We start from the raw sequence: 288208 nt of genomic DNA, 5'->3' as shown, positions 1-288208 counted from the left end.
TAGGATACCACTGGCCCTTCTGACCACAAGGACACATTGCCAGCTCTTAGCCAGCTTGTCACCCACCAGGACTCCCAGGTCCTTCTCTGTTTTCTGGTAGGTCAGCCTCCAACCTCTGGTGGTACTTGGGGTAGTTCTTCACCAGGTACAGGACCCTTCACTTTTTCTTGTTGAACCTCATTAGAACACTTCTCTCCACCCAATTCACCAGCCTACAGATGCTACTCCAAGACATGAAAAAGTTACTTCCACTCCAAGGTGAGACCACTTTACACAGATATTTGCTAAATTGTTCCCTGACATCTTGGGTTATCTTTCTCAGCAGCCTGTCCAAGTGTTCCATGGCCTCCACCCACAAAAAAAAAAATCTAAAATATCTGCCTAAAATCTAAGCCAGGTCTGTCCTTCTGCAGTTGAAAACTAAACATCAATGAAATGTTTACTAGCAAATATGTTGAATTTGTCTACGTTTTAAAGGAAATATATTCATTGGGGATTTTTTTCTTTATTTTTCTTGAGCAAGATATTTAGGAAGCCTTTACTTGCAAAAATGTCAAACCTTCCCCTGAATTTTGTTGACAGTCACTTGTCACAGGCACAACACAAGAACAAAGATTGACTCAGGAAACAAAAATGTGTACTTGCCCAAAAGAGTTATGGTTTTGGGTATAACATCCCCTTTCTGAATTTAAATGAATGTTTGGTTTCATATCATATCCGCAGCTTTACAACAGAAACAGACTACAGAGCAGAAACTGCTGCGTTTGTGCCAAGGGGTGCATGAAAAGTGTTGGTCAGACAGGTTCACTGCAGACTGGCTAGCTCTGGGACCCCAAACAGGATGACTGTCATGTGTGAGCAGACCCCTTGATGAAATTAAGGCATAGCTGCTCCCAATCCCCCAGCCAGTGCTGCCTGGCACCCCTACAAGGAGCTTTCTCCCTGTCCCCAATGCCCCAGGGGCTCCTCCCACATTGTCCTGTCCTGACCTCACAGCTGGGTCTGCACAAAAAAAAAACCCCAAAAAATCCAAATGAACCACACCTGATACTTGTTGCTGCCAGAAGGGGAAGTTTGGGATGCTTAAGTGTTGCTGCATCCCCTGTGCTTGGCACTGGTTCAGCTCTGCTTGTAGCTGGCCACTCATGATAGCAAATATCTGATACCAAGCTGTACATGAGCTGTAACAAGCACACAAGCTGCTGGGAGGTACAGTGCACAGCAGAGAGCAACCATGCCTGGATGAAGCAGTTTTGTGTGGGTCTTGGTCAGAAAACTCTGCACATGACATAGAGGGGCAGAACTTACGCTATTTTTGGCAAGGAATGAATTGGTTAATTCAGCTGAATAACATCACGAATCAGCTGCTGCTCATAGTTTTCATAAGAAAAGGAAATACTTTACATAAGTAAAGGCTTACTAAAACTAGTAATAAAGAAAATAGAAGACAGAGGGGTTCATATGTAAGCCAGCACACATTCTAGGATGTGCAGTGCCCAGCTGCAAGTGCTAGAGCTCTCCAAGTGCAGAGATGATGCTATGTGGTATTGCTTTCACCATTTGCTGCTTAGAAATGTCTCACTGAGAAAATCAAGGGGAGTCATAAAATAACAGTGAGTTGTTTATCTGCATGACTGTCCCAGCAGGAGAGTACTGGTTTGCATGCGATTTGAAATCCCAGGGAGGATGGGGTATAAACCAGGGATGCTGATCCAAGATTGCAAAGCATGTTCCAGCAACACTAGCAGCTCCCAGGGGAGAAAAACTCTCATAAATGAATGTTTTACTTGTCTCACTGGTATCACATGGAGTTTTTGACATAGGGCTTTTCTGTGCATTGTCAAGATTTTGGCTGATGTAAAATGTTTCTTAAAGCTTTTTGGAAGCTGTTTCTCCATGGCAGTAAGAGGTAGGATTCAGAATGACTATTAGGACCCCACTGCTGCTGGCTTGCTTCATGAGGGTGTGAAGCTCACTTTCTGCAGGAGATGGGATTGGTTATTCCTCACTAGCACATGGTATGGCAGAGCTACTGATGTCCAGCTGTGTTTGAGTATTTTCTTTAGCCTCTCATTCAGGCCTGATGCATCGTGCAGTGCTCACCTTGCCATAGCACAAAGTCATCAGTGCCCTGGAGCACCAGCCTCAGCTGTTCCCTTGGGTAGGTAAATTAGGCACTCTGGGTTTACTCTCTGCTTTTGTCTGTGATCTTAGCATCTCACATTCCTGCTTGCTCCATGGGATGGTCACAGTTGCCAAAGCTCTTCTCCTACAGCTGGTTTTTCATTGGTTTCTCAGTTAGGTCTCTGCCTCCATCTCCTTCAACATATTCACACAAGTACATTTTGTACAGAATGCATTATTTTGGTGTGTGAAATGTTTCACTGATCCAAGACATACTATGGATGTTCAACTAGAAGGTATGCCTCCTATCTTGTATGCCAGTCCTTTAAATTAACTCAGGATGTGGGAATAAGTCTCTGAAGTGTGTGAGTGCAAATGAATCCATGCACTACAGTGCCTGAACCTCAGCAGGATGAATGTATCTTCCATTGTCATGCAATGTTCTGCTGTGAGAGATCTGGTGTTCAAGAAAGAGAGCAGAACAACAAGTAGTTAAGAAAAGGTGTTTACAAAAAAAAAAATCATCAAATATGTAATCCTCCTGAAGTACACAAAGTTCTTCCCCATTAAGGAAGAAGAGCCCCAGGATCAGCATAATGATTTGGGCTGTTACATGATGTTCTCCATCTTTGAATTAATGTGTGTGCCAGGAGCAAAGGCAGCACAGCTGTGCCGGAGCTGCTGCGAGTGTATCCGAGCCGTGTGGCTGGCAGGCACCGAGCAGAGTCATCTTTAGCAGCACAGCTGAGGACTGAAGGCAAGTCTGTGTGACAGGATCTCAAACCATCGACGCCCTTGCTACACACGGCAGGCATTTCAACAAGCAGTAGAAAGCAGCTGCTGGGGGAACTCCCTCAGGACTCCAGTTCTACAGAGAGCTTTCAGGAATCAGGAGAGGACGTTCACTACCTATTTGTGCTATTGCATCATTTAAGGACACTAGTCAAAACTCCTTCTCTTTTATACCCGTGTCAGCTTGGCTTTCTTGGCAGAACTTTGTAGCTTTTAGACAAGAAAACTCTAGGATTGTTTATTAAGATTTATTGTCCAAACAGATAAAAGTTAGAGGGGTCATATTTATGTGCAACATGTGGTATATTAAGGTTAGGGGAGCCAGATTCCAGCAGTTCAAACTGTAGCTACAACATCTGTGCCTCTCCTCAAAGTGAGTTTCTGGAGCAGCCCAGGAAGCTTTTTGCTCAGTCTTCATTAAACAAGAGAGCTCTGGACTGTACGGCCTGTGTTCACAGATCCTGAGTGTAATTGAATGTAATTTCTGACTGTGATAAAGAATCTTTAACGGTAAAGTGCACTATGGAAACACAACAGAGATAAGATCAAAATAACTTAAAATTGGAACACTTGAAAACTTGGCAGAGAATCCACTTAGGAAGTTTACATGGCAAGGAGAGTGTGATCCCCCCAAATGCTAGGGATTACATTTCCAAAATTACAGCAGGGATATGCAATAACAACTCCATAATATTTTGATTAGGAAGGAAGCAAATAACATACTGCAGGATGCTGCTGTCATAGCACACCCCTTGGCAACACCCTCTTTAAATTAAAAAAAACCAAAAAGAACCCCCAAAAAACCCCGGAAATCATCCCACTGCTTAAAGATAGATAGGGGTAGAAGTCAATGCTTGGAGAAGGCATTTGGAGGCTTTCATTCCCTTACCACCATTTTTTCTTTGAACCCATCAAACAGAAATCAGTGTTTACAAAAATCCAGTTGTAGCCAAGTAGAAAAACGCATCTTCAAGTCTGTTGCAGCCAGCAACGGTTTCTTTGGCATCTAACTAGTCTAACAGGCTTTCCTCCCTTTCAGGGAAATTTTCAGTGTTCTTCAATTCTGGTCAATCTCATTATATCAGCACACACCTTTCACTGGCTCCAGGCTCTCACACAGTGACACGCAGAGAGGAGAACTCAGTTATAATGATCACTTGTGATAGTTTTGGGGTTGAGGACATTTGAGACTGAGGCTGAAGATGCAGCTGTAGCATAAACTGTTCTGGCTTTGTGGGCTGACTTTTTCTTGAAACTGGAGTGTTAAAATAGCACTATCAGTTCCTCTCTCATGAATGCCCACCACAGCACCTAAAATAGAAAAATGTCCCAAAGGCCATGTGTCTGCCCAGGGCACAGCAGGAAGCTGGTATGCTATTCTTTCCCACACTGAAATATTAGCAGTCTTTGCATCAGGGCTCTGTTTTCATCCTGCAGAGCCTTTCTTGATGCATGTCATGACATATCTTAAACATATAAAGCCCTAATGTAGGTCCAGAAAATATTTCCAAATACTAGACTGGGAAATAGAAGTCATAATTCTACTATTACGAAAAATAATAAATGCAATTGAGACACTGATTTCATAGCAAACAATATTTCTTCCATATCTTATCCCAGTTAATCCCTTATCATGATAGTTGCCTATTTCCTGTCTCTATGATGGGGGCTAATGATTTTGTCACCTTTTTTCTGTCTAGTATTCCCCACTACTCCGTGGTTACAAGGCATGCTCTTCTCTCAAGATATCCAAAAGATTAGTATTGTTAGGATAAACCCTGCAGTATTACTCAACCCCCAGTACACGACTCAGTTTTAGTCTGCTTCTTCCCACCCGAAGAAGAGCTTCTGTCCCCAAAAACATGTGTTTTGCATTTTCAGTTGTATCTGTAGGCTGAAAAGAGAAGGTCCCCTTCATTCTTGTCTCACTGAAACTATTAATTTGATACTTTGAACTCATTAACGAGCATCATTGTTAGCTCCAAGCAGTTTTAACGTGGGAGTATGTCCTTCTCTCTTGCAAGGAGTCTTATTTCAGACAGAGTAACTACCTCACAGTGAGTGAACAGACTAGGAAGATGCCAAAATTAAGAAGAGCTGGGTTTTATTCATGACCCCTCCAATATACAGTTTATATAATTAGACATAATGACAAAGTTCTTGGTATCTGGCATCCGGTCCTCCCACAGATTTCAGCAACACTGTGGATTTGTGGCTTTTCCAGGTTCTCCTCTCTAAGTATTCCTATTGCTAAATACTGAACATCAGCGGTTAGCAAGTAAAACCACTCACAGATATCCAGCAGGAAGCCTTCCAATTCAAACCAAATATTTGGTCTTGTTTTCAACACCTCAATACTGTCTTTTAGCCATAACTAATCTTGTAGAAGGTCACTAGATTATACACAGGTTACCAATTACACTATATTTATATCATCCTCCAAAGTAAAAGAGACTCCAAAGGTAATTTTATGAGTCCTGAATCTCTCATGACTATTGTTGCAATGCTGATGAAGTGGCAGAGGGAACAAAGGGGAAGGAATATTTTCAGAATCACAGGAGTTTTTACACATATAAGTTTAGGCACATAAAAAGAAAGTGAAGTGCAGTGGAAACCTATTGCAAAGATCTCAAAAAGTGTTGTCAAATCAGAATTTCACCTGCTTTCTTGTATTGTCCTCTGTGCTTGTCATAATGGAAAGCCTAAAAAAATAAACAAACACCAAACCCAAACAAAAAAGAACAAAGGCTGATTGACCTACAGTGCAACTTTGGTGGAACCTGCCCTCCTCAGTTCCCTGCAAGCATTGAAACTCAGACTAGCCAAAGCTCCTCAAGGGTTATAGGCATCAATATTTTCACTACACCCCCACAAAGTTTCACACTGGCTTCCAGAAAGGCTACCAAATATCTCAGCACCTTTCAGACATGAGACCATTTTCAGTGCACCAGACTGGTGTCCCCTGGCAGTAGAGAGGAGGCTCCTTCACAGGATAAAGTCATTTATACAGGCATTATGGTGGTCCTGTCCACTCTGCTGTTGACACAAGCACTCATCTACTCCCACAAAGAGCCCACTAAAGGAGCTCAATCAGGAAAACTTAAGCTACAGAACAATTTCCTGGAGCAGCTGGGTGTTCTGGGTGGGTTGTTGTACTTTTAACACAGCACCAGCATATGCGTATTGCACATGCACAAAGCAGCTGTGCTGCTTTGTTATTCAACATTGTCAGGAATGCTTGTCCCACCTAAATCCTCCTGTAGCTTTGTGCTTTAATTAGCAGCATGTCCAAAACAGTTTGAGTGCTTCTGGACTATAGCTACAGGTGCTTACAGACAATGCTGGATGGTGCCAGAATCCTTGTCCTGCATAGGGAAATGGAGCTGGGCGTTAATGAGTGTCACAGGGAATTAGGCTCACTCAAACAATCTAACAAATTCATTTCTATCGACATCTCCATGTATAGCTTCTCTGTGTATTTAACAAAGGGACATCGGTAGTAAAATAATGACAGAAAAAGACAGGACTTGCATTAAACTATTGTGGCTAATGAACATGAAATCAGGAACTGAAGGTATTAAGACCAAAGCCAGCTTCCTCCAGATCATGCCAAACCTTGACCACAGTAATAAGGAGGTATAAATTGCACAAATATGAAGGAGCACTAGCGTGAATAACTCCAGCTGCATATCCCAGTGCCTTTATTTTCCACTTGTGTGTACAGCTCTTTCCTGTGCAGGATCAGGCCAGTGCTAACAGAAAATCAGCAACCCTTTCCTGGTACACAGTGCTGTCCACTGCTCTGCTTTGCTTCCCTCATGCTTTTCATCTGCTTTCTCAAAATGGGTATTTTAAGGACATGAGCAGTCCCTGGGTAGGAGGTAGCTGCCTGCACAGGTACAGGGCCAGCACAGAGCATCCACACTGCAGCTACCAGCAGTAGCCATGCTTCTGCTCCATTCTGCTCTTATAAAAATCACAGCTCTCAGAAAAACATCTCACACAAGATGGCAATTGTCTCGCTTATAGGCAAGGCAATTATGTGAACAGAAATTATATTTATTTTGCCTATCTTGCACCTTAATTTGATGTACTGCAACATCCCAGTATGGCTTTTTAGGCTTCAATTGATAATTGTGCTAATTTTTCCATCTAAATTAAGCTATGTAATGCTCAATGAGCATTACATGGGACAAAAACAGTCACATTATGATGTGTATTAGAGTTATGTTGTACAAATACTATGAGCAAATCCCACTGTGATGATCTTCAGCGGCCTTTCTTACAGAAAGCAAACAGGAAGGCATTGGAAACATGGCAGGAATTTTTTCCCTGCAGAAACAGGAAAGGGAGTTGGAATTGGTCAACTCAGGCACAGCGGCTTGGAGGCTCATTTTTGTAAGGCTGCTGATGGCTTGCCCCCTTGTCTTCCCCAGATGTGTTTCTCTAGACCCTATGTAATGGCTTGGGAAGAGTCTGACAGAGGCAAATGTGTCTCTCTGAATTGGTGGGCAGCAGGTGACATCATCTGTGAGGAGGCGGGCATGAGATTCGAGCCCAGTAGGGGGTAAACCTGTAATGAAACTGTCTCTGTAGGAGCCAAGCTTTGGTGATCCCTCTCCAGACCCGCGGCTAGAAGAAGAGTCTATGTAAGTTTTGAAAAAGATAGTTACCTTTGAATTTCTTGTTTCATGTAGCTGCACAGGAAATACACCCAAGAGAGTGCAGAAACCTTGGCAATAACTGCAATGACTGCAGACAGAACTAGCAGGGTTTGGCATCCTCTGAGAGAAGATCTGGATCCTCTGTCAGGGGGCTTGAAACACAGACTCACACAAAGTGGTCAACTGTGATTGTTACTAAGGAGGTCACAGCAAGTTTAACCTTCAGCAGACAGAGCAGGATGTTTTAGTCCTTTGTCCCTTTACGGCCTCATCTAAACCAAGGATGGGAGAATTAACCACTCTCCCTCAGCTTCACAGGGCGGTTTGTTTGCTTTGGGTTCTTTTACATTCAAGGACATAAATGCTGGACAAATTGTACCTAATTCCACATAATCGGGGGGTAGCTGAGCACCAGATAGATCACACTGGACTGCCTTATTCTCTTCCCCCTCAAATGGGGAGATGTTCCTTTGGGAGACTTTAGGATTTTGTGCTGCATTTTTGATGAACCAATTTCCAGTCCATCAGTGGTGAAAATAAGCAGTCACAGTCTCTGGTGAGACTGGAAGGAAAAGGTGGCAGGTTTATCTCACAAGGCAGGGAGCATGGATCACTCAATCCCCTGATTGTTTCCTGTAGCAAAAATGTGCCACCAAAGAGCCGTGACCACCAGACTTGCTGTATATTGTGTTAGTAATTCAAGTGGATTTAGCAGCACATACAGGTTTATCACGCGTGCAATTGATTTGCATTTATTGAGCCTTATCCTTCTTCCAATTGGATACTAGCAATACTAACCTGCATATTTCTCTTCAGACATACTGTTTCTATGTGACTGAACAATTCTCATTAAGTAACTGAGACAAATAAATGGCCTCATTTTTGGCACTTTCTATGGAGAGCTTGATTAGAGAGGTCTGGCATAAACAACTCAGCGTCTCTGCCCCAGCCACACTGTAATGTAATGTTTCCACACAAATGAAATCATAAGTTGGACACACATTTTTGCCCTGAAGGAATAAATGTCCCCCAAATCCCATCTGCCACCATAGCAAGAGGGTTTTAAGCTTCTGCTTTTCAGCAACAGCAAAAGCAAAACCTGCAAAATAAAAGGGAAAGTCAGAGTAGAGAGCAATTTCAGGAAGGGGATTCTCCAGGGCTGTGTGGAAGTGCAGCTCTCCCTTTCCTCTCCAGGGGGAGGTACAGCACCCCCAGATCCCCCACTTCCACAGATGTGCCCACCAGAGCACCCTGCCAGCCCTTGGTGCACACACAGCACGGCCACCTCGCTCATGTCACAGTCATACACCAACCCCATGCTGGAAAAAACAGCCTTACAAGAGCCTCGAAATCTGGTTTTGCCACTGTTCATTTTTTTCTAAAGTAAATTATATCTAATGAAAACACCCGAGACACAAAGTACCTTGTTTTGGTCTTAATTAGCAATTATGGTAGCCAATTAAGGCAATACCAAAATAAGTGTGTCATAGTACAAAGGTAATACCCATGTTTCTCTGCGCCAGATAAACAAGATTATGATCATCAGTCATAGTTCCAGAACAGATAATATTCTATTAATAATTTTTGCAGGGCTTTATTTAACGTGCATATGAGAGAGAAGAACTGTGTAGCTTCTGATATACGGTGAAGGCCACCATGTCATACAAAGATGAAGGGAGAGATCACAACAATCCCTTGTCTTAGAGCTGAAACACAATTAGCCACATAATCATCTTCAAGTGATCTCATATTCCTCACTTTCTATAGTTTTTTAAAATTTTCTTTGTACAATAAAATATATACACCATCTTATATTTATATGTATTACATATAAAGTATGATCTATAATTCTGTTGGTATGGTTTTTCTCTGCCTAGTGCCCTCACATAGACACATCTTTGACCATTTACCCAGGGAGGCACTCATTGAACAAGACTTATTTCCTGCAACCAACTAAATAGTCTTTATTTTTTTTTAAGAAGTAAAGAAAGGCTTATCCTCCATGAAAGCTAATTCATGCAGCATGACTCTTTGAATATATAGTCTAGCAATACACAAGTGTTGGAAGTAGCACAAAAGATCCTTGAAAACACTTCTAATTGACTAATTCAACAGGATAGCACCATGGAAATGATTGATTTTAGTCTACCAGACCTCCCTCTGACCTTTTTAAAGCCTCTGTTGACAGGTATTTGAATGGAAAAAATTTAAATACAAATGGCAATATAACATTAGCACCCAAATTCCCATCATTTTAATATATTAAATTGACTGCCACAGTTTTAAGATGCCACAAGTACCAAAACTTTTTTTTAAAGTGAATCTTTAAAATAGTGAGAACTTCAATGTCAGCAGTAATGACTGATCTCAAATGACTGATCTGACTCACAAATAGTACATGACTGTGTTCTTCTTAACTAATGATGAGGTGTAACAAACCTGGTGATAATGACTATTAGAAAGGGTAGAAGAAAACACTGTGGGACATTTCTTTGAGGTCATAAAAAAAAATTGAGGTCATCAGGTTAGTTTCCTGTATAATTGTGATTTATTGCAGGGTTTGCAAACCAAACCAAGGGCAGGTACCTTACTAACACTTACTTAAACTGAAGCTGCCCTTATGTTGCCAATCAATGTAAAAAATGTAAGTAACGTGGGTGGATATTTCTGCCCCTCATCTGGAGTCTGGGGACAGGTGATAGCTGCACTGAAGACATACAATTATGAAGCACCAAAATGAGAGGGACTGTTTCTAAGTGTTTGATCCTTCAGACTTGACTCGGGCAAACTCCCACTCCAGCTCCAGCTGATCTTCAGAAACCATGCAGACCTCCTGCAAAGGGAAGTGTTTTTCCTGCTCTTCCTTTGGCTGGATAATGTATGAACAGAGTTAATGAGTTTAGAAATAACCATGGTTTTTAGAAAAAACCATTTAATTATGCTTCCAGAGTACTCATGTGAAATATTGATGTGCTGATGCCAGAGGAGGCAGACAGTGGCTGTAAAGGAGATCTTTCTCCATGGGAGAAGGATCACTGCTGTCTCCTGTCCTGAAGTAAACCTCTTCTTGATGAACTTACGGATTTTTGGAAGCTCCTTGGCCTTCCTGCACCCCTGTCCTGAGCCCAGGCTGTGGGGGTGACATGGATTTCACACAAGGATGTCTGCACAAACAGCTGAGTAGTTGAGGGCTTAGCAGGGCAAGCAGGACACTTCCCAGTCCCTGAATCGAGAAAGAAAGCAACCTTTGTCCTTCCTGACAAGCCAATCTGATGTTAAACACACATCGTATGTTTGGTAGGACCTGCCTAAATTAGCAAGGGAAAGCATGCAAGCTCATGCTCATCAAAGGTATGCAGATATATGCACAGAGATTTTGGTTTTTTTGTCATCTCTTGAGGGTCTAAACCTGCAAATGTGATTTCTCTTCACAGCTTTCAGTGGTGGCTGGCTTTGACCAGCTCAGCTGTATTGTCAAACCCAATATGTGCCATCAGGACCTGAAACTGTGGAAAATGTCACTAAACAAGCTACAACTGTTTTCTCAGATGTCATGGTTGGGGCTTAGTCAGGCTGCCAGAGACTCAGTTTCATATGCATGTGTTTGTTTCAAAATCTATTAACTTGATTCCTGCAATCTCAGCTCTGATTTATACAAGTATTCAAATTGTCCTTGTGACTGTAATGCAAACTGTCAAAGTTTTTCAGAATGTAACCAAGCAACATCTGTCTGAGCTATGAGCTGCTTGAGGATGTGTCAGTACTGACATTCCCTGTCCTCTCTTCCCTGCCCTACAGAAAATGCATGGGGAAGAAGGGAAGAAACTTTTTCCAAGCAAATGACCTAAGCAGAAAGCATTTCAGTTTGGAGGGAGGAGTTGCACTTCCTAGAGAAGTCCATCCTTCCCTTCCACCGGCTGCTCCATCAGCTAGGAGGGAAGTACAGCATGGCTGGCTCACAGGACTGCCCTGGACTATGAACGAAGCATCTCCTGCAGAAACTCCTCCCTGCACATTTGCTGCCTTTCTCTGTGGCTGTTGGTCACCGTGCAGCGGGGGTCCACTAGCTGGCAAAATGCTGTGCTGTTTTTCTCCTCATCCTTTATCCCTTGACAATTTACAGCTTTCCGGCTGCACATCAGAGAGCTCTGCATCCCACCTGCATATTGCACAGAAATGGGATTTTTCTGTCATCCTCCTTAGGTCCTCGCCGTTTGGGGCCACGGCACTACACTTCTCAATATTCAGCAGATAATTGTCTTAGGGCTGCAATAATTTGATTTTTTTCCCCAGTACAGGTGCATAGGAAGCACCATGAAAATATGTGTCTGGGTCAAGCTCCCAAGTCCCTGTCAGCAGTCACACCAGCTCACGAGATTGTACAAAGGGCAATCGGAAATGGCTTAATCAAGCTTACTACCACAAGCACAGTGTTAATGAGCAATAAATAGTTCACTCAAGGGCTGTGGGCTTACCTCATGACAGTTTTCATTACAGAGATATCATCAGCTAACACTCACCTCAGCATCAAGAAGATGGCAGTGGGGTTGAAACTAGGTCCCTTCCAACCCAAACCATTCTGTGACTGAACCAGAGGTGGTCAGGAACTGGAACAGGGAAGTGGTCACAGCACCAGCCTGACAGAGTTAAAGAAGGATTTAGACAATGCTCTCAGGCACTGGTGGGACTCTTGAGGCTCTCCTGTCAGGAGTTGGACTTGATTATCCTTATGGGTCCCTTCAGCTCAGGATATTCTACAATTCTATAATAAAATGTGGTACTTTCTCAATTCCAGCTTAAAAACTTGATGCAATGCTTCAATGTTTCTAAAGAGCATCTGAGTATATTAAACACCCACATATGCAAGTGTAGGTAAAATATTAATTAGTTAAGTTTTAAATTACACTGGATTTATCCAGGACTCTTGCACTAGAAAAGCAAAGGAAATACAAGCAATTATAAGCAAACTGGATTTCTCTGTTCTACATTCTTCTTAGAAGTTTATTTTTTTTCTGCTTCAAGGTGATTTGACATTTTTGGGTTAGATTTTAGGAACTTGGTGCGAAAGCCTGGCTTTGTACTGCCGCTCCAAATCAGAAATTATTCAATTATGCATCAGCCCATCCCTTCCCCAAAACTAAACCTTCTCAGATACTGAACTTCAATACGGGTTTTAAATAGAAAGGGTAAGTAGGGTAAAGCTGGTTGTGGGAGTTACTTTATCTTCCATATTTTCCATAAGATGGTTCCTCTGACCTGGCCAGACTCTGAGGTCCCTGTCTGTGTTTTCAGCTGCTGGGAGAGGCCAATCTTCTTGCACTATGTGGATGGGCAGGAGTGGGAAGGGAGACACTTGTGCACTGCAGAGCTCTCCTCTCTAGCTGTGGGTCTACTCTGTTCAGATTTGGTGAATGCAACAGAAGCTGTTTTAACATAAGGGTTCAAATTTTATTTCACATTTTATAATAAATAGAAGGGCCTAGTTCCACTGAAGCATGGTTATGTGAAAGCATTACATGATTGTTCATCTTATGAAAAGTACATTACAGATACTTCTACTAAGCAGTTTTGCACACTTGGTGACAAGATTATTGCTATTATTTTGCTGCAGACTTTTTCCTTGATAACCGGAATACGTTCATCTTTTTTTCAGTTTTGTCCTGGTGTTCTAAAATCTGTATGTTAAAACCAAAACTGGAAATTTGAGCTTCATTTCTGTATTGTTCTTGAATATGCTCGTTTGCATGCAGAGAATTTACCCCAGCAATTTGATTTCAGCATCAGAGCAAACACTGTAACCTTTTTGGAAGTGGAGAGGTTTACTTGCGTCAAACATGAAAGCACCTTTTGTTTGGGTATGATGTAGAATAACAGATATGAAAATTAGAAGTGAAGAGCTCACTTCAGAAAAGTCAGCAACTCTAAGTAAAGTGAAAAGCATTTTTCAATTTTAGTAACATGATAGTAGTATGTCACTGGAGGTCTGTATTCCTCACAGAATTTGCGTGATGCGTACTGATATTCCAGTCCATCAGTTACAAAGTAGCTGCTTTCCATTATTAAATACAATGCTTACAAATACTTCTGTAACTCGGGTTCTCCTCAAGAGTAACACCCAGTTCTTGCAGAAGTTCAAGAGTTCAGCTGCAGATGACTGCAGCCCATGCTGGTTTTTGAAGGTGACTTGCAAAGAGAATGTCGGGATCTGGTGTCTTTCTTGGAAAGCTGCCACCAGCACTTGGAAGCTTTGAGAAATGCTACTTCTACCTATGGCACAGGACCATAATCCCAAGGTATTAAAAACCATTTCATCACAAACACCATGCCACAGCATCTACACCAGTGACATATTTATCCTGTTTGGGTTTAAGTTTTCATGTGACAAGGGCTAAATTTTATTATTTTTAATGTTTTAAAATACACATGCTTTTATCTGGACTTCCCAAATCAGCTGCTCAGTGTAGTGACCACTCCATGCCTGGTGACTGTACTAATGCTTTTAAGGCTCTTGGGTGTCCTCTTTTGAGGTCCTTCAATCCACACAGGCAGAGTGTTCCTTCTCATAGCCTGTTCCTTCTCACAATTTTCTGCTTGCTTTACAACTTAGTTTTCCAATATATCACTCCTTACTCTGATCACAAGGATTAATAGAGCTAAAAGGCTTAACAAAAGTAGACATTATATTTGGCACAGGGTTGCTAGTGCCTGTGCTGTGGACACTGTAACCACTCTGTTTAAACGACCAGCTTTGAAACAGCTCATTATTATTAATATTACTTTCAGGTACATCCTTACAGATTTTGTAAAAAATGTTGAAACCTCTTTAGAACCCCACTGCATGAGGGATTTATCCAGTCTAATTTTATCCATCTAAGTTTGGGGACTAGATTAGGCCTGTACAGTTCTTAGGGAGAGCAGAAGCAGTGATATGGTAATACAAAATGTCCAGATTGATCCATTCCCTTTGTATTCAGAGCAGGAGCTGAGGGTATTGTGTTCAGACCTGGAGATTGTGCTGTGCCCTCTGCCTGGGAGAAGATGCTGTGGGGGCAGTTCCCATCTTCCCCAGGTAGTTCAAGGCTCACACTCCACCCCTAAGTACGGTCTAAGAGGGATTTAAATGGCACTGGCCCTAGGCCCACTCAGGGATTTAATTCTTTTGGATTTATGTATGGATTTTATTTTACCAAAGCTATTTAGCACAAGGCATTAGGTAATGCAGCCTGCTCAGGAAATCTAGGGCTTGTGGGTTTTACTAATGTCCAGCAGAACAGCAAAGTCCTTACTTTATGAACACAGCAGTTTTAATGCAAGAAAAAAGGGCTGTTGGACAGAGTTACATCCTTGCAGTGCCCCTAGTGTTTGTCAAGCATTGTTTTATAGCCAGGTGAAACTCATCAGAAATCCCACAAGTGCTGGGAGAAGGATGGTCGCTGAACCCCTTCCTTTCACTCAGCAGTTGCCTCATAAGGTCAAGGAATCCTTAACAAGGCTTCACAGGACTCATGTAAGCCTGTGTTGTATGAGTGAGGAGCAGTAGAGCCATCCCAGTAAGAGCCAGCACATTGCCCCAGCACAACACCTCCTCACTGATGCTGAGTCTGAGATCGATACCGTTCTGTGTGAGAGTTACCAGATTTTGCTGATAATTCAGCTGAGAAAGGCTAAGGTTTTGCTGCATCCAGAAGGATGAAATGAAGGAGGGTTTGTTTATATGTTAAGCATATAATAATAAGGCAGAGCAATGTCCTCTAAAGGAAGGGGTAAAACACAACAAACAAAATAACTATTGCTACTGGCTTAGGTTACTAAAGGTTTTGTCTGTTTTCCTCAGGTAATTGCAGTCATTTCCTCAGGTAATTGCAGTCATCACCTATCTCCTTGGTAATCTTGGTACCTGTGAATTACTGCATGTTATACAAAGTTATTGACTACATTTTCACCACCACCTGCCCTGCCAGGGGTCTGCTGCAGACTCATCATTAAGATCTCAGGTTCCCTGGTTGTTATGAATAACGACAAATAAATAACCTTTTCTCAAATGCACCAAAAAATGAATGGTCAAGGGGTGACATTAAGAAAAACAAAACAAACCATGCAAATGTTCTTGAGGTTGTTTTGAAAGACTTGTTGATGCAAAATTCCCAGTACTTTAATCATTGTTCAAAATGTATCTTGAATCCCATTATGATTTTCCAGTCACTGAAGGATGGAGTCTAAGCATCGCATGGGTACAGAATTAACAAAAGCTCTGTGGGAAGAGGTTTTTCACAGCCATGGGTGAATATTAGTCATACTTGCATATTCTTATTTCCACACGTCAAAGGTCTGATGAGACAAAGAGCTGTGCCTTGGACGGTTTTGAAATCCATCAATCTCCACTGGTCCTGAAAGGACCCCTCTGAGGAAAGGGTTTTTGCCCACGCAAGTTTCACAGCACTTCAAGAGCCCCATGCCTTCAGGTACATAACATTTCTCTGAGTTAAGAAGTACAACTACCCATTTTGCATGAAGTCTACTCCTTTGCAGGAGAACAATCTCCTTCTCTCTTTCCAAAACAAAAGTATAATTTAAAATTATTACATCATTACCAAGAATGAGTAGGATAAACAGCATAGTTGTTTTTTTATTTCCATTTAAGTGTAGTTTAAATCCAGAGTCGTCTATCAGCTTATAGATTATTTCCACTTATGAATGTAAACCATATTCTTGCCCTCTTTCCCTAACACCAGTGACTCATATGTTGTTTTTTTTTCTATAAACCAATTGCACATATCACAAAATAAGATAAATTTTCATATTGTGAGGCTATGCAGTTCATGTAGAAATTATGCTTTTGCCATTTTTCTTTTAAACGTGACATTTTTGCTCCGGTTTCTTTCTTTTCTCAGATTTTTCATGGCAATTGATTTTTTTCAGTTAGAAACAAATTGAAGCACAAACCAGACCTTTTTCTTTCTAAATTGCACAGCCAGTTTGGATCAGAAATAATAAAGGACTCTTCACAACATTACTTTAGCAGGCCTTGCTGGTGAGGAGAAAATGTGCCTAACAATGAATACTTAACGAGATTTACTTAAAGCTTGTCATCAATTCCTTGCCCTAAAAGTTACAGGTTGTGAAAGTACATTAGCAGCAGAGGATACAGCTTCTTAGGCCCACCCTTGCATAATAAACAGTATGGCTGTATCCCAGATACCTGGCAACACTCCAGGATGAGTTTGTGCTGATGGCACTCAGTACTGGCAAGGGCTGGACCCAGACATGGATCTGGATCTGGACCAGAACCAGACCCGGAACCCATCACAGTGCCATGGGTGGCCAGTGCTCATGGGGTGAGCATGTGGACAGACACCCTGTGTCTTGCCCCACAGCCCCACCTGGGGTTATGGCTCTAAACAAATCACTAAATATTTCTGCTGTGGCTTCCCCAGCTCCTGCCTTTTACCAAATGCTTTCAGCAATATGTGAAGAGATGGGCTCAACCCCGCAGAATTGATGAGACCACTCAGGACCAGAGCAGCCTCTGAGTATTGGGTTGGTACGGCAGGCCAGCAAAAACCATCCAAAACAGCCCTTGGCCACACACCCAGAATTTCCCTATTTGCCGACCTGCATCAGGGACAGACAATCCTTTTGCTTGGTGTGAACTCTTAATATTTTCTATGCAAACCCCATCTGCTAAGGTTCAGGCAAACCCAGCGAAACCTCCTCCTCACAGATCCCCAGGGCTTTAACATGCATTGGTGGCCAGAAGCCAAGTACATTTTGGGGAGTAGCAGCAAACAGCTGCATTTCAGACTCTTCACAACACAGTTTTAAGACTTGCTCCATGCAGTTATTACTAGCATGATCCAAGCTCAGCTTCCAACCTTGGCATAAGCAGGACCTATTAGCCTGTTTTCCTAAGGAAACATTATGCACAGTGATCATTAATATTTTTTAAAACCCCTGGCCAGTTTCAATCAAACTTGGCAGCCAGGCAGCAGTCTTGGAGACCCTGAGCTCCTACAAGGTTCATCAACCATATGTGTGGCTGGGACAGTGGAAGTGGAAGGAAAAGCAGGCCAACCTGAATGAGACCTCAGAGAGCCCAGCAAGACTGAGATGCTGTGGATGACCCGCTCCAGGAAAGCTTCGCAATGTTTTTCCATCTGCATGGACACAGGAGTGTCCAGAGGAAAAACAGATTTCAGTATTTCCAATGTCATTTTTTTTACAGCAGTATGAACTTCCACTTTCTGTCCAATGTCCCTCTCTTGGAACCAGCCTTTGCTGCGAGGTGAAAAAGAGAATTAATTTTGTGAATGTCAGTAGCCTCTCAGAGAGTTTCTCTGGTGCCAGCTGCAGTTGCTTCCCCTTGGTCGGAGGGACAGCCACATCCAGCCAGGCAGTGAGGAAAATGCGGAAACTATTGCTCTTCAATTTGAAAACGTGCCTTTGTTCAAAGCAGTGTTTTTGCCATGAGCACACGTGCCTGCAGGGAGCTTCCTTCAGGGACTCGGCTGTAAAATGAGGCCACAAGGGCAGGCACAGAAGGACTGCAAAGTCCCCCGGCTGTTTCTTTGAATGGCTGCCTTAACGAGGAGGTACAATGACAGCCTGTGCTCACAGAGACGGCGAAAACCAGCCAGCAGTAGCTTCCTCACTAGATTTTTTTTTTTTAAATTCTCAACTGCTCATTTTTAAACAGAAGATTAGCACGTCTCCTGTAATAGCAGCAGTTTTTGCTGCAATGCCTCAGCAGAAGACAGCTAAAGAGGACAAACTGAATCTGGACACAAGGGATTTGCAATGAGCAGTCCTTCCTCAGGACTGGCCTCAGCACAGATCACAGAAAGCTGTGCTTCTTCACTGATCCAGGCTAAAGCAACCTAATTAAAGACGCCAGAAGTTATTTCTAGTAACAAAGCCAACAAACACTCTTCTGAGTGATTAGCATTTTTCAGACTCATTAAGAAATAAAAATAAAATATTTTTATCCCATTCTTTTGGTTCAGTGCCGCAATGTTTCCCTAAGGCACAGGCCAACTGAAAAGAGGAGCTCTGAGAGATGTGCAAAGATAGCACCATTGTCAACCAAAGAAACCTCCTTCAATTATTCAGAGCATCTGCTGTTCTCGAATTTCTCATTCTTAGAGCTCCAGCTAAGTGGTGCATTTGGCAGTAGTTCTTATTAACTCAGGACAGCACAAGTAAGGAACATATGTATTCACAAGATAATTAATGCTCAAAGTGAATATTGTGGCAAGAAGTTTCCATACACATTTGCAAACTATCTGCCAAATACATATTTTTGAAGAGTAAGGAACTTTATATGGAAAAGGTGAATGTAATCCTAAGTAGACAGGAAACAAAACTGTCTCTATTTTTCTACTTCATTAACAGTCAGAAAATTGACCAAAATACTCACAAAGGTGCAAGCATTGAAAACCAGTGAACACAGCCTACAGTCAACCGACAACTAGGAAAATCAGACTTTCTGACATTCACCAGCAATATTTTGAATCTGAAAGGCACATTGGAGTTGATTTCATGGCAAAACAGTATTTAAGAAGGTAGCTGTTGGAGCTTTATGTCTCTACTGCAAAGCTATGAGTTAGAAAAATTCAAACAGACCTTGTTATCTTCATGGCTAAACAAAGATACTGAAATGACTTTAACGTGATGACAGACAGCATGCTCATTTTATCGTATTAATCCTTCTGCAGTGTATTCCTAATGGCATTCTCATTCCAAGAGCTCTTTTACAACCTATCACCTTGATGGGAAGAGAGAATGCTTCATTTGGCCAGCCGACCCAGCCCATCCTCACAAGCCATTGCATTGTATTTCCTCAAGAGTAATTAGACACTACAGTTGACTGAATCAAAGAAATCCCTCTGTTTCCTCAGATACACTACCCTTTCTGTGTCTCTGCAGAACTGCTGGCAGTATATCTTTCCAAGGTGCCAGCTGAAAGGAAGCCTGAATAAATCAGCTACAAATGGCTGGATCTCCATATATATGGTCTGTCAGGGAAGGCAAGCCAACTACCTCCAGTAAAACCATGGTGAAATGGTGAATAATATACCCTAGCAACTTGCTATATATACATTTATATACAGACATATACATCAGTGATGTGCATCATTTCTAACCAGACAAAGAAGTGGGCAGCTTCAGAGTGTTGTCTGCACTGTGAATTCACAAACCACTGATCTGGTTATGTTCCCTTAATCAAACTTCTTTGATTCCTGCATCTGGTAAAAAAAATAATAGGAGCGGGTATTATTGTGCATTTTTCCTTATTACCCTTTCACCCCACAAACCATCCCATCTTAAAACTCTCTTAGAAAAGTGGAAAAGTGCTTAGCTGTGTTAGGCAGGAGCCCTTCCAAAGCATCCCGTCCTGATGACAATCCCCCAGCTGCAGGGCTCCGCTCAGCCCATGCCGTGCCCCCAGCAGCGAAACCCAGAGCCCTGGGCCTGGATAATGGTGACACGGAGCCACGACTGTGCCCCCAGCAGCCAAACCCAGAGCCCTGGGCCTGGAAAATGGTGACACAGAGCCATGGCCATGCCCTCAGCAGCCAAACCCAGAGCCCTGGGCCTGGATAATGGTGACACAGAGCCATGGTCATGCCCTCAGCAGCCAAACCCAGAGCCCTGGGCCTGGATAATGGTGACACAGAGCCATGGCCATGCCCTCAGCAGCCAAACCCAGAGCTCTGGGCCTGGATAATGGTGACACAGAACCACGGCCGTGCCCCCAGCAGCCAAGCCCAGGGCTCTGGGCCTGGCGAGGCAGTGGGCTCAGCCCCACCGCGGGCCTCGCCCCATGGCGGCGGGATGGGTGCCAGGCTCTGAGGGCCGAGGTGGGAAGGGTGCGCGGGGAGCTGGGACGCGACACTTACTGCAGAACTGCCTCCGCCGGACCCGGCAGCGCCAGAGCCGCGTCCGCACCCAGTGCAGGCACGGCGACAGGTCCATGGCTCGAGGGGCCGCCCGTCCCCGGGGCCACCGGGCACGGCCCGCTCCCCGCCGGGCCAACCTGCGGCAGCCCCCGGCCAACCTGCGGGCCGCCGGCAGGATGCGGCGGGCGGCCACCGAGGCCCTGCCGTCCCTTTGTCGCCATGCCATGTTTTATGCATGAAGGTAATTTCATCCCGATTCTCCGCGCCTGGCGTCTACGTGAGCTCCTGCGACGTGGAGGAGCCACAGCGTCGGTCCCTGGGGAGAGCGAGCTCAGCGGGAGGCAAGGAGCGAGCATCCCTCCTGGGGCGGGGGAAGGCGCCCACGGCAGGAGCGGGGCCTTTCCCAGCCCCTGCGGAGCGGGCTCAAGCTCACACGGGTAAGTCTGCAGGTGCTGCGCTGCGGGGACCCTGGAATGAGAAGGTATTAGGGAAACCCATGTGCTTTCTGGTCACAAAATCATGGCTTGCCTTTGCAACCTCAAACCCCGTGCTGCCTTGTGAGGAAGCAGGAGCATGTGAGAGCAATACGGCTTTAGCAGGTCCATGTCAGTGCTGCACTGCTAGGGGTGGTCAGCATTTCTCACATTCTAATTTCACTTTTGCTACGTACAGTAATTGCCAGAGTGACCCTTGCAACACTATCACGACTGAGGCACTTCTAAAAGGCTCCTTCTCTGATGAGTTCACACAGCCACAGAATTTCAGAGATTAATCTGAGTTGCAAGTGATCCATGAGGACCATCAAGTCCAGCTCCTGGCCTTACACAGGACCATCCCCAAGAGTCACACCATGTGCTTGAGAGTATTGCCTAAGCACTTCTTGAGCTCTGTCAGGCTGGTGCTGTGACCGCTCCCCTGGAGAGCCTGTTGCAGTGCTCAAACACCCTCTGGGTGAAAAATTTTTTCTCAATATCCAGCCTAAACCTCCCCTAACACAACTTCAGCCCATTCCCTCGGGTCCTGTCACTGGTGACCACAGAGAAGAGATCTGTGCCTGCCCCTCCTCTTCCCCTCATGTGGAAACTGTAACTGCAGTGAGGTCTGTCCTCAATCCCCTCCTCAGGCTGAACAGACCAAGCGACCTCAGCTGCTCCTCGTGCAGTTTCCCCTCACCATTGTCATTGCCCTCCTTTGAACACTCCCTAGAAATTCAGTATTTATAGTGTGGCACCCAAAGCTGCCCCCAGCACTCGAGATGAGGCTACCCCAGCTCAGAGCAGATCAGGACAATCCCCTCCCTTGCCCGGCTGTGATCCTGTGCCTGATGTCCCCCAGGACAGGGTTGGCTCTCCTGGCTCCAGGGCACTGCTGGGTCATGTTCTACTTGCCATCAACCAGGACACCCAGGTCCCTTTCTGTCACACTGCTTTCCAGCATCTCATTCTCCAGTCTGTACATGCATTTGGCAATTTAGGCCCTGCTCTCATATCTTTAAGCTTTGCCTCAGCAAATACATTTGTAGAGTTTACTTTAAATGTTCCCTATATCGCAAGAAAGAGATTACCACACACACACATACTGCACACCCTTTGCAAGAGCAAATCTAAGATGTGGGTCTGGAGCACATAGGCTGTGTTGCAAATGTACAGGCTGTATCCTACCCAGAAAGATTCCTGAAGCTTACATGCAGCTGAGACCACTGAAGGCTTGGCTCCAGAGCAGCAAGCCCTGCCACATGCACCAGTGTAACTGGAGAGTGGTGGATGGCCAGGTTTCAGGTTTCCTTGCCATTTGAATCTAACACTAAGGTCATCAAACGGCCATGGTTGATTTTTTGCTCTTGACATAGGTAGGTAAATCTTGTGTTCTTATTGTAGTGATAGGTAAAACCCAGCAGATGCATTTCAGCTTCATTTTAAAGATCTTTTGATTCATTAATCCTGATCTGGACTAAATGTAGCATTTTGAATCCCTATTGGGAGTATGAAAAACTCAGTGTTATTTGTGCCTGAAGATTGCATTAAAGCCCAGGCATAGCTCATCCACACTGGGAATTCACACCAGATCCTGCATGACAACCCCAAGCAGCCTAGAGATTTAAAACCAAATCCACAAATCACTGTCAAATCAAGATATGAAGTTCCACAGAAACTCATTGCATTTTGCCAAGCAACAGTCATGTCAGATTATTCATTTGGAGCTGATCAGAAATGAAATTAATGGATGGTGCAGAAACACTTTGAAAAATATGAAGAATCCACATTGAGTTCTTGTGTCACTGTGCGTTTGGAGACTGGTCAGAGTGAATTGGTCACATACTGTAAGGGGCAACACTGCTGGCGTAACAAGGAGCAGCTGACCCAGGTTATGCTCCCCAGTGACTTGCTTCCAGTTTTTCAATGGGCACCATCACTTATTTCTATCAAGAAAGACTCATCCTGTGATGCTTGGGTGTGCTGAAACCATGGCTGTACCAGAATGCAAGGGATTCCTGGGTCACCATGTCCAGCTTCAGCTGCTTTGGCAATCCCAGAATATTTCCAGGTCTTTAATAAGTTGTATCTCAGAATTAGGCTTTCTGTCCTCTTTTACTTGAGGAAGAAGGGGACTTTAGGTGGAGAAAATTCTCTTCTTGATTAGAATTCAGCACAGCTGTGATCTCAGTGTTACCAGTTACTTGCACTGATGCTGATGCACATAATTTCCAGCAATAAATGAGGTATAACAGCTGGTATGTGTGGGCTGGAAATAGAAATTAGACCTGAAATGAGAGAGGTATGACAGCTTTGGTGTATTTTATGCTTTAATAATGCTTATAATTGTTCTTTTAGAACTGTACAGACAAATAGAATAATGTAAGAGATGGGCTAGGTAGGATTCAATTTTGCTTGTTTAAGGAAAATACATTACAATGACACATATATTTGTGCTGATGATAGCTTGTTTTCTTCAGTATTTGATGTTTGTCCTCCTCCTTTTTTTTTCTTTTTTAAACATAAACATAGCCAGTGTTAGCTGGCTCTAGCTAACTCTTAGCTGTTTCTAAGCTTAGAACTAGCTATTTGTAGACATATTTTTACCTTAGAGTAGGCAGAAGTCATAATTTTTACACTTGATTGGTTCAAATTCAGTATTATTTTTTCATAACATTCTGTATGATTTGCGTGCAGTCCTCTGGCACCAGAGTGCAAAGGAGAGATTCAGAAAGGCTTAATTATGCACATCAGTTTTGACACCACCACCCCTTCAATTTTCCTCCTGTAAATGAATGATGACATGTCAGAGTCACAAGGCAGGGCACTCAGCACGTGTGTCTTTCTGCATTTTCCTTTAAAACCTCGGTGGACAGGAAGAGACTTGCGGTTGCACAGAAGAATAGGAACTGTTGAGCTGGTTTGCACCCAGTCATGGTGCTCCTGTAATTCCAACCTACAAGAAAAACCTTGGCAACAGCTAATGAAGCCATCAGCCAACAAAGGCAACATCTTTTAGTCATCACAGAGTTCCTAAGGTTAAATATAACTGCTCAATCTGATGCTTGCCGTTGACCTCTCAGTGCAATGTGATTGTCTAGCAGCTGCTGCTATTCCTCTGGAAAGACAGAGACCTCCTGCAGGTCATGACAACCACAAACTGCTGCCTCAAGCCCTGACATGTGGCTCTACTATTTTCTTCCTTAATATGCTGCTGGTAAACAAACACAGTTAATGAAACAGAAGGAATCTGTTGGGGGGCCCTATTCCCCCCCTCACTCTAAAAGGCTCTGTGGTGTTCTGACTGCAGTATAAGCAAGAACTTTTCAAGATAGCAAACCACAACCCTGCTAAATGTTGGAGCACTGTACTTTGGCACGTCAAATTTGTGTTTTGTTGAGCACTGCTATTGAATCTTGTTTAATGCTTGAAAGCAGTTGATGTAGTGATGTTAGTGGATGTCAAGAGCATACAGTGCACTCTGGGATGGAATAAGGAGCATTTCAGAGAAAGCTTCTACTTAAGCCCCTGTGCTTCAGTGCAATCATTCAGTTAGTTAAATCACTGGCTAACAGGGCTTATAAATACTGCAAGGTGGGGTGGGAAAAGGCAGGATTGCTGGCTCGGGATACAACCCTGGCTGCTCAGATCCCGTACTGCAGTGCAGTGCTGTGCTCTTCTTGTGCCACCTACTGACCAGTTCCTCCTGGCTTTCAATTTGGAAACGGAACATTTTCCGGTTTATTTTTAAATGCAAGTCTGATGTTGGATTTTGCCCAAGCAGTTAACAGTTGGTGAATAAAGTCAGTCTTCATGCCTTGATAACATCTCTAACTTAGAGCTGAACCACCCTATGCCGCACTAGCTGGCTCAGTGCAAGGAGGACGGGATGGCATGGCATGGTCTGTTTTATCCAGTGTGTCAGGTCTGATGGTGCTTTCTCTCTTGAAATATGTAATACCCAGCTGAAATCATTACAGTTGCCCAGATGTTCAAGATCAGAAGCTACCTAGAGAATTTTCCCTCTGTCCATAGGTGCTTTCTGGGACATGGATGAGCTATGGCAACGGTTTGACTTCTCATTCCCATATCAGGGAGTGGTATTGAAATGCAGCCTTCAGGTCCTCATCTGTGCTTTGTGTTAATAGAGAGGCACTTTTCTTTTGGTTCTCCAACCCTCTGAAATTTGGAACTACCCTACTTTCAACTTTTTTTTAATTAGAAGTCAAGGCAGTGGCTAAATGGACGTGTATGTGTGTACCCTGCCCCTTTTTTCCCCATGAGAACATTTCTGAAATGCTTAAAAGTGGAAAACATATGCCCAGTTCCTGTTAGGTTTAGCTCTAGGGCTGCCCATTTGCATTTATTTTGGCTAGATGGTGTTGGCCTAATACAGTGAGTTCTGAAAGGCTTCAGGTTGAAAAGAGTGATTCCAGCCCTCATCAAGACCTGACTGAAACCTGCAAGAAGTAGCACATTGATGGGACAAGGCTGGGATAGGGAATCTTGTATGACTGTGACATTAATAAGTAATTTCTGCACAACAATACCATCAGAGGACTGTGGAGGCTGTAGTATTTGCCCTGTCAGAGCAGGTGGTTGTTTTTAGAGCTTCTCACAAGGAAAAGTGTGATCAGAATGACACTTTTTTCTACTTGTGATTTTAAATGACCACTTTGCTCTGGGCCCAAAGCAGCCCTGACCAGGCCAAGGCCTGATGCTGGAGAAATTGTTTCCAGCTGCAGTTTTTTCCTCCCACTTGTGCTGTCCTCCAGCTGCACATTTCAGTGGGGCCATGACCTCAATGTGTATTTTAAAAAATATGTGGAAAATAAGCTTTCAGTTCTCTTCATTGCTAAATGGGCTGCCTCTTGCAATTCTTCATTAACTGGGAAGATATGGCAGGCTTATTTACTCTATAACAAAAACATGATGTAAATTTCATATACTTTTTAAAGGGGATGACAAAGAGACAATGGATAAATTTTGTATTTTGGGACACAATATTTTCTTTCTAATTATTTAAAGTTCAGTATGTGATCTTAATTAATGCATTCTTCTTCTATTTTACTTGTTGGCCTGCAGGCAATTTCTTCTAAAATTAATTGGATTACTCATTCCAGAAATCTCAAGTGAATGATCACATATATACTAAATATTTTTAGAAACAATTTCAAAGATTGGTCAAGCATTTGGATTTTGTTACCAATAAACTTGGCAGACCACTGTACAAGTACTTTTAGGTAGCTATCAGAGATTTCCTGTTCTATGCTCAACTGTCCTGCCAGGACAAGCATAAATATGTAGGATTTAGAAATCATCTAATGCTTCCCACGTGTGTACATAGATTTGAGTCAGAAACACTGCAGGAAGCTCACCTCTGAAAACAGAAAGCTTTCAAACTAGGTTGCTGGCCCAGAATAACAGCAGGAGACATGACAGTCATATCTCTTGAAATATTTATCTTAGCTTTTTTTCATCAAACATTGAAAATACAGCTGCACCACTTACGGGTCAATAAATAAATATCATACTTCAGGCAAAACTCTGTTGTTTCCTCAATCTTTTCCTAAACTCTCTTTTTTTTCCACTTGAAGAGAGTTACCCAATGCAGTGAAACCAGTTCATTAAGCCAAGCTTTCAGGCTATCCAGCCTTTCACAGGTGTGAGAGATAAACCAGCTGCTAAACCCTTTCAGATGGATAAACTCAGGGTCTATAGGACTGTGTTTTTGCAAAGGAGGATGCCTAAAATAGGAGCTGCTGTGAGAGTGGAGCTCAAATGGAATTTCCCAGTATGACTTTACTGTAGTCTTCCTCCTTGAAAAAGTGTACCCAAACAGACCACCAGAAAGTACACAGCAAATTTGTGTTTAAGAATCTTTGGGACACTTTATTAGATTGCTTTTATTAGATAAGTAGGTCTCACTTTAAAGTCCTCTTAATTAAGAATAAGTATGATTTTAAGTGATATCCATCCCCAAATTTATTGAGCTACTTTCAGTCTTTTTCTTTGAAGCCTGCTCCCTTAATTTTTAAAGCATAATTTTTGACAGCCTTGTTAATCAACTTGTCTGTGAACTTCATCTCAAATTTCCTGAGTTTGACTGTATTCTTTATTCTTGTAACTAATTTTTCTCTTCTTATTCCTTTTAAATATATGTTGTTTGCTAACACACTGCTGTTTTCTCCAGCCCTGACTATATCTTATTATTCTGCATTTTTTTCTTTAAAGTTACCTTTTGGTAATTATGACTCCAGTACCAAACACAGCACTCCAGGAACTTCCCAGGCCAGAAATTTGTCTTTCTTTTTAACAATTATGCTTTTGCAAGCACCATAGTATATAGTCCCATGTCAGGGATTATGAGGGAAGTTCATACTCTATTTGCATTTCAGTCTTCAGAACTGACTTTCTGTAAGTAAATTTATTTCCTCGGATTCAAATTTCATATTTATATAATGGTGATTATTACTATGCTTCTGGAATTTTTAATAATATTCCATAGAATAAGGAGTGGTTAATTATCTTCTATAATTATAGCACACTTGGTTACCTTAAACCAGAGAAAGAGGTGGCACTTAATCTAATATTTTTAAAGATGAGTTGTTATTATTTGCCTCCCACTATCTCTTAAGATAATTTGTCTGTTTTAATAATCTTGTCAAAAGGTGCTTCTCACCTCCTGGAATGGACATAAACTAAGAATCACCACCTCTTGTGGCTAATATTACATGGAGTCCCAGTGCAGTTGTTTTCCTTCATGATTTCTGACTTTATAAATCTGATGGAGACCCTAGTGGCATGACTCAAAGCCAAAGAAAAGTCTAAACCTGTATTCTAACCTATTGTGTTCTCAAACTGAGGTTGCACAAGAGACCAGGTAGCAGACAAATGGTTCAAATTACTCTATAGTTTGACAGAAACTTTTCCTTCCAATGGCTCATGACTCAGATGCTTTTACTGACTGCCTTAGAAAAGCATGTCTGATGAAACATTTCTGGGCATTGTTTCTGCCCCACCTCACTCCCCTCTGAAACAAATGACTGTGTAAAAATAATCTTTTAGGCTTATTGCAGAGAATCAAAGACTTGAACTTGGTGCACTGCTGTGAAGGCACATCAGTGGTCATCCAGAAAATACAAACAAATCATTGAGTCTGAAAAATCGTGTATCAAAAGTAGTTTGCCTCAATTCCACAGGCACATTCTTTTCCATCTGAAATTCTGAAACCTTCAGGATTCAAAAGCTGAAACTTGAGAATTATGTTCCAAATAATTGTAATAAAATTACAAAAAGAGGCATCCTATGTCTCCAGCAGAGTGATAGCACTTGCATCATGATGTAAATTATCTGTGAGTTAGGCTCGAATTTCTTTTCAAAATGAAGGCCCTGATCACAGCTTTATTGACAGCTTTCTAACTTGGTTTGATATGTCACACCGCTTGCTTAGAGAATGATAGAAAAATTAGGATTGGAGGGGGCTTCTGGAGGGCATTTGATCTAACTCCATATTCAGATTGGGGTCAAATGACATTCCTCAGGGCCCTTCCCAACTGTACTTTGAAGGGTTTGTGTATCTTGGAATGATATGTGATAGCCACAAGGGCTCCTGCACAAGCTAAATGTTCATGCAAAGCATATTCATCCAAACTGGGAAGTCCAGAACAAACATTACTCTTCGCTTAGGAAGAATGTTTGGATGAGTCAGCTCTTAAGTTCATAAAGGTTCATTAAAAGTTGATCTTAAAACCCAAAAAGGAACAGAGCTCAAAAATCTGGGTTACTCTGACTTCATTTGTTGCATGGGTTAAAGTGTCTGACATTGTCACTGTGGACAAATGGCATTTACATCATTATAATGGTCACCCATGGAAAATTCAGTGATTTTTTTCCCCTGGGCATCTCTAAGAGAGATGGGAGAAGTTTTACACTCTGCATGGGCAATACTGACTGAGCTTGAGTCAGGTAACACTTCCATTGCCAGCATCTGGACTAGCCCAGTGAACTTTCAAGAGCAAGAAGATTATTTGCATTGCCTTCCTTACTCTTTTTTTTTTTCCCTTGGGCAAAGATTTCAGCCAATACCTGAAGAAGTTAGATATACCCTCTCCAGCTGAAAATTCACCTTTCCCATGCTGAAGTACAAATCATTCTCATCTGACATCACCTAAACTTGATGAGCAGGAATGTCTGTTTTTTCCCTCTTTCACTCTTGTGTGCACTCTTCCCAGTGCACATCATCAGCTTTAACTCATTTTACCTACCTGATACTTCTTGTTCACAATGTAGACACAGAGGGCATAAGGGAATGTCTAACTACCTTTGAATATTTTGTTAGTACAAAGCCCAGCACACTGAGTTCCTAGGAGTTGGTGCAATTCAAACAACAATAAATAATCACATAGGAAGAAATGCCAGGTTGGAGTGAAGGGTGTTTCAAGCCCATTACACTTCCATTTCGTTGAGCTGAAGAGGTTTTGAGCCATGTTTTTTGCTAGTAGGACAATTAAGAAACCAGCGATTTAAAGAGAATCTCAAAAGTTATTTGTTAAATTTTATGGTGGCAGCAGAAACAATATCCTGAAGCCAAAATTCATCCTGTTCCCAGATTATGATGGCACTCTCCCACATTTCTTCTGCTCTCTAGGCCAAAGTTTACCCTGTAAAGGTCTGACAAGGGGCTAGAGGACTAGGGCTGATAGTCTCAGAAAAGTCTACTGGGAAATCATCCTACTCCTGCTTCCCCAGTTCTTGCAAATGGTTTCATGGAGAAAAATTGTTCTTCAAATTCCAGCAAAGGGCTAGGAGTGAAGTCTCCCAGTGAGATGATCCTTGAGCTAATTTCTCCCTAAGAACAATCTGACTGGAGTAAAAAAAAAAACTGTCTGGCTGCTAGGTGAGAAAAGCCTCCAAAGCTATTTTCTTTCCCTGGGAGACAGGAAGTTTAATTGTTCTTAATCATATAAAAACATAAATAAAAAAGCCCAGACTGATATTTCTTTGCCTGCTCAAATAAATGATAGTTAAAGAAAACTTTGCCCTATAGGCAATGGACAGACGATTCAAAATGTAATGATTCTTTTTATTGTGGCACTTCACAGCCACAAGGTGTCATTCCTTACTCACAAGAAGAACTAGTGGCTGGTATACTGCTCTCAAGCAGAGCTGAAGCAAAGTTTGCTCCAGGAAGGAGCAAGAGCAATTAGGGAAAAAGGGAATGAAAAGCCAGTAAATGCAAAGGACAAGCATAAAACTTAACTGCAAAATCTTCTCCTTTCACCTTGTAAGGAGATCACATACATGCTTTGTAGTATTAGATACACAGCTCTCCTGCATAGCTAATGGATTAAATCAAAACTCAGTTCCATTGTTATTTTCCTGCAGTATTTCAGTTTCAGTTTTGATGAGATATATTAAAAAGTTGCACTCTCCTCAACATGCTTCTATTTAATGAAAATGTGAAAAAGTTCAGCAAAAAACAAGAAAGCTTTAGAGACACATCCAGAAACACTTAACACTTCAGAATAACAAGTGACAGAAGAAAAAAGCAGAGACAAAAAAGGAAAAATCAGGCTTTCAAAAAGCTCAGCATTCACGCCTCTGTTAAATAGCCAGATTTTTCAACTGTGCTTCAGTAATGAAACACCTTCTTGCCAACTGATGCTTTATAAACAGCATTTCTGTCCTCAGAAATCCTAGCACAGCACTAACAGTCCAGCTGAAATATAGCAAAGACAATTTTCCCTTTTAGCACAGCTAATGGACATTGCATTCCCTCTGGGTTCCCTGGTGAACTCCATGTGCTCTGAGTGGCGGCTCAGCATTCAAGTCCCGACACCAAGTGTGGGCAGGAGACAATAGCACTGATTTGCCAAAGAGGAAAAATACAAATTACATAGCACGTGTGATTTAGAGGCATTCTGAACTGTCTCTTTCAGTGCTGCTATGTTTTTTTCCCCCTGTAAGATTGTGTCTGAATATGCATGAATTTATGTTCCATAGTGTCATATTAGGAAAGAAGAAAGCATTTTTGTCTTCCTTTGGGGATTTCTTACACGTTTGGACAAAGCTGCAAAGGGGAGAATATTTTTTCTTCTGTCCAGTCCTCAGCAAAATAGTCTCTTAGTGCATTCACACTCTGAAAATTGATTAACCATGGCGTGTTTTCACTTGAGTAGGTATCTCCAGATCTTAGTCTTTAGTACTTTTCATGCCTCTTAGCACCCCCCCACCCCCGCAGCACTGGCTGCCATCAGCTCTGCTGGCTTCATTGCAGTGGGTTCCCCCATGTGACAGTGTTAGAGCCCCCAGATAGAGCAAGCTGTCACTTAGAGCATCAGCTGATGGCCACACGGTCACACAGGCGCAGCCGGAGCCTGCAGCTTGTCAGCACGACCCTCGATTACTAGCGTCATTCCAGCTTAAAGTGGAAGAAAGCCAGCTCAGCTGCTGGAGACTTGACTGAGCTGGCAGCTCCAGGAAACACTTTCTCTTTCAAATCAAGCCTATTTCATGGGGAAATCATCGTTGCACAGGAAAACATTGCAAGCTCTGTGAAAGGTCTTTAGGGAGAAGCTGCACTTCACAAGGGAATTAGCATAAACTTGGTGGGTAATCCAAGGGGATAAGAAGCAAATGATAATTTAATGCCCTTGGGGAAAAAGGGAAGGAGGATCATAAGTCTGGTGAAGCAGGAAGTTGCTTCAGGAGAGATTACTTTGTGTAAGTACTACAGAGAACTGAAAAGACTTCACTGGGCAGCTTCCATCCCCTGGGGTGAGCATCTCCTGCTGTCTCACAGCTCAGCAGCTTTGGCACATTCTGCACTCCGTGTGCTGGCATGTGTTGCATTAAATACATTGGCAGATATTGCATCTCCCCAAACTATGTGGTGTACGCTGTGTGCTCATCTCCAGGTTCGTCCCTTGTGCAGCAAGGACATCTGGCACATTTTCACTACCACAAAAGCAAAAGTTTTATGGCTGAATATCCTTGTTTTGGAAATAACAGCATTGCAGGGGCCTAATTCCTTTGCTGGGAAAGGAAATGAGTCGATCGGGTGTGTGCAGCTGGGAAGAGTGAGGAGGAGTGAAGTCTTTGTGTTTGTGGCAGCTTTTCCCTCTCTTTGCTGAATCACAGCTAAATACTTAAATCCATCAATACAGTACAGCATGGGACAAAATCTGAAGATCACTCTTAGGTGCAGATAGAACATAAATAAGTTCTGCCAAAGGTCTAACTATATGTGTGCTCACCCTGAGATTACAACAACACACATTTTGCTGTTTATTAAAGAACACGAATTTCAAATGCTGTCTGATGTAAAACTGCAAAGAGATACAGTTATCCCCAAGGTAACAATAATAAACGAAAGGTTCACAGAGCTCTTAGTTTCCTGGGAAATGTGCCACAAGGCTGCCCTTGGATAGGAGCACTCAGCCTGATTTGTGTCAGACTGTTCGTGCTCAGCAAGGGGCAGAAGGGCCTATTCCCCTCATCAGGAACTCCTCAAAACTCCCTGGAGAAGCATGAAACAATTGTGGCTGGCACATGGACTAGAAGAAAGCTGGATCTCCTCAAGTTTCAAAATATTAGTGGGGTTTTTTTCTGTCACCCACCTCTGCCCCAAAGGAGCGGGTTTCTCTTCCTCAAACCCCATCCTTTGGGTGTTGTGCTGTTGCTGCTGCAGATCTCAGGAGTCCTGCTGATTTCTCTGCCAGGGCTCTGACAGTGCTGAGGTGAATGCTAAATTAGCTCTTCAGCTTCTATTTTCATACAAACCCACAGTTTTCCACCCCTGCTTTCTCCCAGTCCTATCTGCAAATATTGCAGTGTGCATATTTCACTGCATACTTGCTGTATAGGATATTTTAAACCAAGTTGTTTCCATCTCTCATTCTCCTTATTTGGTTTCGACTTATTCCAAGTTCTGCAATTAAAAGAGGGGTAGGAAAGCCACCATATCCATATGTCTGCTTGCAGCACAAGGAGTGTCACTGCCAGCTTCGTGTGTCCTTGAATTGAGCTGGTCAGCCGGGCTCTGCTCCAGTGCCTGGGGATGTTGGCAGGGTCAGCAAAGCCTCTCAGCCCCTACAGACCCCTCTGTCTGCTGCCAGGCTCATTTCAGGTCCTATCTGTAATCTGCCTGTACACCCATCAGAAACATAACCATGCTCATTGAACAATTTAATGCGAGTTTTCTGACAAAGATTTTCAGCTTCTGTTACACTGAATGCAACATGAGTGTGTGTAACACTAACCAAGGTTTCTTGTTATGAAGCTACCTGGGAATTTCTTGTTATGAAGCTACAAGGGAACTCATTTGTCTACCCGGATAAGTTCAGCTGTATAGGAGACTGAATAAAGCCATGCCATGTATACAGAAATAGATTATATCTTGTCTGGTAATATATAAACCCAGATTCTTTTAACTGTCAAAAAGCCTGTGGCAACATTTAGTTAAAAATTATTTTAAAGGTAGAGAGAAAACAATGCCAGGAGCCTCTGTGTGAATATCAAAATGAAGAGGCTTTCTTAAGAGCAGGCAAAAAACCCTCAAAAAACCAAAACCAAAAAACAACAAAACCCCCCCCCAAAACAACAAAAAACCAACAAAAAAAACCCACCAAAAAACCAAACAAACAAAAAATAAAAGCAAGCAAGTAACCAAAGTAATCAACCAGGCTGGTGGTAGACTGTGGTCCTCTCTAGGAAGGAATGTTAGCTGCCTGTGTCACTTGATGTCTCACAGCAAACCCTCTCTTCCTTCAGTGTCAACCAAGACAACAGCCTGGCTGGTGGAAATCAGAGAGCAATGGAATTTTCCAAAGCACAAAATTTAATGGGTTGTTGCAAAACAAAAATAATTTTTGACCTCTTGCTGAAGAATGGGGGGCTAATGCTTTCTATCAGCAGAGAGCTGTTAACGTGTTGAAAAGATGACGCTGATTCCTTGATGGCGGCACGAATGAATTAGAATGAGGGAAGGAAAATTGTCATCTTGTACTGAGCACCTCATAATTTTGCTGTCAGTTGAAGAGCTAAGATTACTGCCAGCAGCAGATAATACACAGTGAAAGGAACCAAAAGCATCAAGTTGCAGGAAGAAAGAAAAAAAAAAAAAAAGATGAGTATGTGTGCAGTGAGGCAGGGAAGGAAGAAAGGGTAATAAAAACCTGTTCTGAACACTACATTAACCACTTAGGGGCAGACTGAAGGCTGCTAAATGGGTCCTTTCTGTTGAAATGAAGATGAAAAAAATTGAAGAAGATCTCATCCCTGACACTGCTTTGTTTTACTGCACATAATCATAATAAATAATCATAATAATCTGATATATTTTTGTTTTGAGAAATGGTGTTACAGAAAATGGTGACTGGGGAAAATTCTTCCAAAAATCTCTGATGAAATTCATTATTTCTCTGGGGAGGTAACCATTAATTGTTTTCAGAGATCATTTGAGCACTTGAATTTGATGAGAACTGGTGCTCCTATGCTAAAAGCAAACTTCAAGCTGATTGTGAAATAAGTTGTTCTTGTTGTACTAGTTTGTTATGTAAACCGTCCAGAGGGGGAACAGAAAAAATACCATTTGACCTATACTGCTGACAGAAGAAGTCAGTTTGCAAACTGTGAATATTACAGCCAGTCACACAATTTTCTATTTGCAATCTTTATGTGCTGCCTTAAATAATGTGGTCTTGTTTCTGCTCCCCTGACTGGAAGGCATCTGTAATTGAGATCAAAATGTGGGCTGGAGATTGGAAACTGCAAATAGTTACTCATAAACTTGTGTTTTGCAGATCACTGATCACATTCTGAAGAGCTATGTGGGTAATTCTTTCCTAATAGTAAATACATTCAGTTAGTACGTGGTATTTCCAATGGTCATTTGAGATCATAGAAATGGCAGAGTGGTCTAAAGCATTCACAGCAAGTTAAAAGATCATCTGTGATTTTTCTGGAGCATCTGCTCTTTATGAGTGTGATATCAATATCATGATATACTGATTTGGTTTTGATGGGGATCTTCTTATCTGGATTTCAGTACAGCCCAGCCTGGTTTGTGTGTTAGCCCTGATGGACAGCTCAGCCCTACACAGATGCTTGCTCACTCCTACCATGGGTTGAGGGAGAGATTAGGAGGGGCAAAGTGAGAAAATGTATGGGTTGAGATAAACATAGTTTAATAAGGAAAAAGGGAAGGAAACTAAAAAAGAAACAAACAACCCCCCCCCCTCCCCCCCCCAAACAATAACAAAAAAACCACCCAAGCAAGACAACTGATGCAAGAAATAGCAACTGCTTGAGCCTTGAGCCAACTAGCCTGGCCAGTCCCCAAACAACAGCAGCCCTGGCTAACTCCTCCACTTTTTATTGCTGACCATTATGCTGTATGGTATGGGATGTCCCATTTGTCACAGAGGTCAGCTCTGCCTTGTGTCTGTTCCCTCCAAACCTCCTGCCCACCCCTAGCCCACTCTTGGTTGCATCAATGTGAGAAGTAAAAGCAGCTTTGACACTGTGTAAGCACTGCTCAGCAGTAGCTAACACGTACCTGTGTTATTATCGACATGATTTTCATAAAACCCCTAAAAGATAAAGGCTGCTGCGAAGAAAATTAACTCTGCCCCAGCCAAAACCAGTACACTCAGTCAAGTGACTATGAAATGTGGTAATAGGGTGAGCAGAAACATCTTAGGCTGTTTTTGCTGATGGCATTCCGTGGAGCTTCAAGGCAGCTTTCCTTCTGCAACCTCCTCATATTTGTGGCTTATCTCAGGAATTTTACAAGTGTTTTTCCTTCTACTCTTCTCCAAGTGTTCCTTTGGTGCAACTGGCTTCAGGTCACTGCCTCTGCAGCAAAATGTCCAGTGATTTCCCGGTATTGGAGAAGTTCTCTGAGCACCCTTCACCATGCAAGGGAGGAGAGACTGAGCATGCTTAGGCTTCATGTAAATTCCAGAAATAAACTGTGCCAGGAACTCCTCTCAGCCCTGGAAAGCAAACATTGCATTAAAAAGCTGCTTCTGGATCTGAGTTGCCGAGTGCCAGCTTGCAAACTTCTCTCCATCACTGCATAGTGACTAAGGTGCTCCATGGACCCTTTGAAGGCTAAGGATGCTCAGTAGCACAGACACAAGCCCCCACATGCTCACCATTCTTGTCACCCAGCAACACAATCATAGAATGGATTGGGTTGGAAGAGGCCTTAAAGATAATCTAGTTCAACCCCCTACAATGGGCAGAGATGACACCCACTAGACCAGGTTGTTCAAAGTCTCATCCAGTCTGGCCTTGGATATTTCCAGGGATGGGGCATCCACAACTTCTCTGGGCAAGCTGTTTCAGTGACTCACCACCCTCAGAGTAAAGAATTTCTTCCTACTATCTGACCGAAACTTACCCTCTGTCTGTTTAAAACCACTGCCCTTTATCCTACATATCCACTATATGCCTTTGTGAAAGGTCCCTTCTTCTCCAGCTTTCCTGTAAGCTTCCTTTAGGCGCTGAAAGGCTGCTATACAGTCACCCTTGAGCCTTCTCTTCTCCAGGCTGAACAGCTCCAACTCACTCAGCCTGCCTTCATAGGAGAGATGCTCTTTTATTTTTACCTCTTTTTTTTTGCTTGTAGGCAGAACACCCAACTGGGATGTGATGTGATGTGATACCCTCAGTCATTAGTAGAGTTCCTCGCAGTATTCTGAGTGCCACAATAAATGGCAAGAACTGTTTCTTGCCCATTTAGCAGACCAAAACTTCTCAAAAAATTTGGTTCAGTGGTGGCATTTGTCCCCAAATACTAGCCCTCTTAGGAATTAAAAATAGAGAAAATTGGAATTAGTAGCCTAAAGATACAATTTTTCACTACGACTGAAATGGCCATATGTGGAAGCAAACCTACTCAGAGGAGCATATGTGTGTACATTGATGAAAGGAGGTTGTGTGTGTTGGTGATAATCCTATTGCACAGGATTTTTTTCAGGACTGAAGAGTGATGATTTGAATATGAAAAATACCACTTTAAAATATAATTTTCTCCAAGTCATTGATGAAGTATATCCATCCAGAAAACCTGATGTGACCTCAGCTTTACTGGGTTAGTCAACTCCTATGTTAATATCCTGTTATGCCAGACCCGTAAATGGCAATCTCATTTTGCCAGTAAATTCCTATTACATTGCAGTACCACATCTGATGCTGTTTTATATTAAGAACATGCTGCTAGGGCATTCTTGCAATTTTTTCACATTGCTTTCCCTGCTTGCTAATTCCTCTACATTTTATTTGTAAAACTTTCATAAGCTGTCCAGAGATGACCAGTGTTCTTTATTTTATTTTACAAAACATCTAGGACAACTCGAGCACTCTGGAAAGGGCAAGGAGAGCTCTAGAAAGATCTCTTCACAGGGAGTTCTCGTGAATCTAGAGATAACTGTGGATTGGCAAGGTGGGTGCAAAGATGAGCAAGCTCCTTTGTGCAAGCTCCTCCACAGGAAGAAGCTTATGCAAAGGGAGAAGTATCGTACCAAATATTACTGCTACAGCACACATCAGTGTTCAGGTCTTCTGTGTGAAAGGAGACTCCTGCATCTTCTAGTCACGTCCCAAACTTTTCCTAAAAGTGGCTGCAATTCAAAAGGTTGATTACTCAGTGTAGCTAGAAAGCTGGTTTTGTACTTAAAATTCACGTGTAGTCACTGCCAGTGTTCTCTTTAATCACTATATATTCCATTTTCTATGGTCCCAAAGCAGTATAGTCCAAGATAACTTTTTCTACACATTGTTCACCCTTTCCCCCCAGATCTCTCAGGCTATCACAGTGTGAGCTGGAGAATTATGTGTCTCACTATTTAGGCTTAGCATGCTCTCTTAAAGGCTCTTGACACACCATGTGGTCAATGACCTCTCCAGAATGTGCTGCTTCTGAGAACGCTTTTTGAGATTTAAAGAACGTATTTTTTGCAGCAAAGGTTGCTAGGTTGAGTGGAAGTTATTGGTATTGATGGAAGGGCTGTTAGTAGTTTCTGCAGGGGAAGAAGTAAGAATAGTAAAGTCTGAGAGAGAAGCTCAAACTGCTAAAAAGGAGAGAGAATCATGCTCAGTTTGAAATTTAGGTCAGAAGTACTTCAGATTTATTTTTTATTTTCAGGTTCATTTTCATCCACTTCACTGCTACAAAGCAAATCTGTCTTCTTCAGTTACCTCAGCCAGTACAAATAATGTCTGTGGAGTTTCACCACCTCGATTACAAGTACTAGTTAATATCACAGGGCTGGAAACCAATCAGAGAATGTTGATTGATTAAGCTGGAGTCAATGGTAAGAAAAAGAGGCTTGCTAAGACATCTGACATGATCAAAGTCTCCAGTAGAGGAGAGATGAGATTTCACACACCCTAAAGATGGTGTAGCTTGCCTTAGTGACAGGTGACCCAAGTAGCTGCAATGCTCACATACCTGTTTTAAATGCTTTAAAATGTTTAGTTTCCATTCAGTATCTTGCTCAGTGTATTCCACATGTCATTAGTAATGCCTTGCACAGAACAGAGAAAAACAGGATGCCAAGATAGACAGTTTGTTTAGGAATGATCTGCTTTTGCTTCTAGTTCAGCATCTCAAGTTACACAAATTCTAAGTATCTAAGTGTGATGGGATATGCAAAGGATTATGCTTTCATGAGAGAGAGCTAAGTAGCAGAAGCAAATGAGCTCTTTAGCAACAATGATCCTAGTTTTACACAAATATGCCTGCTAAAAATGTTTGAAGCAAGAAGAATATGGAAATACATGATAATAGTCATAGAATCATAGAATCATTTAGATTGGAAAAGTCCTCCAAGATCAAGTCCAAGTGTTAACACAGCACTGCCCAGTCCACCATTGTGTCTTTAACTGCCACAACTACACACCTTTTAAATATTTCTGGGGAGGGTGACTCCATCACTTCCCTGGGTAGTCTGTTCCAATTATTGACAACCTGTCAAGTGAAGGAATTTTACCTAATATTCATCTAAACTTCCCCTTGCCCAAGATAGGATTCAGCTATCACATCGCCCTCCAGTTCCTCTTCTCCATAAAAGCAATCTGCCCAGTGGGTACATTCCCTAATTGCCTCCCTTGCCAGCTTAATCTTCCACACACTCCAGGACCCTCCTAGACTATTTTCTTTTTGCTGTATTTCCAGCAGACATCTGGTAAGTTGAAGTCTGCCTTGAGTACAAGGGACAGTGATTGTGAGACTTCTCCTAGCTGCTTACAGAATATTTCATCTGTCTTTTCATCCTGGTTGCATGGTCTATAACAGGCTCCCACCAGGATATTTGATTAGTTGATCTTCCCTCTGATTCTTACCCATAAACATTCAACGCTATGATCACCATCACTAAGCTCCAGATAATCAAAACACTCACTAACATACAGGGCTACCCCACCGCCTCTCTTTCCTTGCCTATTCCTTCTGCAGAGTTTGTAGCCATCCGTTGCAGCACTCTAGTTGTGCAAGTCACGCCACTGTGTTTCTGTGGTGGAAATTTGCCACAGTTTTCTTGCTGCACTGTGGCTTCCAGTTCCTCCAGTTTATTGCCTGTGCTGCATGCACTGGTGTAGATGTACCTCAGCTGGATTATTGGTCCTGCCATCCTCATGAAGGGAGAAGCCCTATTTCCTACCTGACCATTTGCAGGCACTTTTGTGGTTTCTAACATATAAATGACCCTTGCATGGATCTCCTCTCTCCTCTCTCTCCACTGAGGCAGCAGACAAGGATCTTGCTAGTGCTCTGTCCCTCAAACCCCGGCATGCTCCTCCCAGACTTATCTCCAGTGAGCCTGGTTCTAACCCTTTCCCCCTCCAAACACAGTGGAGTAACCAGAATTTTTCTGAATAAATGTTTTCATTATAAGATTTTCACGAGGCAACAACTGGTCTTTGTAATTATCTTCTTAGCACTACCATCAAAGTATGCCTTATCAAAACATACATCTGTGCTGGTGCATTTACAGTAATTTCACGAATACAAGCCGCACCAATTTGACCAAAATTTTGGTGGAAACCCGGAAGTGCGGCTAATATTCCGGGGCGGCTAATCTATTAACAAAATTCTAAAAGCTGCCAACACGGAAGTGAGAGCCCGCGGCAGCCCCAAGCCAAGCTGGAGCCCGGCCGGCCCCGGCAGAGGTGGGAAAGCCTGGCAGAGGCGGGGCCTGCAGTGTGGGGGGCGGGCGGCTGAGCCTGAGCCAGCAGGGCGGGGAAGGGAGGGCGGCAGAGCCTGAGCCAGCATGGCGGGGGAGCCCGGGAGAACTGGGGCTAGCAGTGCAGGGGAGCATGGCAGAAGCAGGAAGGCCGGCGGGTGGGGCTGCCTGGCAGCGGGGGAAGCCCAGCAGAATCGGGGCCAGCAGCGTGGGGGAGCCCGGCGGTGCGTGGGCATGCAGTGCCGGCCAGGGCGAGGAAACGCGGCGGCGGTGCAGATGGGAGGGGGCGGCCGGCGAGCCTGGCAGCGGCAGCAGTGCCTGGCCCACCGGCAGGGCGACTACGTAAACAATGCAGCGGCGACGCGGCCGGCATGCCTGCCAGTGGCGGCAGTGCCTGGCCCGCCGGCAGGGCGAGTACGTAAACGCAGCGGCGGGGCGGTGCTGACGGGAGAGGGGGGCCAGTGAGCCCGGCGGCGGCTGCAGCACCACCCGGCCGGCCCCGTCGGCAACCATGAGCGGGCCGAGCCTGCCTGGCCCCGCCCCGAGCCAGTAAAGCCCGCTATGCCGCGATCCTGTTACTAATTGGCCAGTTTGTGAAAGCTGCGCACGGATTCTCGCGACGAACGAAAGTGCGGCTAATATTCGGGGTGCGGCTTATCTATTGACAAAGACAGCAACATTGTCGAGGCACCGGGGGTGCGGCTTATAATCCGTGCGGCTTGTATTCGTGAAACTACTGTATATTCATTCTACTTAAAATCAAGACAAAATACTTTTTTTTTGAGTGCAAGGTACTGAAATAATCACAGGAGCATACAGAGGAAAGGGTTTGAAAAGACTCAGTCATAGGTAACAACAGGAGACTACTTACAAAGTCTGTCATTTCCTTTACCAAACTAGGACTGATGTAGGACACACATTTCTCCCCAGGAATTTTGTCTCAGCTGGTGAAATGCAAAGAAGGCATCCAATCATCCAGCAATGTAAGACATATTTATCATTGGGCAATTAGCTAGCTACTTGTTTTCTGCTCTTTTCCTGACTAAAGGTTCATGTCAAAAGATTCCCTAAGTCCTGGAATTCAGGTTTCCAAACATATGTGATCAATGTGAGAGGCCTAAATATCACATTTAATTTTATCAGCACACATAAACAATGAACAGAAAGATATATATTGGGTAAAAATTTTAAGAAACAAACAACTGAGGAGATCCCAAAACTGGAAGTGCTATAAATTATTTTTAGGCTGAGTGGAAATTAAGCTGGCACAGATGTGTAGATTTCATGAACAACTGGGCTCAGAAATAATTGGAAGCATGTGTCTTAATTGTGCTTCAGATACTTCCATAGAGTGGCAGATTAGCCGCTTTTTGCTCTTCAAAATGTCTGTAATAATTTCAGTGGTTGAAAAGAAACGCTTCCTTAAACGACACTGCTCTTGGAAATGCCTGGCTAGCTAGTACTGTGATATATGAGATTGTATGGCCCTGTTCTGTCTGCCTCCAACCAGGGCAGGAAACAGAATCCATGGGATTGCACAGGCATAGCTGGGAAAGAGTTCAGAAATGCAACTGGCAAACCTGGGTCATTTATACCTCAATTGTTTTTTATGAGACATTCAGTCTTTTACAGGCTGTATCAAGCTTTTACTCCAGGCTGCAAGGCAGCTTTGCAAATCAGATTGGATCACCTGGCTTCTCCCACCTTCACGCAGCAGGATGAGTCCAGGGTGTAACTTGAACGTCAGTTGGACACCTGTTGTTGGCACCTGAAATCTTTTCACTGGCTTCAGCAGGACCATTCAATTGATCATTTCCTGATGTTGATAGCATAATTCTACTGCTTCTCATGAAAAAAAAATTAAATTCTTCAGTGCTGAAGCCATTTTACAAGGGCCAGAGAAGTTGCAGGGAGGGCATGCAACACTTGAGACTATAAATACCCTGCCTTATGACAGTGTACATGGCTTGGCAACAACTCATATTGACACCTGCCTTATCTGCAGGAGATGACAGGATTTAGACTGAGAAGGAGGACAAGGGCAGTGGACAGGCAGGGAAACAGGAATATGTTACACTGTATATCAGTACAGCTTTGTGAGGTGCCATGATAATACAGACCTGCAAGAGGTGGAGTCAAAAGTCCACCAAAAATTACTTCATGCAATTAATGGTTAATCTGATGCATAAAGGTTGCAGCTTTGAAGACATTTCCCCTCCACAGCTCCTTCTGTCAATGTCTCACTGATCAATGTATTTGGAAGCTCTTAGTTCCTCCCTCCCTGTCAGTTAAATACAAGCTCTGGATGCTGCAACATCCCCTTCAGCCATCTAACCCACACATGATCCAGCCCGCTACTCTCATCAGCATTTCTGTCATGCCAGGAACTACAACAACTTGAGCAGCCTTTAGAGAAAAAGTATCTTCAACAAAACCACACACATCCCGTTCTTTTGGCAGACAAATCAGTTGTCTTTTGAAAGACTTTTAAAATTACTTCAAAGATCTTCTGCTCTGGCAGAAGATCATGTAGCCTCTTTCCATCTCCATGTGCCCACTGCACTTAAAGGAGATGATGTTGAGGCAGGACAGTCTTTTCTACTGCACCTACAGTGAGAGTACTAAAGGAAATGGTCTTAAGGTGAGACAGGGGAGATTCAGATTAGATATTAGAGCAACATTTTGTTAGGCCAGACTTTGGAATAGGCTGGCCAGGGACGTGGTGGAGTCACCATCCCTGGAGGTGTTTAAGAGGCATCTGGATCTTGTGCTAGGTGATGTGGTTTCATGGTTTGGGGGTTTCAGTGGTAGTGCTGGGCTGACAGGTGGACTTGATGATCTTAAAGTCTCTTCCTACCTTGATGATTCTATAACTATAGTGGAGTGTGATACTAACTAGGGCACCTATGTTGTGATGGTTTGCATCAGTGCCCCTAAAGTGAGGTTACAAGGCCCTGCAAACATAGCCAGGACTGCCTGGGGGTAGCCAGGGCATGAAGTGCATCTGAGAGTTAGGGGAATGCTGCCGAGATCAGACAGGAAACCCATCTGCATCTGCTTCTGTTGTTGCAGTTTAAATTGAGCACCTCTCTTCTCCTCAGCTGTGCTAATGTGCCTCTATTGGCAGGGAAGGAGGGATAAAAGACAATCAAAATTCAGTTACTGAAATGACAAAAATCCCCTTTCTGATCCTCTTCACTAATTCAGGTTACAAGACAGTAAAACAATTTCTCCCACTGGCACAACATGGAAAGTGGTAAACAGCCACAAGTGCATATGGATGACTTGCTGTAGGGGACTGGATCTCTTCAAGCATCCTTGCCAGTGGGAAAGATGCCAGTGACACCTGCATCCCTGCTGAACTGAACTAGCGGAGAGTGAGGGTCAACAGGAAAGGATGAAAATCACACCTTCTAATAAAGCCAGCAAACTCTCCATGCTGAAGCTTTACCTGTAAACTGCGGAGCAGAGTTTCTGGAGACTTTGGGAGTTAATTGTTTGGGATCTCTGGTATGGTGGTCCAGTCCTCTCTGCACTGGGACATGGACCCTTGTGATTAGAAACTCCCTTGTTTTGACAGGCCAGACTGATGCCATGATAGTGTCAATACTTTGGCATTACTGCATTTGGAGGAGCAGGAGCAGCAGCCTGCCCGGGCAATCATGTTCTGCCTCCTGACTAGAGAACAAGGAATGGGAAACTATGCATTTTGCTGATTGAACCTCGTCTTGGAAGCACTAATCCACCTGAGTTTAGTTTGTACCTTCCCTAACTTGAACAAAGTCCAGTCTCCTAAGCACCAAAGCAGGAATTATACAGTAGCCTTGGCAGTGCTACTCCATTAACCTGTAGTGCTGCTAATGAAAAAATACAAACCAAAGCAAAAAAAGCCCTGCCTACTGCCATCATTCATTCTTCTTTTCTTTTGTTTCTTTACACAACCTGGGCTCACTGTATGTGTCAGCTTGTGGTAGGTAACTGGGGTGGAGGAGGTGGTAGCAGTATTCCAGCAGAATGCTACAGGCAGGCAGGCAAGCAGGCAGGCACGGAAGGAGCTCATCATTTTTGCAGTTGATGCATGCTGAGAGGCCTGTGGACGTCTGGCAGCAGCCAAAGAGGGAAGGTCCATGCTTCAAATACTGTGTCAGAAACAAGACAGGGGTGTAGTAGCATAAGAAACTGTCATGCTTAAGAGGTCATAGATCCAAAAAATATATATTTTTTGTAGAGCAGGTGAATAACAAATGTAATGGAATGGAATATAAGTTATCTTTCTGGAAGTTTTAGCTGAAGACAGGGAATTAGACTCAGTACACAACTACATGAAATTATAAATTATATGTCTTTTCTTATGCAGACTTGATAGGCTAACTTTTCTCTCCTGGGTATTAAAAAATGTAAGAAATTCTCTTTTTCGTCTTTTTTTTTTTAATTTTTTTTTGTTTTTGTTTTCTGCCAAAACAAAGAACCCAAGCCCAGGTTCATTGGTGCAAGTAAGCCTATATGTATCCAGTGAGCAAGAAATGCAGTTTTCTGCTGAGCCACAAGGAAATATTGGCTCAGAAAAGGAAGGAAGAGGTCAGCAGGTATTCTGTGTCCATCATAAAAGGATGCAGCTACAGTAAGGAAAAGAGAGCAGAGGAGAAAAGGAATACATTTTATTGAGAGATATTTATTCTTATCCAGATAAGACTGACTGGCATTGCTGTATATTAAAAACACACAGCTTACTTTATTATTTTACTAATATATTCCTTTTTTCGTTATTTTAAGGATGTGTTTATTCTTTACATGTAAACAGCAAACTGTAAAGACTGCAAATTGTATCCATCTCAGTAGTAACAGTATCTGTATTGGGAAAATCATCTCTGACGTAATTTAGAGATCTGATTGATGTCAAGAGAAAACATGATACATTTATTTGACAAATTACACCAATTTCAAAGTGGTCATGTTTCTTCTAAAGACCATGGTATACAGTAGTCTGTGACACACAGGAGTGTGGTACATTGGATTCACATTGTTGCTCTCACTGAATGCATTTCAGATTTCTTAATATTAGACATAAATTACTTTGATCTCCCAGATCCACCACACACTTGTAGAGTGCTTGAAGTATGAGGTTTATGCAGTAATCCACTCCTTTAGGATGGAGGGGTGACCAATCACAATCTTGCTGCAGTGAAAATGACCATTTCACCGAAAACAGGCATCACTATCAGAAGCAAGCCAGCGAATTTCCAGGGCTGCTGAACCTCTTCCTTTGCTCTCATCCAATAAGCACCTTTCTGTGCTTATATTTATGAGTGCAGTTAGGAAGCTCACGTGCTGTGTTTCTATAATGTGGCTGTTAACGCATGACAAAAATCCTCAATGGCAAAGTGCAACAAGCAAAAAGGCTGCAACTTGTGGATTTTAATTTGGTCCAAAGACATGAAGCACGTTTGGTTCCCTTCAACGTAGCACAGGTTCAGCAATACCGAGGTTTCCTACACAAGGAGTTTGCTAAGCCTTCCCTAGCCCTGGCATTATCTCACAACAGGTGCCGAGGCAGCCTCCGTCCCCATGGAGATAAGGTGACGGAGCGAGGGAGCGCAGATGAGTTCTAGACCAAAGGTTAGCCTCTTCCAGCTCTCGAAGTGATCCAGCTTTTCTGGAAAGGAATTGGGCAATCCCTTTCCCAGGCGGCCAGGATAGACCTGATGAAGACGGCCAACATAAGCCAGTTTTAATGAGCCCAGCGGGGCAGAGGCTGAGGGTACAGCTGCGGAAGGCACGATCAGTTGGGGAGATGGGCGCTGCTGCCGCTGCCGCAGGTGGTACTTCGGTGGCGGGGCCGGGCCAGGCCGGTGTGCCCGCAGCCGCCGGCAGATGGCCCCCGCCGCAGCGCCGACCGCGGCATCGGCCGAAGGAGGGGCCGGCGTCGCCGCGCTAAATCGCCGAGCCCGCTGCCCTCCTCCTCCTCCCTCGCCGCGATGGCTTTCTAAGGGCGATGCTCCCGGCCGCCACCGCCTCCCGCTCTGTCGCTGGGTCTCGGTGGGCGCGGGCGGCTCCCGGCGGCTCCCGCGCGGTTCGGGGGCCGGGCCGGGCCGCGGGCTCCAGCCCTCCCGGGGCGGGGGCAGCCACCGCCTCCCGCCGCTGCCGGGCGGGGGAGCGGGGCGGCGCGCAGGCGGGAACGGCAGAGCTGCCGGTGCGGGGGCTGCCGTGAGCCCGGAGCGCCGCGCCTGACGGCCGCCTGCGGGCCATCCATCCCTCCCTGGAAATGCCCTTCCTGGCCGCGCCGGCAGCCGGGGGCGGCATGTAGCGCGGGAGGAGCGGGCTCCGCGGGGGCGGGAGAAACCCCTTCCCTCACTCCCTCCCTTCCCTCCGCCCGCGCTCGCAGCCGCACACACACACACACCGCGCTCCGCAGCGAGGCGAGGCGCACGGCCGGCCCTCCTCCTCCTCTTCCCCCGCCCGCTGGGTGCATGCCCGCCTCGCCCGGCGCAGGCACGGCGCGCCGCTGAAGCAGCCCCGCCGCCGGGCACCCCCGGGCGCCGGGCAGCGCCGCCGCCATGGCCGAGGAGAGCTCCGACGTCCCCAAAGAGTTGATCGGTAAGGGACGGGGCATGGCGGCGGGGATAGGGGCGCGGAGTCCCGGGGGAAGGTGCTGCGGGGGCAAGTTTGGAGGCCGCCGTGCGCGGGATGCAGCGCTGCCGGGGACGGGGCTGGGGGTAATCCGGGGGTGGGTCTGTGGAGCCGGGGAAGCGCCGCGGGGGCCGGCCGGGGAGCCCGGGGGGCTCCGCGCGGGGCTGGAGGGACTCGGAGGAGGCGGCGGGGGGCGGCGAGGCCGCGCTGCTGTGGGCGGGCGGGGGCTGCGGGGCTGCGGCGGGCAGCGGGGAGGCGGCCGCGGCAGGGACTGAGCCCTCGGGGGCCGCGGCGGGGCACGGTGTGTGTCCCCCCTCCGGAGGGGTCTGTCCGGGGCGCCGGCAGGCTGCGAGCATGGCACACACGCTGGGAAGCTGCCCCGGCCCCCCGCACCGGGGCACGTCCTCGGAGCGCCTCAGCCTGGCGGCACGGGCTGCGGCTCCACTCGGTGCTCACTCGGTTTGATTTATTGATTTATCTCCCCGGGTTTTGCGTCGCTTAAGACTCGTTTTCCTCTACGTGGGAGGGAGTGAGGGTATTTGTAATTAAAGTTCTATGGCCCTGTGCACACGAGCCCCCATCCTGCATGGTATATGCCTGGGAACTCGGTCGCAGGTGATGGCGAGGACCCTGAAAATGCTGTCACCGCTTTTGGGGAGCTTCCAATAAATGTGTCGTTGACGCGGCGTGTGTGTAACCAGTGCCATTTGGGGATAACAGGTCTGATGCTCCAACCCCTCAGCTACCTTGTTCAGGTCGAATTTCCTTTGGTTTTGCCTGTTGAAGAGCCATCTAAAGATCTCACAAGCATTAGAATGACGGCTAGAAACAGAAATTTGTCAGGCAACAAGCTACATGTTGCATTGAATACAATCCTTCAGACCGTACCTAGGTAATTTAGTTGTTGCATTTCCTTCAGTTTCGTCAGTCAGCAAGTGGTTTTAGCATTTATCAAATACTGGTAAAATCTGGGTGGACATTTGCAGCTTTGCAGATTTTTTTCCTGTAGTCAAAATAGCTTTATTTTGTAGTCCATTAGGTCTCCAAACCATGTGGTTTACAGAGAGACTGGAGTCTATAGCTTACTGCTAAGAAGTGATGAGCTGGGAAGTGTTCTAGGAGTAGCTGTGGTCAAAACCATGGAGTTTTTCCACTTTAAAGTGGCCAGGCATGTTTGAAATGCTAGTACACTAGTATTTCTTACTCACCATGGGTCTGCACTTTAGTCTTGTAGGTGAGGTGTGCTGTGCATTACAGGGAAGAATAAGGCAGGCATCTTCACACATCCCCTACTCTGGTGGCTTTGGACAATCTTGAGAATTACCCCCCCCCCCCCCCAGCCCTGGTGCCCTGCTCCCACTCAGCTGGGTTTGGCAAGGGCTATTCCGGGGTGTGGGGAATCTATTAATGTAGGTTGGTTTAATTTCTAGCAGTGTTTTTGGTGTCTGCATGTTAAATTTTAACCTTTAAATAAGCTTTTTGTAATAACCATGTTTTGAGAGCAGGATGAAAGGATGTGCTTTAATGTGGAGTGATTGGAGTGTGGAGATTAAACTGGGGGTAGGTGTGTTTAGCTGCAGTTTTTGTTCTGTTACTCACTTCCCATGCGACCTTTGTCAGGTCTCGTAGGTCATAGTCTTCAAAGAAACCCTCTTACTGTTAGCTTGCCTGGATCCACTCCTCCCAGGTGTGGATGTCTGAAGTCTCCAGCATTAGAAATGGATGAACAGTTTAAAATGTGAACCTTAATGATATGTTTCCATCTCAGTCTGAAAATTTACTTAGTGAGTCCACTTGCCACCTATTGTGGAGGGAATTGTCTTCAATCCCATGGAGAGTATCTATGAAATCTGTATCTTAGCTCTTTGAAGTAATGTTTCTCACCCTTTCAGGCAGGTTAAGCCTTGTGAGGAGCTGACATCCTGATAATGCTTTGTGCAGTCTAGGGTCCCAGGCCCCTTCTCTCCCTATGGCTTGTTGGAGTAAGAGCACTGGAGCTGAGGGCTTGCATTCCCACTTCTGCTGTGTGGGACAGCAAAGGGAAGTGTGTCTCCCCATGCAGGTGTGTCAGGAGGAAGTCCCTTCCTAGATGTAGGCACTTGGAGCTGTTTGTGGGAGAAGAGAAACCGAAAGGCGCAGGCTGCAAGTTGGAGGTAAAGTAGCAGAGACAGCCAGCAGCAATACCTTCTGCAAGGAGACAGGACTTGATGGAAAAGACTGTGGTCAGCTCGCTGCTGGGTTCCCAAGCAGGGACAGGAAGGCCAGAATTGGGCATTACCCATGGCAGCCTTGGGAGAGCAGTTCCCATCGGGCTGGACTTTCCCCCGGGCTCTACTTACCTGGCCGCTCGGCATCTCCCAGCCTGGCTCCTGACCAAGCGGTTGCTCCGGGAGAAGCGGTGCTGGCTGCCTGCCACCGGGGCTGCTGCGGGCTTGGGACAGGCTTCTCGCTGGGCAAGCTGCTGCTACCGAGGAGCTTTTGTTTCCTGATAGGAAAATTAAAATTCCTGGGGAAAACATGCCAATTCTGCAGAAAGAGCTTTCTGGTGAAGAGTCTCTCTGACCAGCCACAGCCACGTTTCTGACTTGCACACCCTTCTGCCCTGCAGGCAGAACACTGTGGCCTGGGTTAAACATGCAGGCTTAATAAATAGTGTGTTGTTTGTGCTAACATCTTCTGACTACCGGATGAAAATTGTGCAGAAAAGCGCTATACAGAGCACTATAATTAAAAGCCTTAGGAGTAGCCTATTATCTTTCATTTTTGCCTTTAAACTTAAGCGTGCCCAAAGGCAAAGTGTGTGTGTCTGGAGAGGGTGGAGACTTACCTTTTACACATGCCTGTTGTTGGGCTGGAAATAGAAATACTTTAAACACATTAACCTTTCTCATTCCCTTTTAGTGGGGGCTGGGGAGTGTAACTTACGGAAGGTGCCAAATTGGCTCTGCTAGATGTACTCCTCTGTTTATCTCTCAATTACATCAGTGTCAGTAGTTGTATGAGCTTTCTAGACACAGTTCCCTGTGTTCCCTTCAGGCCAGGGTGCACATGTTCAGGGGAAAAGCTGGTTCGTGCCATACTTGGCAGAGACTGTGTATACATATGTGTGCATGCACATATTAAAACATTATGGCAACTAATGTAACTTTGGTGTTGGCACCATGGAGTGGCTACGTTGTGGCTAGGATTTGGACCGAGACCAATGTTGCCTCCGTAGCATCCTCTGCATAGCTGCCAGGTGTTACTATCTGGAAGGCTGCTCAGTTTGCTTTGTTACTTCATTGCACAGTGTGCAAAATGTGTGAACAGTTGCTCTTCCATTGCCTGACCCATTTAGCCTCCCTGATATTAACAAGAGGCTGAAATTTGTGCAATGCAAGGAGCTAATTTGCTTTAGTAAGCTTTTCAGGTACAAATAATAGCAGCGAGGAATTTGTTGAATTTTCCCAGAATGGAGCTAAACAGTGCTGTGGCTTGTCTTGAGAATGCTTTTGATATGTAAGTAGTGATGGGAAAAAAATACCAAATCGTATTTAGAATCCTGGCATATGACATCAATAATCCTATCATAATAGACACAAATTATTGTGTAGATGGCATGCTCAGAAAATTGTCCTTGTGTTAGGTTGTGTTTAGTACTGGTACATGTGCATGAGACTTCCATGAGTGCAAGCAGTTGGACAACATAACTGATTCTTTCTGAAAACTGAACAGTGGCATCTATTTCCTTCTTGTGTCGACACTGAAGGTATTTAATTAAGATATTTTCTTTTGTTTCAGAAAGTGCCAGGGATGTTATTGGGAGGAAAATCAAAATTTCTGTCAAGAAGAAAGTAAAGCTGGAAACCAAGGGAGATAAAGTGGATAACAAAATATTGGTAAGTACAGTAGAATGACTCTGTTTACATATGCGAAGGAAAAACCAGTATCTTTTCAAAAGGCATTAATTCTTCTCTGGAAGTATTCTTTGAACTTTGTGTGTGCCAGAAGATTTCAATTTAATTTATTTTCTTACTTTTTCTTGCTTTCATGATAGCCTGCATAGGAAGTTGATGTGCAGCTATGCAAGTGTACACACACTTGTTTATCACTGAGTTATTTTTCAGAATTTTGGGTATTGTATTGTGGACTGATGATAAAACAAGCTATTATCAGAACCTGTTCTGAAATATTTTGCTGCATTTGCTTGTTAGGTTTCCTGTTTACATCTGTAAGAATTTTAAGTGGCCAAGAAATGCAAAATGAAGTATGTAGAATTAATTTTAAGAATCTGAAGCTGTTATGCAGTGAAGAGCAACAGTAAAATTGTTGGGCTTTTTGAACTCAAATGACTATTTGTGTTTTTGGTGTTCTCTGTTGAAATCATACATTTAAAAGAAATGCTTAATGTGTGGGATTCTAAATTGTTCTTAAAACTATAGTGGAGGAAAGTGTCAAATTAATCTCATTTAAGTATGCTTTCCTGTTTTCTCAAGAATGGTTTTGCTGGCCTCTCCTGATAGGAAGAAAGCTGTGGTAATGAGCTGCTACATTTGCATACTATCTTGAATATGCAAAAAGACGTGAAACTGTATTTCCTTGGTCTTTTGATACATTTCTATCAGGAGAACTCTCAGAGTAACAAATAAGTTCAATAGTGCCACAATATTTTACAAGATATTTTAGATTTAGTGTATTGTGTTTGTGCTGTTCTATATTTTGTTGCCAAAGCTGCTGTTACACATATTAGGTACATTCTCCATGCAGATGTGCTATTTTGTCTTTCAAAACCGCAACTTTTTAATCACTTCTGAGTTATCTTTTTAAAGTATGTGCTGCTATCCCTGGGCATTAAGAGTGTAGATAATGGCTCACTTTTCTGTGAGAGCCGCTACTTAATGAACTTGAAATATTTTCTGCTTAATAGCTACCCCTGTTGTATCTAGTTCCTTGATTTACAGTTTCTGTACTGGAAATAGATTGAATATGTGAATATTGATTGATAGTCTCTATTTATTTGAAAGCCATGTTTATAGGGAAGGCTGATAGGTTTCACTGAAGTGGTTACACTTGACTGACTTTTTGACTTACATGGTATCATAACTATTATCAATAGTGAAAATATATTGTGGAAATACTGAAATACTGTTCTGAACTGATGGGACCAAGAGAATGTCAAGTTTTGAATCATCAGCAAGGTTTCTGAGGGATGTACTACTTGGCAGTAATATGCCTAAATGTGATGACTTGGGTGTTTTTTTTCTCTTTAATCTCCTAAGATCTCAGGTGGGGGACTTTCACCTTCCATGACTGAAGAGGTACTGAAAGGGAGAGAACCTTTCAGAGGTTCATGAGTTAGTGAGCACTACTTGTGTGCATACATGTTGTTTTCAGTGCACAAGATAAGTGTTTCAGGGGAATGATTTGCTGGATGTTGTCTGGTATAACCATTTGTTCTTTGATGCAGAAATGCAGGGAATTTATACTGGTGGGGGAAAAAAGTAGTTTTTATTCTTAGAGAAATTGATTATTGATTGCTAGAGTTGGATTTTGTGTTTTCCTTTGCCATAGAGAAAATCTGCGTTTTGTGAAGCTCTACAAATCACTAAAGATGCTTTCTTTACAATGTTTCTCTGACTGTGTAAATCTTTATGTTTTTGGGTTTTTGGAGTGTTTTTGTAATTCTGGCAAGTTTATTTTTCTTTTTTTGCAGAGGTGCTGAATGTTGTCTGCTGTGGCAAAGGGTTGTAGAGACTGTGGTTCACTTTGGGGGTGCAGAGTTCTATGAAATGCAGAATGCTCTGAAAAAAATTACACCAGAAACACCTTAAGTTTGGTACCTCAAATTAATGGAGACTTTTTGGCCTTAGTGCGCCTTACTTGGCACAATCTCACCTCTTACCTGTGTAGTAGAGGACATATATCCTTCTCTTATTAAAAGAGTGATGCTGAAAATAAATAATCTTGCTTCAGAAATATCTGAGTGCTTAATACTAAATGCTACGGGAAATCTGCCAGCAGAATTAAGAATTTCTGTACTCCGAGCTGGAGAGTATTCAGTAAATAATGCATATGGCCGCGGTCTGACCGGAACGGGCCAAACCAAGTTGCTGTGCCTTGGGTGAGCCTGTCAGAAGGAATGCTGAATGAAGTGTTGGCAGCAAAAGCAGCTCAGTAATTAAAGACTCTATCCTTAAGTGAACGCACCAGAGGGCTCAAATGTGATTGCATGGGCAGCCTTCATGCCAGCACTCCTCGACTCCTGAGAGCTTAGTTTTGAAACATTAATCTTCTGACTACTGTCTCTTGAGTGCACGTGTGGCAATGGATTGTTTTGAGGTTTTGGGTTGAATTTTGTTAGAAGTTGAGTGTTTATAAGCAAATTAGGTGCCGTACTTTGGGTCCAGCACTTAATAGGGAGAAAATACCAGTTGCTCTCATCTAGCTAACCCCAGAGCTGTTGAGAAATGTGCTCATGGCTTTAGAGGAGGTTGATCACAGAGGCTGGCACTGAGCCCTGACACCCAAATCTGTGCTTTAATTAAATGATCTCTCATCCTTTCTTCTTAGGGAAATCCAGCAAAATCAGTACCACTTTGAGAAAGGGAAATTATTTAAAAATGACTGCACTTGGCAGGTAACTATAAAAACACTTGACCTCTGGCCCTGTTGTTCATAGTGTATTCAAGGTACAGAGTACTAGAATATGGATGTAACCATCTACTTGAATCACTCTACTATAGGAAATTCCTCTGATAATTAAGATGGAAATTAGAAGCTGAGACTAGAGAAAAAAACAGTGCAACCCCCCTGGTGTTGCTTGCAATAGGGTCCCAGTATTAAACTGGTGAAGCTGGTGGATAAAGACCACGCTTGCCTTAAGATACTTTGGGATCCCAGCTTTGGGTGCCAGAGTTTGGAAATTATGTCTAGGAATCTTGATATAAACCAGATTTTTTTTCAGTCTGCACAAGGAGTTTGTTGCCTCAGTAATCTCAATCTGCAGTTGTTTAGTTTTTCAGTTAGTCATAATGATACAAAGCATTAAATATAGTGAGCTGCTGAGCTGCCTCTGGTCTACTGGCATCAAATCCCATGTGTTTGGGAAGCAAATGGGTATCCAACCCTGAAAAGGCAATAGCCAGCTTGAACAGGTAGAAAAATCAGTCCTCAAGCACTGGGGCTAAACCCCAGTCTCATCTGGGTACTCTGGCAGGGTCAAGCTGCCATTGGGGAAAGTGAGGAAACATGCAGGCATATGGGAGACCTTGAAAAGTGACAAGTGGAACAGACATGGTGGGGCTCCCCAATGGGGCACAGTCCCACTGTGGGCTGGGGAAACACTCAGCAGGCCTGGGGGGACAGCTGAGCTCCAGTGGTCGCTGGGAAAGCAACCAAGTGCAGGTGTAGCTGTGGTGCTGCTCAGGCCAGAGCTGAGTGCCAGAGCTCAGAAGCAAGGTGGGGAACCCTGGTCAAAGCTTGTTCCCGCTTTTGGGGTCACATACCTGTGCTGTGTTGGCTGCAGGCAGCCCAGCTGTGGCAGAGTCCTTGCGCAGGCTGCCCCAGCTGGCTCAGCCAGAGGCAGAGTACTCCTGCAGGAGTGGACCCAACTGTGTTTGGCTTCCCTGTGATGCTCACAACAGTATTCTGACAGCGTTAAAATAGATAAAGACGTCACTCTTTTCTAATCAACAGAGGATTGCTCTGGTTTTGTGTGATTGTTTTGTTTAAATCTGGTTTCTTACGAGGACAAGGTTTAAGACATCATGCTGAGTGCCTGTGGTGTTTTTCCTCACATTGACAACTTCTGACCTTCTCTCCAGTTTCAGCTTAAGGTGATGGGTATGGAGAGGTCTCAGTTGTGAGATAAGAGGGGAGTGTGGGGAGACAGCCAGAAAAAGAAGAGAAACTTTACATCATCTGCTCCCTCTTCTGACGCCTCCACCTTTTCCACCATCAGGAATCAGGCAGAATGCCCTGTTGGTGTCTGTGAGATACTTCAGTTTTTGTTTTTTTTTTTTTTTTTTTAAATCAGAAGCCTCAATGATTATCAGGTTATCACCTGCAGACAAACGCTGTTAGAGGACTGGACTTCTTAGCTTTGGTGTTTGTGGTGCTACTTTTCCCCCCTCAAAATAGCCAAGATATTTGTACATAATTTTGCTGATTATTTTCTAATGCATTTTCTTCCTCTCACATTTATTGTAATTAGTAGCAAACACTGAGAAGTTAAAATGTGAGCTAAAGCCAATATGTGAAATGAAATCTGACCAACTCCTTATGAAATGTTGATGTTTTTAGGAGTGATTCATGACAGGCCAGAATTCAGGATTCATCTTATTTTTTGTCTTTACTATTAGAAAAAGAGAATATTGCTGCTCTAGTTGCCTTTGAGATTAGTTTTCCTTTTCAAAGTATTATTATTTTAGACATAAAAGATAAGGAAATACTGCAAGTAACCATGTTGTCTATATGTTTGGTCAGGTTTCTTTGCTTTGTTGCTGGGATTATTTTGATGATTTGTTTTATTTTGTTTTTTTCCTAACCTTAAGGCTATCGAATAGTGTGATGCGACGTAGTGACCAAAAGCACTTTGTTAGAAAATCCCATCGAGGAGTCTCTGTTACACTTCTGCCCTCAGTCATTTACATTCTCTTTGTTAAAATATCACAGTGCTACTTCTGAAATTGAGACAGTTGCTTTGGCAGGTGGCTCTCCTTAAAATGTACTGTATGCCCAACATAAATTCACTGGGAGCAATTCATATGTCCTTGTCACTTTCTCTGGGACATATGTTTCCATGGGATTTTAAAACAAAAAACTGAGTTGACTCCTGTCAAAGAAGTTTATGTTTTTTCTGTGCACATGGTCTGAGATTTCACGTTCTGCTTTTAAAGACTCTCTTATAAAGACTAGAATTCTATTTAAAAAATAAAATCTATCTGTGTTTACTTTCAAAGGAGCAATTATGGCCATTTTGTGTGCTCTCCATGTGGCTTCTGAATACTGCTTGAACAATGTGACTGACTCTCATGAAGCAACAGAGGAAAAAAAGCCTGTAAGAGCTCCTGTGCCTGTGCAGCTATCAGGGTGGCAGTCTCTGGGTGGAGGCAGTAGTATTTTGCACTGCCAACACTATTTTGGGATTAAAAACTCTGGTGCTTGTTTTCCATTGCTCATCTTTTGTCTTGATCCATCCATGATACTTGGTTTGAATAGAGATGAATTTCACAACCTGCCTTAAAAAATATGCACTTCTTTTAAACCACTAAGAGCATGAAGCTCTCAGGGTTGTCTAAGGTTCGTTTTACATAAAATGCGTGCAATCTCACACGTTATAACATGACAGCTGGTGTGTGATAATGATGTTAAATAGGGACATTCTTTAAAAATAATGGTGTTTCCTCTTCCCTGCCCAGAACATTGATTGTTATGACATATATCTTAAGTGTGCCTTTATGAAGATGAAAGGAGGTAGGTGTTGGTACATCCTTCATGTCAGGAAATCTAAACGAAGTGGGGTAGAGTAATCAAAAAATACTTCAATGTGAAAATATATTTTAATACATTTACAAGGTGCCTCTTGGGAAACAACTGAACTGTGACCTGTAAGATTGCTACAAAAAACTGAAATGAGAAGAGTACTGCAGGAAATATAATTTATTAATCCAGTCATGCAGTTGCATATGTTTCCAAAATAGAAAGCATTTTAAAAAAATACACATGTGCAAGTTTCACTGAAATTTACATTTGTTATACACTGATCCATAAGGTTACTCTTAACTGGTGGGAAGATTTACAAACCTAGCATCCTGGAGTACTGTGTCCAGCTCTGGACCCCCAATATAAGAAGGACATGGACTGACTGAATGTTGGAGTGAGTCTCCCCAGGGATTCTGCTCCTCTGCTCCATGCTTGTGAGACCCCACCTGAAGTGCTGTGTCCAGCTCTGGGGCCCTCAGTGGAAGCACATGGACCTGGAGTGAGTGCAGACAAGTGTCATGAAGATGATCAGAGGTCTGGAGCACCTCTCTTATGAAGACAGGCTGAGAGAATTGGGGTTTTTCAGCCTGGAAAAGAAAACGCTCCAGGGAGATCTTATTGCACCCTTCCAGTACTTAAAGTAAATAAGTAAATAAGAAAAACAAGGTCAATTTTAAAAATTTGTTGTGATAGGAAAAGAGGGAAAGGTTTTAAACTAAAAGAGGGTTAGTTTAGAGTAGATGTAAGGAGGAAATTTTGTATTATGAGAGTGATGAGGCACTGGAACAGGTTGCCCAGAGAAGTTATGGATGCCCCATCCTTGGATGTGTTGAAGACCAGGCTGGATGGGGCTTTGAGCAACTTGGGCTAGTAGAAAGTGTCCCTGCTCATGGCAGGGAGTTAAAATGAGATGATCTTTAGGGGCAAACCGTTCTATGGCTCAGTGGTTAAATGAATTGCTGTGATAGTGCATGCAAGTGCAGAAATTCAAAATGATTTCTTGCACCTTGAGTATAGTGTGTTATTTCCATGCTTTGGGAGGACAGAAAGGCAGCTTGCTTGTTCTCCCTTTCTTTAGTTTTGGGGAACTGGTGCAGGCAGGAAAAAGAAAAGAGAAAGGACTCGTTTTTCAGTGTCCTGAAAGCATCTGCTGTTGTCCTGGCTCATGTACTTTGTGTTTGCACACTCGCCTGCAGTGTTCTGGAAGGAGGAAATGTGAACACAATCTCACTCTTAGCAGTTTCTGTTTTTGTGTACACAGCTCTAACAGTTATTGGGGTAAAAAAAAGTGGTGGGAGGGAGGAATCCACTGTGGCTCTGAATTGATCATGGAATCTTTCCTCCTGTCAATTTTTTGTAACCCAATTAGGAAGCATTTCCTTTTTAAGCTGCCACACTCTTTCCACTTCTCTTGCTGAATATATAATGTACCAAAGTGGTTTGCTAATGTGCTTTTGCTTTGAGAGGGCCTTTGACTCCTTGCCACCATTATTTATGAAATGGAGCCTTCCTAAGCAAGGATTTTCATTGAAATCTGTTCCTAAAAGAGGCAGAAGACTGATTATTACATATAATTTCCCAGAAGCTGAAAATAAAAAATAGAAAATGACCATTAGGGTCAACTTCTTGTCTCAGTCACTATTTGCCATTGGTGGCTTTTTTCCCTGAAGAAAGAGAAGACTTGGAAGGGAACAGAATGTGTTATTTGGTAGATGTATTTTTGTGGGGGGCTTCTTTTATTCTTTTTTTATCTGTGTGGGGTTTATTTATTTTTCCTCTTACAGCTTGTTTTATCTGCCTGACTTACTTTAAGAAAAGACTTCTCATGCAGAGAATGTGGTTCACTTTGGTGTAAGTAGTGTGGAGGAGGACACAGTAAACTTGCAAAAAGGCTGCAAGGGCTGCTAAGTGGAAAGTTTGTGCAGTGTGCTGTGAAAAATGCTTCTTGTTGCTCAGAGTCCCTCCCTTCAACCACTGTTGTGCTGGAAAATTGGTGAATGCCACTGATCTGTTTGATTATTAAAATTCTTAGTTTAGCTCATCTACAATTCTTCATTTTTTTCCTCATGCTGATGGTAATTTAATTCTGTGTAAAGTAATTACAGGCCCAGCATATAAAATTAGCTTTTAAATTTAGCTGCTGCTAGTGGTGCTCTGTACAGCTACCTGAGTCCTCAGGCTGGTTTTTGCCCTTGGTCCTGTCTTATCTCTCTCTGTTTATGAAACCTTTACTCTGTGTCAACTCATGAGTGATATCTTTGTGTTAGTGATGGCTTCCCTAATTTCATTATTTCAGATGACAAACTGTTAGGATGCAAAATGTAATTATAAAAGTCAGGTTCCTTTAACCCTACATTCCTGAAACAGACTTAGCAAATTAATTGGCCTGCTGGATGGGAAAAGAGAGACCCTGGCTCAGGGAGTTGGGGTTGCAGAATAAGAGCTGAATAACTGTGGCATGTGAAATTTAAGGTTAGCACAAACAGCAAGTTTCTGCTTTGAAGCGCAGAGAAGGAGTCACATTGCTGGTGTCGATGCAAATTAAAAGGGTTTGTGGGTCCTGTGAGGCTCTTGGAAAGGTGTTTGCAGGGTAGAAACTGTTGTCAAGTAAGGAGTAGCTCTTATTCAAGCAGTTTTTGTTTCTGGATCTTCTTTGCAAAGTGACCTTTATTAAAAAAAATAAATAGAAGAATTGTGGTTAGTATGGATGTCATGCAGCTTGTCCTCTTAGCTGACAAGTGATGTTTGTATCCCTGCACACTGTAGAAGGGAGTGTGACAGCAGGATGGTCCTCAAAGTGTGCACGTGGAGATGGAAAACAGAAGAGGAGATCCTGAGTCTAAATTCCCCTTAAGATTTTCATCCTGCATTGCATTTTCACGTGGTGCTTGTTTCTATGCTTTTTAGATCAGTTGGTAACTAATTCTTTCCCCTTTCCAAGCTGAAGCAGTGTGCTGCCTTTGAGGTAGACAGTGGTGTAGAAGCATGGAAGCACTCTCTCAGCCAGGGCTTAAGAAGCTGAGGTCACTTGGAGCAAGCCATTTCCACTTTGTGCCTCAAAGATGCTTGCCAGAGGCATGTCTTTATAGAGCAGACACTTAATGTACACATCACTTGAACAGCAATCCTTCCCTTGTACCTAAGACTTGGTCAAACCACTGCTTTTGTAGGGCTCCATGAAATTTTGTGGATTTGAAGCAAGTTATAGATACCTACTTATTGAGGCCAGGGAGCAAACCAAGAGGGTGAGATAGCTGCTGCAGAGCAGTTTCTACTCAGATTTGATTAGAGGATGTGAATGGCTGTTGACCCCAATCTGAATTGGGAGACAGGGCATTGCTGTATTTGTTCAGGGTCAGCCTTTGAATGGAAAGGCTTCTCTCTCTCTACCTTGAAGGCCATTAGCAAAACTGAAACTATTCACAAAGCACTACTGATAAAGGGGAAGCCTTTCAGAGGCTCATCTCTTAACAAACACTAGAGGCTGATGCTTAAGAATGATACCTTTTATAGCCTTGTATGTGAGCCTCTACTCCAGTGTGGAGCTGAGGAGCCTTAGGAAGGGAGCAGTGAAGGTAGGCCAAAACAGATGTTTGGATTTTTAGCCCAGCTGGCTTTAGATGGCAATCTCTTCTTTTGGTCTTTACAATGTTTCAAGTAAATATTTGAAGAAATATTAGCTTTCTAAGGTACTGGTGTAATAATTTATGCCACTTTGGTAAGTTTATTCATATCCCAAAACTAAATAATACATTTATTATTGTAGCATGAAAAATGAATTTTAAACACAACAAGCAGTTTTCTTGACTGCTGTTTTTCATATCTGCACTTTGCAAGTGGCAGAAAAGTACAGGCTTTGGCCTTTGTCTTTTCTCATCTCAAGAAGGTGCTGAAATCCCTGCATTTTTGGTAAAGCATATTGACATATTCTGTGTACAATTGTTGCATACACTATGGGTATCTTTATGCTCTCTTTCTTACCTTGTATCTTCCTTTTTACTGTCCTTCCATATTCTCTGCTACAAAAAGTCCGTGGAAGCTTTCCTGTCAGGACTGGGGTTTGTTTTTTAGTCTACCTCTTCTCACACTAGTATTCCTATTTTTCTAATAGCCCATATTCTCCTACTTCTGTTTCCTTTCCTTACAGAGATAAGATAAATATCCCTGAATTCCTCAGTATCCTTGCATATACGGGGATGATGGACTGAACATGATGCTGCTATGCTAAAAAATACTGTAGGCTGCCATAAACTTACTCTGTATGCATTTTTATCTTGTCTTGCTAACCAGGTTCTCTGGTTTTATCAACATCATGCTAGGTCAGTGTTATTGTGTCACACTGGCAGTTTGGTTCATGCTGGACATTACAGTGTTCTCGTGAAATTTGGGTTTAAGTTCTTTCTACCTTTCCCAAAGCAGCTCTCTTGGGTTAATAAAGCCCCAACATAATGAAAAAAACAAAAACAAAACAAGCAAAAACTCACCATTAAACCCCAAACCAACTGCTAGCATCTCAACAAAATGCTGTGCAAATTATGCTTGTCCTGAGAGGAGGTAAGGCAGTATGATGGACACAACTCACTTGCACTACCCTCTCCACATCTCTAGGTACAGGAGCAGTTGGGCTGAGAAAAGGGGACAGTTAGAAGAAAACAAGTAAAGAATTGTAGAATAACATGGCAATTTAAATGTAATTAGCTGATGTGGATGGTGCCAGAGCAGTGTAAAAGATTGTAAAATAGCTTTAAAAGGGTTTAATCTGTGAATGCAGTGCTTTGTTACCCAAGTTTTATAGTTTTATTTTTACTTTGGGAAGACATCCTCTATGAGACTTGACTCTGCTGGTGGAATTTAACTGCATTTTATGTAATCTGTACTATTTCCTTCACATGTGATTTCGAAGCCAGTTTTCTACCACTTACTTGCTTAGCTACACCATATTGGCAAACTGCAGGAGAAGCTGAATGCTGATTCTCTTGGGGTTCTGTGTAGGCATGTCAACTGAAGTTTGAAAAAGCTGCTTATCTGGAGAATGTGTGTTCAGTCTTTAGCCAAATGCCAAGGAAACTCTTCGGCAGTGACCTAATACTGCAGGGACTTACATTTTTTTGTTGTTGTTTCTGTTTTTTGTTTTCGAGTTTAAACTTACTTGCTTTTTGCTATACTGAGTACAACTAAAAAAGCAACTCTTACAGGTTGCATATTCAAATTAGAAAGAGATGGTTGCAGGTTTAATGATGACATTGAAAATACATTGCCTTTTTGCCTTCTCTTTGTTATACTATGACCCTTTCCAGCTGACAAAGAGTTCTGAAACTTTCTGTAAATGCTTATTTTAAGCCTTGGAAATATATTACTACATGTTAAGTATTTTGAAAACATTTAGCCAAAAATAGAAAACCTGAAAATACTAATTTCATGTGATATTTCCAGTGTGATACAATCATTTTAATATATTTCCTGTAACATTATTAAATGGTCCTGCTATTGTTTATTTGTGCGTGAAATTGTGTGAAATTAAAATTCCGCAGGTTTTTACATGGTATTAGTTTGTCACAATGTATCCTTAATGCAATTTTAGTGGGTTTTTGTTCAGCCTCAGGGCTTCAGTCTGCCCCAAATACATTATTCTTCTATTTTATTTTTTCCATCTTTTCTGTCTTACTTTTCTATTTTTATCTGCCATTGTTTATTTTAGAATATTCCTTATGTTGCTTTTCTGTTTGGAGTGTCTGTTTCCTCTCACCATAAAGACAATTGCAGACAATTCTTTTATATCAAGACTAGCCTTAAGGACATACTAATAAATAATTGAAGGAAACATTGGCAAGTTAGCTTCTTGGCCTCCCCTTTCACCTCTTAATCTGCCCCAGCCTCCCACTGCTCTCTGGGTTGTGATTCCTACGGTGCCCATGGTGCCTCTTCCTCTAGCTTGGAGCAGCATGAACCGTGCATGGAAAGGGTCAGGGAATTGTGCTTGGCACAGAGCACTAAGAGCCAACTTTCCTCTGCCTTCCCTGGGAGCCAGAGCTGCCTGATGCTTCAGAGCAAAGGCAGGGTGGTGCCTGGGAGGACGAATGCAATCGTACCTGTACTTTGAGATGTGCTGCAAAGAAAGCTTTGCTGTGCAGTACCCTCTCTGTTTCAAGTCCACAATGTGGCTGTTCCTTGTGTAACTTCGTGCAGGGGAGCTAGAAGAGGCTGGACAGTGCTGGGAAAGGTGTCTCTGCTTGCACAATTCCTTCTGTAAAGCTGGACCTCTCTCTTGCCAAATGCAGGAATCTGCATGGTGCTGCTTGGCTCCAGAACATGATGGGAGGAAGGGATTCACTGGTTTCACTGTTTTCAGAGCATCGAAAAACTGACAGTAAGGGAGTCTAACAGAAAGACTACTTTTTACCATACATGTTCTATGAAGGGCCAGTCTCAGAAATGTTTTCCCACATCGTCTTCACCTCTTTTTTTTTTTTTTCCCCTTTATTGATAGTACTTCTGTAAAACCTCAGCTTGTGCAAAAGGGAATATATAGTGTGACAGAACTACCAAAAAGGAGTAACTTTCTCCACCTCCCTGCGTCACTGTTTTTGAAGTGGTAATAGCAGCTTTTCCTGGAATATAAAGAGGAAGAGCTGGCAGGGACATGAGGCTCTGTCAGAAGCCTGGCAGGAATTAAGCAAGCTTCCTTAGTTGTTCTTGTATTTTTGTGTTCTCTTCAAGTGTACTTTCCATGGACCCAGCAAAAATAATGCATTGGTCTCACTGGGCATTAGTTTTTGGTAAAGTAATTTGAGAACCTTTGGGAAAAGATGTTTTTTTTAATATGTTTGTTTATTTACTTATGCCATTGTAGTTACTTTCGAAAGAAATTTTTTTGTGGTTTCACAACTTTTGAATAGGTTTTATTTCTGTAGGAATACCCTTGTGGGAAATTTAGCAAGTGGTTAGATTGCAGAAGTGTTTTAAAATACAGTGCATAGATATTGGTCCTCTCTCCCTAAAAACTGTTTCATTAGCCTTTGAGTTCAGTTCTCTGGCTTAATATCTGGTATAATAAAGTAGGCTGAAAAAAATCCTTGAACATACAGGGTCCAGATACATTTTTGCAAAGTTGAGTTGTTTAGTACAGTGTGGTTCTTGCCACTTAGTATCTTGAAAGACACTGAGTAAGTCGGGTAATTGACTTTACATTCGATGACCCTCCCTTGGGCTGCAGAAAAGTTTTCGTAATTGACCTTTGGATAATCTGATGGCGTTGTCTTAAGAGAAAAAACAAAAATATATGGTCAGGTGGAATTGGTCTTGCCATGTCACTTAAACTTCTGTGGTGAAAATCCATTAAACACCAATCTGTTATATTTTTGGCTTTCGGAATAATCCATCTGTTCACTTATGTTGAACTGTATCTACTTAAGATGTGGCCAAAATCTGATTTTGGTTTCTTTGCTGCAATCTCTTGTGGTGTAAGAGCACTCTCAGGCGGCTTTTGAACCCCACACACTTGCAAGGTGAAGAATGGATTGGATAGTCCTGTCCAGTGTCTCTTGCACAGTCCAAGGATTAGTGGATCTTTCAGTATGTGATGGAGCCAAGCCAGTTGGACGAGGTATTAGGTTAATGCCTGGGGCATTTTTGGATGCATTGACATGAGGAAATTTAGTATCTGGGTTACAGTAGCCTCTGGCTCTAATACTTGGTTGATGCTACTGTAAGAAAAATACTCCTTTTCTAATTTCTCTTTTTTAATTCTCCCTGTGATGGAAAATCTGTCCTGAGCTGATTTTAGCATTACATGGAGGTAAAGATTCATAGTGGTTTGCAGTTATCACTGTGCCACAGAGTGATAAGGTTGCTTTCAAGCATCTGTAATGAAAATATTGATGTTTTTCCCTTCCTGTAGGTAGAGTTCATGCGTAAAATGAATGTTGAGCTTTTATATGTGCGTAGTAATCACCCCTCCCAGGAATGTATACCAATGCCTATAATGTTGCACAAGTTGATACTTTAGATGGGTTTGTGATGTGAAGAACCGCTTTGTTATATATTGCCTAATATATCACGTATAGATTATATAAATTCCAAAGATTGTAATGTTATACTCTTATTTTAAGGTTAGTAGAATAATTGAAACAAGAAGCAATAAAATCAAATCTTCTGAGCCCAGCATGTGCCTCTTGCATCAAGATGGTGTTCAGTTGCTAAATGTGTTTTTCCCCAGACAAGAGTGCATCTGCAGATTCTGCAAGGCCCATTTGTTTCAGCCTGAGCACAGTCCTCTGTTGACACTTGCTGTGAAATACCATAGCCTGGTTCACCTTCTGTGCTACCGAGTTCTTGTAGCTTTATCTTCTTCGTTTATTCATTATTAAACGCATGCTTTCTGCTTGACAAGTGCTATAAAATCCCTTTCACTGTGGCTGAACCCAAGAGCCTCTGCTGAGAGTCTAGAAGGGTTATCATTTTTTTTAATGCAAATCTATGCATTCTTACTTTCTGCTGAAGTGCTCTTCAGACCAGACTCCTTAACATCCGTGTCCTTTTCTTTAAGCCATGTAGCCAGAAAAGATAAATGCTAGATTTTTCCAGATTCCTACTGGAAATAGAAACAAGAATATCTCATGTGTTGGAAAAATATTTCTAGAGGTCTGATAGTATATTAGCTCAACATGAAAATTAATGTTCATACTGTGTAGTTTGTGTGTTATTACAGTCTTCTGTATTGATGTAGCTGGTATACAGCCTCCGTTAAGAACACAGAGCATAAAACTGAAAGATATGCTTTTCTAACATGGCCCACAAGAGTTCTAGATTTCTGAAGCTGTATTTTCAATTAACTGAGTGTAGACGCGCAGTGTTGAAGTTTTTTAGGTTATTTGAAGCTTTATGATTGAGAGCAACAGACAAATCAGGGCTTTGGGTTTAATTTCTAAGCTGTGTCTTACGTAAGCACTGTTTTGCCTTTCAATTCTTACTAGACATGTTCTGACTTGTTTTTATTATATTTTATTCATCCATTCTTAGATGAGCATTCCAGTGTTTGGGAGTTATAGACATACCTAATGCTAATCCAGGACACCAGGTTTTCCACCAAAGGGAGAAGAACAGAGATGGTTTTGCGCATCTTGATCTTGGTTTGATAAGAAGGTATCTTTCCAAATACAGGCCTTTTGCTTCTGATTCTTCTCAGAAACATAGCCATGGCATATTTTTAGCTCAGTTTTCACCTGTATTTACTAGTTTGCTTTGAAAATAATCCGTTTGGGCCTGTAAGATTCATTCCTTTTCTGTCTGATTAATCTCTTAAGTCAAGAGAGGTATCCTCAGGATTTCTCCTGCAGTTGCATGTAACGCCAGCAGTGTCCTGGGACAGCAGTTTTGTTATCTGAGATAACCAGCAGTGGAAGAGCTGACTCTTCCCCTAGAAAAGAACAAAGAAGCAGATGGGAGACTGAAGGATATTTGAAAGCAAGGCCAGGGAGAGTGAGATCAAGGCCAGAGGAGTTACTCAGACTGCTGAGTGAGCCTTCTTTTTTTGCTCTCTGTACTTGACAAACCACAGCTGTGAACCTTGTCCCACTCCGTGCAGCAGAAGACCTGTGAGCAAAGGCACAAGTTTTTTTCTCAGAGCACAGGTCAATTAGGGTTTATCTAATTGGGTGAAGAGAAGCTGAGCAGAAAGTGAAGGAATCTTCAGGGAACTCAGTCTACATGCTGAGTGTTTTTTAGGACCATTATGAGTAAAGAAGTCCAAGAAATTGAACCTTCCCACACCTCAGACTTGTGGGTTTTATCTTGTCTCAACTGTGATCATCTTAGTAGTCCCACAGATTCACTCTTACCTGGCCGAAGGGCAGCTGTACATCTGCTCCAAGCCCTACAGCTGCTGAAATAGCTGCCAGGTAGCCATGAGCGTGGCAGGAGGTGTGCAAGGCTCCTCAAAATTCTGGCTACCAGAAGCCAGTTCCTCCTGAGAAGACTCTTCGTGGTCTCCCACTCAGTGTTGAAATGGTAGGACAGCTCCCTCTGTGTCATAGCATCTCTTCAGAGGTGAGATGCTGGATTCCTGGATCAGTGCTCTAATGATGGTCATGGCCCTTGATAGACCTGGAGTCAGGACTGGTTTGGTTTAGCTCCAGATGCACCACTTCCCCTTTCTGCTAAGGAGTGCTGGTTCAGTGCCAAAAGTGTGATTATCAGGTGAACGCTCTTCTTTTCAGTAACACTGGATCTGCTGAAATGCTTAGGTTTCCAAGGCATAATGTCAAACTTTCTTTTCGTTTTAGAGCCACAAAAAGTGTGGAAGTTACGGTGGCGCTAATTTGAACCAAGTGTGTCATCTGCAGTGAATGAGTAATTGCATAAATTTGTAGCCTTACCTCCTCCATGTGGTCATTGTGTTTACAGAAATGCCATGGTGTTTGTTTTTAGGTGGATTTAACACCATTTCTTGAAAATCTCAGGCAGATGTGCAGAGCTTTTTCAGCACTAGCTGTTCAGAGGCTTGAGTCTGCCTTACTGGTATTTGTTTCAATGTTTTTTCCACACCCAAACTTGCAGATGCTGGAAACATTGCTGTTGTGAATACTGATGCTTGTCATCTGTGAATACTTACGGGGCAAAGCCCCACTATCATTTCTGTGGGTGCTTTTTCAGTAAACTTTGTTTCTCAGACAGTTTTGGAAGGAGTGAGCACTTGTGTGAGAAGATTAACCTACAGCTGCTGGTGCTTGCTGAGAATAAGTGTGTGGTTGTTGGCTTAGTTTGCCATCTAAAAACAGTGCTTTACTGAGGTATCCACTGCTTTTGTTCTTTCTGCCTTTTGTAGTTTTTTTTGAGAATGATTGTGAACAAATATAAACGGGAAAATAATCTCCCCCCCCTTTTTTAATTTTCTTTTTGGTGCTTCTGTTATCTTGACAAGATAACATTGTATCAGAGTACAAAAGGATGGCATTAACTCTGAATTGCACTGCATTTTATCTGCTGGGTTTATTGGTGAAGAGTTAGAAAGTTGGGATCTGGCAGCTTCTAGTGACAGAAAACCAGAAGGAAAATCTGTTACCTCAGGTCCTATTGACAGTCGTGTCTGCTGCCATGCTCTCTTCTTTAGATTTACTGGTAATAAAAATCTGAACAGCAGCTCAAAGCAGTCTATTGATAACTGAGTGAGTATTACCTATGATTATTTAATAGCATTAAATACGGAGATGCAGATGTGTAAAAACCTCTGGGCAGCAGCATCAAGTAATTGAGTGGAGCTGTCACCTACTACAGCCATCACATAAATCATTTTGCACGCATTCATGCTGAGTTTGCACCTTGGGTCTTCCCCCCCACATCCCCAGACCAAGACAAATCAAATCAATGTTGTTTATTCTACCCCACCAAATTAAAAAGGTGATTATTTGCATGGAATGAGGGGAATTGTTTAGTGGCAGGAGAATAGGGTCATGAATCCTGGACTTAAAAATGTCAGGTTTCAGTAGCTGTTGTTTTTATAAGAAGGCAGGTCCTTTTGGAAAGGGTCCCCTTTGCAGCTGGGAAAGCACACATTGAGAAAAATGCAGTTTGAGTTGGGCTTAACAAACCAAATATTTTTAAAAAAATTAGTTTTCTTCCAGCATCTTCTCTGTCTTCTGATTATCTAAGTTATTGTGGTGTAGTTTTGATGCTTTCCAGTGAATTCCATGTGACAAGATCTCCTGGACAAGTATTTTCTTTCCAGGGCAAGTTAGTGTCCTTGAACACTAATGAGCTGTGGTATTCTGGGAACTTTGGGGCAGACATAGCCCCTAACTTAGACAAATAAATAACAACCTGTAGTTAGAAATTTATCTCTTACACTAATGTAGGCTACCCTTCTGGTTTCAAAATATTTGTTTTTATGAGATACTTATTTTTTGCTGGCACATTATAACAAACTATTGCAATATATTATCAAAGGGAAAAGCTACCCGAAGGGAATTGTCTTAGAGTGTCTGACTCTAGATAATATCACCTGTAACTGAAATGTAAAGCTCTTCTCTGAAGGAAAACCCTATGCAGGCAGATTTATTGTGAATAGAGGAAAACATATCATGAGGCAGAAGTATTCAACAGATTTCATAAATACACAGTATGCAAAGGCATGAGAAAATATTTACAGTATTGCAGGTCTGCTAATTTTTCAAATGACCTTGAAAATACACAAGTGCAGCTGTTAATGTGAAAGGATGCTGCTTAGGAAAATGTGGGTCTGGTAGGGGGTGGCTCAGATCCTTGCAACTAAAAATCTTGAAGATATTGACTGGTGACATTAGTATCTGACTTGGTGGAGTTGTGTACAGATTAGAGATAGACTTTAGGAAATTGTGCTAGGATTTGGGAACCATCCCTAAGTATTTATCTAGTTTTGATTGATGAAGCTGAAAACCAGGTATTTTTGCTAAGAAACTAGCTTGAAAACAATGTTGCAGCTTTTAAAGAAGAGCTATTGCTCTTTAATAGTTAAATAGTGGATATGTGCTATATAAATTGCCAGAGAAACTGGAAGCTTTTAAACTTTTTAGGTCCAGTTTGATTTTGGGATTGATTCCTGTAGCACAAGAGGTCTAGGATAGAGACTATATCTGTGTAGTTCAGGCAAAAGAAAAGACACTATTTACATGGTCAGGATGGCCTTTGCTGTGGAGTGAGAATTTTGAATGACTATGTCAAATGACAACAATGAAAGACCATGCTGAGTGGTCTTCAGGTGATTAATTTCTTTGCGCTTCTCAGTTGTCTGTGTGTATAGTGGATAAATGGACTGACCTTGATTCTTTTTGATTTTGTAAGAAAAGTCTGTCTAGTTAGGACTTGCCAGATGTAAGACAGGATCAAATTTTGACTCACTCTGGAAACTGCCCTTGTACAGAGGGGTATGTGGTACAATGTATAATCCTATCTCTAGAAGTTAACTAGTTTCCACCTAGAAGGTCATTAGTGTTTAAAATGTATTTGAAACATTTTCCAGTAACTTTGAGAAGTCATATACTATCAGAATTTTACTGCTAAACTAAACGAGTTAAACCAAATTCCCTGGGCTCTGTGATAGTTTTATTTTTCAGTAAAGGAAATGCTTCATTTGGTTTGTTTTCCTTTGTAGAAAAGTCTATTGATGCCTTGAAAACTTGATACCACAATTGTTATGTTGCCTTCTCTGAAGAACTATTTCTTTCTGCTTTTCATTTTCTGAGTGCTCTGTCCCTTCAAGCAAGGCCTTACATTCACGTTTATGCTCCCTGTGTTAAAGCATCTTTCCTTTGATGAAGCATTTTATGGAAATGTGGATAGTTGTATGATTGCTAAGGAGAGACCTAGTATTTTTGGCACGTTTGGCTTTTGCATCTTTTCTCTTACCCATGTTTAAAAAAAATAACTGCCACAGCTGATTTATTTGTAATGCCCCACCCTTAATAGAGAGTATAGCAACCTATGGATGTTTTGAAGGAATAAACCCATAGCAATAACTTTAAACCTTCTTCTCTACTGTGACATTTCCTTTATCATTTATTATGCTAGCCGTAGGCAAGAAACCAAGTTCTTTGTGGTCGGTTTTCATGTTTCACTGGAGGAGAGGAGAGGTAGAGATGAACTGCCCATAGCTGTGGTCTACTGTGTTTTCCTGAGTGAGCCGCTGTGATGAGCGGAGTGACAGCAGTGAGTAAGCTGAGCAGGCTTGGGCTGCTGCAGGGCAGTTATACCTGTTAGTGCAGACAGAAGCCAGGTATCAAATCAAAGTGTGCTGTAATAGCTTGTTAGCTGTAGCTAGCGGGCTTTATGGTGCCAAGAAGGAAAAAAGCAGATGGAAATGCTCAAATGCATTTCCTCCCTCCCCTTTCCTGTCTCTTGGATCTTTTATTTCAGTCAGTAATGGAAATCTGTGGTCTGAGTTTTGAATGAAGGGCTTACACTGTGCTAGTGTTAAGTACTTAATGAGCCTCATTTCTCAAAGATCTTGCAGTCTGCCTCAGTTAACCCAGCTGCTTTTTTTAGCAGTACTTGTTTTGGCAGAGGCTTTTCTATGTGTATGAAGACTGCACAAATAAATCGTTGTGCAATTTGCAATTAAAAATGAGGTTATAGGGAATGGAAGGTTTTTAAACTAGATCAGAGGCTGCAGAGCCAAAGAAAACAATTGCCCAGCATCACTCTGTAAACCCCAGTCTCAACAAGATCTGTGTGTCTGCCTTGCCTGCTGAAGAGCGCAGAAATGTGAATCCATGCTGGAGAAGTCCTGCCGTACTTGTGAGGATCAGGTCCCGGCAAAGGGAGAAATAACCTGAAGAGGCCAGGAACTCAATTGTGGCTTTTTTTTCTTTTCCCTCTCCAAGGAATAATTGCAGTATGGCAAAATTCTGCAGCATGTGTGCAGTGATAGTGGTTAGGATTATTGAGGTTAAAGTGAGTGACACTAGCAACTCGAAGTGTGTTTGAAAGGGTACGGATACATAAATCTAGAGCTCATCCACAGCTGTGGAGTTGTTTCAATTCATAGGATATCAGTGGTTAGCCTTAAGAGTAGCTGTGCTGAGGTTTATCTTTATGCTAGACTCAGATTTCTGCATTGATTATGTTAAATTTAAGCAGGAGTAGTTTGATCTGATGTAAATTCTATTTAGGATGAAAGGGAAGGAGGGCTGTTGCCTGGGCAATTGCATCACATCAGCAGTTTCAGTGACAGTTTGGTATTGGCTAAAATTCCAATTACAAGTGTGGTTTTAAAGATGGACCTGTGGTTTTTTTTTCTTTTGTTATAAGGGTCTTGAACAGCTGTCTCTTGGATGTGATGCTTTAGAAACCCTTTACCTTTTAGAAGTACCTCCTACATGAAAGTAGGCATAGCTAAAGAGGTTAAAAATGTTAGCTGGGGTTAGGCAAACAATTTCCTGAATTGCTGGAGTTCCAATATCTGACATACTTGTTACAGCTGGTGTTTGCCTGCATGCCTGCTCTGAAGCTCTGATGAGTCCTGGGTAACCCACCTGCTCTTGTGTGGTGGTCAGCCTGTCACACGTGCTGCTGAGGTGTGATACCAACTGAGGAGTGAGCTCCAGACACAGCTTCTTCAGATGGTGTTTGAACCTTACATCTCCATATTAAATAAGAGACCACCGCTCAGTTCCTCCCTGGTCTCCTGGGCAAGACAGAATGTGCTGCACATTTAGCTGGCTAAAAGCAAAGGGTTTGTTATTTTAGCTAGTTAAGTAATTGAGGAACAACTTAAGTTGGGTGAGCACCCCTCTGTGACTAGAGAAGGACCAAAGGAGTCACCTAGGCTTCAGCTTAGGCTAAATGCCTAAGTCTTTTAGATGGATCACACTATACAAAATTATTTTCCACCTTGCTTCTTTGCACTTTGTTTTCATGTTTGTGGAATGGAAGAGTGGCTTGGTGCTGCCTCCAGTAATAACCATCCTTTTTCCAGAATGGTGTATCCTGCTGACATGCAGGGTGTTGTTACTGTGATGGGTTTCCACAAGTGTGTGGTACTTGATGCTGTTGATCTCTCCATCTGTGCTGCTGTGGCATGATGTAATTGTAGCTTCTGGTTGTCTGCTGAAGCCTATAATGGTTTATGTGGTTGCCTGCTGTGGGCTGTGGCAGTGCATTTAGCAGATGTTTTGTGGCATCTGCTAGGCACCTTTTCTACCTCCTTGTGATGTTTAAAGCGTCCAGTGCTGCTGTTCCTCCCTCAGAAAAAGAAGGCAACCCTGAATGACTGTGGATTTGGTCAAGAGCAGGTTACTTAAGTTACAGGTCTCTTGAGTTGGAAGGCTCTCCTTGACTTGTCCATCCTGAATGGAGACCTTAGATTCTGTCCTGCTTTAGTAAATTTGGGACATGCAACAAGTGCTTTAGCAGTCCTGTGGCCAGCATGGGTACCTCTTCTGTGGTCCAGGCATGACTGGAGTCCCACCAAATGCTGGAGGAAGGTGATGTCCTTTTCTCTTTGAGATAAATGCCTCTCCTCAGCTGTCTCCCAATGGCTTTGCTCTAACCATGATACCAGAAATTTTCCCTTTGTTTCTGGAAACAGTTCTTCCAAAGACCAAAGATCAGAATTATTTTAAATTAAATCAATTAATTTAAAAGACCAGAGGCAAATGCTCTTAAATCAAAGATGTACAGAATGAAGTGTTGTCTAATCCATCAGCAAAACCCTGCCGAACTAGGTAGCAGCTGGGGAGTGTATCACAGGAGCAGTGAAGACAGTTCAGGAAATAACATAAGCTTGTCTTCCTCTCCTCACACAGGAATTTCTTGTTACAGTGCTGGTAGTAGGCCTCTCAAAAAGCAGCCTCTGAACTGGTGACTTGCTTTGCTCTGATTTAATATTATCTTGGCAGTTTTTGAAAGTCCAGCTGTGAGTCTTCTTTATTATATTAACCATGGGATCCTATTTTGTATTCACAAAATGTCTGCTTAAATACAATATCCTGGGAAGTGTAATAATCCATGGTAAATACGTTATAGCCACTGAATGCTTTATTTCATGGAGCTCCTAGTCTTTCTCCCTTCCCCCAAAAACTCTTAATTATTTTTCAAGCCTCTTGATGCAGTTCTCTGTAAAGATGTAGATTTATTTCTGTCTTCCCTCCCTTCTTTCCTACTGCTATTTGCTCCACTGTGATGTCTGGCCTCAAATGTTGAACATTTTTTTGGGGTGGGGCAATGTATTCAAGCAGGACAGTGGACTCTCATTTCTAAAATGTGTCTTGGATGTGTTAATGATGCTTGTATCCCCAAATCGTTTGTTAGTGTTGAATATTGAATTCTGCAACTTTAAGACTGCTTTTTTCTGAACTAGTTGAGGCCCCCATTCGAAGGTTTTCTCCCAAATTTACCTTAAACCAAAACAAAATGGTTTGTACGTGCTGCTTGAATGGAGATAATATGTGAACTACTTGTGGTGCTGTTTGGTTTGTGATATAATAGAGAGGCAAGTTTAATGAACAGCTATTAATATGGCCAAAGCTACTCTCGAAAAAACTCAAAATGTCTGGAATCCAAAGCATTTTTTCCTTGTATGAACTTTTCAGGCTGATGTCATCACCACCAGAAAATGTTCCTTGGGCTTTGCTGTTGCCTAAGGTGGCTGGTAGGTGTGACACTAACAACCACAGTGTCACAGTCCTCTGGTGAATGGGGATAACTGTGGATGTTTCAGATGATCAGCGTGTCTGGGTAACTCATTGTCTCTGCTAAGCCAAGTGAACCAGGCTGTTAGGAATGTGCATGTTGCCAAGGATGTTTAGGCTGATCACGGTGATGGGGAAGAAATGGAGAGAGTGTGTTGGTCCAGGGTTCTGCATAGGTGTGAGAGGCATCTCAGCAGAGATTCTTCTTTCTGTGACTGACATGATCTGCAAGGATGCTGCATACAGAGGCCATTTATGTAGCCATTGATGTTTCTTCAAATAGGTGTTTGTTCCTATGGAAGTACTAATAAGCAGCTTTGCAAAAGTTGTATGTTATATATATGTTCCAGAAAGAGAAAAAAATTAACACTGTATTAATAGGCTGCTAAGACTTTTTGTTTGCTTTTCCTTTGCACCCAAGTGCCAGATGTCATTTTCTTTCTCAACAATTTTACTTCAGTCTCAAATAGGACATCTCAGCAAACAGTGTTCCAGTACCTCATCCCACTTTCCAGAGGTTAAGGGTTAGAATCACCAGATATTGAAAAAACCCCAAAATCCTTCAAAAACCGCTGAGCCCTCTAAACCCTCACTGAAAAAAACCACACAGCGATTTGCATGCAGGATTCTTGGCTACTTTTTCCTGGCTTCTGCCTTAACAGGACTGCAGTCCAGTAGAGAAACTGTTGCTTGTTTGCCTTCCTTTGTTTTGGAGAATGACTTTCCAAGAGTAGATTTGGAACGGCCTGTACATTCCTTCCCTTGAAGCCTCCTAGGGTGATTTGATCTTTAGATGTAATTTTAACTGTGAGGAAAACATTTGTTGTGTTTCTCAGTATTTCTTGTCTGTCTTGCATTGTTCTTAAGAGATGCAAGCTGCAAGTTGTGCTTGATGCAGTTTGGTAGAAATGGTAACCAGTTCCAGACTGAAATAATGGCAAACTTTCTTTCATCCTCCGAGTGTAACCATACCCAAGAAAATGAACTCCATAAGAATGATTAATGAGGCATGTCCCCTCAGTGTGACTGCAGGTGTACCTGCCTCTTTGTGGGTATGGCAGGACAACAGACAGTGGCTTTTATTTTAACTGCTTTGATTCCGTGGATGATGTGGAAGGCAAAAATGAAACCAGGAAGCTTGCTCCTTCTGTCCTTGACTGCTGCTGCTGCATGGCTCCTGTGTCCTGTCCCTGCCCTGAAGTGATGCTCTGTGAAGGTTCATGCTGGAGCTGCTGAGCCCCAGGATACTGCTGAGTCCCTGGAGAAAGAGCTGCCAGGTGACCTGCAGCACAAAAGCAGGGCTGGAGAGAGCTTAGCTAAACCTGCCTTGTGCTGTCACACACCAGGACTGCAGATTAATATGGGGGCAAGAGGCCAACCTGGCAGGCATGGGGGAAACAGAAGTGTTGCTCATCACAGCAAACTGTGACAACAACAGGGGGGGTTGCTAAAAATTCCACCAGAAACACTGTGTGTCCAGCAGCACTGTTACAGCTAGACTTTACATGGCCTAATCAAATTGGGATTTATTGACACAGGAGTGGAAAAGAGAACATGGATTGAGGCCGTCACACAATACTAAATATAAAAAAATCCCAAACCGACCAAATAAGAGAGCATGTATGCAGTGGTGGTGGGTCTCATGTCTGTTCTAGCATCCAGTGCTGTAGTTCCACTAACATTACTGGCCACATCCTGTTTTCTGTGATGGAAAAGTTCATTTTTTTTAAAGCTGTATACAAAGGTGCTGCTTTTAAACCTGAGAAACCTTAGAAAGGTAATACATGTCTCCCAATTTGCTTTAAATCTGGAATATCTCAGAGGAGGAAAACTGTCAGGAAGAGAGTGCATTTGTGTCCTCAAAAAGACATATTTAGGAATGATTGAATGATGAAGAAACTGTTTAATGTCCTGTGTTCCATTAATTTATCAATATTCACACCACAGGAAGACTTTAAGGTGTCTTCTTGTTTGTCACTTCACATTTGTGAATGCTGACCAAGTCCTGCTTTTTCTAATTTATTGACATATTATTTTTGAGAGATAAATGCATTAAATTAATCTGTACCCTAGTGAAGCAAACAGAGAGGATCACTTTTTCTGTTAAAGTGTTTCCTGTAGAAAACAAAGAGCCACTAATTAAGCAGCGATATTAACTAGGTGTGGCAACATATGTGGATAGAATTCTGATAGCAATTCCACATGTTTCTTACTGCTTTTTTTTTTTTTTTTTAATGTAAGGGTAGAATTTTCTGTTAAAGGGCATTCTGCCGCTAACCTGTCCAGATCTTTTGAAAATCCAGCTTGTTTCATGGCTACATTTATAAGCATACTTTCCAATAACGTCTGAAAACCTGCTTTATAACTGGTAATTGATGGAAAATCAGAGAAGAAATTCCATTAATTCACATTCCTTGTGACGATCAACAAAATGAAAGATTCTGTAGGGAAACAGAATATTCTGAGTTATTTTTACTGTGGAGCATTGTATGGAAGTAGCATGAAAAGTTGTTTGTGGTAATTTTGAAGCCAACACAGTGGAATCAAATCTTGCAAACCAACATTTTTTATTGCCAGTTATTTGTTTATTGTTTCTTTGGCTTCTGGGATATTTTAGAAAACTTGTACATATTTCTGACGATGTTTGTATGACTGGGATAATTTAAAACCAGGTAAGAAAATGAATATGTTTGTGGTGGAGAGGTAGAACAGGATGGGTAAGTGAAGCCACTCAATTTTGGTCAGCAAGGCTCCTTCTGTTATCAGTGTATAGATCCAAGGGCTTCTCAGACAGCAATGAAGAGAATCCAGGTTAAGCTTTTCCTCTGAATCTCTTTGTGGAGACTGCTGTATCTTTCTGTTGATTGTTCTTTAGCTCTGAATTCAAATAATTAGTTCTTTGTCTACACCTAAGCAGTATGAACATCCTCTGCTGCCATGCTCCTGAGGAATATGATTCGGAAAGGGTGAGGTTGGTTGACAGGGAATAAAAAAAGGGAGTACTACGAAAGTTCAGTATTTCAGTATACATTAAGTGGGAAGGAGAAAAAAAAAAAGGTCTTGCAGAGCCAAGTGTAAGGACTTTAAACTTTCCTTGAAAAGTTTTGCCTTGACAGTTCATTAGTTTTATTGCTCTAGTTTTGGCATGAACTCAGACATGGCAGTGTAAAGTCTGCATGGACAATGAAGACTCCATTTATAATTGTTGGAATAAAAACCTGTCAGTGTGATTTAAATGTGCTGTATTGTTAAATGCAGTTCTCCGTCTCTGAAACTGCTCAGTGGTTCTGTGTTAACCTGCCATCAAGTCTTCCTAGAAATTGTCTTTTGCATATCATTCCATGTTGCTTCCAGAGGGTATCATTCTAAATTTGTGCTACAGTCTGTGTCCCCTATAGAAAATACTGTGAGGGGATATATGTGCTTGATTTTGGCACTGGCTGCACTGTCAGTTGACAATGGTGACTTGTCAGTGTATTGTAGATGACCACATCAGGCAGGAATGCCACTGCAGGGGTGGGGGAAGGATGTTCACTAACCAGCAGTTGCACAAGTATGGGGATTTCAGAACTGAAGAGAACAGTACTAGGCCAATGTCCCCTTTACATGTTTCCTGTATCAAGAATTGAAGTAGTAGCTTCCAGAGATTGTGAAGCATGCGACATTTCTTCCCAGTATAATGAATGTTGTTTATTCCCTCTCCTTTTTTCTTTTTTTTAAAATTTTTTTAGTGATATAAAATGTAAATTGCATTGACTGCCTCAGTGGCTATATAATGGGAAAAAAATTAATAGCTAGATAGGTCCTTGTTTAGTATTCATAGTATGGTGTTTTCTAGGAAATAAGATGAAGCTGTTGAAGCATCCAAAGAAGAACTTTTTTTTTTTTACCTTGGGACTTGTGATTACATTTAATTATGTATTTTTATCCTTACAGCTAAGCATGTCATGCATCTTCTGCCTCAAACTGTATCACATGAAAGATTAGTTATTTCATGGCTGATGAAATCAGCAGAAGCAGATTCTCTTTGGCTATAGAAAACTGGTAATGCTCCCTGCTTTGTGTAGGCAAGGAAGCTGACTTAATGATGACCTATCAAGCAGTATCATGAGAAGGTGGTGTGTATCCCAAAATCTGAATTTTGCAGCTGAACTCTGACTCATGGAGTGCGCTGCAGGCTTCCTCTACTTTCCCAGGCTTTGCCCAGGAAAGCATCACACTGAGTTGCCACAGTGGACATGGTGGGGAAACATGCAGCTGAAATGTTTGTTTTTCTTTAGGTGTGGTAGCAGTTGTTTACATCCGATAAAGGCTCTCTGGAACTGAAGGGTTTGTAGCTTGTTGAAACATGATGTTTTGAGGTATTTTTCTTTCCACAGTTATAGCTAGGTCTTGAAACAACGTGTGCTTCTAGAGTAGAAAACTTAATAAAGATGGCGAAAACATATTAAAAGGGAATAACAACAAAATGCTTTTAGAAGATGGAGGAGGTTCTCTAGAATGTCTTGGAGATAGCAGCAGGGTTGTTTCCTGTTAGGCATGGTTGAAAACAGGAAGGATGATTGCAACTATCCAAAAGGATTGTGTGTTGACAGACACTCGGAAATCCTCTCACTAGGTTCCAGAGAGGGACAGGAGGGTACTAGGAAGGCAAGCAGGTGTGACGTGTATAGGAACAGGCAAAACAGTTTTCCAGGAGAACTCATTGTGTGGTCTATGCCCACAACTGTTTTACCTACACGGGGAGAAGCAGCACAGTGCTTGTTTAAATATTTTTTTTTACCATTGAAAAGTGCATTTTTCTGACTTGGATAAAGGTTGGATGATGCTCTCTGAAAGGAATATGATGCAGTTGCAACTGTTACCTAAGGCTTTGACTTTACTAATTCATGTGAATATCTGTTTAACCAGTCACCTTCCTGGCAGACCTTGTGTTCTGTATCTCTTGCTTTTAATAGCATTTTTCTCAGTTTACTGCAGTGAGGTGATAAAGATTTTAAGGCTTTGTTTACCACAGTTTGCAGAAAAATTGTCATTGTACAAAAGCAATTTCTAGCCTCATGATTATAAGGCTAAGCTATACCAGTGAGGAATTGTATGGGTTTTCACTGGATCTGAAAGTCAATGCTGATGCTGAATACTGGATGCTTGCACATGACAGCCATCCCATGAAATGGGGGTGTTCCATGTGACATTTCTCTTACAAGATTGCATTTTGTAGAGTTACTGCCTTGCATTTATGGTGTCTGTGCAGTGTTTTTGGACTACATTGGTTCGACTGGATAAAGATGTTTGTTCGAAAGTCTGTGTGGGCTTTTGAACTGTGAGTCTGGGTCCCAGAGACCAGCCAGCATCGGGTCGTGCGTGGTTACACGTGAGAATAGGATGAAATAGTTCCCCAAATCTCCTCCTGGTTTGTCCCACCTCTCCTGGCAGTGGGATGCAGAGCAGTGCCCACGTTGCGGCAGCGCGTGGACAACAAGGAAGTGACGTGTGCTGGTGATTAACACCAGGCAGCAAGAACAGGACGTTCAGATCACTAAGGAACATGAGCTTTCCTACTTTTTTTAATTTTTTTTTTTAGATCTGCTATTGTTTAAAACTGACCTGCTGCTTTCCTAGCTGGTGTCATTTTCCTAGAGGAATGTGAGTTCTGTGATTGCAACTTCAAAACAAAGAAACAAGTAATTTCGTAATGATGAGGAATCAAAATGTTTGTTAACGTGAGGAATTTCTCCCCGAAAAGGGGGCAAAATGTCAGTAAGGTGGACACTGATAATGTACTCACTGTCAGGGAACTGAGCTGAAAGCAAGTCTCTGTTTATGCTTTGTTTTCATATTGCTGGCCTGGCTCCTGATTTTCAACCTTTCACTTGCTGGCATGTTAAGCCAAGTGAATATACTCTTTGTTTGGCAGTTAACTCCCTCTTTTCCATCACTTTGGGACATGGATGTTGGTAAGGCTCTTAGAAAAACCTGATTTCAAGGAAAGTTTTCTCCATTCTTAGCTTTGCAGTGAAAATCACTACTTATTTGCAACTCCTGTTCATCAGTAGATACTGGGGGTGTTTTTTAGGAAATAAATGTGTATTTGTACTATTTTTCATATTGTATCTTTGCAGATGCCTCACTGTTAAATGTTTCTTTTGGAGTGCAAGTAACATTCAGCAAATAAAAAAACCTTGTATTTGCTTTATAATGATCTCTTCTTCACATTTAAAATGTGGCTCCCACTGAGCAGTTCATTTGTACTTCATTTTGTCAGTAATAGGACAGTTTTTATGTAACATTAAAACAGTAGGACTGAAAGTGATAGCATTGCTCTAGTTCCAAGATGCTTTAGTCATTGGACAATACATTTGTAAAGTGAAAGTAATGTGTTTATGAATTTTGTAGTGTCAGTTCCAAGCTGTGATAAAATGGCATTATCCAAAGTAGTGAGACTTACCTCTTTTCACCTTTGCATGACAGGTGATTTCCTTGCCCCATTTTGCAGAGGAATCCCACCCACACAGTGAGTGATACTATGGCTGCTGCTACTTCCTTATCAAATCAGTCAGTGCAGGGTATTGTTGGGAGGTAAACAAGGACACAAAGGTTGAATGACTTGCTCAGGAATGTGCTGGCAGGAGAGAATTCAGGCATCAGGGCCTGACTGACAGTAGAAGATGGGACTGGAAAACACCAGTTGTGCCTTGGACTGCATAAACCATTGTGAGATGAGGAAATGTGACTGTCTATGCCATAGGTGAGACTTGTGGCACAGATGTAAATTACTTGTGTGCAGTTACAAAGGAGGTTGTCTGAGGCAGTTCCATTTTTTGAACTGATGTCATAATCCCTGCTATCTAGAGATCCTTATCTGGTTCCATAAAACAATCAGGGTTTTACTTTACTTTTTTTTTTTTTGGAGGGGGCGGGGGTAAGATATTTTCCCTCTATTTTCAGCTGTCAGGATTTACTATTTTACTATTTGCTGGCAAGTATTGCAGGCACAGAAACCAATACCACAACTGCTTGATAATGCTGGCTGTTGTTGCAGGAAGAGAGGAGTCCTGTAAGTTACTGGATGAAAGAACCTGTGTGTAGTAGCAGCCAGGGTCTGAGATGGGCTGACTGAGGACTCTCCTGTTTCCATGGATCTGATAAGTGCCGAGCCTCTCTAAGGTGTCAACAGCCAGCCTGTCTCTGCTGCCAGGGTTTGGATTGCTGCTCCCTGAGTGCTCCAAGTGCCTGGGCTGGGCTGCAGCCTCCTTCCTGCAGGTCCCCTGCCTCCCCCTAGCCATGTGCTCCCCAGCACTCTGGGCTCAGCCAAATTTACCTTTAACGTTGCATGAGCTCTTTAGGGAAAGGCTTCCCAAGGAGGACAGCACTGTCTCATTATTAACATAATCAAGTTGTGTTTATTCAGTTGAGAGGCTGGATTGTAATAACTGCTTAGAGTATTTCAGTAGAAATGCTGTTGACTCCAAAGCAGTAGGAAGAGCTGCTTGCTTATGGGCAACAACTATCTGTGGCATAAATTATTTACAGTGTGCTTAAATTGTCAGGGCTCTTGAGAGAATGGGGGGTTAGTTGTGTCCTATGGCAGGGCTGGCTTGTTCAGCCCTGGAGGGAGAGAGGTAAAGATGAATGAAGAAAACATGATGTGCTTGAACAAAATGAGTGTGGGTGCCCACTCCTAACACAAGGAGTTTCTGCTCTCCCTCTGTGGCTGTTCATGGCCATCACAGCTTCACAGGTTGGTTGGTAGCTTTTACTAGAGAAGCAGTGCTCACTTCCCATCCTTGGCTCTGGTGATGAGCTGCTCTGAGAAGTGCTGCATTTTCAGAGAAGACTGCCTGTCCATGGAAAAGCACACTTTTACATGTTTGGATCCCAAATGTGTGCACACATGACAGCCTAGACTAAGAATACATTGAGCTTAGAATTATGTGTGTGTTCATGTGTATGTGCTATATGTAAAATAAAACCTGCCATTCAATGTCTTCTAGAATTTGGTCCCTAGGTAGTTAATCAGTCTGTAAAGCACTTGGTAAAGGTACAAAGAGTTGTGGTTTTGCAGAACACAAAATCGAGGTGCTTAGCATCCTGTCTGTGTGCTGTGTGACCAGTTGTAGTGGAGATCTTATAAAATTGCTCATGGGTCTGTGAGATGGTTTGAAAAGCTACAGCATTGGAGAGATTTAAATCTTCACGGAAGAAAAATTGCTCTTATAAACTAGTTTTAAATTGTTCCAAGATATTTGGGCAAAATAGAGTGATTTTTTTTTTCACGCCTCTCCCTCCCTCCATTCAGCAAGTGATAGTTATAGAGCAATGTTGTAGACTGATGTTTTCAAGTTGTTTTTTAGATGCTAGTATACTGTACTTTAGTATCTGGAAAGCATAACTAAACAATTACATCATATTTTCTGACATGACTGGTACTGTATTTGAAACAAAAACATCCCATTAATTGTTTATCTAACCTAGAGTTACTTCCTCCAGAGGAAAGCATTACATACATAAATACTTTCCTTGAGACACAGAGGCATTCATAAAGAAAAAAATGCCGTGGATGCATAGCTAAAAGTGGAAAGTGTGTGCAAGTTACTTCAAGGTTAAGGCAGCCAAGTGCTCTCCAGGAATAGGGTTTTATGTGAGAATTCTACAAAGCACCTCCTGCTCAAAGTGCTTTGGCTTTCAGAGGGTGCTGCTACTTCTCTCTGGAGGGTCTAGAATTCTGTTACCTCTCCCCTCCTTTTTGAGAACATAACATCTTGTGGATTTAGGCAAGCACAGTCTTTGGATGCCTGCTCAGTAAAGAGTTTGAAGGTCTGATCCAGAGCACAGAAGGCTTAGTATACCATAGCAGTAGGAGCAGCAGCAGGGCTTTGGAGGATTATGGGACTGGTGGTATTGCTCACCAAAACTTCTAATCTCCTGTTTTGAAGCTGGAATAAAGCAACAGAACAAAAAGCTTACACTAATGACATAGTTATGTATAATTTTTTTTTTTTTTTTGCATTGACAAGCTGCAAAATTGTGTGCAGCACTGCAGTTGGGGTGTTTTTGAGCAAAAGGAAACATACACCAAGGTTAAACAAAGCTTGCTATTGAAATGAGGCGGTGGTAATATTACAACTTCACAGAAGAATTTGTCCTGTGATGAGTTACAACATAAATGTTTTTTTCCTTAGGTTAATCTTCAACTTGTGACAAAACAGAACATTCTTCTTAGAATACTGAAATTCTGCAACAGTAACGCCTCAGTCAAGGAAATGGCAGTGAGTGAAGTATTGCTACAGAAGACAAGGATGTGAGAGGGAGCAATCCAAAAGTGAGGAAGAGTAGTTACAGGGCATAAAATCTGCAGATACTTAACACAAGCTAAAACATAGGTTGGGGAAGTCTTCCCAGCTCCATTCATATGCTAGCAGGCCTGATGCCTCAATCTTGCTTCCTTTTTATTTGCTGAGAGTCTAAAGATTGACTGGAAGAAATAACCACAGTCTGGGAATCCAGATCCAGGAGCTGGGGCTAAGAAGGACAAAAGAGAAAAGTGGAGCCCTGTGCTCCAGCTGCAATGGAGTAATCGGCTCATGAGTTTGTACCAAGTTTACTTTTTGAGCTCCAGCCTTATGTGTATGGTGACACTGGTTCAGCAGGCTTGGGTGCCTGCCTGTGAGAGCCCCTGAACCACAGAAGTGTGTTGGGACTGACTGAGAAGTGGAGCAGGCACCAGCTCTTGCTGCCCCTCTGGGTCAGAGGAGGCTGGGCAGCAAGGACTGTGCCTGCTGGAATTGCTGCTGATTTGTGCTTTGCCCCTTCCCTGCTGCCTGGGAGTTGGAGATTTCCTTTGAGCTGGTCTAAATGCATTCTCTGTTCTGTTCAGCTCAGCTCTCGTGCCTCATCCCAACAAACACCCTTACTCAGTTCAGTGGGGAAAGGCTGGCCTCTGAGGTGACCAATCAGGCATTTTACCAGCTTCAGCAAAGTCTTTGAATACCTCTCTGAGCAAACCCAAGATAAACATTCCATAATGAGCTGAAATCCACTTAGTAACTCCTCCACTCATGTTTTTTGAAAGAGTAAAACAACCCTTGTAAAGATGTGCAGTATAAAACCCCAAACCCTTACTGCCTGTTGTCTCTCCAGCAAACTCTCTGGTGCCTATTATATTCGCTGGTACAAGCTGAAGGCTGTGAATGGGACAGAAATGAGCTTTGGGTGGCTTGCTGTCAGTGTTCCTCATTGTGAGGTTTGCTACTCAAGAGTGTTGCCATTCATCATCTACTTTTTCTTGTCTTCAACAGTTCATTCATAAATCTGACATCAAGTTGTTAGTTTTGAGAACCTGCCTCTCCTCGTTTATACATAATAAATCCAGTGACACTTAGCATTCCTTAGAAAGCCAAACTTAAATTCAGAAAGTATTTCTGAGCTATATGGGAAAAGCATTTATGTTATGTGCTCTGCTGTCTTTTTCGTAGTCATTGCTACATTATTAGCCATTAATTTAAGTCTTTTAAGTATCACATGAATATTTTTTGATGATAGAAACCTTTTCTCAAAGCTTCAATGAATTTATGCCATACAAAAGACACAATGATATTAGTGACTTTAAGGGTTAGTGTACCATAAAAATTTAAAATTTTAATTGGAGCGAAGTGTTTCTATAAGTCACAATTTAAAGGACTTCATGGAATTCAAAGTAGGATTCACAGTAATGGCTTAGGTACTCAAAAGATACAGATTTCCCAAATCGCCTCCTCTATGCTCCCCTCTAATATGTACCCCCCTTTTGTTATATAAGAGAAAGAAAAAAAACCCTGTTCATAATTCCATTAAGTCTTTGTTCTTTTTCTCCAAGTTCAGGAATTTTACATGGCCTTGGCTTAGAGGCAGTCTGTGTCAATTAGTAACGTTTTCTAGAACTGATAGTTTCTTCAGTTACTTCCATATCTCTAAGTTCCTGACCCTATCTACAAGCAGATTTCCATGGTCTGTTTGTGAAGACACATTCATCTTACTCCTTTCAATATTATTCCACATTTCATCAACTAATCATTTGCTTTAAAAATTGTTCTATAAAATGTTGATTGATATACTAGGGGGGTCAACAAGTGATGCTGTATTAAATACTGGTGGCTTCTTGGTTCAAGGTTTGTGGTTGGGGCAGTGTTTGGTTTGGGTTTTTAATTCTTTCTGAAAATATGTGCCATTTGCTGAGAAAGTAAAGTGATTTTGTTGCTTAAATTTTCTGAGCCCATCCAAGGCTTTTCTTGACAGACAAGTTTTCTTGGAAGCATCAGGCTTGTGCAGTGGTTGATGTCCATCTGTGTTAGATAATTCCTATTCGTTGGCTCTGAAATAGCATTCATACAGAAATCCGTGGTTACTCTGGAGTACTTTTTTCCTTTTGTAATTAATTATACTGGTGATTTTTCTCCTACCCTTTGGGATAAAGATATAAACCTTTCTATTAATTTCTATTCTGTTTATGAAGGAAGTCTCTCATAAACATTATTGAATCATTTTGACTACACTGTGAGGAAAGAATATTTTGTAAATGGACCAGTCACTTTTCTTGTACATCAAAGAACAAGGTTCCTCTTAAACCCAGTGGTATCATCCAGCCTTTTTTGGCAAAAAGTCTCTATCATAATTTGCAGGACTGGGGCAGTGACCCTCCACCTGTGCTTGGTGCTGGTGAGGCCACACCACAAATGCTGTGGTGAGGGACCCAAGATGGGCCAAGAAGGACATTGAGATGCTGAGAGAAGGGTAATGGAGATGTGGAAGGAGCACAAGGCTGATGAGGAGCAGATGAGGAAGATTGGGGTGTCTACCCTGGAGAAGACAAGGCTTAGCAGGGAGCTCATCATCTCTAGGACTATCTGAAAGGAGGTTGTGGCAAGGCAGTCTCTTCTCCCAAGTAAGAAGTGATGGGACAAGAGAAAATGACCTCAAGTTGTGTCATAGGAAGTTTGAATTGAACATTGGGAAGAATTTCTTCACTGAGAAATTGGTCAGGTGTTGGAACAGGCTGCCCAGGGAAGTGGCAGAGTCTCCATCCCTGGAGCTCTTTAAAAGAGGTGTGGATATGACACTTGGGGACTTGGTTTAGTGGTGGACTTGACTTAGTAATTAAATGATATTAGTTTAAATTAAATGAATTACTATCAGTAGTTAGAAAAATCCACAAAGAATCCACAGCAATTGTGGATGTTTCCCCTAACTCTTTTTTCTTTTAAGGTGCAGTCTTTCTAATGTAGCTACCCTGAATATGTTTAATCTGCAATAAAGGTTTCTGTCCAAAGTTCTAAGAGCCACACAGCTTATAGGTGTCAATCTGCAGCAGATTCCAGGCTTGCTCTGCCTTCCAGCAACCTCACCTTCCACCTAAAGCTGATGTGTCAGCAGGGAAATGCCTGATTTTTTGATTAATTAGATGTTTTGCTACTGCACTCATGGAGGAAGGAGGTCATATGTTGGCTGTCCAACAGGTTTTGTTAAAAGTTTATTTCTTGTAAGTTTAGGTTGCTGAATGTGTGGCAATGAAAGCACTGATATGGGTAAGTATTGTATAATTATGACTGTTTTCTGAATTAATTTGTTACTTACAGCACTTTTCTCTTTTTATAACAGAATTTAATTTAGAGAGAAATTTTTGGTGGCTCTTTTAGTGATGATCTGATTTACATGTTTTAATTCAGTTCAAAAACTGAATTCAGTTAAAAAACCTTCGATAGTGAGAAAAAGTATTTTTTCTTCCTATCCTACTTTGTGTTATTGTTATTTTTCATACTCTTTACAGTAGCAACCAGTGTGTGCTATTTGAAAGCTGCAAGAACAGAGTGAAACAGGTAGGGCTGAGAACATTTTCAACCTGGCAGACTTTGGGATGTCAGGGAGAGATGGAGAGGTGGCAGGGGAAGGATTGGCTGTTGGGACAGCTCCTGGATATGGCACTGGGCGTAAGCATTCTTCTACTCTGGACCCCTGTTTTCATGTTGTTTTGAAGGGAGAAATGGGTACAGATGTAGGCTAACAGAGAGCAAAATCCTACTGCGTATGCCTATACAGAATACATGGTACAAAGCTAAGGGAGCTGCTGTGAAGAGCTTCAGTGTACAATTGTTACAGTATATTTTGGAAATTGTATGTTTCTTACACGTTCCTGTGTAGCCATTCTAGACTCTTTAGGTTTTCATTAAATATGCCATATTGTTTAAATCTTTATTTTGCACAACCAAGTAGCCAGAGTGCTAAAAAAAGCACACCAAGTAGAATTTCAGACAAGTTAGTTTTATTATAAAGGTCTCCCGTGCTTCTAGTTCCCAGCAAATTGTTCACTGTAGTAATAAGAGCAAATGACTTGCATTTGAATCCCTCAGAGTACAGTCAGCCCTTTTAAGTACATCTAAGTGACAGCTGCATTTGCTGAGGATGACCGTACCTCCAGAAAGGCTTCATGTTGAATCCTGAAGAAGAAACAATGATTGACTTTTATTTGTTCAGGTTTGGATAGTGTATCTTCTTTCCTGCCACTCATCTGACCTGGAGTGAACTGCCTGACTTTATGTGGACATGTTTTGTGGAGAGCACATAGTCTTCTGGATTAGACCTTTTTTAGAGAAGTCTTACAGGGAGGAGTTAAACCAGGAGGAAACCCTTGGTACTGCAGTGGGGAAAAAAAGATAATCAAGAAGAATATTTCTTTTTAAAGCAGGTGGTGAGTAGCAAGAACTACATAATCTCCCAGGATGCACAGGATTGGGTGTAAATCACCTTGCTTGCCTCCCCATATTACAGTTTTGTACACTTGATGGCAAGCTGTTAGAACTCATGAAGGAACCATGCTGGTAGCTTAAAAATATTCAGGAAATATGTTGCTAAGTACATTGGGAGTTTATTGAAAGAGTGGTTTATTGAAATAGAAAATAATCATTAAATCAGTAATTCTTAAACTTGGATTTCTGCTCTTTAAGTGCCTTTTTGAGGCAAGATTCCTGCTTTTTCAGGGTCGGCATTTAAAGCATAAGTCTAACGTTGCATTTCTGCCAAGTGTTGCAGGCTTTTCTTGGGAAGGGTGGCATTGGATCAAAGTGTTTTTTCACTGACTGATGGTACACTTTCCCACAGGGCCTAGGTTAACTTTTAATTTCTGGGTTTTTTTAAGCAAACAGTAATGTTGAGGAATAATTTATGGGAGCTTGAAAACCAGGTGAACTTGCTGAATAGAAAATTGGACAGGACTTTCAAGACATTTCTTTGGTTTTCAGACCTGCAGCCTGTTATTGCTACCAATGGTAAAATGGCCTTTAGTTGACCTCTTCCATTTCTTTGAAGGTTGTTTTTGACTGTTTTCTATACTGATATAAGAGAAAGTTCCCAAACAAGTTTGCATTGTGCTACATGCCCCTCCTCTGCTTCTTTTCCTTAAATCTCAGATTAAAAATATGTGACCACATGGGGTGCAAATAACTTGCAGACTTTGTAAATCACTGGCAAGTTCAATGTATGCCAATGTTTCTTAAAGAGATGCAAGTATGTCTTTTAGGTCTAAGCATAGGAAACCTGGGTGTCTAGTGAAGTACATAACTTTTATGTTAGTTGTTTATATAATACAGCATAAATTTTTTATAAGTTACCTGGGCTCTGTTTCAGCAAAGTAGGTTAGCATGTGCTGAAATCCATCTATTCAAGCAGTATCTGTATTTCAGCATAGAGTTATGTGTTCAAGGGGCTTCTCAGGCAAGAGTTAAAGAATTTACAGGGTTTTTTTTTTCTTGATTTTTTTTTTTTAATGGTAAAAATCTTTATGGCTAGAGACTTAGTTGTGCTGTATGTTTCTTTCAGGTTTATTCTTGGTGTCTTTGCAAGTAATGTTTGCTTGGGGTAATTTTTTTCTTCCTAGGCAGTTATTGTCTGAACATTATCGGTCTTAAGTCTTAGTTAATAATTGATAATCTGTCATTGAGCAAACTTTTTCCAGGGTAAGGAAGAAGGTTGGAAAGAAACCATTTGTTCTCTGAAGTGATAGAAACGTTTGAATGTGTCTATTTAGTTACGTTTTAATGGCTAATAAAGGTGTGTCAAATCATCTGGCAGTGGGGTTCCTCCATTGACTAAATTTTGCTTAAATGTGTTCTCTGTTCTGGGCTATTGATGGTGATAAAAAGCAGTATATAATAATAGGGTTTTTTTTCTGACTGTTTCAGAGGATTTTGGTGTTTTCAGAGCTGTGAATTTGCACAAAACTGCTTTGTCTTAGCAAAACTGTTTCTGAGGCATAACATAAACCCAGGGAAAAGTGGGTGTCCTGGGGTTTCCCCAGGTGACTTCCAAGGAGACAAACTCCAGGGGACTTTGCCTGTTAGCTTTACACTCTGGCAGGGGTCAGACAGCTTGAGGTGCCTTTTGACAAGCCTGGAAAAGAAACTCAGAAAAGAAAGAATTGTCCCAGCCTGGGGTATACTGATGGATTTTTTATAGTTTCTTTTGAACATTTGTGTCTGGAGTGGTTTCACAGGGCCACTGAAGCTGTTGACAAACTTAGCATATCTGTGATGTCTGTCCTTACCCTGTTTGCTGGATGGCTGAGCAGTGGATCTGATGCCTGTGTGTCACACAGCTGCTTCACTAGCATGAAGTTTGTTTGCTGCATGTGTGTAGCCATTGGCTTTTCACTGGTTTTTCCTGACATGTTAGTATCTAATTGTGTACATAAGCTGTATGAAGAAGGGAAGCTGTCACAAACCTTGGTGAGAGCTGCTGCCTTATGGAGATGTGTGCAGCAGGAATAACAGCCTGATGGGGCTACAGGGTGGGAAAGGTGGCTCTTAATGGCTTTGTCCTGGCTATGACATGTGCTGTGAGGCACTGGATCTTGCATCTTTCAGTAAATGCTTATGACACACACACCCATATTCACCCATTTCTTGGCTGGCCAAGAATGAAGACTTATCAACAGCTCATCTATATTCATCTCTTCAATTTCAAAACCAGTTACCAATACCCTCAGTGAGTTGGTTAGGATCTCTTGCACAGATGTATCTACTGCATTTGTCTTTTTTGGCGGCCAAGCCTTTAGAAGTGCTTTGTGAATCCTAACAAGAAGAGCTGCAGGCCATAGCAGTCTGTTAGCAAATATGCAAGGTACTCCAGTTTCTTAACCAGGGAATTTTTTGCTTTACTTCTTACTTTTCAGCAAATAAAGACCTCTAGGATTTATTAAACAATTACTGTTTGCAATTGTATTTTGAGTAGTTCAGCTTGTCGTATCTCTGTATGTGGAAGTACACTTTCTACACAGTAGGAGAGAATCTGGTGTCACAAACTGCTTGTTTGCAATTTCTCATAAAAACAGTGTAATAAAATATGAAGTAAATGACTTCTAGAAGAGTGCAGAACAGTATCTTCATGAAGATCTGTATCAAGAACTTCTTGAGAATAAAATTTTGGCTGTGAGAGAAGTTTCTTTAAAATACCTTAGGAAAATCCCTCTCTTTTTAAACAAAATTTAAATGGTAAATCTTTGGAGGAAGCCACATTGTCACACCCCAAACATATCTCAAGATTATTTAATAACACGTGAAGAGCTTTTTGTTCCATCTCTGTCTTACCAATGCTGAACTTTATAGGGGTATGGACAAAAGTCACCAGAGGCTAAAATTATTAATACCTATCATGGGTAATAATGAGTTATCATTTTCATTTTGCTTCATCAAACAAGGCACTAATTACATTCTAGAAATGTTATGATTCTCTTATTCTCATGGTAGGGTTTTATTTCTTGTTACACCTATTATGTACTTGAGTTGATTACAGTAGAGCAAAACCAGCAAGAATAATTCCAATCATGTCTTATTACTTTTAAACCTGGTGCTACTCAAGCAACAGAATCCCTGAATTTTTTTTCAGTCTCCTTCGTGATGATTTAATTTTTTCTATGGTTACCCAGTGAAGTATGACAATGTGAAACATACAGTTCCAAAATAAAGTTATATCCCCATAATCTCTTCTCATTATTCTGTGCCTTTTGCTGATTTACTATTGCAAAATTCAGTAGGAAATAAATTATTTCAAGCAGATATCTTGCAAAATCTCAGTGAATGGAGCAGTGGGCTCCCTATAGGTTATGTAAAATTTATGACATTTGTAGTCTGTGGGTTGAAAAATATGTAGGTTCAAGACATTGTGATAATGTGGGATGGAAAAAAAGAATGTATGAAAACAAAAAGTGAAAAAGGATTAAAAAAAAAAAAAAAGGTGAGTTGAGATTACTCTTAGTTTTAGTTCTAGTTCCCACTGCAGGATAACTTGGCTGACATGCCCACAGAAAATTAGTGACAGCCTTGTCCTAAACAGAGCGAACTTTTGTTTGCTAATTTTTTTTCTGTGCAGTAAATAAGCAATAGTCTTAAAATTAAGTCATTGCTTTAGTGGGTAAAAGGGAAGATTAAGACCTACAGTTTGAAAATACAATAAAAGATGGATATTTTGAAAAGCGTGGGTTGACATTTTTGAACTTTATTGAATCCTTTGGCTGAGAGTTACTTTGATGTTTGAAGTTAGCAAGTGTCTAGGATGAGCAGGCTGTTTTTAAAGGGATTATCTTATATGACAAATACCAATACTGAAGATTGATTCTATGTTTGATTTACACATTTGTTGACCTACTAATTCTGAGAACACTTAAAATAAACACTAAGGAATTAGTAGGGTTTTAATTTCAACTCATAAAGACACTTGTGAAGTGGCTTTCTCAGTGAGTAGCTGCACAATATATGTTTAAAAAAGACTACACTGATGGTGGGCTTAGAAATGAGGTATTTTTAATGCTAGCAGGAGAATCAAATGTTAAAAAACCCAAACTGAAACTGCACAGCTAAATTGTTAAAACGTTCCTAAATTGTTCAAATCTAGGTCTGACCACCCACAACCTAGTTTTAAATTCTTCAACTTAAAAAATTATTTATGATGTACATGTTAATGTACAACAAACTCAACAACCCTTCTCTAGTGAGTGATAAATAGTAAATGCTGTAGGGTTTTCATTGACAAGGAGCTGAATTAGCCAAAAAAATACTTCCTCCCTCTTCTACAAGATAGGACTGCACAGATCCTGCCCTCTTAGTTTTTCAAACTGGGCAATTTTAATTTCAGCATGCATGCTGATGTTCAGCTGGTTACAAGTGTCTAATTATTGTGATTATATGCATGCAGACTTCATCACTTTTTTCCCCCCAAATGGAGCTGGCAGTGCAAGATGAGCTTGGCATTTTATCTACTGTATAATTTGCTTGTTTTTATGCTTAGTGTAACAGCTTGCTGAGTGAGTTGCCGTAGTGAGATGTAGATAAACAGCAAGGGGAGGGTGGGCACCCAGGCTGGCAGGTTCCAAGTGGTCATTGCACATATCTAAAAGACCTGTCAAACAGGCAAGGGAATGCCAAAAAAGTGAGAGCACGTTCAGAAGTAACTTCTGCTACTTGGTCTCTTGAATCTGTGTTTTTTTCCCTCACAGAAGTGATTCCTCGGTAGGTGAGTGACATCTATTGATGAAGATGTCCCCACAGTGGCCAGGTTGTGCTCATCTGGTGTTTCCTCGTGGGTGGTGGCTCCTCATCTGGCAGTGACTGCTTGGAATACACAGAGGTGTGTGGGGAGGACATCTGTTGCCTGAAGTCCCACCATTTTTGGGATGGAAGCAGCCAAGGATGGTGGCATTACTCTGAGAGCAGACATGGCTGCTACCCTGCCACCAGTGCCACTGCAGGCTTGTTTACTGAGATGTGGTTATAACCAACTCTCTGAAAATCTGAGATGACTGCAGTCAAAATGAAGGATGTGAATAAAGTCCTGTCTACCCTGCTGGGACAGAGTGGGGGGCAGAAGCACCTCGAGGGTCATCTGTTGGGACATGGTGGTGGCTCCTTGCTCCTCCTGTTGTTGCACTTGATGAGGGGGCTACCCCTGTGCCTGGCCTGCGCAGGCTGCTGCTCTCTGCAGCTGCACAGCAGCCCCCTCACCTTTACAGCCTGGCTGTGTGCCACAGAGCATGTGCTTGTCTTCAGTTCTTCTTCCCTGGTTTGCAGTTGACTTGGAGGCGTTTATTGGAGGCCACTACCACATTCATTTTAACAACTTTGCACAGAGACCAGATGATAGGTGGTGATAGATGCCAAAGGCTGATGGTTTTGGTTTGTACCCTCTCAGAGAGCTTGTGACCAGTCTGCATTCATAGATGGGGCTCTGCACTTGAGTCAGACCAGGTGTTAATCCTGGCCAGTGTCCCAAACAGGGGTGAAGGCTCTCCACAGCCATACTTACTGCAGCTGTGCTGGGTCTCATGTCAGGGATGCTCCTTGCTGCTTCTCCACTCTTGGACTCCTCATCCACCTTCCCCTTGCTTTGTACACACCAAGGCTGAGGGATGATGCCATGAGATAACCCAATCTCAAGACCTGGCCAAGTTGTTTCTAGCATGAATCACAGGATGTAAGAATTCTGTTGTGAATCAACTTGCTCCTTGGGAAGCTAACTTAGTGACCTGGCATGGCATCTGTAGCAGACAAGAGGCAACTTCCATGACCTGCACTGAATGATTTTGTGTGCTGCTTGGGTGGCTCAGCATTGCTTGAGTGTTTCTGTACAGGGGCATGCTCTAAAACAGCCTGCTAAGGGCTCTTACAATCAAGTGACACACAGCACAGTACAAAACCTGCTTTTTTGGGCATGTCCCAGGACAAGAAACTGTGCTAGGAGCCTTCTTTCTCTCCCCGAAGAGAAGACTTCAAACCTGTGCAGCAACACCTCCTGAATTCTGTTTTTGCACTTGACCTTTTACTGAGTTAGGAGATGAGAAATTTGTGATGTTTATGTTTGTTCTTAAAGCAGTGGCTTGGTTTTATTTGTGTTCTGATTTTATAGCTCTAAGAGTGGACTATGGTAATATATCCAAGGTTTTCTTGCTAGACTGACGTCTGTGTTCAGATGGTTTTGGAGAATAAAATGGGTTCTTATATAACTGTGATACTAACATCAGGATGTGGGATTTATGAAAACCACTGGATATTATGAGACTTGGCAGTAAAATGGTGAAAGGTAGGTTAACATCCCTTCACAATTCTGCCTGAAGTGAGCTCACGGAAATCTCATGGAAATTCTCAGTTACCTCTAAAAGGTCACTAGCTTGCAGTAGGAATCCTTGGCTTGTGGTAATACTGCAGTTTGTTCATATTTTGAAATTTCTAGCATTGCAACAGGAAATTAGTGTTTTCTTATCTGAAAAAAAAAACAAAAAACAAACCCACAAACCATCCCTAGCAAACCATTCGGTCTTTTGGGAAATATTCACAAAATGAGAATTCTGAAATACCATTGGGGATGTGTGTGTGTTTAAATGTTGAATTTCAGTAATGGTGTTAAATTTTAAGAAAATAATTAATAGTTTAAGGTATTAAATAAAACTAAGACATGTGTCTACTCTTGTGATTACAAAGATAGAGGGCAAAGCAATTGACACAGAAATGTCAATGTAACTTTAGTTTAAAATGCCTACACATCTCTACATCTTTCTGTGAAATGCTGAGCTCTTGAAAAAAGTGTTTTGGTGGTGTTTGTGGTTTTTCCCATTTTTTTTAACTTTTTTTTTTTTTTCACTAAAGTATTCATTCGAAGTATTTTTAACAGTCTCTTTCTCTCTTCTGCCCCCTCCCCTTTTCTGATTTTCTCATGTGCCATATGCTATGTGTCTTCCTGCAAGATCACTGGGGATAGATGATATCTAAATATATTTTTTCTCAGTTTTAGCAGAGTGTGGCTCTGTTCCTAATTAGGACTTGAATGCTCTTCAGGATAAACATGTTAAGGAATATGATGCCATTTGTGAAATGGCTCCTCTATGAATATATGAGGTGCTTTGAGCCTTCATCAGAATCAGCTTGTCTCCAAACTGTCTCTGTATTTCAACTGAACAATATATCAGCCAAAACCATGGGCTATTAAGTAATATGGTTATAAAACAAATGTTTGTGCTTCTAAATCAGATTCCATATGCACAGTATACTCATATTCTTGTATGAGTTGTATATCCCCTGAGTAAGGATTTCAAGACAGATATATGTTTGGACTGCCTTAAAAAATCTAAAGTTGAATTAAGGAGAAGAAATTTCAAACAAATACACTAAACACATCCAAATTGCCTGTTAAACTCTCTCATACCAAAAAAAGCAGTTCTTCCCACTGTGTATGATCTGTAATGTGTGTTAATGCTGACACATTGAAGGAGCCTTGTCTATGGGAAGGGTCTGGATTAATGGAGACCACCCCATGGATTTGTACTGCGTTGTCCTTTGATCTCGAGTAGGACCTGCTACTGGTCCCTCAAAGCAGGTGAGCCAGACCCATAAACTGAGGCAGCTGCTGGAATTGCAGGGTGGAATTGGCAAAGTACACGTACGCTGCCTGAGCGTTTCCTGGGTAGATGAGAGTGGGACATTTAACTAAGCTGTGTTCTGTCCTGGCCTGGAAAAGCCCCAAGTTTTCAGTGTGACCTGTCCTGCTGTTATTCTTAATTATAATGGGGTCTAGAAATCCAAAAGCAATTTTCCACAGTGTTAAATGTAATGGCTAGAGGTTCTTGGGTAAGCCTAAACCTTGCTAGCTTGGATACTAGAAACTGTGTAGTACAGAAAGGAGGAGATGAAGCTATGAACAGTAGATTTATAGTAGTGCAGCTGGGCTGCTTTATCAGCTAGTTCATGTTCTTCTGTATGCTGCAGTTCATGTCATCTAGGCACAGCTACACATTGCCCAAGGCACTGTCCCTTTCCAAAGCTGTAAACTAGACCAAGTAAGGAAGGATTATCAGGATTCTCTGAAGTATGGGGACTTGTTTGGATTTACTGGCAAGGTCCTGAGCAAATTGAGGTTTTGTACATCTTCATCAGGCTCGGATCTGTTAGACGATAGAGCTCGTTTGTAGTAAAGGAATGCCAGAAACAATGAGCCTCTTGACAGAGTGTTGTATGCATAAATACATACAACACATATGTAGAGAGAGAGAGAGTGTGTAAATTCAGGGAATGGCAAGCAAACTTCCTTTGCTCTCTTGGTTTTTGGGGTGTGTTGCAAGTCATACACTTGGGAAAGAAAAGATTTCTCTGTGAGATCCCAAATGCATCCAAAAATGATTTAAACTCTAGATTACAATTATTGGAACAGGCTGTAGGGAAATGCAGCATGTATCTTTATGGCTAAATTCTGTAGTATTTCTACGAATGTTGAAGCATTTATATCTGGCAGTTGCGTGCTGTTTGAAACTCCAGGGTTATCTTTCTTTAGCAGAACTAATAAAAGATGGACTGATATGAAATAGAAATCTGCTTGCATTTATTACATGAACTTGATTTTCTGCTTCTTTACCATCTTGCCATTTTATTTCCTCTGTTAGTGAATGTGAACTATTTTTAGGAGATGTGAGCTATTATGGATTTGAAAGGTATTCGTTTCATTAAGTTGCACTTTCTGACAGCATTTTTTTTCTGCAACAGGGAAGTCTATAAGTATAGTGAGTTTTTGTTTTAAATACTGGTAATGAATAAATAAATAAAAATTGCTCACTTTAAAGTGCATGTTATTTCAATGTAGATTTCTGGGCTTAGTGTTTATATAAAGTAAACAGTAACTTCCAGTTTGGGAATATTATTGTTCCTGTTACTGCAATTTACTGGAATAAATAAGATCTGATTTACTGACTCATTTTAAGGATATTTTGATTCTTTTTTTTGTAAGTTGAGCAACTGTTCTGGGGTTTTTGTTGTTGATTATTTTCTATTACTGCTCACATCATCCTTGGCAGCTATTTATGTCCACCTTACATATCATGCTGTTCTGGATCCGTGTGGGTGGGTTTTTTTGCTAGCCATTTTTTCTAGACTCATGTTAAATGTTTTTCCTATCATTACATCTACCATTCTCCAGCTTCCTAATGAGATACTTTAGTAGGAATGTTCTTCTATAACTGAATTGGGATCTAGAATTTTGCTTTAGATGTGCATCTGACATAAATTCAGTAGATCCAGGAGATAGTCTGTGAGAACTGCTGCTGGACCTACGTGCACAGAGCTGAGTCTAGCTACACCTACAGACCTTCAGAGTCCCAGGTGTCTAGTAGGACTGCACAACAATTTGATAAAAATTCCACCAGACTTACACCAAAGACAGACAAACAGTAATAAGAAAGGCTAGTCTGTGGTGAGTAAGAAATCTGGGCATTGAAGTAGAATTTAGATGTGTAGGATATGTCTTACATGAAAATCAAGATTTTACAGTGCCATTATTAAAATTCACTTTTTCTAATCCTTATTAGACCCCTCATTCCCTCAGTGAGGTTGTTGTTGCATTTCAGCTGTGAAATGCATTAACTAGACAAGTGCTGCATCCCCTTTATCCTCCGCCACTTTGAGGAGAAGGTGTGTGCTGGATGTTGCTGCCCTGCTCACTGCTGGTGAGGCCTTTAGACTTAATGCTGAGGATTTTTGTATCGGTGTCTTAGGTGAAATATTGACTCATCTAGTAATCTGGTCTCTCTCTAATCCTCATTTTGCCTCTCATAACAGGTTTCCTCCCTACATTAAAATTACTCATTTCCATCTCCAGCATCCTCAATAACACTGGTTCATGTTTTAGGGTACTCAGATAGAGCTGACATTTCTTTCACCTGAAGTTAATATTTCCCTCATCTAGAAAATGAGCTATAATATTGCAAAATAAAGTCATGTTGTTCTGATGTGATTTTTTCTCACTGATGTTGGCAAGCTGATGTTGTCTCTTATTCTGCTTTCCTTTGGACTTTCTTTAATGATGCTACCTTTGCAATGTGTTCCAAGGCCCTGTGTTTCTACTGAGGTGTTTTTTGTGAGCAGTAGTTGTCTGGATGATATGGCTTTGCTTGCCACTTCCTTTGCGATATATTCTTTCAAATCTAGTTGCTGTGTTTATTGAATATTTTCAGATCATATACCACCCAATACTTAATAGTTTTATTAAAGCCCTTGCACCCAGTCCTGCAATTTCATTTGTCAGTTCTTTAAGAATCCACTCATGGTGGTTACTGAGGTTTTTCTAGTTTTGAAAGGATTAAGCCCTTTAAGTTTTACTGTTGTTTGCCTTAAAGGCACCTTGAATTTCCCAGGCTGTAAAATAAGAAAGTAAATTCCATTTTGAGACTATTGAAAGTGGGCTGGAGGGCATCTTGATGTTGGATGCTCTGCACAAGTGTTGTGGGATGCCTAAGTGAAATTTTCATTTCATTGTTTAAAAGTAACCCAAGCAATGCCATGGGAAATATAAAACAGTGTCTTTGTTCCCTTTTCACCCTAATGGAACATTTCTCCTGCTCCTCCTCAACATGGCTCTGTGTGCTCATTCATGCTAAGCAGGAGTGGCAATAACTCCTCTTCCCAGTGCTCACTCCACCATCCAGTGATGTACCATCCACCAGGCAACACTGCCAGACCTTGTCCTTTTGCCCAGAAGATAAGTTGTGCTTGTGCTGCTGCTGTGCTGACCTCTTTCAATAAAAAAAAACCAAAACAGGCAGCAATTCATCTCCTGTGTCTCAGGATTTTGCCAGGACAAAAGAGGCAAAGCCACACATTTGGGTATTGAAATGTGGTATTTCTCAACAGGTTATAAACCCCAAAAGATGTTCTCTAAATGTGTGTAGTCAGGCGAGGCATGGATTAGATGTGAAAGAGGAATTGAACCTGGCTGACTCACTCAGACAAATTTAAATTACTTGTGTAGTTTCTAGTTTACAGTGTTAAAGTCCATTCGGATTCATAAACACAATTTTCCCAGCTAGTGAGGTCAATGAAACCTGTTCGTTTCTGGTTTCCCTGGGGAATTACAGAGTGGGTAAGAAAAGATCAAGCCATGACAAAAAAGTGTATTTGAGGAAGAGTTGTGACTTTGCGTGGTGACAAGTTCTCTTAAAATAAAAACATTTAAAAAAAACTGAAGCTCAGCAGATGGCTTCATAATCTGTTGTTGAGACTGTAAAGATGGAGGCTGAGGGGACTTCTGGAAGAACCTGACACACCGTGACAGAGGAGCAGTACAGTGTTTCTGCTTTCCTCAGGTCCTTCCTTGCCTTCCATCTGGCCTTCCCAAACCCTAGGGAGCAGACACAAACCCCATTAAATTCAGGCTGCTGTTAACAGATGGAAGCTGGAAGGGCTGTAAGCAAGTACAGTTTTTGGAGTTCATGAAGTGTCAACTCCATAGAAATTGCGCTTTTCTATTCTTTTTTTTTTTTTAATCCTGAATTCCTCTGAGGGCTAGGACTAAATATTAAAAATTCAAGAAAAAACTGAAGATCTTTAACTTCTAAAAGTCTAAAATTATTTCAAGATTTTAGGAAGCAGAGTTTTAGAATCAGAAGTGAGAAGGCCAGGACTGATCTTCTGAACAGGAGAATTTATGAAATGAGGACGATGCTCTTGCTTAAACAACTGCCTGCTTGGATTGCTGTTGGAGAGGCTTGTGGGACTCTTAATGTCTTTTGTCATTGCCAAGCCAACTTCTTTTAGCCTTTCTCAGAGCAGAAAAGGAAAGCCTCGCTCCTGTTTTGAGGAGTATTTGAAACCCACAGTTGCCTCAAGCTTTAGCTTCCTGTGCTGTGCTGTAGAGTGTCTGATAATGAAAGATGAAAGCTTTCTATTTTTGTCCTGTGAATGTAGCTCATGTTTCATGGGCCAGATTGGTTGGTTTTTGTGTGTTCCTTTTTGGTGCTGCCTTCATCGTAGGAGAGGGGGAAGGAGGGAATAGCAACTTCACTGAGGTGCTATATTTAGAGTGGTTAGAAGTGAGGATGTGTATCTGGGGTCTTTCCAGCTTTTCAGACTCAAGGCACCTGAAGAGGCTGAATTGTGGCCAAGCATGGTTGAGTTGAAAGGACAGTTCCTGGGTACCAGAAACCCTCTTGTCCTTTACTTACCCCAGTGAATATCCCAAGTGGCAAATCTGTGCAAAGACAATTTTTCTCTCCTTGTCATTTGAAGTGTACACTGCAGACATAGCTGTTGGTGTGTGGTCTGATCTAGTCAAACTTACAATATGCCTTAAAAAATTATTGATTATTGATTGATTCTGGATGTTTTACTTCTGTATGCCTAGTACACTGAAGAACTTGATACAAAAGTTTTTGTTTACATAGAAGTGTTCTCAGAGATGAGGGACAGTGGATTTGTGGGTTTCTTTGCTAGCTGTGCATAGTACAGAGATGTTAAATGGGACAGGTGCAAAACGAGGACATACAGGAGAGGCCATGATGTTCCGTGCCTTGCATTTTCATCACACATTTTCTGTCTAAATTTATTTTGGAAACTTGCTTATCTGAATTGTAGTCATCCAAGTGTTTTTAGTGTGTAAGTATAAAAGCAAAATATGATTTGTACTTCCTTTCTTTAAGACCTATGGCCCAGCTGTAGAATCAATATATTTTTCGTTATAGTTGTTTATCCTGGATTGTTCTCCTATCTCACTTTGCTCTCAGATGTTGGTATTTCCACTTTATTTTTTAGGATGATGAGATCTTCATTAAAAAGATTTCTGCACATGTGTTACAGAATGAAATGCCATATCTGTTCACAGTATGTTCCTGCTGTAGAAATTTTTCTGTGGAGACAGAAGCCTGCATACTTGTGTGTGCAGTGTGAAGTGCTTCAGAGAAGAAGCTCTGTGCTTCAGCACCCAAGCCATAGTCCAGCTTGCAATTCTGACTACAAGCCACAGCCAACAAGTTCTATTGCTCAGCCTTCCCTCTCTTTTTCTCTCAGCTGCTGGCTTCTCAACCTGCCAGCATAACTCACTGCAAGTGTGATCTGTGGGAGGGAATAATGGCTTAAGCTGTTCTGGCAGAACTCAGGTTAAGTGAATTCTACTGGATTTCACCTCTTCCTGAGCGCCTGGACAGCATTCCACACAAAGGATGGCCAAGATCCCCTGCAAAATAGTGCTGTTTTCCTTACAAAGTAATTAGGGTTGTTAACACTGATTGTAGGTGCTGTTTTTTGTGATGGTGTTCCCAAGCTTCATCTTCAGAGCTCGAATGACCAAGATGTTCAGCACCATGCTGCCCTGTTCAAAATGGAGTGGCTAACAGCCTTTGCATATTGACAGTAGGTCCTACTTTTGTGATGACATTATCTAAACTACCATCTTTGTGGAGCCAGGTGTCAAGTTCTCTTTTGGAAAAAAAAAATAAATCTGAGGGGTGCTGCTGACTGCAGGCAGCAGCTTCCAGGTAAATCTGCTGGGTTGCAGGCGAGTGTGAGGAGAGTTCAGCTTCCAGATGCTTTCATAGAGCATCCACAGCTCCTTGTCAGACCTTGTGTGTGTAGCACAGAGAGAAGCACTCAGCTGCTTGGGCAGCCCTCCCTGCTGAGAGAGGTGGTGTTCTGTGGAAAAAGATGTACACAGCTCATGTGAAAGCCTCTGGGAAGACCTCATTCACCTCTTGAGTGTTCCTCACTTTCTGGAAAGCAAGAGCTGCACTAGGGCATGTGCAGCCATCAGAGGTTTCATTACTTTGAGTAAGTGAAAAGATTCCTCCGAGACTAGGAAGATGAGAATAGAGCACAAACAGTGGAAGGTGAGGCTTTGTACAAGACCTAACCTCATGTTTGTTCTGCAGTATGAACTCACTGCTTGTTTTTACCTGGTTATGAAAATATGAAGCTTCTTAGGTTTTGCTGTTTCATACTTACAAAGACAGCACAAAGGGTGTCTTACAGTGTATCTTTTTGATCCTGTTTGCTATAATTCAAAGCACTCTATTCATATTTATATGTCCAGAAGACATAAAAGTACATCTTCATCCCAGTCAAAATAAAAGAAAAAAGGAGTGTATTTTGGATATCTGCTTTTGGGATGTGCTTGAAGTGCATTGCTTTGTTCTCCATGTGCTCTGAGACAGAACAGGTTGTTACACAGGACCTTTGTACACTGACTCCCCACCACTCCCAGGAGTTTAGGAAGTTCATACAGCCTGGTGTGATACATGCTTGAGCTTGCATCTTGGTAAACAGGGCTAATTAAGTGCAGTCATTGATGGGGGCCAGAGAGGGAGAATCAAGTGTGGTTTGTGTGGAGGATGCAATTAAGGAGGCTCTGTGACCTGCTATGGAGGGACAGCACTTGAGAATAACTCTGTGTGTGCAAGCACGCATGTGTGCGCGTTCCTGAGTGATTGTCTCTGGGAAAGGAATGGCAGAAAGCTGACCAGATTTCTGGCTAAACAGTTACTGAATCTGGTTACGCTATTGCAGGTGGATCATTCACAAAAGTAATGGTTTCTTTTCACAGCATCAGTTATGTCTGCCCTGCTTGTTTAGCATGAGATAGGGAGTTGTTTTGAAGAACATTGCTGGTTTTGTTCAGCTTCGTACCTTCAGCTGTTGCTTTTCCACATGCACGTGTTTTTTCAACACTGATGGAACTAAATGTTTTTCTTCTTAAATTAAATGTGTTCACAATTAAAAAAAAAAATCCTTGTTAAGCCAGGTTCCTGGTGGCTACAGATTTGCTGGAGGAAGGCCAGTGGGGCTCTCTGACTGAACGTAAGAATTGGAAAGCATGAACATGTAAATCTAGAAATAGGAAATGCTGCTACTTGGCTACACACGGCTAGAACTGCTTTGTCTGAGCACATAAAACAGCTGGTGACAAGTCTCTCTGTGAAAAATGGTTTTGGTTTATAATCCACAACCACTTTCCATGAGTTATAGAGCAAACTTCAATTAGTGTTTGCATTTGATTTGGTTGGCAGCTCTTTTTTTAATGTTGTTTGGGTTAATTTGTGTCCTTCCTTTTTCTGTCTTCCATCTTACAGTATGTGGTGCAGCTATTTCTCTGCAGTCCTACTGTTGGTTTTCTTGTTGTCATGCTTGCTGCTCAGCACCATAGGAGAGGGGATCAGCTCCTCCAGCTGATTGGTAACCGAAGCCACTTCTCTGGAGCATGGCAAGGAAGGGAAATCAATATGGTACTGGTAGTGGTGTCCATAAACCCAGAAGTCAGCAAGGTCTCATGCTGTACCAGTGTGACATTTTTGTTGCTAAAACAACAGTGGGAATGACCCATTTTGGACTCCAAAGAAAAGAGGAAATCACAAGCTAGTTCTTATCAATCAACACCTGTTTATTAATGGTTCTGTCTTTATGACAAGTTAGGTTTGGGGAGAGAGAAATGACTGTAGGAATCAGCAAAGAATTACTTTTAAGCAGTGTAACTGAAAACACCCACAATCATTAACAAGTTTAATGAATTTTCAGTATAATGTTTTTTGAAAAAAGCATGACTTTTTTTTTCTTTGCTCAGAAACAATAAGAATGGACAGTAGTACCTCTAATGTTGGATAGACTCTACTCATAGGCAGAAAACATGTCAAGTAGAGAATAATTGCTTTGTTATTTTATTTTTGGTTTGTTTGTTTGTTATGGGTTATTTTTTGATGTTGTTTTTTGGGATTTTTTTTGTGTGGGTTTTTTTTTTTTTGTTTGTATTTTTTTTTTTTTTATGATATTCCTTGATCATGTTTGGCATTGCAAATCTCAACTGGTGTTTAGAAGTTTCCCCATAGAACTGAGAGAGAAATCATGCCAGTTCAGCAAAAAACAAATGTATGAAAATGCTGAAATGTGTATTGGATGTAAGATCAAGCAGAAAGGAGATTTTATTGCTGCCTGGAATACTTGTCTTTGTAGGAAGGAGATTTTATTGCTGCCCTGTTTTTCTGAATGTTCTCAAGGTTTTGTAATGCACAGTGGTAAAAAGCAGAGATGAACTATTCTGATGATAACATTTGATAGTTCATAGAGGCACATTATTTAATATTTTTGCTTAGCAAATTTGTTGCTGATGAAAATTGGGAAGTTAATACTTACATGACCCAAGGCAAACAACTTTGAACAAGTCCATTCCTGAAGTTTTTAGTTTTAGCAGATACCTCAAGTCAGACAAAACTTCAAATGCATGACTCGTGGCCGCCACCTAGAAGTGTTTTGTTGTTCCTAAGGGTGCAAAGCAATTTCTTTTATGTTTTGGGCAGTGAGTCGTGCTTCTAAGCAGTAGTCAGTAGTGCTTCGAAAGGTAAATTGGGTAACAGTGATTTTGTGACCAAAGGATGGAGTTCATGCACCCTTAGCTATCTGTGGGGATGGACTCTGGTTTGATGTGGATTTACTCATAAAAGATGACTAAGCAGGTCACAAGGTTTATTTTGCTGGTGTGTTTGACCTCCTCTGGAGTCATTGGTGACAAAGAGCTGTGAGTTTCCACAGTTTGATACTGGTTACAGACAGATAAGGCTGTTGATGGTTTTGGTCTCATTGTAGGTAAGTCATGGGATTGTGCAGTGAGCTGATAAAGCCTGACCTGGTTCAGGCTGCCCTTCTTTTCCTCATGCACCTACCAGGACTTGCAAAATGCTACTTCCACCTGCCTGGTCAGCCAGGTCACTGTGGGGTGTCCAGCCTCTCCATCAGAGTAGCTCAGCATCTGTGTCATCAAGTTTGCCATCAAGTTTGTGTCCCTGTGGTTTCTGACTTCTCGTTGCATTTCAGGTAAAATAAAAGCTCCTTGCCATCACTGCAAGCTTGCCTGATAAAAACTCAGCCTCATGAAATTACAGGTGTTTTGCAAAACTCCTGGTAGGAAGGAAGGTGGTGTCAGCACTTCCTCTAGTACAGTAGCTGGGGATCTGGAAGAGAAATCTAGTTCTCACCTGCTTTTCCAGGTGAAACACTTGTGCCTGCCCATAGTTGGCAGCGGCAGCCATGGATTCAAGCTGCCTGCCTGCAGGTCTGAAGTTGTTTGTTCCTGTGTGGGTGGGAGTTTTATGCTCTGGGATAAGTATTCTGGCTGCACACGTGTGACTACCTCTCTGTGGCACCCTCAAGACCATAGGTAAGTGGGGCATTTCAGCTTTCAAAGCTTCCACGTGTGGGGTTTCTCAGGTCATGGTAACACCAAGATGCAAAGGTGTGGGGGTTTGCACAGCTCATTCCAAGTCAGGGGTGGCAGAGCATAGGGGTGGTTGGGGTGGCACCAGACAAGGAAAAGCAGGAAAGTGCAAGTATTTCACAGTTCATGGGCAGCTGGGCAAATGACTAAATGCTCTGGTGTCTTCAAAGGCATGGATTTTATACCATGAAGGGTGTGGACTGCAGCTGGCTTCCCCAGCGACTCTGCTTGTCTGCTGATAGTGTTGTAGATGGAAGATAAATTGCTCATCATTGCAGTCTGACAGCTGCCTAGAGAGCAGAGCAGAATTAATTCCTGAACTTTTTCCTTAACTATTTCATTTACCTAGGTGGATGTTCACTATTGAATGTGTAACTCCTTTGCAAGAATGAATTAATAGAATTATCTATTGTGTTTCGTGTGTGTGTTTCATGTATGCTTAGTATCCTAGATAACACAGCAAGTATGCTGTTTATCTCTCTCAGAAAAAAAATGTAGGTAGTAAAAATAAGCTGGAAATGCAGTCTTACTCTGTTTGGTAGAGGATGTTGCCTTGGGCTGTGGCTTATCTCATTAACCAACCATGAAAACTGTGCAGTTTTCCATCTTTGCTCTTCATCAGGTAGATTACCATTCATATTATTTATCTGCAGTTGCTCAGGGCAGGCAGCAGTGGGTAGGGTGTTTGTGTATTTCTGGTGTATTTACATGAGGCTGCTCTCTGATGATTGCAGACTCTGGAGTTGGGTCTTTAAATGCATGTGTTGATGGACAACTGCTCTGTAATTAAATAAGAAAGTTCACTTTTCATTCAGCAGCGGGGTTTGTTTTACAATTACTTGTATTGTGCCATTCAGTTACCTATTCAGGTGTTTAGCTGTAAATGTGCTGCGGTAACTACAGGCTGTTGGAAAAGCTGGTAGCAAAACAATAGCCTGAAATAAAATACTTTCTGGAGGCCTCTCAAGGGTGGTTAATAGACAATTCCTGAGCTTTTAGCTGTTAAAAGTCTGCTCAGAGCTCTAGCCAAGTTACAAAACATGTTTTGTCTGGGAGTTGTGTGGATCAGTGAGCCGAAGGGTTATGATCAGTTGAAAAAATCCTTTCTGACAAAGTTTGGGCTCTTATTTTGGAAAAGCTGTTGAGAGAGTATGAAGAAGGTAGGGTTTCTTCCAGGTCTCCATCACAGGGGTTTGATTAATTTAGGTAAGTGGGATTTGGGATATGTATTTGTTGTTTCAAACCCATACTCCTCTGTTTTGTTTTTCTACTGATAAGACTCATTAGTGGTTGGAAAAGGCAGTTTGTCTACTAATTTAGCGTGGCCATAACTTTTCAGGAGGGAGAAGACTCGGGGTACAGAGTCCTGGGAGAGAGCCAGGGAGCTGCAGGCACCCCAGGCTGGGACCAGGTCTGAGCAGGAGCAGGCAAGGACCCACTGATGAGCTTGGGTCTCAGAAGTGCTCTGGCAAGGGCTGGAGTGCAGCCCAAACATGCAGACCCCAAACAATGACTCTGTGGTCACCTTTGCTATTTTTAATAAAACTGTGGTGCTCTTTGAATGTATAAATAGACCCTGGCAAATGTTGTCATTTGAAATGTCTAATTTTAGGTTGTAATTCATTAGAGCATTTTTCTGAAGATGTGACTCAATTTTTTTTTCACTTGTCTTCTGTTTATTTAGTACCTTGAAAGACAAGATGCTTTTATAAAATGAAATGTCATTGCTTTGTACAGTTCTGGGGCAGATGCTGTATGTTGTCATGTTGTTCTCATTGGAAAGCAAACATAGATATAGTTACAGCAGTGTTAAATGCTGTGACTAACCTAACATATTTTATTACATACTGCTTAAGATTTTATGCAGCCAAGCATGTTATCTTTCACTGAAAGAATGTTTACTGCAATTTTATATTAGTAATCTGCAAGGGATTGCTAAGTGTACGGCTTCTTACAGTAATGTGAAGAAAATGGTAAGAAATCTTGATGAAGTCTTCTGATCCTTTAGTACCAAAGAAATCCTGTGAAAATAAATCTGTGTATCCTGTGTATTTTCTCCCTCCAGTGTATGCATGTATGAGGAGGGGGACCAATGGAGACAACATTTGAAAAACATATTTATTTTCTTTTCCTCTATTTAATTGCTGATGGCTTTAAAAGTAAGAGAACTATCAGGTCTTATGTTTTCATGTTTTTCTCTTTCTATTTAACCAGCTGCTTAGCTGATCTCTATTTTCCTTTGTATTAGATAGAGGCTTTTTACCCTTTACTCCAAGTAGACACAATGTTTTCTTCCATGGTGCTGTGAAGATGACCATGTAGGTGATCTCTGCTTTTTAATTTGCTAGCAAAACAGACTTTTTGTGAGTATATTCAAGCATACATTTGTTTTCTGATTATGGTTTACGTTTTATAAAAAGCAGCATGAACCTTTTAGAAAACAGTCTTAAGTATAAATGTATTTGTCTTGCTGATGCAATAGCTAAAGAGGAGTTAAAAGAGCTGTTTGGAAACCACCTGTGGATAGCCAGAGTGACAGATTTACAGACCACTTGACCAAAATGACATACTTTGTGTATGTTAGGGCATATGAATGAAGCATGCTACCAAGTTAATTTGCCTAAACTGGAAGCTGATTTTACTGTGAACTCATTTCTTTGCTTCAGTGTTCCTAGGTTTGCTTTATTAATTCTGTGAATTAGCATCAATACACGTGGGAGGACATTTTCTTTGGATCCTGCATTAAATTATTCTAAAGAGACCCTGACAGTGAGAGGAGTTGCATGTCTGTCTCCTCATCTACCCTGTTAATGGGCCTTACACTGTGTATTTTTGCACATATTTGAAGCAGTGATATTAGTTGTCCAATTACTGCTCGAGCTCTTTGACGGAGCCGATGAGCAGTTATGCAACATGTCTGAGTTGCTTCCTTTTTCCCAAGAGTGAGCAAGGACTGACAGAACAAGTATTGGCTTCTTTGTTCAAGTTAACTCTTACACTGAAATTTGGAGCTTGTGCTATGGATACTTTGAACAGGTCCCTGATTAATAAAGATGAGAGGTTACAGCTATAAAAGAAAGGATGGGTGCTAGCACAGTGTCAGGAGAGCTGGAGTTTTTTCTGATTGCTCTGAAAAGTTGAGTACAGGTTCATGCAGCATTTTTGTTTTTCGTCTACTGTAGGGGAAGCAGTCACATTTTATTTATTTAAGGTTAATCAGCCCAAATGGCACTGATTGTTCTAGTGTAGGGGTTAAACAAATACATAAACCCTTGTGTGGGCTTGTTACTCTGCTATTAAGTGCCCAGGTGATCTGTCTTTCTAGCTTCCAGCATTTGTTTTTCCTTCAAGAACATCCACCATGCCTGTACTGCTCTTTCAACAGGGAGCAGCTTTGCCAGATTTATCAGCAGACGCATCTCCAAATGAGCTGTGTGTGTCTGGTAGGATGCTGGGGGTGAGCTGCCAGCAAAGGGCTGCCAGGGCTGGGTCTGTATACCTGGATCACAGGATGACTCCAAGTCATGCAGCTGTGGTGCATCACTAGGTGCTTAATTACTTTGCCCCTCCTCTGGTGCTCTTTCCTGCAATAATGATACCCATCTCATGGCTGGTCCTTTCTAAAGAAAAGTTAGGCCCCTCTCCCTCTCCCGAGAGAGTGGTAATTAAAATCATGGAACATGTCTATCTGTCAAGGAAGGCCCTCCTTGCAATACAAGATGGCTAGCAAGTTCTGGCTGAGCCAGCTGTACCCATTCTAGGAAGTTTCCATTTCTGTTTGCCACCTGCCCCTTTGGCAGAGGTTACAGCTCCCCTCTCGGGGTTGGTGGCATTGACATGGCAATAGGCACCTATGTCAGGTGCTGGAGAACAGTTTTGGTGTGTGTGCACATGGTGGGAGCCCCTCAGCCTACCTGAGCAGCTGGTGGCTTTGGAAGTGCCCTGGAGCGAGATGGAGCTGGGAGGGAGTGGGCTCAGCCTCTCTGGGTTAGCCGTGTTGTGCTGGAATAGATGGGTTGCACAGCTGCATCCTGAGGCTGCATTTTGGCACGTGCATGGAGGCTTTTCACTTCTAATTGATTCCTCTCACTTTCTTGCCTACTTCATGCAAGTGTGACCTAGAATCTGGAATGCCAAGTCTGATGCAGTGCTCCTTGCTTGGCAAGCAGTTTTAACTATTATTCCAGGGTATTCATTTAGTTCCCTTTTTAAAAAAAAATTAGGAGATTTTTCATCTTAAATTGAATTATTTCAGTTTCCTGCTGGTTACTAATAATCTAGTGGATATAATTGGGTCTTGGAAGAGAGCAGTTTATATGCATAAAAGAGGAGGTAAATTCTGTTTCTAATGCTGGATCATCCTCAAATATTTCTGTGTGAATATGTGGTTAAAAAAAGGCACCATGTATTTGTGTGACTGTTATAAAGCTTGATGTCTTCCTCTTTAGTGTCCCAAATCGCGTGTAGCTATTACCACCCCCACTGCCATCTGTTTTAATTAATAACAAGGGTAAGACAGAGATGATTGTTGAGCTCTAGACTTCCTTTTGTATGTGTGTTATATAGATTTGCTGGCTGTATTTTGATAGCAAAATTTATTTCTGAAGCTGTAGCAGAAAGGTATCAGTTTTATGGGTTGTGGAGATAGCACTGATTATAATTTTTAGTTAGTTTGGGTCTTTCAAATACATTAGCTTTTAAGCCTCATCCTTTCCTTCATACTTTTCAGATGGCCTCATTTGTTTGTAGGTTCAAATGGTTTCTTTTTTCTCCAGTAATCAGCAAATTAAACACAAATCAGTATGGATTTTTTTGCTTCTCTAAAGCTGTTGGTTATACCTTGTATTTGTAGTCTCTCTGTGTTAGTTTGTTAGAATGGACCAGAAAACAGTTGAATCACGGCTCCACTATAAAGGCAGTACTGGCTGTGCATACACAGGAGTAAATGCACTGCACGGGATGGTATTTCAAACTAACAGTCTGGAATAGAACACAGCACCATCTCATTTAAAGTGTGGTTATGCAGCCATCTTTGTATTTGCTAATGAAAAGGAGTGGGTTTATAGCATCAACAGGGTGAATTTAGAGAATCAAAATATGTTCCATGGTAAAAGCAACCTGGAAAGAAATATTTTCACACAGTTCCATGTTACCACTGTTTTTCATTCATTACACATACACACATCCCCAACTGAGATGTTTTTCGTCTTGTTTGTTGGTTTCAGAAGCTTCCTGGCTTTCACTAAGAATTATTTAGTGTCCCAGATCTGCCAATTATGAGCTTCTCAAGCTATGGGCACAGGAGCAGAGGGACAAACCTCCAGGCAGAAACATGGTGCAAATAGTACTGAAGCAGCTGCCGACAAAAGGTCAGGCTGTGCATTTGATAAGTAAGAATTCAGTACTAGAATTGCAACATAGGCATATGAAAGGTGACAAATTTAGCCCAGGGTAAACTTGCCTTTGGGAGACAGCGCAGTCCCTAGTTAGTGTCAGGTGTTCACAGATTTTAAATCGGGACTGCTTGACTTGGCATGGATTAACCCTTTTGTGAACTTTTGTCCTCAATCTTGGCAACCCCCATGGATTTGAGTTTCTCCAGTCATGTAATCTGATTGCATTTGGGGTAGGGAGAAACTAGAACTTGGTAGAATATTGAAGGTAAGTGTGGTCTGTCTCTTGTGGGTTTCCAAGCCTTTGGTGATCCAGGAGAAGCCATGGATACTGGATATCTGGGGATCACAGCCACTCTTTGACGTTTACCTGAATGCAATAGCCAGAATCCAGTGTGTGTTGCATGAGCTGCATGTCTCAGCATGTTGAGTGAACATGAGCAGAGCTGCAATCAGTAGAGCTGCCCAGGCTTTCCAGATGCACTCAACTTGCTGCGTGTAAGTGTAATCTCTTGTTTCTACATGGAACAAATCTTACAGAACCACAGCTGAAGTGGTTGCTCAGCCTCAGTCTAATTTTACTTCTTACCAGTTCTGCCTCAGAATGTTGGCATGTTGCCGGCAAGCAGCAACTTCAGACAGTATAAATAAAAATCATTGTCCTTAACAATGAAGATTTTTGTGTGGTATTGAAGTCTTTGGATGGATTATGCAGCCTGCTGGAAGCAGAAACTTGGCAAAGACTAGAAATTGAATGAAGAGAAAAAACTGTTATGTTAGTCCTTAAACTGAATTACCTTGCCATTTGTCACTTCTGTACTGTTTTTACTTCTATTAAATCCTCTTTCTGCTTTCAGGGAAGTATCCATTTCATGTGCCCCTCCCCAGGAACCATACCTTACTATGAGAGATGATGCTTCTCCCTGTGTGGTTGTGTCTCACATCACATCTGCATTTGGTGGCCTCACTGGTTTTTTTTAAGCTGTTGCTACACTGGCTGTGTGCAGGACTCCTTGATGCCTGTGGTCTATAGGCTTTGACTCCCTTGGAAGGAGCATTATTGAGTGCCAGCATTTCCAGACAGCTGTGATTCCTTCATCATTTGTTTATAGGGACGTGATTGTTACAGCCAGGGTCAGATCACATACTGTGAACTCCGAGGAGCCAGAGAAGCTTGTGTTTTTTCTACCTAATTTACCAGGCTCCAGAAACTTCATAGAGTTGATTGATTTTTACCAGGAATGAGTCAATGATGTACTTTGAAAGCTGTTATGTATCTTCATGTGGCTGCAGGAAAGTGAAACTGCCCCCTCTCCCCCACCCACTTTTGCATATTTGAAAGCAGAATTCTTCAGACTTTTTATTAGCCACCACAACAGATGCTTAGCTTCTGAAACTGCTCTGAGGCATCAGATTGAGAGGAGCTGAGGTTACAGACTCGATGCTGATATTGTTGGATAAAACACTGTGGTCTTTATTGTGCAAAGAGTGGGCACAGATGTATTATTTTAAAACACTGGTATTTGGCATCCCTTCCTGAAAGGGTTATATCTACTTGCTTCTGCCACCTGCACTTTTAGATTAGGGCCTTAACTACATGTCTGTGTATTTTAACATCTTCTAGGGTAGGAGTGGCCTAATTGAAATGTACTTTATGATCACGATGATGCAATTGTTTGAGGGAAAAGGACAAATTCTGTTTTTTCTGTTAAACATGTTGGACAATGAGCACTCTTGCTTTTTTAGCTTGAGCAAAGCAGTGTCTCCTGGAGCGCCTTTACTCACCTTGGAATAGATGTCAATAGAGTGTCCCATTGTTTGCACCTCCCTTGACTCTGCTTTAGGAGATATCTATACCTGAAGACAGAAGATAGTTCCCATCTAATTTGTGATCAAGGGGGAGGTAGTGGCCTTTTCAGAACTGGTGTGAGCTCTGCCATGCAACTGAATTTGAAGTCATTCCATCACAGACAAATTGTAGTGATTATAGGATTGTAGACAAACTGAGTGATTACAGGACCCTGACATAGAAGACACAGAAGATAAAGCTGGGAATATTTTCAGTGTTGCAGTTGTGGGTGGGAAGTTTTGATTTTTGATGGCTGTGCTTTATTGACATCAATAATGTTCTCATCTGAATAATGAAGTTAATTATTTAGTAATACACGTGTTTGTGTGTGGGCAGGGTTCAAATCTTCCATATATCTGATAGTCTGTTGGGTGAGATTTTGTGCAAACCTGCTAACAAGACACTGATCATTTATTTATGGTGCATTTTGGAACTTAGCTGTGTAATTAGAAGTCTTTATAGTGATTTCTTTAAAACTTCTGATTTTAGTTATACAAAACTCCTGTGTTGATATGTGTATCAAAGCTCAACAAAAGGAGAAGAAAACATTTAGAACTTGAAGCAATGAAAGATCTTGAGAGGAGATGATAAACAACAAGTGGGTAGAAAAATTGTGATGGCACACATTGATAAACTATTTAAGCAGCATAATAGAATGACATTTTTCTTTCTGACTTCTGTGAACATACCAGCAAAATTGACTGAATCCAGGTGAGTTTATTGAAATGGTTGATGTATAACTCCAGTGATAGTTAATCAATGTTACTGTGAATTTAGGCTAAGGATGATAGTCACATTTGAAGCAAATTTAGCTAAACTGGTGTGCGTTTATTAATGCCATACTTTGTAACTGGCATAAATTTAAAATTGCATTTGCAAGCCTTGTTCTTACAAACTAAACTTAGATGGACTGTGGTGGTTTAAAACCTACCATATAAGAAGAGCAAAGACCATAATTCTTAGCTTTACTTTCCTTTCTGGTAGACTGTGCTGTTCCTCCATAGAGAAAATTAAGATAGTCCACAAATGGAAGAGTTTCTAAATCATTAGTCTAGACAAAATTGTAAAGCCCAAGAAGATCTAGTTCACTCTACACTTCTGTAGCTCACTCTGACAAGCAAGAGTGAATTGTAAGTTCACAACTTAGAAACGGTAGTGAAGTACAGTAATTTCACGACTATAAGGCGCACCGGACTATAAGGCGCACCCCCCGGGAGTTGGCAAAATTCGCAACTTTGCAGATCAGATAAGGCGCACCGGACTATAAGGCGCACTTTTTTTTTGCAGCCGCCCCCAGCTCCCCCCGCGTGGTTGCTGGCCGAGGCCCTGCCTCAACCCGGCAACCATTGGCCCCCAGGACCGCCTCCAGCCGGCTGCCGTGGCACTGCTGGCTCCCCTCACGGCTGACGCTTCCCGGGTGGCAAATGTCGCAACTTTGTACATTATAGAAGGCGCACCGGACTATAAGGCGCACTTCCGGGTTCCGGGGAAAATTTTAGTCAAAAGGGTGCGCCTTATAGTCGTGAAATTACTGTAACCTTTTAATAAGATCTCTTCTTCTCCCTAAGACTCTTGTGTTATGAAATGAGCAATTGTTAAGTAGCATAAAGCCCATGGATCAGTGCAAAAACTGTTCTGAGTTTGACTTAGAAGACTTCTGGATCAGAATCTTGTGAAGGCTTTCTGGGGAGGCAAGCTCTTTTTTTTTTCTCCCAAATTTTCAGAGGCACAGGTTGTTTTAAAACTATTGAAATCTCTTGTGTATTAAAGAGTGTTGGGTACCAGGTTGCAGCAGTTGTTATACTTAACTCTTAAGTTTGAAGAGCAGAATCATTTATTGGTTTTTGCAGTCAGTGAATTGTAATTTCCTTCTTTTTTCAGCATGGTTTCTGACTTTGTTTTCCATTTGGTTGTTAGAAATTGATGCTCTCAGACAAATGGGGATGTTTTGTTATCACATGCATTTTTCCAGGTTAATATACTCTATAAAAAGCTGCATAAGTAAGAGGCCATGTCAGTGTGATACACTCAAGAATCTTCGCATAACCAAAAAATTATGAAAATGTTTTTTTATTGAATAGGAGCATATTCATTTTTAATAGTCAACAACATTAGATAATTTACATAATAAGACTTTTAAAAATCAGTGGAAAGAAAAATATCCGTCCCTCAGTGGTTACTTAGTGATTTTTGCCCAGCTCATGCAGCCTCTACTTCCTAGGTATACAAAATAGTGTGTGTTTGGAGAGTAGGGGAGACTGCCAGGTGTTTATTTGCAGCATGTTGGAGGCAAAATTGCTTTTCTGGAATGTGGCAATTCCTGAATTTCTGTCTAAGGGGATGCCAGATACAATCGGCTGCGTCACTGCTTGAAGCTGGCCTGGTTGCTGGGTTTCCTGCCTGTTAGATACAGAGTAGGAGCAGGGAGGGGATTTTGTCTGCATTGATGCATTTCATTTCCTAAGAAGGAAATGCATCCAGCATCATGCACCTGCATGACAAGAAAGTGGGAACACTGTTCACACCTCAGTTATTTAGCTGCCCTGGCTGTAAGAGTAAAGCACATGAACCTATTGTGAGTTTTCTCCAGGAGAGGGTAGCTACTCATCGGGTGGGTAAGCTACTCATTGGCCCTGGGTAAGCCATCAGGGGACGCCCCAGCTATCTTCATCTCCCACCACTTAAATAAAGTATGTGAGAAAGCTACGTGATGGAAGGTGTCTCCCTTTCACTGCCTGTTTCATGTAGGGATGGCAGTGGGCAAGGGAAGTCCCTTTCAGCCCCATATTCTTGAGTGGGAACAGGGAAGTAGTTTACTCCTTTTTTGCCATTTCTCAAAGGTGTTTTAAACTCTGAAAGAAAAGATTTATTTAGCAGAGGAGAAATGTGACCCATTAGAAATACAGTAGGTGTAAAAGAGGTCATATAAAATGTAAAACAATATAACAAAATACCTGAGTTTTGGGGCTGTGAGTATAGTGGTGGGTTTTAAGGATTTTAAATGACCGAGTAGCTGGTTTCAGCACTCAAGCACCATCCCTCTCTTGAAAGATTGATGGTCTTAAGATATCAAAGTATATAAAGAGCAGTGCAGCTCAGGTGATTGGGGATGAAGTGGCTGTCACAGTTGTGTTAGTTCCAGCGGGTACTTCGTACTTTACAGATGATAGAGATGGAAAAGGGGTACTGTGGGGAAGCAAGAGGAAGAAAAGGAGATCAAGAGTGCACCTGAGGACAGCAATGAGGCTCCTGTAGTAGTGTAGAGGAGAAATCTTCCATCTCCTCTGGACCTAGTGGTGAAGAGGGTTTTGTTTTGCACCCAGTGGTTTCTTTGGGAAAGAGCTGCCCTGGCTTGGGGCTTTTTATGATCCTCTGTCCAGTGGTTTGTGTTTGTGTTTCAATTTGTGTATGCCATGGAGAGTGCACAAAATACTTAATCCTACAGATTTATTGAACTGGTGTCTTTCTCTGACCCTTAGCTCTTGGGACTATCCAAGGTCAATTTTTTTTGAAACTGTGGTTTATGGTAGTGGCTATTGAGGAAAACTTCTACTGTGCTTATTTAATTTATTTGAATATTAAATGTAGTTAAGCACATTGCACTTCGACAATTGAATCTTTATTTAATTGTTGGTAGCTAAAAGCAAATAGGAATGTCTGTAGAAGGATTTCTTCTAAAATACAGTAATTTCACGAATACAAGCCGCACCAATTTGACCAAAATTTTGGTGGAAACCCGGAAGTGCGGCTAATATTCCGGGGCGGCTAATACATTAACAAAATTCTAAAAGCTGCCAACACGGAAGTGAGAGCCCGCGGCAGCCCCAAGCCAAGCTGGAGCCCGGCCGGCCCCGGCAGAGGTGGGAAAGCCTGGCAGAGGCGGGGCCAGCAGTGTGGGGGGCGGGCGGCAGAGCCTGAGCCAGCAGGGCGGGGCAGGGGGGCGGCAGAGCCTGAGCCAGCAGGGCGGGGGAGCCCGGGAGAACTGGGGCTAGCAGTGGAGGGGAGCATGGCAGAAGCAGGAAGGCCGGCGGGTGGGGCTGCCTGGCAGCGGGGGAAGCCCAGCATAATCGGGGCCAGCAGCGTGGGGGAGCCCGGCGGTGCGGGGGCCTGCAGTGCCGACCAGGGCGAGGAAACGCGGCGGCGGTGCAGACGGGAGGGGGCGGCCGGCGAGCCTGGTGGCGGCGGCGGCAGCCCTGCCGGCGGGGCGAGCGAAAGCGGCGCTCGCGAAAGCGCCGCCCGGCGAGCGAAAGCGCCGCCGCGAGCCGCGAGCCGCGAAAGCGCCGCCGCGAGCCGCGAGCCGCGAAAGCGCCGCCGCGAGCCGCGAGCCGCGAAAGCGCCGCCGCGAGCCGCGAAAGCGCCGCCGCGAGCCGCGAGCCGCGAGCCGCGAAAGCGCCGCCGCGAGCCGCGAGCCGCGAAAGCGCCGCCGCGAGCCGCGAAAGCGCCGCGGGGCGGGCGCGCCGCTCGCGAGGCGCGGCGCGGGGCGAGCGAAAGCGGCAGCGGGGCGGACGGCGAGCCCGGCGGCGGCAGCCCTGCCAGCCGGGCGAGCGAACGCGGCAGCGGGGCGGTGCTGACGGGAGAGGGGGGCCAGCGAGCCCGGCGGCGGCGGCAGCACCACCCGGCCAGCCCCGCCGAGCCGTGGCGCTGAACTGGGCCACCCGGCCCTGTCGGCAACCATGAGCGGGCCGAGCCTTCCTGACCCCGCCCCGAGCCAGTAAAGCCCGCTATGCCGCGATCCTCTTACTAATTGGCCAATTTGTGAAAGCTGCGCACGGATTCTCGCGACGAACGAAAGTGCGGCTAATATTCGGGGTGCGGCTTATCTATTGACAAAGACAGCAACATTGTCGAGGCACCGGGGGTGCGGCTTATAATCCGTGCGGCTTGTATTCGTGAAACTACTGTACTTCTGTTGTAGATCAAATTGCATTTCCTCTGAACCTGAAGTTTTTGTTTTGTTTCCTGGTCTTTAAAGTTCTTCATTATGGCTGCTGTGACACGCTTAGAAAGAGAGCAATCCCATCACTAAGGATCACTGCAAAATGTTTAATCTGGCATTTCTAAGTGATGAAATTAAAGAAGATAAGAATAAAAGCACTGTTAATAGCAAAATCTATTTCCAGCTACTTCTGCATAGAAACAGCGTCATTTGCAGCACACCAAAATACTTCCAGTTTTAACTGCTGTGCATAAACACAGAAAGCAGCTGTGTAGGGAGAGGGAAGGTGTATGGACTTTCCTTATGTTGTTTATGGACACCATGGACAGGTAATGGGAGGGTTTTTTCTAAAGTGTCCCAGTACAATCTTTTTGTGATGGAGTGAAGTAGTAAGAGTGTAAAAAATTGTTGCACAGAAAATGCTGGAGCCCAGAGTTTTGAATTATAAGTTGACAGAATGTTTTCAACCCACTTTTTAACTAACTATTTGGGGTCTAGAACATTGTGAAAGGCGAGTACTTGGGGAAGGTATCCTGCTGAGGCACATTGTAACCTGAATTTCAGCACTGAATCTGTGTAATGGGAAGCAAAAAAGTAGGAAAAAAAGTGAAATAAAGGTATATTAACACTAATGTGCTAGTGACCTATTTTTGTATAATGTAGGTACAGAGAACGAAAGCCCGTGATTACCCCTCAGAGATGAGTTAAAAGTGAAGGATGTGGTTGAGCCTGCTCCCCTCCTTTACCTTGGCTGGGATCAACCCTGGCTGTGTCCAGTGCCATGGAGGGGACTTTGAATTGTTAAAACGCAGCTGCTGATTCCTATTTTTATGGCTCAGAGCAGACTTAAATAACATGGTAGGTGGGTCTTCTGGTATTTAGTGTTTTACAACATTATGGTTTTTTGTGGCTGAGAATTGTGTGGTGGTGAGCAGGATGACAAGGAAGCTTTGCAGCCTGCAGGGGATTGTGTTGCCTTCAGTGCTCTGTGTCGGACATCTCTCACAATGCCATGAAACTCTGTTCCATGATTGGTTGCTAGAGCAAGGGAGCCCTGTACATACAGGCTGTAGGTGGCTGCCCCTCCACAAGCAACTCGGTGGTTAATAGCCTAAGATACAAAACTTTTGAATGTAGAATCTGTAAATCAGGACAGTCCCAGTCTGCACCACTGGTGACCACATCCCAAACATCACGATTATAAACCGCACCACTTTGACTAAAATTTTACTCCCACCCCGGAAATGCGACTTACACTCAGGAGCGGCTAATATGTGAAAAATTTTCTGAAATTTCAAACCCCGGTAGTGCCAACCAGGGTACTGAGCCGAGCACCTGCCAGTAAAACCCAGCATTTCGCAATTGTTACAAATTGGTTACTCTGTTGCGCGGCGGGTGGGGACAGCTCAGTGCCGGCAGCATGGGGTGGGAGGGAGGCGGGGCTCCATACTGCCATCCCTGCGGCCCGGGGGAGAAGTGGGGGGCTTCCACCCCCACGTGCCGCCGCAGGAGCAGGCAGGCTCCGCCCCCGCCTGCCACCGCCACCGTGGGTGCTGGTGGGCTCCATCATCCCCTGTCGCCACTGCCACGGGAGCGGGGGTGCTCCATCCCTGCCTGCCACCGCGGGGCAGCGCTGGGCTGGGGCGAGCGGGGCCGGGGCGAGTGAGCCAAGCGGCAGTGCCGAGCTGGGCCACCTGGCCCGTCGGCAGCCCCGTGCCCACACGGCGCGAGCCGACCCAGTAAACTCTGCGATCCTGCTAGTCTGTTACTATTTGGCAACTTTGTTGCACGTAGGTCCTTGCTGCGAACGACAGAGTGGCTTATAATCAAGTGTGGCTTTTGTATGGACAAAGAACGAAATGTTGCCAACACCTGGCAATGCGGCTTATAGTCAGTGCGGCTTGTAATCGTGAAATTACTGTACTTCAGTGCCAGGGCTTGGCAGTTGGAGTATCCATGGGTCCTATTGCTGCCAGAGGTGATGTCTGATCAAAGGTGAGCATGTCTCAGTTTCTTCTGAAATCCCACCTTTACTAAAGTAGCTGGATTGTTTGCTCATTGCAGACAAGGTTATAGCAACTGTTCATGTTTCTTCGTGCTTCACAGGTTATAAAGAAACACAATTTGATTCACGTGTCTTTAATAAGCAGTTCACAGGGCTAGGACACTGCTGGTAGGTGGTAGTGTTGCTAGAGGTGTTGGAATGAATTTAGTTAAGTCTGGAAATTTTGTCTTAATTTGCTGATAAACTTCCAAGCTATGTTGTTTCTTCTCAAACATCAGAATTAGGACCCTTTCACTCTAAACTTCTCTTCCAAGGTTTACCATTTCATCTTTCCTTTTTGTTTTAGGCCAATATTTCAGTGTCCATGCCTTAGTTGTTATTAATTGTAAAACAAGGATACTTTTTTCTTACCTGTCTTCTAGGCAGGATTTGTTTGCCTCTGAAGTAGAAATTGCTCTGCAATGTGAACAACTTTCCAGAAGCTAGATAAACATTTCTGTTAATGGGTCCTCTGACTTGGGCTGAAAGGGAAACGTGTGTGAAGCACTCCGTTGTGCCATCTTGTGGTGTCCCCTGTCTTATTCCTTGCAGTAATGTGAAAGGTGCTTCTCTTCTCTAAACACAACAGATTTATTGGCATCTCTTCTGATATCTGAGCACACATAAAACAAAACAAAACAAAAAACCCAAACTAAAGCAACAAAACCTCCAAAACAACAACAAAAATAAAACCCAGCTAAAAATTGTTCCCCATACCATCCTCTGTCATCCAGAAAACACAGAAATTGGTGACTCAAAGCAGGCTTGAATTGTTAAAGTAGTGTGGTGGCTGTAAGGGTCAGTGGAAAGCTATGATCTGCCCAGCATTCCCGTGGCAGGCAGGCTCATGCTCTGTCCATGGCTCCAGTAAGGGGACCTTGCTGAGGAAGCAGTGATTGACTTGAGGAATGATAACAGAGAAACATGCAGCAGAGCAGCCCTTCATGGGGATGGCTGAGGTAGCTACTTGTGCTGCAGAGCTTGCCCCTGTCTTGGGCAGGAAAGAATTGTACTGATGCAATCAGCAGCTCCCCTTTCTGTGTTCTGGTGTTTGGCTGGCCACACAGGCACCAGCGACTTAGGCGAGCCTGGGAATGTGTTCAACTTGGCTAAGGGTCAACTCAGGGAGAGAAAAACTGTTTTTTGTGTGTGAACTGAAATGCACTAGCCCTTTCCTAATAGTATTTCTTCAGCAGCAAAGGTCTGCTTTAGTATTGGTGTGAAAATAAGGAGACATTTGGAATAGGAGTGAATAAGGTCTGTCATTGGTTTTATCGTAGATGGAGCTTCAAAAGTGTTCAAGACCAAATGATCAGAGTCAAATTCAATGGTGAGGGCTGTGTGGGTGAAGGTGGTGGTGCTGCAAGCCCTCAGATTGGGGCTGAGCTGGGCTTTTTTGCTGATATCAGTGCTTGGTAGAGCAACCCACCATGTGCCAAGCGATGCCACCATTTCAGATGATGCTGCATACATGTTCCTGCTGTCCCTGAGCTAATCAGCCCTCCAAAAAGCCCTCCAGGATGTCAGCTAGCCTCTTTGTGTAGAGAGGCTCAGTGCTTTCAGCAGGAAGTGCCTCTCTCAAACCCAACTCTAATATCTCTAACATGGTGCTGAAAGGGGCCTTTTATCTAATCGAACTGCAGTTGCTTCAGGATGCAGCATTTACAACATCAGGCGTGCAACCCGGGAAGTGAGCGGTCGATCCTATAGGGACTGAGGGAGGCTGGATGCTCTAACATGTATTGATTCATCCATGTTTTAACAAAGCAAAAACTGTATTAGTGCTGCTACTTTACCTCACATTATTGTGTGTGCATTAGATATCGAGTCAGCGGTAGCAATGGAAAGCTTATGGGAGAAATCATAAAGGAAGTAATAGAGGTGGAAACTTTAAAATGATGATGTTTTGGATAATGATGGCAATGAATAATGAGAAAAATGGGGATGGTATAACTATGGTATATACAGAAAGATTACTGTCTTCTGGATTCAAGGCATTCTCAAGATGATGGCTATCATAAGAATGTGATAAGAAATAAGAAAACTTGTTACAAATGCTTATTTCCTCAAGTAAATTGTGGTGGAAGAGACTGAATCAACTTTGAGGCTGACAAAATGGCAGATGCTGGGGGCTAAAGAAGCTATATGGAAGGAATGGTACAGAGAGTACATTTTAAGAAGTAAAATTGCAACAGTTGATCAAAAAAGTACAATGTTGATTGTTGTTTTTAATTTTGGGATTTTTTTTTAAAGTATCTCTGTCAATCAGTTCCCAGCAAGGGAAAAATATTTGGTTAATCATCTTTATTTTGAGATTTATGCAGAAGGAAGTTTCAAAACATCTGTGGTGGTGAGTGGTGGGAGCATCATGCAACTTCCCAGGCCCATGAAATGCTGAGGTGGTTTCATTTTGTTTCATATCTAGCCACAAAGTCCAAATATGCTCACTGTGTTTTCTAGAACTCCTTATTCCTGAGCATTAAAAAAAGGGTAGTGGTGTTTTTCAGAAGATTTTCATTTCCATATGGATTTGAAACTGCTTTCAGTATAGATAAGGCAGCTTTAGTTGCTCCGGTTTGTCTGGCAAAGTAGATGCAATTAGCACAGAGCTGTGTTTCTCTAGTGATCTTCCCAAGAGTGACTGCCAGGTGGGATGGCTGGGTTAACCCAGTGCTGCCCTGTTAATTTAACCTGCAGTGCTAAAGTGGGTAATAAGGCTAGGGTTTGACAATAAATACCAAAGTGCATCTGTATACATGTTACATTGATATGCTTGGGGAAGATCTATGTTATTTACTGGAACATGTTGTGTATTCTGGTAAACAGAAGATGGAACTTGCAGGCCATGAGTCTCTGGAGATAATAATTTGTAGGATATGTTTTTGGTGACTGTTTCTGAATTTTCATGTACATTCTGAGCAGCGTAGGGAGTGTTAAAGAATTTGGAATGATAAAAACATTAAGAAATCATCAACTTGCGTATGTATGTGTGAGTAGGAGTCATTTAAAATTCAAACCATAATCCTATTTTATGCTTAAAAGAAGGCCGAGTAGGAACACAGACCAAAACTGCTGTTAACTAAATATAATTCTCTTTTATTGTCCTTCCCATGGAGTAGCAGCCAGTTTGTGTACTCTGTATAAAAGTTACCTGGATGTGCTTGCTGTCTTCACATGAGTCGCTCACAAACCTTTTGGCTTATGGGTGTGTCAAAGCATGAATTAACTCCTGAGCCTCTTTCTTCACCCTGCATGTGTTTATCTTAGGATGGGATCTTACTGGTGACCAAACAAAACGGTTGAGTAGGAGTGGGGTTGTGACGCATTAAGCTGAACAAGTGAGATCATTTTGTTATCAGATGATAAGGTGGATTATGCACCGTGCCCAACTGACATTCCTGACACGTTGTGAGCCAAGGAGCTCTTTGTTCCAGGTTATCCCTGGAGTTAGGGTGTCTGCTGCTCTGAGTCTCTGCACTTTGACCATGACACTTCTTTGCTCAAGGTGGCAGAACCTTGGTAAAATGCCTGAGGATTCCTTGAGAGTAAGGGTGGCTGCTTCTGCTTTTTAGTTTCTTTGTATGAAGAAATCAGAAAACCCCAGGAAATCTAGAATCTGCCTGTTCATGAAAAACAGCACTCCTGATTGCTTCTGAAAGCCCTAGACAATTGTGCAATCGCACACACAGTCATTATTCTTGTCAGAGGAATGCACAGACACCTGGCTCTTCCTGCACAAAAATAACTTGTTTCTTAAAAGGGGGCTTTAACTAGCAGTGTGAAAACACCTCCAGTGCCTCTGCCTTTGGCACCAGCATCACATTTCTCAAGGGAGGGACAAGAGTCATTCGTGTTTTGGAGTAGAACTAAATGTTCTGTTGCCCTTGCAAGTACTAACAACCATGGAGAATCCAATTGACAAAGACATGGGTGCGCCACATCCTAAGAGCCGTTATTTGTTTATGCACTGCAGCCTTATCAAGGAGAAGGAAGTCATTGAAAACGAACCATTCATGTTTCACAGCTCATCCAGAAAGTCTTGGGTTGAATTGGGGTACAGGCTACCCTGTTGCTAAACATGGGCAAAAACATTTTAAATGCAGATGTCACAGTAAAATTTTGAAAATATTAGAAAGAAACAATCAGAAAGCAGCAAACTAAAGTGGATCCTTTCAAGGGTCATGATGTGTACTTGAAGTTTTTAACAGCTAAAATAAATGGCAAGCCTCTTCTTAGCCCATTTTGCCATTGTAAAAAAAGTTTTAAAAAAATAATAAATCTTGTCCTGCTGTTGTCAAGATGGGCCATTAATTTTGCAGTAATAATTAACCTTCTCTTCAACTGATTTTATGTAAAAATCAAACTCTTACTTGTTTGTGAGAGTCTTAGCTGTGAAAACTGTAGAAATTTGTGTTACTGGATTAGAAACTTCAAGGTCTTTTTTCTTTTTTGTACCATCTAATTGCTCAAGAGTAGCCCTTTACCTGCTGAGTGGGGACTATCATTATACAGCAGGCCTTTTGTTTGTGCATAAATGCATCTTAAGGTAAGTGGGTTTTTCAGCTCTGTTGGATTTAGAAAAATCACTTTGGGATTATTGGTATGTCTGTCACAAGAATATACACTGCCATGGGCTCTACTGGAACATTGTTTTCCAACATAATTTTGTTAGGACCTCCTGTTTACCTGGTTTACATTTAACTTTGTTGTTTGGACTGCTCATGTGTGATGTAGTCATGTTAAATCGACCCTTTCTAGGCTTATAAAGTAGCTTGAACCCATATATGCAAGCAAATATTTTATAGAAAGACTGTGACATGATTCTCCTGTAAAGAACTGTCCCACTGTGGTGTGACATACACAGGGCACTCATATCTCTCATGCTGTTGGCCATTACCTAGAAGGTAAAGATGGAAAGCAGTTTTTCAGAAAGCTTCCTTTCCCCTGACTGTCTCACTTGGGCATTTGAGAAACTACTCTGCCTGTGACACTGGAGAGGTTTTTTTGATGATGCCAGTGCAAAGAGGATGCCTGATCACCTACCCCTCTTCAGACATGGGCAGTTTGTGCATGGGCTCAAAAGTCAGAGTGACACTCCTACTGATAGGGAAGTAATTTTGTGAGCATGGGTGTGATGTTACCCAGGGGGTCCTGGAGAGTGGTGTGCACCTACTGTGTGTGGCTGCCCTGAGGAGGGAAAAGATCAAGGTTTTATTACTGCTGCTAGGCTGGGGAAACTGTGAGTGAGCAGAGGAAAAAGCCCTTGGGTAGGCCCTTCCCTTCTCTCCGTGCTGGGCTGTGGAAGGATGCTTGGACTAGGTGTAGCTGGGAGGGGAGCACGAGAGGCTGTCTGTCTCTCCCTATGCATGGGCAAGGAAATGAAGCAGCTTTGTGTGACAGGGCCAGCCTGTCATAAGGGGGCCTCACTGAAGGGCTGAGCCTTACAGGAGGCACGGGTTGTTCTGCAGCACTTTAGCTCTACACCAGAGCACTGGGTCTAACCATGTCAACCCTGAAACAATCCGCAAGCATCCAGCACTGGTACAGCGCTGGTGCTCTTAGGATTTAGCAAGATGATATTCAGCTGAGGAGCTGAAGCTGAAATCCAGTCCCTGAAGTGTTCAAACCGTGTTCAGAGTTGGGTGCTGGGTGCATTCTCAGCCTGTTTCTTCCTCTCCAAGTGAGGAACATGTTTTGTGTCAACCTGATCACTTGATCGTGGATGCCGAGTAGGGCTGAGTTCAGGAGGTTCTAGCTGTGTGAAAAGCTCTGCACGTGCTCTGGGATTTTGATGCAGGTGCTTGAGTAGAGTTTCTTTCCATCTTTTTTTTCTCTTTTTAATCTGGAAAAAGATGCAGCCAACAGCAGATAATTCCGTGGGTAGATCAACAAACACTACTGTAGTTTTGCAAGATGAGTCATTCCTTTTGCAAGGCATAAAATCTGTGAGTGGGATGTGCTGCTGGAGATTGGAGTGATACAATGTAGAATCATTACATTTTGATTAGCAGTAGCTTCCAAAATATTGGTTTTGTTGTGCTTTCTCCCCAGAGTCACTGGTCTCACTAGTCTAATTTTAAATTGCCTTTGCTGGAGAAGCAATTCAGGTGCAATGAATGAGAAATCTTTGTATTCTTATTCTAGAAGTGCCCCAATGTGTCCAAAACTCCCGTTTGCTTACAGTGGCTTATATTGCTAATAATATAATGATAATAGTGTATATTTTTTTTACATTTAAATACATCCTATATTCCTGGCAGGACTTCTCATCCTTACTTCTTTTTAAAATGTCACTAAGATTTCTGTTTTATCATCTTGAGAGATGGGTTAAATAGATTTCTTCAGTTCACTGCTGTGCTAACTAGCTTACAGCTGATCAGATTGCAGCAGTCTCTTCAGTGTGTTCTGCTGGATCTGTTCCCAGTTTTGCTTCCTTCAGTGTTTGACAGCAGAGGGAACCTACACTAACTCTGCTAGAGGCTTTTTCCCTCTGGTTTCAGGATTTTCCTGGAAAGGAATCTTTTATAATATTGTTTCTTACAAATTCTGTTCTTTTTTATTTTTTCCATAGGTGTTGGCATCATGTCGGGCATTCCTTTTAACATCTCGAATTCCCACCAAGGTAAAATCACTGTGTTTCTATAAATACTCTGGGGTAACAGATGAAGGTTACATAAACTGAGTAGCAAAAATTTAGCATATTTTAGTTATACTTGTACATCTGTTAAAAAAAAAAGATAATTGAGGAGTGGTGTGTTGCATGGTCTTGAGTTAGAATGATGCTTCTATTAGCATATGCCTTAAATAAATTTTTCAGTACATATATATGTATATGCACCCACACACACTTTTTCAGAGGAATTTTAACTTCTAGAAACGCAGTTGGCTGAAGAGTTGTGTTGTAAACTCCAACTTGAAGAACTGTGAGAGGAGCCTGATGAATTTTATGGAAGGACAGTTTATGTGCAAACAAGCTGATGGCATTGTTCCCTCTAGTGTTTGTAGTGTCAAATAGGATTATATTTGATTTGGAGGCAGAAATGGTTGGGTTTTATTAAATTCTGCTGTTTTCTAATGATTTTTGCTGTTCATTTTGAAAAGCAGTTTGGCAACTTGCCTCGCCAGTGCCGGTGAATTATTTTTTCTGTGCCTGTGACAATTTGTAATGAATGTTGTAGAAGAGAAAAATGTTTTCCACATGAATAAAAATGACTGATGTGGAAGAACGTCTCTTGTCCAGCTTGGAATCAATGAATGGGAATTTGGCACATGTCCCATTTTGTTGTATTTGATGTGTGTGTTTAAGTGTGTATATATATATATCTGTATATATACTTTATAGAAATACCAGAATCCGTAAATGGAACTATTGCTGCCAAGTTTTCAGTTATGTTCAGTGGTAAATGTGACCATCCAGCTATAATTTGAAGAGGCTGACTGACAGGTAGGATGAACTGCAGCTTGAATTTCTGCTGATATTTATTTTCCTCAGTGGATCACCCTGTCCCTGCATCATGGATGTCTCCAGTTGGTTGTCTTGGTTTGCAATTTTCGACCAGGGCTTTTTAAGACAGGATTTGGTGACTGTTTGCTTGGAAAGATAGATCCAGTTCATGAACAGCTCAGACATCAGTGCAATGGCAATGTGATAGGTAGTAATTGTGACCTTTTTAAAAAATAGCAAAGCCATTATAAGTCATCCAAAAGCTCTTGGAGGCTGAGGCTTGGTGTACTAAGTGATAACTCATGTATGTTTAGTTGGGTGTTTCAGACAATTCTCAGAAGTCATTCAATTGATTTGCATAGTAGAAAAATGGTTTTGTTTTTAGTATAATCTAAAATGTGTATTTTATACTAGTAGAAATGTAATTTTGGTGATAGCCAGTAGAAGGAAGATGATGAGAAGCTGTGCTTATGATTTATGTAAAAATTAAACTTTTTATGTCTGAAAAATTATTAGGATAGTTGAAAATGCATTTCTAGCAGGGTTAGTGAAACTTAGTAAATTTTCTAATGTCTATAGTGTTTTCAGTAGCTGCTCAGAAGGTTTCTGAGCCCAAGAACTTCCATATAACTCTCAGGCAGTAACTCCTGCAAAGACAGCTGAGCACATTCAGCAATGACACATGATTTCTCTGGGGACCTCTAACAAAATTGAGTGTGCCTAGAGATGGCCATTTCTGAGTAACTGTTACTGCTGCATTCAATTCCAAGCTTTACCTTTGCTTAAACAATGCTGTTGAGATGTATTTACTAAACAAGGATCAAAGTTAGTAAGAATTAATGTTGTTAGCTACAGTACCAACTCACACTGTTGTCCTTAGAGCAAAGATATTACAGTGGCCACCTCTAACTTCACACTCTGGTCCAGTAAGTTAATTCTCTCTAATTAAGATGGACTGAATGGGAAGGAAGGACAGTCCTTAAAGCCTCCTAATTCTTGCTGCAGTCTATATAAAATGTAATTGCAACATCAGTAAATGTTTGTGTCATCCAGCCCACAAATAAGCATATAAAATATTTGTCGGAATGTAATTCAGATTTGTGAATGTATTTCTAGTGCAACTTATATTAAGTTTTGGTTGAAAAACTTGAAAACTATGAAAATTAACTGGGTAAGTGAAAGGCTCCTAAATAAGAGGCATGCATAGCTTTTTACGAGGATTTAAAGAACATATAATTTTGGGTAATAAATGAGATTATGCCTTTTAAAACCTTGTAAAAATTATTTCTTAGTTTGAGATAGATGATTTTTAGAGTGTGTTTTGCATTTTTACTGCAAAGGAAGGACTATAAATTCATATTTTTTAACTAGATAAATGAACCAAAGATCAACTGTAGAGATAGTGCCATGTTTCCTGATATTTGTTAATTCTAGGCAAAGGGATTTGCAGACTAAATTATTGAGTCTGGATCTGTGTCCACTTTTCAAATATTTTTGATGTGTATACGTATATGTATATAGGTGTTTGCACATACTTGATGGTAAATAATTTCCAAAATATGAAGGATTTCAATCACAGAAACTCCCTCCCTACAATGTCATTGTGATTTTGGTAAAGATATATTTAATTAGTACTGGGAAAAAAGACAACTTTTCTCTTTTGTATGTGTAGTCCTGCTTAACCCAGTAGCCAAGAATAGCTACTATAGATTTTTTTGATGGGTTTGTTTTTTCCCTTTTTTGTTTTTCTTTCTGCCCTAAGTCAACTGCACAGGGCCATATCATCACAAAAGATTGCCAACCCTAGCTTAGAAGTAAAGCCCTGAGGAGAAATGGATGCCTTGCACTTGGGAAAATGCAAGGTTTTGGTGTGAGCCCTGAGAAGAGGCTTGTGCTGGTTCTGCCTCTCCTACTTCAGTTCCCTCTGCTCACTGCCTTTGTGACCAGATGTGATGGCACCCCTGAAAATGCCTGTTTGCTGTTGATGCTACCCCTGCAGCAGGATGTGTGAAATGAAGCGCTCAAAGTCCCCAAAAACTTCAGAGTAAAAGTTTGTTCACTAAGAAAGGCTTTTGGCAGGTGAACTTTGCACACAAGTGGGAGGGGTGCATAAATCTTCTGATGCTGCCAAAGCATGAGGGCAACTGGAGGGATGAGGATTCAGAAAATAGGCAACAAAGAACATAGAGACAGTAATAACAAAAGTTTTCTGGAAAGCATTTTGATGATTGGAACCTGGTGTCTCTGTTCCTGACTTTCCAATGTGCTGTTCCAGCCTTTACAAGGAGGGAGTCTTGTTAGCTGTGTCTGGGTTCTGAGCACCCCAGTCGTCATTCAGGGTTGACTTTTTCACAAATGCAGGAATAGAATAGTGTGGTGCTTGCCAGTTAGTCTGGGAGCACCCTGACTGTGAGCCTAGGATAAGATAAAGTACAGGAAACTTCGTGTAGTTCAGACAGAGTGCTCAATTGCAATGGTTTCAATGATAACTAAAAGGAAACAAGCTATTGTCTTTACAATAGTTACAATTCAGTGCAAGAGGTTTGTTTCTTTCTGTATATCTTGGCTGTCAAGATGATTGTCTACATAATTGTGAATTCAGATCTTAGCACACTCCCTGTAGCTCTGGATTTGTCCTTGGAGAAGAATTCCTTGCTGCCTTCTAAGCTTCCATTTGGATTCAGTATGTTCTTCCCTGCCTAGTCTGACCAAAATAAATCCAAATAAACCACTCAGACAAAGCTTATGTATCACTTCCTCTCAGACTTTTAGACAAGCTAAAGCTTGTACACACTATATAGATATCTGTATTATTTATTTATTTATTTATTTATTTTAATATATATAGTGTGTACATGTCCCTTCAGCTTCTTTGCAGTAAAATTTTTCACATCTGTGATCAATGTAACCTAATGAAAGGGTAATTGCTAAGCTGTAAGGATTGTAATAAATGATTGATCAGTCATAAGTGTACACATCAGTAGGGTATTGTATTAATGATGCTTTTTATAGTAAAACTTTTCCATAAAATTGATTATAAGCTTATATGCTTATAGGTTGCATTAAAATGTCCAGTGTGGTATTTCTGTAACCTCTAATAACCATTTAAACCCCAAGCAAATGTAAATACTTTTTTAATGAAAAATGTGTTCAGGTATTAACAAATATTTAGTGTCAATTACAGAAACTTATATCAAATATCAGTAGCCTGCTCAAGGTTTTCTTAACCTCATTGAGAAGTGTAAGTGCTCTTTAAAATAAGATGATGTTTGCACTAATGTGGTGTTTTCTTTTCTAACTACAGTTAGAACTAACTTTCAGCTACTTGGAAATCCAAGGAGTAACTTCCAGTAAACCAGGTCAGGTGAGTGTATTTTAGATAAAAGATACTGCTTAATCTGTTCCAGTCGAGGAGGTAATGCTCTAACATGCAGGTGTCCCCTTCCACTGAGAACACTGTGCATTTGTATTCTTGTATTCATGCTGGTCTAAAGTCTTAAAAATAACAATAAGAATTTAAAGAATCAGTTTTAGGAATGTTTTGTGCGCTTGGAATAACGATAAGAAATAGATTGGTACAAGTATGGTACAAGTTTCCATTTGTATCATAAGTGGACCTTTTTCTCAGAGCTGATAAAGCAATGGTGGCTGGTTTGCAGTCATCACCACTCAAGCTGCTGTGGCTTCTGTGGGGAAATATCTTTATGGGGAAGCCAAAAGCTACTGCCTACATTGCAGGCAGAAATGCTTTGCTTTCAACTATTCTTCATGCCTTTACTGTGTACAACACAAAATGTATTTGACAGCAAGTTACGTGCCCAAAAAAATAAATGTCAAAGAGAAGGTGCTGAAAAGAAGAATGCCATTAGAGCATTTTTAATTCATAAGATGAGCATGTTGACAAGATTTGACAGTTCAATTGTATCAAAGTCTTCATGTGTTTCATGTGTGTTTGGCTTTTAAAGAGCTTTTTAAGAATAGGAGTGCCTGAGATACTTTGAACTCTGAAAAGCTCTCATTGTATTAACATGTCATTTTTTTAACCTGTCTTTTGAAGCTTTCCTTAAAGGAGGGGGAAAAAAGGTCCAGATGTTTTAATGGGGAGACATTTACTGAATTCTAAGTTTTTGTGGCTTTTTTTTTTCTTGAAGGTACTAAAATGCCAGGTAACTACTTCTGATTATTCCTGGAGGCATAGACGATCGCTTTGGTAGCAGCAGTTACAAGAGATTTTCAGCAGCCTCAATGAGCATACACTTTCCCTAAAATATTTCCTAAGGTTTTTCAAGTTTACATTCATTTGTGTTTTAATTGTGTGAGGCTTACAACTGCAGAGAGAGAATCCTAGATTATTTCTTGTGGAGCAAATGGTTTTGCTGCAGTTTTCCTGCAAACCGCATATTATAGCTGTGATATCAGAAGGGTGTAGTTTTGTGCTAGGCATCTTGCAGAGAGCCACGAAGAGCCTCCTACTCTAAGATAAGTGAACAAATGGGCAGATTAATATAAGGAAATGTTGTGCTAATATTGGTGATGATGAAAAACTGTGATAAGTTGCCCACTCATTCGTCATCAGGGAGTGGTGGCAACAGGCTCAGAAAGGAATTGATGGTAAAAGATGTGAATGGTCTGTGTGCTTTAGAGGTAATACAGCCTCTTCTAGGATTATCATGGTGGTGACCCTAGACATGAATTTGGGACCAAGAGAGCCCGGAAACCAGCTTCAATAAGAAGCAATCCCCTGTATCATACTGCATGGAGTGCCCTCTCCTGCTGTCCGTCTTCACTTATTTATTCCTAATGTTGCCTTCTCACTGTGCCTGCACAGCTTCTCATCTGAAAGAGATGATGACTTGGGCTGTGCTAACTATTCACACTGGAGCCAGCAGAAGCGTCACACTGCTTCCTGTGATGCAGCTGAAATCAGCAGCAGAGCTGATGTGTCACTCATACCCTAATCTGATTTGGTTCTGAACGCTCAGTATCTAAGAGAGGCGCATTGCAAAAGGCTTTATTTATCCCCCTCTCCTAAACACGTATCCCCCAGACAGCAGGACAGTCATGCTGGCTGAGTTATTGCTTCATCTGCACTGAGACAGCACAGCACCACAGCATTTTCTTAAGCAGCACGGAACAAAGCATTAGAGCTTTTCCAGAGGATCACAACCATTAAAGACTTTTACTTTTTGCCGGAGGAAACAGGCACCCTGCTCATTCAATAGTTTCCTGTCAGGCTGTGCTTGCTTCTCCTGGTGTTCTGGGACATGTTTCAAAAGAGGACAATGCTGTGAAAAGTTCTTGGTTTTCAAAGTGTCAGCTGAGGTCAAGATCCTTTGAAAATTGTATTCCCGTGGGAAGCAGGGCAAAGGAAAAACAAGGTTTGAGTACGAGGGTCTTGTACATTCAAGAACAATTTTCAGAAGCTTTACCTGGAGCATTGCTGTGTCATGACTTAAAGAAAAACAGATTCCTACGAGCATTCAGCTGGCATTCAAAATGCTTTTCTGTTTAATTCATCAACATGAATTATATGATACCCTTCTCAGCCTCTTGCACTTTTATTTGTAGTTGATTATGGAAACTGAGAAATGCAGCATCTCCATGAAGATGGCATCCTCAGAGGATGTGAACGAAGTGCTGGCACACATCGGGACCTGCCTCAGGAAGATATTCCCTGGACTCTCACCAGTGTAAGTATCCTTTAGGACACCTCTACTGGGAACAGATTGTATGGAAATGGTGACAAGCCACCCCTTTTTGTCTGCTGGTCTTCCCACTCTGATCCCCGAAATGCACTGAGGATACAAGAATCATATCCACAAGCACAAAGCTTTTGTCCAGGTGTGTGGGAGAACCAGGAGACAGTGTAGAGCATAGGTAGACTGTGTGATCCTGTAGGGTCATTAAAGCCTTAGGTTTGAAGGGGAGATGCAGTTATTTGAGGTCTTAAGTTTTTATTTTACCTTGTTGCCTCTAGAGCCTCAGGTATAGCTTGGGTTCTGTCTTTTTTGTTGTAACTGGCTCCCTTTTCTGTTTTATTTTTTTACCACCAGAAGTAAAATCTGAGTTGGGAGAGGAGGGACTTCAGTGTTTGTAAAACAATGCTCATGATTGTGAGCCTTGTTCTTCAAAACTGAGCCCTGGGCAGTCTTGTCATATACTTTCCATGGTTTAACTTACTCCTTGAATTATTTGTCTCCTTTTCTGGCTTTTCGTTGCTTTATTTGTGGCTTTGGTTTTCTCTCTTATCTGTGTCTCTGGATTCTATCATCTTGCAACCATTCTCAGTAGTTTCTCCATTTTCTCATGCAGCTCTACTATATTCTTTTCAGCTCCTGTTTTTCAGCATTATTAACAAAAATGGGCTGTGGAAACGAGTTTTCCCAGACATGTTGATTTTTATAAGCGAACTTTAGTAACAGACACCATGTGCACAGATGTTAATGGTTAGGCTAAACTTACATGTTTTATTTTGGGTGCATGTCTTTATTATTCACCTTTCCTGTAGGTGGAGTAGGAAACAAGTTCATACACTTTGGTTGGCAGTTCCTTTTTCTTGTTTTCGTGGTTTGTTTTTTTTTTTTCAACTTCCAATTTTCCTCTGAGGCAGTGTTGCTAACTGCCTTAGTGGAGATTGAGTTCTCCTTTCAAAGAACATGAATACAACTGAATATTTGTGAACTATATAGAGGGTTGCTCTAAAACCTCAACAATAGTGTGAGAAATGCAGACAAAAAGAATAAAAGGTTGCAAGACTGTTTGTTTCTCTAGTTGTTTATGAAGGCCTTGAGCTCTCTATATGTTTTCTGTGGGCTTTCTTAGGAACCATTGCTGGGCCAGTTTGGGTAGCTGCATGGAGTGCTTTCTTCCCAGAAAAGAAACCAAATTTCTTGCTCTCCCCTCAGATGGCAGAGTTTTCCAAAATGAAGGCATTGGAGTTGTGTAGAGGTTAGAGGACCAGGTCAGGCAAGAAAGGGGGGAAGCAGTTTCTACAGTTATTATTGCTTGTTGATTCTCTGGTACTCCACTCCCACACCCTTAGACCCCTCATAAACTCTGTGGTTTATGAGGAAGTCTTGCTGTTCAAAAAAGCAGATAATTTTATTTAAAGGCAAGAAGAGGTATATTGTATTTCTTGTCTGTCTAGGGAAGGAAACCTCTACCAAACGATTGGAGCTGGATATCAAGAGTGCAGCCTAGAGGCCACATGGAACTGCTCAACTCTTTGCACCATGGTGCTATTTCTGCATAAAAGCAGTGTAAATATAGCAGTGGTTTCAGGGTAACCATTAATACCATGTCTCTTCCCTGTTTTGGGCATCCTGGTGTCAGATGAGGGCCACAAATCTCTTTAGATGGAGTGATCCTGTACAACGAAAGGGTTTAGCTGCTCCAGTAGTCACAGGGTTAATCAAAAGAAAGAAAGAAAGAATGAATAAATGTTACTCCTGTTGTGCTGCATAATGATGTGTGTGCCTTTTAGTAGGAAAGTGAGTTATATTAAAAATGGTAGTACTTCCTATACACTCACTTAAAAATGCTCATAAAATAAAAAAGCTTTATGTGTTTAAAAATACTTTCAAAGCCATGAATGATGTTTTTCCCCTCTTTTCTGTCTAGGAGGATTATGAAAAAAGTAACTATGGAGCCTTCAGAAAGACTGGCTAATCTCCAGGCCCTGTGGGACAGTCAGACAGTGGCAGAACTTGGACCTTGTGGTGAGAATGAATTTAAATGCTCAAGTATAAAAGGGCTGGAATTGCAGTGTCAGGAAGTTTAATTCTATTTCTGGCAGAAGCTTGTAAAGGTGTAATTAGTTTTAAGGTGTAATTAGTATGAAGCAGACCTCTGATTGGTAGGTGAAGGCACTATATTAAGCTTTCTTGCAACTTACCAAGTGACGATAGGATAGTCTCAGTTCCTTTCATAAGCACAATGGACAGTCTTCTGAGAGAAAAAGAGAGTGAGTTTTGAAAAACTGGATCTTTAAGTATTAAAATGTCTTTTTAGATGTACATTTCTTTGCTTGTTTGACTGCTATGTTAAATAATCTCTTGGGTTGTTTGTAGGAGGCTTTTCACAGATGTATGCTTGTGTTTGTGACTGGCTTGGATTTCCCTACAGAGAAGAAGTACAGTGGGTAAGTGCTCCTCTTGTTCTGAAGCTCTTTTCAGCTACCTGTAGTAATGATGCAAGAATAGGTAAATCCATAGTGCTTGACAAAAAAACCCCAAAAAAACAAACCCCACTTCAGTTCTGTAAAAGATGTACTTGGTTATGTATTTTTAACAGGATGTTGATACGATTTATCTGACACAAGATACCAGAGAGCTGAATTTGCAAGACTTCAGCCACCTTGACCACAGGTAAAGCATGTGCAGTAATCATGCTAATAATATTGGTGAAGTGGGATGGCCCCATAGCTGTTACAGGAATATGTAGACCATCTGTAGCAATTTTAGTTTTCAGCATGAAGCTGCTGTTTTTCCACAAAAGCCCCATGGAAACCACATTTCATTCAGGAGCCTGAGAAAATAAATATATTTTCTTATTGGAAGCAATCCAAAAAGTTAGCAGATAGATACTTTTCCCGTGATGGCGGATGTAAGAACTCAAATTCAGCAGATAAAACATGCAGCTACATCTGGTGGGCAAAGCAAAAAAGGAAATTATGAGGTCTTTACTTCTGCAGTATCTTTTTCTCATGGTGTACACAGTAAAGGAAATTAAATTTTGTCAACAAGAAGGTTTAAGTTGTTCAACTGAATTCCAGCCAGTTGTCTCTTCACTTACAATAGATGCTATCAAAAATATGTACTTCCAGAAAGGAAATAATTGAAGGTAATTTTGCTGTGAGATGCTGAAACTTAGTTAAGTGTTGTAGTTAGTTTACTGAATTTAGCTGTCTGAGAAAATTGGATTCTGAAAAAGTTTAATCTAAAGATATTACAAGTAGGAGAAAATGGGAGGGAAGCTTAACTAAAATTCATCGTTATACAAAGGAAATTGCAAATTCAAGGAAGTGTAAATAAGATAAAGAAAGCATTTGTTTATTTGGGAGAACCCAGTGAAAGAAGTAAGAATCTATCACAGATACAATGTTAGAATATCATAACAGAAAGGCTGAGCCTGGAGGTAGGTAAATAAGAGTATTTTGCCACAGCATTCTTTGTGGCTTTAGGCTCTCTGGTATGTGAACTTGCAGAATGCTCCATTCAAAGACTTAGCTCTTTTTCTGTGGCATATTTTCACAGTCTGCAGTGAATCCCTTGGCAAAGTTACCAAGCAGTATCTGTGTTGACTAATTCAGAGGTAACTCAAGACTACAGGGCTGTAACTGGTATGTGACAGATGTAGCCCAAGACTCCTTGGTTAAGCCTTGCTGAAAGAGGATAAGGAGAGGAATACTGTTAAGCACAACCAAATTTGGGGCAAGAACTTAACAATGCTTTAAACATTTATTGTGTTGTGAAGTGAAGACTGTGGGGCATTCTTGAGAAAGTGGCCTACAGATACCCAGCCTCAACAGATATTAAATGTTCAACCAATTTATTAGGAAAGAGTAGATAGGATTGTTTTAAATATTTAGAATATCTCAGCTGGTGCAGATAAGTTTGGCTTCCAGAAAATGAAATCATGAGTTTGTTGTTTTAGAAAAGCTTTTCATTAAAATGTACCTTAAAAATTTGATGTTGCTGAAAAAAAGTATATGTGCTGTTAAGAAAAGTCTTTATTAAGTGTTTCACAGTTGTCTAAGTCCTAAGATTCAAATCTCTTTTGGAGCTGTTTACATGCTGTGGAATACATTTTGTGATGACAGCTTCTGCATGTTGAGGACTGAACTGAGAAACATTTTTGATTGAAATTTCAAGAAAATTAAAACTTTAAGAAAGCTAAATCCTTGTTATTCACTAAAAATACAAATTAGGAATTGAAATCCCAGTCAATTCAAGAATGTATGTAAGAGTTTTTCAATATATTTATTGGACAGTGGGACTGCTATAAATTCACAGTATGCCATTAAACTTTGGGTTTTGAGAAACTCTTGTATATCTCATCCACCTAATTTTTGGGATTGCTGAACCTATACAGTTTATGTTGTGTAGTAGCTCTGAAGCAAGGTACCGACGATACATCAATTCTCTAAATATAGGGGCTATTCACTGCAAAAACAAACAATTTGTGTTTTTCCAAGTAAAACATTTCTGTTAAATGTCAACATAAGATGGCATGAATTCTAGATGAATTTAAGTTCCCAGAGCATCGCAGCATGGCTTTCTGCATGGGAACGTGACTTGCGAGGTTTTATCTGAAGTTATGTTGTGTTGAGAACCATATAATTATTTAAAAACAAACAAACAAACAAAGAAAAACCTCAAAGTGAAAAGAATGAAAAAGGACTTATTTGATACGGGAGCATGATCTTCATCTGTGTTTTAGCTTATTCAGACATTAAAAAAAATTAAGAAAAGTGTTATTGTTTATATTTTTTCCTTTGTGCCTTTGAGATTTCTTACCATCTGAAATACACTGGGGGACAGAGATGTTGAAAAAATGTGAAGGCATTAGATAAGCTGGAATCTTGTTGAGGCTTGGAGAGATTGTCTGCATTCCAGAAGAATATAATCTGGTTTTATTTTAAGATGGCACAGATTTATCTTTTATAAATATTACTTTATTCTGGATGGTGATTTTAATTATATAAGCATCTTAATGTAACTCAATGAGGGAAAGTTATGAGAAATTGCTTTTGCAGCTGGTTCTTAGCTTTCTTTCATACCATATTGGAAAATAATTCAGGTTATTGTTAATACCACATCTAGACTGCAGTAGAATAAAGTGAATAAAGCAATATATAATTTCGAAAAGAAAAACTCAATAACAAGAATATTGGGGTTAAATGAGCTTAAAGCAAGAGGACTAGACGTAAATTCCTGAAGGGGACCCTCATTGGTCAGAAGCACCTTCAAAAATTGGAATAAAAATGAAAAACAAAAAGTCTTCCCTTAAAATCAGATGGTAGAATCTGATAAAGCAAAGTTTCTAGACAGCAAGTACAGCTGCTGGCAGAGCAGGCAGGGGTTCCATTGTCTGCAGGCATGTTGGGAGCAGGGGGAAAGGGGTGTGTGGAGTCGAGTTAGCATTTGGTGTTTGTGAAGGTTCCAGGCAAGGTCTGTGTTTGACTGGGGTTTGAACAAACAGGCCTTGGACACTGCAGGAGACTGAACTATTCAAGAAGCATCATTGCACCTGGACAGGAATATTTTCAAACAGATCAGCCCAGCTGATTTGCAAGTTCTTATCTTTAAACATTTCTTGAAAGTGTCATAGCTCTGCCACTGAGACTGAGCACTCCTTGTCCGTCAACCATTTCCTTCCCAAGCCAGAGGAAGAAAGGGGAGAAAGGCACAGCCTCAGGCAAGTTCTGTCTGCAGCCACTCTCCTGCCCCGAAGTTCCTGAGCTCTTGCCAGCCCTCCAATCTGCCTTACCACTTCCTGGTAGTGTGAACACTTGCAGCTGGTGATCCCCAGTCATTGTCCCTCAGTTCCTTTGAAGAAACTGCTGATGGCTGAGCTACAAATGCTCATGGTACCTTCTGCTGCTTCTGGAGGTGGTGGTCCACAGCATGAGTGTCAGCCTGGCCATTGTTTGCCCAGCTGTGCTGCCTGGTTACTACTGCATGGTGACTGCAACAAACCAAAATTTCACCTGAAAAATTACTCTTATATTCATTCCACTTGCAAAGGCAAGAGAGGCATCAAAGCTGCAAATTCATTACCACATTACTGATCTTGCCAGGGAACCACAGAGGAGGTGCAAACCTCTCTGTCTGTGGGCATTCCATACTCCATGGGAAGATTCCTGCCCGCCCAGCCTAAGGGGAAGTATCTCTGGGTTGCTATTTTTTCTCACCTAACGTTTCACCAGTTAGTTATTGCTTTACATGGAGATGAAGCGTGTGTGTGTGTGTAGGAACAAAAACAACATGGTGGACAGAAACAAATCTATATACTCCATGAAGCTGCTAAGTCTCTGCTGTGCCTGTGGAAACGAATTCACCACACAAGGTGATGTGCGCTGTGAACAAGATGGAAAGATGGCTTAAATCCTTGAAGAGCACCCCGCAGTAGTTCCTCTGCAGGAGTGTGAAAATGGTCTATTTGCATGAGCTTCTCAGTTGGTGGGCTACAGTATTTTGCTGCAAAATGCTGCACCTTCGATCTGTTACCTTAGTGATGCTTGTACTTCCAAATCTAGCGGCTGCAGTTCCCAATATAGCCTACAGAATGCTTGTCCACGTGATGTCGCCTTGTCTCCTGGCTTTCCTGTGGGTGTAGCAACCACCCCAAAGTGTCTGCATGTTTGCAGAGGAAAACTGGAGGAGGGAAAGAATAAAATGAAGATGGGAGAAGGGTGCTGCGTGTTCAGTGCAGAGCTGTGCCTACCTGCACGTGTCCTGAATAAAGAGCTGGGGAGGTGGGGTTGGATTAGCTTATAAATTTCTCCCTAGAAAAACAGGTTTGAATGGCAATATTTTGCTGGTTTGATAAGTTTGTGTATGTTACAGCTCTTAATTTCATTGTAAAGACAAGTGCTTTCTATGGAGCTGTTAAGCCTCTGTGTAGATGTATATAAGTATTTAATATGCAGCACCAAACTTATCCAAGTGCTGCACTGCTAAATGGTGTGATAGTGCTTGATGAATGATTCTGCTGGGGGGTAGTGTACAGGCGTGACATTTATCAATGTCTGCTACTGGAGAAACTTAACAGAGGGAGAACAGCTCACATTAAGAGGCTTGGAATGAAGAAAATGGCAATAATTTAGAATTTCATTTATGAAATCCCTTTTACAATTAAGGAGGGTTTGTGCTGAATGTCGCATTATCCTGTTGCAGGTCTCCTCTTTCCTGAGGGAATTTAACTATAGAGATGAGACAAGGAGGTGTTCTCTAGAAGCATTCAGTCATGGAATTATATTAAATCATCAGACTGCCAAAAAGCTTTTTAGCGTCATGCTAAATTATAATTAGAGGTGATTAGGAAGCTTAAACATGTCACAGGCTGAAGAAAAAGTTATGCTAAAAGTAGGAATGGCAGCCCAGACAAATTCCTGATTTTAAAATTCATGTTAGAATGGATGCCAGTTGGCCAGTCAAAATTTTTTTTTCTAAATAAGAGGAAGACATGCAGCTGCTGCTGCTGTTTTTCAGAATGCAGAGCTCTCTATAATGGGGATGGTAGGCAATTAGCATTGCAAAACTATGGGGAATGAGACATGGAAGAGCACTTAGGAGATTGTTTCAAATGACAGTTATATGAAATGTGTGTAAAAGTGTTTTTCTTTTTCTAGAGACTTAATACCTATAGTTGCTGCTCTGGAGTATAATCAGTGGTTTACAAAGCTGTCCTCCAAGGATCTGAAATTAGTAAGTAATAAATTGTTTCAATTTATCTGCTTCTAGCAGACTGTGCTGTGTTTTAAAGGATGCTATTACATTTTTTAAAGTGAAATTTTTTAGGCAAGTAAAACTGGGCAATCTACTGCCAATTTTTTTTTCTCCTGGAATCATATCAGGAAAATGCAAACTGTTAGATAGTCAATTAGCACCATAAAAACACCGCTGAGAGTCAGGTCTTGTCAAAATTTCAAGTAATATAGTTTGAAAACTTTGTTGGTTGATAGTCATAGCCCATAAAACTTCATTAGGCATTGCTGACTTCCCCAGACAATACTATGTGGCTAATAGGAAACTAACTTTAAAGCAGCCAGAAATATTAGTTGCTTTTTGGAGGTGAAAACAAAATGCCAAGATTCTGGGGAATTTTTTTTTCTTGCATAAAGCACATTTTTTTCTGTATAATTTTCATTGCAGTCTGATGATTTTCTTTCCCAGCTTTCTGAAGCACTGATGTGTGACACTGGTATTTTTCCATATCAATTTTCATTCCTAAATGCAAAAAGCAGGCATGTCTAAACAAGTTGGAGTACTGAAAAAAGGACCAAGAAAAGCAGTAATTCAGTGAAAATTTAAATATATCAAAATAGGCTATTTCTTCAAAATTCAAAAGTTTATACTCATTTATAGTCATAGAGTTAGTGGTTTGTTTGACAAATTGCATTCATACTTGCCTCTGGAAGCTTTTGCCTTTAAAAATTGTTATTAAGTTTAATCTTGTTTAAATTGATGCCATTTTATTGATCTGTAAAGCTCTCATTATATTCCTGAGCTATAATTTTAATGAAAATTCAGTAGGAACTTATGTGATTCTTGGCAAAAGAATAGGCAAAAATTTCTTTCCTGCTGGGACATCTCTCTCAAAGTTATGCATGGAATGAAGCTGGTGGTATTTTTAGGGCTCTTGTAGTTTGCTGTTAAAATCAACATTGTTAAAAGGTACAATGCAATTAATCAGTTTCTGCTTCAATGAAATGAGATAGTTTGCTTAGTTAGAGGACTGGCTGGTGTAGATTGCTTAGAATAAAACCTGTTATCTATCTGAGATACTTTTTTGGGAATGTTTCGGGGCTTTTTCTTACCAGCTTTCCTGTGGAAAACAAATAAACTTTGTCAGTCTAGAAAATGCATCAGTTACTTAAAAAAACCCGATCTCTTACCTTCCACACATTCGAAGTGAAAAATGAGGAAAATGTAGATTGCTGGACAGTGAATCCATGCCATAAGAACACTGCCAAGGGTCATTATGAGGTCAGACATATCCGGAGGCCATTGAGTGCATTGTGTTTCATGAGTCCCACTCTGACATTGTGTTTGATACACAGTTCCCACTGTGGTGTATAGCAAAGGCATGAAACTTTCCACTTGCAATCACAGTACTGTAGAAAGATTGTGATAATATTCTGAATTATTAAAACACAGTGGTAAAGAAAGTATTGGGAAGATGGCTGAGTTGACAGTCTTCATCAAAAATTGTCAACCTTTACTCTATAAAGGATTAATAAGATTTTACATTTGTGGTAGAGCAGATTTATTTTGTTCAGGTGGTGTTTTTTTGGACATTCAGTTAGTTTGAAAGTAAAAATCCCAAACCCTGAAAAATACACAAACTAGAAAATGTCAGAGGGTCATTAGAGACAAAGATATCCCAGGTATAAATGTCACACTGTTGTTTTTAAAGGCAGATAACAGAATAGTTTCAGCACTTCATGATCATGGCTGAAATTCAGCTTTGTATGTCACTGGTTTGTGTGAACTGTGGGAGGAAAAAGAAAAGTCAAATCCAGAAGCAAAATAAAAGTTTATAATAAAAGGTGATGAGGTACAGAGTTCATTGCATGGCTTTTGAATGATTACGGTTTTATCTCTGTTTGAATGAGCAGAGCAAACAAACTCTTTTGTTGTCATGTTCTGTTCATGGCACTTGCAAGTATCCATGCAAATTCTAGAATTCAACAGCAATAAGAACATGAGGTGGGATTTGCTTCTGCACAGGCTGGAAGAATTCATACTCAAATATACTGGCCTTCAACCACTAGTCCTTGGGAGTCTTTGCAGGACCTCTTTAACTAGGGTATTTTTTCTCCTGAGGTTTTTTGGGTTTTTTGTTTTTTTCTGTTTGCCTTCTAACCTCCTTCTTTGTGTTGAGTTGTCATTCCTGGTCAGGTTGTATTCTTCTTAGCACTCTTTGCCACTTTTTTTCTGCAGGAGCAGCATGCATATGAATAAGATTTCTTTAAAAATGAAGTGAGAGATTTTTCTGAACCACATGATTTAGGTTGTTTTCACTGTCATAGACATTCTGCCCCTTTAGGTTAGGTGGCTTGGTTCATTAGTTACTTGCTTTTAGTCTGCCTCCGGCTTCTCTTGAGTCTTTTGCAGAAGTCTTCTGTTGACTCTCCTGGATGTTTCTAGTATTTTTACTTCCTATTTATGTATAACAAGAAGATGGTTGTGGCCTGGATCCCATTACAATGTACAGCTTAACTCAATAACTGTCTGTTCCGTGTCTGTGTTCTTTAACACTGTTCTGTCTTTTCTGTGGCAGTCCACTGATCTCTGTGAGCAGATACTGCGAGTGGTGAGTAGGTCCAGCCGGTTGGAAGAACTGGTATTAGAGAATGCCGGGCTTAGAACGTAAGTAATTCCTTCAAAATGTTGCTTCAGCTGTGCTTGCTCCCACTAAAAGGGATGTGTGATGTATGTCAGCCAGAATAACCATTTAAAAAGCTGTGCTCAATGTCTGTCTAGACTCTAGTCACAAGCTTTTTATCAGGTTTTCCAGAGGGTCCATATGTCCAAGAAATCCCTTTATACTGGTGGTTTTTAAAATTCTGCCTGGAGAGTTGTGCTAAGTGGAGCAAAGTGATTGAAAGACAGCATAAACCTTAAACTGGCTCGTACTGTTCCTCTCCAAATATGGCTCCAATAGAAGTATCAACACCTTTGATCATTTAAAAAGTGGTTTAGGTTTTGTTAAAAAACCTTATTCCATCTTGCATAACACATTGGTTTTTTATTTCCAAATGAGCTGATGTTATTTTAATGTGGATTGCTGTCTGCTCAAATATAACAGGATTTCTACATTAACAACTTTTTTGAAAAAAGTAGATCAGTAAGTTTGATGGCTTGACATAGACAAGGAAGATAGACAGAAATATGCCATACAATTAAATCCTTGCATATATTTTAAGTACAGTAAATTATAGTTACTAGGTATTTGCTTTTTTTTTACCCCCTTCACAGGAAATAGAAAGCTCAAGTTACTTCCACTTGTGCTAGTTTGTACTTGTAGCACTTGTTTTAGTGTTAGGGTAGTGTCCAAAACAATGTAGACAAGATAAACTCTAGAACTAGTGAATTTTTTTTAAATTAAAAAAGGAGTGTAAAGGTGGAAGAAGCAGAACACAAATAGCAGAATTGCAAATAATGGGAAACAAGCACAGGGGAGATATTTGGTGTGCCTTACATTGTCTCCTCTTCCGTTGCTGGAGTCTTTTTCTCCTTTTTAAAGTGCACTTTGCATTGTAATGCCTTTAAAAGAAAATTGCCAACATGACACAAGAAATTTGAGGTTGAATTTAGAATAATACATAACTTTCAGATCACTAGTGCACTGCCTTCAATAGCTGTCATTCACACATAATACCCTGGTTTTGATTTCATTTTTCTTCTAGTATATGCCATAAAATCTAGTGATAATCATTAATATTAAAGGATACGTTGACTACCTTTGCACCTTGCCTACCTTAATTTATCACAGTTGGATTAACTGATTTCAGTTTTAACAGGACTTGACAGATAATCAACCTGTGACTTTGGTTTTCATGTCTCCATTTACATGCAGAGTGTTTGGCATTGTGCCTTGGTGTGTATCTGTTCTGATCAACACTGTCTGTTTTTGCCAAGGATGCATTTGTCAGTTTTGCCATTTCTCATATCTGTTTGCTAGGAGATCCTGTTGTTGCTGGATGTCTTCCTTCCCATGGCTTACAGACCAGTCATTTTTAATGAGCTGTGAGAGAATGCCAAACCAGGGTTAAGAAAGGGCTACCAAGAGTAAAGCTGTAAGAAATAACCCTAGCAGCTGCAAGAGCATGTTTCTTCCTACAGCAGAGTCAGTTTAAGATGATTCTGTTCTTTTCTATCTCCAGCCAGTCATATCTGTGATTTGGTTTGGGCCACAGCCTCATAAACACTTGTCATCCTCCCAAATGATGAAACAGCAAACTATTGTGCAGTAGCATTAATAAGGACCCAGAACTAGGGAAGTGTGAACTTCCTGTTGGGAAAAAACAGGATGTCAAATATAAACCCTTGTCTGATAAGATTTGTGCCAGTTTAAATGCTCTTGGAAATTTTGTCCCCATTGCTATTGCTTTAACTACACATAAAGGATACAGTTTAGAAGGCTTGGAAGGCTTCAATGCATGTAGCAATCACTAATGTTTGGTACATGTTTTAATTAACATACAGGATGTCCAGATTTTAGGGAGAGCAGAGTAATTCAGACTGGCCCAAAAAATGAACTTGAAAAGAAGTTTATGCCCTGAGGTACTTTAGAGGAATGGGACAATATCTGATAACCAAAATACTGATTTATGAGTGGGCAGCTCAGCCTGTGGATTAGGCTGGGCTTTGGTGTCTACCAGGCTTTGCAGCTTGGCCTGACAGGCATAGTCTGTGTATGGCAGGAGCTGCCCTTGGCCTGCTCCGTTGGGAGATGCTAAACAGCAACAACTTGGATATTAGGAAAAGGTTCTTCCTCCAGAGAATGCTTGGGTGCTGAAACAGGCTCCCCAGGCACTGGTCATGGCCCCAACCCTGCTAGAGCTCAAGGAGCTTTTGGATAACAATTTCAGGCACATGGTGGGGTTGTTGGGGTGACCTGTGCAGCACCAGGAATTGGACTTGATCCTTCCAACTCAGGATGTTCTGTGATTTCCATGGGACTGCAAGACAGACTTCCCAGTATGCAAAGGCTTGTTTGGAGGAGCTGGTGCAAATGATTTATGTGTTGCACTTACATGCTCTCCAAAAGCTGGCAGGCAGAATGTCCCTGCCTCTTTTCACACTGCCCTGAGCAGCCCTGCTCCAAAGGGAGTGGCCAGCTGCCACACTGGGAACAACAGAAGTTGTTGTCTGTTGCTGGCATCCAGAGGGCCTTTGACAGTCTTATCTTCTCCTTCTTGACAGGATCTTAATGTCCTTAGACCTAGCAGTGTTGCTTCCTCCCACACATCCTTTTTTTCTATTACAGGGATGTTGTCTAGACAGATCTCATGGTATTGTTTTGTTTGTTCTGAGATTTCCAGATTAGTAGTATTCTTTCCTTTGATTAAATATCCTTAGTCTGTCGTATGTATAGTTAAATTGAATCTTTTTGGGGGTTTACCTCCAAGCCTGAAGAAGTTTGTTTCAGCCAAACATGGCTGTGTAATGCATACAGAGCAAGCTTGATGCTTTATAGGAAATTTCAGACTTACACCGCATGCTCTGTTCATAAGTGTGCAGTCAAAAGAGGTAACAAATTTTTTTACTTGAAACAAACAGTGAACAAAGGAGAGGAAGAGATGTTCCCCCATGACCAGAGCCAAGGTGCCTCTGTTTATGACAGAGGCTGCACAGGGAGTGTGTGTTACTTGTATTATCTTTTTCCAAAATGAACCTCAGAGCCCTGTGAGCCCAGTATAGATAATCCAGTGCTTTCTGCTGGAAGTCAGTTTGCTATGCCTTTACTAAGTAGTTCATACACATTCTAGTTGTCCAAAATGTTCTGGTAATGTTCTGCCTATAGTGTTGGCAAAAGCTGGAGCAGAGTTTGTAAACAAGCCTGGAGGTATAGGAAAAGTATTGTAATGACAAGAATCTGTTAGGGATAAAGGAAGAGGAGGAAACTTCTCAAGAGGAAAGGGTTTGTTGCTTTTTAACTCAAAACTCACTTTTCTTGACTGGACATAAGGAGCTTGATTCAGTTGCCTAAGGGCAGGCATCTAGCACCATTTGAAATGCTGGAGGATTTCCAGAGTGCTGGCAAATGTCACTGAGGACCTACAGGAGATCTGTAGTCTTCTGCAGCAGCAGCTGGTAGCAAAGCAGGGGACCCTGGGGCCTGTCAGGTGGCAAAGTTTCAAGACAGAAGTTCTTTTTGTTGTGTTTCTTTTCACATGCTGCTTGTATTTTGGGAAGAGAATATGTTTTTCCTAAAGGCAGCCCTTCATCATGCATCTGCAGTGCTGGAACCAGTTCTAGCCCCAGAAGGAGATAGGGTTTCAAAGGGAAACTAAACTTCCCTGGAGCATCTCTGTACTCCAGTAAGCTTTGCAACTGCAGATAACCAAAAGCTATTGAGGCTATTACTGTTCAGTCTCCTTTCTTTTCCAAGTACTAGAAGAGGATGCCACCTCCACTGTGGTTCTCAGCACAGAGTTTGGTGGTAGGCAGGATCTGTTCAAGGAAAGAGGGCAGTGTTAATTAGCATTTTGGTAGCTATCCGCCACTGGCCTGCAGGAGGAGAAATAATGTTTTTCAAGGCAGGGAGAGAAAGAAGGACATTCAAGACATAGTTTTACTTTCTATCTTGGTGTCTAACTTAGGTGAAGTAAGAACGTGGAAGTTTCAACCTCACTTTATCAAAGGCCCATAGCAGGTCTGTCCCTTATCACATCATAACTTCTCAGTTGGTACAAGGACAAGTTTGAGGATTCATCCTAGAGCTGATAAGACACCAACCTTCTGACTTCATGCAAGGAATGTGTCTCCACCAGAGTGAGACAGTGTGGTTTGTAAGAAAACCCGAGCTAGCTTTCAGCTTAGTGCTGTGGGTGGTGGCAGTCCAGCTGCAGCAAAGCACTTTCAGGCAGGGCAATGCTCCCTTGCCTCTCAAGTGGCTTTGGAACAGAGGTCATGCTACTACATCTGCCTACCATGGCTGGTTAAGGCTGCTCCAAAGCTCTCTGTGCTCCCTGGCCTGGCTGTGGTCAGCGTTACAGAAGTAATACTCCACATCTCTTTTGGATCCATTGCTGGGACTGTGATCAGCCGGTCACGCCCTTTGATGCTTCTCACTGTAAAAAGAAGCAAAAGACCAACTGTCAGTGTGGTGCTGTTCTTTGAGAGAGCTATTCCTGCTGTTCTGTAAGGTTAGAAATACTTCTGGATATGCTGCAAAGCCCGTCTGTATGAGTGACTATTGGCAGAAAGCTGCTGCAAGTGAGCAGGATAGCTTGTGAGTGAAGGAGGTGATGGTGTGCAAGTTGATATATCCAATTCCTGTGGCATGCAGAGAGATGGAAGATGTGGTCAAGTTTTGAGTTATTCTGTGTAACTCCTATTTTATACCTTCAGATCTCTGTCAAAAGTATTTTAGGCTTTGATTGTATATTTTTCAGTCTCTTAGGCCACAGAATGAATAAATAACAAAGTAACTCCCAGTGAAAGGTAGCAAATTATCCAGATAAGCATTGTTTAGAACCATGAGGAATCAGTCAGTGCTCTGCAGCAGCAAAGACCACTTGTGTCTACTCATCCCTTGATGCTTTTAAACCTTTGAATGTGCTGATAGCAGAGGAGCTTACAGGATTCCTTCTCCCTCTCTTTTTTTGTTGCAGGGATTTTGCACAGAAACTAGCCAGTGCCCTAGCCCATAATCCCAACTCAGGACTCCATACGATCAACCTTGCTAGCAATCCACTTGAAGACAGAGGTACTGTAACATTTACATTTTTCTCTTTCTATAAATGTAATAGTAGGATTATTACTGCTGTGTTCAGCTTTGCCTGCCAAATAGGTTATTGTTTTGTGCATAATTCTACTGTAAATTTCTGTTGTTCACAAATGACTGAGAATTGCCATTCTTTTTGACTTATGCATATCCATTGGTGTGTTGAGAAATGTTTAGATGTCTTAAACCAAAACTGGATTTTAAAGGAAGATAGAACACAGTGATTGTTTAGGACTAGAGGGTAAAAAAAACCCCTCTAGTTTTTAAGAGGTGTACATTTTAAAAAGCAGTGTAATCAGTTGAAAGATGAAGCACAAGGCAACTTTGTTTCTTGGATTGTATTTTTCTGATGGTTTTGTGTTTTTATTTCAGCTGTAACGCTGTATTTCTTTTCAGTATGCAAATTACCCCTTTTTCTCAGCTCTGTGCTAGCCTGCCCTGTTGTGAGGTCTTGGTGATGTTCAATAATGCTGGCATAACTGGCATTCCTATGGAGCAAAGTGCTGTTAACTCCACAAGATGGAAAATCAAGCTGAACAGCTCAGCTTTTCTCAGCCTAGGCACTGCTAGGCATGATTTCAGTACATATCAAGTCATTCCTCTCCCTTGTCTACTCTTTTTTTCACCCAAGAGGCATTTATTTTTAAAATAAGGTTGCATTCTTTCAGTCTGGAGTTGACCCTTCAGTGCTACCCATGTGAGATTTCCATTTGCTTCACTTAATGCATTCCAGGCACACAGTGTTCTGGGATCAGACTATCTTGTGCTCCTGTTGGGCCAGAAGAAAAATAAGAATTTTACACAGTGAACCTTTTCTTCTTTTATTTGGTTTGTTTGGGGGAAATCTTCTATTCTCTTTGCTGTCATAATTCAGAATAGAAAAGCTGTTCAATCTGATTACAACCTGATGGAGTCAGAGTGTTGTTAACACAGAATTTTGTAGGTGTCTCTTCTTTCTTGCTGGTTCAGTGAGGAGAAAAATAAGTGGGAAGGGTTGGTTTTTTTTTTCCTTTCTACATCTGTATCACTTTTCTTTTGACTGGAAGCAAGTATGATAATGTTTTTGGTTTTAACCTGTTGTATTTTTTTATTTTAAATTGTTCACATGAATTGCTTTAACTCTTCTGATTACCTTTTGCCTGCTGATTATTGCTTGTCCTTGTTAAGAATTCTTATCACATGAAAGCCAGTGCTTTACTAAAGAACATTATTGTTAAAATGTGCCGTAGGCCTAGTGCATTTTACAGAAATTTCTGTAGTAAGCTGGAAAAAAGGCTGCTACATTGTTGATTCTGCTTTTGAAGAAGTGTATTTAGGTTGTGTTATTTGAAAGGCGTTTTGTTTTTTTTTTTTCAAAGAAGCTCAGTTTTATCTTTGAAACAAAACAATTGGCCGAGCATTGGGTACTCTACAGTGCAGGAGATCTTTTTTTCATTTTTTAAACATATCTGTGGGGGTTGCTTTCTTTGCAACAAACCTATAGATTCAAGCCATTCCACAGTATCCCCATGTAAGACAAAAATGAAATGCAGAAACTACAACTTGGAGAAATTAGTAGGGTTTTTTCATTATGTCAGCCTCTCCTATCGAATGTGCAATTAAGATTTGACCTTTTCATTAAATTAGATAGGTTGTAGAGTACTTAGAAATTAATTGTAATTGCAGTGTGCAAATATCGCAACTTTTCAACTCAAGAAAATTCCCTGGGTGCAAGGCAGATTTGACTTTGGTAAACTGAAGTGGTTGGAAGTATTTCATAAGTAAAAGTGGAGATTCATGTAACCATGGATTTTGGAAAATACCTATTGGAAGAATCACCTGCAGGGACTGGAACTAGATAATTTTGCAGTTATAAGGGAAATCAGAGTTCTTTGTTTTCTGAAGAACATATTGTACCCTGTATGAATACAAACATACACTAAACTATTATATATTGTTGGGTACCAATAAGTGAAGGCATGATATTAATACAAATTAATGAAACTGTCTGTATCCCAACAGAATGGGAAGTCAGTTTACTTTATCTAAAGCATAGAACCTGTCTTCAGTTCAAATACATTGGCATGTTTATCTGCAGTGTTTTTTTTTACTGAGACCAGTCTCTTAATTTGTTTTTGGCTCTCCTTTATGGTACTGTCAATATTTGTGAGACTAACACCTGGAAAGTTTGATATCAATCTTGTCTGTAAAAATCTAGCCACACTGAAGTAATGGCAGTTTTGCTTTTGGCTCTACTAGGATCAGAATCTAATCTCATATTTTGTTAAAAATAATGCAAAACCAACATACTGAAGCCTGGTAGTACTCAAATTCCAAACTGTGTGCCTGGATGCAGCTAACTCCATTTCTGCCATGTGAACTCTCATCTCTGTTATGCCATTAGCAAAAATGAGTGACTTGAAGGGTGTTCAAGGGCCAGAGCAACCAGAAGCACTTTTTCTTTTCTGCACCTGATTCCTGTATCTTATAACTGTAAATTAACCCCTGTGCTAGTAAGATGTGCAAAGCTTGGCTAGAATGATAATTAGTCTGCAAATTGTTAGCTACATACAGAGATGGAGAGGTAAAACTATTTGCTGCATGTCTTAGTCAAAATGCTTAGCAGCAAAAATTACATTTGTTGTATCCTTTAGAGATACTGATAGTCCTTATAGAGCTATGAAAGAAAATCCTGTTAGTATGATTTGATTCATTGCTGCTGAAAATTGGTGAAGATATCTGGTTACCATTGTGCTTTACAAGAAATGATCCCAAGGTCTCATGGGTCTAATGTTTTAGCAATATGAATAAAAAACTGTGTATTGTTTTGAGCTGCAGTGGTGTTGCATGTAATGTACTTTTACAGAGAGCATAAAAAAAATCCCACTACCCCAGTATCTGCAAGGTAGCTGGCGCCTTCATGATCAATGATAAGTAAAACAGAATAAAAACAGAGTAAACATAGGTATGTAACCTACAGTTTCACAGTCTGTTTCATGTCTGTGTATGTGGAAAGGGTATCAGCTTTTTAATATACTGTTTTCAACCAAGTAAAAGGTTTTGCCCTCTTTCTTTGTGCCCGTTTCTCTCCAAGTGAATTGCTGTAGATGGCTGTATTTCACACCTCAGGTTAAGCCTGGCGTTTCTATGTTGATTTATTCCCCTAATAAATATTTCACAGTTTAGTTTCTTTGTTAGTTAGGATGTTCCCCCTTAATCAAATTTCAATCTTTTACTTAAAATGAAGACTGAAATTTGTGGAGTGGGGAACTTGGATGCACTGGGTAAAGGCTTTAATGAAAAGTGCCTTCTTATGGCTTTCTTCTTTTGTTGAATTTGTGCTGAGGTAGTCTAGTCTGTGTCAGCATCTTAATAGGATTTTGCTGTTTAGGATTGCAAGCAGTTGTGGCATTTCCAAGCCTGTGTCCTGGCTGGTAGCCTGCAGGCTGCTGTAAGGGAATTAAGTGGCCATTATGACTTGGTAAAGATTTCAGTCAGGCTCTTAGTGTTTGCCTCAGAAAACGAGGGTGATGTTAGCTAATATGGGTGCCTTTCTTGCCTTGACAACCCTTCCTTTTAAAAGAAAATAAAACCAGCATTGTTGGGTTTTATTTCATGCCTAGATATTTTAATTTAGTTTTTTTCTGAAGCTTAAAGCTTCTAGGTTTTCCAAGTGCTGACTGCTTGGTGTGTGCAATAGCTTCACTTTGACTCCTTCTCAAAAGCATGTGTATATTATAAAGTTTTTAAACTAGTTAAGGAGGATTACTGATGGTTACAAATGAAGTTTCCTATCTGTTCAGTGGTTAGCAAAGCAGGGATCTTGATTACATCAGTAAAAGGTTTATAAAATGACAGATCCCACCTGCGCAGTGAGTGCAGTTCCTCCTCAAGTGTCACCGGTGCAGTTTGCCCCTGCTGAGATTTGCTGGGAAAACCTGAGGTCACAGAGCTCATCCATTTTGTCTTTGTGTCCCCAACAGGTGTGTCATCTTTGAGCATCCAGTTCGCCAAACTTCCAAAGGGACTGAAGCATTTAAATTTATCTAAAACCTCCTTATCACCTAAAGGTATACCTCTTTTTCTCTTCTAAAACTTTCACACTTACATACAAAAAGTACTTTTCCTTACCAGATTATAGAATAATTAATTTTGTAAATTATTTGCATGTATTTTCTCAACAGTGCCACTGCTCTTTTTGCAGTCCTGGGTTGCTGAAGTCTGGGCTGGGTTCTGAGTACCCTTCAGCACTTTGATAAACTCAGACTTGCTTCTGTAAGGGTTAAGTTTGAACCTGCATTATAAAGGAAGACTGAAATTAGGATTGACAGGAAAGAGATGTTTCATATGTGTTTCAAAAAAATGTCTGAAGCAAAAATGTGTAGGGAGATTTCCAAATGTTTTGTATACAGTTATTTTATGAAACCAAGCATTGTGACAATGGCTGGTGAGCGGCTTGCTCTGACTAAAGACTTCTTTGTTTTATAAATTACGAATTTCTGATTTGATATTGTGATTGAAATGGTTGTTTATTTTAAAAGCAATAACAGCAGTGAAACACAAGTCAGAAGCTTTCAGGATTTTTTGCATTTTTGTTTTACAAATAATAGAAGCAGTGACCTCTTATACAGATTGTACAAACCCAGGGTCTCCCGTATGGTTAATGGGTGTTAAAAATGGAAAAGCCACCCTGACATTATTGCTGCCTTTTTGTAGATGTTGATGACCTGGAAAAGATGACTGAGTTAACAATATGAAGGACATTAGTTGATAACAGATAGAAACCATGCCCTTTTATCCTGTTTATTACTGCTCTGTGAAGTGCAGATTCTGTATTATCCTCAGCTTCAAGGATTGACTTGGGGAAATATGGATGGGGTAAAGGACTTTTTGTTGTTTCATTATGAGTGCTCATGTTTCTTATTATGCTTAAGTAAACAGTAAATCCTAAGGAGAATTTATTAAATAATGATGTTCACTAAAAATACTTTTATTAAACTCTGGGGTTGTTGTTTTCTACTGCTAACTCAATTTTTGGTGACAGTTGATTAAGAATCTTGGTTAATGTAACATGTACTCTTGCAAAATGAGATGCTTGTGAATTTTACAGAAATTTATGCAGTTCTGGTATGTTCATTCATTCTCTACTTCATGTTAGCTGAATTATTTCAGCAAGTGATTGTGAAGTTTGAGTCAAGAGAACACTAGCAACATTTCCTTCTTCATAAAGAATAAATGCCAGCTTGATGAAGTTCACCCACACAGCTCTTGTCAGCGAAAGTGAATTCTGAGGTTATTAAAAGAATCTGGAGGTTTTTAACATACATACTTTTAGAAGATGATCTTTAAGCAAAAGCTGAAAATATTTTCCAGTATGTCTAATACTGATGACTTTCAGAGTAACATGTTACCATTAATGTTGTCCCATGGCAGCTCCTCAGTAATTCTTAAAAATAGTGTGTGCCACATCTTAAAATGGGAATTCTTACAACCCTTAGGACCTGAAGAAACTCAGGTTGCAGCAAAGCTGTCAGTTTCTCTCTAACCTAAGAAGACAGTAATGATTTGCCTTTAACTTGGGGGGCTATTTTGGAACTTGTAATACTTTCTGTGGAGAAAGTCTAAAAGAGTCCTTAGATCTTGGATTAAGAAGACTCCAAAGTGCATGTATTTTTTCCTCCAACCTTTTTTTTTTTCTTTTAATTTTTTTTTTATTTTAAGCTTTTCAGAAATTCAGAACAATCCCTCACAGGTTTTGACCTTATTTTAAAAGTGCTTTCTATTTGAGATAAGTTTCTAAGATTGACAAGTGAAGTTCAGGTGGCAACTTCCCAGCTGATCTTTCTTCAAATATTGTGTCTCAAAGTTCCTGAGAGCTGTTAACAGTCTGAGCCTCCTGAGAGTGGTAAAAGAGCATAAAAGATTGTCTGCAAATGAAAGTGAGATTACTGTTAGAGTATAGCATGAGGTAGTGTGAAGTTCAAACATAAATTTATTGATTTGAAGATTCTGGTTAAATGAAAAATTCTAGTATACTCATTCAAAGATAAAGCTTGCTTTTCTGAGCCCAAGCCAGAGGCTAATTAAAAAAAAAACCCTCATTCACATTGTTTACCTTCCCTGGTGTGGCTAATTTTGAGCAGTTGGCCCTTTTTAAGCATGAAACAAGCAGCAACATTATGAGTTGTTTGATAGTTCTCCTTCTCCCTTAAATTCAGACACTGCTTTTGAATTCCCGGAATTGGTTTTTGGTTGTACGTGCTGAATTGCTCATAGTTTAACCCAGCTAGGTGCCATTGAGCAACCAGGACAAAATTGCATTTGTTTCTTCTTCTTGTTGCTTGTAAATGTTGTTGAGAGTGCCCACTAAAGTGAATCCGAAGCTGTAATGTCAAACATTTAAACAGAGCTTTTAGATCTTTTGAAGTTTCAAAAATTATTAGTTTGCAGTTTACCTTTAGCAATAGGGTGTAGATTCAACAGTACCATCTCAAGTTGAAAGAAAAATTACTCTAAGCAGAAAAGATTTGAGACCTGACAAAGGTGTTGCTGTGCTTTGATACTTTTTACCAGTTTCAGAAGCCTCCTTACACGAGGAATCAGACTATTAATATGGGAGACTTTCTTAATACTTGAAAGCTGAGAAAATTAAACCACTGATGTAAGAAGTATTTTTGTCTCAAGTAACTGGTTAACTGTTTCTTCCCCATCTTTCCTGGCAAATCAGTCTCATAATAGTTTTTAAATGAAGACTGGATGTGTTTCATCCATTGAATGCCCATCCAATATCACTGACTAGCTTTGAGAAATTTTGAATGTTGTGTAGTAGATCACTTACCTTCTTTATAGCTTCAGTCAGGCACTTAGGAAAAAACTGCTGCATCAGCTAAAGGACACAGTGATGCTTGTGCATGTAGTGCTTGAAAGGCAGCAAAGACCATCTACAATAAATCAAGGAATTTATGATAAGCTGCAGGGCCCTCAGATGAAAGAGGAAGATTTGAAGGAATCAGAAATAGCCATGTCCTAATTTGTATTTTGAAAAGCTGAAAAGTTTCAATGGAAGAAAGCCCTGACTGGTTTGTTCCCAGTGTGAGCTTTTTAATTTTAATGTGAAAAAATATGTGTTTGTTCTGATAAGCAACTGAGAGTCTTTATGCATCTCTTGGTAATTTTAATTAACTATTTTTATGAAATCACGGGCAAATACATTAATTGAAATATTTTTAATTTCTAGGTCTCGTCAGTTGCTTTTGAAGTTCTGGCAATTATAATTGTTAATATACTTGGTCTTCCACAGACGCTTTCATCTACTTCCACAAATAGTTTTATCTAAATATTATTGTTTGTAGGAAGACACTGGGTTAATATTATGGAGTAAACTGTGTTTTTAAAGTCTGTTTGAAAATGGATCTGGATACATCCTGGATCTGGGAGGTGCAGCACACTACATCAGGGAAGTTGGGAGAGCGTGGTCCAGGTGGAACTGGGCACGCTGTGTCAGGGAAAAGTCTCATATCTGCCTGGTGATCTCTATTCCTCAGCTGCGGTACAGTGATGGCAACAGGAAGTCATTAAACTTTCGTGTGTGTCTGTGATCACTGAAATTGTGCACTTGCAGGCTCTGGGCCAGCTTTGTGTAGAGCTGGCTGAGCTGAGTTGTGAATTTTTTTTGGCAGGGGTGAACAGCCTTTCCCAGTCACTGAGTGCCAACTCGCTGATCGCCACCACGCTCGTCTATCTTGACCTCTCAGGGAACGCGCTCCGCGGAGATGATCTCTCAGTAAGCACTCTCCTCCCACTGGCCTTTATTTCTGTACAGTTTTAGTGGGATAGGAAATAGCAATTTTATTTCTGCTCTTTGGTATAAAGTCAGAGAACTGCCCCCCACAGCTGAAAAAAATCCACATAATTTTAGTTCATGCCTTTAGTCTTTGGCTTCTACTGATACATGAGGAAAGTGCAAGGGTGCCACTTTTTTTCAGTGGACTTACCATTCTCTCTGAGTTCTGTTTGAAAGTGACAACATGCCATTAAAAAGCCCTCATCATTTTTTAATGATAAGAGTATTACAAATTTTTTCATTGGATGGTTGGAAACAAATTATTTCCTTTAGAACTAATAATAAAGAAAATAAAGAACTAATTTCTGTTTTTCAGTATTTTTGTTTGTATAAATAAATTTATGCACCTCCTTGATACGTGCTTTTGAAACCTATGATTCTTTGAAGAATGTGATTATTTTCTAGACTCCTTTGTTCAGTTTATCAATTGCCATTGAAGTGAAGCTCTGTTTCCTCCATAATGAAATCTACTTCTCAATTTGTATAAATTCACTTTTTGACTGTTACATTTGCATTTCTCTTTCACATCAAAAGTTATGTGGATGTAACTGTCAGGTTTTGAATTCTAAGTACTGAACATCTAGAAGATGCAAAACTATGGTCAAGCAATCTCATAATTTAAAGTGCAGTCAGATATGACTTTATGACTTTGTCACATATCTTACTTGCAGATTCATCAGCATATTCAGAGAACTAGCCTTTTCAGGCAGGAGGTGAAAGGGTCAGTGGGACAACAGGGTTTTAAAGGTAGCAAATAAATGTAAGTTAAATGTAAGTAAAGACACACAGTCAGTTACTCTGAAAGAATAACGTAGTAAATAATGTAAAAACAAAAGATAAAATGTAATAAATAAATCTTTGACAGACAGTGTTTAAAAAAACTCCCTAAGGTCTACCTACAGTATTTTAAGAAATAAATGCAGAAACGAGGCTTTTCTTAGCCTTTCAGAGAGATGGTTCAAAGATAAAGATTATTAATATTGAGGTCTCTTAATCTGTGGACTCAGTTTTCTAACAGGAGAAGGAAATCCTGTTATTTAGCAGTTAAACCGTAGGAAAGCACGGAAATTTTTAAAGTGGAGACCTCTCTTGTATTGTAGGTATAGGGGCTAAATGACCTAATTTTTGGGAAAGTGGATCTATTTTAGAAATGTTAAGCGTGCACTGTTTGGCTGGATTTCATGTGGAGTTGAGGTTTCCACTTTTTGGTGAATTAGGTCACACTTTTATCTTTCTGTGTTGCTCTCTGAGACTAAAAAGAGCCCAAAATGAAACGTGTATAGTAAGAAGTTTTACAGATGCTAACATTTACATGACATATTCTATACAGTGCTGAAGCCATCAATGTTAAAATCTTATTATCTGTTCTGTATTCTGCCTTAAACCTGTAATGTGCAGCTGATATTAAGAACTAACCGTAAACTTCAGGTGCAAATTAGTTGCTTCCCTCATGCTTAAAGGGTCTGCCTTTAACTTACAAACCAGTTTCCCTTTCTGAAATCTGAGCGACATCACAAATCTTTGTTTAATTATCATCTTAATTAATTATCATCTACTGTGAAATTTAAATGCAGTAACACAAGACCTGTGCTTTAAGAGAAGTGTTGGGTAAGTGTAGTCTGAGCTCCTTTTTTCCCACTATTTAAAAAGATAAAATTATAGCCTGCAAAAGTAAAACAGGTTGCATTGATTAGGTCAGTTTTCAGGTGATTTTATAGTAAAAGCTGAAAATGCAATGACAGGTAGTAACCCTTGTCATAACATAAATATTAACATCTGTAATTCTTTCTGTTCAATAATTACAGAGCCTGTACAATTTTTTGGCCCAGCCAAATGCCCTTGTTCACCTGGATTTATCCAACACGGAGTGTGCACTAGATATGGTAAAGACCATTTTTATGGCTATTTCAATGCCAAGGAAGCATTCCCTGCCTTCTATCCCTAGGTACTTTTTTGGGTTAATATAAAGTAAAATGATTTGCCCTTATTTTGAACCAGGTGTGTGGAGCCCTCCTTCGTGGATGTCTTCAGCATCTAGCTGTCCTTAGCCTCTCAAGGACTCTGTTTTCTCACAGGTACCATTTAAATGTCATTACCCTCAATTCCTATAGTATTTTGTTCTGTAATTTCTTGCACTCATGCATCACCCTTCTTTCTAAGATGAAATTGGGACTTTTTTTATAAAGCCTTAAAAAGTCTTAGTGGTTGAGGAAATAGGTACTATTTATTCTGAACAAAATATTTTCTTTCCCTTTCTGCTCTTTGCTACAGGTCTGTAAAATAAGCTGCCTTGTCTAATATGTGTTTGTGTGATACTGATGCAGCAGAAAGTCTATATATATTGTGTCTCTAAAGGGCATAGCATCAGGCTTTGAAGTCTGGCTGACATGATTCCTCTTTACATATGATTTTTAAAGTTTGTATTTTTCATTATTTGATGCTGGTTAATAATGCTTTTTATTCCTGTTTTGTCTTCCTCTGGGAGGAACTCCCTTTGAAAGTCTTTGGGATTGAATATTTACTTCTTAGAGTACTTGCATTGTAGGAAATATTAGCCTCCATTTTCTTCAGGTTGAAGCTTTGGGTTATTATCAGAGATGACACCTAATTGATGTTAAGATATTCTAGCATTGAGTTATTATTTCTAGTGGTGAAAAAGCAGTTTCAGGGTTTTGTTCATGTCCTGTTTGAGCTTCAAGATGTAAGTACATACACTGTTAACCAGACCTAAATGATCATTCTTTGTATTTTACCAAACAGGAGGTAGATAGTAATGTCTTCTGTGCAGCAGTGCAGTTGTGAGGATTATTTGTTGAATCAACATTTTGATGACATTATAATTCTAAGCTAATTGAGAGCCACTGATTACAGAACTACCTAAGGTAGAGCAATTAAACTGTAAAAGATCATTACATTTCTGATGGCTTGCATTCACTATTTATTGGAATGAGGAGTGTCTGAATGCTACTTCTTAATGAATTTGTTTACTTACAGAAAAGGAAAAGAAGTCCCTCCCTCCTTCAAACAGTTTTTCAGCAGCTCACTTGCTTTGATGCAGATTAACCTTTCAGGAACTAAACTCCCTCCTGAGCCTCTAAAGTAAGAATTTAATTTCATTTTCTCCTGTGCCTAAAACCTAGTTTGCATTGTTGTTATATGAGTGCCTCATATTAAAAAGGGGAAAGAATTTTGCTTTTTTCTTTTTTTTCCCCCCATTGTATATTACTGATATTAGAAGAGTTGAGTTCTGTGATGGTCACACATTCATAAAATGTTCTTTCCATTTCACAGTTGGCTATTAATCATATTTTTTGCCCTGGGAATGTCAGAGTTGTTTAGCTTCTGTCAGCCTTTTTTTTTGGGATGTATTTCTTTCTTTGTGGCTTACGAACAAAACTGCTCCACAGTGAAATGGGATTATAGGCTTGTGTGAGCACCATTCCTTTGGGACTGCATTATTGCAGCAGCCATAATGAAACAGAACCTGTTGCAGTGTTTGGGAGGAGAAACCTATTGCACAGAGCTGTGCTCTCCTTTTGGGGAGGAGACAATAGCAGCTGTTTCCAAGAATGCTAAGTGAGATGAGTCTCCTTGTTGTATGTCACCCAACCTGTGACTAACAGGTTCTGCAAGCTGGGGAAATTGTGGAGCACTTCTTGTGATGTGTGTGGATTTGAACTGTGTTGAAATTTTCAGACATGAAATTTAAAAGTGTTTTAAGTCAAGATAGGCCTAGATAGATAGGTCTAGTCTAGATAGGCCATTCTGTGATTCTAGCAGAATACTGGTGTTTATTTGGCTTAATTAAAGAACGAACCCTTTTCCAAGTGTCAGCTTCTTAACTAATATGCATAAAAATATACATAATCTTATCCATAGCAGACACCTAGACACGTTCACTACCTATTTTACAGTCCTAGTGTGGATATAGATGCATGGATGTATCCTTGTGTGGTTGGGAGCATCCAGTGGAAGGGAAATGGGGAGTATCTAATGGACAGGAGTTGATGGCAAAATTGGAAATGTGGGATATAAAGAGTAGTTAGTGAGAATGGGATGGAAAACTTTTGATACACTCTGGAGGAAGCTAGTGGAGGGAAGAGTGGCAAGTGCAGGAAGAGTAGTGCACATAGTTTTGGAGTATTTTTATTTCATGCAATTCAATATTGAAGAGGGTAGCACAATATCACTGAGTCACAGAATGGGTAAGATTGGGAGGGACCTCAGTGGGTCATCTGGTCCAACCTCCCTGCTCAAGCAGGGTCATCCCAAAGCACATGGCACAGGATTGCATCCAGAGAGCTCTTGAGTATCTCCAGTGAGCAAAGCTCCACATCATCTCTGGCCAACCTGCTCAGTCACCTGCACAGTAAAGAAGTTCTTCCTCATGTTCAGGTGGAACTTCCTGTGCGTCAGTCTCTGCCTGTGACCTCTTGTCTTGTTGCTTGGCACCTCCAAGAAGAGCCTGGTGGTTAAGTCAAATGTGCTGGATTGAAATCCATATTCAACTGCAGGAGCCATTTTAGCTCTTTAGATCTTTCACTTTGTTGTATGTGACACTCTTGGTTGCTGTTGTGCTTGCTCAGACTTTGCCAGTATTAGGAAGGTGTGATACAGATGTGTATTTAAACAGGAGGTAATTTTTTGGAAACATGGTTGGTTCTGGTTAATTAGAGCTATTGATATCCTATGGTGAGGGCAACAGGGAAGAAAAGCGAGGGTAGATGTAATTGCTACAGTATTGGTTTGAGAGGAAAAAGAGAATACTGTAGGACATTTCCCAGAAATTAGGAAAGGTGAGAAGCACCAAACATTAAGGTTCATGTTGAGTATCTCTTATGGTATGAGGAATTTTAGCAGGTGAGTGCTGTACAATTGCCTGTGCTCATGAACGATGTTATTTTATTAATTTATCCCAAAAACTTAGGACTCTCTGCCTACCAGCTGGGCAGCAAATAGTATCTTCCTAGTCCTTTTCAGTCAAAATACTCATTAGCAAAAAACTGGTTCTGGTAATGTTTGAGATAATCTGGCTCAATTTGACTGAATTTGACTGAATTGAGGTGGAGAGAGTTACAGCCTGACTGCTGTTGGTGGAAGTAAAATGGCAGTGATGGGGAACATAGGATGAGTTGAGAGCAGAAAGCTCTTTCACTAGCACAGAAAGCTCCAGAGAAAATCCAGCTGGGTGTGAATGGTCTCAGAGCATCCATGCCACTCTGGTATTATGGCCAGGACTGCTTTTGTTCTGGGGGCAGCATTCACCTCTGCCTAGGAGGTAGAACAGAAGCTGTTAGTACTTTTTTGGTAATTTCTGTGATATGCTTTTTCTCTGACCTAAATTTTTCATTCAGTTTGACCTGAGTATGTCACAACACTACAGAGGACTTTGATCTGCAGGACATCTTGCTTTACCTCTCAAACCCTACATGGCTTCACTAATCCACTTCAAAAATGTCCTGTGGAAGTTAATCTGTGTTAAAAGGACTGAGGATGTGTATTGTAGGACAGCTGCAAAGCCTTTTGTTCTTAACTGCAACAAATTACAAAACTTCTTCAGAACCATCAAGATCACAGTGTTGGTTAAACACAAGAAGATAGAAACACTTTTTTTCAGGCAGACTTATTTGACATTGCCAAGACTGCAAGAGCACATGAGAGATAGCTCCAGGAAGGAAAAATTTAAATACTAGGGTGTATCAAAATAGTACTTTCCTGGCATCATTCATCAGCATATGTCAAAAAGCTTTTGGAGTTGGAGCTGTCCAGTGACAAAGGAGAAGTTGCTGGTTTGTGTTGATGAATCAGAGGTCACCAAGTTGAATGTGTGATTCAAGATCAGTCTGCTGAGAGAAAAAAAGAGATAAAATGCAGATTCCTGACATCCTGATTTCCAAATTCCCCTGATTAATTGCTATTTGATTTCTTTGTGGGCTCCCTTTAGCTCTACAGTTGTGGTATGTTTAATTGCATGTGCTAACTCAGTGAGTTTAAAGATAATGGTTAATCAGTGCAGTCTGTGAAGGACATGAACTTGCTTGGACAGTGTAAATCAAGCCTTTCAGGGAGTAGGTTTACTGATAAAGCTGTACTATGAGGATGCCATGTGGTGGGTGTGGAGAGGGTATTCCTTGTACACAGGTAATATAGTTAATGTTCCACTGCAACTCACTCTTTTTTTCACCATTTTAAACTGAGGCAGTTTGTACTTTTGTCCTTGTTGAAGTGTAAATTGGCATTTTTGTGGAGTTTTACAACCATTGCTGTAAAAAAATTGAATTGTGGTCTGTCAGTGCTGTAACAAGACAAGTTTCTGATATGCTTCTCATGCAAATGCTGATTACAAGGCCAATTCTTGTATTCTGCATCATACACAGTTGATAAGACCCTTCCATGTGTTGCCATGTGTGTGGTTTAAACATACTAGCAAAGGATGAGTATTATATGTCTGGCTTCAGGCCCTGTGAAGGCTAGTGATCTTTTCATGACAAAGAATTGAGAAATTAGGGGATTTTCTAAGGGTGAGTTTATGGGGAAGAGGTTAGGGAGAAAACCCTTTTTCTTCCTGTGAAAAGTGTACAACTGAAGCAGCACTGTGTCTCTTTTTTTTAAAAAATTGCATTTTTTTAATGATTGCACGGTGTTTTTTTTATTTCCTGGAAATGTTTAGGAAACTCTTTGCAAACTAACCATCAACCAGACTGACTGAATAAAAAACATGTCTGGGTAAGAAAGATAATCTGAAAATTTGTGAGAACTGTTGCAGAATTTTCACTTCCCTCCCTCCCTCCCCACATAAGTAAATAAGCACAAGTTTTTAATAGGGAGGGTCCAATTATACCTGCAGGACAGAAGATATGAATAGGTTTAGCTGAAAAACCTGCCCGAGGCACACACATTGCAAATGTAGCTTTGACACACTACTTGCATAGCAAGTGTGTAGACAAATGGCTCATCAGAAGGGATTGGTTTTATCTCCATGCATCAGTCACTTGGTTAGCTGCTTTTGGCTGAAATGAAGTTGGAGAAGGAAGTCCTTCTGTTTCTCTGTTGAATTATTAATTCTAAGCTGCATCTATTCTGAAGATATTAGAAGATATACACAGATTTTGTTTATTATCTATTGCACATACTGTTGTGCTTTCTGATTTGACAGTATTAATATAAGTGTGATATTAACCCTAACTTTGAGATGTGGAAACAAGCTTCTCTAAGACTTTAAAAAGCGGATTTATGAAAACCATAATGAGTTGTTACTTCACGTGTCTGCCAATCCGCCTAAAGGCAAAGGATACCATTGCATAGGAATATCATTTTGAAATCTGTAAATACTTGTTGGGTTGTGGAAGTGGAGAATTTTATGATACTGGAACATGCTTCAGCCTTTGAGTGTTACAGGCATTGTGCCTGACTGAAATGGATGGATGGCTGCATGGCATCTTGCGTATTTTAAAAACCTAACTTTTCCTAGATTTTTGGAAAACCAGAGAGCTTGTATGGTTGATTGTATGACAGAACACTCCATTTATAATCATTTGGTACTCTTTGAAAGCAAATGTTGAAGAAAATTTATCACTGATGAATATTATTAAATGTTGATAGTGCATTAGCTGTAGAGTTTCCTCATTAGCCTTGCATCCCTGCAGTTTTTGAAGCTCCTGGAGTGTTCTGAGTGTGGATTGTGCTGCCGTTGTCATTTAAGAAATAACTGCTCAGCTGGTGTCATTTTGAAATTAATCTTTGCATTATAGATGTATTAACCTGTGATCACTTAGATGATGATGTAAAGCTGCCCTTTATTTTTTTAAAACGGTTCTAAAATTGATCTTTTTCAGAGCGCTTTTATTAGGCCTGGCTTGCAATCACAATCTGAAGGAGGTGTCTTTAGACCTCAGTAGCTGTGAGGTAAGGAATATTTATCAGGATGTGATAAAAGTATGCAATGATGAGGTTTTAGAGTTCATGGGAAGCCCACTGGGTGAGGTATTTCCTCTGTAGTCAAAAGTTGTGGGAAAGTAGAACTCAGAGAAGCAGTTATGGTAAAAGTTAGGATGTGTGTTACAGCATCCTAAATAACGAGCACAGAGGTTCAAAGCACCTGATTAGTAAAAGCCTGCTCGCAGTGCAGCTGTACTGCACTGAGCCAGCCTGTTGAATGCTTGGCAGCTTCTGCTCTCTGGTGGTGTGATTAGCTTCAGGACTTTCCAAGCTGCCCAAATGTGAATGACTCAAAGGAAACTGCATGCCCTGGAGGCATGTCTGTGGTTCGATTGCTTTCCTTCAGAGCCAAAAAGACATGCTTCCTCTTCTGCAGGTTTGTTTTTTAACCTTGGGAGAAATTCCATTTTCCTAATCAATTAATCAATTCAAGTCAATAAGTAACTTTGGTAGAAGTATTAACATAAGAAGCACTGTAAAAGTGGCCTCAAGAATAAATAAAAACAATTGTGGCAACTTTTTTGCCTGATCTTGTTTCCTTTTGCTTCCCAGTGCTTTTCTGTGCACTCTGTTTCCCAGGATTGCCCATACTCTTGCCTGGCCATTGCTGCGTGCTTATAGCAGAATGAGGAAAGATCAGACACAACCCCACGGAGCCACTTGAGGCAAAGTCATTTTGTAGAGAACTCTGTGGTGGACTCTTGCCAAAACCAACATGACCCACTTTAAGCTCAGACCTTCTCTGGTTTTTTAAGCCTCCCATTTATTAGATATTTCCAAGGACATCTGAGTATTAACTGTTCTAGAAGTGCCTGCAAACACAGTGGTTTCCCTTTAAGCAGAAAACATGCAATGTTGATAACCATGTTGAAGTGCAATAATCCTTGCCTTTGGGTTCATGGTCAATTGCTTTTGGAATGTGCACAGATTTCCTGATGAAGAAAAAAACCAAATCATTGTGAATGCATATCATAGTTTTTGATATTTTAGACTTTTTAGAAAATATTATTACTTTGAAGAGCACGACATGTAAATTCCAAATAGAAAAGCTTTCAAGTCAAGTACATATGCTTCTGACTTCTGAGTAGAGGGATCAGATGGATGATAATTTATCTTTCAGGGGAAGGAAAAGGGAGGAGTAATTAACATAATAAAAATTAAGTCCTACGATCATAGCCTTAAATGAATAAATCAATAAAGCACAAATACAAGTAGTGAGAGTATAAATTAGCATGTAAATCAACAAGGGCTGACAGGAGAGAAAATATTATCCTTTCATGAAATAGCACCCAGGATGGGATGTGAAAGAACCCTTCAAGGGGCAATGAGATTTATTGGACACCAAAGCGCATGTGGTCATGGCTGACTCTTGTGACAGAAAGGAAGGAATCCTGCCCAACGCAGAGTTGCATTCATGTAGCTGGTCCCTCCAAATTGACAGCACTTCCTTAGATCCTTCCCTTAACATCTTTTTTCCCATCACTGAGCTTTATCCATTCTCATGTGCTTTGGAAAGAAGTTATGCTTCCACCAGCAGGGAAGTTGATGTGCTGGGCGGCTGGAAGTGCTCTCAGCACCTCAGCATCCTGCTCCACCTCTCCCTGACCCTCTGGCATCTGGGCAGGGTAATTTACACCCAGAAGGAGAATGCTGGGAAGCTTGGAACCAGTCACCACTTCCCCCAATTCCTGTAAGCACGCACTGCTAGAGGGGTATAAAGCTGATGCTTCAGCTTTGGCCTCTTCTTTCCTACATCAGGCAGCCTCAAGTATGAAAGGACAAATCCTTCCCTCTCCCACCATTTTTCATTTGCTCCCATAATTTTGTGGTATATTATATTCAAGCTTAATCATTTTCTATTGCTTGTTTGGTTGGTTTTTTTTTTTAATTATTTTTTAATATGAAAGTTACATTTTTATTTCTACCTGCTCAGCACTGATGTATTTCACTCTTTTCCCTTCTGCTTCCCTTAGCTTGGTCACTGTGTAAGTACCCTCCATGCTTTACCTTAATTGTTAAATCAGTAAGCAGCTTTGTTTGCCCTTGCCATATTGGTAGTTCATAGTATTGAACACACTTGGCATTTTTAATTGTAGAAGGGTTATTCTTCATTTTCTGAATAAGAGCTTTTCTTTGTAGCCTCAAAAGTATGTCATATAGGAGCTGTTGCAGAGGGTCTTTTTGTCAGTATCACAGTCCACGTGATACTGCACAAGCAGCACTTCAATTCATCTCTGCTTTTATATATATCTTTATGTGTATAGTATTTTAACACAGTTGCAGCAAATTGGGATCCTAAAAGCAGAGTTTTTGTCATCACTGTCAGATTAAATAGATATCACCATTTGTGCTCATGAAATGTTTATATATTTAAAGTTTTGAATATAGAGTTATCTGATACAAGATTGAAAACTACTCCTGAAAAATTATCCACTTCAACCCTCAAACTATATATAGCCATAAACATTTGGATTCTATTGTGAGTATAATTTTAGTGTATAGAACTTTATCTTACCAACAACCAATCCAGTTCCATGTATGATCTTCCACTTCCATAGATTCTTCAGTAGTAGATGGGACACTGTGTAAAATGGTTGCCTTGTGGTGATCCACAATGAGAGACCAGCACAAAGCAAAACTGAATGATTTTGGCTTTCATACAGCAAATGCTATAATGCCAAAATTAAGTTGAGTTAAATTTGCAACACTTCTGGCCCGAATGCAGCCTGTAATATGACTGCTTTTTGAGAGGATGAGGTGAAGGATAGGCATTGATTTATGAAGAGGGGGAAGGTGCCTTATGTTCTGTACTTCTTACAATCCAGATGTGATTTATGATTTAGGTGTTATCTTCGACCACCGTTCTTCAAATATTCAGGTCAAGTTATTCAGCTGCTTGTTAACACATCACATACCTTAAACTTTAAAAAAAGTCCCAAATCAATTCTTTATTGGAAAATGCTTCTAGAAGGCATTTGTGGCTCTTTAATTATAGCATGGATAAAAGTTGATGGTCCACAGAAATATCAGCAGGTTGACTCAGGATATTTACCCAAATAAGTCAACTAAGTAAAATATCACACAGTTTTTATGCACAGGAGGTGAAAAAGCTTTGAAGAGGTTTGAAGAAGCTTTCCATTCTTTTTGAAGGAAATAACATGAAAATAGAAAATGTAAAAATAAAATTTCCGTAGAATTTTCTCCCACTTTAGCTAAAGTCTTTTACTGGGGGATGTTTAAAAAGTGAAATGCACATTTGCGTAGCTGCAAAAAATAAGAAAATACTTTTGCTCCTTTGGAAAAAAAAAAGGTTTTGTTAATTCAGTAGCATTAGTAAATAAACATGTAAGATTTCATAACTTTAATTCTTAATGTTGATGTCTTCTCCTAGAACATTTCATTGTTTTTCCATTAAATCCTAAAATTTCTTTTATAGTAATGCAGTATTTCAGATTAATAATATCATAATTGATACTTTGCAGCCAGGCATTTTTGTTATTGTTGCAGTTTTTTTCTTTTATTGCTATTTCTTAAGAATAACTATATTACTGTTTTCTCTTGTTTATGGCCTTTTATGGCTGTTTTACAAATGCATTACTTGAATTTTCTTTTCAGCAACAGAGGCATAATTTGAGTTTTTTTTTTTTTTAATATACCTCTCACTTATCTTTGAAATGGGTACCCAAGAGCTGGAAGAAGATGCTCACTGTAAGGCCTGACTTTAATAGAATTCAAGGGTGCCAGTGTTGCAAGCTGGTCTATGTTTGGAGGTTTTTTTATCACCAGACACTAGAAATATCCTGGGCTGTTCATGTAGAGAATGCTCACCCCAATCCTTCAGGCACTGCCCAGCACAAATGCTAAAGGATTTGCTGTGTTTAACCATTTAAGTATTTTCCTGATTTTTAAGGCTAAGAGGTAGTTTCAAGAGAAAGGAAAGAGTGTCTCTTTTCTCATTTGTATGGAAATACTGAGAGTAAGGATGAGAACAGTAGGAATGTGTGCATAGGCTGTCATTTTGATGTCTATAACTTCTTCTGTTGCTGTTGTTTTTGCCGCTGCTAGTGCCTTCTGTATTCACAAAGCTCCTACCACTGTCTTCTGTGTGATCTTGAAACCATAACTAGTTTGCAAAAATGGATGATGTTTTGTCTCTAGTTAAGATCTGGAGGTGCACAAGTCTTGGAAGGATGCATAGCAGAAATACACAATATCACCAGCCTAGATATTTCAGACAATGGTAAGTACACAGAACAGGAATGGAGGGTCGTGTGAGTCAAGAAATGCTTTTTGTTTCAGCTCACAGTGTAACCAAGGATGGTTGCTCTTGCTATTGACCATGTTGATTATGGAAATATCTCAGACCAAGACCTTTTATTCAGAAATGTTGAATGACTAAGTCTATCCTCAAAAGTTTGTTGTTTGAGATCGGTGTAACACAGGAGAATGAAATCATGGCACCAAGCTCATACTAGATCCAGAGTAAATTTGGTTTAAGTACAAGAGGATGTGAAGCTGAATGAGAATTGGAAGTATAGTGAAAGAACAAAGGGAAAGGTCTGATAGAGAATGAAACTGAGGGGGGAAATTTGGAGCAGAGAGCAAACAGCTTCAGGTCAGAAGAGACCAGCTTGAGTCTTTGGAAAAGTCTTGTGAATATTTCTGCTTTGGAGTGTCCGTGCTTCCTGGCACAGATATTCCTGGGATGTGAGCTGGCTTCTCATCTTCCAGATTCAAGGTGTGGATGTATGAACTGGAAGAATTCACCTGCTGTGTTTGCCCCTCTATCAACCAAATGCAGAAATATTTCAGAAACATTGCCAGTACAGTGGAATGCCCAAGAAGGGTGGGATAGACAAATGAAAAGCTTTGAGAGCTACTGATTCAGCCCAGTTATGCAAAAAGATTTATTTTTGCAAATAGGAATGGATATTTGAAATCTAAATTATCTGTGAATCTGAATTCTAAATCATTGTAATCTAGCTAGTGGACTCCTCAAATACATAACTAACTTGGGAATACTGAAGTTATTTTTCTTTTATGCAGGAGTAGAATAAAATTTGCCTTGTTTTTCAGGTCATTTTATTCACAGTCTGTTATGTTAGCCTGTTTTGCAGGCTTTTGAAGGCTTTGAAATACTGTTGGTACGCAGCTCTACTAAGACTTAATAGTGATTAGCATTGTTTCAGAATTCTCCAAGGAACTTCAGACTCTGCCTTGACAGTGAGAGGAACTACCCTTGGGTGGTTGGACTGTGGATAAGGGACTGAATTATCTTCTGTGTTTCTGAGAGGTGCCTTTAATAGCTGATTAGCATGGAGATTTAAAGGGTTTATTTTAGGGGAAGTATTTATTATCATAGAAAAGCAGAGGCATAATGAGAAAAAGATTTAAAGATCGAATAATGGATTTTTTTCTACACATTTTGGAAATTAGTACACTGATATAATTGAATGAATATAGCATCAATAATAGGACCTTGTCTAGGTCTTTTGTGAAAATGTGTTTTAATTCCTAATTTAATCTGATTCTTTACAGGCCTAGAATCTGACCTCTCAACCCTTGTAGTCTGGCTTAGTAAAAACCGATCGATAAGACACTTGGCATTAGGCAAAAACTTTAACAACATGAAATCCAAGTAAGGATTTTCTTTCTTTTAAATAACAAGAAAATGGATGAGGAGAAACTGCTGATTTCATCATCTTCCTAACTTTTCTTCCCTCAGAAATCTCACTCCAGTACTTGATAATTTAGTTCAGATGATTCAAGACGAAGATTCAGTGAGTATCTGTCTGCCTACTATCATCATGTGTATTTGTACCCTCACAGTCTATTTTAATAATTTTCTTCACTGTGTTAATTTAATACTTAAGATTTGACCACAGCCCTGCACAGATACATCCAGCATTTTGGGTTTGTTTTTTTTTTCAGATTGTAGTTTGGATTAATTTGTGGCATGTAGGTGAACATTTTCTGAGGATGATCTTAGGATGTGTGGTTGATGAAAAATATTCATTTTAAATAGTTGAATGTGTGTAACCTAGCTCTTTAGGTTAAGTTATACAGCCCTTTAGGCACAAATTTTCAGAACTTTTGTGTCCTGGTAAGAGATTGCAATGGTAGTGTTCTCAATAACAATGTTTGGGGTTTTTTTTAAAATGTATGGAATGCATTATTTCCTGATAGCTGTTCTTTGTTATTAACCCTTTTTTCCTACATTTCACAAAATGCAGAATCACCGCAGTGATCTCTCAGAACCTCTTCCTTCTTCCAAAGATGCAAATAAACCATTCACTGTGCTATTTTTTACTTCTCTTAGTCATGGGAGCAATTTCATAAAACCTTTTCAGGGTACCTTGCTGGGATGCTTGCCCACTTTATTAATTTCCACACTCTTTTGTGATTCTGAAAGACTTTTGCCGTTGCATTTGTGTTCTTGCCTGTTCTTGGCATGCTTGTTCTGGTTAGAAGGGAATCTTAAGATGCTCTGTTACTCTCATGCTTGTCAATCTTTATTTATCTACTCTTAGTCCTTTCCTACTCCTTAATTTCCTGTGCAAGTACCAAGCAAGCTTTCCTCATTCTGCAGAGACAGCTGACTGTAGACTCAAGTTGTCTGAACACCTGCTATTTCCTCTTGTCTTTATTGTCTCACCTCCAAGCACACGCTCCATAGTAACTGCTTGGCTATCTGCTCCTCCCATCTGTGTCTGCATCCTGGCAGTTTTAACCAGGATTTCCAATGTCTCTTTCCTTGCAAGGTCATTAGACTCATATTCCATGTTCCCTTTTTCTTAGTTCTTAATTGTATTTGAAGTGATTTATTAAACCAGTCCTCTGTGCTCTTTCTGTCATCTTCAATGGGACTAGTGGTACTGGTGTTTCTTGATTCTGTGCCTTCCTCCATATTTTATTCTTTAAAACACAGGATGGCAGTGTGATGTGGTGAAGTTCTGCATGCAGATACCAAAACTGATTCTAATTGATGTAAAACCCGTAATGAAAGCACCTTAATGAAAGTCCTTGTTTGCACAAGTTAGATGTAGAGTTGTGCTAAGTAGTGTATTGGTGGAACTCTGTGTTACTTCTTGTATCAAACTAGCCTTTTTGTTTGTGCTGTATGACCACCTCCTTCTACTCTGCCTCTAAATGGAATGCTGCAGGACTGCCTTCCCCTTCTCTCCTTTTCCTTTTGATCCTGTGCTGAGAGGTTTCATTTGATCAGATAGCACCTGCTTCTTCTCTGTGGGCATTTGTCTCTGTCCTGCCCTGTTTCTCATGCTTATCCTTTCACAGCTGTCCTGAAGAACTGAATCACAAGCAAATGTAATTTACAATAATTTCATGAATACAAGCCGCACCATTTTGACTTAGATTTTGCTCTCAAACCGGAAAGGCTAATATTCAGGAGCGGCTAATATGTGAATAATTTTCTGACATTTACAACCCCAGAAGTGCCAGCCAGGGTGCCAAGCCGAGCGCCTGCCAGTAAAACCCAGGATTTCACGATTGTTACAAATTGGTTACTGTGTTGCACGGTGGGTGGGGCCAGCTCACTGCCAGCAGTGTGGGGGGAGGGAGGGAGGCAGGGGAGTTCCCTGCTTCAGGTGGGGGAGAGGCTGTGCTGACATCCCCACGGCTCGGGGAGGAGGCGGGGGGCTCCGCCCCCGCTCTCCACTACCGCGGCGGGAGCAGGGGGCGTTCTGTTCTCGCCCACCGCGCTGGGACCCGTGTGCTCCGTGCCCGCTCGCCGCGGGAGCGGGGCGTGTACTCCATGCCCGCTCGCTGCAGGAGTGGGGCGTGCTCCGTGCCCGCCCGCCGCCGCCGCGTCGGGAGCAGGGCCGGGGCAAGCGACCCCAGAGGCGGCCGCCAGCCCCGAGAGGCCCCACCGAGCTGGGCCACCTGGCCCCGTCAGCAGCCCCTAGCAGGCCAAGCCTGCACAGCCCAAGCCGAGCCAGTAAACCCCGCCCTGCCCCGGTTCTGTTACTAATTGGCAACTTTGTTGCACGCGGGTCCTCTCTGCGAACCACAGAACGGCTTATATTCAGGTGCGGCTTATTTATGGACAAAAAACGAAATATTTGCCAACACCCAGAGATGCGGCTTATACTCAGTGTTGCTTGTATTCGTGAAATCCCTGTAGTATGTTTTCTATTTCCATTATTCCTTTGTTTCAGACCATATCCTAAAACACCTTGTCAATGCATTCTGTGTCCTTTTAGTACCCAAATCACCTTCTCAAACGCTTTGTTGGGGTTTTTCCCCTATTTCATTACTCTCCTTTTCCTGCTGTTTTTTTTAAGAACAAAAATTTCAACTTTCACTGTGCTGTTTCTATTTAAAGTATTACAACCTTCTGTTTATTTTTCCTGGTTTCTGTTTTTGAAGCTTCCAGGTCATTGGGAAAAGTAGCTGCTAAATTTTTTATGTATCATTCTTGCGACTCTCTCTTCTTTGCATCATTGGCTTCCACTTCTTGCATTCCTTTTCAGCCTGGGGATGACATCATTTGTTGTTCTGCTTTCTGCCTTTGACACTGCTGTCAGATGTGCTCCTGTAATTCTTACCTACCACGTTTTCCTGACCTAACCTACATGATTACACGATGTATGCTCATCCTCTTTTCAAATTGTGTTATAATAAATATAATTCACCAAAACGTCCTTTTATATAGATACTTGAAATAATTATCTCTCCTTCATGTCTTGCATTAACATTTGAGATATAGTATATTATCCTTTTGGAGTTACCCTGCCTGTTCTTTCCCCATGCTCTTTCCTCTTGTTAATGCTCTTCAGTGAAGGAATCTTGGGTTTTTTTCTGTCTCATCAAATGCTAAAACCAGCATGAAACCATCTCCTAACAGCAAAAGAGTTGAGGACAGACACTGTAGCACTGTGGGAAAAATGTGTTGCAGAAAGCTGTCTAGGATTGTCTTTACTGTGTCTCAATGCTTAGAAAATTATTTTAAGTCTCTAGATATTTTGATTCAGTTTTGAATCTTAAACGGGCTTGTCCTCATTCTACCAAGAGTATGCACGTGCTGCCACAGGACATTAAAAAATTAAGATGCAGTTGGAGAGACCAGAGTGTGATGTTGCCCAGAGCACACTGCACGATTTTAGGACCCACATTGTCTGCATGGAAAGCTGAAGCAAGAGGCTTTAATCTAAAACAATCATCTCTAAATGCTTCTTCATGTATTTATGCACACTTTAAATAGCTCTGTTGCTGTGTTAATGTGAGTCATGAGTGAAATGATTTAAACAATCAGTGGCTTGGTTCTATGATTGTTAAAATAGAATGATATTCAAATGTAACTGCAAAATTTAAAAGCAATAGTAGTAAACTACATAGCAGAACTTCACAGGTGTTTTATATAAAAAAGAAAGTAATGTTTAGATTGATTTTTTGGGTTCTTTTAGTATCTTTGCTATTTAAGTAGGTGCTATACTGTGCAGACTATTATAATGTATTCTTACTGTGCCATTCCTTTTCTTGTTGCAAAAATTGATGTTACACTGCTGGTGTGCAGTGTTGGTACTCAGAGTGGTAATCACTCCTGCATAGGTACAGTGACTTTCTAGTGATGAATATCTTTAGTTGTTAGTTCAGTATTTGGTATAGAATTGGCTTTTTCAGGGTTTTTACAGCTTTTTGTTTGAAAAACAAATTTAGCTTGATTTAATTTTTAGGGGTTTTTTTCGGCAGAAGTATGACTGAATCAATGAATGAAATCATACAATTTCTCTTCCTTAAAAAGATTGCGTTAAGGCATCTTCTCTGTATTGGCAAAATACCCATTTTCTGTAGCAGGGACACTGAAAGTGCTCCTTAGACTTCTGTTTTCTCAATATCTAGCTAAAACTATTAAGTTGTGAAAATAAGTATGTCTGTCAAGAATTGCCCATATTTGTGGGGGATTTGGTTTTGATATTTCCTTTTCTTTTTGTTTGTCGTTGTTTCAGATGGGGTTTTTTACGTAGTAATCAGATAATTTAATGAATATTTAGATGATGCATAGCTGTCAATCCTTATTGAACACAGTACAGAAGTGTTTTCAGTCATATACTGTTTTGTCAGAGTGTTGAAATGCAAGATGTTTCCTGGGAGGATATTTGAGATTTAGAAAAATTATGTGGGAGGGATCACCTGCAGCTCAGTTACTCCAATGCCCATTTCTAAAGTGACACACGAGAAACAGAAGCAATGTCACATTCATAAGTTTATTGATGATTTCTCCTTGTGCTACATGGTTCTGCTTTACCAGGAATCTGTCAGCAAAAGGGCTTCTCGGACTTCTGTAAAGAGCTCTTAAGTGCCATTCTAAATGTGATGTTAACATTTTTATGTTAATATTGCTTTTAAATTCTTAATAATTCTTTTCACTCTTCTTCGTGTCATGCAATAAAATTGGAAAACAGATTAAGGGCATTAGCATAGTAATTTAATAACTTCCATATAAAATAAAACCAGCATGTGGCTTGTTTTATTGTTAGACATTTTAATTATAAGCCTATTGTGGTTCTAAATTTTTGTGATTTTCCTAATTTGTAACTGCATTTCTTATTGTTGCAATTTTTTTGTGGTGTCTGGAGGATAGGATCCCATTGTATAGCAGATATGATGCAAACACCTTGGACCCTGGAAGGTGTGCACAGTTTGATTGGTTTATTTTCATTGATCTAAACTTCAGTAACTAACAAAAGTACTGTGGCTTGTTGATATGAGATGTTGATTTTCCAATGTTGGCAGTTCAGGGATTTTAGGGTCCAAAAATTCATTCTCATATACGTGCCTAAGTGGGTGTAGAGTGACAATACACTCCTCTTTGTGGACTCACACTTGAGCAGGGAAAATGTGGAGTCCTCATGCATCACCAAAGACAAATTACACTTTTGGAAGCTGTAATGTCTATGCAAGGCATGGGGATAGATTGACTGTGGTTCTTGAGCTCCTGCTGTTGAGTGTTGGCATTGAGAGTGGAGGAAATATGGGCATTTGTAGAAAAGGTTTTTTTAAGGCTTGGAGTGTAACTTACTGGAGCTAAATAAGGTAGTTTCAGCTTGATCTGCTGCATAAAAAAGTAAAGTTACTGAAAGATATTGTAGTTATGGATGTCAAAACACCGTTGTTAATAATATTTATTGACTTACTCATTGTAATAGATGCTCAATACTGCTTTGAATTTCAGACCTGCTACAGTTTTATCTTTCCTCCAAAAGTCCATGCCCTTTGTTGAAGGAACAGATATGCAAAATCACTCCTAAAGTTGAAGTAACAATAATAAAACACTTTAAGGAAACTGTGTTTTAACAATGCTTTGTACTGTAATTTGCCCTTGGGCAAATCTCTTAACCTGAGGGAGAGAAGGGGAGTGGTAGATACTTCTATTTCTCACAGAAAATGACAATGCTGGTTAAGCAAAACCCACTGGACTCTGGGAGTTGTCTTGTGAAGCTGATTGTTGTTATCTTGCCTTGTTTTAGGTTTACACTGTATTCTGTACTTAGTGGGACTCAGAAAGTTGAAGGCACTGCCACTTTACAATAATTTTTTCACAGGGTGTTACAGCTTAATCTGCTTGTATGCATGTGTTTGACACCTGTGCTGTTAAGTTATTTACAGTAATTTCACGAATACAAGCCGCACCAATTTGACCAAAATTTTGGTGGAAACCCGGAAGTGCGGCTAATATTCCGGGGCGGCTAATACATTAACAAAATTCTAAAAGCTGCCAACACGGAAGTGAGAGCCCGCGGCAGCCCCAAGCCAAGCTGGAGCCCGGCCGGCCCCGGCAGAGGTGGGAAAGCCTGGCAGAGGCGGGGCCAGCAGTGTGGGGGGCGGGCGGCAGAGCCTGAGCCAGCAGGGCGGGGCAGGGGGGCGGCAGAGCCGGGTCAGTAGGGCGGGGGAGCCTGGGAGAACTGGGGCTAGCAGTGCAGGGGAGCATGGCAGAAGCAGGAAGGCCGGCGGGTGGGGCTGCCTGGCAGCGGGGGAAGCCCAGCATAATCGGGGCCAGCAGCATGGGGGAGCCCGGCGGTGCGGGGGCCTGCAGTGCCGGCCAGGGCGAGGAAACGCGGCGGCGGTGCAGACGGGAGGGGGCGGCCGGCGAGCCCGGCGGCGGCAGCCCGCCGGCAGGGCTAGGGAACGCGGCAGCGGGGTGGTGCTGACGGGAGAGGGGGGCCAGCGAGCCCAGCGGCGGCGGCAGTGGCTGGCCCGCCGGCAGGGCTAGGGAACGCGGCGCGGCCGGCGAGCCGGGTGGCGGCAGCCCGCCGGCAGGGCTGGGGAACGCGGCGCGGCGCGGCCGGCGAGCCGGGCGGCGGCGGCGGCAGCCCGCCGGCAGGGCTAGGGAACGCGGCGCGGCCGGCGAGCCAGGCGGCGGCAGCCCGCCGGCAGGGCTAGGGAACGCGGCAGCGGGGCGGTGCTGACGGGAGAGGGGGGGCAGCGAGCCCGGCGGCGGCGGCAGTGGCTGGCCCGCCGGCAGGGCGACTACGTAAACAGCGCAGCGGCGAGGCGGCTGGTATGCCTGCCAGCGGCGGCAGTGGCTGGTCCGCCGGCAGGGCGACTACGTAAACAGCGCAGCGGCGAGGCGGCCGGTATGCCTGCCAGCGGCGGCAGTGGCTGGTCCGCCGGCAGGGCGACTACGTAAACAACGCAGCGGCGAGGCGGCCGGCATGCCTGCCAGCGGCGGCAGTGGCTGGTCCGCCGGCAGGGCGACTACGTAAACAGCGCAGCGGCGAGGCGGCCGGTATGCCTGCCAGCGGCGGCAGTGGCTGGTCCGCCGGCAGGGCGACTACGTAAACAACGCAGCGGCGAGGCGGCCAGCATGCCTGCCAGCGGCGGCAGTGGCTGGTCCGCCGGCAGGGCGACTACGTAAACAACGCAGCGGCGAGGCGGCCAGCATGCCTGCCAGCGGCGGCAGTGGCTGGTCCGCCGGCAGGGCGACTACGTAAACGCAGCGGCGGGGCGGTGCTGACGGGAGAGGGGGGCCAGTGAGCCCGGCGGCGGCTGCAGCACCACCCGACCGGCCCCGTCAGCAACCATGAGCGGGCCGAGCCTTCCTGGCCCCGCCCCGAGCCAGTAAAGCCCTCTATGCCGCGATCCTGTTACTAATTGGCCAATTTGTGAAAGCTGCGCACGGATTCTCGCGACGAACGAAAGTGCGGCTAATATTCGGGGTGCGGCTTATCTATTGACAAAGACAGCAACATTGTCGAGGCACCGGAAGTGCGGCTTATAATCCGTGCGGCTTGTATTCGTGAAACTACTGTACTCCCAATTTATCATGTGTTGTAGGATCTGCAGCAAACACAAGAATAACTCTTTGATGTTTGCTGTCCCAGCAGTCCCCAAGACTTTTGGAAACTTTTAACTTTTTTTAGTTGGTGTTTGAGGAATGAGTGCATTATCAGCTTCTGTCATCAGTGCCTTTTCTCTGATCCACAGCCTCTACAGTCGCTGTCTCTCGCCGATTCCAAGCTGAAGACAGAGGTCACCATCATAATTAATGCCTTGGGCAGCAATACTTCTCTCACAAAAGTGGATATTAGTGGAAATGCCATGGGAGATATGGGAGCAAAGATGCTTGCAAAAGCCCTACAGATAAACACTAAACTCAGGTAAGGGAAATGTATTGGCAGCAAACAGTAGAATGGTTTAATAATATTGAAGTTGTTGACTTATTCTCAATCTGTTTCTCTTCAGAGAAATGTATGTACAGGCACTTAGGAGTGTCTTTATTTGTGGGGATTCTCAGCCTTCTTTTTCTTGAAAGAAAGGAAAAGAACAACAGAAAAACAAGAGAAGCAACTTGTCCCTTCAAAAATATTTCCTTAACTGAAACTAGGGAAATTTTTCTACATTCAAACAGAAGGGCCTCTTGTTGGAATCAAAAGAGTTTAAAAATTTGTAGAATGACAGAAAAAAAAAATTTATGGAGCTCTCTGTTAATTAAATCCAATGTTCTTCTCAAAGCTGGGTGAACTTTAAAGCTGTGTGAGTTTGCTCAGAGACTTGTCCGGGCAGGTTTTGAAGATCTGCGAGTACCAAGATTCCACAGTGTCCCTGGGAACTCAATCCTAGTGCTTAGCTACTCTCTTCTTTCTGCTCTCTCTTTCTTACTGGAGGCTTTCTCAGCAGAGAAAATTCTGCTACTTGGGTAGGAAACTGAAGTAAATTATTCTTTGTCTTCTGAAGTGTCAGTTTGGAGAAATAAGAGCATGTGGAATTCAGAATGGGAAGCAGCATGGACCATCCATCCTTTTTTCTCCCCTTCCTACTGTGTTGATGGACCTTGGCATATCTTCTCTGCAACTTCATTTGCCCAACAACTTCACTGCTTTTTAGCATGTCTGGCACTGATGGCTTGAGAGCATCACTTTTTTTCTATCCAGCATGTGTTTCACAAACAGTAAAACCTTCAATCAGCGCAAATCTGGATGGGGACCTCTAAATATGTCACCCCCATCAGGAAAGATAAGCCTCCCTCCTCCTTGCCAGACTGTGCAGATGAACCTTCCTCAGTGTATTGTCAGTGTAAAAAGACCACTTTTTACTTGGTCTTCAAGTATTTGTTCCCTGGAGGATAAGAAATTCCACCAGTCTTGGCTATTTTTTCCAGAGGCAGGGATCCTTTGGCCTTTGTGTTGCTATGCCTGAACGGAATATTAAAAATGTCAAGAAAACACTGGAGGAAGGGCTTGGGATTATTGAATGTATTAACCTAAAATGACCACAATATCTGAAGAAATAAAGTCTTGATCCATTTCAGGGTGGCAGACCGAAACATTTCACAGTATGCTGAATGTCACGGTTGACATAATGTCACCACAGTCTGTGGTGTGATTACAGACTGAATAATGCAATGGTAACTGGCTCTACCAAAAATGTTATAAAATGACACCCAGGTAGAAATATAAATGTACTTTCCAGTGGCAAAAATATTCAAGATTTGACCCTTAGCATATCTGATGTTTGCTGAGTGAGCGTAGAATCTTTCTTCCTCTCTTTATTACTTTTCATCTAAAAAATGGAGGGATAATTCTTCAACAACAGAAGGATGTCAATACTTGTGAAAGTGTGCCATCTATCTTTTTTTTCCCCTTTTAAACACCAGAAACCTTTTTTTGCTTTTGTGCCTTTTTATTTATTTATTTTTTTTAAGAACAGCTACACTGATGCTGTAGCAGAAGCAAGATTTATCTGCTTGTCTGTCTCTTCTGCCTACTAATGAGATATTTGAACATGTGTTTGCAAATTGCCAGGCAGTCTGCTTGAGTGGTCTCAACTGGGGGAGGAGGGGGAGCCTTGATCACTCTTATCATTATTGTGTATTCAAAAGAGCTACAATTTATGCACCTAACCTAATGGTTTCTATTGGCAGCTACTTGTGTTGTATGTGGAATCACATGAACAGTGTGATGAGCCTAGTGCAGGGTTGAATGTGTAATAGCCTGCGAATTTTGACCTCTGATCAGCATGAATTTTTATAAAATACACATAACCTATATGTAACAGAGATTGACCAGTTACTGCAATTTTTTGTTTTTTCAGTATGCCCTTGCAAAACAGACATTTGAACTCTAGTTTTGATGCTATTCCTCAAAACAGCAGGAATTTGTGTCCAAATCTATTAGAAAAGTAATGTACTTATGTTAAGAATGGAAAATATAGTGGAGTCCTCTTTAAAGTAAGGGAAACTGGATTTTGGGTATTTGTCCATAATTTCTATCATTTCAAGGATGTAGTATATATGTAAAGACAAATTTTTAAAGTGCTGCCTTCTGCAATTTGAATATTCAGCAATGTGTTATTTCAATATCCAAAGTTTCATTATAGATTTATTTGGTGGTTCTTGTCTAACTTATGTTTTTCTTTCCTCTTCCCACCACATCTCAGAACCGTAATATGGGACAAGAATAACATCACTGCACAGGGCTTCCAGGACATAGCTGTGGCACTGGAAAAGTAAGTCTCAAGCAATTGAAAGTCTGGTGAAAAGGCCAAAGATCCTGAATGATCTGAGCAGCTGCAGTTCTCACCGCTGTCAATATGATCTTGAAGATGCTGAGTGCACTCCATTTTAAGCATCAGGATGTTTAATCTAAAGGAAAATTCATGACTTCACATCCTTCAAAAAAGGATGGGAAGAGGCTCTGTCGCTCTTCATACACTGCTATCAGCATTAAGGTCCTTGAGTTCTGCTCTTAGCGTTAAAATTCTGAATTTGGTAATATTTTCTCTTCATTCTCTTGTGTTGACAGTGTGCAGAAATTCTATTCTAGTGAATGAAGCTGTACATAATAACAGAAAATTACTGAAGTGGGCCTTTGTGGTCTGACTTCTTTTCTTTCCCTTAGCAAGTTGAAACTAATAGAGATGATCTCAGGAAATGCAGTTTTTCTTTGTAATTGCTGTGGTCTTGGTCATTTTGCTTCCATGAATTTACTCACAGATGCAGCCATTACCAGTGATAGATGTTAAATTGCGTTCAACTCTCTCCATCTCCATCACATTTCTTCATATGTTGTTATTACTTTTCTTAAGAGAGAATTACAGATTTAAATTAAGCAACAGTTGAAGTTTTTTCACATCAATCCCTCAGACAGGAGCAAAGCCTCTCTTTAGAAAGTGAATGTTACCTACAATTGCTGGGTTCTAGACAAGATATCTTGTAAAACTGTGTAACTACTTAAGGGAGCTTCGTAACCCTTGCAGGGTTCATGAGGCTAGACCTTATAAAGTAACTTGTTTTATGAAACTATAGTAGTTTATATACTCAGTTTTGAAAGGAATTCAGTTGCACTGATGTGAGAAATTAGATAAATGATGTATAATTTTTAGCAAATCGTCTTAAAGTGATTCTATTGATAGTAGTGAATAATAATTTGCAAAGGTTATTGGTCAATGTGCAAATTCTCTGTTAAAGGGCAATAGCATGGGGAAATCTGGTAGAAAACTTGTTTGTTTCTGGTTAGCATCAGCTTTATTCCTCTGTTCTGAAGTGTTTGGATGAGTAAATAGAGAAGGGGGGGAAATCCTGTGGCAAAAACAAGTAATCTAAACAAAAACACCCCCAGAATGCTACAGTTAATTATGTGTCACTGTACTTTTTCAGGGTGACATCTCATTTAACTAGGAAGCTGTGGTAATTTTATGTTGCCTTAAACATTTTTAAATTGTCAAAAACATTGATAACATCACAAACTAAGCTTCAAGCAACAAAGGTTTAAACATGAAGAAAAGGACTGTCTGTACTGGCTGAAAACAATTAGGCTGTAAACAATCCATCTTGAAGACATTTTGAGAACATTCTTCAACATATATTTCCTAAAAATACCTGAAAGTATTACCCATCACTATTTTGTAGAAAAGAACCATTGCTCAAAATGGAATGAAATATACTGAAGATGCTTGAGGATATGTGTTTTATGTGTTATTTCAATCTTAAGAAAAGTAGTCATCTACCAAGCCACAAAACAAAGAAGAAAGGTGGACTTCAGTACTATGGGCAGGAGGCTGAGGGGATTTGTAACAGACTTCAAAACAGGCTAAAATAATTAGAAGATTTTTTTTCTTTCCCCTTCTCCCAGCTTTTATTCATCTGCTTATTGCTTTGGAAAATGTTATTCCTGCAAGGGAATTCCTGCAAGGAGCATGGCTGTTGGCAGATTTTGCCCCAGGGATGTCCTAGACAGGTGGTGTGAAGTGCTGAGAAGATTTTCTGCAGAGTCCCTTACTGGTGTCAGTCCAGGAGAGCATTTGAGAACAGTGGTCGTCCTATTCAGCTTGGCCATTAAGCAGAGTCTTGTATCTCTGTAATTTTAATATGAAGATAAACATGTGATTTGCAGCCTAGAGCACCCTCTGTCACAGGACTCTACAGCATTTTCTCATGTTCATTTCTGAAAGAGGTTTTTTTTTTTTTCTATATGGACTGGCTGAAGAAATAGCTGAAGTTCTAGTATCTGAGGAGAAGTGCTGGAGTTTGTTAGAGGGCTATGAGTTCTTCCCTTAGCAGTGGTGTGAAACACACACAGACTGAGGTGAAAAACAGATGATTTTATTCCTGGCTTTAAAGAACTAATGTGATGAAATGTAGGACAAATGTCACACATGGTTTATGTAGAATAAGAGGTTTTTGCGACATCTTTTGGGGCATCCTTTACAGTCTTCGAGCACCTCTCTGAAATTTAACATCCTTTAAATATAGGTATTTTGCTGAATATATTCATGTGTTAGAAAATTACTGGATGATTGAGTTTGTAGTAAAATGTACTCCTTTACAAGAGACAAGTGGAGTGTTAATATAAAGAAGAATGGGAGAGTATTTTAGACTTCAAGGAAATAGAGAAAAACAAAGCATAGCAATAAAGTTGAATAGTGAGCTTTAAATTCTTGATATTTTCCCTTAAGAGCTGGTTAATTCTTAGGTGAAAATAATACTGTGTGTCTGAAAGCAACCCAAGTACAGAGGGTTTCCTTCCTTCTTTAGGGTAGTGGTCTTCTAAAGTTTTGCCTCTGATTGTGTGTCCATGAAATCTCCTTGCTTTTCATTTTCCCTCCTCCTGCTCTGTGGGTCTGTATGTATGAGGGCGGGTGCACTAAGCCTTTGACTAAATTGAATTTAGCATATAACTACTAGCATGAGAGCTGGCAATTAACAGATTTTGATGAATAAGATGTATTTAATGTCAAACAGCTGCAGAGATCCTTAGAAATCTACCTCTTTTTTTTAACTAAATAAATAACCCCACCTGTAAGGCAATCAGCAAGTTCTGTGATTATCTGTCTTTGAGCTCAGTATCTTTGACATTTAAAAATTCTCCCCTTGGTGGTGGACAGCCATTTATGCACATGAAAGTCTTCCTTTATCATTTCAAGTAAAATGTTGAGTAATATCAATGAGGAATCAGGAGGACTCTGCCCCTCAGAGAATGGTGCTGCACGTGTCCAAGCGCCTGGTGGGAGAAGAAGTGAAAGAAGCTTGGAGTTTCACACTATTTAAGGTGTCTGCTGTTGGGAGTTAGTGCATTTAGTGAGGAGTGGTCTACTGTCATCAATGGTGGTGACTCAGTTGAAATTGCCAACTTTAAAGTGCTCAAAAATAGAGGGATCCAGACATATTTGTGTAGCTCTGGATGGAATAGGAACAGATGGTTAGTGGGATGTTTGCAGAAGGAGGAGAAAGAGATGTTTGCGGGAAATAAAGGATTAATTGAAAATAGAAAGAATAATTTCCTTTCCAGGTTTTAAGAACTTCCTGCTTTTTTTTTCCCCATTTATTCAAGTCTGAAGTTATGTGGACAAACCACTGTAGGTAGCATTTTAAGTATAACTGTGTCATGATAGTCAGTTGATGTTCTCAGAGTTTAAATGTAATTTTGACTCAGGACCAGCCTCCTATCTTTAATCTCTTATTGCAACAGATGGACAAAGCTGCAGAAATATTTTACAAGTAAATGCAGGGAACAATTGTTTACTTAAAGCAATGTGGAGATGCAATGCTTGTTTTGTCAGCTTTTTATTAAAAATTCAGCAAGTGTCTTCAAATTGTTGTAAACACAAGAAGTTATTAAATAGTAAATTTCTAAAATTCTCTTAGTTGCTATCTGTCTATTACTGAGTATTTCTATTAAGTCTTAGATCTGATACAGTTGCCAGCAGGCACTGATGCTCCCTGTTCTGTTCAGATAACCTTGTGCACAGAGGTATGGAGGGCAGCTAGGCTTTTAATCAGCAGCCACTGGGCATTGACCATGTAACTGCTTTTCAAAATCTACCTCTCTCTCCTAGACAAAAAAGAATTAGCAGCAAAAAAGAGCATGCATGCTTCCGGCTATTCCTCTTAAAAGTGTGAAAAAATACAATCTTAGTACCTTCCACAGACAAGCTGGATTTATTTCTCCCTTCTAGGTTATTTTTCATACAGAAGTTCAGTGATTATAGATACAGTAATTAGATTAACTTTCACCATCAATATTTTTTTCTTTAGGAATTATACATTGAGATTCATGCCTATACCGATGAATGATGCTTCCCAAGCACTCAAAACAAACCCTGAGAAAACAGAAGAGGCCCTGCAAAAGGTACTGCATATGCCACCAATGAACAGAAATAAAATCAGCAAAAATACAGTAATTTTAAGTGACTGAGACTTCATGCTTGGCTGAATAAGAATCCTATGCTGGATTCAAGGATTGTTTGGTTTGCATAGACATATACGTGATAATCAAGTGCTGCAAGAGCCTTTTATTCCACAGAATGCTGGGAGTGAAGGCTGATGGAATGGAATGGTATAGTGTCAGAATGTCATAACTAAAAAAATGCAAGCTAGACCTGGTATTGCTGTGTGCCTGATTGTGAAAGGGAGAGTTAGAAATGGCCTGTTTGTTACATATGTGCCTGTGGGTATTACCAAGTGTTTAGAATTACTGGTGCACATTTTTTACATTGGCATAAAAAGTGCAGTCAGCTCTGTACAAGACAAAGGGTGCTCTTTAATTTGAGGGAGGATGAAAACATTTACTGCCTGTGGTTTATATTGTACATATAAAATTCACACACTATGTTGCCCTAAGTAAGCAACTGCACCAGCATGTTCTTTTGGATGAAAAGGTGTTGACAGTATCTGTAGCTGTTCCACTTGCATGAGTTATAAAACTCCCAGCTGAGTTTTAATATGATAAGTCTTGCAAGTTCCAAGCAAGCCTCCTGCTCAATCAAGAAGCATACATTTCACATCTCTTTAATGAGTAGTTTTCCTTCAGCCAAGGTAAGGCCATAAAAACCTTATAAATAGTTCCTAACGATAACTGTGATTAAATAGCAAATGTCTATGATCCTTATTTTCAGTAATTTGAGTATCACAGGGAGAAGTGCTGGTAGTTATATCTTTGATGCATGAAAATTATCTAAATTCTGCTTTTAAAAATCTGATTCATGGGAGATGGACATATTTCTTACATCTCATTTAATATAATTGGCCAGGTTCATATCTAGACTGGTAGGTGCATATCTGAAAAAAATACTGGGACACTTCCGGCCATGGGGATTTATATTCCTTTACTCGTATCAAAGTTGCTAAAACTGTTAGACCCTGAGTTTGTTTTAATGTGTGGTTCATGTTCTTACACAACACGAGGAAATTCCCTTCTAGAAGAGGTATCAGTGTCAGGAGTGGTGCTGTGTGCACAACACAGGTGATTCCCTGCAGGTAGGGATGCAAGCCTCTCTGCATGGACTGAGCCTGGTGCTGGGACAACTGCACTGACTGACTGATGGACACAGCAGCCACCCTCTCGAGCTCTAGTGTCTCTCCAGCAGACTTGACTTGGAGTGGGCAAATTGGATAAACCCAGGGATTTGCTCTGAGGCATGGTCAGATGTTGCTGGTTTTGCTGCTGCTGCCCACTGATCTCAGCCTCACAGCCTGCTGACCACTCCACTCATCCTTCCTCCCTTCTCTCTCTCAGACCAGATGCACCATCTTTGATGAACCTTGAACAGTTTGCTAATAGGTGGTTTTGGCTTGACTAAGTTTGATAGAGCAGGGCTAGGGGGTAACTCTGTGTGCCATGAAGCTGGTTGATGATGGGTGCTTGCTACTGGTGACAGTTGTGGTGGCCTGTATGTAGGAATCACTTGTCTCTAAAAGTGCTTCTGTACTGCTTAGCTTTATTAACCAACATGTGAACTGAGGCTGCACTATCACTTTTAGATAGTTTATTTTCTCTTCTTACATCCTGCTATTCAAATATGTGTCTTTGCAGCGGGCCAAAGACATCTAAAAGAAATTAATCAAATATCTTGAGTCATCATGATCTCTACAACACCTAACAGTTAAGAGTCCTTTCAGATATTTCTCAAACAGGATCTAATCCTTGTCAGCATAACTTGCTAAATTGCTCAAAATCGAATACTCTTTCAGAAAACACTGGCAAAAGCACAATGTTTAACCATGTTTCACTAGTTTGTGAGTGAATTAGTATTCACCAATGTAGTTTTTAACCACCAAGGCACACAAAATAAAACTTGCAGATGATAAACAATTAATTAGGCAGCTTTTCTTGTCAGTCCTCAATTCTGACACGGCAGCAAAATTGAAAGCAAATTACAGTGTGAAGACTCAAATCGTTTCCTAATCTGACCTTTTTTCTAGTTTTTTGTTTGGTTTTTTTTTTAGATAGAAAACTATTTGCTTCGTAACCATGAGACCAGGAAGTACCTACAGGAGCAAGCATATCGACTGCAGCAAGGCATTGTAACTAGCACAACTCAGCAGGTGAGAATTTGTTACTTCATGGGCATTCAGTGCCTAAAATCTACTTGAGAAGGAAGGTCTCTCTCATTCTGAATACTTTTATGACATACCTTGCAGGTTATACTGTTTCCCAAGAAATAATAATTATCTATGACCATATATTTGGAAGCAAAGCGTTTGTGAGATAAAGGTCTTCTATACAGCAGTACCATGTAGAGAAGGATTCAAGATATTACCCAGTAAACTACTGTTGAAACCAGGAACAGTTTGGTTTACTTGTGCTCTACCTGTGTTATTAAAATTCAGTGGGACAGTGTTTTGTTACTGGAAGCTGAAATTGTAGTCTAACCTCTCGAGAGAGAAAATGGTATATGGCCATATACTGGCACTAAAATCTGCAAGAGCAGTTGTTTTATTCTAGTAATTTTTCTGTTCCAATGCCACTTTCTCCCCAAAGTTAATAATTTCTACATGAAATAAGTTTAGATTTTTTTATAGCTAGTTGATTTTAGTTGTGTTTCTCTGCAATACCACATACACATCAAGTTTCAGGAAATGTAATTTATTGTACACAATTTCTGTGTTAAATTGTGTACAATAAGGATGGATTTTTAAAACAGTTTTAAAATAGAGCTGAAAAAGATTCTCTAGTATGACAGAATTGCATTATTATTCCCTGTATGTGTTTTTTTCTGTCCAGATGTCCCAATGAGACTTTCTACTGCCTAATAATTAATTAGCTTTTTGTACTTGTAAAAAAAATACCCACCCAAAATCCTTTGAAGAGAAAGAGTCATGTGGATCCAAAAAGGAGCATGCTGTGAAATTATTTCTGTTCTCATTGCTAATGATATAAGATGCTAGCACAGTAGACTTTATATGATGGTGCATGTGCTCAGATGTTGCTTCAAAATGTCAAATAGCTGGCTCTAATGTATGCTAAGTGGGCTGATAAAGACTTTTAACTATTATATCTCCCTGCCTCATATATCTTAATCAAAGCTGACTATGTGTCAGGCATTCTTAGTGGTTTGTCTTGTAAGATACAGATATACCACCTGCCCTGCACATGCAGCATGTTGAATGAACTGTCTTGTGGGTACAGATTAAGCTCAATTTATCCCACTGTGAAATGTCTGATGGAAACTTCTGCTTTGATAGTTTTAATTCCCTTGCAACTAGGAATATTTGCATTTTGAAAGAATACTGCAGGAGCCTACGCGGTTGCATTTTGCTTAGACTGGAGAAATCGCTGTTGGTGTTTGTTGAGTGGGTAGTGACAGAGTTTTATTTTACTGTCTGAACTTCTTAACAATTCAGAGACCTTTAGACCCTATTCTTAGGTATATCAACATTTTCAACATTGAATTTGATCCAAAAACCAGAGTAACACTTAAATAGGATAACTTGTTGATTATTTGCAGTTATCCTGGAGGTTACCATGGGGGAAATATTCCATAGCATTTATTTTTCTTGATGGTAAAGTTTTATTTATTTTTGCAATGCTTAGGGGTGTCTTTATGAGATGTAGTTCTTTCCTTCAATACTATTGACATACTTCCAGGGTCTTATCATTCCTGTCCAGGTTGTTATATTGTCACTGCAAATCTCATCATGCTACTATTGATTTAATACCTGGGCTGGATTAAGGTTGTGTTTGACCAACGTTCTGATGTTTTATCTTTTGTATTTCTTTTGTTCAAGTAGATGATTGACAGAATATGTGTAAAAGTGCAAGATCATCTCAACTCTTTAAGAAACTGTGGTGTGGATGCTGTCCAGGAGGATGTCAAATGTGCAGAACGACTGATGAGGGATGCTAAAAACTCCAAAACAGTAAGTCTTTCCCAGCACACTGGCAATGCTGAGAGCAGTTCTGTGCTTGCAGCTTTTCTCTTTTTGGGCAGTGAAAATAATAATATGTGTCACAAAAGAGTATTTTCTTCAGATGACCAGCTATTGGTAGCATTTAAATTGGTAAGATAATTCTAATACATGAAGACTTTGATTTAGCCAAAGACATTTCCTGCTGTTTGTCCTGGTTCGAAGACAGTGATGAGCCTATCTTCTGAAGATATTCTTTCTGTCTTACAGCTCTTACCAAATCTGTATCACCTCGGTGGAGCTTCTTGGGCAGGAGCAAATGGTTCACTCTCCAATCCAATCCAAGAGACACTTGAATCCATGGCTGGAGAAGTCACAAGAGTCGTGGACGAGCAGCTTAAGGTCTGTGGATAGATGTGTTGCCATCTCTCACATGCAGAAATAACTAAACCTGAGGTTTTCTGTTGCTAAATTCAAATGTGCCACACTTAATTTTTCTTCTCAGTAGATTTGAATGTAAGCTAGCTGTCTTTCCATTTTTAGTTTCTTACAACTTTGAGCCTTGTTATTTGGATTTTTTTCCCAGCTGGAATAAAAGTTGCTTTAGTGTTTTCAGTGAGCAGAAGGAACATATACTGTTTATTATCATCTTTCTTTCATCTGCTAGAAGGGGAAGGCTAATCAATTGCTCCTTCAGTCTTTTATAAAGGCATTTCTCAAGCACCCTAAGAAGCCTCATGCCGTGGAGAGAAGTGCTCAGTAGTTAAGGAGTAGTAGAGTGAAAGTTGCTTTTTTATAGACTCCATGGCAGATTTTTTTTCTCAGTGGCACTTTTGAACCTGCTGCAGGATTTTCACTTTGCTGTTTGATTTGGGTAACTTGTAGGTATTGAGATACCCAAAGAATTGGTACAGGCAGCTTTACAGGGAATCTTCTCACAGTTCTTGAAATAGATGTCATTGATCTGTAAATGTTCTCACCTGTGTGCTCAGCCAAGCCAGCTCCTGCTCAGAAACTTGAACCTTCAGTTATGTTTGCTCTTCTTGTGTAACAGGCAAAGAAGAACCATCAATACAGCATGTGTAAAGGTATCAATCCAGGAAGAAGACAAGGTGGAAAAATTGTAACGACAGTTGCGATCTGCATGGAAACTGATGAATTTAAAAATATGGCTCTGGGGCAGCTCAGATCAACTTCTGTTTATGACTAAGCTGCTTTGCCTGCAGTATTTAAACACTTTACAACCTTCAGATTCATTGATCTTTCAATTGAAACATGAAAATACTTCAGTCAGTGGGACTATAATGAAGAACAATAATAATGCCATATTACTAATTACTTTTTTGAAATTAAGAAGTTAATGAGGAGGAAAATGGTGCTCTATTTTTAGTATGTTTCTCCCTTTCCCCATTATATGAAATAAGGTGAAGATTTCTGCAGACATAAAAGTGATTTATCCGTAAGCTTCTTCCCAGTGGAACTTCTGGGGTATTACTGAGACAGGAGCAGTCAGGTCAGCCCGTTGTGCTGGGCTCATGCACTTAAATAAGTTCATCTTGGACAGTCTTACAGAGGGTAAAAAAAAAAGTGCCTCTTCAACATTTGAAATGTTCCTGAATTAATGTGTCTTCCATTTATACTTTTATGCATTTACAACAAAAACACTTTAGCTCAACCATTCCAACTTCTACATTTACTTTTGATCTGTGTGGCATTCAAAAAACTGTAGTCATAATGCTCTTCATATACTCCAATACTCATTTTTATTAATTTTCACTTAGAGGTGGAAAGGTTTCCTTTTAAGTTCCATGTGTGGAGGAGGAAGTGTTGAACATGGATTAGACTAATTTTTTCCCCAGTTGTTTAGGTCAATTCAAAACATCATAAGCAATTTATCATTTGTTAGGATAGATAAGGGAGCTCACATAAGGACAGTTCTGCAATTGTTGGGGGGAAAAAATCCTGTGCACTGTAAGAGGAGTTTTGATTTTTGGTTTCCATAGCAACTCGTGTGTGATTCTAAAAAGAAGTTTGGAAATTGGTTAAAGCCAATGAACATATTTTAGGTAAATAAGAGATAATTTTTTTCTTTTAAACTCAAGGAAAGGAGTAGTGCTGAAGAAAGGAGTTAGAGTAAGAAAAAACAATATATGGAATGAGTTGACCAGAGGAGAAATTATAGCAAGACCCTTGCCTTTTTCTTCTCCTGCTGGTGTCACTGTGGACACACAGAACCTGGAGATGCTTTATTTAGTCAGAAAAGACCCAAGGGAAAATAAGCAAGACAAGTGGAACCTATACAAACACAACTGTTTTGTAGCAACAGGAGTGCTCAAAATACTCTTCCTAAATTTTGTCCTAGTGCAAAGGGTTTGTTGGCTCCATCACTTGTTCCATTTTTCATTTTGATATCATCATTCTTCAGTCCTTTACCTCACTGTATCTTTCTCCTGAATGTTAAGATTCTTTAACTGTGGGTAGTACTTTGTTATTTTCTTTCACCTGGTGCCTGGTACTTGCAGCCCTGTGACTGAAAGGTGTGTCCTGTCACAGTCAATATTGGTAGCAATGGCTTTCCGTCATTGAAAGGTTTGGGCGTGGAATTAGGAGGCAAGGAAAGGTTTCTGTAGATACCTTCTGTAGATAAGTCATGTGAAATCAACCGCTAAAATCCGCCATTGAAGAAATTATGTTCAGTTGTGCAATTAAAGATAAGATCCAAACTCTATTTGACTTTTAAATTGCACATTCTCTCAGTTTTTTGAGTAAAAATTGGTTTTGGAAATTTCAAGAAAGGTCTAGTCTTTTCCAACTACTTCCCAGTGATGCCTTCACAGAGCATTTTTTCACATAATCTGTTTTGAAAGAACCTGCTTAGACTGCAATTGTAATTCAACATAGCAAGTCTATCACTTTTATGATTGCAATTCATCAGTAACTCTTGAGAGACCAGGGAATTTTTTCACAATAAACTATACAATTGCACCAGTGAATAAATGCTATGAAAAAAAATGGATATGTCAGGAACTGTCAGTAGTAGTTTACTTGGCTCAGTTTACTCTAACATTTAAGTTCTTCCTCCCCCATGGGGATATGGCCACAGAGGCTTGAAAGTCTCTTCATTACTCATGCTGCCCCTCAATCTGCTTGAGGATTGAAGGAGGGAGTGTGGGAAGAGTTCTTAAAGGGCATCTTGAGAACCCAGCAACAAGATATATTATTAGCTATAATGGCAGTTGTCCCTTATAACTCTAAATCAAATGTTGTGAAGATTGGACTTTCCCGTACGCTGTGGCTGCTTTGTGTTGCTTTGTTGGCTTTTTTCAGACTGTAAAAGCTACAGACTGAAAGATACTGCTTTGAATAATTGAAATTTTTATGCAGCAATGGTGGTTTTTTTCTGATTTCTGCATAAGGAAATTATGGTAAGGCTGTGCAAAGAGAAAAAAAGCTCTGATACAATGGAGTTGAATCTGTGGTCACTTACCTGTGGTATGGGATTGAGAAGAAAAAAAGAAATCAGCAGTTTTCAAGGGGTGCAGTTCTTATTTTTGTGGAATTTACAAATGCCTAGGTAATATCTAGGCTTACCTAGTACACCATTCCAAGGAAATGTTGTTTCTTTTTTTTATTTGTAAATACCTTTTACTGTTTGATTCTCAACCCTCAGTCTTGTCGGACACAAGTTGACCCATTTCAGTAAACTGGGCTCTGGTCTGTTCCTGGCTTTGTTTTTCCACCCTCCTTTGGATTTTTCCTCTGTGGGTGACCATGCACTGGAGCAGGCTACCCAAAGAGGGTGTGGAGTCTCCCTCACTGGAGGTACTCTAAAACTGTCTGCACATAATTGTGTGCCATGTGCTCTAGGGAAACCCTGGAGCAGGGAGGTTGGACTAGATGACCTTCAGTGGTCCCTTTCAACCTTTCACCCATTCTGTGATTCTGTGAAAATAAAAACTGTTGGGTACACCTAAAGTTTGCTGTAGATTTACATGTATATAAATAAGATCCATTTATTAAAGGTTTGCATGCCAGTTGCAGATCACGCTTGTAGCTAGTTAATATTCAGCTGGTATATTCCAGCCATCTACAGCATGCTGAGCTCTCAGGAGTCTCCCTTCCTCATTTACTGATGCTTCTTACAAATTGGCAGGTCCGGAGCACTGATGAAAATTGGTGATTCAGGGCACAGTTTAGAGGGAAGGCAGCTGCAGCAGAGCATCCACTGCAGTGGTGGGTGCACAAGGGAAGCTAATTTGTTCTGACAGTTCCACACAGAGAGATGTAAATGTTTCATATTTGAAAAGGCAAACAAGTACAGTTGCGGGTCATTTTCTGAACAAGTGTGTTGATTCTCAAAGCTATATTTTGTAAAATGTCTTGTATTGCAGCTGGATGCAAAATGGATTGGAAAGCAGGAAGAAGAATTGTAAAAACTACAAGTCTAAAAGTGTCATAGTGCTATTCACCAGAAAAATGCTGTCACTTCCCAGCTAAAGTAAATCTCAGTATCTAATGTTATTTTTTGCTTACTGTGCTGCAGACACTCCTTGAGTCTATGGTGGATGCAGCAGAAAACCTTTGCCCAAATGTAATGAAGAAGGCTCACATCCGTGAAGACCTCATTGAGGCCAGCACTGAGAAGATTTCCATCCCACGCACTTTTGTAAAAAATGTCCTCTTGGAGCAATCTGGAATTGATATCCTCAATAAAATTAGGTACTTTAGAAGACTAATCTAACAAAATTGGAATTTGGGTTTTGGGTTTTGGGTTCTGTGTTTGTGTGCTTGTATAGTAGAAGTATTTTGGAATGCTTTTGTGGCTCCCAAGAAATTATATTGCAGAGTTCAAAGAGCAGGAAATTGTCCTACAGGTCTTGGGAGCTTAGATTCATATGTTTGGAATCTCTAGGGATGTTAACTTAGATCATTAATGCATGTGCTCCCTTATTTAGTGAAAGATTTGGGTTGTGGTACACAATTAACATTTTAATGACTGATTTTTTTTAAAAAAAGCTTTATTTTCTCATGGATTAATGTAATAGAAGGAAATTGCACTATTTGCTTTGAGTGGTGGCAGTGCTTTGTCTGTTACATTTGGTCTTGTCCTATAGCTGTAGCAATCACTTTAAGACTTTGTGTGGGAGTTGTGCACAGCAGACAGATGTACTTAAAAATTGGAAACTTGGATATTCAAACCACAAACCTGGAGCAGAAACCATTACCCTAAATAACTCTTAGTTTGTTCTGTAAAAAAGAAAAGGCTTTTACCTGGTATTTTACTGCTTTTTTCTCTCCATATTGAATGTATACTAGAGAATATATTTACACTGTATAATGTGGTTTACCTGTACCTAAACCTTTTTCAGTTCCTTTATGCCTGATGCTTGAAAAGCATGACATTTTGCATTGAGATGCTAATATCTCTGAGGAGGAAGGAAACAGTAAGACTTGGGAATTAGTTTGGCAGAGTGCAGCAAAATAGGCAGGAAATAGTGTTAAAGACTTTAAATATACCTTCAGTGTTTAAAATGGTTGAGGGAGTAAGTTTTCTGCACTTCAGTCCTATCAAATAAATCTTGGCTCCAAGACAGTAATACTGCCTCTTCTACTTGTAGAAGCTGGAACTGTCAGCGAGGTGAGGGTTGCCACACTGTGATCTTTTCTACCTTATATTATTTGAAATTAATGTTGGTAGCTGAGGGAGATTCCTTCACTCTCATTCTCTTCCCACTGTGGCTTGGCCACCATTCTACCTCCCTATGAATTGCATTGCCTTTCCAAGGAGTTCCTTACCTTTTTCTCCAGGCTCAATGCAGCAATAGTGCTAGCCCTAGGCAGAAATAGCTTTGTTAAACCAATACAGCTCAGTCCACATATAAAAACCGTAAACTAAAATCGTGCCACCTGCTGGCACGTGCCAGTTGAAAGAGCTGGGTTGAAAGCAGGGGCAGCAGAGGTGGGGCTTTGGGCTGCAGCTCAGGCAGTCATACTTGTTGACTCCACATTAGCTGCCCTCCACAGCCAGAGCATTTGGTGCTGTCATCAAAAATGGGACCCCAAGGGAGCAATTCAAGGTACACATTTCCTTGGGAGGGAGTTACTAGGGAAATAAGCTCAGTGTGCAGGTGTGGTGGTGTTCAGTGTATGGCTGTGGAGTGGAAAAATGGCTGACATGAAGTTCTTGAGACAGAAAGTGGTTATCTAAAGCAAAAGGGGAAGCAAAGTTGTGATGGCATTGACTGAAGAAACAACATTGTACACTTCTTCTTACCAACTGAGCAACACAAAAAGGAATTGAGGAAATGAATGGACTGTAGTTTTTCAGTGGAGTAGTGTTATAAAGCCTGCGCTATCCTAATCCCATTCGTCTGAGATTCGTGTTTGTCTGATTTTAGTGGTGGAGTACTCCTCTCTGAGTTTCACTTCTTATTTTTATTCAACTCTCTTACACAGTTGTTTTCATTTCATCTCATGGAAAACTGTTAGAAGCAGGTTAAATATGGTACAGAGGCTCCTGTGTTTATTGTGTGATTCATGAGTTTATTTCTGAAACCTGCAGTCATGTATCCTGACACCCTCTAATGTTTTACTTCAAATAAAATGACAGCACTGTGGATAATCGTCACACTGTTGAATGTGTAATAAAGACAAAAATCTCCTGCGTGAATTAAGAAGTTCTCTCATTTTTAATCTTCACACAGTGAAGTAAAGCTGACAGTGGCTTCTTTCCTGTCTGACCGAGTTGTAGATGAGATCCTGGATGCACTTTCCCATTGCCATCACAAACTGGTGAGTTTTTTATTGGTTGATATCTAATATGCCAGATCTCAGCAATGCCATTTATATTCATAACTTGTTCAGTTTCTCCTTTGACAGCTCTATTTTGAAATTTTTCTTATTTTCATTGACATCCTGGCATCTTTTGAAATATAATTTTGGGGCTCTTGCTTCTGTTGTAAGAAAGATACAACCTTACAAGAGACAGCATTATATACTTGTCCTATTACCTTTTGAGCTGTTGTCAGATCTAGAGCTAAAAATGCCATCAGGATGCAGCATTGAGTCATTAGTTAAGAACAGTCCTGGTATTTATCAAGGTGAGAGTGTTAGGCTTGGTTGCTCATGATATGAGAGGTAAGATTTCATTCTTTAGAATTCTTTAGGCACGGCTGGGACCTTGTTCCCTGAATGAGTATGTTCTGAGGTTACTTCAGAAGCATAGGTGTCAAGTTTGAAGAGAAAGGACTAAGAATGTAGGAAAGAAAGCACTGTTACTTGAATGTCCTGAGCTGTTGGGAGGCACAGATATTTAATATAGAGATAGTTGCCTCATTAAGAGTAGAAGAAATCAACAACTGTGTATCCACAGAAAACTTTTTTGCTTCTAATGCAATGGGGCTTTGTAAGGACAATCCAGTACTCTGTTTTTAAAGAACTTAGTGGGTGGTAGTTCTGATTAAAGTTGCTCTTCATTTCTAATTGAAATTTCACTGGCTTCAACTTGCAGTCATGAATTTTTTCAGAAACTTTTCTCTCCAAGATAAGGGAATTATATATATTTCTCCTTATTTCCTCTCTGTGAAAGTCCTCACACGCATAAAACAAATCACTCTTTCTGTCCCCCCACCCCTTATCTTTTAATAAGACTGAGTTATTTGAGCATGCATTTTGTAATACAGAGCAGCTTTGTGTAAAGGTACAGCCTCTGGTCTCTGGAGCTCTGCAGCAGCAACAGCCTGCTGTGGGAGAGACCACATGAATGAGCTCCAGTTTGTCCTGGAGGAGGCTCAGCTGGAATGAGCAGTGACTGGGCTGTTTCTGTCCAGTGGCATTGCACAACCTGGACACATCCTGGTTCCTGCACAGTACGTCATTTTCTCCAGCCTTTGAGTCACTTCACTGAAAATACTCTGCAATTTTTCCAGCTGTTTAAGAAGTCACTTTTTAAATTGTGGTTTCCAGAACCAGACAGACTATTTAAGAGTTTTAACCAGCGCCATACACAGGAGTGAAATTGTTTTTCTCCTGCTATTCCTTATTCCTTGTATTTACATAGCCAAGAATATAAGAATTTCTTCCTTTTTGTCAGAGTTTCAGTGGTAGCTCATTTTTAGGACAAGGTTTGCTTGACCTCCCTCCTGTTAAAGGCTTTTGGACACTTGTTACTTTTCAGGATTGTGAAATTGGCTATTTGCCAGTGCTCTTGGTTTCTAAGGAGTGATTGTACATTTTGGGTTGGGTTGATTTGCTTTGTGATCCGTTTTGGCCTACGTGACTAACATGTCCCTTTCACCATTTAACTCTGCAGTGTTTCTGTTATCTGCAGGTTCTTTGAGATAGTGTAGCCCTGATGAAAACCTTGATGAGTACTGATCTCAAAAACACTGCTAGAGAAATTCCAGTCTAATTTGACACTGTTAATCTTCAGCTGACAGCTGCAATCTGAGAGCTGGCAGCTAGTTCTTAGTACACAAAGATTAAATGCACTGATGCAGTTCTCAGCCAGCTCCTTAAATTGGAGTGTCATGTTCTACTAATTCAACCACCCACAAATGTCTGTGTTTGTTGCATTGGCATAGCAGTGTTTGAGGCAACTTTGAAAAATAAACCTTGTTTAACAAGACCTCAGACCTAAGGAGATGACAATTAGCATTAATTATTATTGCAGCTATTTTACTATGCTTGAAGATAAATTCATAGCAGTTCTCCAGTTGCTTTTCCTAAGTAAACACCAGACTAAATGAGCTACAATTGACTCAGATCATGTGTTTACTTTTTTTGATGTTTAACAAAATAGCAGTCCACTGGTTGTCCCAAGTTGTGCTGATGTGAAGCAGTGGACTACAGCTCTCCCTAGCTGCCTCTCTGAAGACTTCTGTGACCAACTGATTTGGGACAGCTGATCTTCAAATATTTGCTTTTAGCAAGTGAAATGTTTGTTTAGTATTCTCTTCAGTTATCAAAAGAACTAGAAAATATTTCATCAGTTTCATGACATCATGAGCCCACTCCATTCCAAATACAATCCAGGGTGGTTTATATAACATTCCCTGTGGTCCTAGTGGCAGTTTTTGCTATGCAGGTCTAAAAATAGACTTTACTGTTGTTACAGCTTTTCTCTGTCCATTTCTTCAATGAAACAGAACTGAGGTATTTAAAACTGTTGTTTTTGTGAATAGCAGATTATAACATTTTGGCCATTGACTAATTATGAAAATTATATTGGCATTATAAAAGCATTGTACATGCCTTTGTTAATTAAAAAAAAAAAAATGGCTCAAGAAGAAGCTTCCCTTACACACTTTCATTTTCAATATAAGACAAACCCAGTGTGAGGACTAACCAACATAACTGAGCTTTCCAGAAGCTCTGATCACTGAAATTCTGTAAACTTTCTGGTTGGGTTCTCTTTGTCTTTTTCAAGCTTGACCTGTGTGATCCTGCTTTATCTCCAGGCTGACCATTTGACCAGACGTGGCAAACCACTTCCACAGCAAGAATCACTGGAGATTGAGTTAGCTGAAGAAAAACCCACTAAACGCTCCATGATCACAGTTGAGGAGTTGACAGAGATAGAACGTTTGGAGGATCTGGACACTTGTATGGTAAGACACATTCCACAGCTCATGTGGTTAATTACACAGGTAACGAGGAGAGACGCTATTCAGAATGTCATTTGGCAAATTCGTGGTATCAGGAAACTGAACATAGGAATTAGCCTCTAGAAGAAGTAAGTGTTAGCTTGGAAGATTTTGCCTGAACTGCATCTTGCTGTTCAGCAGAAGAAAAGATTTTCCCTTAATTTCTTTCCTTGTGCCTGTTTAAGGGCCTTTCCCCTGCATACACTGCTAGTGCAGTAAATACCTCTTCCACTGGACACAGTTTCACAGAGGTTCAGCTGAGGCAATAAATTGGACCACACTATCCTTTGACAACATGCTGTTTTCTGCCTTTGTCTTCCTCCTACTTGGATTCTTTTCACCCATGACAAAAAATATTTCTGCCTGAAAGTTATGTTACTGACCATGAACCGAAGTTTATTTATGTGTGACTTTATTATAAAGATGGCTCTGTGCCATATTATCATCCTTACAAGATGTGAACCCACATGACTGGAAATATAACTGTTCTCAACCTCAAATTGCCCTCTACCTAACTCAGTCTGTTGGGGAACTTTAGGAAGTGCTTCTCTATTACAAATTAGTCAATCTAATAATAGGTGGTCACTCCTGCAAGGAATGAGCTTTCTGCTCTACCTTCCTACCTGATTCCTTGGCCATGTGCTTTCACCAGAAGCTAAAATGGCAGAAAAACTCATGGCAGTTTTTTCTAGAAGGCTTGTTGATCCAGCTCCCTGAATAACCGTACTGCAGAGTCAGACAGCACAGGAGAAGGAGCAGCAGGGCTGCTGCTATCTCCAGCAGCTCTCTGTTGGTCTCATTTATCTATAAAACAGAAGCACACCTTCATTGCAAATACCACCTTAAAATAGGTTCTCTCTCCCTTCCAAATCTCCTGTTTCACTGAGAACTGATTCAATACAATATTTGTCTGAGCATCACAAATTCCTGTGAGGCTTGTGGTGTTGATTACATCATCCAGTTCATCACTGGTACTATCACGTTCCAGAAGCTTTCTGTGGCCAACATTCAGTAATCATTTCGAGCCCTAGCTCCTATGGGAGAGACATCCCAGTAAAATTTGTGGAATCTGAACACTGTACCTGTAAGTTAGTTTTTGCACGTTGGCTTCATATATAGAAAACTGAGCTAACAGCTTGTTTTGTCACTCCACACTCTGCCTTTAAATTTATTTTGCAGACTGTTAAGGATAGTAATACTGGAAATGCAAAAAATAGCTCCTCTCTTTGTTTCATATCACCATGGTTATATGAAAGCATCGTATCACTCTGCTGTTATCGTTCATTTTGACCTTATTAAAATAATGGAAATGTGATGCTGCTTATACTCTCTAAAAAATGCATTAGATGCTAACTGTATTTATATTCAGAAGTGTTTATATGTCTTCATTCTCTTCATTCACCCTCATCTTGCACAGATTCAAATACCTTTGTGACCCAGATTCTCATCAGTATCTAATTTCTGAAGAGAATGAAACATCAAATAAACATGAGACAGTAATCTTAGTCAGTGCTAAAGAATCCATTTATTAAAAACTGTAATCCATATTTGGGAGCTGCTTTTTGCATCCTGACTGCAAATGATGTTGGTTGCTGCTGTAAAAACATAGAGATTAATAGTTGAAGTCATAGAATGGTTTGGGTTGGAAGTGACATGAAAGATCATGTTCTATGGACAGGGACATCTTCCACTAGACCGAGTTGCTCAGAGCACAATCCAAGCTGGCCTTGAACACTTCCAGGGACAGGGCATCCACAACTTCTCTGGGCAACCTGTTCCAGTGCCTCATCACTCTCACAGTAAAGAATTTCTTCCTAATATTCTTATCAAAGTCCATCCTCTTTCAGCTGAAGCCATGTCTCCTTTTTTTTCTAGCACTACATGCCCTTGTAAAAATGCCTGCCTTTTTGTAAGTCCCCTTTAGGTACAGTTGTAAAGTCTCCCTGGAGCCTTCTCTTCTCCAGGCTGAAAAATCCCAGCTCCTTCAGCCTGTCTTCATAGGAGAGGTGCTCCAGCCCTCTGATCATCCTCATCTGGACTCATTCCAGCAGGTCCATGTCCTTAAATTGGGGGTCTCAGAGCTGGAACACAGCACTCCAGGTGGGTTCTTTCAAGATAGGAGTAGAGGGGCTGAATCCCCTCCCTCACCCTGCTGGCCGTGATGCTTTTGATGCACTTGGCTTTCTGGGACGTGAGTGCACATTATCATGTCTTTTTGAGCTTCCCATCTACAAATACCCCCAAGTCCTTCTCCCCAGGGCTGCTCTCAGTCCAGTCTCTGCCCAGCCTGTGTTGGTGCTTAGGATTGCCCCAAACTAAATGCAGGACTTAGCACTTGGCCTTGTTGACCTTTAACATTGACACAATGCCACAGCTCCAAAAGGCTGAGTGACACAGGGATTTTTACTGAGCTAGTGTTCTCACTGAGTGTTTTGCAACTAAAAGCACTTTAACTTCTTCCTATCTTCTGTGTGGAGTTAGTAACTTCAAAGAGAGCATTTTCCAAATTATTTATTTTAGCTATGGGAAAATTCTACAGAGTTCAGATACTCTCTTGATAAACATAATGTGATTTGTGGCAGCTTTTAAGTGTCACACAGGTATTTGTGTGGAAATAAGGAACCCTTTGAAAGAGGCATCGTGAATGCTTTATGAGCTGGTCAGTGCAGGTCACAGATATGTTGCTGAGAGATTTTACTAGAAAGAGAAACATGGTTTTATGAACTATAATTAGGAACCTAATTTCTTTTGATTATTTTTGATCTTAAATGAGAAATAGATATTTAGATATTACTTCCAAAGTGGCACTAGCCCAAGACACTGCCTTGCTTGGTCATTGGAAGTCTTTAAGCAGATCTTAGACTTTTGATTAGATGCACCTGGCTGTGTGTTATGCAAACTTCAGATCTGAAACCTTGAATTGCAGTTTGGTATTGTGCTTGTTTGGGAGCTTGATCTCCTACAGCCAAAAGTATTTGGAATGTAGGATGAGGCTGATTGTGTTGCTACAATGCCAGAGAAAACTCACCTATTCTAAGCTCAGCCTTGCTCCACCTGGCTGTCAAGACGTTTTGGGAAGAAGGGATTTTGGTCATGAAGGAGAGACACTGAGCTTGGACCACCATTTAGGGGAAGCTGCTTCCCATTTGCAAAACAGGATTTGTTTTGCAAACTCCCGTTATCTCCATCAGTTCTTTGTTTTTTTTCTTCAGCAAGCCTATTTATGATCAGTATTTCGGCAGGGGCAAACCATACAACATCATGTTGTATTTACCAGCTTCCCTTGAAGCTGTATTTGAACATTATGGGGTAAAACTAGATCTAGATTCACATTTGACTGTGGTTGTATGTAGATTGTACATTACTGAAGCTATATGAATGACTGGGAGTGAGGTGGGTGTATTGATATTAAAATGTTTGTGAGCTATTTGTTTTTATGTGTGGATTTTATGTGTGAAAGCTGAACACAGAAAAGTTTGGAACACTTGGACTGGCAGCAAAGGGATCTGAAACCTCCATTTCTGGTGACAGAGGGAACAAACAAGCACAATTTCAGAGCCTGCCCACCTATTCTCAAGCAGAGTGGCTGTGTCTGGGAGGATTTCCCTGACAGAGTAGAAATTTAGATATGTATAAACAACACAGACAAGACAGAATGAAATATCACAAATGGGCTCACAGAATGCATCACTGAAAAACAGACTCTTACATGTTACTTCTAGTATTTTCTGTTGTGGGAATTAGGACTTCCTAAATACCAAACTCTGCAGTTAACATTTATTAACTTCAGCTTGGGATCAGTTTCTCATCCAGCCTTTAACAGCAGCCTGGGAGCCCATAATATGAAAGACTTGTCAGTCCTACCAGAATTTGCCAGTCTGTTAAATGAGTTGTGAAGAACACTGGGAGCAATTGAGTGGTCCAGCGTAGGATGAGATTGCTGGAACATTACGCATCTGAGAGTTTGTGATCTCCCTGAGCTGCACTACAGTAAACTGATGCTTCCTTAAGCTACAGCTGTCTTAGTTGTCTACATTTAATTAGAGCTGCCTTGATGGTAATAAGTCATTAGATAAAAGTTGTATGCAACTAAGATGGAAAGAAAAATCTTTATGCAGAAAATGACTTGCTCTTCTCAGTGAAAGGGAAAACCATGGCCTGCTTTTCAGAGCTTAAACTCAATCATGAATTAACTTCATAAAATAGTATGGTTTGGCTAAATTTTTATGTGTGTATATAATGAGTGTGACACATTAAACTGAGGCATTCATTTTGAAAATAACTTTAAATAATGCGCCCTCTTTTACTGAGGCTGAATATCATGTGTATGTGTAATCCTTTAGGTGGATAGATACTATCTGATTTTAATTTGCTCAATTCCCCACCAAAAGATAGTGGAGCATCTTTGTTAGATTGTGTTTAACAGTTATTTTCTAAAGTCTTTTTTTTTTTAGCTATTTGAATGTTATTTTGGCCTCTGGAATACTAAGTAGAGCTCAATAGAGTCAAGATAGTATTTAAAGATGTTTTGCAACAGAAATAGCTTTTCTTTCACTAACAATCTTTTTAAAAATATCTCTTTCAGCAATATAACTTTATTACTATAGGTTGTAACAAGCATACAGCCAGGCTAGGTATTGATTTTAGAGCAAAGTAGAGGTTATTTGTTTTATGAAGAGGTATGGTAGGAAGTTCTTTGAAACATGTAAAGGAATTATGGGTTGTATTACAGAAGTTTGCCTATATCTCTTCTTTAAAGCATTTCAGTGTAAGATTGAAACACTTGGATGGTAAATAGTGTTTGAAAAATTCTAGCGGCTAATAGGAAAAAACTGCCTGTGATGAATATTGAGTGTTAGCCATTTTTCATCTATTTCTAATTTTAATCACAGAAATTGTTCTGTGGTTTCAGTGGAGGAAAGTTTTGGTTTTTTTTAAATCTTATGAGCAATAAATTAAAGTTTTTTAATGAACAATAGATTTCACCTGTAGAGTAGAGAAGAAAATTTGCAGAAATAGCAGAACACTTGTAGATTGGCAGTATATTTTTTTTCCTGGCTAGCCACTGTCAAATTTTTAGCTCACGGATCCTGTATTAAGTAAAAAACTTATGACATTGTGTGTTCTGAAGGACAAGGAGTGTGTGGACTTCAGTGGTTTCAGAGAAAAGGAAGAAATGGCACTCACCAAAAATGAAATTATTGAAACAAAGAAACCACCCCAAACCCATAAAGCACCACCTGTAAGCTTTTTTCCCCTGACCCACCCCCAACCCCTGCTCCCATTCCCATCAGCAGCAAGTTTGAATTAAAACAACAGAAACCTCTTCAGCTGCTGTCACTGGCAGGAGGAGGAGATCATGGTGACGCTCAGGAACTTGTGCACTCATGCTGCAGGAGCTAAAACCAAAACACAGATTCTCTGGTATGCCCTGACTTACTGCCACATCTCATTCTTGCTGCTCTCTATTTACCTGTAAAAGAATTGTCTCAGGCATAGACTCAGCTTTTTGGATGAAAGACTGAACACCTACTGCAACAAAACCCCATTTCCTGTTGGACTCTCTATGTTCTCCTCCGCTATAAATAAAGCTCCTGCTCTGTGACTGACTTAATCCAGCAAAAATTTCTTTTTTTTTTTTGCTGAAATGAGCATTTCCACTTTCCCCTGTACACAGTTCACACTTCCCTGCCCACAGCCTCACAACAAACTGGGTGTGGGAATTTATTTGACTGACAATCCAGCTTTTCACAGAGGATTTCTTTCCCAGGTTAGTTTACAGACCAACTAGTCCCCTGGTTTAGTCCACAAAACAAATCCTGAGTGGCAGAAACAAGCAGACAGGGATGAGGGCAAAGGCAGCAGCCTGGATGAATGCTGGATTAAATTGATTGTGACACTTGAGTTTCTCTCTCGTACGCATTAGCAGGAATGGGCCTTTGATGTGCAGTAAATACATCACTCTGTGGGAAGCTAGAAACTGGCATTATGGTATGTGAGAGTGTTCTTGGCTGCTGAAAAGGCTCACAGGCATGCAGGCAAATCTACTTCAGTGGGAGTCCAGTCATATTTCTGACTCACCCTGAACTAGGACAGTTTATGGAAATATCACCAGGAGGAGCAAAGCACAGTGCCAGAGTCCTCCTTAAGCCTTTCCCTACACATGCAGTGCTGTGCCTGAGAAAGTGCCACACAAAGGGAATCAGTGTGATAATTTTGCAGAATGTCTTGTTTATTTGCAATTTATGTGTTACCCTCATTCGAATTGTGAATACATTAATTTTAATAGTGAATGTTTATTACCTCTCTTTTCCTGGTTTCCTCTATAGATAGGTTTGCAGCATCCTCACTGTCCTTACACATGTTTATTCAATACTTGTTACATGTATAGACTACAGAGTACAGGCTTATGAGGGGTTACATGTTCCTGGCTGAAACACTCTTAAAGAAACTGGCTTTCAATATCTTTTCTTGGGCCTCTAAATGGAAGGAGGTGACAGGTAATTTATAAATAATTTGTTTTTCTTAAACCAACTGAGATTTCTTAGAGTTCAAAGCTGTTTTTTGTAATTTAGGGTACATTATTGGCACAATATAAAGTAAATGAAGAATGCGATAAACTGTGTAACAGCACTCCATGCTTTGTTTAAGGAAAATAAAGTAGTAAATTTGGAGATTGCTTTCTGTTTAGGTTATAGGAGGAACTGTGGAATGCACCTGCTGGGTATTCTGTTTGGGTGGTGATACCTGTACCAGGCACTTGTGTTCCTGTAATATTGGTGCCTTAGCAGACCCAGATTTGTGTTGGGGGTGGAGAGGAGAGTGTGTAGTTGTGGTGATTTAATCTGGCAGGCAGCTGAACATTATGCTCACCTCCCCTGCAGTGGGATGTGTGACAGAATCAGAAAAAAAGTAAAACTCATGGTTTGAGGAAAAAAAACACTGTTTAATAGAGCAGAAAAGGGAGGGGATATAATAATTATGATGAAAGAAGGTACAAAACAAGTGATACATGCTGCAGTTGTTCAACACCTGCTGACTGATGCCCAGCCAGTCCCTAAGGAGCAGCCACCACCCCCTGGCCAACCATCCCCAGCTTTATAAGCTGAGCATGATGCCGTTCCATGGTATAAATGTCCCTTTGGTCAGCTGGGGTCAGCTCTCCTGGCTGTGCCCCCTCACAATTTCTTGTGCACTCCCACTCTCCTTGCTGGCAGGGCTACATGAGAAGCTGAAAAGTCCTTGATTTAGGGTAAGCACTGCTCAGCAGCATTTAAAAGCATCCGCATGTTATCAACACTATTCTCAGCCTAAATCCAAAACACAGCAGATACTAGGAAGAAAATTAACTTGTTCCCAGCTGCCAACAAGAAGGCAATTACATTCTTTGTGGCAGTAATTGTCTTACTAGTTTCCATTGGTTTACTTGTGTGTCATGAAAAAGCCACATTGAAAGGAGAGTTCAGTAACAAACCACTCACTGAAACACTGGTCTTGAGAGCTGAATTTCCCTGCAGGGATTTTAAGAAACAGTTACTACTAAGAAGTTTGTCTGTGGTGGACAGAAAGGTCTTGCATGTGCAGCTGTGCCATCTGTGAATAGTGCCAGCCCTGTCTGCTCAATCCAACCATTTGCCGCTCTGATGTCAAGAACGTGCATGCCCAGGCTGCCAGCACAGGCATCTCAGAGACACTAGCTAGCTGTCACAGGCTGTCACAGCCTGCTGATGGACACCCATCCACCACTTGGAGAGGTGACTGTCCCTACCTGCCTTTGCTTGCCCATTCAGCCTGAGTCACCCAAGAGCTCACTTACCTGCTTCAGGTAGAGTTAACAGGTTATGAGGGCAAAGCCCTTTCACACAGGTTGGGTCAGGAGGCTCTCATGGGATCCCTTTTGCCAACAGAGCCGGGGAGTCAGTTGATGTTCAGCACAAACAGATACAGAATCATCTTCCCACAGCCTCTGCTTATAAGAACCTTGTTGTCATTTCCCATGGTAGATCAGCAGGAGCTCCTTTACAGTAGTTCTTGCCAAAATCTCTGCTCTGGAGCTATTGGCAGAGGCACAACAGCAAGCAGCATGAGAATAACCTGTGATAATGCTATTTCTGTAGCACACATCTCTCTGCAGCCATGATGTGTTGCAATTCAATTAGTATCTGGCAAGTTGACCTTCTAAAATGGTTGAGGAGTTTTCTGTATAGATTGAGTGGTCCTTTCTGCTGCTTTTTGATTCTTCCAGCATCTCAGATGAACAATTTGGCATGAGGTACTTGAATCTGTGTTGTCTGGGGAAATCTTGTTTACTCTGAAATCTGGAGAACCTACTGAAAATAGCACAAGCATGAGTCTGTCTCACTAAGAGTGCTTCATGGAAGCACGAGGCTTGCCACTTTTTGCTCTGCGACACTGGTACTTCATATTGTAGGAAGAGGGGAGATAAAGTCTGTGTTAGGGCACGCAGTTAGAGAGTACCATTAGGCTTTGCTATATTTTGTCTAGGAAAAGTAGGTTAGGATGAGCTGGGTTACCAGAATAGGAACTTCAAAATAAGTAAATAAATAAAATCAAGCATACATCGTGCCGAAAGGTTAGAAGACAGCTTCCAAGTCATCAAGCCTCATCACTGCTGTCATTGACAACTGCATCACACAGCCTTATTTATAAATCGATCAAATTTCCTCCCAGCACATCTTTCTGTTACACTAGAGTAGAGCTTAGAGGTAAACATCCTTTCTTTGGGTGTTATTCAGGTCAGCTAAGGCCTCATTACAAAGTGGCAGGTGCATCTCTGAAGTGAGATTGTATCTCATGTTAGATCAAGTTACTGTGAATTCTTGAGGTCAGTAGTGGCAGAATTGGAATACTAATCTGAAACCAAAAGCACTTAAACAGGTGAAAGAATCTTCAAGTATGCAGATATTAAAGAAATCCAAAAGAAAAAACAAGAGACTAACAAAGTGATGGAAAAGTCAGGTTGGTTTCACTCAAAGGTGATCAGAACCTCATTTTATCTGGTACAGTTTAGCTATGAGTCATTTCCAATATCACAGTATTTAGATACTCCTGGGAAGTTTGTGTCTATACAATTAGCATTTAATTCCATGCTTGTGGGTGAGTGGCCCTGCTTTGCAGGGCAGGCATCTTCCAATCCTTTCATGGTGTTTCTGTCCCTCCTAGGCTCATGTGCTGCCCCATGACTATCTGACCAAGCAGCATTATTTAAATCATGCGTCATACTTTAGTGTGATCACTGCATAGGTCAACTTTTGAGTTTTGCCATCCTCTCTTGGGTAAATAAGGATTGACATTTTCTATCAGTTTGTTTTAGAGAAGAAACTCAAATACTCCACTCAAGTATTTCAGTTTCTCATACAGGGTTTTAGAATAGTTGCCTGTCAAGTTATTTCCTGTTTTCAATAGGAAAATATCTTGATATAGTGCAGACAGGACTTAAAATTCAGGAAGTTGAGAGGGTTTTTTAATGTTTTAGTTCATAGAGTATATTTTGAAGTGTCCGAGGGCTGTAAAGATTTATTGTGCATGTTGAGAGGTGCCTGAAGCAATATTTTCTCTGAGAAAATAACATCAGCTTGAATGTGCCTGGGTTTTCAAGAGTAAAACTTCCCATCATAATTCTGAGCAGAGTCCACTTGCCCCTCCAGGTTAAACTCAGTGTGATAATGCTACTCCCTGTAGCATTTCCCCTATCAAATGTCACCACAAGCGTGCATCATCTGCCCACAGAGGGTCTGACAGCGGTGGAAAGATGACTGGTTGTGTTTTGTCTGGAGGACTGCTTATCCTTCTGTTTAGCTGTTCACTTCAGGTTGTTGGACATGAGAGAGATACAGAAGTTGTTTTGGTTCTCAGTCCTGGGAGGCTGTAGGGTGGGTGCAATACTTCCTTTCCTAAAATCATCAAATGGTTTAGGTTGGAAGAGACCTTTAAAGATTCACTATTTCCAAGTTCCTGCCATGGGCAGAAGCACCCTTTGCTAGATCAAGTTGCCCTAAGCCCCATTTTGTCTGGCTTGAACACCCATTCAGGAGTACATTGCCTCTGAGTTGCTTTAATGATGTTCTTGCCCAGGGCACCTGATATATATGGTAGCTGTTAAAGAACTGGCTCATGTTTGCCAAGTTTAAGAGCTTTTTATCCTTACTGTATGGAAGATTAAGTCACGAACAAAGTAGTTTTTGGGTCAGCATTTGCAAGCTGAAGGTAATAAACAATGAGAAGCAAGCAGGTTGTGGCGACTTCGATATAGTTTGTGCTAGCTGACCTGCAGCAGCTCTCTGTCCTGCACTTAGTTTTTAACTAAAATAACTAGAAAAGCAAAACTAATGTAGTTAGAACCATGCTCTTGGATCATCTTCAAGCCCAGGTGCTGTAGAAGATGTTAACCTCTTTATGAGCAAATAGAAAGCAGAACTGATGCTATGGAGAATTACTTTTTCTTTTGCAGGTGGTATCTGCAGGCATGAATTCCTTGCCAGATATAATTCAGAACATGGAATTAAACATTTGATTTAATAGTTTTAAGAACTGCTCAGTTTAATTCATGTGTCTAATTTTTCACTCTTCATGGTGAAAGCTTTGGTTGTTTTTATGCAGGAATGTTTATTACCAGGATTTTTACATTAATTTAAAGATGCCAGTGCAAAATTATTAATTAAAAGAAAATACTGAAATCCTGATGAAATATCAGAGCACCAAGTCTCAGCAAGGAGAAAAGCAAAGGTTTCTTGGCTAGTAAAATATAACAAGCTCAAGGGCAAATCTACTGAGCTTATCTTACTGCAGTGCTACTCCTTTTCTTTCAGAGAATGTTTCTGTACAAAGTAATTCTAAAGGTCAGGATGGTTTATATGAGACTAATTGAATTAATACTGAGCCATAGCTCCTTCTCTAGAAATTCAGCTCTTCAGGGAGAGAAGGAAATAAACACACATACTCCTGAAAGTCACGTATGGATTATTTGTATGCCATATTTATTTAAACTGTCTGTCTGTCTGTCTATCTATCTGTCTATCTATCTATCTATCTATCTATCTATCTCTCATATTTCCATGTAGAGTACAGAACTCTGAAATATGAAGGTAAGGATTAGATCTCTGCTGATATATTAAAGCATAGCCCCTACATTCAGGATTGTGAGGGGCTTTGCTGTCCTGTCTGCTGAAAAATACTTCATTAGCTGACATGTATTTTAGCATTGCATTTAACTTTCCAAGGACAATGGCAGTTGAGGGGCAAATCCTAAGGACAGGCTCAGGTCACTGTCACTGCTAGTGGGAAGTGCATCACTGGTTTTTGGAAGCCATGTGGGAGGTTTCACTCTGGAAATCACATTAAAAAAATCTTCTGTAGTTGAAGTAAGCACTAGCAACTTTCTAGTTTCTAAGGTTTTCTATACAGATGGTGAGATACCTGCACGTCCAAAGATTTCATGTGCAAAAACCAGAACTGGTCAATTTGCTGCTTTGCTTTGTAAAGTATACCTGAAATTTTTGTCTTTTTTTTTTTGTTTTAATGAGACGACGGATGTGTGACACTGTCAGAGGTAGTGAGGAGACTAAAAGAAGTATGGGAAATGTTTATTGACTGAACTGGTGTCATAGCACCTTTGCAGGTCAGAATTCATTACTGGTAAAGAAAACAACAGGACTTGTGATAAAATGCCTTGTTTTCTTATGCCTCTTTCTTAAAAAGGCATACCCCACAAAATGCATACAACTGAAATGGCATAGCACTGTATAAATATGTTCTGAAAAATTCCTTTGAAATATTTTTATGACATCTCAAACCTGATTGGCACATTACTTATATTCGCTGATGCAGTTTCTGATTTTGTTTGGGTTTAATTTCTTGGGATTATTGGTTGTAGGTTGGTATTTCATCTTCAGGGGTGGTCCCTGTACAGTGGGAGGCAGACCACTTCATATTGCAATTATGCTGAGAGCAAAGATAGGTGGGAAAGGTTGAGAGGCCTCATAGTCTGTAGCACTTCAGGGATCTGAAGACTGGCATTAGGTTCCCTGCAGAGCAGCCAGATTCCTTGGTGGCTTAAGGCAGGTCCCTTGGCCTTTGCTTTGCTTTATGGTGCTTCCTTGTCTAACCTGTTGCCTGCTGTGCACCTCTTTCTCCCTCCTTACTCCCCACTCAAAAGGTGTTTAGCACCTTTTAAATGCCCCAATAGTCCGGAGATCGCTGAAATGTGGGAGGTTGGACTTTCCATAAGCCTTTGTTGGATCTGACCATAGATTGTAAACTCCTTCAGATCCTGGGATTGCTTCCATTTATGTGTGTTACTTTGCACTTTGGTCCTGATCACATTTGCAGCTGCATATATAATATAAATAACTTTTCTGCCTATGCATGAAATACACACAAAACGCTGGAGTATTGCCACAAACACTGTAAGAGAATCAGTGTTGCAGGTTTATTTTTTGAAGTGTGCAGGCACACATTTTTTTAAGATTGTTTCAGTTTTTTATATGTTTGTCAACGGATTCTGTAGTCTCTCCAGCAATCTCAGAGCAGTGAGCTGTGGTGGTTGGTAGTGTAGAAGATGGGCAAGAGAAGAGAGATTCTGACAGAGAGATTGAGTAAGAGTGTATGTGTGCATGGATAGCATACAAAAATGAGAGTAATGAGGTGGTTTGCCTGAATCATTGCTAGCTGAGAACTCTTGCATAAAGCCAAAGTTTTTGAGGGTAAAAGAAAATTTAAAAAAACCCCCCACAACCCTGAGGCAAAACCCCAACAAACAAACAACTGACCCTGATGACAGGAGGAAAATAAAGGAGAGGAGCTGGGTGTAAGAACATACAGCACTTTCTTGACAAGATGTTTAATCCACACCATAACTACTTCTGCCACATTCTGCTAACACCTGCAGTGTTATTATGGCAGCAGTCCCCATTCAACTTGAAAACAGAACCACACTTCTAATAATTGTTTGTTCTAACTCTAAATTCAGGAGGAGTATGGTTGGTCATGAGCCATAGAAGAGATGGGATATGGCATTTGGCATTGCTTCATTTCCTGTGACAACTGTGCTGCTTCCTTTTTTTGCTTATAGTTTTTGAAGGGAAGAGAAAAGGTTGTGCTTTAGTCATAGAACAACATCTTTCTCATGTGCCAGAAGTGCTTGAAAGTCTGTGCCTCTAAACCTCCTTATGGAAAGGAGAAATACTGTTGCTTTGGTTTAGGTTTATTTAAACCTCAAGAGAACAGACTTCCATCCTTTTTCATTCCTTCAAGAGAAGCTTTGTTTTATTTTCCTTGCTTGCTTGCACACCACAACAGACTGGCAATTTTTAATTCAGAATCTTCCTTCAGACTAGGAAGTAATAGAATTACTTTTTTTCTCACTATTGGTGCCAGCAAAATGGAAAAACACATTGGGACAGCAGGTGGCAGGTTGGCACCATTGGTGAGTGCCATATATTGGAAACAAATGTCAGAAAACCTTAATTTGCCCCAATATAGATGAAACAAGAGATCACATACTTCTCTGGTTATCCTTTGGAAATACAAAATTTATAGCACTTCCAAATACAAGAGATTTTTACCTCATTCTTGCATGTCACCTTTCCTGCTAAGATTTCCAAGTGTTTTGGCTTTAGTTTTCTTTATTTTGGTGATTCCTGGTTTTGCCTCCTTTCCTGAGAACTGCTATTGCTTTGTCTTCCCCATTCATATTCTTTTTTCTTTCTTTTTTGCTGCATGGAGACTCTCTGCTGTACAAGTGTAAGTATTTTTTTAGCTCTGCTGTTTCTGGCCTACTTGTTTATGTTTTTGTGCTCCATTTGCCTCTGTACTGCCTTGAGAGTCTCCTGGGAGACTGTAGTGCCATCCATCTGCACCTACAAATGAAATAGGCAGTGCTTCAGGAATTAGATGGGATTTACAAAAAGGTTCAGCTAATGTAGCATCCGAATTTAAATGACCCCTTGGTTTTAAGACCAAACCAAAGCAGAGTGCTGATGTTGGAGGTACAAGCACAAATGTTACTGCTCAGAAGGAAAATCAGTTGATTTGGTTTTATGTTCAAGCATCATGCAGCTTAATGAAAGGATAGTCCTTAACATGTTCTCAAAGCTGAAAACCCATATGTTGGAGACTGATTGGGGAGATTAATTTCAGGAAGGAGCAGCAAGTTGTTCATTAGTTTGTTTGAAATTTTTTGAAAGGGAAGTGACAGGAGGGTCACAGAGTATCTCTGTATCAAGTAAGATTGAATATAAATTACTTTGAAGCAGGAGGAGAAAAACATGGAAATAAGCATATCCCTTGGCACTGAGAGTAATTTCAATTATCTGTATAAACAAGGAGAGTATCTGAGATCCTGTTTCTGAAAGTACATTGTTTTCCAGCATTCAAAACAGAACGATTTCAGTTGCTGTTTTGAATTCCCAAGGTACTAGTGTTCTTCCACAGCTGGTAATAAAATTTCAGAAAACTCAAGAGAGCTCAGACAGTTTTGTGAGGAAGGCAGTCAGAAAGAAGGAATCTGGAAAAGTGATCATAGGAAGAGATCCTGGGAGCATAAAGTTAGCAATGGCACAGGACAGTGTAAAAATAAGCCTTTATTTGGAAGTGGGGTAGAGATTTGCTGGCTCACATCTACTGCAGAGGGGCACATTCATGGAGCCATCTCCTTAGATCTCAGTGGCATAGGTGCATACAGACTTCCAATAGGTCCTCTCAAACTCCAGAGATGCAGTTAATATTTCTATCTGTTCTGCCAAGCAGGCTACAATGTGCTCATGGAAAAGTAGGCAAAACAAGGAAGAATTCAGGAGGTGGTGTGCTAGAATGGAAAATCTGTGGAAGATATGTATGAGAGGAGGTGATACTAGCAGCTATTCCTCTGTGAAGGCCACAAGGGAAGCATAAGGCCGGAGAGGCACATTGTGCTTGTGAGGCCAGAGGTGGTGAGAAGGCAGATGTGCTTCTGCCAAAGCTGAGCTACCTCCATGAAATACAAGAAATGGGGCTCAGGCTGGGGAGTTCAGATACCTCCTCTAGCAATGACATGTGCACTGCTGCTGTAGCAGACTGTGTGGTGGCTGAGATGTTAAGCAGAGATTAAGCCTAATATTTTGTAAAAGAGCACACTGGCCTATTTAATTTAATGCTTTGACCCATTTTGCTCTGCGTGTGATCTAGAAAGTTCACTTGGCAAGAAGCCTTTCATCTGTGCACTTCCTAAACAGGCTAGAAAACAGAAGGTTTTCAAATAAAAGTGTATGTGGAGCTGTTATTCATGCTGTTAAAGCAAATGGGAAGCATCTCTATCCCTCTGCCTTTATCCCCAGCAACCAAGCTGCTGACAGATCATGCCAAGCTGACAGTAAGTTGCAGCAGAGACTGGCTTATGGTCATCAGCACAGGCTCTGCAGGGTCATCTGGGGGCATTTTCTTGTCTGGGAAGGAAAATTGAAATCATTCTGTTCCTGGCTGTAAGCGTTTGGAGCATTCCAGTCCTTGCACAGGAACCTCAAAACTTGCCCTGTGCTGTTTTGCATTGGTGCCCTGGGCCGAGGCAGCTCTCAGCTTGTCTGCGTTCATCCACTCAGAGCACTGGCCGTGGCTGTGCAGCTGCTGAGTGACCAGAGTCTTCTATCAGCTGCGTCTTCCTTTCTAATCTTCTTTAGCACAGGAGTTACTGTTTGCACTAAATGTAGCTTCCAGTCACACCACCCAAAAAAATGGACAAACAGACCAATATGCATGTGGATATACCTTAACAAGAGAAATGGGCCACGTCTGGAAGTGAAACCAGGACTGCTGATAGTGACTTGTAATTGTTGTGCCCCAAATGCTGATCTGCTTCAACTCTTTCTTACAGGAGGTGCAAATGCTTTGGTTATTTGAGGTTTGGGGGATGGATGGACAGCTGTTGAGGTGTGCAGTTCAGAGGCTGCCTACCTCTTGCACAGTTCACTGCAGTTTTGGCTGAAAAAATTCAGCACCTCTCCAGCCTCTTACCATGGAATCCATTGGTAACTCAAAGTAATGTCTGACCTTTTGATGCAGTAACACTTTGCCTGCTCATTAGTGTCAGAGTAAATCTGCTCAGGTGGCAAAATTCTTCCTGACTGGTCTTGAAACTGCTGTGTCATTTCCTGATGGTTGTCTAATGTGGAAGTGGAAACCTGCAACAGCTGAAGGTATCTTTTTTCCACAACAATGTACATGTCAATAAAACCAGAGCTCTGTTGCCCAGGCAGTGTTATCACTGCCCATTCTGTAGTCTTCAAGTCCTTTTCTGGTCTTGAGAACGTGGGTAATAGCTGTCCTGTCACAAAAATCTATCATAACCCTGAGCATGTTAGTAGTGGCATAATGATCCTCGTGACTACTTTGGGAATATGAATCCAGCACATGCAAGTCTGTGCACTGAACTTTCCAGCCATAAAAACTAGCAAATGTTTGCCTTAAACAGTTCATGATTTGTCTGAAATATTAATGCCAACTATGTCTTTTCTGGTTCATACAAAATTGATACTACTTATCTTTGTTAACAATTCTGTTAATGAGTGGCAAGCCATAACATCTTGCTGACTGATACTCCAGAATTTGAAGCCACTAGATTTGAAGTCACTAGGTTTCAAGACTAGCAAGTTAGTGGAAGTATATGGGTATCACTAAAGCCAGCATGTACAACTCTACCACAAAAGGAGACCATCTTTATAGAAGCTGAGTGATTTTAAATTAACTCTTGAGAAAACCTGTGGGTCAACTTTTAAACAAAAAGTCCAACAATGCTGAGCTATGTTAAGAGGTTTGGAATTGGTGATGCATCCATTTCGTGTACCAGAACTTTCTCACTATGCAAACTTTCAGAAGGCTTCAGTCAAGACAAGAAAGACAACTTTCTTCCAAAAAGAACTAACTTGAGTCTTTAGTCTGGGTATTTGTACTCTTAAGGCAACATACTCTTTTTTTTTTTTGGCAACGTGAAGATCAGAAGGCTAATAGCACATAATTCAATAACTGTGTTGAATATATGCTGAACTTTCCACCTCTTCTCAATGTGTCAAAAGTCCAGGGAAGTCATGTGTTTGCTACAGATACTGCCAACACTGACATGGTGTTCCTGTTTTTTGAAGAAGGGCTGTATTCTCCAAGGCTTATTTTCCAAGGGAAGTTTGGTGAGCTGTGTGGTGATGTCCAGAAGCATAGATTCCCAGTAACATGTCACTAACAAATGAACTGAGGAAGTGTACTTTGTATCAAAAATAAAGGCCAGAGCAAGAGGTAGACAATTCCTGTTATTAACTGTGCAATGTTGGACAAAGTAATTAAGTCTTAAATGAGTCCCTCGTGATCTCTGCAGAGGTGAGATTTTAATTGTTCCCTTGTTTTACAGTTGGGGATCAAAAAGTTAATGCTTGGACAGTTTCAATAATCATCCTGTGTGCAGCCTGAACTTTTAGTGGGAAAAATGAAATACCTGCCTGGTTCTGTTCAAAGTCAGTTGAACAAAATATAAATTTTAAATAAGTTCTGAATGTATGAGAGAGGGAGGAAAAAACCCATTCCCTTCTGCTGTTAAATCAAATCAGATCTTTAAATAGTTCATAGGCTTGGAAAACTGTTTTGTTGTAATTTCTTTTGTCCCCTAAAGTAATTTTTATTTTGTTTTGTGTTGATAGATGACTCCTAAATCAAAAAGGAAAAGCATCCACAGTAGAATGCTCCGGCCGGTGTCCAGAGCTTTTGGTAAGTGAAAATTCCTTAAAACCATTTTGTTTCTTTGCTTGCCTAAGGCGGTTCTAGATGGTCCTTGACTGAAAAGCACAGGTGACTCTCCCTCCCTCTGGACTGCATTTGTGGCCCACACTCCCTGCTTTGTTTTGGGACTCTGCTAATGTGTTTAGTAGTCAATAGTTGCTCACAGAGACATCGTGACTAAATTCCGTGAATGTGCTTATATTTATTTGCCAACAAAAAGAGGAATGACATTGTCTTTTGTTTTAAATATCATGTTAAATCTAATTAGAAAGTTTTGATTTCTCTTAGAAATGGAATTTGATCTAGATAAAGCACTGGAAGAAGTACCTATCCATATAGAAGATCCACCGTTTCCTTCCAGCAGGCCAGACAAACGAACTTCTGGATTCATTTCAGAGCTGCCATCAGAAGAAGGAAGGAAACTGGAACACTTTACAAAATTAAGGCCCAAAAGGAATAAAAAGCAACAGCCCAGCCAAGCAGCAGTGAGTCTACATTAAAATATTGCTGGCAATTTTGTGTGTTGATTGCTTTTTGCCATGAGTCAGGTCTTGCAGTGTAATGAGGACAATGGTTGAAAGTGTAAGAAGCCATAAGCAACTACTTAATTTTTCTTCTGGTATCCGTGTCTTTCAGTGTGCTATCCCTATTACACACTTTTTGTCTTGTCTGACACAGCCTAAGTCCAGGATATGTTTTATCCTTTTTTATTTTTGCCTTTTTTTTTCATGGAAGCAGTTTCTGGAGGTGTTTGGAGCTTTCACAGGAAATGCACAAAATATCATGAGACTTCCCAATTACATTCCAAGGCTTTGTTAAGTCTTAATCCTTTTTTCTGCCTGCATTAAGATGTGGTAACTTGGCATGAATTCTTATTTCCATCAGCTCTCAGAGGAGCTACTCTCTGACACCCAGCTTCCCACAACTCCTAAACAGAAGATGGTGTTTGGGCCAGCAAATCTGCATAGTCACAGATCTGCTTTTCATGCTGGAGCCTGCCTTAGAAAGACAAAACAGAAGTGCGCTGTCTGTTCACGAAAGGCATTGGTGTGAACTCAATATACGTGCGTGGAGTTCCCACAGTTCCATTTCCTTGGCACACCACATCAGTAAAGATTTATTTCTGTGATGGTGTGTCCTAAGGGTATGTAAGGACAGATCTGGAGGAGTTACAGAGTTATCTCACAGCTACAGAGCACAGCTGATATGATAAGTAGCCCTATCAAGGGGCAGCCTTTGCCTCTCTGTGTTAGGCTGCCTCATGATAAATGCCTGTGGCCTCTTCTGCTTCCTGAGGATTTCCAATTGAGAGGATCCTTGAATATTTCCCTAATGCTGGGAAAGATAGTATCATGCAGTGGAGTGGTTTTTGTACCACTTGGAAAGAGAGAAACATTTAGGCAAAGGGAATATTCAAACCAACTTTCCATTCCCTTGTGCTTCACCAGGAAGGTTAGAGGTAGCAGAAGAATGGATTTGACTCCATGTAGTGAAAAGACATCTGTGTTTACTTCTCCCAGTTCTATTGCTGCAGAAGGCACATGTTTTCCCAGTTGCTTCCAAACTCAGTGCATCCTGTGCCATTTGCACAGGGAGGTGGAAGGAGTGGGGGCGTGGGAGGGGCAAGTGCTTCACTACCAGACGTGGAACTAGGACATAACAGTATTTTCTTCAACAGCAACAAAAAGGTCACTCCTTGTTCAGGAGAAGTTTTACTTCCCATGATAGTGCAGTGTTGTGGGAATGCTCATCCATATTGAATTAATTAGGAAATTGGGAGTTTATTTAGTTGCAAATGTTGAAAGGAGCTTTTTTTAGTTAAACTCATTTGTCCCTGTCTCGTTTCTACGAACCATTTAGTTCCTTACTAGTTCTGACCTCAAAATGAGTCCAAACAAATTTTTGAAAGACTTGAGATGTTTGTTTTGATGCTCCCAAAAATGAAACAACCAGATTTTGGAGGTCAGAGTCTTGAGTGGACTGTGACATTGCTTGCAGAGTTGATTTGGTGCTGGTTTTACCACTTCAAGAATACAGAAAGCAGTGCTTAGGGAAGGCACTTGAAATATGAGAGGCAAAATCTTGACCTTTCCTGCTGCTTAAAGCAGATCTGTTGGGTTGTTTGATGTTCCCATTATTTGTATTTAGTAATTCAAGAGGTCTCAGATGATTGTAGTTGTACTTCTCTTGTTTTGCTGGAAAATGGATTTGTTCTTTGAAAGCTCAAAAATGTAAGAAAAGTAAGGAGAAAATGGAGAAAAAAAGAAACAAACTTTTAACTTCAGTTGGGTGGGCGGGCAGAAGAAGGATTTATAGTTTTGTCAGCGTTTCTTCTGGAACGAGTGTTTAGAGAGGGGGGAAATGACAGGGGAAAAAAGAAAAACTCAAAACCATCCACTCCCAAGTAGCTTTAACTTTGAAGCAAAATGATAAAACAGTTGTTTATAATTTAGATTTTTGTGAGATCTTAACCTCATGAGTCCTTCCCTCATGTGTGAAGATTTAGTACAGCAAAGTAGATGAATCTCTAATGGATGAAAGAGATTGTGATTCATCTTATTTATTTCTGCTTCAAAGCCATTTTTTTCCTTAACAAAGAAACATGCTTGCTTTTAAAATTAAGCTCAAGAAGAGATAAAAGAGGACAAATGAAGACTTAACCCTTTTTTTTAGACTAAAACACAAACCAGAACTCAGTCTTACAGTAAATACTAGTTCTAATAAGTGTTACAATAAACAGCCATTAGGATATCCTGTACCTTGAGGACCTTATTGGACCCTCAACATTTCTGTACATCTTTTGTTATATTTTAGGAACTTGCCAGTGTTTCAAATGCAAATTGTTTTCTCTTTATGAGGTAGATCTTCTCATTTTCTGTAGATCATTGGATCCTGGAATTAGCCCCACTTCAGGAGATGCTCTTGCTTTTAATACTTCCATGTTTATCCCTACTGTCTGGAGGATTCCAGTATCAATATGAAGGGGTTTGTCATTTCTGTTAAATGTGTCAGTCGCTTTTATTTTGTGTTTCTGTAGAGATGCCAGTGATAAGGGGTTTGTGACAGAGACCAACCCAGATGAAGGCACGTGCACTCCTACTGTGAGATGTTCAGTTAAACAAGTTCTCTACAGAGCATGGCAAAGGTGGCAGAGTTGGAAATCTGATAAATCACTGTGCTAATTTAGAATAGACCCGTTTTTAATAGAAAATCTGTTGGCAGCTTAACTGGCAACAAAGCAGTCATTGCCATGGCTCTTTTCAGATGAGTATTAGATTGCTACAGCAGGTATTAATAAAATATTAACTATTATATTTGATAACAAAAATAACAGGTTTCAGGAATGGAAAGTAAAAAGTTTCATGGCTCTGTCAAAGCACTGGTTCATATGAAGTCCATTTTTCTGACTTAATAAGATTTGGTTTGATGTTAATAGCAGCTTTTAAAAGTAGTGAAGCGTAGAAAAGAGTTTGTATTCCACATCAGAAGAGAAGATGGGATTACTCTTGAGTTACCGTGGAAACTAGGAGATTCCTTGATTTGAATTGTTTCAAATTACAAACCCTGATATTTTGTGTCCTGGTCCCTAGCACTACGAAGAATACAACTGGGTTGGGTCTTGAGGAGTCCTCTATAGTCATCTAAAAAGTTTCCATATGGTATTTAAATTAAAGGAAGTCTCTTTACTGGTAATAGAGCTTTTCCACATCAAAGCCGCATACAGGAGCTAGACCACATGAGAAGTCCTCCCTGGAGACTGCTTGTTTCATCTTCAGGAGGCTGCAGAGTCACCAGCTAATCTTCACAGGGCCTTTGTGGTTGGCAGGTATTTCAAAGCCAGCCTGGTTTATATGCCTGAGGTCATCCATATTCAAAATGTGGGCATTGAAACCAAAGATGGGGAGCAGGTTTGCTGTTTTCAGACATTGAGCAAATGTCTGTGTTTGGCTCCTAAAGTGGAACACCTGATTCTGTATTTAGAGTCTCTGCTTTTGGAAGTGCTAGACTGAATGAATTATAAAAGGCTCTGCTAGTCTACTGGAACTCTGTTTCTAAATGTCTAAGTCCAAATTCCAGATCATAAGTTTTTCTCCAAATAGGGAAACAACTGGCTGTTGAAAATACTTTCTCTTCAGTTCACCACCTGATCAGGATTTATTTTTTTCTGTGTTTTGTTGCTTGTCTGACTGACCCACTGCTCTATTGTCTCAAGCCCAAGGCATTTGATTCCTGGCTTCATGCACTGAAGCATCCAGTATGTCACTGGTGTTTTGGGTTACTTTGCATTTGATGTAATGCATCAGCTGGCCTTGCTAGAGGGGAAATTCCAGTAGTGGTTCTGTTGTCTGCACTGAGTTTTGGTTGACACACATAATTTTTATAATGTCTTAACTCTTAATTATTATCACTGGAGCAAACATGCTTGGATTGTTGTATAACAGAGAGTTTTTTTCTTTTGTCAGGTGTCTGCTGGAGTTCCACCAGAAGGGGATCAGAATGGCCTCATGGGGAGAGTGGATGAAGGTGTGGATGAATTTTTCACTAAGAAAGTGACAAAAATGGATTCAAAGTAAGTTAAAAAAAACTTACAGAAGTTATTTTTTTTAAAAGTCCATCTTGATAACTGGGCAAGCAGCACTTTCAAACTGTGCTTGACTCCTGTTCCCAATATCCAAGGTTCCAGTAGTCAAAGTCAGAAAATACCTTAGTAGTCAAGACATTGTGAATTCAATTACCTACCCTTAAAAGTGGGTATATACTTTGAAATAAATTTATACTTTGAAATGAATTACTTTACTATACTATGTTGGGGGGATTAATGACTAGTGTGTATTCTTATAATTCAGCTGACTTCATTTTACCCTTCAGTGAAGCTCATTAGAGCTGGAGTAGAGCTTTGTATTGGTTGAAAGTCTCCCCGATGCTCTTTGTACACGTGGGTGTTTCTCTGTAGTGAGGAGTACTGTTGGGTACAGTGTTTTCACAGATGACAGTAGATTTATGCTGGTTTTGAAATAGGTTAAAGATGTGTTTCACCAGTTTGTAGTATTCCGGATTTAAGCAAAACATTAATCTGAAAGATGTCTCCCTCTTTATGTAAGGGTTACAGAGCTTATGCAGTTGCTTTGACACAACCATGCATGTAGATGTTCTCGAATGCATGCATGTTTGTGCATGTGGACACACAAAATATTTCCATAACTAAATGAGAAAGGGTGATTTCCAGGCAACTTGGAATGACTCTTTGTGTGCTGTATGTGACATCCATTAAGGAAAACAGTAAGTGTTGACTAGTAAATAGTTGTGCCAGGAAAAGCAAATGCTCTAAAGTCACTATGAGTTACAGGTATCTATAGTGGCATATGAAGCCATGTGTGGTATTCTATGTTAGAGGCATGAAATTATGGTAGCTTTGAAAAATGTCCTAAGGTTAAATGCTGGGTGCTCACAGGCATGCATTCTGTGCTTCCCTTGGGTGCCTGCCAGCTGCTCATTTCAGATGTCCCTGTGAACTTGCACCATCCCTGTTTACCCATCCTCGCCATGCTCTTTGCTGAGGATCTTTATTTGGGACACCAGTGGCTCTCTTTCCAGTTTGGGTGCTTTTATGCTTTTATACGAATGTGTATGTGCTCAGCTTTGCCTTTAAGTGTGAATACTCTTCTCAGAAGATGCCTCCAGAAAGTCTTAGTGGCAGCTGGGTTCTTTAGGGATTGGTTTTGCATATTTGTTCTTTTGGGTTTAGTGGCTTTTTTTTTTTTTGAGGATGAGCATCTGCACTGTAAAAGTGACTTCTGTATTCCTTACTGATAGAAAATGGCTGTTCTAGTAGTTTCTATTTCAAGCACAGCCCTTAAGGAACAAGATCTCCCACAAGTTATGTTAAACATGTGCCTAGATCAATTCTTGTCCTTTTACTAATGGGCAGGTACCAACCACAGGCAGTGTGCTCTGGAAACAGAGCAGAGTGAAATTGTATGTTGTGGTGAGTTGACCCTGTGCCCACTATAGCTGCTCTATCACTCCCCTTCTGCTGGACAGAGGAGAGAAAATGTAATGAGAGGCTTGGGTTGAGATAAGGGCAGGGAGAGATGTCTTGCCAGTTACTATCATGGGCAAAACAGACTCAACTTGGGGGAAAATAAATTTGATATATTACCAATCAAATCAGACTATGATAATGAGAAATAAATCAAACCTTAAAAATACCTCTCCCCACCACTCCTCCTTTCCAGGGCTCAACTTCACTCCTGATTGTCTCTACCCTCTCCTCCACAGTAGCACAGGGGACAGGGAATGGTGGCTGCAATCAGTTCATCACACATTCTCTGTGCTCCTTCCTCTTCAGCAGGAGGCCTCCTTACACAGAAGCCACTCCTGGAGACCCCTGCTACCAAAACCTGGCCATGCAAACCCAGTGTATACATGCATAGACAGGTTGGTTAGAGCTGTCTGGTGTTAGAAACAGCTGGATGCCCAGTGCAGATGAAACAACTGCACAAAGCAGCACAGAAATCCTCAAGATGTTATGATCAGTGCTACTTGTCCTGTTTTTAATATAGAGACACCAGGTACTGATTGGGCCTAGGGCAATATATGGGTCACATAAAAGTTTAGCTGTGCCTGGAAGAAGTCATGTGATAGTACTTATAAAAGGGAAGAGGTGAGTGGAGAAAAGTTGGACATGTCTGTGTCTTTTTTAGGAGACCATCAACTAAAAGTTCAGACAGCAGTGAGCACAGTGAAACAGGTGATGAGAAGAAGAAAAGGGACTCAAGGAAGAGTGGTTTCCTCAACTTAATCAAATCAAGAGGCTCCAAATCCGAACGTCCCCAGACTGTGTCGGTGGCAGAGGAGCCCTCTTCACCCAAGGTTGCTGCAAAAAGTCCAGCTTTAGACACAAGCAAGAAGGAGACAAAGCCTGCAGAGCAGAACGGTGGCGCAGAGCGATCCGAGGAATTAAAGACACCAGACTCACTGGAGGAGGGGCAGACAGAGGATGTGGCAAAAGCTGACAGGGGTGACAGCAAGGGAAGCCCCCAGGGAGGCCGGAGGTACGGTGTGCAAGTGATGGGCAGTGGACTTCTCGCAGAAATGAAAGCCAAGCAGGAGAAGAGAGCTGCCTCTGCTCAAAAGGTGAAGGCAATTTGATTTCTTTTGAATTATTAAAAAAAAAGAGCAAAACTGTGTGTCTTATGGAGAGTGGGTTGGGACTGCAAGGGTTGGTGGCTAGGGCTTGACACATCAGTCCTGCTTTCCAAGAGGGATTGTGGTGTTCTGAAAGAGGATTCTCTCTGCTGTGGTGTTGAGCACAAACAGCCTGGCCAAGGCACCCTCTGCACATGTGGAGCAGGAGTTGCACCCTTAAGCCTTTTGCCCATCGTGGGGAAGGGGTGACTCCTGCCCTTGCACTTGGTGTCAGACCATCACAAACACAGAAGAGGACATGTACAGTAATTTCACGATTATAAGCCACACCATCTTGACTAAAATTTTGCTCCCACCCCGGAAATGCGGCTTACACTCAGGAGCAGCTAATATGTGAAAAGATTTCTGAAATTTCCAACCCCAGAAGTGCAGCCAAGGTGCCGACCTGAGCACCTGCCAGTAAAACCCGGAATTATGCGATTGTTACAAATTGGTTACTCTGTTGCGCGGTGGATGCAGGTGGGTTCTGTGCCGGCAATGCGGGGAGGGAGGGAGGCGGGGGCTCCCTCCTTCAGGCAGCGCAGCCCAGGGGAGAGGCGGGGCCTCCGTGCTGCCATCCCCCTGGCCCAGGGGGAAGCGGGGGGCTCCCGCCCCTGCCTGCCGCCACGGGAGCGAGGGGGCTCCATCCCCACCTGCCAACACCACCGTGGGTGCCGGCGGGCTCTGTCCCCGCCTGACACTGCGGCGCCGGGCTGGGGCAAGCGAACCCGGCGGCAACGGTGGCCGGCCCCAAGCAGCAGCGCTGAGCTGGGCCACCTGGCCCCGTCGGCAGCCCCGAGCGGGCCGAGCCCGCACCGCCTGAACTGAGCCAGTAAATCCTGCGATTCTGTTACTACTTGGCAACTTTGTTGCATGCGGGTCCTCACTGCGAACGACAGAGTGCCTTAGAATTGGGTGCGGCTTGTGTATGGACAAAGAAAGAAATGTTGCCAACGCCCCGAGATGCGGCCTATAGTCAGTGCAGCTTGTAATCATGAAATTACTGTAATTGTTTGCACATATCGCAGAATAACTTGGGGGCAACTAGTAAGCCCAGCTCAGTGTCTCCACCCTATATGATGCGTACTGAAATTGCTTCAGAAAAGGTAAAACTAGGACAGGCTTCTCACTGTGTGCCCCTTGCACACCAGTTCCTCAGGTATGTGGCAGAGTTAACTACAGTGGTGGCTGGCTGAACTCTTTCAGAAAATTATGTAGACAGATGGAGAGGTCTGCTATGTATTAAATTATATACATGCACAGAGGCAAATCTGTTTACCAGTCACTGTTTACAATATTTTGCATATACTTTTCTTGTTGCACTTTTTCATTTTTATGTCCTTTTGTACACGCCTAATTATTTTTATGCCTTCGATTTATGTATTTCAGATACTAAAAACGAAAGGAAATAACCTGTTAAAAATTATTTCCAATTGTCTGTCCAGATTCACTTTGCTCTCTGTAATTTTCTCTTCTGTGAAGTGCTGATCCTGGGCAGGAACTCTGCTTCACTCTTCCAATGTATAGAGTGGAATATCCTTGTGTTCCTCCAAAGCATTCTGTGCTGGCCTATTTTGCCTGATGCCCATTTGCCATTGGTCCTCCCCGTTATTATCCTCTGCTTCCTGCCAGCTGCAATTGGCATAGTTCACATATACCAAAGAATCAGCCTTTTTTCACTTCTCTCCTCCTCTTCCATGTGCAGGGCACTCAGATGTTCTCCATTTGCCACCACTGTCCCTGTAATTTAAGAGGTGTTACTTAAAGCAAAGCTCATCTGTGCTTTGTTGTGTTTTCCTTCATTTAACACGTACAGAGTTGTCTTGCTGTGGCCAAGCAAGGCACCCAAAGTCCATTTTTACCTTTCTTCACAGTCTAGTAGTGCTTGCCATGATGTGTGAGCCATTCCTGCAGACACCAGAGTCTTGTCATAAGCAGATTTGGATTAATGCAGTTGTCTGTGGATCATTAAAGGGATCCTCAGTGCAAAAGCGATTTTTCTAAAGAATGACCAATTCCCTCCTTCCTCATTGGTATTAAGTAATGCCCATGAATAGTCTCATTGACTTCTAAAGCACCAGGTTTTCAAATAAAATGCCATATGATTTTGAGTAAGACTATTATGTCATTTATAAAATACCAAGATATTCCAGATTATATGAATTTTTACAAGTGCATAATTGTGTATGCTTCATGCTCTGTGGGTTCTTAACACTTGCTATCTGCAGTGAGTCAAACCTGAAAGGACATGACTGATGTATAATATTAGCATGTGTAATTTTTTTATAAGTAAGGAAAGTAAAAGTCCTCTTCAATTGGTGAGCTTTCATAACATTAATTGGAAACTTTATTTTCTTCCATCAGAAGGAAAAACTGTTGTTGCCTATTCCAAGGTTTTGGGGTGGTTTTTTTACCACACTTAACTTATTTACTGTCTGGAAAGGTTAGTCCTCTTATTTCAGGTTTAAATTGCAAGAAAATAATATTACTGATCTTATTTTTTGTACAATTTTATATTTATGGAATGCAAAACTGTCTATATACACATGCATATACATATGCATATACAAAAAAGTGGCAATAAGACTGAACTGAAATAGGAATCTGTACACAGCAGAGTATTGAGTTATCTATCCTTAATGTTGCTCAGAGGAAACAAAACTGAAGTGCTATTCAAAAGCATTTTTCACATACTTCACCCATCACAATATCAAATAATTTAGGCTTGTACTTTTATTCATGATACTCATGAAATCATACAGTATCCTGACACTTGAGCTGCAGAAGACAGCATCCCACTGCTACATTGTTTAGGATTGTTATGATAGCAAGTTCTGTAACATCTTCAAATTTATCAGAATTTCAGTATGATAGAAAATTGTATTCTCCTGTAAGGTACAGATGGCTGCGTATATTCTGAGCTATTTTACATGAAAACAAAGCCAGAAGGAATTTACTATTTCATTCATACCCTACCACAGTCTTGTTACAGATAAAAGTCATGAGCAGGTGCAGAGTAGATGGAAAGATGGTAAATGCATTTTTGTTTTCTTTCGCTTAGAATACAACGTGGGAATTGGCACTAATGGTAAAGTCAAGTATTTGCAGATCAGTGTTGCCTCAAGACGCACATAAACAGGTCTTTTAGCTCCATCTAGTGTTACACACTGGATTTTTAAATACGGAAACCATCATTCATAGCCTATTTATTCCCTCTCAGTGGCACCCAACTCTGCAGTGTTTCCCAACCTTGTACAAATTCCTATTAAAAATGCAGCCTGGGCATTATTTATCTGCATGATGAATTCACCTGCATTGATCTGACTTCTCAGGGTTTTGCAGCCAGTGTTTAGTGATGTCTGGGGACCGTAAGCTGTTTGTAATGTGTGTGCAGTAGGTAGCCAAACATACTCAAATCCTAATTGCATTTTTAAGTACTACACTAATAGGTGCCAGCACTGGCTTTTCTACTTGTCTTGGTACATGGTCATATTTCCCCAGTAGTCCCATAATTAGAGAGGGAGGAAGAAACTACAGTGAAATTAGTTTCATGCAGTCATGCAGCTCTCCTAAGTAATTAACTGTAGCTAAGTGTTATGCATCTTTCTTCAGTATTTACATAAGAAAATTAATTCCTCAGTGAAAGTTCATGAGAATTTACATTACATGAAAAGCTTGTTGCAAAAAAGGTGTTTTTTTCCAAGGTACAGAAGAAAAACCCAGCAAAAGGAGAGTGGTAATCCCTTTAAAAATATATAGCCAAGACAGTCTTATAGAATAATGTGTAACTTTGGGAGGTGAACATGTGAGAATTTAGCCAAAATATCAGTATCAGTCAATAAGTGGAATAAAAACTGAGTTTCAGTGGCACAAACCCCTAATATCTCTATTATCTTTGGAGGTGACTATTTTTTGGACACCATAGCTAAATGTTCTGGCCCTACAAGTCGCAGCATTTCTAGAGTTTATCCGTCCAGAAGACTTAATTTTATCAGGGTAGTTTTACAGTACAGGAAACTTAATGATTATTCTGATGGCACACCCTCCTTAATGCAATGTGCCATTTTAAGTGTTCACCTGTTCTTAGAGGAGAGGTTGGGAGAAAGCATCAGCCTGCCAGGTCTTATACGGGAATGGCAAACACTCAGCATCTCCATTCTCTTTGTTGTATTGAAGAGAGGCTTTGTTTGAGGAGCTGTGAAATTACATGAGCAAAGTGGAGGTGTATCAGTAAATCTGTAAGGCCAGTTACACTGTCTTCTGCATCACTCCTTAAAATCATCTTCTCTTGAAATGCCTGGGAAAGGCACACAGCCAGCATGAATATTTATAGATCATTTCTTTCTACTTGTATTTGAAATACTATTTTCACTCTAATAACATCAGTTTCTCTGAATAGGTAGGTACTCCTGCTCTTTGTAACCATTTTCTTCCTTCCTTGCATTTCCTGTTGTCCCATTTTTAACTACATGCCATACTTAGCAGGCTTTCAGATCATAACACCCAAATGGCAGTGTTTGTACATGTTTTTACACTGTGTAGCACATGGTGGAGACTTCTGAATGCTATGGGAGGGACAGCCAGGGTTGATGTTGAAATAGTAGCAGTGACCTGAACGCATCAGCGTGATTATCTATGGGTATATAACCAAATGCAGTGGTCATCAGAACAAATCATTTGCTTTAAGTCATTTGCCACACTAATTGTCATGAAATAGCAAATAGAAATCAAGATTGAAGTTGCCTGCCTACAGAAGTCTATCCCTACTTTTATAGTTTAAAACCCCTCACTTTTATCCCCAGTCTTATCTTTACAAGGTTTTCTCTCTTAGTGTATCCTGCACCTACTTCTATGTGGTTTTTTTTAATCCTCTTGTTTGTCCTTCTGCTTAAGTTTTGGTAGCAGGTAAGGAAGTAAAAGGGGGCTGGTTCTTTTACAAGTGCTGCATATCTAAGCTTCTCCTGATGAATGCACAGGTTCCAACTCATTTAGTTATGACATGACAAAAGTCTCTATAGTTTTGGGGGGGGGGGTGATTTTGAGATCAAGACGTTAGTAAACCTATTTTTGACAATAGAAAGGAGGCAAAATATCAGCACATAAACCAGAAGTCGCCTTTGTTTTGAGGTGCTGAGCTCTCAGCAGTGCTGCTGATGAACAGCTTTAAACACTTTTCAGTAAGATCTGCTGGTGTTTAGAGGAATTCTGTAAATGTGTGAGCACTGCTACTTCTGTAGTTGCAATTTTATCTAAAATAAGAAGTTATTCTTCAGTGTAGAAGATCAGTTCAGCAGTCATAATCAAAATCTAGATCTTCAGAAAACGGCTTTTATTTCAGACAAGTAGTTTCTAGATACAGAGCTATCTTTGGAGAAAAGGCTGTTTCCAGATAGCACCTACAGTTTCAACTCGTGCATTAGGAGACCTGTCACATAGGAGGCAGTGTGTAATTGCAGCTCTGGTAGGCATGTGGCAGTGTTAGGTACAAATCAGAGTAGTTTCGTTCCCACTTAGCTCTCCAAGATCTGAAACACGGAGAGAGAATGAACTATTTCTTTTTATCACTGATTTCTCTGCCTCATGGCTTCTAAATTAGAGGGTTTTTCTTAACAGGACCACTGAGTTGTATTAATTGCAGTTATATTACTAATCTGAGAGCTTTTCTCACTCTTTCAGAAACTTGGGAATGACACAACTCCCAGAGAATCTTTTGACTCAACAGTGAGCTCAGAACGACTGGATGGAAGTGGTACAGGTACAGTATAAGTTTCCTGGTATAAATTTCCTAGAAAATGCAAAATGCCTGATGTCCAAAATCTCACTTCCCTCTTCAGATTGAATGTCTACAATTGGTTAAGCAAAGTAGGAGCATATACTGTGTGAAGATAGTTAGAAAAAAGCTCACTTTTTGTGCTATGGATGGCACTTTTCATGAAGTCAACTCTAGGGCTGAGTTTCCTGCTCTGTTTTTTACTCGTGTTGCACAGGAGAGAAAGTACTTGGTGCAGGTGCCTGGGCATGCCTTAGAAAGAAGGGTCGCTTTTGATGGGATCAGCAAAGCTGAAGCCCAACCCAAGAGCCAGCAGAAATGTCTGTGCACAAAGAAGTGAAAGTGCTCAGTATATCTGAGGATGGAAATATGACCAGTTTTCAAGGTTTAAGTCTGCTCATACTAACTTGGGTAGTGCTGACTTTCAGCTGGCTGTAGTGCTGTTGGTCTTTCAGCAGTCCTGACTCACAGTCTATGGTAGCTGGCTCTTCCCAGGATTTAGCCAGTTTGATTGAAGCTAGGGCTGTCTGCAAAGCTGTGGAGGCACCTGGACACTGCTTGTGTGCACAAAGCAACTCTCCATTGTACAAAATGTACACATTGTACAAAGTGGTGTTCAGCCTTGCAGTGCTTACAGCATGAATTCCCTCTGCACCTCATCTTTCCATGCCCTTGTCAAGCTGCAGTCCTGGGCCCTGACATGGCAGTGCCACACTGCAGCCACCTGAGGACAAGTTGACAGACTGGTTTTCATATATACTTTGGGGACTGGTTAGTGAAGGCTTCCAAAGGGATTCCGCTCTGGTGGTTTGTTTTACTACATGAAAGGAGTGGTCTGAACTAGGAAATCCAGGTCTGAGTTCTCAGTAGCAGTGGTATCCTGCCAACCTGGCACACAGGGTTGCTAAAACATACAGAAGCAAGGCTGGAAAAACAGGCTGAAATAAAAATCTAAATGAAGCCATCTTGATTGAGCGCTTCAAATATCAATTTTGAAGTTTTATGTCTTTCTAAAGCTTTTTTTTTAAAAAAAACACATTCTAAGCATGCCATAATCTATAAATCAGTTCTTTTAAAGCCTGCTTGTCTTTTGAGGAGGACATTGTGGACTGTATGTGTCCCTTGATGACTGCATACTGAAATCAGAGGAGCAAGGATAGTCTGCACTTTGGGCACTAGAGTAACTGAGGTTGTCTGACCTCAACTTTTCTCTGGTCTTTGTCTCTGTATATGACATGTTTCATCCCCACTACAGTGCACTGTGCTTGCTCCTTCCTTCTGGCCTCCAGCTGTCAGTTGTTTCCTTACCACTCTTGCTGGAGAGCTCCCCAAGGCTCCTTTTCATTGTTGCAGCTACAGTTAGTCTTTGGCTTGGGCTAATTTATTTTAAATTACTGTGTTCTAATAATGTTAGAAGGCCTGAGGTCAGGGAGACAAGAAAGAAAGTTAATGGAAAATTGCTCAATATTGTTACAGGAGAACTATAGCTAGTGGTGCAGAAGGAGAATAAGTTTTGGGCGTTTTATTCCTTGCTTTGTGTCTGGATTATGCCTGCTTTTTTTGTACGCACACACGCAGATGTGCAGGCAGTGTCCTGCTGTTTCACTTGCAGCAAGGAAGTATTTCACGTGTGCAGACACAAACTCTCCCTGTCACGCACTCACACTCATCTATATGCGCCACACAGCTGTCTGCTTTGCCAGAATTTAACTCCAGCTGGGCTGGAAAACAGCTACAGAGGCTGGAAAAACATACTGGAGATCGGCTTGCAGCAAAGTGTATAAACACTCCCCCTCCCTCCCACTGCCATTGAAATGTCTGTGCTCAGCACTTGCAGGTTCAGTAGGCTTTCTGAATGGGAATAGCAGGTAGCTAGGTCAAGTCAGCATCTGTAAGCACACACTTGGCTTTGCCAAGTACCAAGGCTACCATTCTGCATTTCAGTTTGCTTGTGATTCTCTTCTGAGAACAAAGATCTGAAGACTGTTGGAAGTCCCAGGCTAACATACAAGTTCCAAGATTATAATTGAAACTGCTACATATAAGACTTCAACCTCCTGAAAGCTGCAGAGTGGCAAAGTAGAGCAGGCTTTTTGCTTGTTAGCAACCTGGAGTCCAGCAGGCTTTCTATGAGCTTGCACAGATAGATGGGACTGACTTACTGCTTGTAAGTCACTGTAAATTGATCTCTAAATACCTTGGTCTTTGTTTGGGATAAACAACATGTTGGTAAACTTACTAATGTGTGGAAACTGCAAGCCATGTACAGTGTTACTAGACAAATCAAAATACTATATAAAGAATACTTTGATCTGGGCTGAGTTTCAAAATCTCTTTCAGAGCTTGCTAAAAGCAAGAAGTAAAAAGATGTAGCCTACTGGTCACACACTTGGGATTTATTTTTTGGGCCAGGATTTCTCTATTGATCTTGGAAATCCAACCTTTTGTCTGTGGAGACACAAAACAGTCAAGAGCTGCTTTTTCTACTGATCCATCACTGTTTTCTCAGCAGGTAGGCTGTGCCATCTGCTCCTAGAAATATGGAGGAATAAGGTCCAGCTAGCCATCATCCCAGTATATTAAAAAGGGGGACATGCAATTGCTGTCTTGGGCAATTAAATCACAAATCTTAGCACATGTCAAAAATAGCAGGTTTAGATGCTTTGCTTGCAGAGATTTTGAATAAGACATTAGGGATCCTCTTACACATAGCAGTGCATGTGTTAGCTTGTGGTGGTATTTTCCACACCACTATACCTGGAGCCTTCTGTGCTGCAGCAGACTTTATTTTGTGTCTGTTTGTTTCAGTGCCTAAACAACAGCAGACCCTTCCAGAGAGTCGGTTTGCATCAAATAAAGGTGACTCCATCTCAGTATCATCAGAAAAAAACTCAAAAGCTGAACCAAAGGCAGAAGCTGGTGCAAAGGCAAGAAGTTCTTCCAATACACCAACTAGTCCAAAGCCTCCACTGCAGTCAACAAAGCCCAGCCTGGCAGGACGACCCACAGTGCCACAGAAACCACGCTCTGCCTCTCGTACTGGTGAGAAGCTCTTCTGGGCAGTTGTTATCCCCAGCTCCAGGTGCTGTTTGTGTGGGCTGTGGAGGTGACACCCATTGCCACATCCTGAACAGAAATTAAATGGAGAGGGACAGGTTCTTCATTGCCTTGCTCTTGATTCACAGCCTTCTTTTCCATCTCCTTTTGCCCTAATTCAAATAAACTTATTACAATGGTTTAATCTGTGATCCTCACCAGTAGAGTGTGAGAAGCAGTAGTGGCAGTGGCAGAGTTGTTTGGAGTTAGTCTGCTTTTACAGAAGTGAGCACGAAAAGCTACTTCAGCATCAAAGCCTTATTGTAGTAGCACTGACAAAAATAAATGTGTCTTCTCTAAACACCTGGCTCTGTATACTAAAGTCCTTGGGGTTTTGTGGCAGGCTGGTCTTAGCAAGTACCTGTTGATAGCTTGCACAAACCGTCTCTTACTTTTTCCTTGTTTAGCCTTTATTTCCTTATTGGTTTTAACTGAAAAATAATTGTAACTGTGCTTTTATAACCCTGCAAGACTGCCTCCTGCCCAGATATTATCTTATGGTTTCCAGTAGTGGGAAATGTTTTAGCAGATCTCCCATGCATTTGTCTGTCTGCTGTTCAACAGGCCAGTGTCACAACCTCCTCTTCCCAAAGAACAGCCACTGCAGCTGAGGGGAATTAAAAGCCAGTTACAGACTTCCCAAGTATCTACAGCAAATATAGCTCATTAACTGCCAGGGAGTGAAAAATATGAGCATGACCATCTGTAAGAGCTTGTAGCCCTCATGACTTCCCATAATCACTGTTGCCCTTAGAATGCTGTAATGATGAGGAGTCAAAGGGATGTTATGGCCTCCTCCCTGCCCTTGATGTGAAACCTGAGCATTCCTTAGTCTCTGCACTCCAGTGGGCAGAATGTTGTTCACATACAAATTCACCTTCAGATTTTAGGTGGATTTACATTTATTTTATCAACCATTTTAGAAATTGTCATCAAAATTAAGGATGTCGGGTAAGATGCTCATGAAGATGAAGGCTACAGGAAAGCATGGATTATTTAGTGGTGTTTAATTTGTAAAATAGGCAGTCAGAAAGACCTGAGCTGTCTGTTTCTGCCAGCTCCTATTTCCTGCAGAGAGACCATACTGTGGATTTAACACAAGGGAGTAATTAATACTTACGCATAATAAGCCAGCTCTTGGTCGATAGTAAAAGGAACACAGCTCTATTGCAGTCTAACTTCTGTCCTAGTACTTGTAGTAACCCACTGTCTAACTATGCCCAGGCAAAATGGTGAAGAAAAACAAGCAATCATCCTTTCTATGGTCTTGCCCTTTGTTGTTTCCAGCAGTGTGGCCATGCAAATAGTAGCAAATTTTTGTTAAATAATCTGGGTGCAAAGGAACACAGCTCAGATGTCCACAAATTTTCAGACTGAAAGTCTATATCTAGCTGTGTTTACCAATCACTGTGCTTGTCCTTGTGTTGATATTGAGCTTCCCCAAGTAAGTAGCCTCACAGGCATATCAAATGCATGGAGAGGGGCCAAGAATTGTTGTATCTGTTCATACCAAATTGCATTTGGGAAGCTCATCACTTTCCTGGGCTAAAAGTGAAACAGTTGACTCTTTGTGGTGTCTCCTTAGCAGAGATAAATTTTGATTAATTTCTAGTATGCAACTGAATTAACTCTTTTTACTAATACCTGATACAGATGATAGTCTGAGTTCTTTTTGTTCTTCTGTTAATGCTAATCTTTCTAGTTCCTTTGTTATACACACATGCCACTGCTTACTTTTTGAAAAGCAAACTTAAAAGCAGTTTAAGTAATCCGCTGTGGCTGTACTTCCCTACTGTCCAAATGAGGCCTGTCTAGTGTAAGACTGAAAAGGTCTTCCTGTAAGGACTCTAAAGGTGGTAGTCAACTTGCCTTACATAATCCATATCCAGCCTTTTTCAGAAACAAGATATCCAGATAGTTTTAAACTATGTATTTGAGTTTAAGTCTCAGATTTTCTCACAGTCCAGAAGATGCCCCTGTGTTATGCTCTGGGAAATTATTCATGGAAGCAACTCTGTAATGCTTTTTATGTAATTTGTTTCCCTGGTTCACCTTTAGACCTTATAATTGTGAAACAGGATATCTAAATTGATCAGTTCATTGTGTTTCAGGACAACAAAAATATAACTAGAATAAGTATTTCCAAAATTCCATCCACATTTTTTTTTTCAGTTTTTCTTTACAATTTGCTACTTATGTCTTGCAGGTAAATCACTTGGTCACATCAGATTTCTATTTGCACTACAATATCAGCACACATGAAAAATGCTGAAATTGAGATCTTCTCTTTGACTGCTAAAAGTCTTTCACCTGAACTGAGGTCCATACAATTTGTTCTCTTATTGTAATGTAAATCCTGAATCCATCTTTTTCTGACACAGGTTCTGGCTTTGGTTGTGTATTGTGTTGAGGTTTGGCCCATCATAAACAGCACTGTTTCTGTGAGCTTCAGTGTAGATATATTTTTTCCTTCTCACCCTTTTGTTTGTGATACTCCACAGAGGATCCTCCAGAGTCTCCCTCCGGCCCCAGTTCCCCAAAAGTTGCCCTGCTTCCACCGGTGCTGAAGAAAGTTCCTTCTGATAAAGAAAAGGATGGTCAGAGCAGCCCCTCAGTCAGATCATTTTCTCAAGAAGGTAGGGGTATTTGTGTAACCTGGTGTCTTCTAGTGAAATTTAATGTGTCATTGTCTCTTGATTTGTTTTCACTTGGAAGGGAGGAGGGTTATACATTTGAAGGTGCAAAAAGCAAGGAAAATGTATCTGGTCACCTATTCAGCATTTCATCCACCCATCTTTCTTTGATCAAATCAAATGAACAATGAATCCCTGAGTATTAATAATGTAACTGAACAATTAAGGGATTTGTGTATTGTGTACGTTTATGGTTGGTTTGGTCTGGACTAAGATGCTGGTTGATATTGGTCACACAGTAATGTGAAATGCAGCTCTGTGGTTCAGCAGATTTCCAGGGAGGCAGCCATAACTTTGTTCCTTGCAGCCAACCCACTGCTCTCCTTGTTTTCCTTTCTGTGGGGTCTCTGTGACTGAATTTGCCTCCCTGTCCTTGGGCAGTGAGTCTCTGTGTGTCTGGACAAGGCTTGGTACCTTCTATCTTTTATGCACAACAGTAGGCCGCTCTCTTCTCTTTGCTGATTTTCATGTGTGCACTGGATTTCTACTTTTGCTGATGCATTTTCATGCCCTGAGTTGACTCTTAGAAGAGCTAAAGCTTCCTCTGACATCATAGGATATGTGGAGAAGTAGTTGCAGGAATGTTGCTCACCACGGTGTTAGCTGGCACAAGTGATGATGTTTGAAATCTGTGGGTGAGATGTCTTCCTTCCTCAGTTTCTCCTCAAGAAAGACATCTAAGGTGATTCCCATCACTTAAGCTGTGAAACAAGGGGGTGCCCTATCACACTCTGACAGCAGATATTCACAGCGTAGAATGGTGAAAAACAAGTTGAGGCAGCTATATAATACTGGGTTGTGAAGACTGAAGTTGTGCTGCCTACAGAGCCCACTGTCATCATTTAGATGATCCATATTGCCAAAAGCAACAGGATTCAAGGCACTGTGCTTTCTCACTCCTTGCTCTCTTAAACCTCTCCAGTCAAATTAGCCAAACACAGAATTTTCTATTCGATTATACACGGCACTGTACATATTGTATCGATAATAGTTTAAACTTGCCAGATCCTTAAGGAACTGCTGGGCTTTGCATGAAGTTGTTTGGAAAAGAATAAATTCTGTTTATTTTATTTTTATTCCTTTTCATGTTTTCCTTTTTATTCATTACTGTCCTACTTCCTCACTCAGCCATTCCTCTGTCCTTGCTTTCTGCCTCTCTTCAGGCTACCAAGTTCAATTTATTTCTGCAACTGGTAAATCACTGCAAATCTGTCCAAGTTAGTAACAAAATCATATCTCCTGTGAAATAAAGCTACAAATTAGATGATATTTGATTGTAAACTTGCTTTATGTTGATGATTTTAACTTCATGGGACAATCTGAAAATATACTTTTTGCACTGTGCGGCTGTGATATCGGGCTGCAGTTACCAACACCCCAAGATATCTGGACTACATTTAAACAAACAACTAGCATACTGATTACTGCTCTCTGAATAATTGATTAAGTGGGTTGGATAAGTGAAATTTTTCATATTACCTTCTGTATATGGGCCTACAGAACAGCTTAGGAGTAAAAATTAATCCTTTTCCTTGCTAGAGCAAACAGGAGATTGTCAAAACAGAGATGCAGCTCTTGACTGTGCCAAGCCATCTGGCAGCGTGAAAACCACTCCGGGGCAGTATTCTACCAGTGCAGAAGAAGAAGCTAATGTGCTTGGGCAGAGGATGGCACAGCCAACTTCTGGTTAGAAGTTTTCATTTTTCATCACGGTGGTGCTTGATAACTGGCACTAACAATTGTTAAGAAATGGTAATAGCAAAGAAGCCACAGAATGGTGTGGGTTTGTCATTTGTTATTATGAGAAAGGTAAAAAATCTCATGAGGTTCTAATCATATTTCTGTCCCCATGGGATTTACATGGCATGAAAAAAATCTCAGATAAAACATGTATGTGCATTTTTCCTTTGTGCCAACTCCAGTGACACAAAGGCTGGCTGCAGGTAGGCTGGCTGCTGCTTGCTGTGCTTGCGCACCTGTCATTTCTAAGATCGTGCACTTTAGTGTTTCAAAAACCATTTCAGCTTGAGTATTGTTAGTGCCGGTTTCAGTGCATCACTCACAAAACCATTTGAGAACTGGGTAAATTGGATTATTTGTTGTTACTTTGATTTTCAATTGCAAATGCGAACAAAAACACCACCTAAAGAACCCAAGCCTAGCACTGTTAGTTGAAAGAGCAGCTTTGACTCACAGTGAGTCCATTCAGTAGGCTATAAAAATGTTTGTTTCCTTCATGTGCTTTTAAAATAGAAAAACTCCTGTTCTCAAATGGTACATGTTTACATGTTTCCCTTTACCTCTTAACTGGTTGATTTAAACAGTTGTTCAAAATTACTTTTTTTATTTGAACATCTTACACAATTCCATTTACCCTCAGTTTTTCTGTTTATGAGACATCACATAACTCTTCCTCAGCCCAAATTCATCCTTTTTGTATTGTAGAATCAAACTTAGTCCATCCAAGATGGGAATCTCCTCTCCCTATCATAGTCAAATTATTATATTTTAGTTCATTCTGAGATACCTTGTCTGACAGAGATACCTTTTGCAAGCTGAGATCCTGCCATAGACTGCTGCAGGTCACCTGTGTACGATTTCATCAAGGCAAGAAGCCTGCTTTCATTGTGTGGACTTAAATGCCTGATAGATCTTTCAGTCATTTATGAGGCAAACTACTTGCCTATGTTTCTCAGGCCTTAAACTAAAATGACTGCTGCAGGATGTGTTTTGGATTTTGTTTGAAGAGTCAATGAAGGCCAGACAGCAGCCAGGTAATTATTAGGAGTTAATAATGGTGTTAAGGATGACTCAAAAAATTTCCAGACACCTATTTCTTTGAAAAGCAGTGGTGTTTTGGAAGGTGGAAATGCCTGAATATTTTTTACAGGATAATCCTCTCAAATTCTATGAAATGGCTTTAAAAATCTTTGCCAAAATCTCTTGTTTCCCGGCTTGCAATGCCAGGATAAGAATGCAGTGAGTGTGTAGCTGCTGGTCCTTATTTCCTCATGTATTTTGGCTAACACAAATGAGAAAACAGATATTTTGGACTCAGGAGAACTATTTGGCTGCCTTGGGATCCCTCTCTGCACCTCCCACATTCCTGGCAGTCCATGACACAGCCTGCTGCACTTAAAGATGGTCAGTGGCAAGCTGCTGCTATGGCTGGAGTTGCGTGCTGGTGACAGGGCAGGCTGTCCCTTGCAGGGGTGAGGCTACAAGTGGGTGGTACATGGGGAAGGAGAGGTGTTGCTGCATGGCCACAGCAGCTCCTGGTGCTTTGTCAAGAGAGAGATTCACAAAAGTGGTCAGGAACAGGGATCAGTGTGAACCAAAGCCAACCATCCCTAGCAGAAATGGTGGAGCAAAGGTCTTGTAAAGGCAACATTCAATTTTGTGGGAATAAAGTGAGGTGACTTGCAGCAAGGCCACATTTAAGGGCCATTGTGTCTGAAGTTTCACTTTAAGTGCAAGTATGAGGTTTGTAATGCTATCAGTCCTTGAGTAAGGTCACCCTGGTTGAGGTGTACAACCATCTTGTTACCATAGCAGTTGCAGGCCACTGATTAGATCAGGAATCTCAACATGGTTTTACAACCTTCTTTTCCAATTTATTTTGAAGCTTATAGGTTTGGACAAAGCCTTGGATTTATGGGGTTTTCTGAGTGCTAGGTGAACAAAATGGGTAATTGTTTGCTTTTAGATCATGGGAAGTGGATATGGCCTCCTGCTTTCCCCATTGCCAAGCACAGCAAGGTGCAGAGCCCATGGTCTCATTTGGAAGAGACCATGGTTGGGCTCAGAGCCATGAGTCTCCTTTGTATCAGGGACCTGGCAGAGAGAAGCAGTTTGGGTAACTTGAGTGCTGAGGTGAATGTCTGTGCTGATCAAAGCTGCTGAGTCAGAAAGGAGAACACAGATGTGTCCTGCCTAGGGAGACCAGGCCTGCCTGAAGATGTGCATGTCTGGGCTGAGGGGTGCCCAGCAGGCACATCTGCCTGAGCAGTCAGGAGTGCACTGTCTGAGATCCATCCCAGCTGGAAAAGAGAATGCTGTTCTGGTTTGGAAGTGGTGTGAGGAGAAAATCTCAGGGCCATTTCTAACTGTAATGTTTATCCATGTCACTAAGTGTCATGTTCCAAGTTTGCCTGCTTGTCAAACAACAGTGTAATAAAACTTGCTGAAACTCTCCTCACCTTTTTCTGGCTTGAAGAATTAATGGACCTATGCTACTCCTACTAGTGCGAATTAATTCAATGGGATCAGGAGTGACTCCAATGTACATTAATAATTTTTTTTGTTGTTATTTTTCCTTCTTCTGCAATGATTAGTAAGTCCTATTTCTGTTTTATGCAGCTGCAAAAAGAAGCCCTGGGCAGCAGTCTCATGAGTTCCAGGAACTGAAGCAGAGGTCCTTAAGTAAAGATGGCCATCAGGGAAGCAAGTCCAGTGACTCTGGCGAAGAAGCAGATAAAGATTTTATTTTTGTTTAGCAATCAGTACAAGTGCTTTGTAGCGCAAGAGCTTTTTATAACAATCAGGGTTCAGCAATCAACAGCCCTTTTAGTCAGCTGCTCTTTCACCACAGGTACATTTCCATACAGAAAACCTGATCTTCCAATCGTGATTTACAGTACACCTGGCATTGATTCGGTCCTTAATTTCTGGTCTGTACAGTGCAGGCATTCATTTCCATGCCTTTGCCTAAAGCCAGCTATTCTTTCATGTATTCTACTTGAACTTCTCTGAAGCAGCTACAAAGAGTGCCCTGCATTAGGGCATTTAGAAAGCAAAGCAAATTAACTGGACACTGTCTTACACTAATACACTGTACAGCAGGTAATGTGTTGTACTGCTGAATGTAAATGTGTCGGATCTGCACGTGACTTACCTATAAATATATTCTTGCGGTATGCAATTGCACATTGTAATTATATTAAAAGAGCACACTAATAAAATAATTTGTATAGATTATATATATTAAATGCTTGGGTATGGTTTTTACATTCTCCCATAGGGAGCTTCTTTCTTCCTGTTCTCTTACTGTACATAAAGCTCCAATGCTTACATTTGTGTACTGTCAGAAAGCACAACAGAGAAAGATTTGGATTACGTATAACCATGGTATGCTTCCACATTCGTATATTAATGTATATAGTTGATTGGAATGAGGGCAATTGAAATTTTATTAATATTGGTGTTTTCTGGAGGCCTTCCTCGGTTCTGTCTGCATATTAGCTTCCTTTCAATGTGTAATTCTATGAGAAACATCGTTCGACATCTGTAAAAACATTTCCGCTTTTGAGGGAGGGGATGCAAATTTCATCTACCCACTTACATTACAGGTTGAAGGGATTTTATTCATATGTATATTTGTAACAATAAAAAAATGATTTTACAACTGAAATACTAGTCTTTGTTTTTACAGCACTGTTTGTGGTCTCATGGTCTCTGATCTGTGAATTGGGTCAGGTACGTAAAGTGTGCAGTGAAGATAAAACCTGTATAATTTTTCTGCTTCTAGTAAAGTGCCTCTTCTAGCTGAGAGGGACACATACACACCATAACATTGCTGAAGGAAGATCTCTTTATTATTCTCCTCCCTTGGAATGTTGAGCAAAGTAGCCTTTGTGTGAGCCAGAAACACCTGCTATCTAAATTCTCAATTTTGGTCCCATAGGACACAAAATTGGTTTGGTAACTCTCTCCCACGAGCAGTTCCTCTGGCCCTTTTGTGGCTTCTTGGCTGGACAAAAGTGCTCAGACACCTGTTTGTCTTATGACCTTCTGTCTTGTCCCTGTGCACATGTCTACTGTTGCCACTTCTGCTATTGCACTACAAAGGGCTCCTAAGCCAAAACAAAACATCTTAAAAGCACTTGGTAAAGGTTTACATCTCAAAAGTAGTCTACAAGGTGGTGGGAAAGAGGTCCTGAAGGCTGGGGGTTCCTTCTTGGGTTTTGCTGTGACTTGAAACTATACATTTATCTAAAATTAGTAAGAAAGAGTCTTCATATTCACATATTTGCTTTTGATTTATATGCCGTCTATAAGAACAAAAGACAAATTGCAAAGGAAAACTTGAAATACCTGTATTATAAATGAAAACTAATTTACTCATAAATAAACTGCAATTTTTATTCCTATAGGACATAGAAAAGCCAACTGTCAGAGAAGCATAAGTATGCAAGAAGGGTTGCTCTATTGATTTTGTGAATTTTAAGAAAATTAACAGCAAGGATTGTGATATTAAGACAAAAATTTAAAATAGTCTCTCACTTCTGGAGCAGTTAGTGTCTGAGGATTTCTTACTTGTGCCTGATGTTCTTCTCATCAGTCATCTGAGATGCTGTTCTGGTCCTGCTGTGAGAAACCACAGCAGTAGTGTGTGCTCATCACACTGGTATCAGTATACCAAATAAGGGGATGTCTCAAATACTGTAGTCGAAGCATGTGTTTGTACTGTTAAAAATAAGAAAAGCTTTAGTGCTGTAACATTTGTTTGCTGAAGTATAAGGATTTCATTAGACATTAGTGTTTTTCCATATTGGTTTATGGAAAGCCATTCCAGTCTTTATTCCAGCCATCAGTGTGTTGTGGGCAGGCTGAGTGGTGGAGAAACAACTTTAAGGGACTGCTAGTGGGAGCTCTTGAAGACCTGAGGTTTGGCTTTTTGTGTGTGTGGCTTTGGGGGTGGGGAGGAGTGATGGTTTTCATTTCTTTACTTTTTTTCTTCGTGGCACACCCAGCACTATCAGCCTGGCTGAAAAAAATTCATGTTGCAGCCAGAGCACTCCTCTTGTACCTCTTCTGCATTTAAGAAATAATAACTTTTATTTTCAGTATGTTGAGCTCATAGAGGCCATGAGTAAGTGCCAGTGTTTCAGGAAAGGAACAACCACTGTCCCCTGGTGCCAAGCCAAGTTGGGAGGTTTAGGGGGGGTCCTTGCAGATCAGGGAAGGTTCTGCCTTTCATGACCTGCGGGCCCTCTAAGCAGGTGCATAGCTGGCAGAACCCTCATTTCTCCTTTCCTCCCTGTCGCCTGAGCTGTTCTGTGGGTGGCCTCCTGTAATCCCTGCCTGTCCTGGCCCATGTGCTTCTCTGGGACGCTGAGGGGCAGAGTCCAGAAGCCACATTCAGCTGCTTTGGTGGGGTGCCAGTGGAGTTCCTGGGCGACTGATCCTGGGAGAGATATCACTAGAGGTACCACTGAAGGAAAAGGTTCCTAACTTGTTCTCCCAGGGCGTTCATAATATATTGGAGTACCACCAGTGCTCTGTGTTCTGTATGTGCAAATGAGGGAAGGACCAGCAGCCCTGGTCGCCCAACTGGAAATGCTGCCCTGGAAGGGGTCTTACCATGAGCATCTCAGTTCAGAGCTGCACCTATCTGATCCACCTTTAGAAAAAGGGGCAACAAGCTCTCCTGGAAGGAGCTGCTCTGCTCTTTTCTGCTCTTAAATCTGGTTTTCAGGTTTTGCTGTCAAGGAATTTCACCTCTGATGTACATAGTGGGAGCACCTCCCCCTCTGAGCGGCACTGGAGAAGGGCTGTGGCTGCATGCCAGGCTCCAGTCTGAACTCAGACAGCTCTGTACCACAGCTGCAGGACCTACTTCCACTCCCTGCTAAAGGAGGTTAAAATCTGATTGATACATTTTGAGCTTTTTAAAGTATTCCCTGATGTGCAGTAACAACAGTAAATAGTTGCTTCCTAGGATGGGAATTGCAATCATCCTAAATCTTCCCCCTCTGCCAGAGCCAGCCATCCAGGCTGAGACCATTTGGGAATTAATGTGGCCCATTAGTCACAAATCTGTGCAACCCGCCACACTTAGCTGAGAGCTGCCACCAGCACGAGCTCTCACCACCACTGCTTATTAATTGATTAATGTGGAGATGATTTCTCTCTTCTATTGCAAACAAAAAGTTTCTGAGAATAATTTTTGGGAAAATAACAGAAGGCTCTGCTCCTGTTGAAATTCATAAGAGCTGTGCTGTTTTCCCATGCCCAGGGATGCGAATACTGGGTGGGTTGTGCCTGAATCCCACCTCTGGAGATTATCCTCTGCTTGTGTTGATGAATGGGGAAGGTTTCAGGTAGAAACACTGTCCTTTGCCTCTCCTGGAGCCATGAGCCAGAGGAGTAACAAATAGTGCAGGTTAAATATCAAATTATCATTTAATGCCTGTCTCCAGCTGATCAGGGCTGGAAAGCAGAGCAGTCTTTCCCCATCCAATGAAAATGAGGAGGATGAAAATTGCAACATAATACACGGTGCCAACCTTCTCTTTCCTTCTAATGTAGGAGCTCCCCATTCCAGAAATAAGGGATCATAGGAAGATCTGCCAGGCACCTTCACAGCTTTCCTACTCATCTCCTACGTCCTCCTGCAGTTCCTTGTGCCTCCTCCCAGCGAGGACCTCTTGCCAGTACCACAAGTGCCTTTGGAGCCACCTGAGCTACCCTCCTCTAATGTTCAACATTTCAAAGCCTCACCACAGGCAGGGCAGGACTTCACAGCAGCTGGGATATCTTCCCCAGGGGGAAGAGAGGGGTGTGCTTGTTTTCAGTTGAGCGCAGTCAGCTTCACCAGAGAGTGCTCCTGGAGTTCCTCAGGCCATGATGGCACCTTGTTTCAGCAGGGACTGCATGTGACTGGCAGCTTAAAATGCTTCTCTTACCATTGCACATGGAAGTCTTCTTATCCCTTTCTGAAACTGGGATTTCTCCAGCTCTGGAGGGTAGTTTTCTGGAGGGTAGTTTTCCACAGCTGCAGAGTTTGTGTATTCAGAGACCTGGGGAATAGGCATCTGAATGAGTGAAGAAATGCAGCAGTGAGGCCTCAGGGTGATCTGCAGGACAGGGAAAAAAATCAAATAGTGTAAAAGCTGATAGCAAATCGCTAGAAAGCAGCCTAGTGGGGGGCTGCATCCAAGTGCCCCTTGGGATTGTGAGATGCCATAGTTTCCAGGGTCAAACGTGGTGAGGAGAGGAGAAATCCTAACTAATGGAGGAAGGCTGGTGCAGGGCAATGGCTGAACTCCTGATAAAACTCCTTTTTCCTCTGAATCCAGGACAAAGTGGTCAGTTCTCAATCAGCAGCCAGGGACAAGGTGGTTCTCAGGATGGGGCACTTGCTTGGGCAGGAACCAGGACAGGATGACAGCTCACCCACTCCCTGGGCCCTCTCACCGGTGGTTGCTCCTGCTGCATCAGGGAGATCCTGCAGGGGCTGTGAGTGCCCTGGTGGTGCAAATTCCCTCCATGTCAAACACCAAAGAGAAATCAGTGTGAGAGCAATGATGCTCATCAGCACCTAGAAGCTGAAGAGAGAGACCCTGTATTTTTGAGTAGAGAGAAAACAATCTGTGAGTCTCTGCAGAGAAGATGGTGTAATTATGAGGGATCTGTTATTAAAGGACCTAATTTCTTATACTGTATCCACAGTAAACTGAAGAGGCTCCGTCAGACAGTCTCTTCCCAATTAGAAAGATGCTCTTCCTTTGACACCCCTACATCAGCTGTCCTAGGGATTTATTACATGCAGGTTCCAAGTACCCATGTTTGGGAAGCCTGCATGGAAAAGCAGAGATGTTGCCATGGTCTTTCACAGCTGTGTGTTGAGGTTTTTGCTCTGATGCCTCTGTGCTGATGCTGCTTTGGCAGTTTATGGTGAGTTCTGCCAGCTGACCCCGAATCCAATCCTTCAGAGCCTGTTTTTTTCTGCTGTTCCAGTAAGCTGAACTGAGAAGAAAAAAGCTGCACGGGAGAAAGAGTATTTAATTAGATTGATACCAGCCAGAGAAGGCAGGAGAGGGGCTGCTAGCTTGGCAAATCCAATTTGGTTTCACTGAATGGAGGAGTCAAGTTAACTCTGTAATTTCTGTTTAGTATCATTCCAGGAATGCCTCCTTCCCTTCCCATTTTCTTAGGTGGGTAAGACCCAGCAGAAGGTAGAGGAGAGTGCTGTGGAGGCTGTACAGCCCAGGCTTTATGCAGACAACATTAAATTCTAGCCAAAGACTGAAATAATGAAATTCAGGGACTGTAACTGAGACTGCAGTCCCTGGGTGGCATTGAGCAGCATGTAGCTGAGGGAAATATCAGCTTTTCTTTTGGGAAATCTCAGATCCCTTCTGATGGCCTGAGTCCTGACCCTTCATTTCAGTGGAATCCTTGTGGGAAGAGGTTGTCTGCTACCTTATAACACTAAAGGGATCCCATTGCTGGTCCAAAATGAAGAAGACAACAGAGGACTGAAGCCTCACAGCTTGGAGGGCTGGCTGGGAAGGCTGGAGAAACTTGGCCTTGATGGGAATCTGGATTGAAGTATCTGTGGGATGGTAGTCTTTGTGTCACAATACATCCATCAGTATCTGACCTGAAACTGTCACTGCACTTCTTTGCCCCCTGAACCCACATACTTTGCACCCACCTGAGCCAGAAAGATGGATCCAGGATCTAGCCCAGCACAGGAATGTGGGATTTGCCAGGCAGAGGGAGGAAGCAGGATGGAAGGAGGGGCAAGAGAAGGGCATCCTTGTTGGAAGGTGTGGGTCTACTGCTAATAAGCAGCTTGTACCCATCTGAGGGTGGGTTAGAAAGAAGAGTCTGTTTCTTTTCTGCAACAGAGAACAACATCTATGACTTGATTGCCAAGAAGTGGTAGGAATGGTAGGGAGTTTCACTGGCTATATTATTTCCATTTTGATTTCCTTTTAGTTTGTCTTTCATTGCTTCTGCAGCATTTTCCTTTGCTGGGATGCTCACAGACCCCTTGCCAGGCAGGAGCACATCATCCCCACCCTTGGCAGCCACAGCAGCTCAGCCAGCACACCCACCTCCCACTGCCCTGATACAAATCGGGCTGGGGAAAAGGGGCACACCCAGGATCTGGGCTGGGGCTTTCTGCATGACCCATGCAGGACCCAAACCACCTGCTCAGTGAAGGATGAAATGCTGATGGCTGGTGTTGGGTTCCTCAGTGTCTCTAGTCAGTGAAAAGCTGAGGGCAGCTAAAGCCATACAATGAGGAAAATTATTTCTATTTAACTGTGTCTGCGTGTATTTGGAATTTTCTTCTGTAAAAGTGAGGAGCAAAGTCATACCACAAATCCAAATATTTGGTTTGTTTTTTTTGTTCTCTAGTCTATTCGTGGAACCCATATGTTTTATTTCACGTCAATAATTTGAGTCTGGCCCAAAGAATGAGGCATTTGTCAGCTGCCCCTTATTTTTGTTTCCAGATCAGCAATCTGCACTTTTATCCATGTTTTCTCATTTACAGTTGCCTGATTAAGACTTTCTACAAAGCTAGCCAAGGCTGGGGTTTGGCCATGAGCTCCTTATTTTGCTCTTGGCAATAATTGCCATTTATTAATCTATTATCAATATCAGTTAAAAATATTATTGCTGATGTCCTCAGCCGGAGGGTTCCTTGACTTACAGCAGGAACACATTAATTTAAGACCTAAGTGTATTTCTGGTCAGGGTGGATACACTAGATTTTGGGTTTTTTAAGCTTTTCGAAACACAGATATGAGCTCTTCAGCCTTGAACTTTACTGCACAGTACAAAGCTGAAGCCAAAGTCCTTAATCAAAAGTGTTAATTACTTTTTAAAATACTGCCTACCTCTAACTCTTATTTATTGCTCTGAGGAAATAAGCCAAGGCAGAGTGGTTGCTGAGTTTGGTACATGAGCAGCACACACAGCAGCTGGTTTCAGTGTGTTGCTTTAATACTAATGCCAATAGGTCCCCGGTTCAATATGCTCCTCAAATCTACAGTGTTCCAAAGAAAGTCCAACTGGATGAATAGAAGTTCTGAGCTGTTTTTTGTTTAGTTTGTTTTTCTTGTCATTCAGGCTTTACTGAGTCACCTAAAGCAATTGGAGAAGCTGAACACATTTTAGGCATGCAGCAGGATGGCCATATCCTCTTTTAGGAACCAGGGATTTACCTTCTTCCAGTCACTTTGGGCTAAATTTTGCAATTCCACTCCTGAGAACCCTAAATCCATTTTATGCAATGATTGAGGCAGGGAAGAGCAGCTAAGCAGTGCATCTATGGGGTTGCCCCTTTATCTATAGGGTATTTCAGACAGAGGGTTTTGTGGGGAGAGCAAAGGCATAGCTGGTGCGAACAGAAGAGGAATCCATCATCTCTGCTCCTTTTTCCGCCTTTGCAGGTAAGCTGCTGTGTGAAATCTAAATCTCTCTCTGCCAGCACTGAGTGCCTGGGATGACAAGGATGCTCAGATGGATACCATCCACATCCTCATGCATAGGTAACGATGAGCTCTTGTGAGAGCCCCTTAAGCTTGAAGGTCCTTTTTTCTCTCAAAACTGAGCCTGATTTCACTGGAGTTGTGTGAGATGCTGGACAAATACAGGTAGTTTAAACAAAGTGTCACTTCTTGCCTGCTCTTCCTCCTGTGGGGAAGAACCAGCTATGAGGAGCTCTTCTCAATGTCCTGAGTTTTGCATCTAATCCCATAAAATCTTGCTGTCTCCATCCCTTTCACTTGCAAAATATTTCAAAACATGGGTAGTGTTTCCTCTTAAATTAGTTTTCTTAAAGATATTTTTTAGTGAGAAGCCAGTTGCTGTAGTCATAATACCAGGGGACCTTGTGGGTTATCAGTCATGGTGATGGTTTCCAAAGCCAGGTTGCAAACCATGTTAGAAACTGATGAACATTTCTTTCCTAAAAAAATCTGGATCAGTATGCTCCCTGTCTGGAGCAGATGGGCTTTGGGTCCTGGGAAGAGAGCTGGGGCCAAAAAGTGACCCTCATGCCATGGAGCAGTGCCAGGTGATTTCATCCCACACAGGAGATCAGGCAGCTCCCATGAGGCCACCACTGCCAGGGAGCCCTGGTGAGAAACACTGGGAAGAAGAGAATGAAGGAAGGGTTCCATGAGAGCCTTCAACCTAAGGTGAGGCCTGACTCTTGGCAATGAGGCAAGGACAGATAATAGAGCAACCTGTGGAGTGACTCTAGTCTTGCCTGCAAGGGACTTGGGCAGGTGTCTCCCAAAAATTTAGACTTTTCCATTTCACTACCTAATGAGCTCCTCTCTCATGCTGGGGTTCCCCACCTGAACAAGGTCAGGGAGTGTTTGTGGTCTTACTGTTGCATTAAGATCTTGACAATAATTTTTCTGAGGTACGAAGGTGATCACACGACTGCTGTTCAGGGAACTCCTGTACTGAGATGCTCTGTACTCCTGTACTGAGATTCTGCTGTTTAAACACATCATCTTTACAGCATCTCCTTTTTCTTTGCACACTGGACATTGCTGTGTGATCTGTGTTATGATCTCCCCGAAAGAATTTCCTGAGTAAAACACAACTCAGTTCTTCAGGGCTTTTTTTTCCCATTCAGATCAAATAGGAACCTTCTCAAGGCAAACATTAAATACTTCTTAAAAGCCTTTTCTGCTGCTTCTGAGAGCCTCTCTAAAGCAATCATGTGAATAAAATTGAAATATTTATATATTGAAACAAAGAACTGTCTGTAAGGGTCTCAAAGGAGGTAGTAATGATTCTGGGAGTGCACATGAAGACCAGCTCAGTCCCAGGTGCCTGAAATCACTGCAGGTGAATACACAGGAGACATTCAAATCAAATCTACTCCCAAACAGGGACATCATGAATATATAACACCCTATCAGCACAGAGATCTTAAATCCCGCTGTTTCTACATTTAATTAATATTACAGGAGGAAGATGATGCAGGTTTCTGTCCGTCTTCATCCTCTGGCTTTTCATTGCGGTGCGGGATACCCTCCCGATGGCTGTGAGGAATGAGAAGGGCAGACAACTCCGCCTGCTACTGCTCTGCTTTCATAAACCGAGGAGGAGAGTTACAAGCTTTAGAAAACTCCTTTTCTCCCCTTAAACTCCACTACTCTGAAGCCTCGTAGAGGCTTCCCTCCAGCACTTCTCCCTTCGTTCGGGGGGTTTGAAACTTTGAAGGTGTTTGCGAGCGGCGCACTGCTCCTCCGAAGCGAGGGCTGCGCGCTCGGGCTGCTCCAGCGCACCTCGACAGCTGAGCCCCATCCGGCCACAACCTGCGGCTGATCATAGCCGAGAAGGATCGGGACAGGTCGGTGGGACGAGCCTCGGGAAGGGGGAGACTTCCCCCGGCGACCCCCATGGGGCCGCCCCCGGGGCGGGGCCGCCGCCCTGAAAGCCGGGCCCGGCGGCGGGGCCGGGGCAGAGGCTGTGGCGCTGGGTGAGGGGAGGGCAGGGGCCGGGGCTGGGAGCAGCAGCAGCACCATGGAGAGCGGCGCCGACGGGCGCCTGGACGCCGCCGCCTTCCTCGGGGCCTGGCGGCGCTTCGACGCCGACGGCAAGTGGGGACGCGTGAGGGGAGCCGGCTGAGGGTGTATGGGGGCCGGGCCCGCTGGGTGCGGGCAGGGGGTGGGTGTGCTGGGGGGTGCCCCTCAGGGTGTGTGTGTGTGTGTGTGTTTGTGTTGGTGGGGGGGTGCCCCTCAGGCTGTGTGGGTGCCCCTCAGGGTTTGTTTGTGGGTGTGTGTTGGTGGGTGGGTACCTCTCAGGGTGTGTGTGGGGGGATGCCCCTCAGGCTGTGTGTGTGTGGGTGGTTGGGTGCCTGGGTTGTTGCACATGGGGCTGACATGTCCAAGCTTTACCCTCACAAGGTCCTGCAGGTGTTTTCGAACCCCGTCTCTTCCTTCTTGCTGTGACTATCACAGGTGTAAATCCCCCTTTTCACCCCAAAAGTTTTGCCTTTTCATCGTTTCCCCGTTTCATCTGCTGCTCTCTCTTTTGGTCCTAGTTTTTGGGGTTATTTTTGCTTCTGAAAAGTTTTCTGTAGGAAATACTCCGAAGTGGGCACTGCAGCTGTGCCCAACCCTCCCACAGAAATGAACCGATGGAATTGAACAGGACATGGGGCTCCCCTGAGTGGGCAGGCACCTGGGATCCTGACCCTGAAACCTCGGGCTACCTGCGTGCTACCACCCATGACATGGTTCCTGCAACTCAGGCAATAGCCCTGACCATTGATATATTTGCTTTTTATTTAGATAATGGCTACATAGAAGGGAAGGAGCTTGACGATTTTTTTCATCATCTCCTGGAGAAACTGGGACCAGAAGTAAGTACTGTGCCGTTTTAGTTGCTCATCAGGTCCAAGCAGAAAAGTTATGCTGAGAGATGGTTTGTATTTGTTTTTCCCTGATTGCCGACTTCCTTAGCAATCCCAAGATAAAGAGCTTTTCTCTTGGCAACAGGGTGGCATTTAAGTCAGCTGAACAGTTTGATCAGTTGTTTCCAGCCCAACAGCTGCTGGTCTGGGGGAGATCGCAGCTGGCACCAGCTGACGGGGCTGGTTGGCAGTGTGGAGAGAAAGTCATTTACTGCTGTTGAGTAGAAACAAGTGAAAAAGCACCAGCACACAGCATGGCTGGCTGAGCAGGAGGGCAATGTTTGTGGTTTATTTGTTCAAGCCTGTGCTGATTAGTTTTGTTAATATGTTTCTTTCACAGGTCAATTTTTAACAAATATACTGTCATTAATTTTAAATGGTGCTTAGGAGGAAGGCTTATGTCTATATTGCCACAAATGGCGAAAAGCCAAATAAGAGTAAATTCTGTTGCTTCTAAGATCCAGACCTGACTCTACAGGGTTTCTGGGCTTCTCCCCGGTTTCCTTTCCTGGTGTTGGCAGCATTTCCCCTCTCTCATTTCCGTACAAACAGAAGTTGCACTACAATTTACAGGGGCTGCTTGCCTTGGCTCCAGGTCATACCTTGCCTATGAGTGTCACCATCAGTGAAGGAGAAATCCTGCCACTCAGACCAGCACTCAGAAGTGTAGAAAGTTTATAGTAATATTTTCACTACATGGGGTCTGCCCAGATAGGAAAAGGAGGAAACATCTTCCAAATGGAAGGAGAGGGCATGCCAAAAAAACCAGAGATGAAGCAATTCCTTTAAGCAAAAAGTAATTAACAAAGACAGAAAAGGTAGCTGATAAAAGGCATAAAATCATGAGTATCAAGTGTAAAATCAAAATTATACTTACAAGCCAATTATTATTCTTAGATCTCTAGGGCTACAATTAAAAAATAGAAGCTGTTAGTAATTTTTTCAAGCATATTTTTATTTAATTTGCAAGTGAATTTGGATTGAAATATTGGCAGTTTCTGCAGAAATGTCTTTCAGAGCATGGATGGGTAGATGAACAGATAGACACATAAAAAGGCTTCATACAAATCAAAAGAGAGTCAGCAATAAGAATATTTAGGGGCACAGAAAAGCTGAATTAAAGAGAAATCAGACAGTTCATGATTGTTTAACCAGGAACAAAAGATGAAATTGGGAGCTGCTAGTCTTGGGGTATTGAAACAGCAGCGCAAAGCATGCTCAAACTCTGTGACAGCAAACATGAGATGTTGAAGGAGACATTTAAAATGAGGCTGCAGAGTTCTGTGCTGTAGTGAGACTTCTAAGAGGGGCTCTCTGGAGTGAGCTGGTGGTGATAAAATCCAGGGTTAACCAGAGATCTCATGCTGAAGGCAGCTTCCTAAGGATGTGAGTCCAGAGAAACTCCAAGCCCCACTCTAGCCTATGGCTACTGTTGTGCATCCCTCACATGTCCCTTCTGGGACAGCATCACACCAGCTGAGTAGCAAACCCGGTGTGTAACAGTAATTTTTGTGGTCTTGCTGATACCAGTGTGAACTCCATTACATTGTGTCTTTTATCAGCACATAGAACTTGCAGAATGAGGGTGTTCTAGCAATGAACATCCTGCTTTAAGAGGTCAACATTAGTTTTATTGCTTATTAGTCATCCCTGCTTGGATGACTTCAGCTTAATTTGACATCCTGATTCAGTGTGCATCTCCTTTGCTTCTGCTATCTAAGTTTTGCTATTAAAAGAAATAACAGTTTAACACAGACTGAGTGGAGAAAAAACCAACTCCCTCTCCTACTATTAAGTAGAAGAAATAGGCTAATTTTGGAAGACAGTGCTTACTAACTTTCAAGGTGCTCTGACAGGCTCTCAAGTACTTTTGGTTTTTTCCTTCTAGTCTTCTTGTCTATTTTTGGCAGTATTTCCGCTCTGGTAATATTAGAGATAAAACTACTTGGCAGGCTGCAGGTAACCTTTGTGGTAGAAAAACTAAGGGGGGCTTTGTCCTGGGAGGCTGAGAGCAGTTCTCTGCCCGCTCCTCTGGGGCACTTGAGCACCAAGTTAAACAAAGGTCTTTACACCTTTGTACAATGAGTTTGTCTAGCAACATTGAACCATTTTTCTCTTTTTCTCGTGATTTGTATTGTACGGGCTTGTGATTATGGCAGGCAACCCCTCTGTGTTGGTTTTACTATCCTACAGAAAGTGCTTTCTGTGATAAAAGCAGTGAGCTGGGACTGAGCATCTCTCTGCTGTACCACTCATCTTGACCTTTACTCCTTTGATTTCTTAATATCTTTGTTTCCTTGCACAGTAAAAGGAGGAGACAGCAATATACTGGCACAACTTACAGATGTGTCACAAGGATTAATTAGTGACTGTGTCTGAAATGCTACACAAGTGATAAATAATGTTATCAGCACTAGAAGTTGTCTCTGCTTGAATAGAGAATGGCTTCATAATTATGTTTTTTCATCCTTCATTCTCTAAGCTGTTATTTTTCTTAATGACCACTGTGGTCCTTCAGCTCTGTTTTTCTTCCCAGTTACTTTTCAGCATCCCCAGCTGACACTAAATGCCAGGGGATGGGAGCAGCTGGGAAAACAATGCAAAAATGAGCCTGTCGGGGAGCTGAGAGACACAGCTCTTCCTGACAGTTCTGAGCAAGGAAAGAAACTTGAAATAGCATCCAGTGATGGAGGCCAATTCATTGTATTTTATTGAACCATCAACAATTGTGGGGGGAAAGGGAAAACTTTACAACAAAGGTAGACCTGTAGTAAACCAACCAAATCCCAGATGCTGCTTCCTGTCCCTTTTCCTCTGGCAATGGGTGATTGCTGGAGATGTGTGGACAATGCACTCAACAACATATTTTAACTTTTGTCCAGTCCCAAAGTGGTCAACCACCTGGACTAGATGGTTGTTGTAGATCCCTTCCAACTGGAATATTCTCGTCTAGTCTAGTCTATTCTATTCTTCTATTCTCCCAGTCCTAAGAGAATTCCTTCGGTTTCCAGGTTGTGTAATTCATCCTCATGCCAGCATTACATTTTTGAGCTGCTGGCATTATCCAGCTGTTTCTCTTATCACTGCTGTGATTTCTGTCTAACCATTTGAGCCTCAAGCTTCCAACCCACTACTACATGGCTTCTATGAGCTACCTGGGCTCTCTTCTGCTCTTTCATAAACCTCTTTCTTCTCTATTATGGCACCTCTTTCCATGCTTTTTCTAAAAGTTTTTGTACTGAGGTGAAAGCTTAGTGGAAAACACAGTTTCTTTCTGCAGCAAAGAAGTAACTTTATTAGAACAGGAACTATAGCTCCTGCATTTCTGTCTTACATTCTTGTACATCTTTCTTTGTGTATCAAGATCACTAAGGATCTTCCTTGCTTGCCCTTTTCTATGGTTTTAATGAAGCTCTGAGTATATTCTCATAATAATTAGATAAGGGTTTTATAGAGGAATGGCTGTAAATTTTGGGTTGGCTTACTGGAAGTTTCCATAAAACCAATGATGTCTGGGCAGATCTGGAGAGAAATGCACACTGCCACTGGGCTTTCTCAGAAAGGTATTTCACTTTGCTTAAATTATACTTAAATTAGAAAACTTTCAGCTAAAGGATGGCTGCCTTCACCTAACAGTAAGTGTGTAGGAGACCACAACAGTTGTTGAAGTATAAATTTGGTCAGATAAGACAGGTATTAGCCTTGTCTAAATCCCTCCTGCCTGAAAACCACCAGTTATGACTGGAAGGGACTGAAATTTAGTTCTCTGGAGCTCACTCTGAGCAGCCATTAAGGATTTGTCTTTGCTTTTTACTTCCAAAGAATAGAAGCACTCTCCAGCTATTCTTGCACTTCATCCTTGCCTTGCACACTGCATTGTCTAAATAATGTGTATAATTTAGCGTGATCAGGAATGCAATAGCTAGTCAAACAAAGTTTAATGCCCAAAATATCAGCCAGCCTCAAAGCCATCCAAGGCAGCCTTCCCCTGTGCTTTACCACTCCAAGAGACCTAAGGTCACTGGTGACCAGCAGGTGAACAGCAAGAAGACCTCTAGCAGAAAGCAATTAGTTTGCATCCACATCCAGAGTATTTTGGAATTCTAACCCCTGGGCAGTCCTGGCTCTTTAAATCTTAGGAAGGAGTTCTTTCCTGTCAGGGTGGGCCCTGGAGCAGGTTGCCCAAGGAAACTGTGGATGCCCCATCCCTGGAAGTGTTCGGGTTGGATGGGGTTTTGAGCAACCTGGTCTAGGGGAAGATGTTGGAACTGGATGATCTTTGAGGTTCCTTTCAACCCAAACCATTCTATAATTCTGATTATTACCAAATAGAGTTATTTCTTTAAGTGTGGCTTTCATCAGCCATGATTACCCTGGCCAGCTCCAGGGTAAGTCCTGTTCCTCCACGTTAAGGCATGGAAGCGCCTCAAGGTATTTCTTAATGCAAACTCAACATATCCATGGTAAAAACATGATATATTCTCATCACCCAAATGCATGTCAAACAAATTTCAATCTTGTAGAGAGGACAGAATAAAGAACCTGTCCAAAACTTAACCACAAAACCATGATGGCACAAGGAAGGCTGCAGTAGCCTCTGTTGGATGCTGGTGTCTACTACAGGAAAACAGCTTTCCCACATTTGTGCTGATGAGAGGTAAAAAAGGAACCAAAAACACGATGCGGGATGACAGAGTCACAAGTGCTCATTTATTGTCGCATGCAAGAGTACAATAAATCCTAATCAAAAATCCTAACCAAAGTACAGGGCCAAATTCTTAAGTGATGGCACTGAAGTTATATGAGCAAGATTGGCCCGAGGGAGAAATTTGCCCTGGAAATATGGGGCCATGTCCCACAATTATGAAGGCTATCCAATCTACAACTATATGGGGGTAACAAAGTCATTCATGAGATTAGTTTTTATAATGAAGAAATGTCTGGCCCAAAAATGAAAGGTTCTTCTTCTGAAGTCAAAGTGTACATTACTGATGTCTCTCATCTGGTCCTTGCTGGCCTCATATCTGTACTGTGTAGCTTTTGGCATGATAATAGTTGTTGATTTTGTTTTCTAACTCTCCTTCTCTCCTTCTTGGCAGACACAATTTATTTTCATAGATCTTGTAGGAACTTGATATCTGTGGGACCCTTGGCCTTTCTATCATATTTGACTGAAACACTAGAAGACACGTGTTTGAGCCAGCATTCTCAGAAAATTCTCCAGGTTTTTTCCAAGAGACAGGATATAATTGTCACTTAAATGTGGTTTCATCCCTTTTATACCCTAATCAATATAGTGGCTTGCTTCTAAAATCATGTCAAGAAGGAAAAATATCTCAGTTTATTACAGGAATTAAATAAGACATCCCATTTCATCAAGTAGGAAAGGCTCTGCAGTGGTCCATACATTCAATTTTTGCCCCCCAAACCAAGTGACTCACGGTTGTGTTTTCATTAGGACAAAATTCTGCACATGAATCCCTTAAGGAGCAAAAATTTAATTAGTCAGCATGAGGCAAAGAGTGCAACAATATAAAAGGAATGGATTAACACAGAAGACAGATTACAACCAGGTTTCCAAACAATCATAACCAGCCATGAAAAAGAAACTAAATGCCATAGAAATTTTAAAAATATGTGATCATGCCCTTTCTGTGATTACAAACACTATTAAAAACTAGATTACCTTTGTGATGCTACAAATACTTCTAAAGGGTTTTCACAAAAGGGAAGACAGGGACTAGACATGGAAAGCAGAAAATTCATTTGTTATAACAACTTGAAGCACAGAAGCTTTTCTCTGTAGAATTCTGTGGAAGAACATCTGTAGTAAGAAATTTACTTGTTAGCCCTGAAAAGTATGTTAACGAAGTCATGACAATATTTTAAACTGTATTCTTTTATGGGAATAAAAATGACATGGTCTTCTCCTCATGGTAAGTAGTAGAGATTTCTTCCCTGGCTGCAGTAAGTACATGCAGCAGCCCTTGGAAACCACACATCATCCACAAACTCAGGGAAGTGAATGCACCAGGGAAAACAAGGAATTTCAAGAAAAGCTTCTCTCTGCAGAGTGACTGGAAAGGATGCAACAGCATTCACTTAAATCCTCAGAAAAGGGAAAGCTTTGCAAACCTTTGAAACTGGTTAAGGATCTGTTGTTAGAGACAGACAACATAATGGCTGTCAAGACAGCATTTTCTGATAAAGAAAGATGTGCTCAGCTGCAGACATTTACTTGCTGCCATTTCTTCCTGTTCCATCTTATGAGACAAGAGGCACATTTTTTTGTATGCTGCTATTTGTTACATCATTATTTAGCCCAGCAGGCAGCCCTACACAGCCACTCACTCACTGACTCATTCCCCCGTGGAATGGGAGAGGGAATCAGAAAAGTAAAGTGAGAAAACTCATGGGTTGAGATAAAGATGTTTTAATAGGTAAAGCAAAACACAAGGGCACAAGCCAAGGCAAAACAAAGAATTCATTCACCACTTCCCATGGGCAGGCAGCTGTTCAGGTATGTCCAGGAAAGCAGTGTTGAATCTCACTGACTGCAGAAGACAAACACCATGCTCTAAACATCTTCCTTTTCTCCTTCCCCAAGCTCTGTATGCTGAGTACCACACCATATGGTATATCTTTTGGGTCAGCTGGAGTCAGCTGTTCTGGCTGTGTCTCCCACCTTGTGCAGCCCCAGCCTCCTTGCTAGTGGGGTGAGGTGAGCCTTCAGATCATTGAGCTTGCTTAGTCAAGGGGAACAGATCAGGTAGAGTATGGGGTTTTTTCAGCCTTATAAATGTTTTTGGAATAGAAAGGAAAACAGAGCAAGCTACTTGTTTGCACCACCAATAGGTCAATCTTGAAAACTAGGTCTCCCAGCTTTAGTTTCTATTTGGAATGTCTTATTTGATCTGTTGGGGTTTTTTTCAGTCTTCTGGGATTTTTTTCATCAAGAGAAAGGTCCTTTTTGAAACCTAATGGTCATAACAGGAGGTGAATTGTTCTTAGTGTAAAAATTTTTAATTTTGAAATAACTTTGTCTTGGAGACACATCTTGAGAAAGTTTGCCAGTTTGTGTTTTATTATTTTATTCTTCGTGAGTAAAGGCTGGGTTTTGGTAGAACTATTACCAGTTGTGTTTCATAAGTAAAATATTTATGAAGAGAGAAAGATTGTCCAGATTGAAATATCCACTGTAGTGTAACTCCTCGGACTAAAGGCTGTTGGAGCTGTGTACATATTGTAAGTATTCCAGGCATTTTCTTGATGTACCCTACAGTTTAAATCAGTTTGCAAAAAGAAGGAGGCTGTTCTATTTTTATGCAGGTAACTATGTCTGTCCCTGCCACAGAAAGCTCAGTTGAAGTGGTTAATAGTGACACCGAGTAGAGCAATAAGCGTTTTAACAAATTACTTGTTTGAAATGCATAGCACCCTTTCCAAATATCAGCTATGATTATCCTTTTGGAAATAACTCATCCTACTGGCCTCAGAGGAGGATCATTTCAGACTACTCTGCAAGCCTATTGAAGTTGGCGACTGATAGGCTCATCTGATTCCTGGGAGGTGTCTCAAAGTGTCAAGGTGCTGTCAGAAGGCAATTGAAATAGCATGAGGGTGAGTTATAATGCCAAGGGGAAAGAAAACCAGGTGTGTGTGATGTGCTGTTCCCTCAATACCCAAGCCCACAGAACTTTCTGGACACCACCATGGGAAAGGGGAATCCTGCAGCTATGCCCTGGGACTTAATCAGCCACTCCTCCTGGGGCCTGCCACCTTGGGTGCATCCCAGTGGGATCACTACTTGGTGTTTCATCAGCAAACTGGAAGCTGCCATCTTTGGTGCTGCACAGCAAGGATGCACTCCATGGAGCTGTGCTCTGGGTAAATTTGGGAAAATCACTCGTGATCTCGTGTCACGGTAATAAAAAAGGGAGTGTACAACCTAATGGAGCTTCAAGTACAGCTGGAAAGAATGGGAAACTGGGTTATAGAAGACCCAAGAAGGAATAGCAATAGTCCCACATCTACCTGGTTGTAGACATGATAAAAACTTAGAAGGACTTTCATTCAGGGATTGGGAAGAAGTTAATGTATTGTCTTGTGAAAAGATATGCCACAATCCAGTGTGGGTTATCATTCTCCCTTCCTTCCCTCCCCTCCCACACTTTTGGGAGAGAAGCCAGGACCTGCTCAGTGTGAGTGCTGAGAGTAACATAGGACTTAATTACTTGGGAAGGATTAACTAGGTGAGCTTCCCAGCCCAGCCACAAAGCTCACATGACCAGAAGCCTTTTCATGAGGTGAGGAAATTGTATTTTGCATAGTCCAGTCAGAGTGGGTACCCTCAAGGTTTCCCTAATGAAACTGTGCCTGATGAACCTAAGCATTGTGTTTCACCTATCACAGTGATGCCTGTCAAAACACATAACCTGGCAAGTCTGGAGAATTCTTCACTGTGTATAAATCGATTAGGGGTTGAGCAGATACAAAGAGTATGTCAATTGCTTGAAATTCTGTGCTATTAACCCAGAAACACTGACAGGGCTTGGTGCCAAGTCTTAAATCAGCTGACAGGCAATAATAAGCAACAATTTAGCTCCACTGACACCTTTCAAGGCTGATGATCTAATGAACTGCAGAGATGTCATTCAAGGATAAGGATATCTTCCTGAAAAACACAAGCTGAAAACAGGCAGGATGGAAACTGCTGTAACACACACTTGAGCAAAACCAAACCCCAGTGATTTAATGGGAGCAGTTGTCTAAAGAAGGAGGTGTCACTGAAATATTTTGGGGTTTCCAAACACCGATCTTCCAACTGAAAGCTTCGTGGTTGCAAAGATATGCAAAGGACTTATTTCCAAAAAATCATCCACAATGGTGTGTCTGTGGGTTTTTAAAAGCATTACCCCCAACTGTAAGAATGCAGTGATCCTGGTGATTATCTGTGAGTGAGGAGAGATTTCTTCCAGGAGGGTCTTGCTGGTGCCTTCAGCAATTTTCGTGTACTTGTTGTTTTTCCCATGGCAGAGCCCCATCACAGAAGAAGAAGTTCAGAGGATGAAGGAGCAATTCATGTCCGTCTACGATGTCACCACAGATGGACGCTTGCAAATCCAGGAGGTATCTCTGCCCAACCCCAGCCCAGGATTTATTTTATGGAAGAATGGAGAATTAGAACAGACTTTTTATAGGAGAAGGGGTAATGGTTTTAAACTGAAAGGGGTAGATTAAGAGTAGATTAAGGAAGTTTGGTTTTTTTTTAATGAGGGTGGTGAAGGACTGGAAGGGGTTGCCAAGGGAGTTGGTTGATGCCCCATCCCTAGAAACGTCAAAAGTCAGGTTGGATGAGGCTCTGAACAGCCTAATCTAGTTGAAGATGAGCCTGCCTATTGCGGGGGAGTTGGATTGGATGGCCTTTAAAGGTCCCTTCCATCCCAAACCATTCTGTGATTAAGCCCTGTAGCAGACATGGGAGATCTGGAAGATAGAGCCTGGGTGCAGAGGAGGTGACTCACCGAGTATTACATTGGCCAGATCTTTGGTCTGGAGTTTATTTCCAAGGGAGAAACATGCCAAACCTATATTTCACATAGCGGGTCAGCAGCTACCCAAGTTTTTTCTTTCTTTTACTTCCATGGTGTGGGTTTGTTTTTCGTTGTGGGGATTTTTTTTTAATGTTTTTTATCCAGCTTGCAAATATGATCTTACCGGATGATGAGAACTTCCTACTGCTTTTCCGACGGGAAACTCCCTTGGACAACAGCGTGGAATTCATGCGGGTCTGTATCTCCACACCGCCTCCTCCCCCTTGTACACCACCAGCCTCTTCAACACCAACCCTTCTGTCCTCTGGAAGACACAGCTTGGGAAATAGACGGGTATTGTGGAAGCAAAACACATTCTGACCTGTTCAGGTAGAAGTTTTACATTATTTACACCAGCAAAACAGAGGTGTGGTATCTAGGACTTGACCAAGAGTACCCAGAGAACTCATTACATTTCACAAACACTCTCAGCCACCTGTCAGTCATGCCACTACCGACAAATCATCCCTACCTGCAGCTCTCCTCACCTGCAGTACAGCATAGACCAAGACGGCAGAGCAGGCACATTTTAAGCACCAATTTACCCTGAAACATTAGACTGTTAGAGCATGGAGAGGCAACCTCCATAAGCTGGGTCAAAGCTCATAGAAATTTGCCTGATCTTCCTCTGATCTCTGCCTCAAAGTATCCCAACATGGAATTTCAATTTTCCAACACTGCATGCAATTACTCTTATTTCACATACAAGCTGGGGGCTTCTGCAGATCAATTGCCTGTTGTGTATGGCCTTGACTCTGAGCAATAAAAGAAAGCTGCATGTACAAATTAGGTAAGAAATGCAAAACAGTTTCTTAGTATTGCCTTCCTGTTATAGACAGTGTGTCTGCATTAAACATATGATAGCAGCATGTAGCATGTACAGCATCCAAGTGTGAGTAAGAGCTATTGTGCGAAAAGTTTCTTTTATTTCATCTACAATTGATTAAACATTGGCTAATGCAACAACTTGCTCATTATGGAAGTTCTGCTTTGAATCTTTGCAATCTATCATGAGTAACTGCAATATTTATATGCTGGCATCAATCTATCCCCATTCAGATCTGGCGCAGTTACGATGCTGACAGCAGTGGATTTATTTCAGCTGGTGAACTCAAAGTAAGTTATTCTAACAAATCTCTTTGGGCTTGACCTACAGTTCACTGATGTCAATGGGAGCCCTTCCATTGGTTTTACCAATTTGCTGTCTTTTTGTGTGATTGAAAAATGGCATTTCTGGGTGGGTCATAATGAATTTAAGGACTTGTGCCTTCTGGCATGGTCTCAGGGTCCCTGCAGAAGGGAGAATGGTTTGCTGTTGCCCTCCATGTCCTGTTTCCCCCTAGCCTTGTCCCATGACCCCAGCTGTCTTGCTGACATGAGGCATCCAGTGAGCCCCACAAGCACTGCCTCAACTTCACTTTGCATGTGTGCTTCTCCCAGCTATACAGAGCCAAAGCCATTGTGTTTTATTAAGGGGATTTCTTCACAATCTCTTCCTGAACGTGTAGGTTTCCAAACACTGATTTCTCATTAAAGATCAGGCTATTGAGGCAAGAGCCTGTTCAGAAACCATGATTCAAATAATTTAAGCCAGCAGTCACAGAAGTCCATCCCATGGCTGCGCATCATGTGCTGAAGTCTCAGTGTGTGGCTTCAGCCTGCATCCCAGCTAAGATGTAAGAGGACGCTTGAGTGTTTTACTGAATGGCAAATATTTTGATTTGAGATCAATTAGCAAGTATTGCAGGACTTATGTTGTCTTTTGCTTATTTTGTGAGTCTATTAGGACTCACTCCAGTATGCCTATTCTGGTGAAATTTAGTTACCTTCAAATTTATTCAAAAAACCTTGTTTCAGCTAAAAAAAATTGAACTTTGTCAAACTGAAGACACTAGTACTAACCAGGAATGTTAAACTAGATTTGTGTAACCCTGATGAATTTGAATTGAATTTCCTACTGTTATTTCTTGAATTTACTCTAGAGAGTAAAATTTCTCTCTTTTCTTACTACAGGATTTCTTGCGTGATCTCTTTTTGCAGCATAACAAGATGGTTCCCGAAGTAAAGCTGGAAGAATATACTGATACTATGGTAAGAAAAGATAGAATTAATGTTGTTTAGATCAGAGTACAGCCTAAAATCTCCTTTATGCTCAATGTCTGCAGGGCCATAAAAGCCCTCTTAAAAAGGTGTGTCAGAGATCCCTGGGGGAAGTTAGCACACACTGCTGCTAACAGTTCTTTGCATTGGACATCAGCTGTGAATGCATTTCAAATAGTTTTGCAGAGAGTGTAACTCTTTCCTATGAGAAAAGAGCTCAACTTTACACCAAAGCAGCTAAGCTCTAAACCCCTTTAAATATAGGTGAGGTGCAGCCTTCTTCAGGATGTGTTCAGCCTCGGTCAGATCTCCAACTCATTCACTTCCTCCTTCCCTTTCTTCCTCCTAGCAAATCCTTTTGCTCCCAAGACATGCAGGTATTTGGCTTTTCTGCTCTGCAAAGCCCAGCAAGCCTTGCTGGCTCCCTGCTGCTTCCCTGAAAGACTGAGAGGTTGAAAGTTTCAATTCTACACCTGGCTTCTCACAATATAGCTTTTATACTACAATCAACAACATAATATTTGGTGTGGGTTTAGCATCAGAGTAACTTATTATAACTAAATATCTAAAAGCAAGAAAAGAAGGGGGAAAAAAATCTCAATTCTGGATGTCATTCTCAAGGGTATAATTGGAATTCCACTAGCAGACATCTATCACTGCAATTTTCTAAATAGTTTTCAGATTGGACTGCCTTGTTTCTTGGCACAAAATCTGTGTTTGTACCTAAAAACCAGCTTGGTATGTAAGCAAACAAGGAGCTGCCCACATATTTTGCAATACCCTGTTATATATGTGTGATGTGTGTGTGCCTAGAAATGTGACCCTTTAGAGCAATGTGAGAAATTGCACTGTTACAGAAGAGTGTATGTTTTGTTTTTCCTATTTACAAGATAGGGAAGAGAGAAGAATTCCAGCTGCAGAAATTATTTTCCAACTGTCAGAGTTTGAAAACAAAAAAAACCCAGAAGTTACAGCTAAGACAAAAATCTTTCTGGTAGTATTTGCTGGTAGCAAATATCTTTCTTTCTGCTTCATTAATGTTTCCCTCCCCGGTGTTTAATCTCTGATCAGGTGCTGGGGAATAGATGATCTGGAGCTTGTAGATTGTGAGTGGTTCATTTCCTCCAACTCCTTTCCCTTTCCTTTAATTTCCCAAGAAAGATCTGTGATTCCACTACCCCAATGCAGCTAGGTATCAATGCAGCCCAGGGCTGAGCATTAGGAGGTCTGGTTTCTATTCCCATGGTTTCTTGTAGAAGGGCTTTGTATCTCCAGAGAGGCAGTTTAATCTCTATGTTAGAAGATAAGATTTGATCTGAGAAAAGGGATGTTTTGTATGTCTAGGGAAATCTATGATCTGAAATGCAAATCTGGCTCCTGAGGACAAAGGTATGCCAAGCTGCAATGCCAAAAGAATCAGTGATGTTAATGGTTATTAGAAAATGAGAATATGGCAGATGATTATTTTTTTCCTTGCAATTCTTTTCTCTAAACTGAAGATCAAGGATGTTTATAAACACACCTGATCCCAAAAGCTAAGGAAGGGTGTGAAATTACCACAGGCATAGTCTTATCCTATGATATACTGGAAAAAATATAGAGGATATTAATTTCATATGTAACAGCATATTGTCCACATGGGCACCATCTTATAGCATCAGATAAACTCCACAAATGATTGCATAGGATGTTATCTGAAATAAGAAGGCAAAATTCCAAGGAGGGAGGAAAGATTCAGCCTTGCATTTGCAGGACTGGATTGAAGAGGGAAAAAGGGACTCAAAGGTTTGCTCTCAAAGCTGAGGGTAATGGCAACCCTTCGTTTCCTCTTTCTTCTTTCCCACATGGAGCGAGGAGCTGCTGGAGTGCAGAGTCCCACTCCCACTGGACTCTGCCACCATCACTACTGTTTAGGATAAATGGGTCATTTTTTTCCTGACAACAGATTTTCTGTTGTATCTTTGACAACCAGAAGCAGCAATTCCTTCTCTGCAGATTGGACATACTTCTATTTCTCTCCCCTATTGCTTTGCTCTCACCCTTTTATCTTTTTAGAGCACAAAGTCCTTGGGAGCAGGACCTGTTTCTGCTGCACACACCTACAGGGTCTCACAGGGTAGCCCATCTATCCAGCTCAGGGCTTTCAAGGGCCAATGTAATTATTATTCAGTTGAAATAAGCTGTGTCCCAAGGACCTGTGAACACATCTGTCTCCACAGGAATATATGGATCTCTGCACTTTTCTCTTACATGCACAGCTGGCTGCACACATCTTAAGCAGCTACTGATATCCTGAGTGGACCTTAGGGCCTTTTGGAGATAAAGGGGAAAAGGCAAAAACTATAATTTTAAAGATGCTAGCCCAGGCTGCAGCATTTTATGGTTCTGTGCTGGGTATTTGCAGTTTGTGAGCAGTGTGAGCAGATATCGTATCAACCAACCAGGGCATGCTAAATTCTTGCCCCTTGTGCTGCTATGAATGATCTCATACCACATTTTTTAAAAATACCGAGAAGAGGGAGAGAGTATTTCTTTTGGAAGAGATTGGTTGTCTCTGGAAAGGAACATCACTTTATCAGGTTGCTTAGCAGCCGCTCCTTAAGAGGCTATTCTGTTTCCTTGTGACCTTGACATCCTTTCATCAGAGAACACTGATACAGATGAGGGATTTGATGAACAAGCGATGAACTCCTATAAAGACAACAGGTAGTGAACACATCAGCATTGCACAAACTCTGGGAGTCTTCTAAATCAAATCTTAAAGAGCACTAAAGTCACTGGGGAAAATCACAGAAGAGCATTTGAGTTCTCAAGACTCTTCATGGGGGAATTGAAGTGACAATGCTGTGCTGAGGAAGCTCCTTTTTAGGCACTGTTCTTGTTGGGTTTTTTCCGTGCCTATATAGATACATGTTTGTATTAATAGTCATTAAGTGTGTATTAATAATTATTTACATGCACCCACTTGCAGTTCTGAGTCTTTGAAAACAATTTGTGGGTTTGTTGCCTTTCCACAGGCACCAACCAAGAGGTGTTGGCAGGCAGCAAGTGCTTGGAGGTTTAAGTGAAGCCTAGTATTGCTCTGAGCCTCCTGAGAAGATAACCCAGGGATCCTACAGTGTGTGCTTTGGGAGACAGAGTGAGCATAGCTGGAAATGGATGAAGGGTTTAAATAACATGGTCAGATTTTTTTGCCTTCCTGAATTAACACAAGCTGGAGAAATGAAGACTGGCCCCCTTGATGCTTCATGATGAGGACACTCCAGATAATGACAGTGGAACAACTTTTTCCAATCCTTCCCACCTCCCTTCAGCCCCTGAGGACAAGCTGTTAATAGGCTTCTGGGTCCTGGTGAAGTTTCAGCTCAGAAATACCCATCTCACATATGCATTTGACAACATTTTTTTTATGAGTGACATTTCCTACCTGTGCATGCACACAGCTGTGTACTTAAGCATAATATTGTAAATGCTAAGATATGAACTAGATTTAAGATATGGTTTCTGATAGTCCATATCTTCCCAGATAGCTGCATGTTACTTTTAGTTTGTAATCCCAATGTCTACAAGCTGCATGCAGGGCAAGCTCATTTCTGAGTAAAAATTCAGCAATTTAAGCTGTATATTCTACTGAAGCAGTCGCACATGCAACATTCACATTCGCTTTGTTCATTGTCTTATGTTGATAATGTCAGATGGAGCATTAAAAAGTTCCTTTAATCTGAGCATTATTACATTTCAGTAAAATGTAAAGGATAGTTCTTGTCCAGACAGCACACCATGTTTGGCCACCAAAGCTTAATATTCTAGAAAGGCAATAATGTAAGTACAGTGACTAATAACTCAATAAGTATTGGTCATGAGCTACAGCATTTGAAAGCTTGTAGATGGTGATGACTGATGATGAAATCTTAATCCCAGAGAAGTCAGAATAGATATTTTTCCCAGCTGTAATGACACCAGGGTTTTGCTGGGGTTATTTGCAAAGATTTCTCCTGGGCACTGAGCTATGTGCCCTGAGTGAGCAAGCCTGCAGCTGAGGGCTCCTCATCTTCTCAGTGCAAAGGAAGACCCTGAGGATGATCTATGTCCACGAGTATGCACTGTGGGCTACCTTTATTGTACATTGGGGGGATTTCTGGTGGTTTTGTGGCTGCTACCTGTCAGCTCTGCAAGGATAATGCCCGAGTTTAACTGTGGTCAGTTCCATGGCTGTGAAAGTCTATTTGTGCTCAGTGCTGATGCCAATGTACTCATGCGGGTAATTAAAAGCCAGAGCAGAGAAAATTCAGATGATTTACTAATCAAGATAGCATATCTTTGTTAACAAAGTCTCCTATGGGCACCAAAGAAAAGGTGTAATAATGGAAAGAGAAATATTTATTGTATTGGAAAAAAAAACCTAAACAGAATTAGTTATGTTTGTGAACACACTGAGCTAACTTCCCAAAGCTCTAGAAATATCATAGGAGTAGAGAGTAGCCTAATTGGTTCCTAAAGTGCAGTCTTTGCTCATCTCTTCTCCTCCTGGTAGTGGTCCATGCTGACCTCTCTCCCAGGGACTGAGAGGACCCACACAGCTGGTGAACACAAATCTGCCTCCTGTGTCCCTTCTCAATTTAATGTCAGTGGTGCTGTCACCTCTGGCATTAAATTGGGAAAGGACACAGGAGAAAATCCCGTTTAAGCTCAAATTTCATTTCTGAAAATCAAAACCAGCAGAACTCAGCAGCCTGCAGGCTTTTGAACACCCCAACAGATAATGCCTTGGTCTCTTAGGAATCAAAACACTTTTAGAAATCCTGTGCTAAAGAACTTGTCTATGTGACACAGGTGGTCTGGCTGGGCAGGACACTGAGCTTTTGTCCTGAAGGTAATTTTCTGGCTACTGTGCTCTCCTGCCACTGTGTAAATGCCTTTGTGACCCCATCCATCACTAAAGAAAGAGGCCACAGGCAGTCCTGCAGCTTGGGCTGTTGCCTGTCTTTATACAGTCTCAATCCTGTATCTCAATCCCTGGCCAACTTTTGTTTCAGCTGTTGGGCATAGGTGCCCATTATATATATATTAAAATATATTTATGAGAGTAGGAGGTCAAGTAAAACTGACTCTCAGTGTCCCATGTTATTACACACAAAGAAAGAGCAGAGAAGATATAAAAGCAGGTTTTAGTGAGTCTGCTGATCACAGAACTATTTATTTTGGTTGTTTGCCGATTTCCTTATCTCTGTCATGGAAAATAATTCAGATTTATATTGCTCTTCAAAGAATGTGTGTGTTTGTCATACTGCAGTGTTTCAGTGGTCTTTACAACACTGCACTGAGAAAGCAGAGATATTTCCTTTGCTGAACTGAAAGCCAATGGCAGTTTTGATTTTGCACTTTAAAAAAACGGAGACATAACAACTTTTATTTGCAAACCAAGCTCTTACATATTCTCTGTGTGTCTCAGAGTGCCTCAGAATACATTCAAACAAACGGAGGGTGTGCCCTTGGTGCACTGCCATTAAAATGTCAGCAAATTAATTTGTGCAAACACTTTAAAACATGGGGTAACTTGACTGTAAAGGAAATGCATCATTTTATAAAGCATGCTGCTAGATGCAACAGCGCTTTTAGTAAAATTGAGTGCTATTTAAACATGCCAGACCTTGTCCTTAACCACATTGAGATGTTTCATATCAACCTGGCAGCATAAATATACCTTTCAAGAGTGTAAACTGAAAAGCCATCAACTTTAACATATCAAGATGGTGTGTGAAGGCAAAAGTTTAAATTAGAAACAACCTCATAACCATTTCAATTATCTGCTTCTCCCATGATGTATGCTTTGTCATATGGAGTGGACACCCTCTGTCATTCTTTGTGTACACATGCGCACAATTAGCATATCAGATCAAACACTCACATGCTTTAAACTTGAAAGTTTAATTAAAAAACATTTCCCCAGGCTGTTCCCCTAGTAATGCAACACATGTTTGCCATGTAGTGGGTATGCATGAGCTCCACTTGTCCCTATAAGAGGATTAGATCTATCTTATTAGCTGTGGTACCTGAACTAATTCAGTGAACACCAGCCTTTCTTCCCTACATGTTTTCCAACTTTCATGTGTTAGTCACTGGACAAGAATTAGCTTGGCCTAGCTTTTCCAGACAGACTTTTTTTCTTTCTGTTGACTGGTATGGATGATCAAAATATTGCATGTGTTTGAAAATTGTATTTACAGTAGTTGTGGCAGAAAAAGGCCAAAGAAATAGAAAACACAAAGGTTCTGTCTTACAGAGCTGAGTGAAGGAGGTCAGGGAGGGGAGTAAGTAGACACGGTCAGTCACTGGGAGTTTAATATCAAGCTGAAAGATAGGGTGCAAGAGAAGAATGTTTCCTTCCATTAAGCAATCCACCAAGAAGTTTATTACCTCTCCATTAAATGTGTTTTAATGGGATCTCTGCTGCTGCAGGAGTATTGTTAAGGGGTCAGAAATGGGTAGGATTGAAAACCATATGCTCACAAAATTGATGATGAAGTAAAAAGCCTTTCACATCTAAACCACCATCTGTAATCTAGTCTGTTTCATTAAGAGTGCACAAAGCTCTTCAGCCTCCTGAAGAGTTTGCAACTTCTGAAACCATGAAAATATGCTCCATCCAGAAAGTAGAGCAGAAGCAGCGCAGGTAGGACACATTCAAGTCCCAAGGTGAGGACAGCCATGCTGGGATGCTTTTTATTTATTCCCTAGAATAGGACATGAGGCTGGAGATGTTTCACTGAAAAAGAAATATCAGACTTGTCCCAGACAAGCCTATGTGAAATTAAAATTGTGCACCAACTCTGGCTCTTGGACAGGAAACTATCTGTACCTGTCCTGGTAGCATAAGCTCATATGGAGATCTGGACATTGTGATCAGAGTTGAACTTCTCACAGAAACTCAGTGTTTGCTTTTCTGAGGCATCACAGAGAGAAAAACACAGAATTTGAATTCTAGGCTGAAGCGCTGAATTTTAGTCTCAGGACCATAATGGTATTCCCACCACCCACATGATGGTTCTTTCCCTAGCAATCTAAATAGGAGTTGTCTCCATAAGCTTCCTTTAGGCAGCATATTTTAGAGCTATGATGTAAGCTGGATGTAGCAAAGTCACCTGTGGTGGAGAGTGTGCAAAAGTGAAGCAGTAGGGGTATTTCTCTCTCTCTTCAAACATCAGATGAAACCAGGTTAGGCATTGATGTTCCATTTGGAGAGAGGCTTTTAATATCTTATCTGGGGTATTCATTTCTAGAAAGAATATTAATAATTTTCTATGACCTGAAGAATAACTCCTTTATCAGCCAAGAACTGAAGGCTCAGGTTTTCTCTCTGATGGCAGTGAGAGGTTCTCATTGCAAGGATATTTCTCCTCTTGGTGGCACCAGCAAAGGCAGCTTCTGTTCCCATCCCTTTCTCCAGCCTTGTCCCACTGCTGCTCCAGCAGACACCAGGAAAAAGTGCCATATTGCCGTGGGAGGTCTAATGGGGCAGGAAGCAGCATGCAAGAAGTTAGATCAGCTGGAACAGAATAACTTGGACTGATGCAACCAGAGGGAAGTCCTCAGGATGGCCTGGAAGCTTTATTTGTCTCTCCAGCTCTAGAGCAAAGGAAGATTCAGAAGTCCTTCCTCTGTCATTTAGTGGCTCTGCACAGAGCACATGTTTGGCAGAGGCCAGTTAAATGGGAAAATAGCTTTCTTTGTGTCACTGAACATCCACATGGCTCTCATGATGCCATTTTCCCAAATATTTCAATATGGGCCTTCACACATTCAGAGGAAAAGTGAGCCCATACCCAATGTCTCTTCAAAAATTCCACCCAAACCTCACAAATGTAAAATACTCAGAATAATTATATATAGACTGTATAGAGTCTGTTGCAGAATCTCAGCCTAAACATGGTACAATAAAGGGTTACCATGGACTTGCTGTCCTGGCTCTCCTTGAGCAATGGGCAGGGAAGAGACAGCACTGACAAAACAGGCAAAATCTCCCTGAGAAATGGCAGCTCTCCAGATGCTACCTTTTGTCACATGATTGTTAGGCTCTGCCCTGACTCCACATCTGGGAAGTGCTCAGGACATGCTGCTGGCTCCCACGCATTCAGGCTGTGTCATGTGGGATAATCTTGTCCCTCTGAGCTTTGTCAGATAGGGGCTGGTCCAGGCCTTCCCCAGCAGGTTTGCAATACATAAAAGATTCGTAGTGAGCCGTTTACTCTGAACAACCACTAAACAAGCAAATGTGATCTATCAAGGTAAGATTAATGCATATTCCTTAACTGAGTATTTGACAAAGAAAGGTAATCTGTCATAGTAAAATATTGATCTTCCTCCCACACACAATGTGGAATATATTTTTTTCTAGAACTTTGAGCCATGAGTTATTCAGGTTTGCAACTCATTAAACATATCCCCCACCCCTTTCTTTGTAACAGACCCTTTTTTGTGCCTTGAAGAGAAATGCAGAACCTAATACAACAAATAAATAATTTTTTTCCTTTTGTTGTGATGACTCATCACAATCATGTTATTCAAGGAAAGAAAAGGATAAGTTTTGAATTCACATTTAACCTCTTGATGTTGACAGCCTGAACCTTCTTCTGAGTCTTAGTACATTCTAGAAGCTGGCCTTGAGCCACGCAAGCTCCACAGCTTTAGTGGTGTAAAATCCTGACCTGAGTGCTGATTAGAAGGTGGCATTTCACATTAGTTGCTCAGAAGCCACAGCAACAGTCAAAGATAAGGATGGAGTCCAGGTGGAAGTGTTTAGAAATTCCCCCCTTTTTCTGGCACTTTTTTTCAGGGCCAAGACAATGTCAGTATTTATTTTCTGAAGGTCTTTTCTGCAGACCTGCTTTATCCCCATGTAAAATTTATCCCTGCATTGTCCCCTGGTACCAGGGAGTGGTACTGGTATTTGTTTGCTTTGGGTTGTTGCTGTCAGATATCTGGTGGGTTTTGCTATTCCCTTGTGCCATCCTTGCACTTGGTGCTAGCACAGGATGCCATGCTGCCCAGGGTTTGGGCAAGCACCCTGAGCAAGCAGAGGGAATGGCACAGGACAGAGCAAAATGTATATTGGCTTTTTTATATGTGTTCTCCTCATGGCCCATCTATTTTATCTCTGTTTTCTTGATTTATAGATGAAAATCTTTGACAAAAACAAAGATGGACGACTGGATCTGAATGACCTGGCAAGGTAGGATTTAATAATGTTGATGGGTTGTTTCAGCTCACAATGGTAGATCTACACAAGGTGATGCTCTCCCTCTAGGGATGTGCAGTTGAGCTCTACCTCCTTTTGAATTAGATCTGCTCTGATCCCGCCTCTCCAACACATGATCCCCATTGCAATAATCTGAGAATCTAGAGCCAGTGATCTGTTGATCTGTCTGTACAACATCAATGTGCTTTGGCATAATCTGAGATGCTTCCCAGGAGGTGGCAAAGCAACCAGTGGCTCTGTTTGTTCAAAAGAAGGATAACAATCCTTTCAACAGGGTCACAGACATGCATGTATTTTTCATCATTATGTGCAAAAGGGATTGCAAGGAATTTTTACTGCATTTTGAATAAAGAAAGTGCCACCACAAAAGAGTTTGGCAGTGGCAGTAGGAAAGAATTTGGAGAGCCAAGGTGAGATGCTTGTGAATGAAGCTGGGGACTCAATCATGGGCCTCTCTTTTCTGTCCTTTATACTTCAGAGGCTTTTAGATGATTTCCACTGCCTAGGCATAGAGAGTATGCCTCTCTCTCTAAAACTATGTGGTTGGATAGGACTTTAAATATGCTGATACAGTCTTAAAAGACCAGTTTAGAGGATGAGGGGACAGAGGTACTGGTTTACCACTGTTACTCTCCACTTCAGATCCCAACAAATGCCAGCACAAATAACTGCAGTGCATACAGCAGTTCCCTTTGACTATGAAATACATGAGGAGAATCTGAGGCAGGACAAAGAATATCTAAAGGGGGTTGCTGTTACAATTTTCTTTTAAATACAGTTCTCTTTTGGGAGCCAGGCCATCTGGGGCTCTCCTCCAGTCTGAGAACATTTCTCAGATTTCAAATCCCTCCATGTGCCGACACAGCTCAACATGCCCTGTGCCATGGGCTCTAAAAACCTCAGGGTTAGCAGAGCAGTTGGAGAGAGAAAATGGTTTATCAGTGCTTGACAGGCTTTAGGAGATGAAAAGAGAGTAATTCCGCCAGTCTTGGTGCACAGGCCAGGATTACTTTGTCCTTTACTTTTACAACCACCAAGTCTCCCTCCAAGAGGGAGCCATAAATCACTTTCTTTAATGCAACACAGCAATCCAGTTACAAGGAATGATTATCTAGTAGCTCTTGCTTCGGAAGCTGACACCCTCTGTTGTGCAGGACCACCAGAAATTCTCTGGGAGAAGCAATGGTGCTAATAGGCATGTCTGTGGTGAACCAAAGGGCACCCTCTGTGCCCCATCAGACAGGGAGAAAAGCGTCTGTTGCCACAACAGCCCTCTGTAAATAACTCCACAGGCAATTTTCTCTTTCATAGGCCTTTAATCTAATATCCCTTTGCTTTACAAACAAGGAGAGCTCAGAATAGTTCATGTGCAGATGATAAAGCGAAAAGATCATAATTTGAATCTCTCCATTCAGGATTCTGGCACTTCAGGAAAATTTCCTTCTACAATTTAAGATGGATGTAAGTAGCACTGATTTTTGATCCATTGATCCTCTCTCTCTCAGCTAAGATGACCTGGGCCCAAACTTGAAAATGTTGCTTTAATTTTTCATTTGTTTGTCCTCTCTATATGCAGGCTTGCAGCCAAGAAGAAAGGAGGCGAGATTTTGAGAAGATCTTTGCACACTATGATGTTGTGAGTCCCATGAGTCAGTTCATTCTCTTGTGGTTTGTAAATGACAGATTTAACATGTACTGCTGAGACTTCTTCCTCCTGCTCAGTGCTGCTGGAGTCAGTGAGGAGTGGCAGCTGTGCCCAAGCCATGGCCCATGAGCCCAGATGCCAGACTAGGAGGGGTAAAGTACAGGCAGGGAGGAGCAATACTCAGAGGTCTTGTGTCAAGGCCATTTGACTTTCTCCATTGCCACAGCCAGTGGTGTTGCATTAGCAGTTTTTCTGCAGGAGATGCAAGGGAGGCAGAGGAGGTGGTGGCTTTAGTGCTCACAGTCTCTGGCAGTTCAGAACCTGCACCACCACCATGCTGAAAAATTACCCCCCTCCGATACCAAACCTATGGTTGTTCAGGGAGTCTGCCTCAGGACAGACACAACCATTTAAATGCCTGTTAGACATCAGCAATTCAGTGCTGCTTCTGACAGTCACACAACTCCCTCAGGGTGGTGGGAGGCATTGCTCCCATTTGGTGGAAAGAGATCGTTTGGGAAAACCAAAGGGATCTTAGACATTAGGAAGAAAATCTTTACTGTGAGGGTAGAAAAGCACTGGAACAGGTTTGCGCAGAGAAGCTGTGGGTTTCCCAAACTTGGAAGTGTTCAAGACCAGGTTGGATGGGGCTTTGAGCAACTTGGACTAGTGGAAGGTGTCCCTGGCCATGGTGAAATGGTTGGAATCGGATGATCTTTCATGTCCCTTCCAACCCAAACCATTTCATGATTCTGTGAACTTTATGCTACAAAGCTTGGTGACCAGGCAGTGGTACTGACTGGTAACCACTGTAGTGGTTTTGACTCATTGGAGAGTTTTGATGTTTATTCCTTCTTGCAGAGTAAAACAGGAGCACTTGAAGGCCCAGAAGTGGATGGGTTTGTCAAAGACATGATGGAACTGGTCAAGGTATCTTCATGGCTCTGTTAATACTCTATATTTCTTAAAGATCAGTGCTTTTGGAAAGGCTATGTACAAGGAGACTCTAGTAAGAACATTGAATCAAATTTTAGTTTGATCATCAGCAGAAAGGAATGTCATTATCTCAGTGTATATACTGTAGAGTATTTCACTGTATCACAGAAATTCTACCTCACAAATTATTACAGCTTCCCTCAGCAATTCTGTTTTTGAAAGATCCATCCTAGTTCATACTTTGAATTAGGCTGATGTTACAGCATGACATGATATGGATGGGTCATCACAATTTCTTTCCTCTGTTTTCCTTGTGGATGTGGTTCTCCCTACAGTGACCTCATGGTTCATGAGTTCATCTCAGGGCTACAATTGAAAATTACTTGAGGTTTGCCTGCAATCAACAATACTCTACCCATAGTGTCTCTTTAGCTCCTGATGGACAGAAGAGTCTGTCTTCATGGGATTATCTTGAGTTTCCAGATGCAAACCAAGACAGAGCTTTTGACCCAAACAGAATGTGATCTTTAGATTCCTCTGAGCCTGAGCTGTTGCATTTTCCCACAGTGTGACTTGGTACAGGGATATCTGTGCTGCCACATCCATTCAGGAGAGAGCAGAGAACAGCAGCTGTGTGCTGATGGCTCTGTGTGTGTGTTCTGGCTGTGTAGTGTGCAGGGAAGGGTGTGAGGATGGGCAGGAGGCTGGATTTGTACTCTGTGTGTGTGTAAAGGAGGGAAATTTTTGCTTTGCCTAGGGGCCTTCATCAACATTGCCCTTGGACACCACAAACTGTGCATGTGAATTTGATCCCCTCCTGAGAATGTGGGAAGAAGAGCAGGAAGTACAGCATTAGGAGCATACAGAGGCTGTGTAGCCTGTAAAATGTGTCTAGCCTGTAAAATAGCAGTGTGCTGACTAATGTCACATTAGTCCTTGCACAGCAGGTTTGAGAGAGGAAACCAGAAGAAAGCATAGGTCTGGTAGAGCAGAGATCTGCATTGCACAAGTTTCTGAAGTTTTTTTTGTATGGATCAGATACTGATGGCCTTGACTGAGCACAAAAGTCATGGTGCATTTCTATACAGTTACTTAGAGTTCCATGTGCCTTCTGCATTTGAAGGGCACCCTCTCCCCATCTTCTGTTTACTTCCCCACAGCATATGAGATGATGTGGGACCTTTTGGCCATTCTTTCTTGGGTGGATTTCCCAGTTGCTACATGGTGGGCTTTACAAGCTGGGGAGATCCAGAGCCATTTTCTCTCTCAGCCCTCTTTTTCTCTTTGCCTGCAGCCCAGCATTAGTGGGGTGGACCTGGACAAGTTCCGTCAGATCCTGCTCAACCACTGCGATGTGAACAAGGATGGGAAAATTCAGAAATCTGAACTGGCTTTGTGTCTCGGGCTGAAAATTAACCCATAGCTGGGAAAGTGCTTGTGGTTGTGTTTCCCTTGAAATATTTGCCTGCTGCTCCTTGTAGAAGTGTGCTCTGTGCTGCTGTGGGAGTGGTGGGGAGCTGAGGCACCGTGGACTGGAGCGTGGGATTTTCACAGGGGCCTCCTCACTCCACCATCTCCTTTGTGATGTTCACTTGCTGCTGTCTCTTGTGGGTCCCCTTAGCAATGTCTCTGCCCACCAGCAGATGAGCTGCTCAGAAGAGAGGTTGCTATTCTTCTGCCCTCATGAAATGCTTCCCTGCTCATTCTAGGATAGGAACAAGGTCTCCTTGAAAACCTCCCCTCAGTGCTCTCAGAGTGCAGCTACTAAGTGTTTCTGATGATCACTTTATATGTGTGAAACCATTGCTTTGGTGAACATTGTGCTTTTTGCATTTAAAATATTGGATGGATGACAGTGTATCTGTGCAGAAATAAAATGGCAATTACAGAAATTCAGTAACATCAAAGTTCATGTGTTATGTACAGAAAGCCATCTGCCACAGGCTGGCAGACTGTACATAGTAACCTTTTATGTAACGTGCATCAAATGGCAAGAGGTTTGGTGATGCCTATCAGTTGTGGTGTGATCTGCAATGAAATATGATAGATCCTTCCCATGGGGAGACCACATACACTAGGTGTGGTTTGTGTGTCACCCTCACACGTGTCACACTCAGGATGAAGCCACAGAATAACATCACTTCTGGAGGACACTTCTCTTCTGACCCAAACTGAAATAACCTACAAGGTTTTAATAAACTGGAAAACTAGAAGGACAGAAGCCTGATGAGAGCAAAGCTCCTACACATGCTTAGGTTTTTTTCAAATCTGTTAGAGTTGGTAGATGCTTGTAACCCTTATTGAACTTAAAGCTTCCTATCCCTCCTGGACCATGACCCTGATGGCAACAGGATCATTTGTGCCACATATTTCTCTATTCCAAAGGCTTTGACTGAATATTCAGAAAGAGTCATGCCTACACTATTGTGCCCATATAGTTCTTTCTTCAATTCCCCAGGGAAAATTGCAGAGGAGGGGTTGTTGGCAAAAGTTCCTCACATTTCACAGTTTCTGTCTCCTACATATGACAAACCCACACTTGACATTACTAGGGTCTTTCTGGTTGTGTTTTCCACACCAGGAAGCACAGTGAAACATTGCCATTGTACCCAGTTTTGTAAAAATTAATCAGAAATTGCTTTCAGTCAACATGAATAGAGATGTAAACACGGATTACATAAAGCTCTTAAGAACATACTCAACTTATGCTCATTTTCTATTTTCATTGATTATAATCTCACAGACCAAACAAGTGCTAAGTGCTTGCTTAACCCCAGCACAGAGCTAGGCCTTTAAATTGTGGAACTGCTTTTTATCACCCTGGAAACAACACAAATCACAATCACAATAACAGAGCTTTACAATGGTTCAAAAAAACCATAAACAAGGCACCAGGCCTTAGCATTAACTCCTCAAGCCAGCAGGGATGCAGTTTTACTCATGGATGCTCACACCCCTCTAAGAGAAGAGCTGTGGTGAGGAGTGCAGGACCACCAGCAGAGAAACCCCCCACACTGCTGTTTGTCAGACATGTTTTATCACCATCTTTGAACAACTTGTAAGAAATTTAGCAGGGTACAACAACTATTGTTTTATTGTACCTCAAATAGGATGTAGGATGTGACTGATCAGCATAAAGAGTTATACCTTTAAGGATATTCTTCTGTTTATCTCCCTTCAGTCTTTATATAATTCTAATTGTTATTATTATTTTCTTAAACTACAGGGTTTTTTTCTTTTGCACATGGGAGACATTTCTGTACTATCCCCTTTGATCTATTTACAAATATAAATGTAGGGTCTTTTTGCTCTTTGTATTTCCCAGTGATGGCAGGTCTATCTTCTGTTTCCCCTGTGTTTAATCCTACTCGTATCCGTAGAAATTTTTCTTATTTATTGAAGTATATATAAATTGAAGCATATCTGGTCCTGCCTCACCTAAACTACAGCAACTCTCAACCTAAAGAGAAAATTAATTTTTAAAGATTTTATGCAACCACAGCTCTCATTTCAAGAATTATAAAGCACTTCCTCTTTATTGAAACCCTATGCTTTTCACATCCTCTACAGCCAATAGTTTTTATTCAACAGACACTGAGCAGTAATGAATTAGTAATGTATTTTGCTTCTTTTGTACAAGTCTGGGATTTATTTTTTTAAAATACTGCTTTTGACAAAGACTTCGCACAACTAGCTTTTAATACGCTTTTACTAGCTTTTAATAAGTGAGTGCATAGCCTCCAGTAAGTGAGTTTAAAAGAGCATTTTACAAAATATTAGCAAGAAATAATTTGGAATCATGGATTAAAAGGTTCTATATAGGACTCAGAGAATGAGGTTTTAGGATTTTTTTTTAGTTACTTAGTTTTCCATTCCCACAAGGGTTTGCATTTTTTTTTTTTTTTTATTGTGTTGTGGCCAGAAACCAGAGAGCAGGAAAACAGATGTACATGCTGTCTTGTTTGCAAGGACCATAAAGGAGAGCTAAATCCCAGTGGGACTACAGCCTCAGTGAGCTGCAGATCCCCTCTAAGCAAAATGTCAGGTGCAGTGGGATTTGAGCCCCCATTACAAAGGTCAGTGAGGCAATCACTAGTGAGACATCGTTTTGTAAACTTGTAGCCTCTGAAAGCCAACACTAAGGCAGGAAAACAGGCATTTTGAGACTCCTTGCAGAGAAGATCGGTTCGTTGCAGAGCTTTTGTTTTTTTAAAATTATTATTTTCGCTTCAATAATAAATAATCTACCAGGTCCTTTGGTCTCAGGCTCGGATATTATCAACCTTTTAGGTTCCTGCAGATATAAAACTGGGCACTGCATCTGATAAAGTATAGCTGCTTTCCATTTTGCAAATTCGAAGAGCACTTCTACGTACTCTTATGTACAAAGCACAAGATAATATTTCACATTTGAAGGGTCACACAAAAATATTGGTTTTGCATTAGATTTATGAAAACAGCAACAATTTCTACGGTTATCACTCACATTTTAGGAGGCTGTATCATGGTAACTAGTATTTGAAAGCAGAAAGTGAATAAAAACCTTTGCAAATAAAGTTTTCTCTTGGTATTTTCATGTTCTTCTTTAGAAAATTTGGGTTAAGGGATTCACAGTTTCTACCTCCTCATAGTATGCAAATCTACTGAAATAAACTTTTAACTGACTCACATTCAGTAGATGTATTTCCAAAGCACGTTTAGCAGCCACAGGTCAATATGCATGGTGCTCCCAAAGGCACATTTTTATGGTTGGTTTTCTTCCTTTGCCTGTTTAACTGGCAAACTGCTGGATTTGGAAGTCAATGTGTGAATTTCCTCAGAACAAAGCTGTTCCTTTTCTTCCCTTTTCACTGTGAGTTGTGCCCTGCACTCCTGTCACGCTCCCTGCTTGTCTTGGCCCTTCTCATTTTTGGTACTTGACATAACTTTTATCTGGATGACTTCACATGACACGTTCATTCAGGAAAAGCTGATTTTGACAGCTTCAATTGACTGTGTAGAAGTGATACCCATGAAAAATTAACATTTATAGGGCTTTTAAAGTCAAATCCATCCCTTATTTAACTTCACTGGTTCGGCTGGAAATGAAGGTCTCTTTTCTTCCATCGTTTTGAAACTCAACACACACTTTGCTTTTCCAAAACCACCATCATGAGAACTTGGACTGGAACCCCCGTTTTTCTGAGTCAGCCTCACAGCCCCAAATGGCTCACGTGCCAGTTGTACCTTGGCCTGTGTAATTTTTTCTCCAAGATAATGAACCCATGTATACACATACACCTGATTCCCTAGTGTGAACACACTTTAGCAATCTCACATCACTGACACACAAACTGGAAACAAATGAGATGTTTAGGAATTGTAGAATTTTTTATCAGTGCTTTGTTTTAAGATTTTCAAAAACTAATTATCACTCTTTGTTCTCACAATTTCATTTTAAATAACAGGTGTGAAGCTGCCAGCACATCTTACAAAAACTGTGCTTTATTCCAACTGAAAGCTGAGGATTGAGCATCAGTCCAAAAGAGGGGTTCAAAGCATAGGAAAGCAGCACAGCATTTTTATTAATCTCATTTTCTGTTTGTCTGGTAAGAGAATAGTGTCAATATTAATGAAAACAATTGTGACTAATGCAGTCAGCAAGACTATCAGAGAATCTTCCTCCACGTTATAATAGGAACCCATCACTAGAAACACCTTAATTACAGCTATTATCTCTTGAAATGTCTGAGTAACTCTTAACATTAATCTGATTTGAAATAGAAAGTTTCCATTATGTAGTGAGATGTTAAACAAGGCTTTGCTGTGTAATTACATGGGGTAAAGTAACTACGAAGGTCGATTTTGTATGAAGGCTACACTGACTGCTAATGAAAAGATCTCATTTTCTGGCACCTGTATTTTCAGTATTTCCATGGAGAACTGAGTCTCATTTTAAGTAACATTTTCACATGGGGAAAGGAGGAGTAAAGAATGCAGTTATGACCACTATGACAGAAAATAAGGGAACCATTTGTTAATGCCAAGAGATGTCTACAGGGAACTCCAACTGGGTCCCAGAGGTAAAAACATTTCCCTGTCCTCTCTTTCTTAACTTGAAATAACTGATTTTCACAAACTTGTTCCATGGTAAAGCATCCTGCTTGTTGCCTGCTGTATGCTTAGCCTTTACACTGGCTTCATGCACTTCTATATATTCCTTCAAAGTTGCTCTAGTCCATAAAGGTACACCCTGCAGGTATGGTGGACACCTTGCATAAATGATGACAGAACCAGAGTGGGTGTCTCTGCCGAGAAAACACATTGGCACAATAGCATACACAGTGTGGACAAATGTTCAGGCTGCATCTCTGATATCATCTGGTGTCTCTTTAGATGAGCTGTTTCAGGAAAAAATTAATTTCAGTGGATTTTAGGGAAGCACCACAGCCCACGAGAGATAATATTATTAGGCAACATTGTCTGGAGTGTCTGCTCTAGGCTCAGAGAGACCTGGTTTGGGGTCGCTGCTCTCTCTCCCCAGCATCATGGCTGTGAATCTGAAATGTTTTGAACCTGCCCAATCTTACCAGGGGAGGGCTTCTGTTGTGGATGATGAGAGCACATAACCACATATTTGAAAGGAGTCATTTTGGTTTGGAAGTGTACTTTCAAGGGATATATTCACAATAACAGCCATCATGTTCCTACTAAAGAAGAGCTGAAGGTTCCAGTGTCCACATACAGTGTGAGGGGACTGCATGGGTTGCGCTTTACTCTGAACCTGGTCACTCCTTTGAGGTCCTTCTGCACTGAACCCTGGATTCAAAACCCAGGGAAGGATCATCCAGAGGAAATACAGGGAATTTAAGCCCTAAATTAATTTTCAATCCACTGCAGCCTGCATCCCGCACAGTAATGTTTGCACCAACTCTTCCATGGTTCTGTTTTGTAATCAATACTAGAATGTAAAGAGAGAAAAAAGGGTCACTGCTGACATGATGTGTAGAAGTCACCCTTCCTACATCTCTCTCTGAGGTAGGAGATGAGGTCCAATGACAGAAGCTGCATGGGGCAGCCACAAGCTGAGTCCTCTTCCCCCAGCTGCTGCCAGCCTGCAGAGCCCCCTTAGCTCCAATGGGGCAAGACTAGCTCAGGATTGCAGGAGAAATGGCTGTGGCTCTGTTTCCAGACATATCCTAAAGCTTTTAAAGATGGAGGCTTCTAAATTAGTGACAGTGGTACAAAATGGCAAGCATGAAGGCTTACTCAGGTTGACACCTCAGTGAAATAACTTGCTCTGAGAGAGGCTCGTCTGCTTTACACAGATAAAGGGCTGTTGCAGGGTTGTCAAGGGGCTTCTAGCAGCTGGTAGAGCTAAGGAGAACACATTCTCAGTTTTTGATTCCCTGCCAAATCTCATGTAGAATATTACTCCCAATGCCTCATAGAGAGGAGGATAGAGATGCGTTCAGCAGTCTTGTTTAGGTGGCTGTTTGAATAGATTGCTGTCATCTGTCACTTTGGCCAATATGTCTCCTAACTTTGATGGTGTGACCAAGAAGTTTTCATTTATTATTGTTAATACTTAGGAAAGGGTTTCATTTCTCCAGCATATTAAAATTAGGAGCCAGGAGATTGCTGGAGTGTTCTGTGCCAGGGTTAAGGAGAAGCCTGGAAAAATTTTGTTTTTAGGTGACAATCCAGGTGGCAGCTGGGTGGCAGAGCCTGGAGGAACATAGAATCTCTGATTTTTAGCTGAAACAGAGAAAGGGCAGCCAGTTGCTGCAGATTAGGGGAAGATCAGTGCTTTTCAGACATGCTAACCAGATCATTGGGAAACCTACAAGTGCACATGAAATTCAGGCCAAAACCCATTCTTTTTTCAATTCTTCCTGAAGAGGAGGGAACACACGCAATGGCTCAGATGATACGTAGAGCTTACCAAGGTGCCACAGTAAATTGATTTTTTGCCTAAAACCTAATTAATGAGATCATCAAAGGCAACTGTCTCTCTCTTCCTGATAAGTAAATGTGCATAGGAGCAAGGGCAAGAGTCTGGGACATTTTCTAGTCACTAAGCTGAGAGTGATCTGCTTGGCTTTAGGCTGTGTAGGAGATTCTAAACAAATCATTAGATACTTTCTATCTATACTTTTATCAAAAGGCACAAAATGCTAATATAGCTGGCATAGTACAAGGACCTTAAATGATTGATACAATGACAAGATGGCATTTAGAAACTCATTCTAGAATTTTTTTAACCATCTCTGTCTAATACATCTCTGTCTTCACAGTAAGGATTTCTATTCATGTCTAAACAATGGAAGATTTTATGGGCTTGCCATTTACGACATTCAGAAAGCTGTGTTTTAGTTTTTAAGAACTAGAAATTGCCTGATGTTAAAAGGGTCTTGTCAGTGTTATTTTTAGGTTACAATAAATAATCATGCATGTTCTGCCTTCTGACTTTCTGACTATGAAATTTAGCATATGTTTGCCGTGGCCACCATTTCCACTCTCTGGCTGACAGGATCCTGAAGTGCTATTGCCAACACTGGGCATGCAGTGCTTATGAATCAGGCCAAACCAGATTGAGCAGCTGGCTTTAAAACTGTAAAATCTCCAGTTTTCCTTCTCTCCTTGCCCCCCTGCATCTTTGCCTTGTTTTCCTTTTTTAAGGAACCCTGTGGGACTTGTTCTATCCTGTCTTCTGTTTCTGAAACCTCCTGGCTCCCACATCCACAAGCTTTGCTCTTCCTTAATTCACTGGTCTGGGAGACAGAGAAATTCAGTCAGGTAGGTGGAAAGAAGAAAAGAAAGGTGAGAGTATGCCAGTTCAAGCCATGCCATCACCAAATATGCATCCTTGCCTGAGTTCACACCTATAGGCACCTCTGTCAGGAAGTGCAGCTCTTCCCCTGTACTGAGGAGATGTCTCAGGGTTGCTGGGGTGTTGGTTAAAACCTCACCAGGCTCCCATCAGAGCTCAAGCTCAATGAAGCAGGGAGCTGAACAGCTTTTCAGTCCACACAGAGATGGGTGTGATGGATGGCATCAGGCACAGTCCTGACAGATCTCTAGGACTTTCCCCTCAACTTCTTTCCACTGCCTTTGAGGTTGCTGATGGTGGGGATATCCTCTTTTGCAGCTTTAAGTATATCTTTTGTTGACCACATTCCTAGTTTTTAGAAGTCCTCGTGATCCTGCTGGCCGTTTGGAAGCAAGAGTGGACATTGCTTGGACTCAGTCATGGGGAACCACATTGCTGAGGCTGCTTCTGACCACATGAGATCCCCAAAAACTATATGTGAGGAGCTGCAGCATACAAACTGAGGAAATTCTGTGTACCTCTGGCATTTCAAAGCAATACAGGGAAAATGTTCCAAGAGTGGAAAAGACATTGCCTCTCAGCTGGAGGATATTTGGAAAGGAAGATGCAAAATGCCTCAACCCAAAGTACAGAGTCCCCAAGGGTTGCCTGGAAAGATACTGTAGCCCCAGCTGGGGCAGGTAGCTGAGGAGCCAAAAGTCCCTGGCGTCTGTCACACAGCTTTTCCCTAGCATATTTCCTTGCATCCAGTACTTTACAGAGGAGCACCAGTAGTACACAACTGATGGCCCAACACCAAAACCCTTCAAAGGGAGGAGACAGCTCATATCAGTGGCATATTTATCCTTTCTTGAACTTCAAGATTTTCCCTGCTTTTTTTTTCCTTAAAAAAGGCAGCAAAAAATTAATTCACAACAAATCTATTTGTTGATGCAAATTTTTGCCGTTTCATCATAGAATAATCTAGGTTGGAAAAGACCAAGTCCAACTGCAGCTTTTCATCAAAAAAAAAACCCCATTACAATTCAGCTCTAATGCCATAGCAAACACACAGAAACATGTATCACTTTGACATAGGACAATATCAGTAAATTTCCCAAAGTGATAAGTTTGGGAAGGGAGCAGAAACTGAGACAAAAATCTCATAACTTTGTGGAGAAGTTTTAGTGACAATAGGCAGCACTGAGTCAGCACTGTTATGTGTAGCCCCTCTTTCTGGATCCCACTGTGTTGGAAGGAAATCCCTTGGTCAGTGGAACCTGGCAGGGCTGACAATCCTTAAAGTGTTCACAGAGGTTCAGAGCTCCTCTGCTCTTGGGACTTTTTATCACTTTACTTTTCCTGTGCCTGTGTCTGGCAGTGCCTCTGGGCGCTACTCAGCTGTTGCTTTCACTGCCCTAGCTACACGATGTCTTTCTTTAGCTTTGCAAATAGGCTTTCCTTGTTTTTCTGATCTCTTCCTGCTCTGCTTAAGGAGTCTTAAATCACTACGTGGCAACTTCGTCTCTTGGGGATTTGGGGTTCAGACGTGGGTTATGTGTGATAACAACTCTTCATGCCAGCCACAGCAAGATGACAGCAGCATTGCAGGAAATACAGGTTATTTCAAGAAACAGCTTGGGAAAAGGACATCTTGCTTTTTCTGGAGATACTGGCTCTGTCCAGGCTGTTTCACAAGGTAGGATGCACTGTAGGAATGAGCATCCATATACAGATGGTCCCTGCCAGGCACAGCAGCCACCAAGCAGGGACTCTTCCCAGATGTCACATAAATATCTCATGTTCACTTATGGCCAACAGTGTCATCAGTCTGGCTGATTGATCAACACCAACATTCACCCTTTAGGTAGCACACTTGGATGTTTCCCAGGTCAAATCCTGCCCTCATGTCAACACATCCAAGCCATTAATGTTAACTAAGAAGAAATTCAGCCTCGGGTCTGTAAGGGACACCACAAATGCAATAGCCTGGACTATCAACTTCGCTCCTGAGCTATTTAAAGCCATCCAGCAGCACGGGAGTTGCACAAAGATCCCCAGAGGGTGGATAAGCACTAAGGAAAGATGAACTCCCTTCCTGTTAACTTGGTGGGCACTGCCTTTCCTCAGCAGCAATGGATGGTTTAACAAAAACACTGGTCCCCAAAACCTTGTGTGTGTGGGTAGAAATGGATCTGACAAGGCTGATTAGTCAGTGACAAAGATGTTTCTTGCCTTAGTGGAAGAATAACAAAAAGAAATGGCTTGTGTGAGCATCCTCTGTGTGTGTTAGCTGCATAATAATGAATTTTTAAGTTAAAATAGAGTATGTATCTGTACATCATCTCCTTCAGGAGATTGTCTGGTTTTCCTTTGTTTTAAAGACCATTTCAGTAAGGATCAATTTCCTACCACACTGATAGTTTCTCTTGAGTTTCAGTGGGGAAGGAGTCACATGGTAGCTGCCAGCTCCAAATTTCGGCAGGCTCCTCCATCTCTGATTTGAACCATCAGCACAGCTAACTTGGTGTTCACAGAAAAATAATAGGAAACTCAGCTGGTTTTAACATGCATAATAGGCTCCTGAACCACCCAGACATAAAAGACTTCTCACAAATAATTGGTGGTGAATAATTGATGCAATTAAAACATCCACTTTTCCTGTCCATGGGAGCAGATCATTCATTTCTGATTGCTTCAGCACTTTCTGGGGGATCTTTGATCAGCTTATAAAGCACACTACATTTCCATTTTCTGCTTCAGATAAGTTTTATCACTGGGCCAAAGGCTTAAGGAATTAATTTAGCCCATGAGTCTGTCAGGCTTAGATTTCAGTGTAGGAAGTAATGGAAATCTCTGAAATGTCAAAGCCTTCCCTTTAATGGCCATGTAAGTCTGCCATAGGTGCCCTGCTTTGAAAAACGAGCACATACAAAATGCAGCACTTGGGTGCAGAGATAACAAAGCCCATCACTGGAAGAAATGCATCAGATATTTGTTCTTGTGTTTTTTAACAGTCCTGTTAGAGACGTTTAGGCCACACCACTAAATAACCAGGCATGTGTCCACTTGTTTCTGTGAGTCTTGTTGCAGGAAAGGCAGTTCTTTGAAAAAGCAGGAAATTAGTGATTCATTAATTTAAATTGCTGCACATTGCACTTGGGAGTTGTGTTAATGGTACTCAGTGCATGCAGATCTCAGTTCTTCTAACATTCCTGTAAATTGCTGTACTACATCCATATAAAATCATCACAATGAAGAACATCAGCTTTGAAAAATCTAACTGGTTTCAAAAAATCATCTTAGTCTCCCTTTTTGGAGTTCTCAGTGTAATTTTCCAGTTGGGACCATTTCACAGTCTTAAAGTTCACTTAACGCGAGCCAATGTGAAAGGCAGACTTCAGTTAGTCTCAAGCATACAAAGAAGGAAAGAATAGAGATCAGTGATACATGATCATTCAGCCACATTCCTACAGAAAATTTTTCAAGGGCTAATATTAAGACAAATTATAGCTTTGGGTGGGTGTGTGGGGTTTTTTTTTGTTTGGTTGGGTTTTTTTTTTTGCTTTGGTTTGGGTTTTTGTTGTTGTTGGGGTTTTTATTGTTTTGTTTTGTTTTTTATGTCAGAGCTGTTTTCTTGTCAGCACAGAATCTATAGGTCTTTTTTGCTACACATTAGGCAACATGACTGGTGTCCATTTTGCACAGTTCATCCTCTCCCTGCTCCTTTCCAAAGGCAGCAACTATGTGTGTAGCATTACACTGTGGTAAGATTTTGTAGTTGATGTTAAGGACTGCAAGGAAAAGCAGCTCCAGTTCACAGGTTAAATCAGTCCTGTGGATATCTGCAACAGATGTGAGCTAATTAAAATTAACGTTAAATGAAATTAACTTTAAATGAACTACGTAATATTTGAAAATCCACTTGAATTAAATGACTCCTGTTTCCCTCCCTTTATTTTTTCTATTACTAATATTGCCATTTAAAGGTCATGCTATTTTCTGAAGCCTTTTCTTGAGGTTTGTTGTTTTGCTGGTGCTTTTCAATCCCACAGTCCAGATGTGCAGAAGTCTGTACTTGCGTGGTTGAGCCCCCTTGCCCACAGACATGACTCTTCGTGCAAACAAGCATTTGAAACTACGTATTAGAAAATTAGATTCAATTGCCTCATGGCATTCAAGGAAATGGCCATTTCATGCACAAATTAGAGGTTTTACCAAAATGAACACACAGAGAAACACAGAGGAAGATGGGCTGAAAATGCCACCTGCAGAACACATGCACAGCACCCAGGCAAGCTCGGGGACATTTTATATTTATATTTATATTTTATATTTATATTTATTATTTATTGCTGTACCTGCAGTGGGCTGCTCAGGTATCCTTTCATGACCTCCAATTAGGGTTAAATTAAGGTTAATTAATTAAGGTTAGTCTAACTGCAGTCAGACTTCCAGCCTGTGGGGCTCATAGAGCTTTCCATAACTTTCCAAGGATTATTTTCTGGGTTTTTCTTTGAATAAAGAAAAAACAGAGTTTTTGAGGTATCTGTCAGCATGCAGCTCTTTAGAAGAAGAATATGGCCCATAACATCTTCTAAATATCAGCTTTAGCTTCTCTTAACATCTACTTCACAGGCATTGTGCACTTGTTTGTTAATACCAGCCTAGGAAGGCTTCTGTCCTGGAGTGATGTTTGTATGATTTTGACTACAGTATCAGTTGACACTTGTACCTCCAGCCCACAGCACATGGCTGAATATCTCCCAGCCAGACTGGAGTTAGCACAACATTGGAATCTCACAAGGCCCAGCCTCTGCCAACTCAGGCTCTTCCCTCATGTCAATCTAATATGTCAGTCTTCCACCAGGGAGGGAATCCCTGTATTCCATCTTCTGCATAATTTCTGAGGACACAGAGTCCCTTCTCAACCCCTCGTTTTGGTTGTTTTTTTTTTTTTTCTGTGCTTCTCTCCTGTAAGAATAGGCTTTTTGTTTCCTATTTGTAAATGATGCTGAAGGATAACAAAACTGTGTTTATGGCAGTTATGCTTAGCAGCCATAACAAGGGTCTGTTTTATTCCTAAGTGGAGAAAAAGGAGCAATGAAAGCCAGGAGATTAATTCAGGAAGTAGGTGAAGAATTGGGTCTCAATCAGGAGGCTTTCATTGCTCCTGTCCCACCTTGCATGAACACTGGGAGCCAGTGTTAAACCAACAGAGAGCTTCAGAAGAATTATCAAGGGTTCCTGTTTTAACCTGCTTATCCGGCTCCCCACAAAGGTCTTGCCCAGAGCTCTCCCAAACACCACTTGCCTGACAGGGAAGGGAGGTGCATGGCACTCCAAGTGGTTGTGGGTGATGGGGAGTCAATGGAGTACAGCAGCAGCCTTAGTGCTGCATCCTCAGCTCAGAGGCTGCTCAGCATCTCTTTGGCACAACACTAGTTAAAAATCTTTTATCAGGCTGGCCAGAGATCACAGCTCAGTGGCACAAGCCTTAAGCTCTTTTCTGGGGCTGGAATGTTCACTCGATGTGAACTCTCATGTGGCTACAAATGCCACATTAATACTTTCCAGTCACTCATAACTGATCAAACTCCGAGTAAATATTTTACAGAAGACACTTAAGCATCACTGTAGATTAACTCCTATTTGAAGTCTAGAAGCAAATGTGAAAAAGTTGAGAAGTGCTTTACTCCAGATGTGGTGTCAAAATAAATCATGCACTTCAAAATTTTTCATGGTTTCTTATCTATCGCATTTAGTCTGGCTTGCTTAAACAAATTAATATTTCTACTCACATTGGTGTGAGGACAGAGCCACAACCTGCAGGTTTGTCAGCCTTGCCTGGCTCAGGAAGGCTTTCCATCAGGTATAGTTTGGGCTGAAAGCACCTTGTTTCTGACTTGAAACCCTGTGTACCAAGAAGACATCAGTGCTGGTAGCAGCTTTAGTGTGCAACAGGGCTTCACGCATGGAATCCAAAATGCAGTTGTAACTTGAATTAGACAACCCCAAATTTCTGAGGGCAACGTGTATCAGCCACACATAGTGGCCATGTATATGCAAAGATATTAACAAATGTGGACAGCTTAAATGCCAGAATTCCTGTATAGGAACTAAGCATGTGCATATTTGTTTTATTTGGAGGTTGCATGTGCTTTTCAATCAAACAAAAAACAACAGGGATGTCTTATTAGGAAAATCATGATGGATGCATGCATGGGATGCCAGAGACAGTAAAATTACCCTCTAAGCAATTCAAGTCTTCTGGAGGTTTGCGTTATACTGTAATTCAACATTTCTGGTGTAAGCAACTCAGTCAGGCTAGCATCTAATTTCGATGGTTTGGAACTGTGGAGCCACTGCAAAGCTGGGAATAGCTGGCTGCCACTGAGTCTGGTCCAGCCTGTTCCAGCTGCCAATTTCTGCTGTTGGCAGGGAAAGAAGGCTTTGACATAGCTTCTCCTCAGCTGCAGGACTAGCCAGCATGCATCCGCCACGTGGCCAGGGAGCTGCTAGGTAGAGTCCCTGAGTAAACAGAGTGCCTGGCATTAACAGCACCTTTTGGACTATCCAATTGTTAAAGTTATCCTACATAATGATTAGTGCATAGGTGGTAATTATTAGTAACAAACAATTATTAAATTACACTTGAAAACCTTGTTGTGCCAGCTTCTGAATAAATACATCTGAGGAAAAACGACCCTGCCCTGAGTTCTTAAGGCCTTGTTTCGTGACTGTTCCCAGGGTGTGGCCAGAAGAAAAAAGCAAATCACAAAATATGCTTTGAACTTTATGGTTCAGGGGAAATTCTGTACTAAGCACTTGCAAATAACTATGTACCCCTCAGCCACTGGGTATCATGACTCACAAAGGTGAGCTGGTAGAGGAGAAGTTTTCAAAAAACCTTGCAAAAATTTTTGAGACAGCATCATGACGTGGAGTCATAGAATCTTTTAGGTTGGAAAATACCTTTAAGATCATTGAGTCCAACTATTAACCTAGCACTTCCAAGTCTACCACTAAACCATGTCCTCAAGTGCCACATCTACACATCTTTTAAATACCTCCAGGTATGCTGACTCCACCACTTCCCTGGGCAGTCTGCTCAAATGGCTGACTATCCTCCCAGTGAAAAAAATTTTCCTGATATCTAATCTGAAGTTCCCCTGGTGCAACTTGAGGCCATTTCCTCTCATCCTGGCAGTTGTTACTTGAGAGAAGAGACCAACCCCCACATGCTGCAACGTTCCTTCAGTTAGTTGCAGAAAGCACTGCTCCTGAGCCTCCTTTGCTCCAGGATAAACACTCCAAGCTCCCTTAGCTGTTCCTCAGAAGACTTGTGATCCAGACCCTTAAGCAAACTCTGTTGCACTTCTCTGAACACACTCTAGCACCTCAACATCCTTCTTGTTGTTAGGGGCCAAAAACTGAACGCAAGAGTTCAGGTG

General features: G+C 41.4%; 2 protein-coding genes across 2 annotated transcripts; both read left to right on the top strand.

Moving 5' to 3' along the window:
• The first annotated feature begins 46645 nt into the window (after positions 1-46645).
• Positions 46646-238662, top strand: CARMIL1 (capping protein regulator and myosin 1 linker 1). Its single transcript, XM_033053339.1, has 38 exons — positions 46646-46736; positions 50550-50647; positions 125207-125257; positions 129384-129443; positions 131648-131769; positions 133700-133797; positions 134149-134219; positions 134372-134445; positions 139434-139509; positions 142088-142176; positions 147150-147244; positions 151225-151311; positions 154921-155024; positions 156890-156967; positions 157083-157159; positions 158079-158183; positions 162920-162989; positions 167181-167262; positions 168561-168660; positions 168748-168802; positions 176469-176641; positions 178920-178988; positions 183016-183109; positions 185206-185304; positions 186991-187119; positions 187378-187509; positions 191651-191826; positions 193812-193899; positions 196566-196715; positions 214427-214493; positions 214794-214990; positions 218969-219075; positions 221210-221642; positions 227370-227448; positions 230272-230505; positions 233061-233195; positions 234792-234938; positions 237612-238662. The coding sequence occupies exons 1-38, from the start codon at positions 46697-46699 to the stop codon at positions 237746-237748; spliced, it is 4278 nt and encodes a 1425-aa protein (XP_032909230.1). The 5' UTR covers positions 46646-46696; the 3' UTR covers positions 237749-238662.
• Positions 238663-247497: 8835 nt separating this feature from the next.
• SCGN (secretagogin, EF-hand calcium binding protein) lies at positions 247498-273859 on the top strand. Its single transcript, XM_033053324.1, has 11 exons — positions 247498-247614; positions 248312-248382; positions 257470-257562; positions 258132-258221; positions 259086-259142; positions 260040-260117; positions 269300-269355; positions 270798-270843; positions 270959-271018; positions 271889-271957; positions 273258-273859. Exons 1-11 carry the CDS (start codon positions 247542-247544, stop codon positions 273384-273386), a joined length of 822 nt encoding a protein of 273 aa, XP_032909215.1. The 5' UTR covers positions 247498-247541; the 3' UTR covers positions 273387-273859.
• The last annotated feature ends 14349 nt before the right edge of the window (positions 273860-288208 follow it).

The sequence above is a fragment of the Catharus ustulatus genome, chromosome 1 (genome assembly GCF_009819885.2).
Source record: "Catharus ustulatus isolate bCatUst1 chromosome 1, bCatUst1.pri.v2, whole genome shotgun sequence".
Taxonomy (NCBI): domain Eukaryota; kingdom Metazoa; phylum Chordata; class Aves; order Passeriformes; family Turdidae; genus Catharus; species Catharus ustulatus.
Note: the sequence above shows the minus strand (reverse complement) of the source record. Positions and strands in the feature narration are given on the sequence as shown.

What these genes read in the sequence shown, in the direction of transcription:
- CARMIL1 (XM_033053339.1), top strand. Translation starts at nt 46,697, where the DNA reads ATGGCCGAGGAGAGCTCCGACGTCCCCAAAGAGTTGATCG. An exon ending in CCTAGATATTTCAGACAATG is followed by an intron (nt 167,263 to 168,560) that starts GTAAGTACACAG and finishes GATTCTTTACAG; the next exon opens with GCCTAGAATCTGACCTCTCA. An exon ending in GAGCTGCCTCTGCTCAAAAG is followed by an intron (nt 221,643 to 227,369) that starts GTGAAGGCAATT and finishes TCACTCTTTCAG; the next exon opens with AAACTTGGGAATGACACAAC.
- SCGN (XM_033053324.1), top strand. Translation starts at nt 247,542, where the DNA reads ATGGAGAGCGGCGCCGACGGGCGCCTGGACGCCGCCGCCTTCCTCGGG. An exon ending in TGGAGAAACTGGGACCAGAA is followed by an intron (nt 248,383 to 257,469) that starts GTAAGTACTGTG and finishes TTCCCATGGCAG; the next exon opens with AGCCCCATCACAGAAGAAGA. An exon ending in TTTCAGCTGGTGAACTCAAA is followed by an intron (nt 259,143 to 260,039) that starts GTAAGTTATTCT and finishes TTCTTACTACAG; the next exon opens with GATTTCTTGCGTGATCTCTT.